This window comes from Medicago truncatula, chromosome 8, assembly GCF_003473485.1.
Source record: "Medicago truncatula cultivar Jemalong A17 chromosome 8, MtrunA17r5.0-ANR, whole genome shotgun sequence".
NCBI classification, from domain to species: domain Eukaryota; kingdom Viridiplantae; phylum Streptophyta; class Magnoliopsida; order Fabales; family Fabaceae; genus Medicago; species Medicago truncatula.
The window spans coordinates 32,568,701-32,830,814 of NC_053049.1; the positions used below are offsets into that span (position 1 = coordinate 32,568,701).

A 262,114-nucleotide genomic window follows, 5' to 3' on the forward strand; every position below is an offset into this window, starting at 1 on the left:
TCCAAAGTAAGTGCTGCAAGTGCTTGAGGTATATCATCAGATCGTGTGGGCTTCTTTGGCACCCACCAACATATCTTTGCTATGTGTCCCACAGCATCACAATATTGACATTTTTCATTTCGATAACGCTCTCGTTCTGCCGGAGTCATACGACGCTCTCCTGGTGGTGCAGGACGGCGCTGCTGCGTGGTCAAAGCGGGGTGATTTTTGTTTTGATTACTAGGTTGTTGAGCATGAAACCCTCGCCCTGTTGATGTGAATGCTTGAGAGTTCCCTCGACCCCGAGAAGAATTTTGACGAGAGCTTTGTTGCTGTCCGTAGAAAGCCATTTGAGGAGCAATTGAGTTTTCCATGTTACTATGACTGGAAAACCAACTACGACGTTGATCAAGGCTTTGGAGCTGTGAGATAAGCTCGGAGTATGATGGCCTTGGAGGTTTTAGCATGGTTGTTGTAAAGGTTTCATAATCAGGGCCAAGACTTGTGAGGAGATAAAATACCTTTTCTTTGTCTGGGACAAGTTTCCCAATTGCAGCAAGGCTGTCACATAGACCTTTGAAAATGCGAATGTGTTCCCCAATAGTTTGGTTTTCTTCCTTGCGGAAATACGTCATTTGTTGACGGAGTGTGAATTCACGCTCTTGTGAATCCTCTGCATAGGCATCTTTGAGTGCAGACCAAACAGCATAAGCAGTATCTATGCCGACAACCAAACCAAGTGCTTCTTCAGAGAGAGTTCCAATTATCCAACCTCGAAGAAGACGATCTGCTTTGCGCCAAGTGACGTATTCGTCAGTTATTTTTGCAGATTGTGTTGAATTAGTGGTGTCTTTTGGATCTGGAGTTGTATATTGAGTGGGGGCTGGATCTTCATTTGTTAGATGACCAACCAAATCTTGACTTTCTGCAAGGGCTAAGGCTTGTTCACGCCATAATGGGTAATTTGTAGGTTTGAGTTTTAGAGTGATAAAATTACAAACATTGAGGGATAGAGAGGTCATGATTGTTTGATGGGTGAGTGTTCACAAATCTCAGGAGGCTCGTGATACCAAGAAGAAAAAATGAGAAAGGAATGGACACTATATTTTATTAGAATTGTGAACACTACTATTATAGGAGTTGGTCATGGGAATTTATATAAAAGCAGTGTGCAACGGTTCTGCACAATCACATATGATAATTCCTAAAACATAGAGAAGTTTCCTTTATTTGTGGAGCTAAACATTCTGGTTAGTTGACTGATGTGAGCTGCAATTACAGCTCTTTAATCCTCCAACGGCTCTCCAAGTATTGTGCCATTAATATGAGATTTCTTTTTGCTACAGTCTTGTGTTTCCTTTTCTGTCCAACATATATCATTATTATTGTCCAAGGACAAATGCATGCTGCTAATAATAACAATTTCAGCAGCAACCGAAAAAGAGAGCTAGTAAACTCCCACAACATCACAGCGGCAACACCTGCTAGCAGTCCTCAAAGTACAACGGATGACTTACTTAATTGTTATAATTAACTACTTCACAACCAAGAAAAATCAAATCAAAAAGAAAAATCAAGTCATAATACCTGACGTGGTTCTGAAAATAACGACAATTCTCACGATATTTAAAATCAAACGAACGATGACGATATTTCTCACAAAAATTGAAAAATGCGGCAGTTTGGAACAACAAAATTGAACAATCGAAATGGGAATAAGAAATTTTATGAATATAAATGATAAACTTAAGGACATTCAGATCAAAGAAATTTGATGTGAAATTTTAATTGTTCTAAGTTAGTCATGTAGTCTAAATTAATTAAGATTGAACACCTAAATATAATCAAGGCAAGATTACATTAGGGGTCCATTATCTTATTTATTTGTAACACTTTGGTCCTTTATCTTTATTTTTCCCCGCTTAGGTCCTTTATCTCTCTTAAAAGCACATGTACATCTTTTTTCTCATTTTTTAGTAGAATTTTTTTTTATTTAAAGAAGATGATGAACATCTTCATCATATTTCTGGATTTTTTTTTTCATTTTTATTAATAAAAATATATTTAAAAAAATAAAATTATGTATTTTTTTAAATAAAAAAATGAGAAAAAGGATGTATATGTGGTTTTATGAGTGATAAAAGACCTGAAAAAAAAAAAAAAAAGATAAAGGACCAAAGTGTTACAAATAAATAAGATAAAGGACCTCTAGTGTAATATTGTCTATAATTAAATAAAATTAAAAGTATTAAAAGTTACCTTTTGATTAAAATTGATTTTTTTTAGAAACAATTGACTCATTTATTGACATTTAATGTTGTCAATGGATATTACATTTTGATTGATTGATATCATGAGAGGGTAAATACTCCCTAAACAAGAGAGGGTCATCTAGAAAAAACCTAAATACATTCACTAATACTCCTTCCGGTCTCATATATAACAAATATATCTTTATAGAATGTTGTGAAATATTAAATACATTCATTAATACTCCTTCCGGTCTCATATATAAGAAAGAAAGAAAATTAGGTTCATTGAATAATTAATGTATTTGGTCTACATTGTTAAATAGATACATTAATTATTCAATGAACTTAACAAAAGAATATTTTCTTACATATGAGATTGGAGGAAGTATTAAAAAGACATACATTAAACGAGGGATAAAAAAATCTTTTAAGCAATAACTACACCTTAAAATTTGTGACATTTTCTTATAAATAGGACCATTTTATTATTTTTTTGTGAAAATTTTCTTATATTAAGGACCGGAGGAAGTAATTAAAACCAACCAACTACCAATCATTATGACGTGATATCTATTAAAATGTCAAATATCAAATGAGGTGTGTTATTTGAACAACCAATTGTCTAGCAACTTTTGAGATAGTCATAAATTTATAAAATAAATAAATAAATAGATATTGATACGGAAACCAAAATAATAGAGAAAAAGGTAAAAATATAACATGAATATGAAAGAGAAAGTTATCACAAAATGATTGTACAAATATAATTTCTCATATGTATTTAATGTAGGGTTAATAAGTCTTTACCCCCCAGAAATGACCTATATTACAGGGGGATAAATACCTATTAACCGTTAATGTATAACCCATAAACATTCACATAAAAACTTCACCTAAGCATTACACGTGTGTTTGATTAGGCGATGATAAAAATTGATTGTTGGCTTGAGACATGGGAGTATGCTTCTCCTCAATGTGTCATGTTCCATTCTCCTTGATTTTAATTTCGGTGGACTAATTTAACTACTTAAAAAAAGTCGTTTGTATCAATTTTAATTTTGATTGAATTGATATTGACTACTTCCATTGAGTAGTCACCTCTCATGATAGTCACTTACTTAGCCAAAAAAAAAAAAAAATCCTCCATTCTCGTTAGTCATACTAAGGTGTACTCACCAACAAAAATGAAAGCAAATCAAATGTTCTATTATACATCATATTTGGATCAAACTGATAAATTTCTAAATATCTATCTCTTTTAATCCCACTCATCTCCGCTGATATACTCTTCTTACTATAACATCTACATGTTTTTTTTCTCTATATGCCCAAACCAATTAAACCTATTTTCTACCATCTTTTCTACTATATGTGTTACCCCGACTCTCTCTCTAATAATGTCATTCATAATCTTATCATATCTATTCTTAACAAACATCTAGCACAACATTCTCATCTCCTCTACGCTTATTTTATTCTCATGTTGGTTCTTAACCGCATAACATTCCATATCATACAACATCGTCAATTTGATAGTTGTTCGATATAATTTTTCTTTCAACTTAATCGGTATTTCTTATCACATAAAACACCTGCGACTCTTCTCCATTTCAACCATTTAGCTTGAATACAATGATTTACATCTGCTTCTTTTTTCTCCGTCATTTTATATTACAGATTCAAGATATTTGAACTATATAATTTGGAGTATGATATGATCTCCAACTTTTACTTTTTTTTATTGAAGTTACAATTCGTATTATATCGAAAGAAGAAAAAAAAAAAAAGTTACATACACTTCATATGTAGGTCTCAAGAGCCACAATAACAACCATTGCTGGTTAAAATCATCGTTTAATGTGAAATGTTAAACGCACAAACGAAGTAGAATGATCGTTAATTTCAATGTAGAATATGATATGACAATTATGAAAAGGGAAATTGACCTTTGCAATTACCTGGATGTGATATGAAGAGCATCATTAATTTTAGCCAGGAAAGATCTTATGTAATGTCACTTTTATCGCATTGTGCCAGAGAATGTAAAAGTGTAACTAGGTCCACAGGGAATGTCAATTCTTTTACCCATAAGTAAAATAATATTATTAGCTACTGGAACATATTAATTTTACCGAAAAAAATTGAGGGTGGAGGTGCTAAATAACAAATTAATCATACAATAAGAATTATCAAGGTATAAAATAAAAAGATTTTGTCTTCATTTGGTATTTACATATCTGCATTCAGATGCTTACAATATAAATGGTGAATTGCAATAAAAAAAACTACAAGAGCTGAAGATGAAATTGCTATTTGCTAGTCCCCACTAGCGATAGTGCCATATCAATTACCATTAATTCATGATGCCTCACCTCAAGAATAATGTTACATCAAACTGACGCCACTACATTACAAGTTTACATAAATATAAAATGCCAACAACCTATAAAACTTGAATCTGATTCAAATAAAACAATCCTTTGATTCCCGACAAAAATCTTTCCACGATTTTTATATGATAAAATGGTATTTTCATGAGCACAAATACCGCATTAATAATCTTTTCGATGTTAAAATAATTTCAATTTATATTGATGATTGGTTATGAGTGGTTTTTAAACCCTCTCTATTGTTTAACAGTATACTTTCCGTTCACATTTGTAAATAAAAAACAATTTCTTAAGTTTATCGAATATCTAATGCATATGATATATATAGACCAAATACATTAGTTATTCAATGAATTTAAAAAATATTTTTTGCTTATAAATATCCGAAAGGAGTAAGGTGCTATTGTTTTATGGTATGTCGAGTACTCATTATACTTTTCTCTGCTTGTTAGGTCAAGTAGTATTTTAACTTCTCTCATTCTATTCAATAAATATTTTGTGGTTAAAAAAACAACCGATGAATGTTTGAAAGAGATGGTGCTATCGTTTTTATTTTTTTTGGTTTCACACATTGAGATAATACTATCAATAGTTGCGAGGTTAAAAATAAAAAATGTTTTAATGACACCAAATTTATCTTACACATGCAACACTTCGTTAGTCACATACAAATTGTGGTTAATTTAGTTAAATATATGATTAATTTATATTATTTTAAAAGTTGTGTAATTGTGGTTAATCATGTAGTTAAGTTAACAGCAATTTTAACTGTAAATTAAATTAGTCATTGATTCAACTGGGTTAATCACATTTTTTAATAAGATCAAACAAGTTGTTGCAAGAGTAGAAAAAATGGGTGCTTTAAAATCAAGGTGGCATTTCACATGGGAAAGGATAAGGTTAATCCTTTCCCACCATGGAAAAGTTGGATTCAATGATTAGATTAAGTGAAGAACATATTCTTAACATGCTCTTTCAACACTAGATTTTTCTTCACACTATCTTCCAACAATTTAAAAATTCCAAAAATTAATTTTCAGAAATTAAAAATTAAAAAAAATTCAGATAATTTTTTTTAAATTCTGTAATTCATTTATTGAATGTTAGAGTTTTTTTTTGAAAAATTGAAGAAAAAATATTCCAAAATTTTATTTCAAAAACCTTATTTTCTTAGAAAAATAAAAAAACTTTAATTTCAAAATATTTTTTTTAGGATTTTTATTTTATTTTTCAGAATATCTTATTTTATTATGAAATTAAAAAATATATTCTTTTTAGAAAAATAAAAACTTATCTTAGTTTCCAAAATTTTATTTTTATTGAAATTATTTTTTTTTCAATTTTTTTTTTCTAACATTCAATAAATGAATTAAAGAATTTAAAAAATAATTATCTGAATTTTTTTATATTTTTTCGATTTTTTTAATTTCTGAAAATTAAATTTTTAAATTGTTGGAAGATAGTGTGAAGAAAAATCTAGTGTTGAGAGAACATGTTAAGAATATATTCTTTACTTAATCTAATCATTGAATCCAACTTTCCCATGGTGGAAAAGGATTAACCTTTCCCATGTGAACACACACCTAAAATCAATACTCATTAAAAATACGGTGATCACATGCTAGTACCTTATGGATTTATAGAATATGGTGATCACATGCTACGAAATAAATGATATTGAGTTTTGTAATTGAAATTGAATACAAGTATCAAGTGAAAGTTGAAACAATAGTATATATGTAACTTGGTTTGAGGGATATGCTTGGATATGGAAGGTAATAAAGGGTATGTATATAGCGATGCAGAGTGTGATTTGTTTGTAGAAAAGTCACTTTCTGCAAAATGGATGAAGATGTCCATGCATTGTCCATTCCATAGTTCCCAAAGCTCGAGAGAGTGTGGCAGTTACTTGTCATTTTCATTAATATGTAGTAGGGTTCTGTATGCTACAGATATCATGTGCCAATTATGTGCCAAAGCTAAAATTCTAAAAAGGGTTCACACACACACACACACTTAATAGAGTCTGTAAATCTCTGATGAGGTGAGGTGAGGTGAGAATAGATAGGCCTAAAAGGGCAACTAGTGGTATGGTGTATTGGTGTGTGTGGTTTTACTTTTGTGTCTTAAATTGTGTCGGTAGTGGTTGGAGACATTCTACTAGAAGGATGGGTTTTTAACAAAATAAAGGTGAAATGAATTAAATTCACTTTGGCTGCATCCTACACATAAAGGTTAATGAATTGAATTCACTTTGGCCCCACCATCCTACCCTTGAAACAAGCTTCATCCATCCCAACAATACAATCATGATTATGGGTTGAGACATTGTCCATCTACATTTTGAGAACAATGCAACTAGATATTCTTACTAGTTAGTATGCTTGTTATTTTTCATTTTATAAGTTTTACTAGTATTTTAGTTAGTTAGTTTTAAGAGTAGTTACTTGCAATGTAAGTAGTCACTTGTCATATGAGTTTGTTAGATGGTACTCCGCCTATTTGTGATATAGAAAGTTCATCACGTATATATACTATTGAGTTCAAGTTCAAGGTATACAACAAATTGTTGCATACACCAAAATTTACACATTCCTTCTCTTTTCACAATTCACTTTTCCTTTCTTTATTCTCTCTACAATCCTAACAACTAGTATGAGCATCCTTTAGTTCCAGTCAATCAAGAATCATTTGCATCCCTCACTTGCTCATTGATTAGAAGATGACAAGTACTATGGATCAACTTGGAAACAGTTTTGGAGGAAAGCTCCCAATTCCTGATAGCAAGAATTGGGATAGATGGCACAAACATATCAATGTCCTCTTTGGCTTTAAAGATGTAGCAGGCATCATAGAATCTGGTGTAGAGCCTCTTGTAGAAAACACAACAGATGTAGAACGCACAGCTCATAAAGAACAGAAGAAGAAAAACTACAAAGAACGATGGGGAAATCTTGCGAAAGGGCCACACATGTGATGAGTGCATCCTCTTTATAAACTCTCATCAAGAGTCTCATCTATCCGATGTGGGACTTGGGTTTTTCCATTCCATACACTTTCGGTTTCAGGGAACTATAACATCAAAAGCAAAATAGATCAAGTTTCACTTTTGAAGATTTTGAGTTAAAACAGTTTGTTTAAAAGAAGGATGAAGCTATATGGTGACAGGTTATCTTACGTTATTTTTAGCATGTTTTTCATTCATTTTCAGTAGGTTTTACCAGCAAAACATAGGAATATTAGAGAAATTGTCTATGATTTCGGGATATTCGTATTGTTTTCTATATTTGAGTATGTAATTCTATTCTTCCTTAAACATAGCAATTTTAGGGTGTTCTTGAGGTAATTCACGAAGAAATCATGCAAATTGGCAAAGCAAGACATCCAAAGATTTACGTGATCCTTGGGAAGATGAAGAATGAAGATTCAAGAGGCCTCAAAAGACTTTGCAAAGGGAGATTCTGTTCTCAAGTTCCAAGACATCTTACATTGAAGCAAACACCTAAAAAGGCAAAGAAAACAGGCATTTTAGCACAGAATACACTCAGAAGCGCCCATGCGCACATAATGGGGAGCCTATGCGTCCAGATTTGTTACACAAGTGCCCAGACATGGAAGGCACATGTGCTCGACGCATGGTTGAGGCGCTAGGTGTAACACCCTACTTCTATTAAAGCAATTAAACATGCGAATAATACATTTATTCAAGAAATAGAGATTACGTCTTATTCAAAATTCAAAAACCGATAGACATGTATATGAACTTCAATAGTCGCAGCGGAATATAAATCAGAGTGATCAAATATATACATGTCATGAGCAAATAAATCATGTCTCAAAGATAAATCTCAAAACCCAAACATACGGGTAGTCATCAACAAATATAATAATCCAAAGGAAACATAACAACCTAATCTAGACCGACACGACAAGCCTAGATCAGAGCCGACACAACATCGATATCGGAGGAAGCTCCCGATATCCCAAGCAAAGACTCACCGAGACTACTCCTGCACAACGTCTACTCACTCATACAGGCAAGTAGGCGGTTAAAACCACTGGGGGTAAGCATTACATTGTCATAATCCAAATAACAGTTATCACGAACATTTCAATTACATCATGCATTTGATCAATAAAAATATTCACATAACAATACTTACATCAGAACCCCAATATCTCACATTAATAATCATCTATCACATGTGTCATAAACAAATATCAATTCACAGTTATTCATACATAATCATCAATTATATACATCATGAACAATCACCAATCATATGTATCAGGAACAAATATCAATTCACAAATATTCATTCACAATCATCAATCTCAAACATCATCAATAATCATTCATCTCAATTCATCACCAATCACATATTTCACATAAGACTCATGTTATGATATGCACTTATTGACACATAAATGCATGTGGTACCAAATCTCAACAAGGTCGTCACCTTTCGATGCCACTTGCACATCGATTGTAAGGGCTCACACCTGCCTTACAATAATCTCGAAGTAAAAGAGTCATCCCTTTTTCAGCAACAACGACTATGATGCATGAACATGTATAAGGACTCGATAATGCGACAACAATTCACAATCTCAACCTCAATATATAGGACAACACCCAATTATATTGATTATCTCCATATCAATGCATTATCAAGAAAACATGCTCATACACAAATAAATCATAGTATTCACCATCATCACATCAACATGATCATCAATAATCCACAATGTTATTCAACATCAACTATCACATATAGTTCACCAATTCGGGCATTCTCATATTCCAAGTAAGAGGGAAAACAACATCTCATGATAAATATTATATTCAACATCATCATACATAAACATGATTATCAATAATCAACAATGTCATTCAACATTATCATTCACACAATTTCACTTAACCATATGAACATTTCACCGTACCAACTTGAAACGAAACAATCATAGACAAGTTAAAACAATTAACCAATCTTAATCGACAATGTATACATGAAATTAAGTCGTCTTCGGATCATCAACATTAAACCAAGCACAACTTAAGTTCATAGAAAAATCCCATTTTCACAACCTTTCACTTCCCACCCGAAATGTCATTTTTACTTTGATTAAGATATTGACCATCCTTGCAAGCATCACCTAAGTCTATATGAGCTGTAGGTTCACTTGCAAGCCTTATTAGATTACAAAATTTGCTTTCGACAAAGTTTGGAATTCTCAAAATTTCACAAGTTAAGACTCATTTAAAAAATTACAAGTATATGCAAGCAATCATTGTTCCAGTAGGTTTTGGAGGATCAACAGTGGTTAAACATGTTTAAGACATCATTTAAGAAAACTCGGATTGGCCCCCAAAGACCCGGAACAAAAGATCAAAGTGGCTGAGACTGGAGCTGTTCGCTTAAGCGACCACCTGGTTCGCTTAAGCGAACAAGTTATAGTAGCAACTCACTTTGTTCGCTTACTTGCTCGCTCACAGTTCGCTTAAGCGAACTGAACCCAGAAAAGACTATGAATGTTCGCTTACCAGGTCGCTTAAGCGAACCTCTAAGCGAACCTTCACAGGTTTGTAGAAAAAGTTATGGGTTTGGAACCCTTTCCACTCAAAATTATATCTCAAACCATCAACACATTCACATTTCCAAATACATAAATGCATACTCAATTATTCACTCTAAGTACTTCATTAAACACAATATCAAGTTTGGAAAAGTTCCACAGCTCAAAGAAAAAGTTATGATAAGTTTTCACAAAAATCCACATGACCCATGTGTAGTAATTTAATCATATCTCAAGTTCTAAAAATCATTTGGACGTCAAACCAAGGCCATTAGAAAGCTAACAAAATTATCTACAACTTTCATGTTTACACCAAAGTCCAATTCAAAACAGAAACGTGTGAAAAAGACACAAGAACGTGAAATCAGAAATGCTGTCAAAAGGCATTTCGCTTAAGCGAACGATTCTTCGCTTAAGCGAACTGCTTACAGTAGCTGTTCGCTTACAGCTCGCTTCCGGTTCGCTTAAGCGAACAGTCATCATTTATGCATAATTTTTCACGGGTTTGAACCATTTTTCACCCCAAAACCCAAATTTTGACCCCTCAATGCCCAAATGTGTTCCCAGAACATGTTTATAGGTCAATATGACTAAAAAGACTTACAAAGACACAATCAAACTTGAAAACACTTGACATTTGAGCTAACTCTTCATTTTCACCAAAACACCAACACAATTCAAATTATCATCATCAATCGATGAATATGCAAACCCAAGCAATTATTCATCAATCATAATATCAAATAACATTCATAACATCAATTGAACATGAATCACATCTCAAATTAACAACAACTTAGGAGAAATTCACCAATTGAGCACAATATTCATAACTTATCATTTTTGCATATATGAACATGTAATTTCACCAACAATCATACAACTAACATAAATTCATGCATACAAACATAACATCACAGCAAGAGCACGAATTTAGCATGAATTGTTCATCAACTCATTTTCATACAACATGAGATTATACAAAAATTACACATGATTATGATAATCACTAACCCCCTTACCTTTGAAGATGATTATCTCTAACCCTTACTTCAATTCAGCTCCTAGGTCACCCACTTGATTCCTAAAGCTTCCCTTCAACCCTCTTGCTCTTCTCTTCACCTCTTCTCTCTACCTCTCCCTCTCTCTATGAAAAATATTTTGTGAAGTGAATAACAATTCTATGACAACCCTAGTGTTATCCCTCTTAATGGGCTCAACTCAAATTCTAATGGGCCTAACCCATTCTAACACAATTCAAAAAGTTTCTATACACTCAACGATAATTACTAACAACGGTAACATCTAGCCAATGGTCACTAACGGTAAAAACTAATTACTACACTAGTAACTTAGTAAAATAAGGGTTCTCACTAATTAATAAAATGATTCTCACCAAAATTACCATTTTACCCTTACCCGCCAAATGACCAAAATACTCTTCTAATACGGTAATCCATTTAATGCACCCGATGACAATAAAATACACACAATAACAATTAATCACACACAATCACATAATAAAAGTAATTAAAATAAAACTAGCTAAAAATCGGGCCGTTACACTAGGTACCCAGTGACTTGCAAAAAAGTCACAAATTTGTGACTTTTTTGCCCTTGAACTACCGAGAGGGAGAGTGTGTTATGTACTCCTAAAATTCATAGATGGGAAAACCTTTAAGAACATTGGTCATCATACCTTTGAAAATTTAGGAACGCCAATTTAAGTCTATGTTTCAACTACCATTGAGAGAGTAAGACCCTACACGTAAGGATCATTGTGTGATCAACATGTGCAACTAAACATTGGAGGGATAAAGATAAATCAATCGAGAGAGTAAGGCCCGACATGTAAAGATCACCGTGCGATCACCAGGTGCAACTTGACAAATCGATTAGGTTAGTTAGATCCCGACAGACTCATCACTTAGATAGTCTACTTAAGATAACTAAACACGACATAAAAGTTATTTAATTCCAACAAATAAATAGGGGGAATTCAAAGAGTTATAACCACTGCTTACTTTTCTGCAACCAAAATAGGTAACTTACTCTGTTACAAACAGATAAAAATTGCAATTTTCTTATCCCTCAACTCTTTATTTATATTTTGTTAAGCCAAATAAGTAATGCGAATTGTTTGGACAAAATGACAATCCATGTGGATATGATACTCTACTTACACTTTATTACTTGGAAAGTGATTTGGTACACTTGCCTAATCCGACTATCATTATAACTTTATAAATCTTAATAAAATAATATCATAACCTCATTATATCTAAACCACAAGAAAGGGTTAGCTCATGATGAGCTTAACCACGAAGATGAAGGTGAAATGCAACATAAATGAAAACATGAAAAACTAATTTGAAATATAAAATAAAGTTAACATAAGATTACAATCCAATAAGGAAGGAGATGAGCTTTGGAGTATCACCCGAATAATCCTAACTCTAAATCCTTAAGAACTAGATCTCATGCTACTTAACCATAGCTGGACTTGGCCGCTTAATTCACAAATGTAAAAGATTGGACCCTTGGTACTAAAATGTGGTTTTCCTTTTATAGTACAAGGCCAACCACTACAAGTTGTACCCTTCGATCATTTTTCTATGAGCTGTCCTTATTTTATCCTACCTACTCCAAGCACATTCCTTTATCCTCGTACCTCCAATCATTGGCATCAACTCATAGAACTTAACCATTAAGCAATGATAGGAGATGATCTTATGTACTCGTACTGATGTACGACCCAACTGGTGATCCATAGCGCTACATATTTCCATATCCCCAACGAAGCATCATCCAGTCCATGATGTAGCTTTCCAGATCTCCAATTCCATTCTTCTCCATGTTCCATCAAACATCCAAAACAAAAATTACTAGTTCAAAATGACCACATAACACTAAAAACTAATTAAAACTATAAAATCCTAAATATGCACTAATTAGATGTTTTAGGCCATACATTTACTTAATTTCTCATTCATTATGGGGATAAGTGCAACGTGATAACCAATTACTTTGCTAGTTATCACCCCTCAATTTTCAAAAGATATAATGGATCCATAATAATATCAATCAAGCTAGTGGTACCCATATATTAAAGAAAAGGCTAAAATATGTTTTTGGTCCATACAAATATAGCGAATTTGGGTTTTTCTCCCTCGTAAAAAAAAAATTGAAATCAATACCAGCAAAAAATTTTGTTTTTTAAAAAGGTCCTTAGGCCCACTCTCTTGCTTATGTGTCTGATTTTCCCATAAGTGTCACTTGCTGATTGTTTAATTGTGCACATGTGGCGGCCACGTGTAACTGATTTCATTTTTATTATTTATAATTAATTTTTAAATAACAAAAATAAAAAATTGAAAAAAAACTGGAAATTAATTTTCGATATAAAAAAGATTGAAAAAATCAAAATTAATAAAAAAAATGCAGTTTATTTTTAAAATAAAAAAATATGGAACTTAATTTTCAAAATTAAAAAGAAAAAATAGAAAATAATTTTCGAAAATTAGAAGGAAAAAAATCAAAGTAAAAAAAAGATTTTTCAGTTTTTTTTTCGAACTTAAAAAGGTTTTTTATTTTTTCCTGGGAATTAATTATTGTAAAAAAAAAAAAGTTAGATAACATTTTTCTAAAATGTTAAAAAAACTAGGAAATTTATCTTTAGATTTTGATTTCAAAATTAAAAAGAATTTATTTATTTCAAAAATCTAAAAATATATTTTCAAAATTAAAAAAATCGAAAAAAAAATAATTTCCGAAAATTAGAAAGACTTGCAAAAAAAAAGACAAAAAGAATTTTTCATTTTTTTTCGAAATAAAAAAATTCTAAAAATAGAAGGAAATTAATTTTCGAAAATCAAAATTAATTTTGTGAAAAAATTTAATTTAATTATTTTAAAATTTTTGGAAAAATTAATTTCCGTATTTTTTAAAATTTATTTTTATTTTTAAATGTTTTGTTTTAATTTCAAAAATATATATATATATTTTTTAAAAAGAGTTTAATAAAGAATTAAACTAAAATAATTACCAGGTGGCTGCCAATTGTGCAAAGTTACACGGTCAGCGGATACCACATGGGCATAAATTTGTCAAATCATCAATAAAGTGGGGCCAATGACTATTTTAAAAAACAAAAAAATTTGCAGGGATGGATTTCAAATTTTTTTTTTTTACCAGGGACCAAAACTCAAACTTGCTTTATTTGCAGGGACCAAAAGCATATTTTAGCCTAAAGAAAAACCATGAAACAAGGTGTTTACATAGTATTCACAAAACACCGACAATATGACCACACACAAAAATGTGTTTGTACTTTTTCACATAAACTGAGTCACTCTTCTTGATTATGCGCTATACTTTTGACATTGGACCCAAATATTAAAAGGAAGCACAAAATGATGTGTTAGCACAATATTCATGTGAGTAACGAAAATTTAGCAAAAAAAAAGTTTCTTTAATCTTTTTCACCTAAAGTGATGACCTCTTTCCATTTTTCTGCCTAATCAAAAGGAAATATGCTTTGTACAAGGTCCATTTATTTCAATCTTTCTTTCCTTCTTATTGCAATTATTTATTGTTATTTCTCTTTAAAACCTTAGTATTCAAACACTACCTTGGATTATGAGTAATACCAGTCAAACTAATGAGGACCACATATTAAAAGAAATGCGAGAAACAAAGTATTTACATAGTTTTCATGCAACTTGGACAATGTCCATGTCTGTTTTTCTATTGTGTTTAATTGAATATCTATTTTATTACACTTAGTTATAAATTTTTGGAATATAACACAAATAATTTTGGCAAATAAGATCAAAATAAACTATTTTTATAGTGCTCGATATTATTTCTATTGCAATGATATTTGACTCATTTTTTTAATTGAATATTTAAATGATATTATAAAATAGATAAAATTAGAAATGCAATAGTTTAAATAAAGTGTAGAGTTAAAAGAAAATGACAAGCACCAATGAACTCTCACATACAACTGCAGAGTCTCATTCGACCCGAGGTGAAGGTGTCAAACTTGGCTATATCAACATTGTCGGTTAAGCTAGATCTTACAGAAAAATTTCATTATAATAATATAATTAATATCAATAAAGTTCGGTCAAAATAAAAATAAAAATTAATAATGTTTAATAAATTTACCTTAGTAGTTTATATGTTTCTTTAACATGTAAGAAAGACCAAATGTGGCTATATAAACAAATTTCGTACAGTCTTATACATCATCATACCTATAACTATAATTCCTAAATATCTTAGAGAGAGAGATAGAGAGAGATTTTTGTTTTCTATCATCAAATTGTTCTCCGCTTTCATATATTTTTTCATTTCATAACCTCACTCCAATGCCACTCTTCCTCTAACCTCCCTCGAAACAAAACAGAAAAAAGTACACAACAACTCTACTTCGCTCAATTCTCATTCAAATTCACCATCATAACTCCAATGCATCCTTTCTCATTAACCCTTGAAACCCCTTCTTCTTCTTCTTCTTCTTCTTCTTCTTCTATTTCTCAACCTTCTTCTCATGTTCCTATTCCTACTATCACCCCCGATCTTAGTATTTCTCATCAAATCCCTAAAATTTCAACCTTAAATCACACCACTCTCACCCCACCCCCAATCACCACCATATCCACCAGAACATCACTTCAAACGTCACTCGTTCCAAACCTGGAACCTTTTAACAATTTCTTCGCATCCCAAGATTCCCAACAACAACCTAATTTCTCTCCTGAATCAGAAACCGATGATCAACTCGACCTATACACCAAATTCTACCACACCTCAAAATTCTACCCTTTTCTCGAAATCGTCGATTCCAACAATGATTTTGTTGTTTCATTGGAGAATACGGTAAATGTTTGTAACCAGAACCTAAATCTCAACCTTAATTTGGGGGTGGATTCGGTAAATGATGGAAATGATCGAGCTATTTTTGTGGTTCCTGAGCAACAAGAGTCGAGTTTGATGGTGGATATGGTTAGGGAGAAGGAGAGCCAGGTGATGGAACTTGTGAGGTTTTTAGATCTAAGTACGAAGGATCAAATGCACTTTCATCATGAGATAAGGAGGAAGCGAATGATTTATGATTCCCTTCGCGTGTTGGTGAGTATTGAGGAGGAGAAGAGAATGAACGAGGAGAAGAAATTGGATGCAGAAGTTGCAGTTGTGGAGGCAGAGATGAGAGTGGGTGAGGAGAATAGGGTGGTGGCTACCAGGGTGGAGGGGGAGACAATTAATGGAATAAGGCGTCGTAGTCGCAACCAAATTCATGGCTATATGACGGCTGCAACATTAATGAAGGAGTGTGGGTTATGGTTGTATCATGATCAAAGGATAGTTGGACCGATACCTGGAATTTATGTTGGTGATGTGTTTATGTTTAGGATGGAATTGTGTGTAACTGGTTTACATATGCATCCTCAAGCTGGTATTGATTATTTATCAAATAGTATCTCTTATAATGGTGAACCAATTGCTACTAGTGTGATTGTTTCAGGTGGTTATGAGGATGACATGGAATTAGATGATGGTGATGTTATAATCTACACTGGCCATGGAGGGCGAGAGAAGAATTCCTCAAGGCAAATTTGTGATCAGAAATTGGAGGGTGGAAACCTTGCATTGGAAAGGAGTATGCATTATGGGATTGAGGTTAGGGTTATTCGTGGGATGAAGTATGAAGGGAGCGCATCTACTTCTGGTAAGGTTTATGTTTATGATGGATTGTATAAGATTGTTAGTTGCCGGTTTGATCTAGGAAAGTCTGGTTTTGGAGTTTATAAGTATAAGTTATTGAGAATTGAGGGGCAAGTGAAGATGGGTAGCACTATTCTCAAAGATGCTAGGGATATTAAGAAAATTGAGTTGGATTTCATGCCTATGAGTTGTCTCTCTATTGATATTTCAAATAATAGGGAAAATGTTCCAATTAGGCTATTTAATGATATAGATGTCAATCAAGAACCTCTTTATTATATGTATCTTCCGAATACTACTTTCCCGTGGTTTGTATTTCATCAGAGTGGGGAAGCTAATGGTTGTGGATGTAAGGAGGCTTGCACTGACGGTTGCTTTTGCGCTATGAAGAATGGAGGAGAGTTTCCCTATAATCTACATGGATTGCTTGTGAAAGGGAAACCTTTGATTTTTGAATGCGGCCCTTTTTGCTCATGTCCTCCTAATTGTCGAAACCGTGTTGCACAAAAGGGGCTCAAATATAGCTTGGAAGTGTTTAGGTCTACACAGACAGGTTGGGGAGTTAGATCCTTGGACCTTATTCAGGCTGGATCATTTATCTGCGAGTATACTGGTGTTGCTATGACTAGTGAACAAGCTCAAACTTTAACAATGAATGAGGACTCGTTGGTATATCCTAGTAGATTTGCAAATAGATGGGTAGAATGGGGTGATTTATCTCAGATATACACTAAATATGTGCGACCATCTTATCCACCAATACCTCCTTTAGATTATTTTCTTGATGTGTCAACAATGAGAAATGTTGCATCCTATATGAGCCATAGTTCGAGTCCAAATATATTCATTCAGTATGTTCTCTATGATCACAACAATTTGTTGTTCCCTCATGTCATGTTATATGCAATGGAGAACATCCCTCCTATGAGAGAACTCTGCATAGATTATGGCATCTCAGACGAGTGGGCGAACAAGATGTCTATATGTATGTAACTAAGCAGTTTTGTAAGGTTGCTAAAGCCGAATCTTGGACATGGATAACTTTGGTGAATGATAATACTATCAATTATATTTCTTCTTTTTTAAGTTGTTATCTTTTAAGTATGCCTTCTTATTTGGTAGCTTGTGTTGCCTTCTTCATAAGTGATTTTGCAGTTTTGTAATGAATTTTAGAAATTATCATGAAAAATCATAAAGACCAACTACAAACTCATGTGTATTGCACAAGCGGATCTGCGTATCATGCATGATGAAAGGCAAAACACTTTACAGCTACTTCCTCATCGCATCATGCATGCAAAGCTTCACATCGCACATGTATGTTCCTCAAGTTAACTAAACGATCTTCTCCTTATTTTCCCATTAGTAACACGTGTGTTTACTCCTGACAAATAAATAAGGATACTCCTATATAAACATTTCCCTCCTTCCTATTCTTTCATCTCAAACTCCTATATGGATTAACACATGTGTTTAATCTTGTTATTGTTAATCTTCGGTGTTTTATTCCTCTAATGGAAAACAACATTGACGATGGCTTCATCAATGGAGGAAATCAACAAGAAAACCCTTTTAACATTTTTGTAGTGACGTTCATTCCATTGGAGGATCTTCCTCCTCTAGAAGTAGAAATCGTTCCCTCTTTATTCCTTCTTTTCGCAATAGAATAAATTCCTAATGAATAAGAAAGGATCCAATCCTAATATTTCTTATTTTTATACTTATGAATGGTGATATTTTGATTCTTTATCTAGTGTAATTTTTATATATTAATAAAATTATTGCTTTATTTTTTCTTTCAATTACTTTATTTTTATTCATGTTTTTTTTTACATCTTTTTAATCATGGTTTGATTCTTTAATTGTTTTTTAATATTAAAATTATAAAATTATATTAGCATTTTATAATGTTTATGCAATGAAACATCCATACACTTCAAGTCTTCAATTTATACAAGTACATTTTAGTATATATATCCAAACATAAAAAACTTATTGTATAAGAGCTTATGATGTAAGCACATTGAGTATAAGAGCTTATGATATAAGCTTTTGTGCTAAAAGCTCTAATTCTATAAGCATTTATGGGAGAGGTTTATCGAAACGGGGACTTGATAATTCAGTATTTGTAGTTTTTTTTATTATTTACGAACAATATTATTATTAATCAATATTGACAATATTTTCATCGTAATTTTCAAGTATTAGTTTTGCAACGAGACAAACCTGTTCATTACCTTCAAAGGGTAGCCACACACCTAGTTTGTTCTCAATTTTTATACCAAAACCGCACCTGTATTTCGTCTTTTCGAAATGAATCATCATCCCCAACAATATAACATTAAGGATTCATTTGAATTGACTTTTTTGAACTTATCTACTAAGCTACACCCTTGTATAGATGTTTGAATATATAAAGTACTCATGGGGGTGTTGGTATAAAATAACGAGTTAGTCCGATTGATTACTCGTATTCTTTTCTGAAAACTCGGTGATAGATTCAATCTGTTGTTTCACCTTTTATGTCACTTCCTCTTTTAACACCTCTGTTTAGTATTTCTTACACTAAAATCACAGGGGCATAAACAATATTGGAACTGAACTTCAAATGTTGCACCAACAACCATAGTTAGGTAGGATAATATAAGAGAAATGATATCTGTACAACCATTATTTGACAACTTTTGAACAACTTTCTCTCGCATACTCACATGAGATTCTTATTCTATCTCTTTCTTTCTCCATTATTTTTGACCAATAAGAAGAGAGAAAAGCAAAGTTGTCACCAAAGTTGTCATCAATTGGATGTACAAATATCACTGCTCATAATATAAAAAAGTGCACTATGAAGGATTCACTTGGATCTTCATCGAGAAATAATATAGCGATGTTTGGTTCCACGTCCCTTAAAATCACAACAGGAAACCATGACAAAGTGGAAGCTACACCTTGTAGCTTGTGGAAATCATGGTGAATAACCGGATTGTGGTGGAAACATTAAACCAAACATACCCTTAATATAAACTAAATGAAATAGATGCAGAACATATAAGCGAGCGAGTTTGCGTGCATAAACTTCATATAATTCGAAACTGCCTTTCCAAAAATGCACAGTTCCAAAATGGCAGATGAGAGAGTAGAGTATCACATTTGTTTGGATCAATTCAAGACTATTTATTAACTACAGCTACTATAGATAAAATGTAAAACATCTTGGCCATCCCTTAACCCATGGCATATTTCTGGGTCCATGACCGAGCAGTGGCCTCATACTTAGTTTTGTCACTCTTGTACATATGAGCAATTTCAGGGACCAGAGGATCATCTGGGTTGGGATCAGTCAACAGAGAACAAATAGACAGTAGCACCTGCAAAATTTTAATATTTCAGTTTCCCTGACAAGAAAATTCAAACAAACCAAAAAACTATTCCATTCACTTAATCACTCGTCCAGTATAATTTGTCATTTTAGATTAACAATTAAACATTAATTACATTTTTCCACTATTAATACACTCTTATTTATTGTATCTCGACACACAAAACAACTCCATTAACTACAATTAATATAGGTACTTTCGTAAATGAAGCTCATTTTACCATAGAAATTAGCACTCTGCATGATTTTCATAGAAATGTATGTAATCTTAAAAGACAAATAATATGAAGTAGATAGAGCATTAAGATCACCTTGGATATTGTGAGGGCAGGGCTCCATTGCTCTTTCAGGATGTCAAGGCAAATGCTACCATTACTGTTGATATTAGGGTGGAAAACCTTTGTGCGGAATGAAACCTGAACATATTGATAATGAATGTCATACAAACACTCACACAAAGCGGAATTATGAAGAGTGCTAATTAAATCTCATATCAAATTCAAAATCTAATCAACAACACATGAAAAACGATTGCAGCATCTCTATAATGAACAACTAGCTACACATAATTAGGGTGGATTGAATCAGATTGGGGATTTCTGTGCACCAATATTACAACCTTGCAGTATCAAGTTGTGATAATGACTCCCAATATTACCAACAAAAGGGGGAGCAAAACAAGACAAAACAAGACAATGTAATATCTGAAGATCAAGATCATGCCTAAGATTGGGAGAGGGATAGCAAAATCCTAACAAGGATCATAAGATCCTACAAACATAACATATGGTGGGTGCACAACATCAAACTAACCGTTGCGCTGCTAGCAAGAGCTGGTATTTATACAAAATTAACAGAGTGTGTGCGTGTGTTTTTTTTGAAGCGAAAGTAATTGGGGAAGCCATGGCTCCCAGTGTATTTAAAGTAAAAATAATTGGGGTTTGGGGAAGCCATGGCTTCCACGTGTCATAAAGAAGATCCGCCACTACCTGTTTAGAATGGTGAAATTGCAAGATTGTGCGATTTAAATTGTGATTTTTACAACGGCGATAATATCACATGTTTGCAACAAATATCAAATCCACTACAATTGATATTTAATTTTAAAAGCTTATGAAATTGCTCATCAAATTCAATACAACATCTGTCCTTGCAAAAATAAATTGGAGTTACTAGAGTCTCTATCGATCACTATATTGATTTCCATTGTTATATGCTGGCTAAAGTGAAATTTATAATACGATAACACAAAAAATATCTGAGCTAACATAAAAGAAGTGAAGAAAGATCTTCTTGCATAAAGAGTGTACTTACTACCTAGACATATAGCTCAACATGTGTCTGTTATACATTTGCATAAAGCAGAATTTGGGTTTACCTTGGGTGGTTTGAAAGGATAATCCGGAGGGAAGTGAATTTGCACAAGAAACACACCTCCCGCAAATGGGCTATCTCCTGGGCCCATGATTGTAGCTTGCCAATGGAACATGTCATCAGCGACAGGGCCTGCATAAAGTTTAAAAACAAAAATTATTATACTGACTGAACAATCGAAGTGTAATTAAGACAAGTATGAATCAAAAGAGAATTATTAAAGAGGTCCTACGATTACCAGCATTGTGTTATTTATTATTTTTAAGCATTAATTAAAAGCAATGGACTGCATAGTTGAATGCATAACACACATATATTTTAGTTTTATCTGATTTACTTCTAGTTCTAGCAGAAGGCACCCAGTTCACTTTATCTTAGTCTTGTAAACTTAAATCATTTCATGTGGGAACTAGAAACAGACAAAATTCCAAAGCAATTAAATAAGTCATTCATGAAAAACTATGAAATCTGACACTACAAACATGTGGAAACTAGAAACAGACAAAATTCCAAAGCATTAAAATAAGTCGACAGGTATGCATGAGATACATCTCGATAGATAAGTATTCAGAAAGTATCAAATTTTAACAACAAAAGATTCAACACAATTTTAAGTGTGTTTCATTATTTCATACATCCCCGCCAAAATAAAATAAAAAATGCATCTCATTTCATAAAATTTGCAAAAACCAAAATGGAGTCCCAGTTCACGAGCCAGGCCTTGTAATCGAGCGTACTGCAGGGCCATTTTCGCTCTTGCTGTGTGTTCTGTGTTGCAAAGCCGCTTTGCTCTAGTCACCACATTTTCCATGCATCTCTTTTAAGTATAGTGCGTTTAAATTAATTTTAAGCGTTATTGTATCATAGTTTTAAAAAAAAAATATGTCATGCATCCCCATACTTCAGTTATGCGTCCTATCATAATTTTGAAAAAATGTTCTGTATCCCTATACCTTAACTTAATCATCCAATGAAAAGAGTACAAATTTGAGCGTAAAAATCATGTTCAAGTAAAAGATACAAATCCTAATCCAGCTTTAAGTTAGAATAAATTTCACAGGCAAAATCAATTCTAATCAAGAACTTCAAACATATCAAAACCATTCATAATCACTTTTGGCTCTCCCAAAAGAGAATCCAAACATTCACTTCAACAAAAAACCTCAAACATTCCAAAATCAATATTAATTTTTCATAGTCAATTTTTTTCTCCCAGAAGTGAATATGCATACAAGACAACACACACATCCATATACATATAGGGGTGCATACAATCGTACATAATAAATATATTAAACTAATCACATAAAACTTTGTTGAAATTTTAATATCAAAAGAAAAAAATTTAAAATAAAATCTAGCATCAGCAATCAAATCATGATTATTTAATTTCATTAAGTGGTATCTATCATTTTTATTGCTTAAATCCTCTACAATCCATGCCCTAACCCTAAAGCACGTGACACATGTCGACATCTCAATAAAAATTACATACTCATTTTAAATCAACCAACGTAAAAAAAAAAAAAAAAAAGATAAATTAAACAGAGGGAATAATAAATCAAGGCTATAGAGCACGAGACAAATGTCGACATCGTAAATAATTTGAGAAAATAACATAATTCAGCATAATTATATATAATTTGAGAAAATAACATAATTGAGGGTAATTATATGTGTATGGCGGACACCAGAACACGCTTAATCTGAAGAATATATTTGTTTGATAGATCAAGGTAAAAGAAAATACCAGCACTACAAGAAGCAGGAGGATCCTTCTGCAAGTCCTTCAATTCCTTATTGATCCGCTTAGAGGCCATCTCGTTGTCGTAAACACTGTTGACATCATTATTATTTCAAAATCATATCATATCATATCGTACATGTGATTAATTAAATATATTGATGGTTATTGAATATTTAGAATAAGAGAAGAGAAATATGAAAGAAAAAAGAGTGATGTGATTCACTGACCTTAGGGTTTGGGGCGATCGGTATATGAAAAGCAGAAGAAGAAGGGTTATGCTATGCGTTTGAGGAGCGTTCAGTATTATATAGTGGCAGCAGTTCCGTGCTTTCGGGCCTTTACTCTTTGCCACGCACTCTGTTACTTGCCACATAATCATACGCTATTTTATTTTCTTTTCAAAATCAAAATTAAATATTAATTAATTAATAAAATATTACTCCCAGATCTCAAGTAATGAGATTGATAGAAAGATAAGCAATGTTCTTAACACTTCTCCAAAATATTATTCAAAATCTTAAAAATTTAAGTATAATTAAACAAATTTAGATTTAGTAGGGACTAAATTGAGTGCATAATTTTTTTTATATGGACTAAAAACACTATTAAAATTAAGTAAGGACTAAACTTAAAAAATCTCAATTTTATAGGGACCAAAAACATATGATGTCATTTACCACATGGCAGTCATGTCACTTGAAATGTCAATGTGGCATGTCTGAGTCGGCATTCCGTTAGCCTAGTCAGCACAGTTTGACAGCAAGGACCAAACTTACAAACGAAAAAAAAAATGTTGGGGATGAAAAATTTAATAAAATTTTAATAGAGATCAATGTTGAAAGCTCGCTTATTTGTAGGAACCTTAAACATAATTAACCCTTTAAATTATTCTATCATTTTATTTATATTATTATTGATAAAAAAAATTATTTAACTCTCATTGAAATAGGAACAATCCACAACAATAAGAGAAACAATATACCACGACAGTAACAATGTTGGACATTATAAAAATAATCTTTTGGGTTAACTTTTTCTCTTTGCAAAATTAACTTCAATTTTCAATACAAATAACACATATAACAAATAGATAGGTGTAACTTCAAATATTAAAATAAAAGTGTGACAAATACGATATGAGTATAGTTGAAAAATCACATATTATCTTTCTTGATGTTATTATGCTCGGACATTATAAAAATAAAAACAAAAAAACAAACACGATATGAATATATATTTCAGTTTTTTCGTCTTTTATTCTTTAAAAAATGTAACAAACTAGATGAATATATTTAGAGCAAATAATCACTTTAGTCCTTAACTCTGCACCTCGCTGTCACAAAGGTCCCCTACTCATGATTAAATACAAAGAAGTGTGTGACTCTGCACTTCTGTTATCACTTTAATATCTAACGTTATATAATTATGTTAGGTGATGATGTGACACATGTTTTACGATGACATGTCATTTGATGTGTCACAGAGACTAAAGTGAAAGTAGAAAATTGTCACTTTGGTCCTTTAACCAAAAATCAATATTCACAAATTGAATTTCAAATCCTTAAATCCTTAAATGTCATCTACACCAACTTACTGTTAGGTCTCTGATTGTGCATACTTACTATCAGTTAGGTCCCTGACAGCAAACATGTACTCTCACTATGGTCCCGGTCCCTGGCAAGTTGGTTTGAAAAGGCACAATTTTATTTTCGCGAAAGAAAAGTAAAAAACCTTTAATAAAAGACACTAAATAAAAATGGATTTGAAAGAAAGAAAGGAACGGGAAATTAACAACTAGAGTACACAACAAACACAACATTCCAACTCTCTTAATGGAAAAATTATGTCCTGAACCATAAGTATTCAAAGAAATTGGTATTTGATAGTAATGGTATATACGTCAATAAACATTCTTACCGCCATTGTGACCAATGAACTTTCACATTTTGGTGAAGCAATCTTCAAGTATTTTAGTTATATGAAAATATTTTGTGGTTACCAACATACATTCTAATGGCTTTTGTTGAGCCTTAATAAGTGGTTGATTACATCCTAATTCAGAAATTAGAGAGGACAACTCTACTCTTTGTACTTTAAATATGTTAGATAGTTGGATAAGAAATATTGTTAATACCTACGTAATGTATAAATATTCTAATCTTTAGGTTAGGCAAATCTATATCTAGGATTTTAATGTAATTGAAATAGTTTTTCAATTTACTTATTTACTGTTATATCAATAGTCTTTCGATGTATCAAAATTTGAAAGTAACTTCTGATTGTGCACTATGGTAATCAAAATAGTCACTGACGTTCAAATGCTATGATAATAATATCATATCTCTATATATTTATTTACCGTCATATCACTTCTTATAAGAAAAAAGTTATTGTGAATAATGGTGAACTATTTGAATGACATGAATTATTTTGACTAACAGATTATACAAATAAACACTATTTTTAAATTTTGATAGATTAAAAAACTATTATTATCGATCGTTTTATGTTCAGAGACAAACATAATTATTTGCCAAAAAAAAAAATGAATACATTTTAGAATGGGCCCATGACTATTTCTTTTCTATTCATAATTCAACCAAGTTAATTTGGTTATCACACGTTATTTATAAGAGGAGTGTTATTTGAACAACCAATTTGGTGACAACTTATTTTGACAACCATATTTTACAAAGAAAGAAGTGGTATTGACACGGAAACCATAGTAATAAAGAGATAAAGTAAAAAGTAATGTGAATATGAGAGAGAAAGTTGTTGCAAAAGTTGTCATTAAATAAATGTTCAAATATCATTTCTCTATTTATAATAGGCTTAAATATGATAATCGTCTCTGTAATTTGATCAAATTATGATTTTCGTCCCTGTAAAAAAAAACTTTGAAATACATCACTGTAAAAAAAAAATTATTTGAAAAAGGTCTCTGGTCCCACTATTCAGCTGATTTGACATGGTTTTGGCCACGTGGTAGTTGCTGATTGTGCAACTTTTGCCACGTGGCGTGCCACATAATATTAAAAAAAAATTAAAATTACTGAAAATTGTTTTTAAAATTAAAAAATAATAAAAGAAATTTAAAAAAATTAAAAAACAATTTAAAGTTTAATTTTCAAATTAAAAAAAATCTATTTTTCGAAAATTTAATTTTCAAATTTTAATAGTTTTTATGTCAAAAAATTATGTTTTCGAAAATTTTAATTTTTAAAGTTTTTTTTTTTGAAATATTTTATGATTTTTTAAATTATAAAAAATAATTTTCAGAATTTTTGTTTATTTTTAACTTTTTTTAATTACGTGGACTGCCACGTGGCAAAAGTTGCACAGTCAGCAACTGTCACATGGTAAATAACATGCCAAGTCAAATATGAAGTGGGGTCATGGACCTTTTTCAAACAATTTTTTTTTTACAGGGATGTATTTCAAAGTTTTTTTTTACAGGGATAAAAATCAAAATTGGTTCAAATTACATGGACGATTATCATATTTAAGCCTTTATAATAGGGGTTTGTCCAACATTGCAAATGTTAAAACAACTAATAGTAGTAACTTTTTCTTGGAAAACAACATTTATATATTCAAAAGTTTTATATTTAATATTAAATGTGCAAGTTCCAATATAAAATTTCTATTTTAAACTTCATTTGCACATGATAGAAAAACTCTTATAATATTATCTTCAACTCTTGTATTTTTTCACCTTATCTCTCTCTACCCCAACTTAGTGTACATTTGATTATGCATTAATATAAATTGATTTTAATCAGCCGATTAAAAGTAACTTCATGTAAATTAATTTATATTTGGTTAGATTAATATACACGTGATTTGATTAATCAGTGAAAGGTGTAAGAGAAACTCAAATTGATGTCGATTAAAAGTGAGTTTATGTAAATTAACTTATATTTGGTTAGATTAATATACAAGTGATTCTAATTAATTAGTAAAAGGTGTAAGAGAAACTTTACTTATTCAACCAAAATACACCCAAAATCAATCATCAATCGTAAATATAAGACCGATCTAATAACACCATTGCAAAGAATATGAAAATGCATATAGCATATAAGATTGTTTGATAGTAATTAAGATAAATTTATTCTTATGTGGGTTCTCAATCAAACACTAATAGATTCTTTCGAATCTAATCCAAGATTATCATTGTCTTGGGAGTCACTCTTACTATTGTCACCAACATTTCCAAAAAGCAGAACAATAATTCCAACAAGTGCAGCAACAAAAGCAGCTCCAAAAGATGTTTTAATTTGCCCAGGAACCACTGAAGCAACTGTGAAACCCAAACACAACCCAGCAGCTCTAATCCAACCATACCAAACACAGAAAACACCTTCTTTCCCATTAGGAGCACATTCCAAAATCAAAACTCTTCCAAATGCATGCAAAAGTCCACTTCCAATGCTTTGAACCCCTCCAAATATCAATATATGACCCAATTTCCAATGACTATTCCAAAAATAGAATCCAAAACCAGAAGATAACATTGATAGAAGAAAACCAATGATTTTCATTTTGGCAGAATTTGCCTTAAGTAATAGCTGCAATGGGTGCAAAAGTGGCAAAGAAACTAAAGGAAAAAGGAAATAAATTAACCAAAAATAAAGCAAGTGTGGTGGCCTAATGCAAAGGTTACCAACTATGAAAAGCACACCACCAATGAAAATACACATTGTGGTAAATGATGAGAGGAAAACCCCAAAAAGTCCTCCAATTGCTTTTGGATGTTTGAGTAGAGAACAAGGGTAAAACATGGATTTGTTAATCAAAGAAACTGAAGAAACAGTTGTTCTGTTAATAGCTGTAACGACATGTAAAACACCAACTAACCAAATTAAGCCACTGAAGATTGAAACAATCCAAAGGGTGAAATAATTACGATCATCAGGTTCTCGAAGCATATGGTAAATGAAAGAAGAGATAATGGCTGAACCTAAACAACCAAAAGAAGTAGCATAAAGAGAGAAGAAACTTGAAACTTTGTTTGTTTTGGATTTGTTGAAGGAAGAAATCATGAGAGCAAGATGGTGAGTGTGAGATGAACTTGCAACTGTGCTAGCTAAGACTATGAAAGCAATGTAGGGAATGAAGATTAAGGTTGTTTTGAAGAATCCTGCTGGAAGACAGAAGAAAACTCCAATGCCTGTGGATGCTGCTGTGATTAGGGTTTGGTATTGGCTGTTAAGGTGGAAAGAGATGAAAGTGAGGATTGGAATGGCTAAGGTTAAACCTGAAGCCCATGCAATTGATGTCCATTCCATTGAAGAGAATTTTGAACCATTCACTGTTATTGTGCGCTTTGTGAGAGTGCTGTACCTGCAATAAAATTAATCCAATGGTTTGCATTCATATTTGTGTTACACTTTGGTATGCATGTTATTAAAGAGTTATATCTAAATATAATAAAAAAGGCACAAACTTTAAAATCACTACTAAAAAAAAGTTAAATTAATCAACAGAAATTAGAGATTTTATTTTTGACGTTTTTAATACTTAGTAATGAAATTAGAGACATATTTTATTTAGTTGTCTCTAATTTTGATCTCAATTCAATTTTGGAGTGTTTGTTACTCGTATGAATAACTTTCCTATGAATATAAGGATGGAAGTTTTAAAAAGATGTTTGGTTAATATTATAATATTCATGGAATCTGTTATACAAGGAAATTATAGATAGTTATATATAAATTCTCATCTTCATGAGAACCTTATTCACACTCTTTTCTTTGCAAATTTTTTTCTATTTCTAAAAACATTTTATACTGATAGGAATATATTTTTTTTTTTGAAGGAATATTCATAGGACATCCTTCCCCTAAGAATCCCTTCCTTTAAAAACCATGTGATTAACACCAAAACAAGATATATAACCGTGCTAAATTTAACATCTAGTGTCAACGAATTTTGACTTTATATGTGTGTATCGGTGGTCTTAAACATGTTTGAAGTGTTAAACTGCTCATGGATCTTGACTCTATGTGTGTGTGTGTGTGTATTAGCAATTTAACACATATCATGTTATTTTTGAATTTGTTTTGAAATGGTTTAGGTCATTATGTGATAAAGACTTTAAATAAAATTAAAAATATCTTTAGAGTGTACATGTTTGGATGAAGCACTTGAGAATGAATTTTAGGTAATTTATGTTTATCAATTGAATTTTTTTCATTTCTAAAGATTTTTGTTTGGATAGAGAATAAAAGAATGTATAGTTAACATTTTTGGACTACTTTTATAAATGTGAAAAAGTCGGTCATATTTAAAATTTGAACAACGGGACCAATATGTATTTTCTGAAAAAAAATTAGGAGTGAATTTGCAATTTTTGAAAATTTATAGAGGTTGATTCAAAATTTTGAAAAATGTGGGAATCACTTGTAAAATTTGAAAAAATTCTAAGAACCAATTTAATATTCACATTGTATAGAGTAAGGAAGCAATTTAAAATTCTTAGATTTTGTATCATTTGAAATTCTTTTTTTGAGAGGATGTCATTTGAAATTCTTAAATTTAACCTAGATATAATACCTCATAAATTTTCTATCTTTTGAAAAATCATCTAAATTAATCATTCAAATAATAAAATTTAAGTAGAAAATTTTAAACACACTACCTCTTAAAACACTCCCTCATCTAAACACACTCACAAACTTTTATAAAATTTGATAATTCTTTATACCAATTTTTTTTCTTTTCTTTTTGATAATTGTTATTACGTCGATTGTGAAACTCAATTTGAAATTAAAAGTCCTCAAAGACATTTTAAATGTTGAATCAAAATTAAGTTTTATGATATTAAATTAAATATTGTTCTCATTTTTGGTACTACCTCCGTCTATAATTATAAGACCCTTTTGAGAATTTTTTTTGTCCCTTTTTATAAGACACATTTGCTATTTCCAACATTAATTATTTCTTCAATTAGCAATAAATAACATGTTGAAAACATAAACCAACCCTCTTTCTTAAAGGATAAAATTGTAAAAACAATAGTAATTACAAACATATTTAATACAAATATCCATTATCTTAATTCCCGTTATTTTTTCAAAAAAACCCTATAATTAGGGACGGAGGTAGTACTAATGACAATTAATAATACATAGTTCGGAGTTCAAACTCCGGACACCACCAATAAAAAACTGAACTTGAACTTACAGATGAATTTCCTTGTCTGAACAGATCATGCCATGGTGACTATTTTGCCAATCTGGAACAGGATCCGTAGGTAGAATCTGTAACTGACTAATAATAAGAGGAAAGAGTACAGGTATAACAACAGTTTGAACAAAGTAAGAGCAAAACTCATACAAATACCATCCCCAAACTTCATATCTTGATGGTTTCTCTCCTATTGATCCTTCAAATTCATTACTATTGTCTCTTGATTTTACCACTTTCTTGGATTTGCTATGTAACACTATTGAAGGTTCAGCTTCAATTGTACTAGCTTGATCCATCTTAATTAGGTGGTTATTTTGTGGAAAGAAAATGAAACAAGAGATTATATATTGAAAGAATGAATGGTATTTACAATGGAAGTGCTGGCCTATGGATAATAAACGTGCAAAAACAGCTGGGTTAACGAAACTTTCAAGGCTGCAAAAACAAACTTAGATTCTTGTTTTGTTTTGGAATATTGGTGTTGCTTTTGTCTTTTGTGTTTTTATTTGTAAAAGAGAATGTGTTTGTTACTACTGAGGCTTTGGAATTTCCATGTCGCCACAGTTTTGACAAAAAAAAAAATTGACAAAAATATAAATGATATTCAAATTGATAAAGTACATTTATACACTACTAATTCGTTGAAAAGGATGAATATACACTTAAACTCAACATAAGAATAAAGTATACAACTCTATAAATATGATTATATTTAAGTGTTCAAAATATTTTGTGTCTTCATATCTATAATGTAGACGACATCAAAGTCATTAATTGAATCTACATTCTATTTAAATTGATCAAACAAATTAAACGTAACAAACACCTTAACAAGACAAGAAAGACAAACAAAGTCTACAAAAACGACAAACAAACAACATCGCACTAAGCCGATGAAATCATGAAAGAAAAACTATATATATATATATATATTTATGTGTGCGCGCGCACACGCACTAGTTACTTATTTAAATAAAAGAGAAAATAATTCAGAGAGGTGATTCATATAAAAAAAAAAAAACTAACCTAAAATCACCTTCTATGGTAGATGAAAGATAAAAAATTAAGGTTGCGAAGAAATTAGGGCTGTAAGTGACAACTCACAGAGAGAATCGGTTTTAACAATTTTATTAGTGATTTGTTTTTTCTTTCTCTTGATACTATAATTTAAACAATGTATGCTAGCTACCTGAAAGGTCAAAAATTGATGTGTATATATGTTGCCGGCGGCAGATTCACTTTGACATTGCCATTGATTCAACCGCTAGCTAAGAGCTCATTGCCATTTGCCACCTTCACTCCACCCTGCTTACCTGGACAAGACTCTTTAACTTCTCATCAGAGTGCAAAGCAATACTCCTGATTCATTGCATCTCTAAAACACCTTTACCAAGCCCACCTTCTTCTAATAGCTCCTTGACTTTCATGTATCATAGCATTTCCAAAATAATCATATGGTGGTGGTGAAACCAACCTTGATCCAATCAGAATTCAACCCCAATGCCCACATTTTTTAAAAATAAATTAATCTTACCAGCTTCTATTTTATTTTATAACATTAGTTCTAACAATAAAGATTTCTTGTTTTTTTAGTAAATTAAGATCTCTAGTTGACACTGCAAGTTCTCCATCAAAAATATAAAAAGAATTGATATATTTATACTAACTATTTTTAAACAACTTTTAGACAATTCTCTTCTTCTTTATTTTAACATTACATAAAATATATGATGAGCATGGGTGCTAGTTCCTCGTGAATTAGAGTTAGAACTACTTTGCTGATGCTTCAAGCTCATCCATTTTCTTGTTGGTTGGAGTGTAATCTATCCATAACTCTTCTTCATATATTAATTTAGTTTTTCATATTTTCATTTATGTATTCTTCCGGCTTCCTTTCTGTGGTTAAGCTCGTCATGTGCTAAACCCCTTCTTATGGTTTAGAACTGATACGGCAATGATATTCTTTGCTTAAGACTTAAAGAATTATATAGCTTCCAGCTTCTATCAAACTAATTGTTCTAACGCCAATATTTGAAAGTAAAATTTGACCACTTTTATTTTTAATGCCAAATTCCTTGAGACTAAAAGGAGTTAGGAATAGACATGTTTGTTTGATATGAGTTATGTCCTTATGTACCAAAAGGAGGCGGAAACAATAATGACTGCTTGAACTTAAATCAGATCTTAGAAATGACTAAAGATGCGCCAAGATCTATTTAGGATTATGTCCATAGGTCAAAACTCAGCCTCTCCCATTACAGAGAGTTACTGATGACCCAACCTAGTAATGTTGCGTGTTAAATATTGTGATTGTACCTCGAAAAGTGTGTTTTCCCATGCTTTACATGATGACTGAGTTAAAAGACTTCAAAGGTCACCAGGTTGCCAGGGATCTATAGAAAGCTATATCTTAATATATTGTAGCAAAACCCTGTCATAATTAATTCATTGTTGAAACCACACTTTTACTGTTAAAATTGCCTTCAATTTGGATTTCTGAAAAGTTCAAAATTTGTGAAGCGTGTCACGATTTCGCAATTTCGTGAGCATGTTTTGCAGGGTGTCCAATCGTGACACGATTTTGGGAAAATGTGACACGATTTTCGGCTTGCTGGACAAGTTTTAAGGATAAGGTTGGTCGTACTTTGGGTCGTACGCACCAACCGTGTCACGATTTGGCAAAACGTGACACGATTTTGACAACTGAAGACTGCTATATAAGTGTTCTTTGTAGATTTTGAAGGAGAGCTTGAAGAGAGAGAAACTTGGGAAATCAAAGGAGGTAACTTTAGGGTTGAGGGTCTTTGATTAGAGTTCTCTTGGGTTGGGAAACATTGTAAACACATTGGGTGAGTGAAAATCATTGTGTCTTGTTCATTGGCCAGATTGGGAAAATGGGTAGAAATTAGGGTTGTTCTTTGTGAGCTTGTTGAAGCTAATTTCTTGTAACCCATTTGTATCTCTTTGTAAGAACTCATTGATAGTGGATTGGAGAGATCAATCTCTCCCCCAGATAAGGTCAAGTTGAACTGAACTGAGTCAACAATCTTTGGTGTGTTTGTTCCTCTCTTCTCTCCCTTTATCTTTTGCTTGTGGTTTTGAGCTTTTCACTTTGATTCCTAGATTAGATCTAGGTGTTGTTATTGTTGATTATTGCTTGTGTTCACTTTGATATTGGTTACTACTTTCCTTTGCTCCACACATCATAGTTTGTATTGGTGTGATTTTGAGTCTGAATTCACAACATTTACCTTTGAGAACTTAAATCTTTTTAACTGCTTTCCTAGATTGCTATTGCTTTAAATCTTTATTTTATTGTTGTGACACCAAATGATTTATTTTGTTTTCTTGCAAACAACTTTACCGCTGAAAAGCTATGGAAAGCTGTAGCTCCCCATTCCCCGTGGATTTGATATGTACACCCCTACTTTGTTATGTGATCCTTTTAAGGATGGTAGGTATGGGGAGTTTGTCTCTTAGATGAGCGTTGTCTCACAAGCATAGGTTAGGCATACATATAAATTGTTGGGATACGAAGTAGCTTGGATCTTTTTGGGACCGTGCATTTGGTCACCCTTTTTGTACATCTTAACTGATTTCATGGTGGGTATTTTTGTGATAATCTAACTTGGTGTAGGAGTTTCTCTTTTATATACTCCAGGTGGTAGGTCTAGACACTCGCGCTGTAAAAAATCGGAGTGTTACAAGAATTATTTTTTACTGTATGAATCAAACCATGATTTGAATCACCCCCTCCATAATCTAAAAATTACAACAGATTTTAAGCACACCTGCTATAAATATAGTTTTTTTTTATTATACCTTTTTGACAAGAAATTTACTTCTTGAAAGAAAAAAAGTGAAATTTGCTTTTGATGAATAAACCAAACATTATTTTTCTTGTAATTTAGTTATCTAAAAAAATATTGATTTTCTGTAATAGATAAAATGAAAACTTAACCTAACACCAACGTTTCCTCCTGAGAACTCATTATAAATGCGTAGTTACTGAAGTTCACTTTTACAATACGAGTTGCGAACACTGCACGTCTCTCCTCTCTCCCTCTCTCTCTCTCTCTCCCTCTCTCCCTCTCCCTCTCTCTCTTGCTCCCCCTTCTCTCTCTCTCTCTCTCTCTCTCTCTCTCTCTCTCTCTCTCTCTCCACTTTGTTTGTCCATGCCATCTTTTATTTGATTTTTCAATATTCAATCCATGACTCGTTCATATATGAGATTCCTTCAAATGGATCTACTTGTATCGTTGAATTGACTATGATATGTAAGGGGAATATATCTTTTTGTGATTTTATTTTAGTCATTGATTGTATCTATGTATTTAATTTAAAGTATTTCATCTTGTTTTGTAATCGATTATATCTTTTTTTTTTGTTGGTATATTTTCTCATGTTTGATCTTGTCTTGTCCTTATCTACCGATCTATAACGAGGAACCAAAATATGATTCATGGAGTAAAACTTCAGAATTGATCGGATGAAAATCATTGATCTGGTATTGTACTACTACATTTCATCTATTATGATTTCCTCTACAATTCATTTTTGTAATGTGCAAAATAAATCCCAAACGACTGCGATTTTTTTGATTAAATATTGGCAAACAATATGTTTTAAAGAAAACATGATTCTTTTTTCTTAAATTTCAATAATTATGAAATTTATACATAATCTCTTTGATCTATCATATTTTGATTTGTATTAATTGATAATTGATTTTATTTTAAGGTGTACTAAGTTAATGATCTATCATATTTTGATTTGTATTAATTGATAATTGATTTTATTTTAAGGTGTACTAAGTTAATGTATAATTTCCTAGATCTATTATAGTTTATTTAGTATTAGTTGATTTTGTCTTCGTTAGTTTAGATAAGTTGGTAGGGACATTGTATAATATATGTAAGATTCGGGGTTCGAACTGGACCACCACCAAAAAAAATATCAGTTGATTTTATTTTGAGGATCACTTTGTTTTGTTTTTGTTTTTTAATTTGGATTAGTTTTAACTATTATTTAATTTGTTTTTGTTTTTATTGAGTGATTGGTAATGTTCTATGTATTTTATCTAGTAAATTAATCTCTAGTTTTTTACGTTATACTTTACATCTAATTTTTAATTATTTAAGAAAGGAACAATTTATTACAAATGGTTCTCTTGACTATGGTACGTACAATAAAGTAAATAAGGATGAGATGGCACAACTACCCCAAGAAACAACATGTGTTATGAGATGAGTGAATATCTTATGTTGAAAAGAACAATGGTGATTGGAGTCAAGAGTATGTAAGAGATGATTTCTCTTACTACAAGATGACACAATCAATCCGAGATATACATCTACTGAAAAACATAGACTCATTATAGAAGGAGGTATTACTAGAGATATTTCCACTATTTTGATTGAAATCTTCTTTTTGTCTCCTTTGCCAAAAAGCATACGAGAGCCCCTTATTTAATATTCAGCCTCATATTTCACAATCTCCCTAATCAATTGTCTTCTCTCTTAATTGATTAATATATAATCCTAATCAATTAATTCATAAATTTGTCATTATAATCATTTTACTTGATCATCTACTCTTTCTAATCCATTATCCTTAAGCCTAGATGATTAGTAGCTCATTCTAATTGTTTACCTATTCAATGTAAGTGACTATTTACTTAAGCTAATCAATTATTACCATTAAGTCATCACAAACTACCACTTAAACCAATTTAAAGTTTTTTCTTGAGCCCTATTTGATTATCCTACAATTTCTAATTGAGAAAGAATCGGATGGCCCTAGCTATTATCATATGAAGGAAACTTGTAACCCTTAAAACGTCTATCAGCCAATTTTGAATAACATAATTATCATATTTTGGTATAAACAATTGCTCGTGAACAATGTCATCCATCATTCCGATGTAAAATCAGAAAATTAGTCGTTATAATTCGTTAAAACCATTGCTATTTGTTATTTTTTATTGAACAAAATCTCAAGATTATTAATTTATTCACACGTGAGGAATTAAAATAAGTTTATGTATTTCTTTTTATCAATTGTAAGAGAGTAAAATAAGATTTTAATTTATTTTATGTTTCTTTTCTTCTTCTAAAGTCATCACAAACTACCACTTAAACCAATCAGTCTCCTTCCTTCTCTCATAACCTCACAACTACCTCTTCCCTCTCCCTCCCACTGTTATACTTCTGTACATTTTTTTCATGTTAATTTTATCATTTTCCCAAATAAAGTGTTGTATGACAAACAACATAACAAATTGAACTTTTTTCCTCAAAATAAAATTAAAAATTGTAGTTGAGAAAAATAAAGAAGTGAACATTTGACGAGGTTTGTAGATAAGTTGCAGTTCATGTTGAATGGATTTTTGTTGTTACATTAATTGTATGTATCACGATTTCTTTGAATTGAGGCAAAAGATGTTATCACTTACAAATTCACAAGGGGAAGAGTGAGAGGTGCGGCGGCGGCAGCACCAGTGTGAGGGAGAGGGAAAGGGAGAGGTAGCTGGGCCTGGGAGATTATGAGAGAAGGAAGGAGAGTGAGTCTTGTAACAGTGAGAGAAGAGCGTGTGCTTTTTTTTTTCTTTAAAGAATTGTTTTTCCTAAACCTTTTAATCTCAGCCATTAATTTCATTTTTTCCACTATGTCACACATTCAAGAAGTGGGCTGGGATAAATTGAGGCTTTGTAAATGGAGCAAAGATAAACTCATATGTTGCATATGACAATGCTAGATGAAACAATGGACAGAATTCGCCCACGAAAAGAAAAATAGATAAAAAATAAAAAAAAGTGACATAAGTTAACAGGGACAACGTGGACAGTTAGCTGCTATGCCAGCATATTATACATATGAAACTCATTTAAGAGATAAGTTGAGAGACATTCGACAATTTCATAGGTCACAAAATTCATTCAAGAGTGTTTAAGGAAAGTTGCAATTTTGAAAGATAATTGACTATTTAGTTGACTTAAAAAGACCAAACCTCGGTCTTCTTTCCTCTTGAGCCTCAACACATTGCACAAAGCACAAAGCACAAAGCAAGAAATCAAACATGTCAAACTCGAAGACACACATTCTGATATTCCCATACCCAGCACAAGGTCACATGCTCCCACTTCTTGACCTAACCCATCAATTAGCCCTTCAAACTACTATTACCACCTTAACCTTCACCATCATCATCACCCCTAAAAATCTCCCTATACTAAACCCTCTCTTATCAACTCACCCAAACACCATCCAAACACTCATTCTCCCTTTCCCTTCACACCCAAAAATACCTCAAGATGCAGAAAATATCCGTCATGTCGGTAACACTGGAAACTATCCTTTCATTAACGCCCTTTCCAATCTCCAAAGTCCAATTATCCACTGGTTTAACACCCACCCTAATCCCCCTGTTGCACTCATCTCTGATTTCTTCCTTGGTTGGACTCACCAACTCGCTACTCGACTCAATATTCCTAGACTCGCTTTTTACTCTATTAGCTCCTTCTTGATATCAGTCATCAACTGCTGTTGGAGTAACAGTAACAGTAGCACACAGCTGTTAAAGAAGAAGAATGATGAGGTTGTTCAGTTCTCCGATATTCCTGGAACACCGGAGTTTAAGTATGAACATCTTCCTAGTTTGATTCTCAGATACAAAGAATCGGATCCTGAGTCTGAGTTTGTAAGGGATAGTTTCATTTCCAATGCTGCAAGCTGGGGATTTATTTTAAACACTTGTAAAGCTTTGGATGGTCCATATTTGGATCACATCCGGGCTGAATTTGGTGGTAACCAAAGGGTTTTTGCTGTTGGCCCGTTGAGTTCTATTCGTGTTGATGCAAATTTGGATGGTGGGTCTGACGTGTTGCGGTGGCTTGATCAGTTGGAGGAAGATGGTTCGGTGTTGTATGTTTGTTTTGGGAGTCAGAAGCTACTTAAAAAGGAACAGATGGAGGCGTTGGCATTCGGGTTGGAGAGGTCTGGGACACCATTTGTTTGGGTGGTCAAAGAGCCTTCCACGGCAGAGCAGTTGGAGGAAGGTTATGGATTGGTGCCGGAGGGGTTTGAGGATTGTGTTTCGGGTAGGGGGATTGTGGTGAGGGGTTGGGCACCACAAATGGCGATATTGGGTCATCGGATTGTTGGCGGGTTCTTGAGTCATTGCGGGTGGAATTCAGTATTGGAAGCGGTGGTGGCGGGGGTTGGGATACTTGGGTGGCCAATGGAGGCTGATCAGTTTGTCAATGCAAGGCTGTTGGTGGAAGATATGGGAGTGGCAGTGAGGGTTTGTGAGGGGGCGGATTCTGTGCCAAATCCAGATGTTCTCGGTCGGGTAGTTTCAGGTGTTATGACTGGGGATAGTCCCCAAAAGAGAAGAGCTAAGTTGATGAGAGAGGAAGTTGTTGGGGCTGTGAGTAAGGGTGGAGTTTCCTCTAAAGAGTTGGATGAACTTATCCAAGTTTTGAAGCAACTTGGTGTTAAAGAAGGATCATAGTGATAGAGCTAATGTATGTATGTGTATGTATGTATGTATGTGCCTAATTACTATATATTTGGTCTTGTGATCAAGTAAGTATTTCTCTGTAGTGATATTAGAGAGACCAATAGTCCCTGTGTGATGGTCATCAAATAAGTGTTTGTATTGTCTTGTAAAGTTTATGATATTAAAAAGATGTTGGTTGGCCCTTATGTTCAATTTTTCATAATCTCTTCTACATATGATGTTTAACGGAACATGGATGTCTTAATTAGAAAATTTGCACGTATGGTTTTGACCCTCCACTGAAATACTAATTTGATTTTTACCTATTTTAATAACCATTATGTTTAAGTAATTATGTGTCTGCAAGTTTAGTTCTTATATTATACTTGTATCACAAAACTGTAAATTGCTTACGCCTTGGTGCAATATCTGTTGTTTTTGCCATCCACTTTCCTTTCTTTCAGGGTCTTGAGATTCACATAGTTCATCGTATAATTCAAGTAAAGCCCAATTAATTGACTGTGTTTGGTAGAACACCCGACATCCATTCACTCCAACAATTGCATTATGGTTGAATGTGTCATTCAGGTAACAGCGAAAACACATTATTCTGGAAGGAGTTATGGCAAGGGAATCAGCCAACAATTTCCAAACCTGTTCTGTTTAGCTTCTGACAAGGAATTCACAGTAGCACAGAAACTGTATGAGACCGATGGTGTGCAGAACTGGAAATGAAGTTGGAGTCGAAATCTGAACCATGAACAAAATCTGCCTGCAGTGCAGCTGTAGGAAGACATGACATATGCATTTAAATAGGAAGATTAACAGTTTCTCAGTTAAATATTGTTATAATCTGCCCGTGGTCTGCATAATTCTGCAGAATACGGCGATGGTATTTATGGTAGCTGTGCATCGCTAGTGGGAAACGTCGGTGCCGTCAAAAATTTGTATGTTTGGATGGAGATTACTTCAAGATAGGCTACCAACCCGGGTAGAATTATGGAGGAGAGGGGTTATTCGCAGCGTGCATCAACAATGTTGTGTGTTTTGCTTTCAAGACATTGAATCTGCAAGTCATCTTTTTGCAAGTTGCAATAAGTCTAAAGAAATTTGGGATTTGATTTTCAATTGGTTGGATTGGAAAGCAGTAGATTGGGGAGCTGAATTAGTTGATAATTTCTTGCTGTTTAATTCAATTTGCAAAGGGGGGAATGGCAAGAAAGTGTCCCACTTAGTTTGGCTAACAAGTAATAACCGTTTGGTGTATTTGGTTGGAATGGAACGACATTCTTTTTAACGTGAAACTTGTCAATGTTTTGGAGCAAGCATTATCCTCATTCTGATAAAGTAGTATGTTTGGTGTATTTGGTTGGAATGGAACGACATTCGCTAAGCTTGCTCAGAGCAAGAACATTGATGATCTCGTTTCGAACTCCGGCGCTGTTGGTGGTGCCGCCATTGCCGCATCTGCACCTGCAGCTGGTGGTGGCGCCGCAGCAGCCGCCGAACCTGCCGCCGTTGAAATGAAGGTATTGTTTTTAAATTCTTTCTTTTATGATTCTGATTTTTGTATGAAATTGTGTAACGATGATTTACTGATTGGTGAAATGAACTAATAGGATTGAAATTAGAAACGGTTTTGATAAATCGTACCTGAAAATAATCTGTAGTGTAGTGTTAAATGAATTCTTCTAGTTCTGAAAAAAAGAAGTTGTATAATAGTTTTGCAATATTCCTTAGTATAAAAACTTAGAATTGATTGACATTGTTTGTTTTGTTGAATTTGCTTTTCTATACTTCTCTTTGTGATATGAGTGCTGTGATCAAGTTGGGGTTATACCTATTTTGTAGAACTTGTATCAGATAAATACTGTCATTTGCTGCAATTACTCTAAAAAATAAGTTGCATGAAAACATTCACTATAAGTTGCAAGAAATCATGTAGTTAATTTGATTTCTGAAGAAATAGTATAAGGTTGTTTTTTGTCATTGGCATTTGAGAATTGGACTATCCTTTTCAAGACAACGCTGAATATAATCATGGTACTCTTTGGATTTGCAGCTTATGTACAGCTTATTGCCCAATCGCCTATCATGATAAGCCCACTTAGGCATAAGCTTACATGTACAGTTTATTGTTCAAGCGCTTATCATGATAAGCCCACTTATTTATAAGCTTGCATAAGCTATTTTCTATAGTATAAGATAAAATAAAGTTAACATGTTCAAGCGCTTATCATGATAAGCTCACTTATTGATAAAATAAATTAAGTTGATTTCATAAGTTCTCCCTAACAGTCTCACAAAACTTATGGAAAGCTTAAATAAGCCAATCATAGCAGGCCCTATATCCACCTTTTTTACTTTTGGGTGATTTTTTCATACTTTTGGTAAATTGAATCAAACGGCTGTGATGGTTTATTAGCAGGAAGGGTAGAAATAAAATTTTTACTTTCAATTGGTGGACTAACCAACTTCCTTGTATGCAATGTATTTGATAAAGACTTTCACTTTTTGTATTGGGTTTGATATATGTCATCGTAGCTACTGGGAGGCATTTCGTGCTGTTTGCATTGTTTACAACGTGGAGAAGTTAATTTGGTGATTTGCTATGCTACTGTTAGCAGTATTTTCAGTGGTGATTTTGCTCTCAATTATGTGGAACTTTGCCATTTAATGATTGTAAGAGTGCCTAATTTTTCTGCTATATTATGCAGGTGTGAAAGAGTTACACAAGTTAATTTGTTAAAATTGCTCTTGGAACAATTGGATAATCAATCAAGGTCGCTGTATTGGAATGCTAAAATAAAATAAAGGAATGTAACATTGTCAAGATATAGCAGGAAAATGCCAATGTGGGTTGCAATACATTGGCATTTCCATGTCAATAGCATTTGAATTAGCTTGTAAGTTGTGTTGGTGTATGAGAACATGGTGGCATTTAGCTTGGACCCATTGAAGTATTGGTCCATGATGGACCAATTTTTTTCAACCTTAGATTAGATCATCATAGCAATTCTTATCGTAGTCCATCCACACCAAATCAAACTCATCAACTTCATCTCTCTGTCATAGCAATCTCTCTCTTTCTGTCTCATTGCAAGCTCTCTCTCTCTCTCAAAGTGGCTGAGCTCATTACAAATGTATAAAAGCGTAATACTAATAATCGAAGAGATTGAAATTATTATGAACCATAAAGAACCTCAACTTACAAACAAACCCAAAGAAACCAAAACCAAATTCATAACATAATTGGCTCGGCTTCCATTGTTTCTTCATGTGTAAAAACCACTACCAAGCAAGCTAAGTATAAGAGTTTGCTATTATTTCATTTTGTTGGTACAATATGAGTTTGTTATTTTTAATATAATTTGATCTAATCTAGTTTATAATTTGATTAATTAATGGAAGACGTAAAAAATTAATGAAGGCATCTGTATGAAAGAAAAAGGCAGAGAAAGAGAGTGTAAAGTGGAGTGATAGAGTTGATGAGTTTGATTTGGTGTTTATGGACCATGGTAAGATTTAGTGGGTTGATATAATCTAAACATTGAAAAGATTGGTCCATCATGGACCAATATCTTGATGGGTTCATTTTATACATACATTATCATTTTGGGAACCTATGCATATCTTATGCTAGTGTGCTATTAATAAAATCTGCTTACAATTTTTTTTTTTTTTTTTATGTTTTATGGATTCAAACTATAAAGATCAAACATAGATCCAAGTGAATATGCATCTAAAGAAAATATGCTGATTCAAGAAAAGGAAAATGTTATAAAATTTTCGAACTTTATAATTTTTGCCAAAAAATGAGATCAAAGGTTGTGAAAGAGAATATTTTAAAAATTCAGATAAACACAATGATTTTATAGGATGCAACCATAACTATCACAAGTAGAATAGGATGGCCCCATGATCCTTCATCTGCATTAATTAGAAGTTTATTCTTCATTTGGTTAGCATTAAAGTTTGTACTTCGACCATTGTAGTTTTACTAATTTCCTTTTTTGTTCATCTTTCAAGGACTTTGAAGGAATCTATATCACGTTTTAGATTTTTTTTCCCTAAAAATTTTCATTCAATTCAATTCTTCAACCATTCATATAGCTAAATGGCTTCAAGCAGTGGAACTTGGTTTCTTTCAGATTGGATTCCATTTAAACTTTTAGTTTTTTCACTGTTTGAGCTATTTTTGGACTTGTGAACTTATGGTTGTTAACTTAGTTCAATGTTGTAATTTAGATGTTATTTTATTTATCTAAGATAATTTTTATGCGTGTGTATGTTATTAGAGATATAGAAGTTTGTTACAAATTAGTTGGCCTATATAAAAGCTAGATTAATCATTTTCAGTTACTTTTCTCATTTTGTAAATTTTCACTTTTGTTGATGTTATGCAATTTCAATCTTTTCTCTCTTCTTCTGGGGATACCGCGTTTCTTAACATGATATGAGAGTCAGGGTCGTTTTAAACACCGAAAAACTTTGTTCTAATCTTTAAAATTGGATCTCTAATGAAAAGAAAGTGTTAAATTGGTATTGACATTTATGAACAAGTAAATGCGTGTCTAGTGACCGACACGTGTCAGTGTCAGACATTAATACATGTGATTACATTTAATTAATTAATTTTTTAAAATCATGATCGTTGTCGATGTGTCAGTGCCTTATGTGTCTTGTCTAGTGTATGTGTCAATGTTTCATAGGTAATGTGAGTGAAATTATAGAGGATTCTCTTATGTCTCTTTCTGGTTTGTGCCATCCATTGATGATGGATATTAAATTTCATTTGAGTTGGATTGACTGATCAAACTTCAAATGCATAAGTTATGATCACATTCAAAATTATTTTACACTTCCACTTCCACAATTATGTCATGGTAAGACAACATGTATGACATGCATGTTTGTAATTAATTTTTCTGCAATTCTTCTATTAGACATTAACATAAGAATTATTCACATTGTTTTAATTCCATTTGCATTTCAATAACTATTTGGTTCCTATCATTAACTCAATCGTATAAGTGTCATGGTGGGCATTTTGAGATTAAATGTCATATCTGATGCTTAAATTTGTGAACTACGCTATTCAATCACTCAAAAGATACATAATTAATGAGGTAAAAGCAAAGGTTATAACTTATAAGGATATGGTTAGCACCAATCTCATCTAATTTGGTATTGTAGCTTGAGAACAAAGAAGGGAGTGATGGAACAAAGTTTTGCACATAAATGGAGGGGAAGAGGGAACACCTAAATGAAATAGTAGCAGCGACTCTCTACATCATAGGAGAATAAGTGTTTATTGTAGCAAAGCACCAATGTTAGGTACTCAAATAACACCGTAACATAGAATGTGTAATTTTCTTTTGTTCAGGAGAAGGGAGACTCTCCAAGACTAAAAGAAGAACAAGAAGTACATAGACTAAAATTCTATTGTGATATTTCTCCCTCCATTCATTAAAGTTCCTTGCCAATTTTAGTATGAATTTATTCCTATATTTTTGAATACTATGCCTAAAAGCTATTTATTTAGAATAAATAATTGTACATCTTAACAAGAGAGGTGTAATTGAATGAAAAATCTAAATGTTTTATTATTTTTTCTAGATGTCTTTCATCCAAGTGACTCATGCCATTACTTGCTGCAGTACATTGGATTGTAACAACTTCTTCTAGCAAAGATAGACTCTTATGATAGAGTTAGAATCCTTTTCATTTAGTATTGTGCAGCGTTTTACATTGGTTGCATTGTGTAGTACTTACAAGCTATTTTACTTGAGATGAAAATGATGAGCTATAAAAGTCAAAAGAAAAAATCATGGGTCCATTTTGAAAATGTCATTTTTGTCCTATTTTTATTATTATTTTATTTTATTGTTTTAGGTGCTCTCTATTTTTTCCTTTTAATTTGTTGATGGGACTAAATTATGAATGTATGGACTTTATGATTTAGTTATTTTAAAAATAAAAAAGTTAAACTTAGCATGTGTTTGTTGAAGCCGTGGAAACCAAAAAAAAACGTACGTTTGTACCGATGCTACATTTTGTAGCTTCTTTATTTTCACGGTAAAATTGTTTAGGGATGCGAGAATCAAGCTTTAAACGCATATCCAAACACTCTATTAATCCAACATTTCTTCACATTCATTTTCCCACACTTTTTTCTCTCAACTCCTCCACTCCCAAACTCAGAAAGTTCATTGGCGTTGTTTTCTTCATCAAAGGGTAAATAAACTTCAAAAGGAAAAGCTTCAACAACTGTTTCTTAAAATGAGCAACCTCAACCGGCTAAACCTAGAATTACGATCAAAATACGACAAATGTCTGAGCAAGAGGATAATCTTACCGTTCTTTGTGAGAAAATAATAGATTTACCAAACCTTGTTAAAAATGGGTATGAGAATGATAGGCAGTAATGTTGTGAAAGAGAATTGTCCAAACTATTGGTAGAAAACCTTAAGGGGGTGTTTGTTTCCTGGTTTAAAAAATTATTCCCAGGAACATGGAGGTTGGAATTATAGATTCCTATGTTTGTTACAAAGTTAAAAAAATAACTCCCGGGAATAAAGAATTCCTAGGAAAAAAATAACTTCCACTTACCCATGATTTTATTCCCAAAGAAAGTGGGCGGGAATAAAAGATTCCCATGTAAATGGTACTAAAATGGAAATAACTACCCATATACCCACTATCACAAACAATTCCCATGAATCTGACAATTATTTACCAAACACCATTTTCTAAAAATACTCAGGAATAAGATGCCCATTATTATTTCCCAGGAAAGGTTAATCCCAGAAATGAAATTTTAAACCGTCAAACAAACGCCCCCTAAACTATTTTTCCATATGCTTAAGGTTAGTGGTTCCTTCATGCGTCCAATACTAATTCTAGTTTTTAGTGTTTGTGGGTCTTGTTAGAGCCTTAGTTTCTAACTTAGAGGCATTCAATTTTTTAATTGATGCTTGGTCACAACCTTCTGAAGGGTAGAAGAGTTGCAAACTTAACTAAAATCGTTGATTTAATATATGTATTTGATATACAAGGCTTAGATGTGATGACTCATGAGTATCGTAAAGGAATAAAGTCAAAGATAAAAGTTTCAATACAAACTTATTTTTTTAAATTTTTTAATATATGCAAATTTGTACATGATAAAAAAAAATCCAAGATAAAAAGGTGAATTACTTAATCGTTTTTTATTTAGAACTTATTTCAGCTGAATGTAATTTAGAAAGTTTAAAATGCTTAAGTTAAGATCTTTTGTCTTGACTCAAAGGTTAAGTTAATGTCTTGAAAAAGGTTTAATTGAAAATGAAATTTAAGATCAAATAATAGATAGTTGTAATAAGTCTTTAAGCACAACGAAGAAGTATATTATTGAATGATCTATTGGTCGATGTTGAGTTATGCGAATAAAACTATGAATATATTTTGTTAAATTCAATTTGCCATTGAAGAGATGTTAAAATAAGTGGTGACTAATACTTTATTATTACTTAAGTGACATGATAGAATGAACAAGGATTTATGTGTTCCTGAGTAATTAAGTTAGTTGCTGGTAAGCATAAAACAATCAATATTATGGATAAATGTTATTGTATGTTTAGTTTACCGTAGTTGATTAGTTATAAGTTTGAAAGAGTAAGACATAGAACCTTTCATCTATAAGGGTATGATTTAAGTTTATGAAAAAGTAACACACTAAAGGCAATGAAAAACAAACTTGTCTTGTAGGTCAGAACCACGTCCAAAATATTGTTCAATGTCGTTTTTTTTGTCGATTCTTGATAAAGTGACTAGAGGCATGAAGTTACACTTTGTTTATTCTTGATATTGTGATATGAAGCACGGAGTGATTAAAACTTTCTGCTTACGGATCTTGTATTGTACAATTAAACAAACAATTAGATAAATTATTCTTTTGTTTTGTTATCAAATTATATTATTGACCCAATTTGATTCTTACACAACTTTTATCAAATAAAATAAACTACAAATTTCACTTAAGTAACTTTTTATTCATGAAATCTCAAGTTTGAGTTATACAAAAATAAAACTATATTTTAATAAAACTAAAATATGAATTTTATAGAAAAGTTACTTTTTTAAAAATTTGAAATTGAGTTTTACTGATTATTGTTTCTAAAAGTTGGTTCTGTAAATTCAACTGAAAGTAACTTTTTGTTATGTGAAGTCGAATTTGCTCATGAGAAATCCTTTTTTACACAAATATCAACACATGCATAGGTATATTTTGCAGTTTCAAGTTTTAAATCATTCTCGCTCGTAAGAATTAATATCAACACCCAATGATATATAATGTTATAAATTGTTGGTCGAAATGTTACAAGTACTTAAAGAACCCTTGTTAATGATTCAATTTTTTATTTTTTTTTGTTAAATTTCATGTGAAAAAGTTGCTTTTTAATCTTTTAAGGGTTTTGTTAACCGATGTCCCTGGAACAATAGTTAACAAACTACTCCCTCCGTTCCAAATGTATGATGTTTTGGGCATTTCAACATATTAAGAAATGTAATTAATATTGTGTGGAAAAAATATATTATGAGTTGTTTTACAAAATTGTCCTTAATAAATAATATGGAAAGATAAATGAAAGAATTGAAAAAATAGATAGTAAAAAATAGTTAAAGTTACAATAGAAAAATTAATATTAATGTTGCATTGATATTGTAAAACGACATATAATTTAAGATAATTTTTTTTCATCCCTAAACCGACATACAAAATTTGGGACGAAAGGAGTATAAGTATAAAAAAAAGTCAAAGGAAAAAAAATCAAATTTTGTATTAAAAATAAAAAAAATTTCAACTTTCAAAAAGTAGAATACACAATTTCCAAGAAAATATTTCCTTTTACGATTCCTTAACAAGTTCAAACACTTGTTTACATTTCCTATATTTCAATAAGTTGAATATACAATTTTCAAGAAAATATTTCCTTTAATAATTCATTAACAAGTGCATGCACTTGTTAACATTTCTTATCTTTTAGTAATAAGTTGAATCCATAATTTTTAAGATGAAATTGCTATTTTAAACTTCTTATCAATTAATGATACTTGTTAGCATTTCCCTTTATGTTTAGGGCAATGTTAACTAGTGCCCCACTAAATTAGTTATAAAGACTTTAAATAGTAGTAATTTTTTATAAAAGTTTATGCAATTTATACATTGGAAATTAAAAACTTTTACATTTTCAAAGAATAATTATTTAATTTAGAATGCTTAAAGAGTTTCATGAAATACTTGTTAACAAGACCTTTATTTTTATAGATTTTTTATTTTTTATACTTTATTTAAATTGAACTTATATCGTTCAATTGTTGTACAAAAAAAGTTCAACTTATAGGGATATTTGTGTCCATAAATAACATCAGTGTCATTATGTGGGCCATCGGTTTTTTGGCGGGAAAATTTGGGTGCAACTTTACTTTACTCACTTTGAATTTTTTTTCTTTTGTTCTACTATATAGTAAAAAATTAATTCAAGAAAAGTCGAAAGAACCCTTAAGTGGTGGTAAAAATGAGTCAGTGATAACCACCACACCCCCATCCCATCCCATCCAATCCAAACTGAAAGTACTTTGTTGTTTTTTGATTCGCAGTGAAACTAAAATCTACCAAACACTTTCTTTGTTTGTTTCCTTTTTCCCCTCATAAAAATTACATTTCCCAACGCAACACATTCATTAATTAACTAAATTCACTTCACACTCTGAAACAGTCAACAAAAAAATAAAAAAGCAAAACCCGCTTCTAACCTCTCCAAGATTTAGATCCCCAAAATTACAGTTTTAAAACTCTCTCTTCGAAAATTATCAGCTTCTCCGCCGCCGTCGCAATGACGGAGGAATCGCCGCCGGAGGTACTTCAGTCAGAGCATGCAGACGACTCCCAGCGATCTCCGGTGGTGAAATCGGCTCCTTTCGATGTAATTGACGGCAATGTGCGTTCTAACGGAAAATCAGGAAGGAAGAAAGGTAGGGTTTCTGAGATGAAATTGTCCGAGGAGAATCGACGAAGGTCGCCGAGATTATCAGGTGAATCTGACGGAAGAGGCTCTTCTTCTTGTTCTGTTAAGGTGTGTTACTCAATTCTATTTCTCTCTCAATTTTTTGTTTGACCAGAATTAACTTCATTCTTTTAATTTTTACAGTTTTATTATTTTCTATAAGTATGATCTCCATTGATTCTTTAGTTTAAGAAACATTTATTATTTTTGGAAATGTTAGTTGGATAATTATATTTTTTTGACCAAAAAATTGATAATCATGTTAAAGTTGGATAATTATATTTTTTTTTTGCCAAAATTTTGATAATCATGTTAAAGTTGGACAATTTATTTTTACAAAAATTAATTTTCGGATTTTATTTGATTTTATTTTTGGTCGAGGAAAAAAAAAACAATTTTTTACTATAAACGTTTTTATATCAGTTTTGTTGCCATTTTTTGCAAAATGTTCTCTCTTTTTTTTTTGTATTTAATTAGGTTAACCGCTTAGATATTTATGGAAATATTTCCAAAGTAAGAAAAATTCTAATTCTGTCAGAAAAAAGAAGGAAAAATGCTAATTAGTAGAACAAGTTAAGGAAACTAATATAGTACTAATATTTTTTGAAACACGTGTATTAACTTTTTAAAGTTTACAAATTGTTAATATTTTTAATATAAAGTTTCTATTTTTTTTGTTTTGGAAACTTGGTATCTGGTCCATAGACCAAATGGTTCCATCTTTCTATAAAATTTCATTACATTACTGCGTAGTTATTAAATATAATCTATTAATGGATATTTATTTGTGAAAAAATTAACTCATACAAAATGGACTTGTAGAGGAAAAAAATAGATCTTTATAAGAAATTGATAATTTAAAGATCTATTTTTCCCTCTACAACTCCATTTTGTGCCAACTCCTCTAAAAAAAAATTAAACTTTAATTTATTAATGGATAATTTATCATCAAATAAAATATAAATATTGTGATCAAATATCAAGCTTATTAAACTCTAATTTTTAGTTAAAAAAACTCTATAATTCATTACAAAAAAAATTTCAAGCTTATTTCTATAAATTAAGTTGCTTCCCCAAGCCATGTACAACTTTATTTTTATTGGTTGGTTCTAAAGAGTCCAGCGGCGAAACTCACTCAAAACTAAGTGTTGTGAAATGGGGACATGCGGATACGAATTTGCGTCCTGACATATCAAATGTCCTTGCAACCTTTTACTAGCTGCGTTGTACTTAAGATACTTTATTATTATTATCATTACTATTATTGCTGCTTTTAAAGTGTATTTGATTCTTATCGTGCTGTTGCTATAGTTCATATGTCCTGACCTAAACTACTTTCGTTTTATTTTTGTCTGTGTATCTTATTTTTTACTAGTATTATTATATGCAATAACACATTGGTACAATGTGCTGCATTGTTGACATACCTTTGATTGTTTTTTTCTTTCTTTTTATATTCCATGATTGTTGACATACAATGTGCTGCATTGTTGACATACCTTTGATTGTTTTTTTCTTTCTTTTTATATTCCATGATAAGAAATTTCTGTCTACTGATTCTTGAATCATGCAGCTGCGAAGAACTCGGTCTTCAAATGGGATTGAAAACACGCAATTAGTTTTTTCTCAAGGAAAAAGAACCCCAAAAGTAGTTCACGAAAAGAACAAAAAAAGAAAAGTGAATTCCATTTCCATTGAATTGTCTAATTCACCGGTGGAACAACATTCTCCTGAAGTTGACGATATAAACTGCTCAGCACTGTCTCTGGACGAAACCACATCCCCAACCTGGTTTGAAAATGGCGGAACAAATTCTGATTATTTTGCCTTAAAAGGAAAGCCACCAAAAAGAAGTTTAAATCATCTGCTTCTTTAACGAAAGGATGTATGTATGGGAGAAACATTCCTTCATTCATTGGTGATCCAATACCTGATGATGAAGCTCGCAAAAAATGGGGATGGCGTTACAAATTGAAGGTTGTTGACCTGATTTTTTTAGTATGCTTTTCATGCCGTTGTATCTAAAATAAGCTTTGCCCAAAAAGAAAATATTAACCATTTCCATTTCCCATAACAAGTTGGCCAATGTTTGAGTTCTTCATTTTAAGAAATGAAAAGATCTGTTAGCTTCTTTGATTTCAGAAACATTGTATTCCGTATTCTTTTTATCTGATTTTTCTGTTGAAACTTGCAGGACAAACAATGTAATGATAAGGTGTTCATAATAAAGTAAGTAGAAACTTATTCATAAATTGAATTGTGGCGATTTCAATGCTCTTTCTTGGCTGATAGATTTTCTAATTTTTTTCACTCTTTTTCTTTTTGACATTGCTGATATGATAGTGAGGATGAAGAAGACGAGACAATTATAAATGTTAAATGCCATTATGCCCAAGCTATCATTGGGAACTGCATTTTCACTGTTGGCGATTGTGCATCTATAAAAGTAAGTGCATAGTTCAGAAAACACTGTTTGTAGCTGTATGGAATACAAAGGATAAAGACATCTTAGCCTTACTTGTAATTCAGTTGATAGGTGTACTCGGTCATTTATTATCCATCCACTGAAAGACCGTGAAATAGTTAGATTTTCTGATTAATATATGAAAAATCTGACAATCTGGATTGCATTTATACTTTTTTTCATGAGATTTTCTTCCCCAAAATGGACTATTTTCTGGAGTTCAAGAAGTATACTGAGGAGTTGACTTCTCTTTTAGCATGCCAATATATCAAAGAGATGCTAACCCAACAGAACAAACTCATAGCCTTGAGTTGGCTTTCTGGTCTTGATTTGAGGCATAAGGTTATTCGGTCTCAGGTTTTGTCATAAATATAAGGGTCATTACGCATTGTAGTCTATCCGATTACAGTCTTCTCATCTCTCTTCCTTTCTTTCCACTCACTCTCTCTTTCTACTAATACTTTCGATATTAACTCAGGAGGAATAGAAAATGGTCATTTTATTGTTATATTCTGCCAAGCTTAATTGGAAAACAGGCCCTTCGGTCAATGATACAAATCATCTGTCATGTGGCTTGCACATATTCACAATACATATTTCACTCTTAGATTTTGGGCTATGCCTAATCCAATCCCGAAAGTTAGCTCAAGAGATTAGGATTGTTAAAGCGGTATTTCGGTCATATCTCTAGTCGATGTGGGATCTGTTCACACTCCACTGCCACAAGTAGACATCTAGAGTATGGACCAATTCGGATGGCCTAATAACAACACCCTTCATGCTTAGAACTAGACATTAGAATGCAGACAACTACGAATATGAGTTTTATGGACCCAGTACAATCTTACCCTTTGTGTTATGATCCCGCGATTTACGATCTTGACCCCCCTTCCTGATTCTATGTAGGATCTCATTTTTAACTTCCTTGCCTACTTGGCAATTTAGCTACTATTCAACTGCTATTTGTGGCTGCTAAATCTGCTAGAGAAAAACACTTCACACCTGCTTCTAGCATTGCACCAGACCCTCATTCCACTATCGCCTGCTGCAGTACTGCTGTTAACAACATAGATCTCCACACTATCATTTGTCCTAGTCACTTTTTCTATAAAAAATACCTTCTCTTTTTTAACTTTTGATAATTATTTTTGAAAATGGTGTGGACTAACTAGAGACTTTCACATCTAGTATTATACTTGTGGAAGTGATTTAACTAGCTGGGAGATGAAAGGGTCTAATACTCTATTTGATTCTTTCCGAAGGTTATGGATTCAAAATTTCATGGCATGATCAGTTCGAGTATTAGACCCTTCCATGGCATGATCTATAATTTTTCTCTCTCATTAAATCCATCAAAGCATACTGCTTTGTGTTCATGTTCATCGACTTTATTACTAAGGGTGTATGCAGTGTCCTTAAAACTTGCTTGTGAGTATGGCTAGTTATATTAACCTTTCTACTGTCCTATGAAGAACTGGCAGAGTAATATATATATGTCAGTGACATCCGTTATCTCAAAATCTCGTGATTCTGTGAACACCATGAGAGATATTTATGCTTATATTCTATGTAATTCTTACAGGGTGAAGGAGAACAAAAACATATTGGCAAGATTGTTGAATTTTTCCTAACAACTGATAGCAAAAAGTATTTCCGAGTCCAATGGTTTTACAGAATTCAAGATACAGTGAGTACCGAGTATATCATGATATTTATTTAGTTATGTTGAAATATATGTCATTGTAATTTATAACTATTACTTCCGATTTATTATCAGGTTGTCCAAGATGAAGGTGATTATCATGACAAGAGGCGTTTATTCTATTCATCAATAATGAATGATAATTTAATAGATTCCATAATAGAGAAAGTCAGTGTTAGATATAGAACACCTAAGGTATGATGGATATCTGTTAAGATGTTCTTTTCCCCCCTCAAACTTTCATCTGATGAGGGAGTGCTGTAGTGTCAATTTTGAGGTTTATATTTCTGTCTTTGTATGTAACAATTGCCAGTTCTTTTTTCTGTGTGTGACTTCTTGCAGGTTGGTCTGAAGTTGGCTTCTAATTTACCATCTGACTTCTATTATGATATGGAATATTGCGTTGATTACTCTACATTCCGTAAAATACCAACAGGTATGTCATGCGGGAGTCCAAGATGCTTTTGGTCTTCTTTTCTATACCAATTTTTTCTAGTTTATTCTATCACTAGATAGGGAAAAGGAATGGGAGGCGGAAGTGCGTTGACACGGAAAAACAAGTGGTTTTGGAAATATGAAACAATTCTGTACACGTGCTTCTTGCAGCTGTTATATGATTGTTTGGAGAACATAAAAATTCATTTTTTTTTTGTAGCGATCACCAGTTTTAGCTAAAAAATCGTCTATTTTCTTGTCATATGATACACTTTTAAATTTCACCATTTCTTAAGTGCTCAATATTATCGTCCTTTAACAAAGTGCAATTTCAGTGATCATTTAAAAAATGCAAGTTGAGATGCTCGGATTTAGTTCATCAATATGTCTTGTTTTGTTCAGACTTATATCTAAAAGATGTCTATATATTTGCTTAGATGATGCTGTTAAGATTAACAAGTTATCACAACCTGCTGTTCTTGAGAGTCACTCACCAGAGGCATCTACTATTACCAAGAGTCTACCTAATCCTGAGTTGCACAGAACAGAACTAGCATTACTAGATCTTTATTCTGGCTGTGGTGGCATGTCAACTGGACTGTGCTTAGGTGCCAAAATATCATCAGTTAATCTTGTCACGGTATTATACATGGGTTCCATAGTTGTACTGAAATTATTCGTATCCACTAATTACATTGAATATCATCTGTGATATACTGATCTTCTATTGTTTGCTTCTTTGCTTAGAGATGGGCCGTTGATAGTAATAGATATGCAAGTAAAAGCTTAAAACTAAACCATCCAGAGACACATGTAAGTGCTGACTATCTTCTACAAGTTTATTAAATTTTAAATTTTCTGATTCCATATAATATTTATCGATTTCTATTGTATAGGTGAGAAATGAATCTGCAGAGGACTTTCTGCAACTATTGAAGGAGTGGGAGAAGCTATGCAAACGGTATAATGTTGGCGACACAAAAAATAAAACTCCATTACGGTCGAGGAATTCAGGAGGAAAGAAGCAAGTGAATTCTAAAGCTGCTGATAGTTCTGATGATGATTTTGAAGTATCTAGGATTGTTGATATATGCTACGGTGATCCCAGTGAAACAGGGAAACATGGTCTATATTTGAAGGTAATAAATCTAATTTCAGTCATCTTTTGGCTATTTTTTTTCCAAATAATTAAAACCTCAATCTTCTTGAAGTAGTATTGCAGATATGGTTGCTTGCATGTTTTTAGATAGGGTGATATTCATGTTTCATTAAGTGATTAGTATTTGTCATTGTTCCAAGTTCAGATATATTCTTTGATTATACAATTATTTAATTAGAGGTTGACAACTGTGGGTTATAAAAAGGCACGCACGTTTGAAAAAGCTTTGTTTCCTGCCTTTATCGGTAAAAGAGAAACAAAAGAAAAATCAAGCGAGATTTAAACGAAGACGGTGTTATAAATTCATTTTAAAGACTAAACAAAATAAGCACGAGAACAATTTTGTCCACATTAAAAAAATGATGCGACTATCCTTGTTTTGTGTAATTAAATGAGAAAATCTGTTTTATGAACTGTTTGGTGGTGAGCACTAGGATTAAAGGCCTTTGCACTATATTAAATCTAAAGCCCAACCCTTTTGAGTATCCAGTCATTGCAATATCTTTTACGTGAATTTATTTATTTTTGTAATATTTTTTTATTAATAAATTGTGTTTTACTTCAATTTTCTTAATTATAAATGAGTGAAAGTTAGCATGCGATTTTTTTTTTAACTTCTGTTTTTTGTTAATAACGGTGATGGAATAAAATGTTTTGGCATCTCTAAAATCAAACATTCTTTTTCCAAACTCAAATCCATTTTGTTTTTATAAATTTTAAGATAACATTCTCATAACAGAAGGGACCGAGCAGATTTTATTAATGTTCATTAAATTTTAATGTTAGTGCTGCAGATTCTTGTACACCAGCCCCACACTTTAATGGCGAATTTTTTTAGTTTACCGTCTAATCTTCTAATCAATATGTTGCTCATTGAATCTCTGATAATGTTCATGCATCTCTTTCGTAGGTACACTGGAAGGGTTACGATGAAAGTGAAGATACATGGGAACCAATTGAAAACTTACGGTATATAGCTTGATTCTTTTCAATGATTGGTAATATTAACTATTTTTTGTGCGTCCATACTTATTTATTTGTACCTGCAGCAATTGTAAGGAAAGCTTGCAGGAGTTTGTGAGAGAGGGCATACAATCAAAACTCTTGCCCCTTCCTGTAAGTAGTAATATTGATAGTGTAAATTTGATAAAATCTCGAGGGTTTTTTGCATTTTAATTAGAATTGTTGCTTAAAATTGTTGCAGGGTGAAGTTGATGTTGTTTGTGGAGGTCCTCCTTGTCAAGGAATTAGTGGCTATAATCGTTATAGAAACATGGAATCACCATTGGACGATGAAAGAAATCATCAGATAGTAGTTTTCATGGACATAGCGACATATTTGAAGCCTAAGTATGTTTTAATGGAGAATGTGGTTGACATATTGAGATTTGACAAGGGTTCACTCGGAAGATATGCTTTAGGTCGTCTGGTACACATGCATTACCAAGCAAGGTTAGGAATTGTTGCAGCTGGGTGTTATGGTCTTCCACAATTTCGATTGCGTGTTTTCATGTGGGGGGCTCATCCTGATGAGGTATTAAGTAAACCTGATGAACATGGAAACAAAAACTAACATATCTCTATCTTTTACTGAAAAATATATTTGAAAGTTTATGCCTATGTTAATTGACCCAACTCTAAGGGAAGACAATATCTCTCTCCATCAATGCATTCAACAGCATCCATTAATGCTTAATACAAAAAAAAAAAAAAAACAGCATCCATTAACTACTGTCATTTCTAACATTCATTATTGTACCTCAAGAATAGTAGCCAAAGTATTTTTCCAGTTGCTGGGGTGAGCTACATGAATCAAATGATGCAATTGTGTTTTATCAATAGATGTTCAATCAGTTTTCGGCATGATTCTACTGTCTCGTCATCAGTAGATGCCACTCTTTTTTTCTTCTTTCTGATTAATACATTATTTCTTGATGTATGGTCCCACTCAACCAAGCCAACATTCTCATAACTTTATCACGAATCTTATGCTCCTTTTAGTGTCTAGTAATCAGTACCATACATCGTTATTGGTCAACCCATACACAGTTTTTTCCTTAATTCAAATCACACCTTTCTATAAATAACACTAGATATTCATCCATTTCATCACCTTGCTTGAATTTAATTTTTTAACTTCTATTTCTTTATCTCTGTCCATGATACCTAAACTATGTGAAATGTTGTATGCTAGGAAGTTGAATTTTCACCTCCAAGAGAATGCTAGTTTGTATCCTGCTAAATTTGGATTTCATATATTTCTTTTTCCTATATTATTCCAAGGTTTACACCCACAACTCTTGTTTACCATTTATTTCCTCTTTAGATACTTTCACTAAAACATATTTGCAAAAAGCATGTATTAAGGGTTTCTTGTTTCCCCACAAATTTTAATGCTGTGATCTTCTCTTCTGACCCTTCTAAGACCCACTACATTATTCTACCAAATTTAATCTACTATTATGCCTACCCAATTCATAGATAGCATATTTTTTACGAACCACTGATTAAAACTAAGGTGTCCTTATCCCTGCCCTTTTCTCCCACCAGCTTGCTTTCATGTATGCACCAATAAATCCTCCTCCCAACCATGTTGTCAACTATTACCATTGATTTCAAGCGTGCAAAATATTCCAAGTTCGAAAGCCAAGTCTTAGGGAAGTAGCTTATTCACCAAATTATTGCCAAAAGTATGGAAACTCTTGCTTGTTTTTCACTAATCCTAGGCATTGTTGCAGCTGATGAAAATGATGATGTATTTGAGATGTGCAACATACTACTTAAGGGTGACAGCCTTGAAATAGTATTAACAAAATCACATCATCTATCTATTTCATAAAGATTTCAGAACGTTTTACATTGGCTATCAACATTATGATACAATTCCTTCTCTTCTGTTTGGGCTTGGAACTAGCTACATAAAATAACAGAGCTCAATATAGGCAGAGTTCTATTATGCATATTACATTATAGTGAGAGAGAAAATAGATCAATCATTTGCTTACTATACATATTTATATAGAAATATTTCGTACGCATAGCTTTCTAATACTACATATGTTTATATAGAAAATAGAAAATCATGAAGATGAACTAGACTATGATTCAACAATCATAAAATTGTTTTCTAGGAAAGTCTTCTACAAGTACACTACTGATCCCGCAAGCTTCAGCCCAAACATAAATTTTGGATGTGTTATTTTCAACTAGAAATTTTTCTTTCATTGAATAGTGTCCAATCATTTTCTACTAAGGGCATCAATTTTACTCATTCATCTAATTCCTTGTACTCATCAGATCAAATTCTTGTATGCAGTAAATATCTTCATTTTGTTATTAAGAAACATATCAATTGTACTTGAACATTGATCTAATCACTTGTATTCAGCACATCAATTTTGTTTATGAAGTAAATTCCTTAAATTTCATGGGTCTAGAAATTGTTTTAATCTTCTACCTTTCTTATTTTCTTATAGGTTCTACCCCAATTTCCATTGCCATCACATGATGTTATTATGAGATACTGGCCTCCACCTGAGTTTGAGGTATTAATCCTTACGCTTTTTTTGAAAATAATTTTCTGGAGTTCTCTCTATTTTTCACCAGCTTTGGCTTTTGTTGGCAGCGCAATACTGTTGCTTATGATGAGGACCAACAACGAGAAGTAGAGGAAGCTCTTGTTATTCAAGATGCCATCTCTGATCTTCCTCCTGTACCGACCTGCTTTTGCTTGAATTTTTATGTTTGGACAAGGCTTCTCTAAATTGTACTACTAAAGTTATATTCTCCCTTCTTTTATTAAAAAAAAATGTTATATTTATTAAATTCTGGGGTGAATACTCTCTTCTTACATTTACACGATATTAGAGAAACCTTTTCCTTTGTTTACTAGTTTTTAACATGATTTTAACATAATTCAATATTGTAGGTCACAAACTTTGAAACTCGGGACGAAATGCCATATCAAAATCCTCCAGAAACAGAATTTCAAAGATATATACGATCAACTAAACATGGTAATAGTGCCTTCCCTTGAGTTGAGTGCATAATTTGTAACTAATCATGAAATTGTATTTATATTTACTTCATAGTATTAATAAATACAGTTCGGTTACCTATGTTGCGACAAGTGGTTGTGTTGTGTCTTCCATCTATCTTTTATATTTGTATATCTAGGGATAAAGAAACCCCCATACCAGCTGGTTTTCTGGCACTTGTGCCAAGGATGTGTCCCATATGCTAGTTAATGGCCAGTTTTCCTTTGTTTTTCATCAATATGCTGTCTACAGTTCTCCTTTTTATTTTTAATGTATTCTGGCAATAAATTATGGATCAAACATTGGCTCATCTTGTTTCCTTGTTATTCATTTTGAGTAGAGGTGACTGGATCCACATTAAATGGAGCAACAAAGAAAACACATATATTATATGATCACAGACCCCTCTTTATGTCTGAAGATGACTACCTACGTGTTTGTCAAATTCCCAAACGGAAGGTTGTATTCTGGATTAAGTTCATGTATTGCATTTGCGCCATTCCTTGAACAATCTTTAATTTTAGTATTACTGCAGGGAGCAAATTTCCGTGATCTTCCTGGAGTTGTTGTAGGAGCTGACAATGTGGTTAGGCCACATCCAACAGAGAATATTCCATTGCTACCATCTGGAAAGCGATTGGTAAATCTTTATATTGCTTTCATTGCATATTAAGACTGAATGAATAAATATTCTTCGAATTTGGACAAGAACTAACTTAACCCCACAAAAGCAACCTATAAGGTAAGGACAACCCCAGCCTTATAAGGACTACTTTGTCCATATCTCTAATCAACATGGGATCTCAACTGGCCTTTATTGTGGTGCTAGATTTTGTGCTAACTGCTGCAGCCAATCTGTGAAGGATGGCAGTGTCATGGCGGTAATTGTTGCTTAAAATAGTGGATTTTTGGTCATCACCCCCCACATCCAAGACTGGACATCCAGACTGTGGACTAATACAGGAATAACAGAGAAACTTGGCACAAAAACATAATGTTGTAACAACAACAATAATAATGATTATATATTGCTAATGAGATAATACAGGAATAACAGAGAACTTGGCACAAAAACATAATGTTGTAACAACAATAATAAAGATTGTATATTACTAATGAGATATTGCCAAGATGATTATATATTCCTATAATTAAGGGATCTTGATTGTAATCTTTTGAATGGGAGGTTATCTATTTAGGTTCATGCTTAGAACGGCACTAAGTTAAGTTATTTACCTACTTTATTTGGTCTCAGGTCCCAGATTACTGCTTCACTTATGAACAGGGGAGGTCCAAGAGGTGGTTTTTTCAGTTCTATAGTCTGTATGGTGATTTTTATTGCTTTACATTCAAATACTTTTGATCTAAATTTGAACATTTATGTAGGCCATTTGGACGATTGTGGTGGGATGAAACGGTTCCTACCGCACTAACCAGCCCAAGTTGTCATAACCAGGTCTTGTCGCAGTCTTCAATTCGTTTACAGTAGTCACATAAAGTTGGTAACTTATAGATTCAAACTCTTGTAGGTAGTAATACATCCAGAGCAGGATCGAATCCTCACCGTACGAGAATTTGCCAGGCTGCAAGGATTTCATGATTATTATAGATTTTGTGGGTCTGTGAAAGAAAGGTATAAAACCTTTATTTAATTAATATAAATAGGTTTAAAAATGTTTTTCTTTCCTACCATCATACCAAATTTTGATTGTAGACCCTCTAAAATTTGGGTTTTGGTTTTTGTCCCTGTTTTGTAAAAGTGATACCTTTTGGTGTCCACCATAGTTACATGACTCTGCATTAAGAATTTGTTTGATACATCAACACCCAATGTAATTATGATAAAGACAGGATCAAAAGTATTTTTTAGATGATGAGTGATATTTGTACAACTAATTTTAGACAATTTTGGTGACAACCATTTTTCTCCTTTTGTGATTGGACAAAAACAATGGAGAGAGAAAGAAGAGAGAGAATAAAAACACATGTGAGTATGAGAGAGATGGTTGTTTCAAAAGTTGTCAAAAAGTGGTTGTACAAATATCATTTCTCTTTTTAGATAGTTAAAAAACATGGGACAGAAACTGAAATTGATTTTAGAGGGACTGTATTCAAAATGCAGTAGACTGTTGTATTCCTTATTTTTTTTTCTTATGATATTATTTGTAGGTACCGTCAAATTGGAAATGCAGTTGCTGTACCTGTTTCACGAGCTTTAGGATATGCCCTAGGAATTGCACATAGAAAGCTTGGCAGTAATGAACATCATATGACCCTCCCACCCAAGTTCTCTCTTTCCAATTATGTTCAATTATCAAGTAATCATGTCGGCGACACCACCTTTTTTGAGTCGAAAGATGTTGTCAGTGCTGATGTTGTTGAGACGAAAGATGTTGGCAACACCACTATTCTTGAGTCGAAAGATGTTGGTGATAGCGCCATTTTTTAGTCGAAAGATGTTTGTGAAACCGCCGTTCTTGAGTCGACAGATGTTGCGAATCTGCCATTTTTTAGTTGAAAAATGTTGGCGACACCGACTAGCAGAACATTCATCCTGTTATTTTCCATTGATTTCATGAAAAGTGGAATTGACATTTGATTTTCTTGCTGAGCAATTTTTTAATCCTGTAGACATGCCTCAGCTACTCTCCATTTAATTTAAATGTATAATCTCATTTATTTGTACAACTCCTGTGCTACTATGTATTATCTCATTTATTTGTACAACTCCTGGACTCCCTCCGATCCTATTTACAAGAGAATTTTGAGTCAACAAAAGTTAATGTACTTGGTCCAAATTCTTAATCAGATACATCGCATTTTGTTGACTTAAATGTTTCTTATAAATGGGACCAGACGGAGTATTTGATTTTCGTTGGAAGTGAAAATTTCCCTGCCTTATTTAATGCGTGTAAACATTCAAAATTTATTATGCTCGTGTATGTAATGTCAATTGTTGTTGAATGATAAATACAGGTTTGTTAAATTAGTATTTCTTTTTTTATCTCTAACTCAAACCATATCCAACTTGTAGTGACTTTATAGATAAAAACTATTTTTATTTTGAAAGGTTGTAGATAAAAACTACCAAATCAGCAGTTGTTTTTATTTTTCTTTTTTGGGGGAACCATATCAACATTTATTATAGTTTCTTCTTTTTAGCATGCATTAATAAAACAAAAATTGTACCAAAAAAAATACAAAAGTTAACTTAATACCTTGTGAACAAACTTTAAAATGTATGAAATTACCGATTGTACCAGTTAAACCTTTTTTGAAGGAATAAACTGGCCAATTTGATGTTTGATTTAATCTCATTTTAACTATAGTCTGGTCGAGCCAAAATGAATAGGGATTGAACTACATTTTCAACCAATTTTATTTATATTATATTTTTTTACTTTCATTAGTTTGAATTAATTGAACCAATGAAATTATGATATTGTTTGTCACATTTTACTTTTTACTTCCGTTTGCTCAAACTTTGTATTTCAATCTCTATATTTTGATTGAACTTGATCACATGTATCCATAAATGAAGATTAAAAATGAGAGATGAAGAATAGGTTTTTGATAAATTTAATATGAACAATGAAAATTTTGTTAATATTTTTAAATTTAAACATACCACACGTTGAACTCATCATCCGAACACATTTATTTATTTATTTGTTTAAAACATAAACCCTCCTTATACGAGGGGTTTAACCATTTCCCTCTTGATTTTCTTCCCTTTTCCATTCCAACGATGAAGAGATACATGACTATAGCAAATTCCGTCAAAACCTTTTTCCGAACTGTTCAATCATCACCCCTTCAACTCCGTTCTATCACCACTCTTCATTCCTTCGTTTCACCTAATAACTTCTTCTATTATGGAAGTTTCAGGTACATTAACTCTGCTCCAACCCACGCCGAAGAAGCTTCTGTTGATAATCGTATTCCAGCTACAATCATTACCGGTTTTCTCGGCTCTGGAAAGGTGCTACTTTATTTTTATTATCAAAATAGCTTATACATAAGCACTTGTATGATAAGTGCTTAATTAAATTTAGTTTATAATCGAGTTTTCTGTACTGCAGACCACTCTTCTGAATCATATTCTCACATCCCAACATGGCAAGCGGATAGCTGTCATTGAAAATGAGGTATCGAGTTTGTTTTGTAGATAAATTGTAAAATGAGGGAAGAATTTGATTGTCTTTATAATACGGATTTACAGTTTTTCATGAAATTATTTTGTTGTGAATAATGCAGTTTGGTGAGGTTGATATTGATGGATCACTGGTTGCTAGCCATTCTTCTGTGAATGGTGAAGACATTATCATGGTCAATAATGGCTGCCTATGCTGCACTGTGCGAGGAGATCTAGTTAAAATGCTGTTGGAGTTGGTTAGGAAGAAAAGAGACAAATTTGATCACATTGTTATTGAAACCACAGGTTTGTATGTTGCTCTCGTTGTTCAAATATTTACTTGCAAGTTGAAACTAACCGACCAAATTGTGAAGTTACTAATATTTTGCTGTGCCACTCTGAAATTCATTTTGTTTGGGATTTCGATAACAGGTCAACAAAACTAAAATAAAAAATTATTCAATGAAAAGGGATTATATAAAATAAAGTTTTTGCGAAACACCTGGTCTTCATTATTGACCTTATCTAATTCTAAATGGTTCAATTTTATTTTTGATCATGTGTTGCTTAAAAATCTTTTTAGGGTGTCCCTTCATGGTTCTGCAACTTTTTTTGGAAGCTTTAGTCTTTCTAATGCAATTTTAAGCGATTGATTGCATGATTGAAATTTATCTGTTCCGATGTTAGGTATTTGAAACAATCGAGTAAAACATTATTTTAAGGTCTAGTCTACATTCTTAACTGTTTTTGCAGGTCTTGCAAAACCAGCCCCTGTTATTGAAACTTTTTTCAGCGATGAACTAGTTTCTGAGTATGTTAAACTGGATGGGGTTGTGACTTTAGTTGACTGCAAGCATGCCATGCAACATTTGAATGAGGTGAAACCAAGATTTGTGGTCAATGAGGCAGTTGAACAAGTTGCATATGCTGACCGAATTATTTTGAACAAGGCAAGCTTCTGGCTTTAAGATTTTGTGATATTTCTGTGTATTTCAACTTTGTTTCTGTTACTTGTGGATTTTGATTATTATTTTCTTTTGATTTTGATTATTATTACTTGCTTTTGCAGATAGATTTGGTTACTGAATCAGAGTTAAACATGTTGACCAAGAAAATAAAGGTGTATTTCAGTTACCTGTGGATATGCAGACATTGTTTTTCTTTATCTAAGTAGGAAGGCAATAAAATTATATGCTGAAAAAAAAAAGATGAAATGTACAAATATCAAACGGGGTTCATGAAATGAACATGTGTGCTCATGAGTTTTGACTTTTGACACAAATTTCATAGAGTTCACCATGACCAAAATAACTCCATGTCAGTTTTTTCCCCTGAGTAGTGTAATTCAGAACATAATTTACCAGACAAGCACAGGTTGCCAAAATTCACCTGCATGGAGCAAGTCATAGATGCCATCTTGACTTGCAAAAGGGAAATTTTACCTCCCGAGTATGCAGCATTGTTTAAATGGCGGAATGGCATGGCCGATTTTTACAACCGCCATAGCCTATTTGTGAAGGGATGCTCGCAATGGCGATGCCATTTGCTGCAATAGAGTGTTTATATGGTGGATTTTTGGTCTTTCATCCATATTCTGTCATCCATGCTATTGACAACATTACGAGTACGATACATTATTATTTTCAAAAACTACCAAGGATGTTGCACATACAATGTACTACTTGTCTTTTTTTTTTTTTTTCTTTTTAAAATAACTAATTTCTATTCAAATTGTATGCTCATGTACAAACTCCCTTGCATGTTAAGAAAAGAGAAAGTTGTAGTTTGTATTTGTGACTTGCTAATTTTTGTAAATAAATAATCTCATGCAATTCATAGATCCAATATACGACTTGCCTTATTTATTTTTTTGAAAAAAATAACAAGTCATACTCTGCTTGTGCGGCTACCTTGGAGTTTTCCGAAATATACAAATAATAATGTACTATGGAGGTCTCATATATCCCTTTTGCAAGTTGCCAATCATATTATCGAATTTCACGCAATTTATGTTCCAAATTTCACTACGAAGGTAAAAATGAAAACCTTCCGTATTCTAAGATTGCCTTTCAATTGGTCAATGGTCAGGGATTAATAGTTTCATGGCTCATATTACATATTCCAAAATTTTGTTTTCATGGTGATTAATATTAGTTCTCTCCTGTAGATTTTCCAATATGAGTATAATAGATAGTTCTGGACTGCATTATAATTCTTGTTTTGGGGCAGAAGGTATTAAACATCTAGGAAATGCTAATCTTTTATCATAGATATAGGCTATATCATATAGCTATTTCATATTTTATTATGAGATGATAACTGTACGTACATGTGTGTATTGGCCATTGGGGAGATGGTGAGATAAATTTGAATTATTTTTTATGAAATGCATTAGATTATTGCCTTTAACTCCTGTGTATATTGTTTATTATATCAACTTCTATAGAGTTGTATATAGTACCTAGCTTCCCTAGAAATCATGCTTATAGATATTTTTTTTTTAATTCATGGAACTGTTGTCAGCACATCAATGGAATGGCACAAATTAAGCAAGCTAAATTTGGATCTGTTGACATAGACTTTGTTCTTGGTGTGGGAGGATATGATATTCAGAGGTAAGAGGTATATTTACTTTTTTAGCATCTATTAAAGTAATATACATACACCTCTTCCTATCGTGCTCTTTTTTTCCTTCTTAAATAATATGGCTATAAGTATTACAAATCATAATGCATAGTTACCTTTCTGTCTGTATTTGCTGCAAATTCATCTTCATTTTAATCAAACTGACTTGATATTGCAGAATTGAAGCTGAGGTAGAAGGAGAATGTCCCTCTACAGCAAGCCATCCAGATGACTGTGGACATGGTACTCCTTTAAAACCTTGCTGTCACTTTCTTAATTACTTATTATTAACCTTTGTTGTTATAGTTGACTGCAGTATGAGGTCAATGATGTTCAAATAGAAATTTGTTGTTAACGGACCATGTGGATTTGATTAAATTTCTTTTATCACGACAAAATAAATTTTGCCATTGCATTATGTTAGATGCTTCTCTTCTTGAAATACTAAATTAGGAACAGTAAAGAATGAACTGGATGTCTTCCATATAGAAATCTAGTCTTGTAAAGCACATTACCATTTAATAATCATAACTACTTGTTGAATTTGTGAGATTTAAGGTAAAAGGAAGAGAGAATAATAAGAGCTCTGAATATTATTGATAATGACTAAATAATAGCGTGATACAAAAGACTCAATATTAATCCCTATTTATAGGGATACACAGACTCAATCCTAATTAAGAACAAATCAAAATAATAATAAGGGAGGATGGTAGCTCACTTGGTTGAGCTACGGGGTTAAAATTTTAGGATTTGAATCCTGGCAAGGGAGAAAATCCAAACATAAAATTAATATACTAACATTTGCCATTAAAAAAAATCAGAATAATAATAAGTAATATAAAATCTGATCCTTACACTCCCCCTCAAGCTGAAGCTTACTAAGCTTTTTTTTTTTGGTGGTGTCCGGGGTTTGAACCCCGGACCTTGCATATATTATGCATGTTGAAATTCGGGGCCTAACTCATCCTTACAAAACCGGCTTGTGAGGTGAAGAGTGCCTCCTCTTTATAAACTCTCATCAAGAGTCTCGTCTATCCGATGTGGGACTTGAGTTTTTCCCAATAATGCACTGTCCTTACCAACTGAGCTAAGCTCACGGGGACGAAGCTCACTAAGCTTTAAGCTTGTTATAAATATACCCTTTAAAAGATAAAATGTTTTTTTATATAAGCCAAGAGATAGGTTAGGCATCAGGGGGAATGTGAAACATCTCAACTAGGTTGGCACCTCTCAGAAACCCCCATTCTCTACCGCCTACTCATAATATATTATTAAAAAAAAGAGAAAATATATATAAGAGGGGGGACATAAACCTAAACTCTCAAAAGAGAGACAAAAAGAATAAAAAAAGAACCTAAGGAAAACGATAATTAGGCAGTCCATTGCGGTCCCAGTAGAAATCCGCATTAAAAAAAATGAGGCATTGTCGCAAACCAGATGTCGTCAGTAATATTATGTGCATGGTTGGCTAACTTACCCGCACAACAATTACCTTCACGGTAAATATGAGAGCAGATTGCCTGAAGACCAAAATGGAAACAATTGAACCATCTATTTCGCAATCTGAAAGGAACAATGTCATGATTCTTAAAAGCTTGAACAGCACTAGTTGAGTCACTCTCCAGCCAAATATGGTGCCAACCCTCAAATGCAGCAAACTCCATGGCAAGCAATAAACCATGTAACTCTGCCTCAAACACCGAAATAGGACTTAAATTACCCGCAAAGCATCCGAGGAAAGCCCCTCTCTGGTCCCTGAAAATGCCACCACAAGAGGCCTGTAATCCCACCACCGATCCATCCGTGTTTGCCTTCACCCACGGGTACGAAGGAGCTTTCCGAATAACAGGCACGATGTTACCAAAGCGTCTAAGGTAGGGGTAAACCGCAAAATTATCCAAAACCAAAGAATCGGCTGCGCATCTAGCACTATAGCCCTTGGAAACGTACAACTGTGACAACGGTCTGAGGTACATGATTAAGATAAATCTTCAATCTTCTTCTAGCATCACCACAACACTCACTCCCAAAGAATCAAGAATGCCAATTTGGGAACAAACAAATGCACAAAAATTTAACCATCAGGTAGAAGCAACTACTCAAAGCTTAATCACTTAACAGAAGCAAACGTTCTCAACAATGAGAAAAACCAAACTGCAATGATATTAGGTCTGTGCTCGCTCCGGAAAATGAGGCCTTAATTGAAAGGTGCACCACATCAAACCAAAAACCAAAATGATATTTGGTCTGAAGCCCATACTTGATGGTGTCACAACTCACAACTTCAAACAAACAGAGAAAAGGTGTTAGGACCGGCACACAAGTTATTGAGCTTGTGACCCGTTCATGCACCATGAGACTAAGGGCCCAAAGATATGGAGGGTTTATACTCGCAGGGGAAAGTCAGCTAAAGGGGAGTGAGAGTGTCACCTGAATTGGCAGCTTCTATAAGGAGGGGATAATCATTTCTGTTAAGTCAGTTGTAATAAAAGGATAGTGAGTCCAGTAATCTGGGTATCTTGGAATATCTCTTAAGTTTGTTAGAATGGAGAGCACACACTCTGTAGGGGCTGAATCCTGTGGCAGTCAGTAGCAATACCATTTTCCTCTGTAAATCCCTTATTTGCCATCAATAATACTGAATCTTCCTCTCAATTTTTCTTCTTTATTTCTCATGATTGTGTTTGGATCTCTGGTTCCTAACAGCTCAATCTTTCGGAATCCAATGTTTTATTTATTTGATTTCTCCGGTTGAAAAGCACATCTGTCTGTGCCTAGAATTTTGAAATAATAACAAACTCCGTGTGACTTGGCTTGATTAATAGTTTAATACACTATGTTTCCAGACTATTTTTTTTTTTTTTTTTTTTATATTTTTTGAGCTTATGCACTACTTCATTGTTCTGAATGTATCTACAGAACACAAAGGGCATCATCATCATGATCACGTGCATGATTCTGCTGTCTCTAGTGTCAGCATTGTTGCGGAGGGAACTCTTGATCGTGATGAGGTAATTGCAAAAATATATATTTTTTAGAGGGATACGTAACTTTTTCCCTTCTGACCATTTGCAAAATATTGTCTTACATCACAAGATTACTTTTCAAGATTTGACACAATGTTTCAACATTCACATCTATGTTTTTTTTGTTGATGGCTTTGTTTGGTTGCTCTTGTTTATCTATCTTTTTTCACCTAATCAAAACCCTATTTTGATTTATTTATTTATTTAGAAACTAATCCTTGGTTCTCAATCAATCATTGATGACCAAGTTAACAGGAATTCCACACTAATATTGGATTTCTAAATGGTTTTGTTAATAGCAATGTGTAGTATAAATTATGGGGGTCTGAATTTGCTTGCGGAATAAAGTTTTTTTAATCGTTCCTATTCTTTTCTGCATCTGATTTTGCATAATCATCCACATAAGTTCCATACAATGCAAATGCGTGTCGTTCTGGTGTCATAGAAACCAAGGCTGGAAGAATGCACAGCTTTTTAGTAGTACAAATTGTTTTCTTAACTTCCAATCCAGTAAAGTCATCTTGTTTGACATAATAACTCGTAAAGTAGTAGTTAAAAGTTTAATGACTGTGCATTGACTGTTCAGGTATTTTAAATAGACATCCATTCTCATTTCTCCATGATGTCACAAATATGTATGTTGTACGACTAGGTGCATGTGTAAAATTTTTAAATCATTATTGCAGGGTATGGTCATTCATTATGTTAATCAATGAATTTTTTTTCTTTCTGGCTAGCGCTAATCATGTTTCTCCCTTACTTTCACATTTAATGGTGGTTAAGGTTGAAGATTGGCTTGAGAGATTGGTTGAAGAAAAGGGAGAGGACCTATACAGAATGAAAGGTGTCTTGGCAGTGGATGGTTCCGAACAACGATATGTATTTCAGGTTCTCTTCTACAACATTGTCATTCTTCCATTCTATTGCCTGTTTGCAATTCCAAACCTTTTGAATTTGACTTTGCTTGCTTTATTACCCTATTTCGGTATTACTACTTTCAGGGGGTGCATTCCATGTTGGATGACAGCCCAGGAAAAACATGGCAACCCAATGAAAAGAGGATAAACAAGCTTGTGTTCATTGGAAGGAATTTGGATGAAACTGCCCTCAGAAAAGGCTTCAAAGGCTGTTTAGTCTAATATTTAAAATGTGGGGAGTTTCTTTTCCCACCCCACAGTCACCGCTGAAGTATACTTCAGAAGAAAACAGATTTTTTGCCCTTTGGACTATACTTCCGGACACCTGTGTTTTTAGAAAACATGAGGGGAAGAAACTCCCTAAAATGTGTATTCTCAAATTTTCAGGTAAGCATACTGTAGCACAATCCGGAAATGTGGTTGTTACTAGATTGAATTGAACTTGAAGGACTCACTTGTTATGTAGTATTAATATTATCATTACATGCTTAGGTCGTGCATAGCAAAAGTAATTTAAATCAGTATACAAGATGTCAGAACTGAATTGTTGTTATAGTGTGTTAAACGTGTATAGTTACCGGTTATTTGATATGTTTGATGGTGTAATAGTAGAAAATAAAAGGGTCATGCTAACTTGTTAAGAAGACAAAAAAGAAAATAAGTAATAAGTTTGATGTAGAAAAAATCAATTTCTAAAATTTCAAGGTGTTGAGTGCACCATTCACATGATAAAATTCCTTTTTTAACCTTTTAACGAATGTCCTAATGAGAAGATAAGTGATATGTTGAATGCACCATTCCCAGGTAAAAAATATATTAACATGGATTGTTGGTGAAATTACCAAAAGCTTGTTTGCTAACACATTAGGAACCTTTTTATCCCATCCAAATGAATTTTGAACATGATAATATGGAAGCTACAAATTGACATGGAAACGTATGTTTACGAGTATTTCAAACATGAAAACAAACACATGCCAAGACAAATCTCGGGTTAGAAAACATTGTAGCGCATATAAGCCTCATTTGTTAGTTAGGGCAGTCATACTTATGTCTATTTGCCATTTCAAGTCATTTCTTTGAAGGTCTTAACCCATCAATCCTCGAGGAAAGGGGGTTTTAGTGTATGCTTGGTATCACAGTAGGTCTGTCAGAATCACAATGATCCACTGTGATTCTAACATATCCATCGTAATTAAGACGTAGGTTTAGTATGATGTTTGGTCAGGAGTTAAGTAAAGTTAGACCATGGATAAAAAACACCACGTAAACTTTGGAATTTTAAATTATATTCCAAATTATAACTGCATGTCTGCAATTTTGAAAAAAATTGAAAAAGAAAAATACATTACATTGACATTTAATATCTGAAATATCCAGTTTATTCCCAATTGAACTAAAAGCACAAAATCTCCTAAAGGTAAGGTAATTTTAGCCAACAAACATGTCTGTGCTTGAACCACAACCTCACGTGGAAGTATTTCATTTTTACACATAAATTTTTAGGTACTCATCCATGCGTGTGTAATTCACTTCAGGGTAAAGCTTGGATGCTTCTTCTCCATCTTCCCCTATTTCAAAGTTTGTCAAACAACCCTCGTAGAAAATATGATAGAAGTGTCCAATTGCTACTTGAAGTTTATATTCCAATCCTGCAAATCAATTTCACATAAACCATAAATCACTTGCACTAACTACTTATAACAATAACGTTACTTTCCTAATACATATAAGGTGCATAACTGTCTATTAGTTTACTGAATGTGTTACCTTTCAATGTTGTAAGGAAGCCCTCAGGAGGAATGTATGTCTTCTCCAGATCCTTTCCAATAAGTTTTTCCCAAATTCCAATAAGCTCTCCTTGGGAGAGAATGTTTTCTTGTGGTCTAAGGTATAATGTTTTGTTTAAGGTTCGAGGATCATCTATTGTCTTGATTGTATATGTTGCAACATCATATTCATCAAGAAAAATAGCTGCAATCAAATATACACGTTCAAGAATATATCATTATTGATATAAAATAAAAATTTATTTACTTAACCAAATTCGAATACGAACATACGAACTTTTTTTTTTTTTTTTGTAAAAGTTTGTTGAACTTATAAAGGTACCTTTATGTTTGCCATCTCCAAAGAGATGAACCTTGTCCCTAGGAGGCACAAAAGAACCCATCTGAGAGAGGCTTCCAGCAAAGTATCCAGCAAAGAGGTTAGCAGAGATGTAAGTGAAAGGAATGTTAGCTTCTTCTATTGCTTTCCTTACAGCCATTTTGTCATCAAATGTTACCCTTCCTGGCTCCAATGCATGTCCCATTCTTGCTGGGTCTAGGCCAAATTCTGAAGGCAAGAAACGCTAGTGTAGAAAAAACAAATGAGTTTTATGATATTATTTTAGTATCCATGTATATAATTCAAATTGGGAAAAGAGGAAGGTAACCAATCATGTAATGGGGTCATTAGATATTATATTTGCAACGGCAATGCACTAGGCTTAAGAGTATTTCGCCATCAGGGATAAGTTACCCGATGCGCGGCAGGTCTCATTGCTAGTACTCTGCAAGATACAACAGTCACTTCTTGCTAGCACTGAGGTCTCGTGAACAACCATTTGGATGCTCAACGAAACTTAATTACTCTCTCCGGTCTTATATATTAGAAAAAGTCAAGTAAATAAAAGTTGATGTATCTGGCCTAATATATACAGATTGTGATCGATTTGGTCCATATGGTTCAAGATCAATTTCGACATTAACAAATTTTACATAGCTACACAACAAACAAAGACAATATATACTATCATATACTTAAGATTAAGAAATTAAGATAGAAAAAGTCCATGAAATTACCTTAATATTACCAGCTTCTTTGATGGCATCAACAAGTTTAAGTTGCAAGCCAATACTATGACTCCTAATATGAACACCAGATATAGCACTGATGACAACATCAACTTTTTTGATAGCATCAACAAGACTCTTATGATCTGAAAAAGATGCCTCAACAATATGAGCACCTTGTTTCTTGAATGATAGAAGTCTTTGAAGCTTCTCAATTTGAAGTCCCAACTCTGGCCTTTGAATCACATAGGTTTCATGTCCTTGTTCTAAACTTGCCTTCACTATTCTTCTTCCTATGTATCCTGTTCCTCCCACTACTAAAACCTTGCTCTTTTCCATTCTCTCTTTTTCTTCTTTGTGCTTCAAATGTTTTGTTTTGGGTCTTTGGATTGGACTGGCCTATTATTTATTTGTGAACTTGATTAGTTGCCACTCTTAATTAGATTAATTAAATAATGTAGTGGTATTAATATTAATAATTACAATGATATAGTATAAGAAAGAAATAAGTTGTTGGTGTGCACGAATAGTAGAGTATTTATTATTAAGATGTTTTTATATGGATTATTATTATTATTTTAATGGGGTGGGGGTAGCTGGGTAGGTGGAGATGTCAAAATGAGTTTGGTCTCGTTAGATTCTACCATAGTTGACTGAGTGAGGTAGCCAATTTTGAACGGAAAAAACAACTAAGCTTTTCTCTGTGTTATATCGGCATAATATAGAAATTAAACTTTTTTTTTGGTCAAACAATTTAAGCAATAGAATGGCACATATAAATTAATCTTTTAATATTAATATAGTTTATACTTAGCTACCACAAGTATGATATATTTATTTAGCTATTAAAATAAGTTTATTTGACATAAATTAGTAAAAACAATAACTTGAAAAGTTTATTGTTTTTTTAATAGATTTATTTCGTTTTATTTTAACACTTTTGATCTCTTTAGCTACAAAATCTTGCAAATAAATTAGTTGTTATGTTAAAAAAGATGAATTTGAACATTTTTTAATAAATAAATACCAAAGACTTCAAATCAGAATTTGAACATTTTCTCGAACTAAAAAAAAAGTCTCCGTCTTATTTTTAGGTCACTTTTTCATGAAATGACATATTCATTTGTGACGTTGTAGCGCTTCTTCGACAAGTTTTGGCTGACAAAATATATTTAGTGTTGCCTAATAAGCATTGCTACGTCATAAATGAACTTGTCACATCGTAATGGTACAACAGTGAGATGCGGGACTAAACTAAAAAAAGAAGTTAAATAAGGCGATTAAAACTTCGTATTTTTAAAAATAGGGGATCAAATAACCCTATTTTAATATATTAATTTTTTTAAGAATTTAATAAATTAATATTAAAAAACATTTTACTTTAATATTTATGTTTGGCCGCTCATAAATATTAATACTAATTTTACCGTTAAAATCAATCAATTATTTTCTTAAGAATTGCACATGATCCAAATTGAGAGAGAGAGTATGATATGATAAGGAAAATGTTAGATAGACATCCTTTATTTACATACACTCTTGTACACCCCATATATTTGGAAGAAAGAAGATGAATGAAAGAGAAAGTGTGCTTATATGAAGTCCATATGATTACGTATCAGATTTTTGTATGAGTGTCCAGGAATGTATTGCCACGTAAGGATGTATATGTATCATTACTCATATGAGAAAGAAGCGGTGATTTATTACTTTATAGTTTATACACATGCATGGATTGCTCTTAAGTCACAACACTTCATGAAAGCACAAACAATTCGTCAATGTCCCAAATAAATTATGTGCCAAAAAATAGAAAATAACTTTATCAATTTGACTTTATCACTTATAGATGTTTACACTATATTTGCTCAATAATGATGAATATAATATTATTTATAATATTCCACTCATAATATGGAAGAGTGAATAATTCATTCTCTTTTTCATGTGTAAATTGAAGTTTCAATTGTACATTGCTATTATATGAAAAAAATTATATTTTAAATTCATTCGATTGATTAATTATAGATCACATACCTTATTTATTGAATGAATCTGAAATAATGATTTTAGTGAACACATACCCAAAAAATTCCAAAATTGTTATGGAAAAGGTACAAACACATTGTCGTGGTGCCATGGCAAGCAAGCACACCAAAAAATTTCTTTGTTTGCATAGCAAAACATATTCCCTATGATGCACGATACTTGTAAAATGGTGAAATATCCATTTCAGACTTTCAGTGGTACATATCCAATATTGGTGTGTGCATGGTACTTCATTATTTCCTTGCAAGTGAAATTTGTATCTTGGTCGTATATTAATATTATAGAATATAATATTATGTTTTGAGTTTCTTTGTTGTCGTAACTAACACAATTTTTGACTTAGAATTTTACTTTGATGTTTTGTTGTAAATGGAATAACTTAGCTCTCATCTTATATTATATATATGTAAATAAACTCACGTTTTTTTGCATTCCCTAAACCAAGGTCCTGGCTCCGCCACTGATTGTGCTCAAAAAGAACAGGAGTGTGGCGACAGCAGTTGATGATGCAGAAAGTTTCGCAGCGACTGGGTGGAGCATCGGCGGTAATGTGCCATTGTGGCAACAAGGATACTATGTGTTCCCTATGGAGCTTTGCTTTAAAAAACAGTGAGATCCACACGGCATATTTTGGACCTTTTGATATACCAGACAGATCAGAAACAAAGAAAGATACCTTGCCTTTCCCGCAATACAGTTTGATAATTTGTTTCCCCGAATGGTTGAGCAGGTTAATTAATTAAAAAGATAGTTTTCTTTCTATTATAGTTTCTTAATCAATACTAATCATGCCATAAGTATCTATATATACTACTATTACAATAAGTTATCTAATCTACATTATTCTTTTCTATTTCTTTAGATACCCTCCATTGCCATTCCAATTATATGGTGCCTGATTGTTCATATCATGTAACTTGAGAAACAAGTCTCAACTTTTTTGCTCATGTAGGTTTTTGCATTCAAAGAAGAGAATGGAAATGTACTTCAGATGAAACTCCTTGATTTTTCTTCTAATTTTCCTTTTTTTTTTGGCTTGTGGTTCTTCCGAATTCTGATGACTGTTTTCCTTTGATTTATCCGATAGTCTGAACACTCATCCTTACAAACTTTGGTACTTTGTTAATTTGTACTAAGAAACTGAATTTTTTCGAATTGATCCTAAAGATCAGTTTTTTTCAAGAAAATTTCTAGTAAACTCCTTATTGGTTACATTCGATCACTTCGATTTTATTAAATTATTATCGATGTCTACTTACGTGGCTGTATCGTTTCTGGTGTGTATATCTGTGCTCTGCAGATATTACAAACTATAGCAAAAAGATGAAATTCCATTTTTTTTCCACAGTAGATATGGAATCAGTATAGAATACATGAGTTGCTTGAATTCTGATTCCAACATGCTATAAGAAAGATGATGAACTTTTATCCAAAAAGTTATTATTCGAAGTTGAAAACAGCCTATGCTTTTAGCTAAAACAGGATTAGTTTGTGGAATTTTTTTAGTTGCTATGATCGCTAAAGAATCACTCAAGAATCCAGTTGATTAAGTTGATTAAGTGTATGCTTGTTTTTGCAGTGGCATGAACGTAGCAGTGCTGCGAGACTGAAGCTTAAATTTCTAGCTTGTAAAATTGTGGTGTGAATAACATTGGCAAACAGAATTTACAAACCGGACACAGAAATAGACAAGTACTAAGTGAACTTGAATTTACAAACCTTGTTTCTTCTAGTCGGATTATGGCATATATGGTCTTCTGTGGTGAGATATGCATCAAGCCCTAAGACATTCCAAGTTCGTGTCTGGAATCCCGTACCAGGATTTCATGGGAGGATCAAGCACTTGGAACTCTATTTTATTTCAATTGGTGTTTTCATTAGTTTGTGCGTTGAACTTTTAATTGGAACACAACTCAAGATTTTTGATGGTGGAATCTTGAATGCTACTTACTTGAATAACTTCGAGCACTCTGGAACGATGCTGTTCTCTTTTATCTTCGGTTTTGTTACCCTGCTATCAGAAAATACAAGGTTAATTATTTACTTGTTTTTGATGTTATATGTTACTGGCCTTTTCTTGTTCTAATGTGAATAATCCAAATGCATATGATTTATTTCCCTCCTCTAATTTGATCTTATTATATTTATTATGTAGATATGTTACCGTGCCAGAAGGTGCTCTATGTTTCATTTTTTCCACAGCATTCAGTACAGAGTATATTTTATTTTACTATCACTCAACAACACACATAGGTCTAGAAGGCTATTATCATATCCTCCTTGGCTTTCTGGTTCGTCTTTGCATTTTATCTACAATTGCCGGAGCACTTCTCCCGACCAGTTTTCCGGTAGATTTATGTAGTAGCATCACCATAACGCTACAAGGAATCTGGTTATATCAGACAGCCTTTGTTCTCTACGGTCCTATGCTACTGGCCGGTTGTACCATGAGGGACAATATTATCACGTGTCATTCGAATGAGAGCGAGATTCATGGCGAATTGCTTGCTAATTTTCAGCTCTTTTTTGCAGTCCTTGTTGTTCTTGTAGGAACTACAGCTTCCTATGGCTTTGCAGCTTCAAGATATGGGAATTTTGAAGAAGTTGCTCCTAATTAAGGGTTTGATTAGATTAAGAATGAATTAGACTTTAATATTATATGTCCAATTTTTTGTGTATGTGTGTGAATATAATGTTGGAGTAAATAAGTGTTGCAGTTGTGTGGTGAAATGGTTTTTAGAAGCCAAATGTAAGGTTGATTTGTAAATTACTAGTAACAAATAACTATGAGTGTGGGTATGTGAAAATGAATATGTATACAATAATCATACAAATAATAAGCTTTGTGAATGTGATGCTATACGCAACTCTCGAAAATTCAAAGATGAAGATTTGGTACTACTCTTTCTTAGTGGCCTAAATGATCATTATGCAGTTGTTAGGTCGCATATTCTTTTAATGGAACCTTTCCCAAACCCCTAACTCGTATCGAGAGTGGTTGGATCGATTATTTCATTAAGATTGTTTCTTCTACACCTATGTTGGTCATCGTCAAACACACTTGTTTTAGTCATTAACACCTACCCTGGTTGGATCAGATGTTGACCTCACATGGTTCGGTATATGTATGAGCGCATGTTGCGATGATTTTCCTTTATCTAATCCATTCACACACATCCAACTTTCTCTGCTTCACCTCTGATGACTTGAAAACATGTGTTTCAGGCCTATGCTGAGTTTCTTGATCATGTGTTATCGGCGGAGGAGCTAAGAGGTTATGTTTTGCGTGAGTGGCATACAACCCCCGTTTATATGAGGTGATATCTGAGGATTTCACACTTGTCAGAAATAATAGGATCGATTAGGTTGAGATTAGCTTCGTAAGAGAAGTATGATTGATAGGAAGAAACGGAAAACCCTTAAAATTCATTATGAATTGTATTGAAAAAAATTACATGAATGAGTACATGATTGGTCCTTTTATAGACCTCAATTTCCTTAACTACATGTAACTAATTATAGTTCTCTGTAACTAATTTTTAACCAACTATAACTAACTCTACTAACATAGTTATCTCAACAACATTTGTACCTACTGCCTACACGTGAAGGAAACCTCATATGAATATTATGTTTGTCAATGTATGTCTTGATGCGTTATATATTTCATGTTTCGCTTGAGCTATATTTGCCTTACATTTTGCTAAATGGGTATAGTACATGTTTTGATATGTGTAGAAGCTGCACTTATGTGTTTTATTGGTTTTGATTATAGAAGCCGAATTAGTATTTTAACAGTTCAGTTTTTATAATCCGTTTACTATGTGTCAAAAAAAAAAAAAATCCGTTTACTATCGGTTTACTATCCGTGTAAATGTTTCACCGTAAGATTTGACCAAATTAATGATTGTCTCAACCACCACGACACAAAAATGGTGGTTAGTGTTGGGTATCATCTAGGTAAATCGAACACGTCGATCTGAGTCATTTGAAAACGACTCAGATCGACGTGTTCGATTTACCTAGATGAAACTTCAAAACAACGACGATATGAGAACCATTTTCTTTATATTTGATCAATATAGTTCGAAGGGACCAATCGAGATAGACTCCACCTTATTGATATATCTTCATGCGGGCAAGTTTGTAGGCCATTATATACATAATTTGTTTGAGTCAAACTGGTGTTTTGTGCCTGCACGAACTAGGCGTCCACCCCTAACTATGAAGTACTTTTTATCTTTTTATATTTTTTTAAGAAGTCAAATTAATCCATCAAAATTAGCAAAGAGGAGAAAAGAACATGAAACATTTTAAGAGGAGCATGCTCTAAGATCTCAAAATAACACCACTCACCAATACAAGTGAATTTTTTTATCTTTATATTTAAAATAAAATAAAATAAAATATTATTTTAGAGTTTTGTCTAATATTTTGCAATGTGTTAGCAGTGAACTTTTCTTTTAAAAGAGGCAATGACATATTATTATTATTTTTTTGAAAGAAGACAATGACATATTTTATTAGATGTGCAATATTTGAACAACTATTCTTTAAATAATTTACAAGACAACAAAATATATAAAGAAGTATACGGATCGATATTTATTAAAAAAAATATAGATACGTATCCATACGAAAAATCAAAATAATAAAGAAATTAAAAACAAAACAAAAATATGATAATTGTTTTAAAAGAAATTCCATTTCTCATTTTTATAATACTCCACTCCTTCTAAACAAATTGTGCGGTAGTTTAAAGTAGCTTTCCCTTTTTGTCATCAACAACACTGAAGCTGTTATGAATTGGTGAATGATTAAGCAGAGCAGATTAATTAATTAGAAAAAAGAGTTGAATTTGAAAGGGTTATCTCTATTCTACTTTCTGCATCCAAATTCAATATCATACAGTAAGTAAAACAAAACCTATATCTAATCTACATTATTTTCTCTCTTTTATGCTTTGTTTCACTATCACAAATTTTATTTGTAATCTTTTGTTAATTTGCTCTAAGAAACTGGATTTGTGTTTGATTAGTTTTCCTGAAAAAGTCAAGGGCTATAAAAGATGCCTCATTGACTCTGATTGATTCGAAGACGTGTCTAGTATCTGACATGTGTCAGATGACATCCGACACTGACGCATGTGATTACTTTAAATCAGTTCTATTTTTTTAGTTTATTACCAATGTCTACTTACATGTCAGTAGTATCATGTCTATATCATTGCTAGATATAAATTATAGCAAAAAGATGAATTCAGTTTTTCTTTCAAAGCAGAAATAGCTGGCAAAGTAGTTCAAAATTTTGATATGGAATCTGTAAAAGCATACATACGTTGTTTGTATGCTGATTCCAATGTGTTATAAGATGATATTGAACTTTCATCCGAAAAGTTGTCACTGAAAGTTTCAAAACTGATTTGCTTTTATTAAAAAAACAGGATTCTTTGGTATGTTTACAAGATGGAAACATTTTAGTTGCTATGATCAGCTGAAGAATCATTCAAGGATCCAGTTGATTAAGTGCATTTTAGTGAGACTGTAGCTTGAGTTTCTACCTTCATAAAACTGCAGTGTAAACGACACGGAGACACAAGATTTACAAGCTGGATGCGGAACCAAACAAGTACTAAGTGAACTTGAATTATTTATTTTGAGAGTGGTAAAAGTAAATCAGAAAAATGGGATCTTTCATAGGTCATATTTTGCCTGGAACCTTATTTCTTCTAGTTGGCGTATGGCATATATGGTGCTCTGTGGTGAGATATGTGTCAAGTCCTAAGACATTCCAAGTTCGAGCTTGGAACCCTGTACCGGGATTTGAAGGAAGGCTCAAGTACTTGGAACTCTATGTTATTTCAATTGGTGCTTTCATTGACTTGTGTGTTGAGCTTTTAGTTGCTACACAACTGAAGTTTTTTGTTGGTGGAGTCTTGAATTCCACTTACTTGAATAACTTTGAGCACTCAGGAATGCTTCTCATGTTTTTGATCTTCGGCGTTGTTTCCCTGCTCTCGGAAAAGACAAGGTTAGGTGTTGTTGTTATGTTCCTGGTCTATAAACACAACCTACTACTAATGTTGTTATTCTACATGTTATTTGGGGAATATAGATGCTATGGAAAATTGTGAAGATGTTAGATAACTATGTATTTATTTCCTGAGTTTATATTTTTTATTGTCTTCAAGGAGATGGTAATGCTTATAAGTGGAGTGTATAAATTCTTGCGTTCAAACAGATATGCGATTTTAAAATACACGCTTAGGTTTTTAATCCAATTCCTTTGTTGTTCACCACTCATGAGGAAAGCCATGCATACTCCATGCACATTAGGGAAATTTTAAGTTCTAAAATGTTTGATACTCCTCATTTTGTTCAATTTCCACATACCAATGCTTTACTAAGTCTTAATTTATTGCTTAGTTTTTTAGTTTCAGTAAACACAAGGTGACATTTTTGTAATTACCAATAAAAAATGGAAAAATATTTCACAAACCAAACAAGCATCGATCCTTTCCTTCTTTTCCATTTTCACTTCCTCAATCATTATCGGAATAACATATTTATTTGTCAGACAATGTTTATGATTATCATTAGTTATGAAACCTAATTTAAACACATACATTATGTAATGGCTAGTAATTCCTGTTAAAATATCTGAGTATGCCATTTTTTGTACTTAAAGTTGGTTATATATTTTCCTTCTCTAAGGGCCTGTTTGCATAAGCTTATTTGAGTTTATCTATTGGCATAAGCACTTGTTAGACTGTTTGGGAGAGCTTATGGAAACAACTTATGACATGTTCAAAACTTGTTTTCAGCTTATTTCCATAAACATTTCAGGATAGCTTATCAAAATAGCTTATAGATTATATGTGAGCAGTTTGACTTTATTTTATCCTTAAGCTATGGTTATTTATTTTCCTCTTCTAATTTGATCTTATTCTGTAGATATATTCCCTTGCCAGAAGGTGCTCTTTGTTTGATTGCTGCCACAGCATTCACTGCAGAGTATCTTCTCTTTAACTTTCACTCAGCAACTCACAAAGGCCTAGAAGGCTATTATCATGTCCTCCTCGCCTTCCTGATTGGTCTTTGTATTTTATCTTCAATTGCCGGAGCCGTTTTACCAACATGTTTCCCAGTCGATTTATCTAAGGGCATTGGCATAACACTGCAAGGAATCTGGTTCTATCAGACAGCTTTTGTTCTCTTTGGCCCCATGCTACCGTCCGGTTGTAGCATGAAGGACAATGTTGTCACATGTCATTCGAAAGAGAGCGAGGTTCGTGGTGAATTGCTTGCTAATGTTCAGCTCTTTTCTGCAGTCCTTGCTGTTCATGTAGGAACTATAGCTTCCTTTGGATTTGCAGCTTCAAGATATGGGAATTTTGAAGAACTTGCTCCCAATTAATAATAAGATGAAGATTGAAGTAGACTGTGATATTATGTTTCCATTAATTTTTTTGTTGGTGAAGTGGTTTTTGGAAGCTGTAGATTATTTATTTATTTGAGAGTATACACTTAGAATGTAAATTTAAATAATATGAGGGAGTATCATGGATTATTACTCTATTTTTGTTTAGATACATAAATATTTTGCCACAGCATCCATCATTTCATATTTGCTAATGTGTATGTATAAAACACCACCATGGCAACCAAAACACCAATTGAGTTTTTTGACAGCCTTTTTGAAATAGTATATGTTAGGAACTTAGTACGGTTTCTCCTGGTTCAACATCAATTAGTTCTTTTGCTATACAAAGGAAAATAGCGGACATTCAGTGTAATATGTCATGCGCTGAAATATATATATATAACTTATGGAACTCGCCTATAGACCTTAGTACATTTGCTATAGAAAGGAAAGATCTTCCTAAAATATATATAACTTATGGATTTTTTTCATTATTTTTTATAATGAAATAGTAAAAAAAAAAAAAAAGTGCAGACCAAAGTGTAAAAAATATATTCTATATATTTTTTTAAGCAAAAAATTATGAAATAAAAAGTTTAAAATTTACTTTGGAGAAATTAAACAAAAGTATTTTTTTCTTATGATTTAGTTATCTGTGAAAGTATTTTTATATTTGCAATAGATAAGTACAACAAAAAAAATTGTCAGAAGATAAGTACAAATCTTAACCTAAACACCAACAACTCCTCCTATAAATTCATCATAAATACATAGTTAGCGAAATTCACTTTCACAATACAAGCGGCGCCTCTTGCACACGTCTCTTCTAGCCTCTCTTTCATTGTTATAATTTATTTGGTTTGTCACGCTGATCTGGTTATATGATATATAAGGGTAATTCGTTGTGATTTAATTTTTCTCAAATCAATATAATACATAAATGTTCAATTGAAGTCGTTCATCTTGTTTTGCCATTGATTGTATCTAATTTTTGTGGTTGGTTTCTTTTCTCCTTATTAATTATGTCTTGTTTCTTCTCTACCAGATCTATTGCGCGATAACAAAACTTAATTCATGGACTATCGTCTCCGGCATGATCGAATGAAAATCATTGATGTTGTCATATACATCTATGTATTATCTATTACGATTTGCTCTATAGTTCATTTTTGCAATGTCCAAAGCAAATCTCTAACGAGTGTGATTTCTCTGATTAAATATTGGAAAACGGTATGTATGAAAGTGAACATAATATTTTGTTTAATTTCATTAATTTTGAACTTAATATATAATATCGTTTCTATGACAAAATTAATATATAATTCCATTAATATTTTTGTAGTGTGTTTTGTATTACTTAATTTTATTACGTATTACTGAGGTGTATGCTGAAATCTTAAGACAATAATATACTAATTTTTTTTCAAGTAAAAGAATAGAGTGCAAAAATAAGTTGATGTGTTATCACAAACATACACTTATCCATACAATTATATTTATTTAAACACAAGAATATTGTACAAAGATGTCATATAATGTATTACAATTTTTTTAATTATATTTACATTTCACCAACACGACAATCATCTATATTCCATAAATTTCTTTTATCAAATTATTATTGGTGTCTACATGTGAGTGTCGTCGGCACTAGTATCCCATGTCTATGTTTATGTTGATATACAGTTGTTGTTATGGCGTGCATGCAGGTAAGAAGCAAAAATGGGTCATCAACACCATTTGGATAGCTGGTAGAATGAAGACAACAGTCTTATTTGTGATGTGAGACCTCTAAGATATATGGTGGTTATTAATTATGCAACTAATTATTCTTATGTTCATGGTTTTAATAATCACAATATTGCAGGACGATCATCAACCACGGATCGATTAGCTCTTGAGCTTGAGTTGAGGAATAATCATCATGGAAACACAAACATGATTGCAACTAGTGGTGGTGATGATCATCATCATTATTATCCACATCCAATGGTACCTTAAAATATAATGATACTAATGCTTCTTCTTCCATTTCCTCTTGTTCTTCTTCTTCTACTTCATCATCTTCTTCTTCATCTTTTTCTTCATTATCATCATCGTCATCATCATCATCATCCTCTTCTATCCACCAAGACTTTTTTGATCGATTCATCCTACTACTCACAATGCTTTGGAGCAAAACAACAACCACAACACTTCTCATTTCATCAATGAAGGCATCATGCTTATCGTTTTTGTGGACATACTTGAGACAACAGTCCCATTCGTGATGAGAGAGCTCTAAGATATATTTTGGTTGTTAACTATGCAGCTAATTCTTCTTCTGCTAGTAGTTTTAATAATCACAAACATTACTCTTACAACCAGCGTAATGCTAGGCTACAAATGTAACAGCTTGTGCAATTTATTTTGTTGGTTTTTGTTTGTAGAATTTGGATGATTTTGTGTTAGTACCATCCTTAATGCCTTGTGATTCTGATGGTGTACGAAAATAAAAATACTTCAGCTATAAATAGGACAAGACTGTCTTTGATTTATCACCACATTTTACCTTAGAACTCTTGTAATCTTGCATTTGTTTTCATTAAAGTTTCTTGTATTGGGATCATGGAAATTAGTCCTTTGACGGACTTTCTAAACTCCCATCTTTTATTTTGTTAAGGGAATTTAAAATCTAATCTTGCCTTAGCAAGTTTTAAAAAAATATTAGGTAACGACCGAAGAACCTAGACGTGAAGATAGTGGCTAGAAATATAAGGTTAGACAAATTGTTTGAAGTATTAAAATAGACAAGGAACTTCAGGGATGAAATGGGTAATTGTACTTAATTGGACGGAGCGACATAGAAAACATAAGAATATGGATGGTTTCCATCCATAACTCATAAAAACTATCATAGTAATAATGCTTAAATAAGTTTGTAAACATAATTCTTCATCATAATGATGTTTCATCCATAATATACGAAAACTGATATATATTATCGTTTCGAAAATTAATACATTAACACACAATTTACCTCATACATTTTCTTGGGATAATTTTCAAGAAGTCTCGAAAACTGTTATTGCCCCTGCATATTTCTTGGGTTAATTTTCTTCTTATCTCGTCTGCGTCTTATTTATCTCACAAGTATTCTACACCTCTTCAAGATTACCACAACTACAAGTATGCTTTAAATTTCAATAAGTCTCTTATAGACCCCAAAAGTGGTTAATGTCACATATTTTAACAAGAGTGATCCTAAATACTACAAACAGGTTTTTTTATTTATATGAATGGCAAGAAAGCAGACATGTCCTATTTTAAATAAGCAAAACATGGTTACTAATGTCTTTGGTGGGAAACCGGTGGTAAAATGAGCCAATCAAATTTATCTGTAACTATCATCATTCACTGTTTCATAAAAATCAACATATTCCTTTTAATAAAAGGATTTTTCACTCAACAACTCATCACTGACAGCATAGCAATTTAGTGAAAAGATAAGGGATGTTTGGAAAATGTGAGCTTGAAAAAAAAAACTATCCTAAATTCACTAATATACTGTTATATCAGTAATATGTTCTCAACAAAAAGAAGAAAACTGACTGATGCTTCAATATCTGACTTGATATTCTTCCATATATTGTTGACTGTCGTTTTAGCTTTTCATGTCATTGATGTGTTCTCTCTATCCTGGAACCAAAGTCTAGGTAAATCTACAGGAGGAAATTTCTCTGTTGCTGGTAAGAGCTACGTCAAGGCAGGGAAAAATGAGAGCAGAGCAATATGGTTTATCATTAACCGTAAAAATAGGACCTCCTGTCAAAAATGAGAAACTAAGAGGTCCGTCAAAAAGTAACCACAAAGCCAATAGTTGTGAGTGGAAGGATCAATCTTTTCCTGCAAAATAAGAGATGCAAATGTCAAGCTACTTTCCTCAACATCAGCAGGTAATGAGATAAATGTAGAGGAAGAATAGTGCAAGTTTCGTCCGGAGAACACTTTCTCTCACTCAAGCTTGATGCTTTCAAGAGACCGTCAATTACATGCATACTCAACAGGAAGAATGCATCATAAAGAAATCAAAACTTTCACTTGGCAGTCCCAAAAGCGTTAATTCAAGTCCAGTGGGATAAAAAAAAATTATTTAAAGGCAGGGAATTCATGGGAACAGAAAGCGGGAAAAAATAAAATACATCAATTGGAACTGAATGCAGGATCAGTTCAAAAAAATTAAACAATCTTCAGCTTTTCAAGTCATAACTCCAGGGATGGAGAACAGATTTCGATCTAACACAGTCGCGTTTTCATGCATTTGTCGCAGTAGAGGATTGCAGGTCATTCAATCAAAATTCGAAGGCTCACATTTTAACTGTGTGATTTGACTTAAAATGCACATTGAAATATGAGGCATCTGGTTTTGATCAGATGACCTACGACTGCAGAAAATGCATGAAAGCATGACCGCAAAGAATTGCAAACCATGGAAAACCTATAGCTATTAGCTACTGTCAATGGAAATCTGTCAACATATATTCTGGCTTAGGTCTAACCATTTACAATCATAGAAAAAGAAAATGTTACTAAGAAAGTCAGGGCATGTTTCTAAATTCTAAATTCTAAGTTTGGTGTTGTTTCTAGCTTGGGTTTTAAGCTCAATAAATAAGAAAGTTATTCGATAAAAGATATTTTGTATAATGACAAAGGTTTTCAGAATTGAGATTTTGCTTCAAATCAAGAGGATAGCAAGATCATGAAACCTAAAACCCTAACCAAAATCGAAGGATTCTACTAAATTAATTTTGTAGAATCAAAAGGGAATAGCAAGATTGCAAAATCGAAAATCGCAACTAAATTCGAAGGAATCTAATCAAATAATATTAAATATATATTACGTGCATAAACTACTCAAGGTTTGAAATCTTAAAACAAACATAAACTACCATGTCTCAAATCTTTAACATAAATGACTCAAAGTCTCAAATCTTAAACATAAACCAACCGTGTAAAAAAACTTAAACATAAACGGCTCAAAGTCTTAAATCTTAAAAGGTCACAACCGGGTCAAATCTTACCCGGACCAAAAAAAAAAACAATTCCAAGGTGAACCAGGTCAAAAATAACCCAAACAAAATGCCCAGAGTCACACAATTTTGCTGCAATTCACGATTTCATGCAATTTCGAAGGGATTTTGCTGCTTTAAGGATTTTACAAACAATTCCAATGTGAACCAGGTCAAAAATAACCCAAACAAAATGCCCAGAGTCACACAATTTTGCTGCAATTTCGAACGGATTTTGCTGCTTTAAGGATTTTACTTGGGATCCAGAACCATAAGGCATCGCAAAATCGTAGGATTTAGAGATTCTGATCGGGATTCTAACAACAATGATAATGACAGTAGTTTCCATACATTGTTATATAAAATAAAATGAAATAGCACCGTGAATTTAAGAGGAATGGGTGAGATTTGACTGTATGAGAGATTCTCGTTGGTAACTGTTAAAATCATTACAGGGTTCTAAGGCCGTGTGATTAGGTCACAGATTCAAGTTGCGGATCAGCCTCTAGCAGAAATGAAAGGTAGGACTGCCTACGACGGATCCACAGTAAGACCAACCATTCCCTAGATCCTATCACAATGGAAACATTATAGCACCAGATTAAACTTTCTAGGCTTAGGAGGAAAAATAGTACATAGAGTGTTGGATAAATCGGTAGAAGAATGAGCTAACAGCTAAAGCAGGGGAAAAAATGTACTATGAAATAAAGATGAACTAAAAGACATAAATGCAACAAGCTCAACAAGAGAGATAAATTGTGAAAAAGGAAAGTGATCAAGCAAACAATTTATACAAGACAAATACTAGGTAATAGAGTAGAGATGAATCTCATATTCTAAAACAAAATCATACCTTTACGAGGGCTGAACAGCTGGCTATGAAATGATTGTATACTTTTACAGGCAGAAGTAGTAACCAAAGGCAAGCTGTTCTTCATGTCAAAGAAATCAGTTACGTTAATTGATAAATACTTTTGCCGAAAACAAGAGAATTTTTCACCAGCTTCTCTTTGAAAGTCAGACACGGAAGGTACGTTTCTAATCCAAACATCCCCTGAGGCTTGGGTACCAGAAAGATGACCACAAGAACGCGCTAACTTCAATGCAGAGCTTTTCGTTGCCAAAAGAGCTGGATTAAAATAAGCCACAAATAATGTGAATAAGTTTCTTAGATTCATACCGCAGGTAATATTTGCATCAATTTGAGCATAGTTATCAGTATCGTACAACATGCGAGTTGTATCCCAATTTGATACTAAATTGAACTCAATCGAAACGAATCTCTAGTGTCTATCTATTTTGAACATAAATCTCATATTGAATTCTTATTCATAATATTGAATCCCGTCTCACAATGATAAATTCTAATTCATTCCAAAGAATCATTACCTAAACTTAGTGTAGTGAGCCATTTTTTTCAGCTATGTATAATCAGTCAATTTTCTTATGACAACAACAACAACCAAGCCTTATCCCACTAAGTGGGGTCGGCAACATAGATCAAACTACACCATAATATTCTATCATAAACCATATTCCGATCCAACTCATTAATCTCAATATCTTTCTTAATAATTTCTCTTATAGTTTTTCTAAGTCTACCTCTGCCTCTAGTGTACTGACTATCCTTCATCTGATCTACTCTCGTTACTACAAAATCAACAGGCTTTCTCTCAAGATGCCCAAACCATCTACAGGGTTTCTCTTATAGTTTTCGTATATTCTTAAATTATTTTCAGGTTCATATTTGATATATCAACTTATAACATAGTTATGTCTCTTATCTTTACCTAAAAATATCATATTTTTACCGGTAATTCATATTAAAATTCGATTCACGATCCAGAAAATAGTTCTTCTGATTCACAATATGAATGATTTCGCGTAACAACCAACAAAAAGAGGTATACCATTATAAGGAGCTGCAAAGATGACATTAGCAGGAAGACCAATTCCAAAACCAACAAGAGTGATACCAACATTGAATCCAACACCGCAACCAGCTCCAACATAACCAACAACTTCAGGACCAAATCCAGGACCCCATCCAACACCACAACCAACGCCGAAACCCATTCCATAAAATGCTCCATAAGTTGGATGAACAGGGTTCCATTTTTTATATCTTCTAAACAATCCTTTTATAATCATTGTTAGAACCTAAAAATATTGCAGTTGTAAGTAATCATTGAAAAAATAATAGCTCAGAACATGTTTGTGGAAATGACAATGATAAAAGTTTTGGTCTAACTACTACTAGACATGTCAATTTTGATTGAAAGCTATGATGCATGGACACGACACTGATACGAACACCGGACACTTTTAAGATAAAGTAATGAAAATAAAATGAAAGAGAATTGTGAAGACTTACTTACGAGGGGAAAGAGAATAAGCGAAAACTGAAATTGAGTTTGGAAGAAGCAGAGAGAGAGAGAGAGAGAGAGGATTGGAGATTTTTGAGCAGAAGTTAAATTCAGTTGATCTATCCATAGCGAAGGCAACGACGAAAAGAAAAGATAAAACCGTAATACCTTTTTTTGACCAAAAAACTGTAATACTTCAATAATAAAAAGTTTAAATACACTTTTGACCCCTATGTTTGCCGTCGTAGCAATTTTAGTCCCCTAATAAAAAAATGCATTTTTCACGCCTTAATTTTGCCATGTTTAGGAAAATATGCTCTTTTAACCCCTTATCTTTACAAAAAAAGTTGTGATTTTGACCCCTTTTTGGGACACGTGGCGGCTTTTCAGCGTAGTTGCAAAAATTAGGGGGTCAAAATTGCATTTTTTTGTTCTGGGGCCAAAATTGCTACGACGGCAAACATAAAGGATCAAAAGTGCATTTAAGCCATAATATAATATAGGGTTAGCCCCGCGAGCATAGTTCAGTTGGTTAGGGCAATGCACTATTATATGCAGGGGTCAGGGTTCGAACTCCAGACCAAAAAAATAAATATAATATAGGTTAATATGGTATTGACACTATAAATATAACAACTTTTCATTTTATTTTCTTTAAAAAATTTATTTGATTTTAATTCTTATAAAATTTTTGATCATCATTTTTTGTCCTTATTTTTAAGTCAATCCATGTATACTATTTGTATTTTTTAAACAAAATTGTGTAGAATATTGTAAAAATCTCTTCAAAAATATTAAAAAAAATTCAAAAAATATGAATTTATAACCGTCAAAAATATAAAAATTCATATGTAATTTACGTTTTGTTAAAAAAATTCTAATTTTTTTAAATATTATTATAATATTATAAACTTTTTTACAAAATTTTATTCAAAAATATGAGTTTCTACTTAACTTTACTCGTCTTCTCATATCACTTTATACTTATACGAAGATTTGATATCTTGTATTCAGGATCTATAAAAGGGTTTTTCTATCACGGGTCTTCTCACAAAATATACTTTATGCGTTATTACTATTTCGCTTTACTATAAAGGTTGACTACGTATACTTTAAGAATAATATCCTTATTTTTAACGAGTCTCACGATTAAATCGCACTTAATATTCATTAATAGACTTAACTATTTTAAAGATTTAATTACTTTAAAACAAACATAATAAAAGACTGTCTTATATGTTTATATATCTACACACACATTAAGGTCGTGATAGAAAAGCAAATCCAATCAATATATAAATTGTCAATTATAACTTACTCTAACAATATGGTCATTCAATACATCTACATCACTCATAACTCACTTTCTACCTGCTTGCATGTTTCCTAACTATGACATCTGAGTGCGTTTTTGGGTTCTGGGTTTAACCCCTCATTTGAGAAGGAGCATTGGGTATTTGTATAAATTTTGTTTCCACTGTAAACGTATAGTTTCTCTTAACTCAAATTTGTATAACTTAAAAATCATAATGTAAGTACAACCTTCATTGCAATTTAAAATCTTAGCCTTAATTAACAACTCTATTATGGGTTTCCTTTTCCTTAAGAATAAGCATGTTCCCTACTTTGGGGTCAACACCCTCCTTATTTTTAAAAGAAATGGAGTTGGTATTTTTTTTTTTTTTAGTTCTCATGTATAGCTTTCCTTTTCCCTAAAAATAAATGTATAGCTTTCTTTAATTTGTGTCCGGATATTCTTTTCTACTTAACAAGTTCCATTTTCTATCATTTATAGGGTGGTAATGGCATGATTTTAAATGTCGATGGTAGTAGCCTTGGCAATCCCGGTATCTTCGTGGGGGTTTGCTTAGGAATGAGAATGGTGCTTGGATTTATGGATTTGTTGGAAATATATGCTTCTATAACATTCTCCATGTGGAGTTATTGGCAGTTTATCATGGGTTACGTATTGCCTGGGAGTTTGGTATTTCATAGTTGTGGTGTTATTCTGACTCAAAAACTGCAATCAAGTTGATATTTGAACTCGTGAATGCTTGGCATCACTACACATCAATTATTTATAATATAAAGGAACTCGTCAATCCAGCGGCCTATTAAGCATATTACTAATATAAATATAGTCTTGCTAACGAATATTTTGAAGATATTTTTTAAACATCTTAAATTAAGTATTTATTTTTGACTATTTTGGATTCTATAATTTGAACAGATCTGAGTTGTGTTCGGATTATAAAATCCGAAATCACATGGGCATTTTGGTAAAGAAAATGGGGCTCACGAGAAGTAGATAGGGTGGAAAAAACAATAATCTAAATTATTCTTTCTTCGAAATCGTGGTTGGGCCAAACATAGCTCCACAAAACCGGCTTGTGAGGTGAAGATTGACCCCACTTATAAACTTATTGCCATGCCATCTCTTATCCGATGTGGGACTCTTTAACACATCCTCTCATGACCATCACTGTTGGGTTTGGTTTGTGGTCATAAACGGTGGGTGACCCGATAGCAGAAATCTGACAGTAGGTGTTACAATGAATCTTAACAGGGTGACCCGTTAGCAGAAACCTTAAAAAATGCTCTTCTCCCATAAAAAAAAAACACTCACTCCCAACTGAAAAGATCATACTACCCCCACGTGAGTTAAGTCATGCTGTGTGAGTTAACTCACGCAGGTTATAAGTCAGCGTGAGTTAACTCACGCTGGTTTTCTTTCTGACTAAAAACACCCAGATTCCACTATCAATCAAATTCAATGTAACCTGCATGAGTTAACTCATGCAGCATGACTTAAGTCACGCAGGTTTAACATATTTGTGACTTAAGTCACGCTGAGGGCATTTTTGGAAGTTTGGTTGGGAGTGAGCAAAACTTTTTCACTTACCGTCCTTAAAGAGTGCATCGAAAATATTACATTTTCAACAAATGTATTATGATAGAAGGTACGGATTGATTTAAAACTAAAGGAAATGCTAACTTATGCCCTTAAGATACGAGTTAATGAATCAAATATGTAAATAGTTTATTAGAATATGTGCATTTCATTTAGGGTGTGTTTGTTTCAATTGATAGAGGGAGGAAAGATTGTGAGTGGAGAGAAAGAAAGTGGAAAGAAGAGGTTTCCATAGTTTGGAATACCATGGAAAGACATAGGAAAGAAGCATCTTTGATGGGGCCTACCACAAAATTGTTTCCGTGCTGGATTGAGCACAAAGTTAAGAAGAAACTCATTTATAAGATGAAAAGACACAAATACCGTTACTTTATTACTTTTATAGTGTTCTTTTTTTTAAAAAAAAAATTTCCAGCGGTTATTTTTTTTGAGTGGCATTCATTTAATAATTTTTTGTTACTATCCCATGTTCTTATTTTTTGCATTTTTTTTTGGTACATGTTTTTGGGTATAATATTAAATATATATTAATATAAGTAAATACATATTGATTTAATTGTTATGTAATTTACTAAATCTAACATTTTTTATTTATTTTTTATTTTTCATCTTTCTTTCCATCATCTTTCTTTTATACCAAACAACTAATAAAATCATCTCTCTTTCTACTCTCATTCCTTCCTTTCACAATCTTTCCTTTTACTTTCTTTCCTTCTATTTTCTTTGATCAACCATACATAGCCTTAGGGTGTGTTTGGTTTAGTGGAAAGATTAGAAGAGGGAAAGAAAGATTGTGGAAAGATCTTCTTTCCATTGTTTGAAAACCCTACAAATAAGTAAGGAAAGAAAATTTTAAATGGGACCCACACAAAAAATCTTTCCTCACTAGATTGAACGGAAATAAGAGTGAGACCATGATTTTGCTTAAAAAGATAAAAATAACCTTATTTAATAATATAATATTAACAATATGTAATGCATGCTATTTTATGAAATAAACAATATATAATGTCCACAAAAAATAATATATAATGTCGTGACAACAATACACATACAAATATTCATCTTTCCCTTCTCTTATTTTTTTTGGGCATGTTTGTATAATATATATTGCTTATATTAATATTTTATTAATATACAAGGGTATTTATGTCAATTAATAAAGATATATCTTTCTTTCCTCTTACTTTCTATTCTACTTTCTCTTTTACCAAACAACCATAACAATCATCTCACTTTCTACTCTCTTTCATTCCTTACACAATCTTTCCTTTCTCTTTCTTTCCTTTAACTTTCATTCACCAACCAAACAAAGCCTTAATCTTTAACTTTTTAATGAGTTGAATGCACAAAATTTTAGAGAATATTTCATTTTTTAGGTTCTTTAACATGTGTCTTAAGAGCATAAGTTAACACTATCATAAAAGTAATGATGAACAGTATTTGCATAAGACAGCCACTTGGACTTGGGTCTCTTTTAACATATAGGTAAGGGCGCAAGGCAAGCTAACGTTTTTATTCAGGAGCAAGAAATCAAAAGAGAAACACATAATAATAACCAAAGTAATCAAACCCCAAACATTGGAAACAGGGAAAAGGAAAGAAAGACTTGGGGATTGAGATTATGGAGATCTACCTTGGGAGAGAGGATTACTAAATAGGGAGCTTTATGATCATCACTTTTGATATTACACTATTATGGAATACTTCTCCCTCTATTTTTAATAGCAGACTAAATGTTTTGTTTATTTATTTCTATTATTGTGATGATTTTGTTTTTTAAAGAACATGCCAACAAGTGCAAAAAAAAAAAAAAATCAAACCAACCTACTTGTAAAAATAATAACAATCCTACTCTACATTTAAAATAATTGTCTAATATACCCTACTTTAAATTTTCTTTCTTCATAGCATTATCTGAGATGGCACCATCATCCTCCAGGATGCTCCCACTCATATGTCATCATCCTAATATTTTTTTTTTCTTTTTCTTACATAGTGGATTAGTAAAGGAAAAAAACATACAAAAAGAAAAGGTTTTGCTAAGAAAAATTACACTCAACTCCCATAAGATATATTGAAATGACACTAAAAGATTCTAGTTTAAAAACTTACACTAACCTCCTTAAGTTTTTATCAAATAAATAAACACCTCTCTTTAGTGTTAAACCCGCTAGTTTTCAGTTTTTTTTTATCAGTTTCATTAACCCACCCTCAATAGAAAGCCACCGCCGCTAGTTTATCATCAAGTTTTCTAGTATCAATTCCCATATCATTGGATTCAACCCTGAACGAAGGAGAAAAACTAATCTAAACACTAATAATGAATTTAAAATTAACGATGTTAACGTTGAAGAGAAATGTGTCAGCGTCATTCAATAGACATTAGGGATGGTGAGGGTAATTTTCCATTTTTTCTAAAAAACTAAGAGCATGTTTGAAACACTTTTCAAAAACTCTTTTTTGGTTTTTAAAAACTTGAAAATTAAAAACTTTTTTGCTAAACAATTTTTTAAAATTACAATTTTGGAAACTGTTTTGAACTTTTTAGTTTTGGAGACTAAAACTAAAACATGTAAAAGGATAACTATTGTGAGAAGATGACTTGTATATTTCAAAAACTGAAAACAAAAACTATTTCAAAGAGGCTCTAACTATTTTTAAATGATGTCATTACCGCCTTATTCTTGTTCACTTGAGAAAACAAAGACAGAACATTCCTAACGTTAAAAGTGGTCTAATCTACGCCATGTTTTCATGTTCTCTTACCTTTTTCTGAAGTTTTTGAATTAGATCGATAAGCTAAACGTATGGATTGCAGTGCTTTTAATCGTAAAAGATTTATCGTAAAAAAACAGAATAAATACTTTAAGGAGTTGGAGAAGCATATGTGCCCACTAGACAAAGGAAATTATTAACTTCTTGTTGTTACAAAATAATGGTTTTTGAAAAAGTTAAAACTAGATTCTAAATCATCCAATAAAGATTTACTACGGAATTAAACAAAAAGAGTGATATGTAAGGCTTAATTCTTTTTTTTAAGAAGTAAGATTTAATTCAACTGGTAAACATCAATATTATTAAGTTAAACTTTTTTGTTTGGAAATTTATATCGAAGTTGTGTTTATAAATTTTAGATGGTGATTGTCATTTTATTATGGATAAAAAGTCGTTTATTGTATAAATAGGTATAGCATTAAACTAAATAGCTTACTAGTATGCATGATGCATCCATTTGATAATTTTTGTACACATTTGATCTAATCATATCGCATCATACTCATACATATAGATTGCTCACTAAAAATAAAAACCAATCATATAAACTTTCGTGTGTATGTATATATATTACTCCCCCCGTTCCTTTATAACTGTCACTTTTACATAATTTTTTTATTTCTAATTAAGTGTCACTTTCAAAGTTCAATGTAACATTAAATGTTGTTTTTCCTATAATGTCTTTAGTAATTTATTGCAGAGAGATATAAAAAATATGATATTAAATAATTAAGGATATTATAGACAAACCATAAATTATTGTATCAAAAGTAGTGAAATACATTTAGTGTCTTGGTTTGTGTAAAAAATCAAAATGTGACAATTAAAAGGAACGGAGGGAGTATAAAATAGTAATATGATGACGCATACTATGTAAATATAATTAGATATTTGTGTAAATAATTCTTTTTAAGGTGTTTGTCGAAAAAACAAAAAAATCTTTTTACGGTGTTATGAAACTCAAATATGATATCCTTATCCTTATTTATTATTTTTTTTAGGTCTGCAACAATTTAACCGTGCATTGCACCAATTTCATTTCTATCCTATTACTTTTTTTTTTTAAGGAAATATTTTCTACACTTATTTTATGATGCACGTTTGTTCTAGAAACCATGAGCATATCAATGATCACGTTTGATGCCTTCTATTTTATATTTTTTTTTTACAATTTTTTGTACACTTTCTTATTTAAGGAAATATTTTGTTCACTTATTTAACACTAAAAAAAATGGATCGCACCAATTTCATCCATATCCTCTTGCCTTTTTTTTTGACTATATTTTATACACAATACTAGAAAAATTAATCGCACTAATTTCATGCTTTTTTTTTACAATATTTTGTACACTTTTTTTAACCAATTTCATGCCTTTATTTCATTCCTATCCCGTTGCTTTTTTTTTTTTTACCATATTTTCTACACTTATTTAATACGTTTACAAACAGAATACCCTAATTTCCATGCAAACTCGGCTACCCTAATTTTCATGTAAACTTGGTTATATATACCAAGCTCTAAACGTTTTTCTCTAAAAAAAAAAAAAACCATAAACCGTGTAAAAATTTCACACACAACACAAAAAACATATATTTTGATATTTAGAGCTTTGCAAATGGAAAGACGTTACCTTACAACTTATTTTTTATTTTTTCACCGTTACCAATTATATATTGCATTTTATTATTTGTATGTCAATCCCTTTACAATAAATTTGAACGGAGCATGGGTCAAAAATCTAATATAGTGTAAAAGTTTTCAAATACGAGATTAATTTTAATACACTTTTTTTTGTAAAAATATTTACTGTTAACTATTCATTGTAATACCCATTATTTTGAAATTATGGTTAACCGAAATATACAATTTTTTCTATTGAGATTGTATATTAATTAAAGCATTTCAATATAATAAAATACATTACCAGACCGAATAAGTTTTTAAGTACAAGATATGTGTAAGAAGACTTAAAAAAAGTTATACAATAAACATTACAAGGATAAAAACTAAAACAAGGAAATAGAAAATAATTTAAGTTACAATAGTCGCTGCCTCCAATAATGATAATCAAAATTGAACGTAATATATCTTGATTTTAACCACCAAAAAAATTGAAGCTTAACTTTTTCACCTAAAAAATGTATAAGTGTTTCTCCTTATGCTAAATGGTGCACTTACTTCTCACTTTCTAGATTACCCATACATCTTATAGTCAAATAATATTAAAGTTAATATAATAATTAAAGGGGTTTGTTAGGATACACCCACTAGTTTTTATTAAGGTGTGTTTTAGTAAATATATAACTAAAAAGTTGTTAAATACACCTTAAGGTGAATGTTGCTAAAACACACCATCTAAAAAATAAGTGGGTGTATGTTAGCAACTCCTATAGGCATTTGCTAGAATACACCCACTTATTTTTTAAAGAGTGTGTTTTAGCAAATTATAATTAAAAAGTAGTTAAATGCACATTAAGGTGTAACTTGCTAAAACACTCCCACATAAAAACTAGTGGATGTGTTCTAGCAAATCCCATGATTAAAATATTATATTGGTTTTTGGACATTAATTCATAGAGTAGATAAGAGGAAACTAAAGAATTTTTGCAACTGCGTTATTATATATAAATAATTATGTTTTACTAAATATAATCATAATGGTAAAAATGATAAATAATAAATTTCACGGTTACTTGGTGTACGATATTATCTATCTATTCTTTCATAATAACATCTGTGTTTTCACCTTTTATACATTGATTGAAGATAAAGATACCAGAAAAAAATTAACAAAGATCAAATTAATGTGTCGGAAATTTTTGAATACTCCTTAAAATTAACATATGAAACAAGAATGAAATGTTGAAAGAAGGGCTTTAGACCTTGACTATGCTTTTCTTACTTAACAAGATCTAGTAAGAACATATCTTTAGCTAAAGCATGCCCCCAAATGCTGACACACGAAATTCTATTTTTTCACATACAAAAAGAAAAGAGCGATCAAGCCACAAAAGATTGTTTTTAGTTTTCATATTGAAAGGAAAAAAAAATGTCAAAAATAATATATATATATATATATATATATTTGATAAAATGAAATATTCTATTGGGAAAAACCCAAATTTCAATTAGTTTTCTAAGAATGAATTGATTAGGAACAAAATAATTACTTAATATGGTAACAAGTTTATCAATCGAGTCGCCCACTATTTATTTTCGCACACCAAGCTTAATAAATAGTATTATCTGCGAAGAGATGTATTAAGAAAACACAAATCCCGTATAAAATAAAGGTAGAACATGAAACAAATTTATAAAGAATATGGAGGTATTCTTCCATGGTCATAAGACCAAATCAATAATGTTTGGACACATATACATAAAAAGATTCTCCTCAAATATTCAATCATCTTTTTTATCAATTTCCTCCTTATTATTAAAAAAACACTTCTTTATGTGTGTGTGACCAAACACTTTTTCTTTGGTCCTGTGACCATATTAGAATTTCTCAAAAATATATCAACTATATGCATAATGTTGTTTATATATTGCATCAATGAGTGTCATATCATTTTCTCGTGGTCGGCCTGTTCAAAAAATTTTCTCATGGTCGGTGTGAGATGAGTTAAAATTCTCGTATTATTTGAAAAAGTAGAGATAGAACATGTTATAAATGAAATGATTCATAAAATGAAGTCTTAAAGTTTTGGGTTAAGATGCGGTGTTTTAACCCACTTATCTTGTGTGGTTCCTATCTCTAATGTGGATGATTTATCGAGCTCTCCTTGTGACCCAATTGTGGTAACAAAGCCAATGGTTCGACAACGTTCAACCGACTCTTTGTGTTAAAATTCTTCATGATAAGGAGATTCCGTTTGAGGGGGAACATAAAGTTTGGAAAAGTGTGAGATGTGCTAGAAGTCTCACATGTTAGGGAAAACGGATGTTGAACATTTTATAAATTAGATAATTAATAAATGCAATGTCTTAATGCTTTTGGTAAGGCCGGTCCAATATGTTTGAAGGCCTAATACAAATTTTTAATGATGCATTTAAGATAAATAAAAAAATCAAATTTGTTGAGTCTAGTTGAGTCTAAGAGTTGAAACAAATGACATGTAAGATATGAGGCATTATTTCTAACGAGAGAAACATTTACAATTAGATTATCATATTACAAATATTTATAACTAAATTAAAAAAAATTAAGATTTTTTTTGTCAAAATTTTGAGGCCTAAACTCTAGTTTAGATTATTTTGTCCTTAGACCAACTATGTTTTTAGTTAAGATATGGTGATCAACCTATTTATATCGTTGGTATTGTTTAAGGGGAATGATAACTAGAACCCCTTATAACCCAACATATTGGATAAAATGAGATGCATAAAACAAACTTACATAGCAACAAAACTAACTTATGCAAATTAGACAAATGCCTTGGCACATATTTAAACCATAATTTTATCACTGTTACTCTATTACAAGCATTCTTTGCTTAAAGAGAGGTTAGTCCTTGGAATAAAGCCAAGAACCTAAAAAAAGGAGTACTGGGTTAAAGTTAAAGCACACAAATGACATATCCATCACTTGGCCACACCAACACCAAAGCACAAAAATTTGCAGCCTATATTCTGACAACCGACAATAGCCAGTAACACACACTCCCTTGCCCAAAAAGGTCCCTCCCATACGAATGTTTAGTCACTGGTCATAGCCGGTAGTCAGTGCTCTACCGTACAAATTACTCAAAACTAAAACACTTGTTGATGAGACTATACTATTTTGTGTGTTGGGTTTTGGTCACACATTCACTGTTTTAGTCAGGGAAAAGAAAACAACATACTACATTATTATTCCATCAAAAATATAAATATAAGAAATATTACATTATTATTACGTTACGTTACGTTACATGCATTCATACATGATGTATCAACTGAGCCAAAGGGACTTTTGCTTCATGTGAGAACCTTTCTATATATATAGTATTTGTTTCTTTTGATAAAATTGAAAGTTATTCCTTTAATTGAAATTTCAATTTCAGTTTTGGTTTGGATTTTTGTGAATCAATACCTTACTTAGTACTACTTCAATTCACTCGTGCAATATGATTGGACCATACATAAGGTACTAAATATAACATACCTAGTTACTTTAATTCTATTTTTTATATTTTAAAATTTGAGCTTTTGTTTTGTTTTAGATTGGAAGTGGAATACGCATGTAAAATTCACTGACTGAAGAAAGCAAAGTTTGGTGAATTGTGGTTCAGCGAATAAGGGCAGGCATATTGGAGCATGTTTTTGATGCAATGTCTTATTTGGGCAGACTTCTTCCAAACAGTGCAGGTACTTTTCTCTATTCGAATATGCCTTTTTTGGATTACATAGGAGGGTCACGTTTGGCTTTGGGAATATTAATTACACTCATATACTTGAGTATTGAGTTGAGGTATATTGTTGGGGTGAAACTCATCACATTGAAAATAGATAAATCATGTAAAAAGTTAATAATAAGATACACAGCCTCTGTTTGGTTTGGCTTTTGCAAAGCCAGAATCAATTCTGGAGCATTTCAAAAGCAATTCTGCAATATTTAACATGTTTGGTTTGGCTTTTCAAAATAGCTTTTATCCTCCAAAAGCAATTCTAGTTGAAGCTACAATTCCTAGCTTCTTACTTTCCTAGAATCAATTCTACACCCTCAATTCTATTAATTCCATCCCTGTCCTCATTAATTTTTCTAACCCTTCTCCAACCGAATTTTTTCTTTCTGCAGTCTTATTAAAATAAATGTTGGTGAAGAGAATGCCTAAGTTTAAATTTGAGACTCAAGTTCAAATAGTTGTCGCAACAATGGCTATACACAACTTTATCCGAAGGAAGGCAGAAAATGATATGGATTTTAATGTTTATGAAGATGAAAGCACAGTCATTCATCATGATGATAGCTCATCTAACTTGGATCAATCACAAGTTTTAAATGTAGTTTCGTCGTCAGAGATGGATCGCGTTTGAAACATAATCCGCAATGAAATTATTGAGCACAGGCAAAATAATTAGTATTGTACTTTAAATTATTATATCAATATTTTAGTACTATAATACACATTATGTTAGTTTTGTAATAATATTTTAATACTCTATTGCACTTTAAATTCTATTATCTATTTGTAATTTTTATTTTCATGATGTTAGTATTGTAATACCTTATATTTTAGGACTATATTGCACTTAATTGTCTTAATTTAGTAATTTCTATTTATTTGTATTTAACTATGTCTATTTTGGTAATTATACATTCAAAAGTAATTTTGATCAAAACTATCCAAACAACAATCATTCTGTTTAATCAATTCTGCATTATTGCATCCAAACATAAATCAATTCTGTCAGAATCAATTCTGTCAAAATCAATTCTTTCAGAATCAATTCTGTCAGAATCAATTCTACACACCTTAGAACCAAACACACACACAACCATATTACTGTATATGTTGTTTTGTAAGGTTGAATTAGATCTGCTTAAAATTTTTAATTTACATCAAACTCTTCCAACATATATTTTTTGAATGTCCAACTATGAATGTCAATTTTGATGAGTTGATTGAGTATTGCAAGTGTTTTGTAGAATGAAGTGGTGGCTCATGCTCATGAGTTTTGTGAGTTGATTTTGGTTGGTAGTTCAAAACGAAAGATGTTTATAAATGTTGATTAAAAAATGTTTCAACCCAATAAATGAATTTGATAGATCAATCTAGAACTAGAGTTTTATCCGGGTTCTTAGTTGATAGGTTTAAAGCACAAACACGTAGTTGTGAATTGAACAAATGTATAGATTTTGAATAATGTACAATGGGGAAAACACCGTAAGGAAAAAACAAAGGCACATGTGTGCAAAAAGGTAAAATATAGTAAGAGTCTTATCTTTTGAGGGTGGATGTGTTTCTATTAGACATAGTTTTATCGAACAAAAATGAACTCATTTGTATGAAGTTTGATCTAACAATATAGAGACAAATAAAAGACAATAACTCACAAGTTGTACCAATTTCATGTGTCTTCTAACTTCCAAGGAACTTCCTCTCCAAGTTTCTTATTTGCATCTGAATATTTGGCGTTGAAGAATCAGTAATTACTTGCCTTAAACGACTTCTTGAACACTCTTTATATGACAGTTTTCAGAAGTAGTATTATTTTGAACTTGTTTCGAGTGATTCTAGTAATTATTCTAAAGGATCTAACTGTATATGATTCAAATTTCAAATATAACAATAATAGTAGTAATAAAAAATCAATTTATATTTAGTTAAGTAAGTCAGCCTTGGTAGGTCTAAAATATCTTTTTTATGGTCTAGTCCAATATTTTAGTTAAATAGACTTCTAAAAAGTTTTGATCTTCTCTATTTAAAAAAAGCTTAGTATAACCTTGATCCGATGTAGTCTATAGACCAATGTCGGTCGATATGGCCTATTATACACCCATATTTATCAATATGTGAAAACAATTTTGTTAATTTTAAAATTATCACGTTTCTTAACTTTTTCTAAACAAAAAAGAATTTGGAGTTAAAGATAAAAGTACTAGGTAGATCCTTCAAAAAAAAAAAAAAAAGTACTAGGTAGAGTCACATAAATCTACATGTGTTTGGAAAGTAATAATGCTATCTCTCTGCGAATATGTGTTTATACTCCTTGTCTGACCTTTTGCAATTCAAATTTAAAACAAGACCAAAGAGAAATGACTCATCATGATCTTGCTCCTCAAACTGCAAGAATTAATCTTTTGGTTGATCATTCCTTTAAAACTTTAAAATTGGAGCCTAATTTTCTCTTTCTGTGAAACAAAGTTAGTCAAGCTAGCAAGTATAGAAAAAGTGAGATGTTTAGCCATATCAACGTTTCGAAGTATGAATTGGAAAAGCACTAAATACTTGTGCACTCAATCGAATAAGCTAGCTTCATGCATGTTGTTTATGGCAAAGAAATTTGTGGCATAGATGAAGACAGTTATAAACTTTTAAGAAAAGGATTGTGAAAAGTACATAACTTAACAAGTTAGAATAATGTGATCATCACAGTAATCACCAAGGCATTGTTTATTTAAAGTAATATATACTAGCTAGATTAGCACGGCTTGCTTGTTGCATATGCAATCCTCTTAAAATTCAAACACAAGATGGCGTCAAAAAAAAAAGATGTAACACAATGTTCTTTTTATGCATATTGGTCTTCTATTAAGCAAAATATATTTTTGGGATTTTCCAAAAAAAAATAAAAAATGGATGAGAAAAAAGCAAAAACACATCAAAGTTAATGCTTTTAAGGGTGAACTAGAATATGTTTTGTACGGGTTGTCTACAACTCTACAATATAATATTGCTTTTTTTGGATTGTGATGGCTAAATTGAAATCGTGTATTGTTAATCTCTTGGAAGAAAAGCATGTTCTTAATATTTTGGTGATACAACTCTTATTGAGAAATTATTTTGATAAATAGTATTTTATTTGAACAATAACTTTTGGACAACTTATGAGATAATTAAAAGATATACATAAAAAATGTATGTATTGATACAAAAATCAAAACAATAAAGAGATAATAAGAATATAATGAAGTGTGAGAAAGATCCGAAAATAGATATAGATAGATCATTTCTCTTATATAAACAATTAAACCAAAGATCTAAAGGTGAGAAAAACACAAGAATGAGGTTGAATTTTGTTGGTTTTTTCAAAAACATTTCTAAGTGTTTATCAAAAACAGTTCTTAGTTTGATCAAAAGCAGAGTTCTTTTCAGAGTCTGAAACAGAGTATGCAGCGAAATTAAGTTAAACACGAAGAGAGAAGGAGAAAGAGACGACACAAGCAAATTATACATGTTCCTCTCACAATTCGAGAGTAGTCCAGTCCCCTTGCACTTCCAAGGGATTTTTCACTATAATCACGCAAGACTACAATTTGCGCAGATTACAATTTGCTCAAACACACGTTAAAAGGCTTCTTTTACTCAAACACACAAGTAAAAGACTTCTACATTCAGAGTTAAACAAATAAATAAGATTGTGTTTACACTTGATATACAATTAGAGGTGTAAGAAAATTAAAGTTCATATGACTTTTGAGTACTTAAGAAATTTTAAGATTGAAAGTTTGTAAGAACTTTGTGCGCTATATAATTCGACAGAGTAAGAGCACTTGTAAAATGATAGAAGTCTTCTTCTTTTTCTTCAACTACTCATGTCCTTATATATGAGAGAATGAGAGAGCCATTGTTGAAGAAGGGTCAGCACATCAAATTAGTCCTTGAGAAGCTTGATCAGAGACGTTAAAATGTTTCCTCAAATGGATAATGTCGTTGAGTAGTCATTCGAAAATCTTTTGTTTTTAATAGAATGATCTGTTACATTCTCTTTATCCTTGAAAGTTTTGGTTGGACCAGGTCTTGTGATTTTTATTCTCTTGTATCGAAAGAAGTTTTTTATGTTGAAAATCGAGGTGATATATATATATATATATATATATATATATAATTTTTCTTCTTTATTGTATTATTTTTATTGATGTTAACTTTGTTTGGTAATTTTTATGAATTTTTCACAAGAAATAAATAATTTAATGTATGTACTATTTGTAGCACACTGATCTCATAAATCGACGTCATAGCTTAGATTTTCTTGTAATAATTACTTTGTGGTGAATGATGGAAGCCAATACAAGTCCTATGATGACCTTGAATCAGATAAAACTCAATACCATGTAGAAAGAAAGTACGGAGGATGTGGTTTATGTCATGAATTTTCACTAACATGTGTTCAATACAAAGGAGTAGAATGATTAGACTATTTATGAGATGGGTGTGGATACATTCTTTAAGTGGAATGATAAGAATGTTTTGAACAACATTAGTAGAAAGAAACATACAAAAATATTGGGATAAACTCAATCAGTTATACACGAAGAAGACTGAAATAAAAGTGTGCATTTGATAAATACGTTGACTTTAAAACTTTAAGAAGGAACAATTTGTTGGTAGCAGTGGCGGTTCTTCCTAGAGGTCCATGGGAGCCATGGTAAAAAAATTTATAGAGAAAATGATCAAAATACCGCAATATTTATAAAGAAAAGGACCAAAATATTTCTAATAGCACCCCCTATATATTCTCTCATCCATCCTTCAAATAGTTTTTGACATTGTATCGACTCTTTGTAATATTTTTATCGTTTTTTTTGTTGCACATTTTGTTATAATTGTCAATAATAATTATTTGCATTAAAAAAATTGGTTGGTATTTTTCACTCCTTTCAATATTTTTGGCAAAATCCGCCACCAATCATATGAATATTTTTCAAAGAGATCACCTATAAAAGTTCTTGTTTTTGGTTTTTTCTTCAAATTAGATGAAAAAAGCAAAGAATTTGAACCTAAAATGTACTCATTTTTATACATATTCCGGATACTTCACTTCTCCACAATTAAATTGTGTGAACTCTAACCATTAGGCTACTTGACAAAAAAAAAAAAAAACATATCCAATTTTGCTATAAATGAACATAGTATTAATTTAATTTCCCTTATTATCATGCTATATTGTTGCGAAAAGTTCTCAATTATGATGATGAATATTTCTCCAATATTTTTCATTCATCAATTAACAAACGACATGCAACCCAACCTTAACCTAGTCATCAATCATCATACAAAAATAATCCGAAATCTCAACCGTGTAATTTCTCCAAACACGTTACAAACAATCAACCCAAACACGTGGGTCCCTTATGTCTTCTACGCACTCGACCATTGTTTCCGCTCACTCGCTGTATGTAATAACAAACAAAATGACAAAACCCAAATTCCTTCAAACATTTTCCGTTTAAATTAACGTTTTCTACTCACGCCGTTAATTCTCCTCTTTCATAGTATAAATACAACAACCTCAAATTTCTCTTTCTCTCTTCTTCTGTGTTGCTCAGAATTTTCGGACTCCACTCTCTCCGTATCCTCGTACTCGAATTTCTCGCCAAAATCTCGTTCAACCGATATTTTCATTTCTCTTTCACCATTCTCACTCACAAGGTTCTTTCCACTTAGCCCAATAATCACGTTCAAGAAGAAGTGATTTGTTTGGCTCTGAATATTGCTTCCATGTTTGGAGATGGAAAAATGAAAAGCTGAAAGAAAAAAAAAAATTTCGAAAATTTATTCATTGAGGTGGTGTTCACATAAGGTAAGTTTTTATTTTTCTAAATTTGTTTTGTGTGTTTTCTTCTTTATTTTGATTTGTTTTTGTTGTTCTAGGAACACTGACATTTTAAATTGAAGATGTGTCTGATAGTCTAACGTGTCAGATAAATGTTGACGTGTTAATTTCATGTTCAGTTTTTTTTTTTTGAGCAAATGTTGAGTGTTTTATAAGTGTAATTTTGTTGATATTATTATTGTTATTGAAATGATGAAACGGTAATGATTTGAAAAGAAAAATGGAGACAAATGAACGTGAGTTAATTGTAATGTAGAAAACGTACTAGTAGAGCTGGATTTGAGTTGTTGAATGAATGAGTTATGAGAGAGACAAAACAGTTGAGGATAGCTTGTTAAGTCGTTTTCGAATAATTAATGACACTAATTTCACTTTTCAGACTACTAATAAAGCTAAATCATTAATTATTATGATTTTTATAATTAATGTTAATCAATGCCACAAATCACTTTTTACCTTCTTCTGATTCTGATTCTATGAGTACTACTGCTGCATTCATTCTCTCTTTCTTTCATTCTTCTTCACCCTCCGACAAACACTGATTCAAAACCAGTATTGTTGTTTTTCTCAAATCCCAAAAATACTCTCTCTCTCTCTCTCTCTCTCTCTCCAGCTCATTGATTTGATTTTGAGTCGCATTTTGCATTGCATTGGGGTTTGTGATTCATGTGTTTTTAATTAAAGTAGATAAAGTGAGAATCAGAGGAATTAGATTAATTTTTCTTTTTCACAAAAAAGAGTTTAGTGTTTTTTTAATGAAGTTTTGTTTTTTTTTTCTTTTCGGAAGTTTTGTTTTGTTTTGTCTTTTTTTATTTTTAAGATCTTAATGCAATGTTCATTATGTTTTGAGTGAATATTCAATCAGGTCGTTCATAATTTTCTCGCGTTTAAATTTGTTCTCAACGAAAAATAAACTCAAATTAATCTCATACATTTTCATTTTGAGAATAAATTAGTTTCTTTCTATTCATCAAACGAATTTATGTTCACAGCAAAAATGTCAAACACTAAATTATGTTCTTTTTTTTTTTTTTGGGTTCTGCCAGAAAATTATGAGATTAAATTAGGTTTATATTCATATTTTTTATTTTTTTTCATTTGGACACGCTTTGGTTCTTTTAAATTTTTGTTCTTTTTTGATTTTATTCGAATTTGTGTGTGTGATAAAGCAAAGCATATAGTAGTACTTTGGTCATTCATTCATTCCTTGCCCCTCCCATATTGTTTGTGTTCTTTTCTTTCACTGCTTTTAATTAAGTATATAGGCCCATTGTTTCCTTCTTTTGAGATTTTTGAGATCACTTTTGATCTTGCTCTAATCCCGAGCTAGCTTCCCTTCATTTTTGCTTTTTCATCTTTCTCTTTTGCCCCATATTTTTTATTCATCCATAGGACCATTTTGTTTCCTCTTTTTGTATTATGCTTATTTTGCATTTTAACTCTTGTTAGTACATTTTGTTGTTACACTAGTTGGATCCTAACTAACTATTGTTATGTGTGCTGGTATGTTTATTTAGATGACACAAACTAGCATTTCTAGAACTGTGTCACTGTTTCATTCATTCAATGCAATAAGTGATTGCTTTTACCTACCCATTACCAATTTTGCTCTTTATTGTATTTTGGTACTCTACTACTCACAATGCACATGTGATTATTTATTGTTCCAATTTTAATATAGTAGTGTATAGATGGTTGATTTGTTGTGTTGTTTTGGTTGTGTTATTTGTAGGAAGGAAGTAATTAATTAAAAGGAGGGGTGAAGAAAAGAAAAGAAAAGAAAGATGTTTACATGCATAGCTTGTACGAAAACAGATGAGAGGGATGAAGATGGGCGTGAGAGTGGCACGCCTAGTACTAAAGAAGCCGTCAAAAGCCTCACCACTCAGGTCCCAAATCTCTCTCTCTCTCTCTCTCCACATTTTTGCATATTGGTGAAAACATACAAATCTTAACCCTATTTGGCTACCAAATGATGGGACCATTTTGCAATTTTATAGTTATTTTTGTTTTTCCTATAAGTTGGTAGCTTCATGGACATTGGTATACAGGGTGGCCGAGTCCTTCTGAGTTTAATTCAGTTGATATGAACAATGCATAATATATGCAATGTCCGGAGTTTAAACCCCGACAACCACCAAAAAAAATACAGGGTCGCCGAATTCATCACTTCTTCATGTGTATAGTTATTTTATTGTATATGCTTATTCATTTATTGCATAATATTTATTCTAATGATATAGTTTAAAAGAAATGCATTATAGTTTAAACCAATTTTACACATAATTCCAATAATAATCCATCCTTTTCAGATGTCAACCAACTTCTTTTTGTTTTTTTTTTTGTGTGTGGGTATTGGCATGTTTGTCTAACACATGCTCAATCAAACATCCAGAGATGGAGAATATGGCGACTTGAGTTCGAACTTGACGTATTTGACTTGATTTTAAACAAATAAAATGAAGTGACAAGATCAAAGATTGTCATTAGATGTCAGTGTAAAACTATAAATCTTTTACAACATTTTTATTTTATTTTATTATTAATCTTGTTAAAATATATTTTTTTTGTAAAAATTTTTTAGAATTTTTATTTGATTAATAATAAGAAGAAACATTTAAAAAAAACAAACCAAGTACTTGTGGGGTCCCTTATGCTGTTGGGTGATTGTGATATGTTTATGGAAAGCATGCGGTATTGCCATTTTGCTGACCTTAGGTGACATCCCTGGTCGTTGTTACCAACCAATCAGTCCTTTTCTAATCCCTTATTTTTTGTACTTTTGAGTTACTACAAATAATCATCAATTAGGCAAATCCTTTAGCCACTTTAAAATATTCAAATATAAACAAACATTATTATACTATAGACCATATATACGATTCCACTCATGTTTTTTGGTTACTTTACTTTTTAGTATCTTGTCATATTTTACTAATTAAAAGCATAATAGTACAAGCTAAAAGCTATCATGAAAACATATTACGTCCAATAATCTTGATTAATTATTCACTAATTACACAATATCTTGATTTGGTTTCCCATGTTTTTTGTTTAAATTGAAAAGAAAAAGCAAAATGTCTTAGTCAAATATTCTAACGAGTTCCATATTCAGCAGTAGTAGTGGGAACATATTGTTCAATATTCGTAAATTGAGTTGATGTTAAGAAAAGATTCCTAACACACAGAAGGGTCTGCCATATTCTCATCCTTAGTGTGGCCCATCCTTGAATTTTTGTCTATACAATGTTTTTCTAAAGTTTTCTATTATTACCAATGTTAAAATAAAGCCAAAAATTTAAACAAGTTTTGACCAATCTTCTGTTGTTTTAACAGCAGTAAAGTATATAGACATTGCTTAATGTTTTTTGCTTTTAAACAACTTAACTTAATTCTGTCTTATTAACTGTTTATGTGTATAAACCTTTATTTTCATGACCTTCATTCTTCCTTGTAAGCCAATGTACATGCACTTTTAAGCTAGAAAGTGAAAACTCAGTTCTTAAAGCACATTAGCGATAAGTTTGGCGAAATTTTGATAAAAGCTACAATTCAAAACTTCAACAAAATTACAGTATAACTATTATTTTGTTAAAACTCAATGTAATTTCAAACATGTACTAGGAATATAAGAATCTTAAATTAACTGGTTAGAAATCAATGAAATTTCTTCAATCTGGAAATACTTGCCACTAAGGGTAACATAGTTGATTGTAACATATATGTAAGTTTATTTTATATATTGGCCTTCCACATTCATGATTATGTTTTATGTAATCATCCACTTGTATACTCAATTCATAAACATTCTTCTCCTGTCCAGTCCAGCTGTAAAGGCATTTCTTTGAAAATGACCTATGCCTGAAACCTTCGAATTCATTGAGAGTCTTCCAAATTTACTTTAAATTATAGTTCAGAACTTTCAGACATGGTTTCCCCTTCTCTTCTCCTAGTGCTCCATATTTCAGAAACATAGTACTTCTGCTGTTATAGTGCCTCAATATGTGTGACAAATGCTACCAACATTATTTACTAACTTTCTACTATTTTCCAAATAGAATCGACATGATTTAGTGGAATCCATGTGAATATTAGAGAAATTATTGAAAAGAGAGTCTTAGCTTGTGTTCGTTATTACTTTCGTAATGTTCGTCCAGCCTATCAACTTCTACAATTTCTTGCTTCGCAGAGTCGCCGAATATTTCCCTAGGGATGCAAGAATGGTCACTCTATCGTGTTACCAAACATAGGCTTAAAAATGTGTTAGTGTTTACTTAATCATGAATTATTGTATTTAGAGTGTATCTCTAAATTATATAAAATAGTTTAGTCAAGAAGAGTTTTTTAAAGCAAAAAGTGTTTTGTTGGTTAAGTTCCAATAAACAAAAACATGTTTTCTTAATCGTGAAGAATTTAAATAGATTATTTTGTATTTGTTTCTTCTAGAAAGTGTAGACACATGGGTCTCTATCTACCCTTTTTTAATCATCTAATCTAATAAATCATTGTCTTAGGCTACATATTAAAGATAAAGTATGCACAGGTGGATCTACATCGTTAGAAGAAAAGGAAGATGTCACTCTAGTATTTTTATTTTTGAAACCTTTGTCACATTTTTAAGATATAGAAACATTATTTTAACTTGTCCCCACTCCCCACTTTATAGTTATGCTAATAATAGGTGCTAGTGCTCATCCACTTGGACACATTATAGACTGCTAACTATGTCTCAATCCTAATTTTATGCTATTTAATTTGTTCTCAGAAGAAGGCTTAATTCTGATTAATTTATTTCATTCTTTAAACAAATTTTCAAAACTTCTAAATTATGAGTCGCAAACACTCTTGGAATTAGGCATATGTGTTAGACACGCGTCTGTGTTCTACATTTTTCATATTAACAATGTCGATGTGTCAGTGTTTCATAGCTTCTAATGTATTGATGTTATTAAATTTTTTATATGCAGATAAAGGACATGGCACTGAAGTTTTCAGGTGCTTACAAGCAATGCAAACCTTGCACAGGAGGATCAAGTAGCTACAACAAGAAAGGACATAGACCATATCCAGACTTTGACACAATCTCAGAAGGGGTACCATACCCTTATATTGGAGGTGCAAGCTCAAGTTCAACCCCTGCATGGGACTTCACTAGCTCTAACTACCCTGGTCCAAGATATGCCGGAGACCGCACCCCTAGAGGACGCGACTCTGCATCAGTATGTGATGTTGTGTTAGAGGATGATGATGAACCAAAGGAATGGATGGCACAGGTTGAACCGGGGGTTCATATTACCTTTGTGTCTCTTCCTAATGGTGGAAATGATCTCAAGAGAATTCGCTTCAGGTATCGTTAATTAACAACCGATAATTTTAATTTTCTAATCATTCGAATCTAATGTCCCTTCCCCCAAACCAGTTAACAACAGATAATTGACTTTGGTTTCAATTACAAGTTTATGTTAACTACAAAAAAATATTGATGGTACATTTTTATGGTCACCACTAATTAGTTTAGTGCATATGTTTAAACTACTATTTTAATCAAAGGAAAAATGTGCTTAAACTATTCCGATACTAGTTGTAGCTTGTTTTTATAAGTATTTAGGGAGCTTAGTTACCAATACTAAAAAGGGTTAATAGTGCTTTACTCCCCTGTAATATAGGACATTTCCGCTTTCCCCCCTGTAAAATTTCCTTTTTGGATTCCGTCCTTATAATTTGAAGTTTTTTGGTTTTGAACCTTCATGAATTTTGACCGTACAAAATCGATAATATGGCAGAGGGTAAATCGAAATTTTCTCAAATTAACAGGGGGTAAACCAAAATTTGCTCAAATTGCAATGGGGTAAAACCGAAATTTCCTCAAATTATAGGGGACAAAATTTTTCATGAAGGCCTAAAACCAAAAAATCTTCAAATTACAAGGACGGAATCCAAAAAAAATATTTTACAGGGGGAAAACCGAAAATGACCTATATTACAGGGGGTAAAGCACTATTAACCCTACTAAAAATGAGATATGGACACATACTATAAGCTATTTTCATAAGTTCTCAAAAATAGCCACATAAATACACATGCCGTAGGATAAAAATATATGGGATTTTTTAGTAGTTGAAAATGTAATAATTATCATGTAGGAGCAAAGACTGACTATACTTAGCATTTGAATTTGAAGCCGTGAGATGTTCAATAAATGGCAAGCTCAAAAATGGTGGGGCGAGAATTATGACAGAATCATGGAACTTTACAATGTCCAAAGATTCAATCGACAAGCTCTCAACACTCCTTCAAGGTCTGAAGCCGATGAGGTAATAGTCTTATGTTTTCTCAATCTCGCCAACATTATGTTTTCCGAATCTTAAATACATTGTAAATCATGTTTTATTTTCTTTTAAGGTATTATGATCAAAGACATTTTGTTATAATGCAACAAGTTATGATTGGTCGACCATGCAAATTTTTGTTACATTGACGATGTATACATACTAAATCCTATTTATTTATATAAAACACTAAGATTACGGCCTTAATTTTTTTTGCCACAACAATGTTGAATTCTAGATTCATGTGTATACTTTATTTTTGTTTGAACAGCAAAGAGATTCTACTTACTCAAGATTGACATCAGCAATGGAAAGTCCTATGGCATCAGTTAAGGATTGGACACCAAGGAGTCACTACAAACCCTCTGGAGCGTTTGATCAAGGCGGTGGCAACCACTTTCAAGGAGGTTCATCTATGGAACCATCAAGGGCAACCACCTCATCTAGGGATGAACCTTCAATTAGCAATGCAAGTGAAATGGAGTCAGAATGGGTAGAACAAGATGAGCCTGGAGTTTACATTACAATCAGACAGTTAGCTGACGGTACTAGGGAGCTTAGACGTGTCAGATTCAGGTACTATAATGCATCCTCCAAAAACAAGTTCCTAACTGATTTTAGTCCTGTTTGGATAAGCAGGTTAATTAAGCACTTATAAGTTATTTCTTTAACAAGATAAAATAAAGTACAGTTTTCATCGCAATCAGTGGATAAGTTCAAGTAAATCATTCCAAACATGCCCTTAAAATGATCCTAATTCCTAGGAATGTATTTTTGTATAGGCTGCATATTTTTCGCATGATATCAAATTTATCAAAAGAATATCATAATTATCTATTAGAGTTATCTATATGAGTGAGATAAAAAATCTCCAATATTTGAACTTTAGATAATGTTTGGATTGATGAACTCTTTCTCAATTCATGTCTGCAGCCGGGAAAGATTTGGAGAGGTAAATGCGAAAACATGGTGGGAAGATAACAGAGAAAGAATTCAAGCTCAATACCTTTGAAGTCTATTATCCTAACAAAAAGTGGATGTCCTAAACTTGTGGAATCCAAAATTTTGTTTCTAAAAGATTGTCGGTATGACTCCGTATTATGAAGCAATTTAGATCGCTTATAGCCAACATTGTCCCTCAGACAAAATCTCAGTTGTTGGATTAATCTAACTGCCAGAGCAGCCGAATTATAGAGCGGAGTACTATAGAGAAAAGTTGGAGACTTTACACCATCTGGTGTTAAATTAACAGTCACATGATAGTACAAATCAGGGATTTAGTTGTGGTGACCCATTTTTGTCAAGGATCAGTTACCATTGGATTGAGAAGTCTAATCTTTTATTACATATCCATTTTTTTTATTCTCATTTTCTTGCTTACCTTGTATAAGGGATGTTTTCTGCTGTTACATTAATTTATTACTAATTTGTTTATTTTTTTCTCCTAGTGGAACTTTGTTTTAAACATATGTTTGCCTTCTTTAGATTAACTTGGTTTTGTCCTATATTAACGTGAGACATTTATCCACCCTTGATTCTAGGCTCCCTAAGGAGCAGCATTTTGAAAAGTGATAACCCCAAGAATGATTGTTTAGTGTTTACATTTATATAGCAAAAAAGGGCAATGTTAGTACATTACACTCAATCCTAAGTTTTTGAAAAGCACATGTAATATATATCTAACTATAACTATATCTGATATTTACTGTTAAGATAGTTGGAAGTTATGTGGAGTTAGTTAAGGTAGTTAGACTAGAGTTAGTAATCAACTATAGTTAGTTGATAAGTAAACTAGAGTTAGTAGCTTGGTTAGAAGTTAGTTAGAGGTAGTTACTCAAACTAATCTCTATATATAGGAACACTATTGTACTCATTCATTATCTTTTATCAATCTATTCATTTCTACAATGAGTTACTTTGAGTATCTCCCTCATGAGTACTCTTATGCTTGCTATCTTGCTTACATCTATGACTTTTCTCCCTATGATTCCATGATTCTTAACATTTACTAACATCTGCATAGCAAAATATACCTGGAACAGCCATCAAATATTGTTTATTGACTTGCATAATGTAGCTCTGTTATGCACATTTGATTAAATAATTTAAGTTTCATTAGTTTATTATCTTTACTTGTACAAATATCGTTTACTTGTAAAGCATGGTTGGGGGAAAAATAACATGGTTGGAAGAAAAAAAAAACACATTAAACCCTCTTCAAAGATCATGGCCCGACAAGAAGCACTACATAAATCATTACAATAGGTAGGATGATTTATAGCACGGAAAATTCTTAGTGGAAGAAAAATGAATGAATTGCAATATACGACATGCATGCATGAATTGCAATATACAAAACTTTCATCCATAACAATTTTATCTCTAATTTTAGCTGCTCTCTCTGCTAGTGCTGCAAGCTTGCATCCTTTAACATAAGGAGTTATTCTGAATTTCATTCCCCGTGTTGTTTATTGAATGGTTTATTCTAACTAATTTTCATAATTTGCTGAATTAAATTGATTTCAAAGTTTGATGAATTAAATTGATACGACAGACGTATTATATATGACAACCAATTATATTAATTTGGATTAGTTCGATAATTGGTTTACTTCACTACAACTAAAACAATCAATGCGCTAAAACTTGTACTAGTCATTAATTTTGCCAGCAAATTTTGGCCACACTTGATCAAATCAGCGAGCTACTTGAAAAAATAATCAGAAGTTATATACTTGAATAATTTGAAATTCATCGCGGCATAAGCTCTGAAGTGTGGTGAAGATGATGCGGGTTGAATACTCCTACCAGTTACCCCATTAACTGTTATACCACCCTTTACAATAGTGCATAGACATTGTGTTATAACAAATTGTTGAATATTCTATAATATTGAAATGCATTGAAGATTAAAAAGCCACTGCATAACTGTGTAACAGGATTTGGTGTACCATGTCATACTACACAAAGATAAAACATCATTGAAGATTAAAAAGCAACATCATAACTGCCTAACAGGATTTGGTGTATCATGTCACAGACATACTATACCAAGATATATGATAAAACATTTAACGGTAACAAAAGCAGGAATAGTATGTTAGATTTCACCAAAGCCATCGGGACAGGTGCAAACAGACATATTCTTGAAATATTTGTACTCTACATTCAAAATGTTGACCATCAAAGAATTTCCGAAGCAAGCAAATACTTGTCATCTCATCCAGCAACTTTTTTTGTGAAAGTTCTTCCAGTTGGAATCGGGTGGGAGGACCTGAGCAGAATGTTTCCAGATTCAGAAGTCCAGTTAACTCCGGCCTTCATTGGAGGTGGACGGGTTTGACCCAATGACTGTCTTCGAGTAGCAATTGACATGTTGGCCAACTTGTTGGCTGTTTCTGAAACACCACGAGCAGTTCTGCCCTTGTTTATAGAAGCTGCAATAAAAAAAAACTTAAACATTGAGCTTATTTTCAAAGCATAGAAGCAACTATCTAACACGCCTTTGGCAGTGAGAAGTTGCATAGCTGCTTCATGAACTTTTGTTCAAAATATTTATCTTGAACGAAAAACAACCACTTGAAATGATTATGCATGACAATTGGCTTAAATTGACTGAATGACTACTAGGATCATTATAAGCATTCATGTATTTTTATTGCATACCCCCACAAATACATTTAGATTCCTTTATTAATTTAATTCACCCACATTTTTCAGTAACGGCAATAAAAGTAAATATACAATAATAATTAACCATCAACATAAGTGCTTACTCGGACTGTCTTTTCCTGGCGGTCGATATTTTGATGGTTGAGTAGTCTTCACTGTTTTCTTATTTTTAGTTCCATCCTTCAGAAGAATCAGAAAAACAATATTAGCATGATCGAATTTAAGAAAACCAGTTTATAGAGAACAAAGATCTTGAGTTGTGTTTAAATGTCATGTGCCAAATAGGTAACTAATTCAAAAGCAGGATGAGATGAGTACAGGAGTAGAGAAAACAGAGAACAAATCATCACCTCGTTTGCCATATCCAGTTTCCTTTGCACACCTGTAATAGAAATGAATGAGAACCATGTTCTACACAGTCAACAAGAGAAACAAAGCATGACTCAAACAAAAAGGACTATTTTTTGTATTTATAGTCAAAACAGGAGAAACCTCAGCTTTATTCATTGTTTCCATCAGTTATAAATAAGCGATTTAAATAATGCATTGATATGCACATTTTCCAGCTTAAACAACAACAAATGACTCCAAACTACAAATGCCAGAGTAAAAAAAAAAACATTCATGCATTTAACCTATAAATGGTTGAAACAGATAAGATCACCTGGAGCTAAAGCAGGATGTAATTTGTTGGAAGAAAAATTAGTGGTCAATTTCGAATTGAGCAATCCACCAGAATATCTCTTGACCCCTTGCCGATCTACCGATCCCCTTATTCCTGCTGCAAAAATAGTATTACCAATTTACTGTTAGTATCCCCTCCCTCTAATTGAACCATAGCATGTCCGTAGCTAGCATGCAATATATATGAAATTACATACCAGATGGAGGAGTTCTTGTTACTCCTTTGGTGCGAAGCGATGGAGGAATGTAAAAGCAACTCTACAAATTATTTTAAATAAAAACAGTCAGAACCCAGCTTACCGAGAGCAAGATATAGTCTTGCATAGAAAAAATATAAATAATTTTTAAAAAAATGAATTGAAAGTATGAATTAGTTCAAAGAAAACCTTGAAGAAAGGATGTTGAAGGGCCTCTGCTGCAGAAGGTCTCTTGCAGGGATCCCATGAACAAAGTGACTACAGTTATAGAAAGGAAAGAACATTAGACAAAACACGGCACTCTATTAGTTGAGAAATGGAGGTCATGACTGAACTACTATCCAATGAATCATTACTACTTACTTTGATAAGGTTGATTGCATCATCGCTTCTGGATGGTATAAGTACAGAGAGATCTGCAGTAGCTACCTGTAGAAATAAATACATGGCATACAATAATTAGCTGAAGACAATACCGATCCTGGTATTATTTATTTATCACATTAAGGCCCATCTTAATATACATTTAGAAATATTATTTATGCATAGCACATTAATAATATTAAAATGTGCTAGTTGATAAATAATATTACAGCACCCATCTTTACGCTATTTATTCATACCAATACCAAGGTATTTAGGTAGTTCATAAATAAATAAATGATGTGTAAAATGTGCTAGTTGATAAATAATAATACAGTATACCCCTTTACACTATTTATTCATACCAATACCAAGGCATTTAGGTAGTTCATAAATAAATAAATGACATGTGTGACGTGTGGTACAAGTAATTTATCTATTAAGTTTAATAACAGTAGATTAGTAGAATCTTATATTACCACACATGTGACATGCCACAGAAAAGAGGTCAATGAGCGGCTACTTAATGAAAAGAGGTCAATGAGCGGCTACTTAATTGAAAGAGATCCCCCCCAATATAGCGAAAAAGAAGCTTCCGATTCTCTATTTAACGATACGTTCAAATTAAGAGAACTAACCTGTGGAAACTGATAGTTGATATCCCTAGAAAGTTTGAGTCCATCAGCCCAAGATTCAGCAGTTGGACTACCTATCACACCGCAAATTTTGTAGATCTCATCTGCTTCACTGCATGTACAGCCATAATGGAAGAGGTTTATTTCCAACCCAGTTATTACACAATATGGTTTAGATTCTGCTTGTAAAGATACTGTGCGGTATACTAATTACAGATGTCAACCAAATATTTGTGAAACTTGCGGTCAAATGTGCGAACATTAGTAACATTTTTAAGAGTAGAATGAGGTGCCATAAATTTGTGAATTCCCTAATAAATATTTATTTCCTTTATCCAATTAAAAAATACCATTGTCTGGGAAGCTGTCGAAGTAGAGAGAGAGAGAGAGAGAGAGAGAGAGAGAGAGAGAGAGAGAGAGAGAGAGAGAGAGAGAGAGAGAGACCGTCATACCTGGTACCCGGAAATAGAGGACGGAGAGTGAACAATTCAGCCATAATAGCACCCATAGCCCACATGTCTAGAAGATAAAAACAAATAAATTGTTAGTATGGTACTCATCATCATTACTATAAGTAATGCCACAGTAAAGATCATGATTTTTTATGTGCAATTATTCATTATCAGACACTTACCAACTTTGGAACTATAAAGGGAAGACTGAAGCAGGACTTCAGGAGCACGATACCTGACCATAGACCATTATACATGTCATTAATATACATCACACAGCGCATTATACATCTATAATATAATGATGAATTCAAGTTAAAGACACATACCACCGTGTTGAGACATACTCAGTATAGGGTGGTTGTGAGCTGATCTCTCGCACTAGGCCGAAATCAGAAACTTTAATAATATCCTTGGTGACTAACAAGTTTTCTGCAAAAGAGTACCATACCTTGAATCAAACAGAAAAATTTGCAGCAGAGTAACATAGATTACAACACACCAAACACCTAGTCTATATTTTTCTCATGATATGCAAATTCAATTAATCAGCAAGCCAAAACTACATTAAAAAAACAAAATTGAAAATATGACGAGTTAATGATAGAACAAACTGCTAATAATATACCCCTTACGTGTTATATAAAGTATAATTATAAATACAATTATGTTACCATTCTATCATACAAACTTTACCAAGACTACAAAAAGTCATGAAACAGTACCAGGCTTTAGATCACGATGGAAGTATCCACGCTGGTGCATGTATGCAAGACCTTGGAAAACTTGAAAGCACAAATTTCTAACTTCATCATCAGAAAACAGCTTTTCCCTTTTTTTCATAAGTTGGTAGAGGTTGCATTCCTGCAACATCCAAAATTGACCTGAAACAGTTAGTATTAGACTTGAAAACAGCCACCAGTATGCCATAAAATCCAGTCACTCACCATGTACTCAAAAACAAGGTACAGAATGTCACTTTCTCGAATAACTTCCTTCAGCTTCACGACATTCGAGTGATTCATTTTTCGTAATGACTGCCATAAGGGAAATTAAAGAATAAATACATGCAGAAGCATGAACGTATATAAAATAGGGCTTAGAAAAGAATAGTGAGTTGTGACACCTTGACTTCTCTCAGGTTTACACACTCCTCCCAAGAGTAATATTTCTTTTTCATTTTCTTGATAGCAACCTGTAATTTTATGACAAATTAGAATTAAACACACGATCCAACTTCACAAAGAATGACAATATTCTTCCAATTAAAGAATACTTACAACTTCGCCGCTTTGCTTATTAATGGCTCTCCAGACAATCCCAAATGTTCCATCACCAATTTCCTTAATTAATTTGTACCTTTGTTTGCGAAAGAAAGAACCATTAAATAAGGATATTCGACAATAAAATTTTAAAGAAATATCAATTTCTGTAAAAGATAATCACCTTTCCATTGTTCCAACTGAACCCAAAGCAGCTCTTTATTCAAAAGATAGGTGATATTTAACTCTAGTAGACAATGCTGAGAAAGGAGTATAAAGTGTTAAAGATATCTGCTGGTCCAGCAAATTGCCAAACTCCACAGTCAATTCTTTGTTTGGCAAAAAGCAGAAACTTTCTGATGGAAGGGCTGCAAAGCCTTATTGATCAATACTTTAATAGACCTGTGGCTTTGTAATGGTAGAAGGTCGTAGGAGGTAGAAATGAATAATTACTGGAGATCATAATTGCAATTCCTAGGTCTAACCGAAATGATTGACCAAAGCTACAAGATAAACTCTAGCCAAAATCACCGTAACCCAACACTTCAGAACTTCAATAATAGCCACTTCATCTAGTCTACGTAGGCGTTATTAAAGAAATTTCAGGTAAAAGATGTTTTCTCATCAGCAAAACCCAACAGGATAACGAGACAATTATTTAAAACTATAATCTGCACTGTTTCAATGCAATTGCTTATCCAACATTAAAGATGCAGGCAGTATCAGACACCAGTTTATCTACTTCATTCCTGTAGAAGAAAGAAAAGGTTGAGTTATCTTTTAGTAAACAAAAGCAGATGAAGGTGATATAGAAGTGCCACATGATAGATCTCTTACCCCAGAAGTGGATTGTTCAGATGTTTCAACTGGATGTTGGGTCAGCAATGCACTGTCAGAGGAACACTTGTCAAGAAACAAATCTTTTTAAAGGTTTCTTTCAAAGAAGAAGAATAGATTCTTACTTGTACACTTTCCCTAAAGATGCAGCACTTCTCTCAGAAAAAACAAGCATCACACACACTGTGCTGACCATTAAAGGAGAACACACAACTAAGTGGAATTAACAAAGGAAACCGGAATAAATTCTCCAAGGATGAGGAATCGCCAGTTGAGCATTTTTTGTAATGAAAACAAGCAATACTTGTGGCAGCTGGACCAGAAAAGAACTCCATCCATGTTTCATAAAATAAATCAGGAACCTTAAGATTCAAATGCAGATCGACCTGCAATAAGATAACACAAGCAAACCTTAGATTAGATTATTAATTCTATGCCGTAAATACACATAGTCAACCTAAATAGAAACCTAAACAAAAAATTGGAAAGACAACGAATCAAATAGATTCCAATGCTATAAGATCATCAAAATTAATACAGCATGAAGCATCAACACCCAACTAAAATTCATTCAATCAACAGTTAATAATGGTGGCTTTAGGGTGAAGGTTCAATTATGCCCCTCAACGATGAACCATACAAAATATACTGTTGGATTTAGTCAATGTCTCGGCATTATTGAGAGAAGAAAATGAGAGCATCTACACATGTTTACACACAATACTGCTCCTATCTCTTCAAATTTAATGGTCAAATTTCACAAGTTCCAGATTTTTCACTGAGGTTCAATGAAAATTTAATGCCCAATGCACTAAAGCTCCCACGTATGGAGGGTTCGGGTAAGGGTCCCACCATTTTGGTATATTGTACGCAGCCTTATCCTGATTTTTCTAGTAATACCGGCTGGTCTCTATCATAATGCCGTGCCAAGAAACGGAAACACAAGCGAGAAACAGAGTCATGCATATTCAACCAATACCCAAAAATTAATTCAAAAGAAAGCATAAAATTCTAAAAATTGTCTATCCAACAAAAGATCAGAAAAGCCCAAAATCATTTAAATAGTCATATGTTCCTAAATTGATTTTCTTTTATCTTTTGAAATCATACTGCTAAATTCCTACTCATCAACAGAGTTTTCTGCCATAATCCCCCATTTCCATTCATTTTTCATTTCTTAAAATTACATTAAGAAATTATAATCATTTTGCAGCTTACCCTTTAAGCTACCCTTATAATTCATTTTAGATTCCACCGGTGAGGGACTTAACCTTATTCTAAAAGCTACCATGGTCGTAATTTAATTTGGTTTTCCAAAATCGATATTAACAAGAGAGACTTAAAAACCAGCTAGAGACTTTGCAATGATAAATCCAGAAACTATAATGAATAAAAAGTGTGGCGTGGAACCTAAACTGGACCTACCAATTCATAAATCACAAAACGATAACCGTTCCTCGATCCAAAAAACAAAAACTGAATTGCATTGTAGTGTAGTGTTTAAATTCCAAAATTTGAAGGATCTGAGGGTGAATTGAATGGAAAGAGAATGGATCAAGAGAGAGAGAGAGAGTACCTGAGGATTAAGGGGAAGGAAGATGGATGAAGACCGTCTCGAAGGACGGGAAGAAGGAAGGAAGGAAGATTTGTTGTTCTGTCTCTCTCTCTCTCTCTCCTTTTACCACCAATCACCAACCTCTTTTCTTCCCTTTTTCTCTTCTCTTTTATTTTCCCCTTTATACCCTCGCCCCCATTTGTGGTCACATGTTAATGTTAATTCAAGAGTTAATAACACACGCATAGGAGAGCTGTCAAATTTGGGCCGGGTCGGGCCTAAAAATCAGCCCAAAACATACTTGGGCTTTTTTGCCCATACAAAAACGGGTCGGGTCGGTCCATCATTACTATTTGATTTGATTTTCTGAAAAAAATTATCAACTATTTTAAAATTTAAATGAATGAATTTTGCTTAAAGTTTTAAACAATTTACAGTTTATAAACTATTAATTTGATTTAATTGAATGAATAATATAGAGTTTCATCAATATTCAATGTTAATGTTAAAATTACTTACACTTTTATGTTCATCCAATCATATTTTAGGAAAAATTTATGGTGAATGACTAATATATAAAAATTATATAAAAAAACGTGAATAAATTTTAAAAGTAAAAAATAAACGGACCGGGCCGGGCTGGTATGGCCCACATGGGCCGAGCCAGACTGACCCATTTATGTAGTTGGGCCTCTCGAGCCGGGCCAGCCCATTTGACACCTCTACATAGGAGTACTCAAGTCAAGATTATGTTTCAAAATAACATTATTCATAGGGGTATACATAGGTTGGGTCAACCCGAAAAACCTGGTCAAACTCACCCATTAAAAGTTGGTTGGATTGGGTAATTGGTGAGTATGGATTTAAAAATTGAAAACTCATAAAAAATCACGGTTTCAGGTAAAGTCACACCCAAACCCAATTAACCCATTTATCAAACAATGCCAACATTTTTATTTTTATATTCATTAGAAAGAAGGAGGATACAAAATATTTTGGTCATTTTGTCAACAAAAAAAATTGGTTATAAATCAAGTCTAATTTCTCATATTGACACAATCATTTTATATTGAAAATAAAAAATATGCTAGAGTTACAAATTTGAATGTTGTACTTTTAGGTTATTTTGATGGTAATGCAACTTTAGATTATTTCAAGTATTTTATGATGAAATTTATTACTTGATATTATCATTTATTATTTTTATACATTAAAATATACAGTGAAAATAAGTTACACAATATTTTTTTAGAAAATAAAAAAGTTGGGTATTTTTTATGAAAAAAAATATGCATTTAATATTAACAAAAAATAAATAAAACAATACTCTGGGTAACCCACTACCCAAACCGAAAATTAGTGGGTTTACCCAAACCGGTCCAATAGTATAACGGATGATTATTTTACCTCACCTTAACCGGAGTACCCTCTATGGTTCGGGTCTTGGGTTTGGTCAAACCCAACCCAAACCGACCCACGTACACCCCTAATTATTCATTATGAACTTCATTAACCAAAATAGATATGTAACTTGTTTATCAAAATAATCTTTGAGAAATTTTTAGCTAAACTCTTACCCAACACATCTTTCTTACACCTAACCAATTAAAATCTGACACCCCATTAAATAATAAAAAAAATTAATATGAGAATTTTTTCTCATTATTTTTAATATTTCTCTCTCTTTTTTCCACTTTCCTTAATCGACAAGACCCACCCACCACCATTTATGTTTTCATTTCATTAATTAAAATCACACTTTTTTTAAAGTTAATAACATGTGTCATTTTTTATTGGTTGGGTGTAAGAATGATGTGTTAGGTGAGAGTTCATGCAAGAATATCTCATAATCTTTTGCGTTAAAATAATATTTTAAATCTGACATTAACTCTTTTTTTCATAGGAATTGATATGAAAGTAAGTAAATGCTCTCTTCGGTCATTTTTATAAAAGATAAATAAGTCAATTAAAGTTGATTGTTCAAAATGTAGGTCAAATATATTAAATATATTAAGCAACTAACAAAACATTTTGGCGTCAATGACTAAATTAATTAACAAAACACAATATTATGGACCACTTTAGAATTTCAAACATTAAAAGACTATTGTGCTTTCTTAATACACATTTAAAGACAAAAATAATTATTTGTCCATAGTTTTACATTATCAACCAACTAGAAAAAATATTTCCAACTATGGTTTCTAATATGTCATGTCATATAATTAACTACAAAATATTTTTATGATTTAATAGAATACAAGATGTTCGTCCTATGTAAGTCATTTGCTACTTTTCAATTTATTTATTTTTTTGGTTGAATAAGATGGAATATTAAATCTCTTTTTCATCTTGGATAAGACTAACGTCCTCACAATTTGAACATGAATTAATTTAATTGCAATAAAAAAATTGTTCCATGTTGTAACAACATGGTGTTGTAATCAATAATCATAATTGAACAATTAGATTGTTCTAACTAAAAACACACCGTTTTCAATCTCAATTGTTTGATGTGAGATGAACAATTCAGATTGAAAACTGCGTGATAATTTTACAGCAACAAAACTTGGTCCTAAAAAATTAAAGTTTTGTGTAAGAAAAATGGTTTTGCATCATACACACAAGTGTTTTTTCATCATTAGATGAAGAAAAAGTCACGTCATATTTATTTAATTCTTTGGTGAGATTTATTGATGTAATGGTAGAAACTAGCGCGTACATGATGTAAAACTTGTCTCATTTGTATACTATGGAATTAATCTAAAATTTAATACAAATTATTCTAAAAAAATGTGAAGTTTTTTAAAACATAAAACTCGGTATCAACTTAATGATCCTTACACCAATTTGATGGTTTAAATGAATTCCACTTAATACTTTATATTATTTTACATTTCCCAAATATTTAAACAACTCAACTGTATTTTTTAAATATTTATACAACCCATCAAAAACTCTAAAATAGGTCCCACTGGACCCACAATATACCCCCTACTTATATTTTACATTAATATATAACACCTTTTAAGATCAAATTTTAATTTTATATTAACTTTAAAATCCGACAAAGCACAAAAGCATCGTTGTTTTGTAGGGGAACGATTTCTATCGCAGGACATTGACAAAATTTGAAATGTCGTGCATATTCTAACACATGTTGTCTTTGCCTTAGTGAAGACACGGTAGAAATCTATCGATGTGCACGCTCTTAGAGCATAAATATGTATCTTTTTGCACGGTAGTTTCACAATAACCAATGCCACCATGTGATGGTTGGATTAGGCAAGTGTACAAAATCGTTTACCAAGTAATAAAGTGATAAGTAAATGATTTATTTCTAACATTGCAGTCTCTTTGATCAGATTTGACAGCTTGTTAGGAATTGGCTTTGTATTTACTCAGCGGATCTGTCTAATATTTTGGATCATTTTTATCAGTTTGGTACCTCTTCAGGTTATGCTAAATTAATGTGTTCTTTCATGCATATGAATTGGTTCTTGGGTTATTTGAAAGGAAAGAAAATGATAGACTATTTAATGGTAAATAAAAGTCTCATCTTTAGCTTATGGAGAATATTAAACTTCTTTCTTTCTGGTGGATTAAAGTTCAATTTGGTTTTTATAATTTGTGTCAATTTTTTTTTTTTGAACCAGCAAAGTTTTATTAAAAACCAAGTCTCTGCGCAAGACAAACAAAGACCGGTGTTACAGAAGGTACAAACTAAAGGCTCCGTATATAGGCGGAACATCCGAAAACAAACACCAACAAAGACACCCTTGCGATCAACACCCAAAAGGACAACACCCACCAAAATAAACATCACCCCCTAAAACTGACTCCTATATTAACCGACCATTAAATAAACGACATCCATAACACTCATCGCCACTACTCACCACAAACGAACACCCTAGCAAGAGAGAAACCAGTCCTCAATACCAACACCGAGTCACATCCAAAGAACTTCTTTTCTAAAGATCAATCAGCTTCCACCACTGCGCAATCTCTGGTCCACCGATACAACACCAAAAAAAGCCCAAAACCAAACTTGAACCAAAGAACTGACTCCCGATCTCGAATCAAAAGCGATCGTCCCACCAGACTTCAAAACCAAATCAGAAGGGCACCCCTTACCCCCGGTCCACCAGAGAAACACCGTAGCCAACCAAACCATAATGCCACTAGACTCCAACTCAAAATCCAACACACAATAAGTAAGACGGGCGACATGATTGGCGGTGGAGCAAACATCAATCAAAAAGGAAAAAACACTCAGCTCGAAGGACACACACCCTCAAAATACCCTAAACACCTTGACAACCCACAACTCAAATAAGAGCTAGCGACAACGAGTATGAACCCGAAAAACAGAGGCGGCCTCCAATAGAAATCACCCACGACAACCACCCTCATTTGTTTGTTTGGGTATTAGCTAATTAGTGCTTCAAACTGTTGAACTTATGTTGTATTTTTGACTAACTTCTCTGACACATCTTATGTTAGGATGACATGTTGTTGGTAGTAATATATTTCATTTTGATCTTTTAAAAAATATATAAAAAATGATATAGCTATCCATACATAAGTATTAAATTAAGTAATTGTAACAAAAGTTAATCTTTTTGAGAGGAACAAAAGTTAATCTAATTATATAAAAGCACACAAACGAAGATAAAATAAAACAAGAGTAAAAATATGGCAACCGATCCTATTCATTAATTAATTACTTAATAACAAATGCCACCATAGTTTAGTGCAAATTAAGCCAAGCTTATGAGAGATGAAGTTTGAACAAAAGATAAATATATAAGTTTTTGGTTGATGATTATTATGGTAATTCATTCTAAAAATAAGATGAGTTTGTTTCATGATTGAAACAAAACTCTACCATTTCCAATATTCATTTGAGTGAGATGGATTTCTTGAGGGAGAAGATGGTACTTGATACCATGAATCTCAAACATCTTTTTCAACTCCAAGAGAAGTTCTGATATCCTAGTGCTTCTTTCACCATAGTTCTGATGGTTAATGGTGTGTGTTACACATAAACACAGCTTTAACTTGTCCACTTGATCTATTTGTTTTGCCATCACACTATGCTTTGGATTCCAATACTTTGGTTTACTCTCAATGTACCTAAATTCACAATTAATTAATAACCGTCAAAATAGCAACAAAAAAATTAAAATTGATTGTGTTACTTAGGTATAATTTCAAGTTTAAATTAATTAACTTTCTCTATCACACACACCGTAAACTCTAAACTCGATGATAAATAGAAAAACAATACACTGTGAGCTTCGGTCCTCTTTGTAATAAAAAAAAAAAACAAAAAAGATAATGCATTCGGAGAGGTAAATTCAACTAACTAAAAAATGTTTTGTTTACTTTTTTTGCATCTCTTAATTTTGAATCGGATTGTTTCTAAAAAGTTCACTCATAAGAAGAACAATAAATAAAGAAAACTTACATTTGTATTGATTTCTTGAGTGCAATGATAGTCTCTATAGGAGTTGTAACATCAATGGTGAAATCAATTGCATCACTCATTTCTGGACTCCTATAAAAATTGCTTATTGGCCTAGTGAGCAAGACTGCATTAGGGTAATATATTTTCTCATTGTCATATCGAAGAAACACTGTTGTCAAGATATTCATTTCTTCCACAATCATCTGTAAATAATTAGAGTACATGTGATGTGAGTAGATATAAACAAATGTGGATATATATAAACGAATATAATATAAATATCTTGGAACTTGTCTAATCAACGTTTTAAAAGTGTAAAAATTGATGTTATCAATATAAATGTTTTTTTTTGTTTTTTGTTTTCTTGCAACACTAGTTAGCATGACTCTTTATACAAAATCAAAATACGGACGATCTGATTTTTATCCAGCGACTAAGAAATGTTAACTACACTCACCAAGAATTTGGACTACATCGAAATCCAAATCCTTGAGCACAAATTAGAGGTTGTGAAATTACATACCTGGACACCATCAATGACACAACGGTCTCCAATGTCAAAAGGGTGCATGATGAAGACAAAGATGATAGCTTCCAAGACAGTTTTGCAAGTGCCTTGGAATGCAACTCCTATTAAAACAGTTTGTGTGATACAGAACAATATTATCTTCATTGTAGCAACTTCCATCACCAAAAGGGTCACAATTATTATTATCACACACACAACACAACTTGCTAATTTGTGAAGTTGTTGCACTGCTGTTTTGGTATCATTCAGTGATTGTGCTAGTGCTTTTCTTTCATAATAAGCTCGAATCTGATTACAAATTCAATGACCATTAATTAATTTGATAAATAACTATTGTAATAAAAAAAGTGACACAAATTGATATTCACAAGTGATAAATTTTCAAGCAAGACTTACCACCCAATTTCTAAAGGAAGATCTGCTAATCTTCCCAGTTTCAAGGGCACCTTCAAAGAGTGGAAATATGGTGTGTATCTCAACCCTCTTCAAAAATCTCATGAGATCGACTTCTTCAATATACCTTCAATACATTAGAAAATACTATTTATGAAAACATAAGGTGGAAATTACTGTGTTACATAGTAGTATAGTACTCCTTCATCTTTGATCTTTTAAATTATTATTTTTTCTTCCAAAAACATCGATATTGTTTTACGAAACCAAGACACAACTAATCATGTTTTTTCCTTTGCGCCCTTACAAAAAAAAAAACATGCATATGTAGAAATTAATTTGTTTTTTTTACAAATTATTTATCTGTTGTATTTTTGGGGTCGACATACACTCGTGTGGTTTTAGTAGTTAGGTTTATATGGCCCCCAATTTTTATGTAATTTTTCTCTTTTTTAATAATATTTACGAGCATTCGACAAAAGATTAGAGTATAGGGTACCAACTTAGTTCAAAGCCACTCTTTTTTATGTTATTTTGCTCTTGCCTTATAAAAAAAAATTATATGTTGTATTTTGTACACTCACTTTTGGCATCTATACATGCACACCTTGTGTGTATAGTTACACTCTTACAATTTCATTATAAAAAAAAAATAGTTCAATGCACCAAAAATCTTCAACTTATTTCTTAAATTTTAAAAAAAAAAAACTGATGTTCGATCCAAGAACCGATTAATATCAGAGACCAATCACACTCTCCACTAACGGGGGGACCATTCAAAGACAGCAAAATTCTCATAATTGTTGACCTAAAATTGTGCCAATTAGTGGGCTTGAACCCACGACTAATATATAGCTATATTTGGAGTCGTTACCTGATCTAATATTAGTTGTAGGATACGAATGAGAAACAAAACAGATCATAGGAGTGATGGATGGTGCTTGGAGTTGGGACCATAGACAAAAATGGTCTTTCCTACTTTAGTGCTAATTGTTAATGACAAAGGAATTGGACACTGACATAGCACTATATACTATATTATATATCATGCGGTGAGTTTGGTCATAGGTGGTATAAAAACTCAACCCAAGTAATTGGATGGTAGGGTTGGATTGATTCAGTCGGTGTCATGAAAAGATAAAAAAATAATCTGACCGATGAAAATGTTTCATTTTGTTTGGACTTGGTTAAAAAAATGGTCAGAATCAGAGCACTTCCATGAGCACTAAAAATCCCACAATATGGACCATTTGAGCAGAATATTAAATGCAATGTAGAAATAAATGGAGCCTGTGAAGAGAATGAACCAGAAGAGTAGTTATTATTCAAATATTGGAGCCAATAGGTATGAGTTTGTGACATTTTGGTTTTGGTGTGGATGGAACCTTGTGGTCCAAACCCCATTCACCCAATTCGCAGTGGATTACAGGTAGGGTGGTGATCATAACCCCTATGAGTGTTTTCTACTATGATATAGAAGGGGACATTATTGATGAATATAATAATATCACATTCTTCAATCCACTGGCAATGGCGATGGATATAGTAAGTTATACTAGAACTTTATCTTCCACTTTAATCATTCAGTGGTAGTGAATGGAAAAATAAAAATGAAACACGTTTTTGCATCCATTTGTCACATTGCATATTTCTTTGCAAAAATAGTAGTTAAAAGTCTCTAGGTAGTAATAAAGTAGTATAATGTACATTTTTCACATGATATGCTTATCTATACCTATCTACATCTTGGGTTATCAAACTCAAGATTTTACTTAAAAAATCGTAAAATCGCAATCAAAATTGATGGATTCTACCAAAACAAAAATAATACTAAATATATATCATAAATGACTCAAAGTTTCAAGTCCACAAATTACTTAAAGTTAACGAAAGCTTGATGAAGCTGATTAAAGACAAAATTGAAACAAAAGGTGATGATTGAAGACGGAATGGAAGGAAACGATGTGGCCAAGTTTGGTCCATTTTGAATGGAAGGAAACAAGCGCAGGTGGTGAAAGGGTGGAAAAAAAAAAAACATTGGTTTGAATTAATTTAAAGAACCATGTCAATTTACAAACCGGGTCAAAATTGACCCATATAAAAAATATCAAAATCCTTGAAAAATCTGCAATCTTGCAAGGATTTACGATTTTGTGCAATTTTAATAGGATTTTGCTTGTATTTGAATTTGCAATGGATTTAGATCGACGAAGGTGAATAAAGTCGAAAAATCCTATATTTTAGAATTTAAATCGCGATTTTGATAACAATGCCTACACCAATATATCAAGATGATATATAATTTTGGTGTAATGCTTTTTCTTTCCATTATGTACTTTATTTAAATAATTTTGTTTGCCATTTTATCCTCATCTATAATATTGTTTAAATTTTAATAGAAAAATTAGTTAAATTTCATTAAAATAGAAACATTGTCTTATTAAAAAAATAACTATATGCACTATAAAGGGGTTTATTTTGATCTTAATAACCATTTTTCATTTGTAGATTAAGGTATGTTTTGATAGAGGTCTTTAGAGAGGATGTGAGAACTTACTTTTCATTTTAAAAAAAGGTTACTATAAAAAAAATTAAAAATGAATTAAGTATGATTAAAATATTATATGATATTCTCTAAAGTTTTAGGTTCGATTATCTTTAGTGTCAATTTTGATAGACTAATTTGGTTTGAAAAAGAATAACATTATCATTTATCATTTTCTTTCAATAGTTATTAAGTTTCGTTATTTCAACTTTTTTTAAATATCAAATGTATATGAAAATGAAAATATAAAGTTAGCCTTCCAAATTAGTCTTTCCTCCAAAACCTTCCAAAATTCATTTCTCAAACACACACCGAGTTTTTTTTTGTTTTTTTAAGTCTAACTACCTCACTATTGGTTACTACATATTTCAAGTCTATTTTATTTTTTTGGTAGATAGACGAAATGAAAAATAAACATTAAAACTCACATACAAGTGGATGATCGGAGTTTGAACCTCACTAAGAATGTCTCACCTAACAATTTTAGCGCTTTTATCGGTTGTAGACTACATATTTCGAGTCTAACTAGTTTAGATACAGTACTTTATTAAAATTTCAATTTCATAAAGACCAAAAATGAATTTTAACAGCCATTCGAAAGAAGAAGAAGAAACAAAAAAACTCCAATTTTAACATCTCCAACACTTGAGAAAACAATTAGAAACCAAATTCATATTTTTGTCACATTTTATAGCAACTTAGAAGTAAAATATACTTACTTGGCACCAGGTTTGGCAACATTGTTGAAAATCTTCTGAGCACAAGTTCTAGCTTCCCATTCACTACTAATCTCACTTTCACTGTTACCAAAATCATCAATAGTCCTAGAAATAGTTGACAAACCAGAAGACCTAACATAATTAACAAGCCTTTTAACACTCCAAACAGAACCACTACTCTCCATACTAAGTTTCTTCAACTTCTCCATATCAATCCTCCTTGAACCAAATCTCTTCATCTTCTTCCACCTCCCCACACCCGGCGGCATCGTCTTTGAACCCTTCAAAGGATGCTCTTTCGATACTTCCTCGCCATTTTCGACCGGTGGACCCGACAATGCATCCAACACATAATGATGAAAAACACTTTCTTTCATTCTATCAAAATATGTTGTCACATGAAATGATGAAGCTAACATTTTTACCAAAACAATTTTGACTAACCAAATGGTTGCACCAATTAAAACAGCAACAAGTGCTTGAAACACTTTGTTGAGGAATTTATGGTTTTTCTTTTGGACATCATCGAAAACGACACTCCAATATGAGAGTAAAACAAGACCTAACCATAAACAATTACGAATGCTGTTCCTTAAACCATAGATGAAATATAAAACTTTTTCTCTTAGCATGAAGTTTCTTTCGATAAAGAAAACGGTGAAACTAACTAACCAACTTGAAAACAAACGGCCACTAAATGTTACCATTGCCATTAAACACCATCTCCAAACCTCTAACCCTAATAAATGCATGTTTGTTATTCCTCTTATTGTGACAGAACAAACCAAACATGTTAATATGTTTAGAAATAATATCCATTCAAAAACAAGTCTCCACTTTACTTTAAATTTTTTCTTTTTGTTGTGTGACTTCGAATCACGCAAAACCTCTTCGTCCTCATCCTCTGATTCTTCTTCCTGGTATTCATAGTCGCTGTCATCTTCGACATCGGAAGAGATCTTGTATATAGGTAATTGAGTGTCTTCTTCTTCAGAGGTAGGTAGTTTGTTGCGAGGTGGATGGTTGTATTCAAGGATTCGAGATTTGGGTTTGGAAAAGCTTAGACGGGTAAGGGTTTTTGCTCTTGAGGGATGTTTAGGCTTCTCTTGATGAGGTTCAGTGTAGTGGTGAGTTTCAGTGTCCATAGTAGAAGGTTTAGGGTTGGGTTGTTGGTCAAGGAAGAGAACAACTTGAGGTTCGGATTCAGCAGTGTCCATTTTAGTTGTATAATACTACCGGGATGTAAGATATATATACAAGAGTGGAGATATATATATATATATAGACGTATAGTAGTACATATTAATATACTCATATCTTTTGGTGACACCAAATAAATGTTATCCCCTAAAAAAAAAATGTTATGGAAGGAAACTTTTAATATGTATCCGAAGCAACAGTGGACCTAATAATTTTTAGTAAATTTTAATAAAGTATTAGATAAATTTATTCTTTATTTTTTTATTGATATAAAATTTATTTATTTATTTACTAAAAATGATAAGATATATATTTAAATAATTTTTTAGTTATTCATGCAAGTATAAACTTTTTGTTTCAAAAAATGTAAATATAAACTTTTATGAAAAAGTCACTCTCAAAGGTGTCAATCCTCAAAAACATATTGTGGTTTCCAACGCATGCATTACAAACAATTTTATAAGTATGTGCAGAAGATCAAGAACGATCAATATGAATCTTGAGATATCTTTAAAATGTGATTTGATCTAAAGATCGTAATTCGTTGACTACAACGACTATATGGTGCTCTTATCAAATTTCATTGATTACTACTATACAAATCATTCAAAGGTCCAACCACATATGTAAGTCATGAGCAGGACAAATGAATCACCATATCGAACTAAGAGCAACTACTCAAACCTCTTTAGTTATCCTATACCATTATTGATTTCTCTTTATATATATATATATAGAGAGAGAGAGAGAGAGAGAGAGAGAGAGAGAGAGAGAGAGTTTGAAGGAAGAGTGAGAGAGAGAGAGAGAGATACATGCTAGCAAGATTTTTTTTCCTAATACTCATTTTCTTGTTGGATGAAATTCATGTGGATTTCACCACTTTATATATGACCCACTTTTAAAGTTTGAGACCCACAATAATTTCATCTAATAAGAAAGTGAGTGTTAGAAAGAGTATTTGAAATGAGAAATAATATTTGTACAACCAATTTTAAACAACTTTTGTAACAATCTTTTCTCTCTCTTTTGATTGGATAAAAACATAATGAAAATAAGAAAGAGAGTTGTCTCAAAAACGGTAAAAAAGTAGTTGTTAAGATATCATTTCTCATTTGAAATAGAGTATTTTTTAACTCTCCTCACACTCACACTCACACACATGCATATGTATAAAGTTAAGGCACTTATAATAAAAGGAGAATTTATTTATATTGAAGAGAACAACTTTTAGATCTTTAGAAACAATGAATGTACAAATCGCAAAACATAATTTCTATATATGATTCTTTAACAATATTGTTAAGGGCACCAACATTTTCCTATTTTTTTTCAATGTGTTACACATATCAATTTTTTTTAAGAATCATACTAGCAAATATCTTAAAACACTCGTTGAGAAAACAAGTTTTACATAAAAACAACAACATTTGACTTTTAAAAATTGAGAAAAAACCACGTTTTACATTAAAAAACAACATTTGACTTCAAAAAAAAATTGAATGCATCCTTTTTCAATACAAAATTTTGATATTTATTTCATATTTAAACAATATCATCAGAGCACTCTTTAGCATTTTTTTTAATTCAATTAAACATCATTTCTTTTGTGAAGACGTAAAAATTACGTCGGTACAACAATAACAAAGAATATGTGTTATAATTATTTGTGACGATTGATGATGATGACCATTTACTATTTGATTGATGCGTTATAATTTCATCGTACAAATTGAGTGGTTGACTTAATGCATTGCATGATATTGATAGGTTCAGCTTGTGCGCATTCCATCCAGCACTACTTTTTTCCTCAACTTATAAACATAGTATCCCGTTGATTTTGCGCATGTTGTTTCCATTTTGGTGTTGGTTGGAACTTGGTACCGTGCATGCATAGGGATATGAATAAATTCGATACATATAAAGTTCATCATTAAAAATATTTATTTATCTGTGCTTAGGACCAATCAAAAGATAAGGATCACCAAAGTGAATACGGAAGAGTGGAAGAATGTGGAGGACAACGGTACATAACAGTGATAAAGATTAAGGACCCCCAAGATATTGGACTTTCATATAATGGAGCCATAGATCAATTTGATAAAGATGTACTTAAAAATCACTCCAAATATCAATAGTGGCTGTCCTTTAGGAGTAGAAGTTTTAACTCAACATCATCATTGTTCTCATGGATGAGAGGGTGATGTAATTGGTGCTGATTTTTTTTTTTTCCACTTAAAAACAACACAACACGCCTCTATTATTTTCTTAAAAATTATGGCCCTCTGGACTTGTCAATATCGAGTGTTCTTGGATGAGTGAATTCTGTAGTGGATTTTAAGAACTATAGAGGTGGGAAAAGAAGCTTTAGATTTTTCACATTTAAGGCTCAATTGATGTTTTAAAATCCAACAACCCAATCAACATTTAGGATCAGATAAAGCATTAAAATTGCTCTTTAGGCATCAATAATTTGCTCTTAAGACACTCTAAACTGACAAAAATATCATTAACGACGTTCAACTGTTATGGTATATGACTATGATGATAGTGACAAAAATATGAAACCACGTTCAACTTACTCTTTGAAGGACGTGCGAGAAGAGTAAGTTGGAAAAATAAATATTATGAACTACATACATCATTAAATAAATGAACCTAAAAAGTGAATTTTACTTATATTTTAAAACGGAGGGAGTAGATTTCATATTTTTATTTTTAGTGAGTGTGGACTACGATGACAAAGGAGTAGGGATGTTAGTAATCTTCTGGTCATCATTCCCTCCACCTAAAATTCTCCCCACCACAACTCTCTGCCTTGGAGAGTATTCTCCCTTAGCATAATATTTTTTTTTTTTCAATTAAATGAGCAAATAAATAAAATTTTCACCTTCATCAATAAATAATAAAAGTTCTATTAGAGAATAAGATGATAGAAGTTGTAAAATTTTATCTGATTATTCAAAAAATTAAGTTATTTTACTGGGAAGGAAAAAAATTGTAAAATAGTTTATATAAAGAGTAAAACTTGAAGAATAAAAAAGTCACACCAAAAATTTATATTCAGTTTACATACCAAATTTTTATTTTTTTTACCAAAAAAAAAATATAGGTGTAATTTTTATTTTTTTGTGTCAAAAAAAAAAGATAAATAAAGAAAGAATGCAAAAACGCTAGCAAATGAAATTTAAGAATTAAATATCTATTTGTCCCTACAAATATACCATATTTTTATTTTCGATCCAAAAAAATATTTGTTTAGTCTTGCAAATATATCATTTTTTTTATTGTTTTCTTTGAGCCCCTGAAATATTTGTTTACATAGGTATTAACCTCAGTAATACATAGTCATTTTTTTTTCTTTCAAATTGTCTAATATCTAAAAATACACATTTTTAAGGTACATGATGACTAAAATAAATATTGCATACACATACGGTGACAAATTTTACATAGACTATAATTAAAACAACAATGACAATTGTACCAAAAAAAGAACAATGACACAAAGCAAAAGTAAATTTCAAGGACTCAAAATAAATAAATGAAATAAATTTTGTTTATAAGGACTAAACAAAGAGTTTAGTAAATTTATAGGACCAAAAGTATATTTAGCTTATAAATTTTGCTCTTGAAGACATGTGTATACATCATACCAAGTCTCTCTATTAGCAAAAGAAACAAGCTAGACTGGTTTTGCACGTGATTTACAAAACCATCACTTGTTTGTGCACGTAGAAGGTTGAAAATGAGAAATTGAACATAGAAGGTTGAAATTCTGGGTGAAAAATAAAAGAAATAAATAAACGCATGGTTAACTTCAATGTTGTTCATTGTATCCTAGAAAAATATAAATTGAAGTTGAGATGATTTAGGACTAAGCATCCCCCTTTTCATTCCTTACACTAACTATCAAGTTTTCTTTTGCACTTAACATGCTTTGTTTTTCCCAAGTGTACATGTTGAACGATAGAGAAGAAATAAGAGAGTTTATTTTCCCAACCTTCTCACGTGATTCAGATTATGAAATCCATAATGTTGTAGGGTGTTGGAAGACATTTTTAACGTGTTTTTACAGGGTTCACATTATATGATATGAAATGTTGTAGGGTGCGCGGGAAGACTGTAGTGTCTAAGCATCGGCGGCAAGGCCAGAGAGCCCAATGAAAGAGGTTATCGTGAATCCTTAGGAAATTGACGAGGACGCGATAGAGATGGGACAGAGTGCTTGGAAGCTCTGAGTGGTGTGCTATGAAAAGATCATATGTGCTTATGGGGAAAGAGATAGCAGGTAAATTAAGGGGAGAAAGCATGGAGAGAAGATGAAAAAATAAAATAATTACTCACGAATTACTTACCAATATTTCCTGGGTTGCAAACTTGGATTTCTTTTTCTTATTTCTTATGTTTCACACGGTTAAAAAACCTCTAACCAACAAACCGAGGCCATCTTTTTTGACGTGACTAGATTAAGACACTTCTACAATAAATTGAACCATTGCATAACAAAGTATTATTTGGATGTTTAACAGAGTATAACTTGGTTTTGAACGAGTTCTGTTAAACATCCGTCAAGCTTAGAAGCATAGCATGAACTCAATTTATTGAACCATTACAATAAATAGAAACTGGATTGATAAATTTCAAAATGTAAGGATAAAATAAGAGTATTTTATAGCTACTAAACACATAGTTATGTAGTTGATATCATCAAAAAATTGTGTGATACATTTTTGACAAACTTGTATGGTACATTACAAGTTTAACAAAATATAAATCAAGGAAATATAAGAGATATTAGCCGAGTTTCTTTCCTTATATTGATTGATTGAACAAAATATAAATCAATCCAAGTACTCAATTTTCTACTTCAACCATTTGCTTCATGGATGAAAAATACATAAAAAATGAAAGAAAGACACAATAAGCATGCATCCTCGTCTTTTTATCAGAAAATAATAACTGCCAATCTGCTATAGATTGTGGCACGTAACATTTACAACTTGATGAGTGAGCTCTGAGAAAACTACTCATGGAGCTTGGTATCGTAACTTGCCTGGGAACACTCATCAAAGCATTCTGAGTAATCCTTTCACCATGTGATTTTACAATAGAGTTGGAGCATATGGATGACACCCATGATTCTGACCATCAGTTGGTAGCAGTCTATGAAGCAAATTAGCAATGCTTTTATCACTTTCGGATCTTCACAATGAACCCAGGGATTATCAACTTTTGTATACTTACGCAGGCTTTTCAAGAATGTTCAAAATGAAGTACAAAATTTTCCACATCAACAATAGCCACAGGCAGATTCAAGAGCCACACCGCACTTTATACATGTAAATTCAGTTCTTCACAATGAACCCAAGCCACCCAAGGTTTATCAACTTGTGTACTTGAGCAGGCTTTTCAAGAATGTCCAAAATGAAGTACAAATTTTTCCACATCAACAATAGCCACAGGCCGATTCAAGAGCGCCACATCACACTTTATACATGTAAATTGAGTGGAAAACACCGAACCAAGGGGTGATTGATTTCGCCGTCCAACAGCTTGGAAATGATGATATCATAACATATTTTTGGTGGACACAGTCACACTGTGGTGAACTAGACCTCCGATCCGAACTCATTTTTCAAAAAGCCAAATCATCCACCTGGACAAGCACAGTCTATGAAGGTGCTCAGGTAAGTCCGCCTAGAAAAAGAAGTAGTTGTAAAATCAGTATTGATAGAAGAATTTCAGTTTATTCAACGTGAGAAATGCTAGGGTCACATCCACTAATACATCCGTTTAACACGCCGAATAATAGTTAGCCATGTCATCTAGTTTTTAATTCATTTTGCCTATTAACCTGTTTCACCAGTTGCCATTTCTTTTATTTTATTATTATTAAATTAAATTTTAACTTTTCATCTTCTTATGTGTTCAACCTCTCCCAACATCTTTTTTTCCTTTGGATACAAACATGCTGATAGCAAAAACTGAAATGAGAACATTATAGAAAAGGGGAACCAAACTAGAAAGTTTTGCAACAAAAACAAAACCAAACTAAAAAAACAATAGAGATTAGATGGATATGATCGACAAAAAAGACGGAATCAGAAGGAGCCATGGACAAATAGGAAGGAAATACAGACGAGATGGCTAACAGAAGAAAATGGAGTCGAGATTGGAAGTAAATGAATACAAGATGAGTCAGATCCAATGAGAAAGACAATAGAGCTTGTGTGTTACAAATGGGAAGGGGGGCATGGACAGGTTTGAAGGAAAGGAATTGTGGATAAATAGGAAAGAGAAGGAGCCATGGAGAGATGAGATGGAGAAGGAGCCATGGAGTTTTTTTTAACTCAGTCATAGAGTTTGTGGAGAAGAGTTGCAGTTTAATTAAAAAAATTAAAATTAAAATGGTTTTTAGCAATTGGTACTAAGTAAAGGGATTTGAATAAGGGGATGATGTGTCTAATTATTATTGGAGTGTGTTAAAAGAAAGTGTTAAAATGTGTGATCCTAGCATTTCTCATTCAACATTCACCAAGAACTGTTAATTTTAATAAAGCAAATCATCTACAAGGTGTGCGTCCAAGTGGAAAATTGAAATATTCAAAAACTGGAACTCAAAACTATACAAGTGACCACAAATTGACTGAAGTTCAAAATATAAATATTTAAGCATTGTTAACAAAAAGATATGTACAATCATCGAATAAAAAGTCAATTACAAATAATAATCAGGTAGCTTATCTATAACATTTCCCTAATCATATTCGGAGTTCATCATATTAAAAAAAAAAAAAAAGAATTAATTGATCTATACAAATGACTAAAAGTCAGCGAAGAAATTCTACTTATTTAACAATCAAAATACACATCCCACAGAAACATTTTAATTACAGAGCAATCATGCAGATGTGCATACACATTACAGGGTCAGTCAAGATGACCAGATGAAGAAACAGATCTATCTTATATGTTATTATCTACAGTGACATTTTATAGACTTAACTGCTTCAAATTAAATTCTAAGTTGAATCTCTTTTTTCAGGTCGGTGGTAATGTAAATGTGATTTTGTCAGAACAGGAAAATTCAATAAATGCAAAATATCTCATCCACAGGCATAATTTTTATGTTCTAAGTTTAAGATTCCTGATCCTAACTGTAAATGCTACAAATAAAATATAGTTTTACTAAAGTTTTATTTGCTTAATAGTTTATTCCAAGATAAAGAACTTACACTATTCCATGCAGAAGAGTACTGATCAGTTGAAAGAAACCAACTTTTAGCATTTGGCAGATAATCCAACTTCTGGCTAGCAAAATCAAAATCTAGCAGCTCATCGTCATTACAACCATCGTAATCATATGCCCTCCTCCTCTTCTTTCTAGCTTTATGTTTATTCTTTTTCTTGACTCTAACAGAAAGACCACAATCAAAACCAGAACAATCTTCTTCTGACAACACTCCATCCTCATCTGTCAATGCATGTTTATCAGAGTTGCGGAAACCAATCTGATTATGCAAAAAGACGGACTCCCAGGACTCAGGAGTCTTGCACTCTTGTGACAACCTATAAAACATAACCCAAGACTGAAGTCCAAGACACTTCACCACTTCCAGAATTTCCATTTTAAACCTATTATTGAAAAATGGGGTCAAGCTATTACCATCATTTGGGATTGCAGATATCTTCGACACAATTTCATTGACTTTCGCCAGCGACTCCTTGGCCTCTTCGTCACGCAAAAGCCTTAGAAGCTGCCTCCCCTGAGCTATGACGGCATTCAACATCAGAATCCAGTCAATAGATCCAGAAACCCCACACTTCAAAAGAACAACCACAAACAACCGAGACAAATCATCCAAACCTTGCAATTCAATTCTCGGGTCAAGACATTTACAAAGTAATTCCACAAAGTAACACAAATCCTGCTCTTCAAAACTAATAAGAAGATGCTCACACAAACAAGAAAAAGGCTGCTCTTCTAAGAAATCTTCTATAACATCCCATACATCACTTGAATCCTCTCTATACATCAAATCCTTAAAATAACGAACGAAAAACACTCTGTCAATAAGAAAAATATCCCCGTCTTTCACAGACTCAGAAACCTCAACAGATGACCAAAATTCAGGCACATTGTCTAGAAAATTCTCGACAGTTCGCTGAATATCCAAATCGAGAAAGTAATGAGGCTTTGTAGCAACCATTGCAGGTGATTGTCCATGTTTTCCTTTCCACTCCAACTCTTCCCAACAAATATCCCTATTTTTAAATGCAAACTGAGATAAAGCTCTTAACCCTTTTCCCTGTTCCAATCCAGAAAATGAAAACCACTGCAACATACGCTTAGGGTCACCTGCACATAATTACCAATTTACCATAAACAATCAACATTCACAAACAAAACAATAAGGGCCTGTTTGGATTGGCTTATTTGAGCTTATCTACTGACATAAGTTTCGTGAGACTGTTTGGGAGAACTTACGAAAACAGCTTATTGCATTTTTCATAAGCTTTTTACAGCTTATTTTCATAAGTGGTCCAAGATAGCTTATGAAAACAGCTTATAACATATACAATAACAACTTTATTTTAACTTTTGCTATCGAAATAGCTTGTGTAACCTTATACATAAGTGCTTGTGCTATAAGTTGTTTATCTAAACAGGGTCTAAGTGTATGTTTGGTTCCACATTTGGAGGAGCCAAAATTGATTTTAGATGTGTAAAATTTATTTTGATATGTTTGATTCCTGTAGAGTAGGACTAATTTTACCTCCAGAATTAATTCTAATTGTAGCTTCTGATTCTAGAATACCAAACATAAATCACTTTTTTTTACCTTCAATTCAATTTTAACCGGAACCAATTAACTTAAAAATCAGTTTTTTCCACGGCAGAACCAAACATACACTAAAACAACGCAAAGAATCGAGAAATAAAAACACTCACCAGCGAAAAAATTGTCAAGCACGCGAGTTTTTCGTGCTAAAACTGAACCAAGCTTTTGCGGCGAGTTATCAAACATCAAATTCAAAAGCTGAGAAGTGAGATCGTGCTTCTTCTTTGGAATTCTCATAAAATTGATGAAAATTTCACGCTGATCGCGAGGTTTGACGCAGTTGATTCCCGCGATGGTTTTGCGTAGCCACATTCGAGCTTCTGCGCGACCTGAAGAGATTATAGCGGACCAGAGAACGGTTTCCAATTCCTTCAATAGGTTGATTCGAAGTTTGGTTGAATCTTCTTCTGCGTTTGCGTCGTTGTTTCGAGTGGGTTCTGATATGAATAGGTTGATCATTTTTCGACGGTGGAGTTTCAGTGAATGGAGGGTTTTGAGTTTGGGAATTTTGAAAGAAATGAAGGGAAGTTCGATGGGGGCGAAAACCCTAATGCGGTGGAGGAAGAAGACGATAGGCACGGCGTCGTTTTGGTTTTTCGACTATTTGCGTGTGATTTGAAGAAGCAGCGCTTTTGATAAATTTGAATAGCGGCCTCATAAATAAAAAATGTGATATAAAAAATTAGTGAAGACCTCCCTAAAAAAAATTAGTGTAGGCTATATGGACTAGGGTCGATATAGGGTGTTCAAAACCGAATAAATCTAAAAGAAAAATAGTAAATCAAATAAATTCAAATTAAAACTACAAAAAAATTGTATTTAGTTCGAATGTATTTGAATATTTTTTTTATTCATCTGCATGGTTTTGTTTGGTTTACGGTTTTTATTTTACCAACCGAACCAAACCAAATTAAATCGCAATATAGAGCGATACTCATATAATTTCAATGAAAACTTTAATAAAATGACATTTTTTTTTTCTCTTGTTTAGTTTCTTCTTTGCTTTTTCTATCAAAAATGTATTTATATGCTAGTCAGGGGCGGAGCCAGGTAAAAAAAAATTTGGATGGCCGCTATCAAATAAACTAAAATATATAAGTGATTATTTTTTTGAAACGGTGAATTTATTTATTTATTTTTTTTTTTTTAAAAAAAAAAAAAAGCAAAGAAGATTTTATTACTCAGTCTCACCACAAAGCATAAGGCATACTTTGAGTGAGACAAAAAGATACAAATAATGATAGGCAGAACAACATCCCTCTAACCAAAAAATATACAAACTCAAGAGACTCCTAAAGATATGTACAAAATGAAGGAACAAGCCAACAAGCTCCTGCTAAAGATCAATATGCCCACCTATGCCAATTATGGTTGAGATTGATTCTGTCAGCAAGAAACTCCAAAGTTTTAAAAAAGATCGAGACTAAAAAAGGTATAATCAAAGATCAAGAGTCTCCAAAACATGAGATCCTCCTTCAACAAAATGAGCAATACGTCCATAGTCAAAAGAAATTATGTACTATATAAGAACCTACACAAATAATCAAATTAGAAGAGAAGTTCCTCCACACACAGCAAAGCCCGCAACAATACTAAGAATGGCATGTTTGTAATTTTCAAATAACATAGAGGGTATAATAGTAATTTCCCAAAAATAATGGATAGGCCATTGCCATCCCCAAATCCCATGTGGCTCCGCCTTTAGTGCTAATTGAATTCTTAGAGAATAATTAAAACTTTAGTCTTTGAATTTCTAACAAAATAGGATTACTTTTTGTCCACATTTTAATTTGAGTAGCTGGGAACATTGTTGGATGGAAAAAAATAAAAACAAAATTACACTTTTAGTCCCTTAACTTAATTTCAGGTAACAGTTTGGTCATTTATCTTTTTTTCATTTCAATTTGGTCCTTTTTGTCCATTTTCATATACATTTTCAAGCTTCAAATTAAATATTCTTATGCAAACATAGACAAGGATCATAGATTTGAAGACTGAAAGACCATAAGAAAATAAAATCATGACTTTTAAGCTTAAAAATTCATATGTAAATGGATCAAAAGGACAAAATTGAAATGAAAAAAAGATAAAGGACTAAACTGTTACCTAAAATAAAGTTAAGGGACTAAAAGTGTAATTTTGCCAAAAAAAAATTAATTTGATCTACGTAGCTGGGAACATTGTTGGATGGAAAAAAATTTGTAAAGTTGGATGAAATTTAAAACATTGTTGAAAATAGGTTGTGTTTTAACCTTTTAATTTGATTTTAACGTTGAAAACAAAAAAAAAAATTATTGTCTAAAAAACCGCATCAACCGATCCAATTCAAACCGCATTAGTTTTGTTTGGTTTGGTTCAAAATATTTTTTTAAAGTCAACCGAACCAAACCGAACCAAACCACATGCTTATTTATCTTGCGGTTTTGATAATTTTTAGCCTCAAAATCAAACCAAACCGCACCACGATCACCCCTATTATGGACACCTTGTTTAGATAACCCAACGTTAGATGAAAGAGTCGATGTTAAATGACATATATAAATGTTTTAAATTATGGATGAAGATGTGTTATTATTCTCAATTGTGTAGTTCCTCTTTTGGTAAAATGTTGATTCACACTAGTGTTGGCTTCCCTATAAGGCCTAACTGTGGTATCATATTTCAACGTTGTGGGTGGGCGAGAGCGGTTCTTGGAGGTGAATCACGGACACGGAGAGTCTCATACTTAACGGAAAGATGTTAATGTGTCAAATGTGAGTTAAAATTCGACAATAGATGCAAACGTATATGTTGAACAACATATAAAGTGAGACACGACTCATATACCTAATGTCAAAAGACTTTGGGTGAAGATGTGATGTCCATCTTCACGGAATTGGATCCCACGTTGTAATTGTGTTAACGTACTAATGGTTATGGGTCGTCCGATCAAAAATTAATAGCCAAGATTGTATTTCTATGGCCAAGATTGTGTACTGCATGAAAGTGTGTGAGCAGTTAGATCAGGAAATTCGGGTCCCATCTTCACTTGTGTGATTGTTCTTAATCTAATGCGATATATACAACTCATGGTAAGTTCTCAGAAAAGTCTCAACATTATAATGATTTATTTTGTTAGTTTTTTATGTGTCATTTGTTTAATTTTTTATCTTAGATTCCAATTTTTGAATGTTATTCGCTTTCAAGCAAATTTTTTATTCAACCTCTTATTTCAAATTCCTTCACTTTTGGTATTTGGTGGGGCCCAACAATGAAAAAATGTAGATGTGATACTTTTTTAATGAGTCTATTATTTTGATAGCATAATTACCCGGTAATTTCAAACTCAAAAAATGGAACCTCTTCATGGATTATGAGTATAAAAACAGAACAAAGATGCGTATAATATACAAAAAATGAAACCTCTTCATAGATCGTGCGTATGCGAGAATTTTAATGCATTTTGTGCAGTTACTTAATAATGTTTGTGTTCATTTGGATAATTTTCTTGCGTATTAGACTATAATCACAACCATCATGATAAGATGTGCTTAAACTGAAATATGAATCATCATGGTCATCTGCTCAATTATACAAAAACTAACTTAAATGTCATCTTAACCAATTTTTCAATAATATGTCGAATTACAAGTCTCAAAGCTCAAGTCAAAAACTATTTTTCCTTCCTAGGACATTCCACCTTTGGAGAAAGTGAAGTAAATGTGTGTTCGGCATCAAAGGGAGATGAATTATATGATATTGTAACTAAGAATAGATTACTAGTATATTCTCCAATGTCTTCAGAGTGAGGATTTTCATTTTTATCTCTTAAGAGACAACGTTTCCTTCTTTTGGCCATTTTTCTCATTCCTTATCTCTTAAGAGTGAGGATTTTCATTTTTATCTCTTACACGGTGTAAGTTACATATTGATTTTTCTATAAACACTCATTTTTTCATTTATGTTTTTTATAGGACTCGGTCAACAAAATTCACTTAAGTACTATAAGTAATTGATGTATCTTGTCTAGAATATATATCAAATACATCATTTAAAAAAATCAAATGTTTCTTATAAATAGGAACGGATGGAGTATTTTGATAGTATGTCTCTTACATGTTGAACCCCTATAAAAACTAAAAACATGCATTAATTTCATCAACTAGGATAAATATAGTGAAGTCTGTGTTGAGTCATTTGTCATTGCCTAATTTTCATTGGGAAAATGCATTGAAGACTATTGTGTACATTCTTAACCATTGATTTCATCCACTAGGATATGACAATATTTACCAATTTACTATAAAACAATCTTTAACACAATACTGAGCAAAACTGATAAGCAGGTTACTTATCAATATCATGATCAACATTAATTAATACAAGTGATTACTCAGTAAAACAGTTTCTAAATATCACTTCTCTTGAAATGGCAGCAATCAAAAGGGAAATCACACTTTCTCTAGGATTGAAGACTTTCATTCCTTCACCTGCATTCATCTGATATTGAACCATTTCTTTTGTTCCAAGGAATCAATGCAGCCACGTTCATGACATAAAAAATCTCTCTTTAACTCTCCATCTCTCTCTCTATATATATATGTAAAAACTCTAAACTAATAAATCAGATTATTGGGTATATTACATAATATATGAATACCACTGCTTAGGTCCCAGAGTTTGTCATCTTGAATCTTTATTTGATGAATACCATAGCTTTTTCTTGCATATTAGTATCTTCTCCATGTCACCTCCTTGCTCGGTATCTTCTGTATGACATTCCCATCGCATACCCTTGGCAATAGTTGTAATGGCATCCAAAAAGTAACTAGACTCGCGGATGAGAGCATAGCCACCAGGTCGTAAAATTCGGTCCATTTCCAGCAACACATACTTCAATTCACATCTGCCAAGTAACAATCATTGTCAGAATGAAGCAGCCGCAAATACCAGTAACTATGAAACAAGTATCATCACTTATCAAATTAGCCTTGTAATCATTTTAGTCTTTACTTTGAGGGGACTAAAATCAAATATTTTACATGTTACAAACACCAATTTCAATATCAACAAATTTTGCAGGGACTAATACAAAACAACAAGGACCAAAAGCAAAAAGTGCAATATTTGCAAAGACCAAAAATATATTTAAACCAAATATTAATGTGTACAAATACCAACAAACAGCTCATTCTAATTTCACCTGTGGCTTTCCGCAGTGAAGAGTCCTGCAAGATGAAGGAGGTCATATGTCCGAGGATATGTCGAAAAAGCTTCACACCTATCATAACAAAAATCAAATCAATAGTAGATCATTTATAAGACAAAATTATATACAGAAATGAAACCATTTGTTTTAATAATAATATTTCATAATTACCAGTCGTGGAACGTTCCAATGAGGCCTCGATCATAAACCAAAGGGAGTGTATTCACAGCATAAGATGAGACCACATTCATAACCCATACAGGATCATCAATCAAGGCCGCAGCAAAACCTCCATATTCCGTATTCATATCCATCACATTTCTTATCTTATCAGTCCCAAGCTCAGGGATCAACTTCTTGTAGTGTGCGACATGCTTCTTCCACTTACTGCCGTCACGTTTGAAAGTACTATCACTCCCACGATAAACCATTGAGATTCGTTCTGGTGTAACATGCAACCGCTCGGGCCACTTAGAAATTGATGCAAGGCCTATTTTCTTAAACTTTGGATCCGGAACGACAAAACAAGTGCGAATTGGAGTATACCATGCTGAATCTGGTCTGAGGCTGTCATCACATTTAGGTGGATAGGTATCTCTAGTCAGCTTATTGTAGCAATCATTATCAGGAGACTTCTGCCATACGGCAATGTCGCCTTTTTTATTATATAATTTAAAGCACAATGAAGTCAGTAAGTTCTGCAATTTCTCGTATGTTGATCTTTGCTCTTTGATAGTTGTGTTCCATCCACGCGATCTGCGCTCGTAGTTGATTGGTGGACCAGACAAGACCCAAAATCCACCAGGACGAAGAATCCGGTGTATTTCAAGAATATTAACTCCGCCTGGTAAAAGATTGCAGTGTGAATTTCAAAGTTTAAGAAGCTACAAGACTTGTAAAGTTCATGATCACTGGTAAATGTTGCATAAAAAGGATTTATTCAGTTTGATTAAGAACAAAATTCATTCATAGAAGTAGTACCAAATTCTGTCCATGGAATAAGGCATCTGGAGCAATGAGCCATATCGAAGGAATTTGATGGGAATGGAAGCCTGTGTGTAGCAAGGACACCAAGAATTGCAGGGATACCACGCTCCAAAGCGAATTGAACCTGAGCTTGGTGGTTATCTCTAGGAGCAAGAGAAACCGTAAGAATTCCACGATCCAGCAAATCACCACCCCAGCTAGCAACCTAAAATGAGCAAGAGTTTTGTGGATTAATTGATGCCATTCTTGTCTATCGCGCGATCGAAAATTGCAACTGATATTAATTGATTTTTTAGGTACAAATAACAAAATTAGTTGGTTTTAAAATATATTTACAATGCAGTTAGAAAAGCACAACTGCAAGACGAAGCACATATGATTGTTAAGGAAAGAGAATTGTAATTTGCAAGGCTATTCCCTACATAAAAACCAGTGTTGTAGAACAGTAGTTAGAGCGATGCTATAGCGCTGTAGACTGTATTAGTGTAGCAGAATTTGAGCATACCGCTATTTTCCGCGCTCCTTGATAGAAAACACCGATAAAAACACAAAAGAAAGCAAGACTCACCCCACAACCAGTATCAATGGCCGTTCGAATAGTTCCATCTTTCATTTCTGGGATCAGATCTTCCATTAAATCAACATATTTACCGACACCGTTCGGGAACATAGTACCTCCACCAGGAAAGAGGAATTTCTCTCCTTCCTTTTTCAACCAATGTTGATTGGACTTCTGTTTGTTAATCCAGTCATACGGAACATTCCTGAAATTAGATATAACAGCAAACGTGACGGAGTAAGTTGCAGGAAACTTAAAATTATGCCAGTCTTGTATTATTATTCGTCGTCAGACATATATAATTACCTGTACCAACATTCATCTCTGCTCTTTGGCCATCTAATTGGAAGCTGGTACCCATCCGGAGGAGGAACTAAGCATTCTTTTCTCTCGAAAATTGGAGGGCAATGGCGTTCCAACATTATGAACCGATAGGATCCATACTTCTTCCATCTCTGTAAAATAACTATACTTAAACCCTGATTTGATAAACAACTTATAGCATAAGAGCTTATTATAAGTGATTGTGGATAAGCTATTTCTATAATAACATAAAATAAAGACAAATTGTTTCTATACAAGATATAGCATGTTTTTATAAATTATCTTGGAGAACTTATGGAAATAAACTGAAAACAACTTATAGACATATCATAAGCTGTTTCCATAAGCTCTCTCAAATAGTTTTACAATCCAAACAGACACATAATCATTAAGAAAACTCTCTTCTACAAATCCCATAACATATTAAAATGTAACACTACACTAATATTACCCTTGGATCAGTGCATGGAGTGTAATCTTGATAGTCAACACTGCATTCAGGAAAACTGATGGATTTAATTTGCAAAGAACTTATTGATGATGATTTCTTGGGGGAATCAAGGGATCTCTGGCTGATAATTGATACAATTCTATCGTTCTCGGAACCAAAGATTACACCCATATAGAAAGAAAGTCCACATAGCACCACAAATATGATTGCAACAGGGACAATCCTACTCTTGTCTACCACTTTTCCTTCATTATTCTTCATCGTCCGTGAAACAATCAACTATCTGGAGAATCGCAATATAATCAACGTGAGTACAATAGAACCGTACATACACCTACATTTTTTTTAATAAAATGATAAACTTAACAATTATATTTGAAAGCTTCGTATCTGATTCAATATTTTGAGCTATCATTATTTACCATTCATGGATAAAATGACACAAGTAAACTAACTCACAAGTTTCAAGAGCCATCTTAACTCTAACCAGACAACAACAACAATAATTAGCTAGAATACACCAGAAACATTGAAAGATGTAAAGAAAGTATTTGTTCGCTATTTATTGCAGAAACAAATAGATAAACACTAGTGACATAAGCACTTAAGGGAGCTTATTTTATTTGGCCTTATCTAGTGACATAATCACTTGTGTAATTATTTGAGTGAGCTTGTCAAAATAGTGTACGACACACATAACCTATTTTCAGCTTATTACAATAAATAAACTTGGCAGCTTAAGAAAACAGCTTAGAACTTATCAGAAAAAACTTATCCACATTCCCTCTTTTTTTTTTTTAATGACAAAATATTAGTCTAACAACTTTGATTTTAAAAAATAGCTTGAAAATAATGGCTTATATAATAGTACACGCTTAATTAAACTGTTTACCTAAACACACTGTTTATCTGTGTTGCCAAACCAGCTACTAAGCCAAAAAAGGACAAGGCAAACCAATTAAGGAAGAACAAAAAATGTGAAAACTAAGAAAAAAATGATCGTAATTGAATTGTAGGCCACATGAAAGGAAAAACATATACGTAACAATAATACAAGAATAATTTAATTTCTATGATATTTTGAAAAAGGAAAAAATAATTAGATGATATATGGAGTCAGATCTATAACAGAAAAGAAAAGAAAAGAATCGAATGAAGGCACATAACATAACTTAGTGACAAAGACTTACCCTTTATAGTTAGTTTTGTTTGTTTGTTGTCTCTGAAAAAGTGGTAAACTAAACAAAACAAAACAAAATGGTGAGAAAGAAGAAGAAGTTGATTTAATAATGGCGTACGATAATAGGGCAAATATGGTGTGAAGGGTTTAACTAGTTAGCTGAACTAAACTAAACTATAGTACTCTGTGTGTGTACTACTACTATCTAACCAAGTGTGTGTATCTTAGTAGCTGTCCGTCCCCTGTTTTCGCCGTATTTCATTCACTGCCTTCAACTTTCTACATTTCCTCTTTTATATTTTTATAATTAGACTTCTAAACATTTTCTTTTAGAAAAACAATCATTCTATATTATATTTTTATTTTCTCTTTCTCTCTATTGCTTTGCATTTTGTGTTAAAATCTACATTTCTTTATATATTTTAGTTGTCTCACAAGTTGTCATGTAAAATAGTTGTTTAAATAACATTCCTCTTTCTTTTTATCTATTTTTTATTCACAATATACCATTTTTTTTTTAGGAAATACTATAACCAATGAAGTAAAATAAGATAAAATATCAATATTGAATAAAATAACAAATATTAAAGAAATTATTAAAATTCATAAAATAAACTAATTAAAATTAAATTTTATATTATAAAATTATAAAGTTTTTTTTTAATATTAAATGAAATTATATAACCACACCAAAGAGCAGTTCCCAAGCATAAGGTGTGCCTAAGAGACCACTATAAAAGTACAAAGAGAGTCAGTGACGAAATGGTAGAAAGCAACATAAGTTAACCAATACCCAAACAAACAGCTAAAGGGCTTGACCACCACTACTGAGTACCAAAAACAAATATGACATTTTTAGCTTTCAGTTACCCTTGAGATAACAATTTAACCTTATCTAAAAGTTGAGGTACAATGGTTATAAAATCATAAGGTTGATAGTATAGTATTTAAAGTTTATTATTATTGACATTTAAAGTTATAAAATTTGAAAATTGATTTCTTAAACGTTGCTTAAAAAAAATTTGCTCAAAATAGTGACTGAAATTTAATTGTTATTTTAAAAATATTTATTTATGTTAAATCATATTAAAGTGTAATACAAATTTAATTCTCAAGGGAGCAGAGAGTAATTTAAATATCTCATAGAGGAGAGGAATATAGCTTTTAAATGAGTAAAGTGTATAATTTACCATAAGATTGGAGTGCAATTCAAGCTTATTTCAATGAAGAAAATGTAATCTTGATCTATCAAATAGGGGTGATTTAGGGTCAATATTGACCCGAAATCATCCTCTACATCGTTTTTCTTTCTCTTAGTTAAATAAGTGATTTTCACTTTTTTTTTGTTTTCTTTCGTTTGTTTATGTGATTTTATAGTAAAGCACGACTTTATTCATTTTGAGTTTCCATTTTTGTGCGGTGTTTATTTGATTCAAATTGAAAGATTAGTTTTGGTCACTACATAATCAATCAATGACTTTTGCGTCGTTAATGTTGTCAATATAAAAAAATATAAGTATCTTGATAGCTTAAACATAGTCATATTTATTTTATCATCTTATGCTATTAAGGTGAAGACATTTATACAAAATGCTAGTATTTCCTCTAAAAAGTATGTACAGATTATTGTTTTGAACTCCTTTTTTTTTAGGAACTCATTTGTTTCTTATGCATACTACTTTTTTTTCCTGCTTTTTTATATTTTATTTCATAAGAAGGAAGGATGTCGGCCTATTATACTTTTTGAATCATTTCACGCTTTTCCGTGACATTTTTTTGACTAAACGTTTTTCCTTGACATTAGTGTATTGGGATCTGGGAACAAGAGCAATCTTACACATACTTTTTTGGATCACATTATCAATTTTTATTTTTTTAAATTTATTAAATAATTGATGTATTTGGACTATATTATACTCCTCCGTCTCTATATCTAAGCACTTATTTGATTTTAATTTTGTCCATAAATATAAATCCTTATTCAAATTACTAGATGCATTATTATTTTTTTCTAAACATGCCCCTAATTAATACTACTAACTTGTCTTGAAATTTGAAAAGTTAGATTTAAGACACATACAAACAAATGACAATTTGGTAATATTAACATACAAAATAGACACATTAATTGCACTAACAACTTTTTTTAACAACTTTTTTTAAGAAATGTGAAAAATACAAAAAGGGCTTAAATGTAGGGATGGAGGGAGTAGTATTTAAGATACATTAATTATTTAATAAATTTAAAAAGGTAAAATTTGTTTATAATTGGAAGGAGTATTCTTCAACACATTCTTTTTTATTGGTTAAAATTTATATGAGTCCCACCAAATTTATATGGTACTCAAATGATGTGGTGGAATCTATGTGAATTTTGATCAATAAAAAAACTTGTTAGAAAATATGCGTTGTTAGTCTTAATCTTTAGAACAATTAAGAATGAAAATAAGGTAGGTCGAGTTTTGCAAAGTCTAACTTTTGTTTTGAGAGAAACAAAGTTTAATTTAATTTGTTTGAAAATTTAAGGTTTGGATCTAACTTGTAATCGGTCATATGATTTGAGTTTGGTTTTTTAAAAGTTTGATATGATACGTTAGTTCGTTAAAAAGCTTATTTAATATGAAAATACTTTTTTAAATAATAATATGAAAGTACTTAAATAAATAATTTGATATATATTTAAATAAATTAATGAACAAATAGATAAACGAGAGTAAACTCTCTTTTGATATTTAACATGATATGTAAGAATATTTAACAATTCTTTCCGTCCTAATTTATAAGGAAAAAAAAAAAACAAACAAAATCATTAAGAAAGTGTTTTGGTTTTTGATTGATTGAGCGGTGGACTTTTAGACGATGAAGGTCCATAATTGTGGTTTGCTATTTAATGTTGAAGAACTAGAGGGTGTGGACAAACATGATTCTTCTCGTACTAATTCTCAAGTTTGTACTGGGGTTGTTGATTTTTTACGGTCATGTTGCATTGATTGGTCATGTATACCACCCAGGCTATCGAGAGAAATGAGTTTGATAAGTTGTAACTATTGAAGTATGGCGCCGGTTACCGTCCGCAACATTGGGAGGTCTCGTATGGTACGAGACATGTTGTAACCTTTTCTTTTTTTTGACATTGCTATTATAACTTGCAAATGTAAGTTAATGTACTATGAATTACCTACTCTAGTGGGTAATAATTATAACAATTATTATTATTCACGTAAAATTGCAATAATTATATAAAAAATAATTATATTGTTAATATTTGTTGAATGTTTAAAGTTATTAAATGAAAATTATGAGTATTAATGTAATGTTTCTATTTAATATTTTTCTCTTATATGTACAAAAACCTATTAAGTGGTTGAATCACGTCAATTGTGTATTTTATTTGTTTATATATGCGAAAAATTATTATGTAGTGTTTATATTAAATAAATTTTTATTTTATATGCATAACACCGTTCAATATTTGCGCCATTCTAGTTGTAAATTTTTAATGTTTATATCTGCATAAACAATTTTTATATACACTAACAAAAAGATGGTCACTCACGTACACGTCTTTTAGATCTTTTTATTGCACCAACGTTTGAAAATTATGAACGACGTTTTTTTATGAAATTTTGATTTTGATTAAAACTAAAAATATAAATGTTTGTTACTTTCAAGTTATAACAAATCAAACTAACCATGATTATTTATTTCAATGACACCAACAACAATATAACAAAATAATAATCTAAATTCATTTTTTTAATGACACCGACAACAATCTTTTTTATATAAAAAGTTGTTTAAGAGTATAATCGAAATAATGAAAAAGTCAGTATAAATATACTCATCTAATTTGTTGCACTTTTAAAATAATAAAGAAAAAAAAAATCACACATATACACAATATGTGCATTTTCTCTCACACCATTTCAAATAGGGTAGAAAAATATTTTTCATCATAATTAAGGGCAGATTTTGTTCTTTTTTTCTTATTATGGGTTTATCTTTTTTTTTTGACAAATTATGGGTTTATCTTTTTTAAGAAAATAAACACCCCACGCATATTCTTTATATATCATATTTTATTTAATCCTAAAATATTGCTTCGTTAACTGGCATTTTTTTACGCATAAAAACAATTCTTTGTCCAACAAGGTTAATCTTTCTCTACTCATTAAATAAATAATGTTTTTCATATTAAATAGCCTTTTTTGAAATTAATATATATTTATAAAATACAATTCAATCGGGTCACATAACATGTAAATCTTAATCATTTAAAAGTTTTTAAGTAGATCCAATGGTGGATATTCAATTTATAAACAAAAAAAAAATAAAAAAAAAATCAAGCCTCCTACGGTAGGAGACCCATAAAGGTTGCCTACCGTAGCCTTTGCCATTGAAGTATAGGTAGTTTGTAACATTCTGTTTTTTAGTTTATTATTATTTTTCTTGTTTAGAATTTATTTGTTTATTTGATAGGGATTGAATTGATGGGTCAGATGGAGCATACATAACAAGTCGTCTAGTATTTTAGTATCATTTGTCATCTCTTCAATCAGAAGTGGAAAGTTGGATGTTCCCTCATGCCACCTCTAACAAAGGCTGACAACATATAATCCATTATGTATCCGACTTTTTTAACTTTGAGAATTTCTTGGCGTTGTTAATACATTTTAATATTAGACGGAAGCGTAAAAAACACATCAACAAAAAAAAAATCATTTAAAATAAATAATAAAACATATTTGAAAAAAATTATGTCTAATGGTACTCAGAATTTTTTTTGAGGGATAATGGTACTCATAATTAAAAGGGACGCGCTTGTGCATAATGGTATAAGCAATTTATTGGTTTTTAAATATTGTATAAAAAAATTATGTCTAATAGTACACATAATTATAAGGAATGAGTTTGTCCGAAATGGTTGGCATAAGCAATTTATTGGTTTTAGAATATATACATTTTTTTTATTGGTTTTGGAATATTGTATATGGTAGAATTGAAATATTTATCAAAAAAATAAAATTGAAGTGACTTACTACTTTAACGGTGTGTTTGTTACGCGAGAAATTGGGACGAGAGAGAAAGCAACGAGAGAGAATGCAAAGAAAGTGGTAACTGTTCACGTTTGGCATGTCAAAGAAGTATTGAAGAGAGAATAAATATTACTGGATCCCACATGTTCTTTTTCTTCTCTCCAAAGTAGCGAAGAAAGTGGAGAGAGGACCCTTTAACTTTGGTTTTTCCAATATTGTCCTTCTGCTTGTGTAGTTTTTGTTTCCAGACTTTAGCATCACGTACCCACCACGTGATTAAGATATAAATTTCAATAACTAAATCAATAGTTAACTAAATTATTTAAAATAGTTATAATTCAAATATGGCCTACAAATAAATAAAAGTTAAGTCAAAAGATTTCATATTAAAATTAAAATAGCTAATAAAAATTTATTTTGAAGGATTTTTTTTAAATCAAGGTTATTTTTGTACATTTATTAACGATCAATACTTCTCTCTTCTTTATTTCTCTTCTCTTTCTCTTATACCAAACACTACATCAAATTTATTCTATTTCTCACCTTTTTCTCTCTTCTCATACTCTCTCTTACATATTTCTCTCTTCACAACTTCTCTTCTTAACCAAACAAACCATAAGGAGAATTTTGTTATACAGAACATGGATTAAATATAATATGAAAGCAAATTTAGCATCAACTCCATTGTCGTCCAGCGGTTAGGATATCTGGCTTTCACCCAGGAGACCCGGGTTCGATTCCCGGCAATGGAACATTTTTTGTTTTATATAATCATTTTCGTGAATATATGCTAAAATGCATAAAATTGAATATTTATATTAAATTTTTAAGGAGAAAAAGATGCTTTAGACACAGTTTAAGTTGAAGAATGTTCTTTTATTGATTATATTTTTTTACTAAAAAATTAATGTTATTAATTATATTTTGATGTAGTCCTTTGAGGACCTCTATTAAGTACTTGTCCTCTTAAAAAAAAATTACTTGTCATATTGCACATTGTTGATACCTTTTGTTTTGAATTCTAGAAATACTCTTGTATAATGATGAATTTGTGTCGACATTATGTACTCTCACATTTGTTATTTAACAATGTATGCATGTCAAGTTAATTTCTGGATGTATAACTTAAGGTGGTATAAAATTGTTATTAAGAAAATATGGATGACTATAATGATTATCTATTTACAAAAATGCTTTAGGGCTGCCAACTTCATCATTCTTAACTATTATTTCTCTGCAAAAAATCAAAACCAGTTGCTGCTTGTAACTGATTCAAGCTTTCATGCTCTTACATTGTTTCACGAGATCGGTATAATATGATTGGTCGCGCACAACCTCAACAACCTACACTTCGAAAAAGAAACTCAATACATCAGCCTTTTTCTCTTGAAGAACCTAGCCACAGCTGCATGATAGTGTAGCCTCAGGTGGATTCAATTGCTATCATAAATTATCAGGAAATTTCTTTATAAGCAATCTTGTGATTGGATCTTGAAGTGTACTACCTCCATTTTGTTGACCGCAACTTCCAAAAGCAAAACTGTATTCTGGACAAGAGAAACAGAACATGAGATACATAGGAAGATGAAGTCAGAGCATATCCCATAGTTAATTTTAAGGAACCAACTTTGGTCTCTACATTAATTAAACTACTTCAACAAAATCTATGCAACCTACTTTGCCATCTCAGGTTCCTCTAATGGGTAGGAAAAAAACGTGTTCATTCTCCAATGATACCCTCTTAGATACCCTCATTTGAGATGCTCTCGGAAATTGTTCTTTGATTGGGGAAAACGAAACAGTATATCTGTAAATTACGAGTATCACAACTTGCTTGGTGTTTTTTTTTTTTTAGAGAGAAACTTGTTTGGGGTTGTTGATAGGTAGTCTAATGGCACTGATTGATCCATATAGACAACATCTTATAGAAACATGAATAAACAGAATATACAACAACAGAGAAAAGTGCACTAAAGGCATTGTTTAAGGAACCCATAATAAGAAATTGTCCCGAAAATGCAAGTCAAACACATGGAAAGGGGGAAAAATGTCCATTTCAAGTCTAATAGTACACACGCAAACCACCGCCAGCATAAAATTCACGAATAATTCGGGTTCTACCTTTTGCAGAAACAAGAGGAACTTATCTCAATGCAACACTAGAGGAGATTAACAATGAAAATATTAAGATGTGCTCATTGAAGACAGTATGCATAACAATATTTGGAATGTTAACTTTACTACCAAATCCAACATAACACCTTTCATATTATTGTATCATTATTCATCACTGACACCTCAAATTTACTATTCTTGCATATAAGTATTTTTTTCACGATCCCCTTGATTTATTATTCAATGGCTTTCAACATCTTTCGATCAATATTTGTTACTTAAAAGATAACATGAAAAGTCACAAATTTATTTAATCTTTATTATAAAAAAAAAAATAAGTTACCTAAAGTAATTGCTTAAAACTGTCTCAGTAACACCTCTGGGGTCATTTTGATAACTGGGGCTAAAACTTACTCAAAAGTCAAAACTGCTGAAATTTTTTCAAATAAAACTTCAATATACAGAAAAGTGGGCAATTGTTTGACAGGAAAAATATCAAAAGGAACTGTTGACAACATGCAGTCCATGAAGGAAATATGCAAAGAATCACATATTCATATTTAATAGTCTGTACATAACTGCAAACAAAATTTCTATCCTCAAGACCTCACTTCTTCATACATAAAAACTGTAAAATGTGTGCTTACAGAAACAATAAACTGATGACATTAACTAAGCCCTTGAATCAGTTTGAAAGAGGGACCTCAACCTCAAATAAAAAAAAATATCTTTAATTTAAAACTCAACTATACTCCTTATGTTCCTTTTTATGTGCCATAATTTTTTTTAGAAATTGTGTTCTTATTATTAATCATTTTCAAAGTTTAAACTAGTATTAACTACTAATTTGTCAAAGTTGTCCCTACCTAGTTATTGCGAAGATAAATAGGCGGAATGAGATAATAAATAGTTAGCGGTATTATAGAAAAAAGACAAATAATTCCACCAAAAGTAACAAAATTTATTAGTTTTATTGGTATGTGTAAATAGCCTTAAAAAGATGACTAAAAATGAATGAAGTAGTGATGATTAGAAACTACAAAGGCTTGAACTATTTTAACTAGTTAAGTTCATACCTCATACCTCAAAGAAAGAAGCAACTACTCTAGTGTCATGCCCATCTAAATATGCTCATCACTCCTTGAGTCAAAACCAATTACATTACTTAATTTCCATTAAATTGAGTTGCATGACCAACTTCTGAGTAGAAATCAGATTCCCCAGGAAAACTATACGTTTTTAAAGCTTCAAAGCTGAAAATTATAATTCTTTTTGATTGCCCCCACCCCAACGGCGCTGTCTAGCCCTCCTCTTCCTCCCGTCTTTTTTCTCCTTCACCTTTTCTTTCAAATCCCTCTCTCCTCTCCGTTTATACATCTTGAAAGTGATATTTCTATCAGCAGCCATTTTCCTTACCTTGTCCGTGATTTCTACTGCAAATTCTCTGTTGTATAATTTCTTCAGACCACGCATAAGCTTTGCAAAAGTATCTGGCTGTGGCATTAAATCGTTGTCCATCATGTCTATGCAAAACGAACAAGCCTCCTTCACATGTCCTTTTGAAAACAATGCATGAATCCAGATTGTCCATGCACCCACATTCATCTCACAACCTTTAGAACTCGTGATACAACTCCAAGTATCTTTAGCCATTTCAAGTTTCTCAGCTCTTAAAAGAGAATTCATCAATTCCTTTAAAGTACCGTATTGAGGAGCAGCAAAAAGCCCTCTCCCAACCATTTCTTTGAAAAACTCGCAAGCTTCAACTAGACACTCCTGCTCAAGAAACCCATTAATCATGATGACAAAGGTGTCGATACCTGGATTGAGCCCACTCGCTTCCATTTCATTCCAAAGCCGAACCCCTTGCTTGACCTCTCCCAACTTGCAAGCCAACCTAATGACAATATTATAGATGTTAAGATCCGGAACACAACCAATCTTCTGCATCTCATTCACAAGTTCCATACACTCCTCCAATTCTTCCTTCTTTTCATGAGCCACCATGATATGCATATAAGTAAGCTGATTTGGGGAATGTCCTTCCTGTTTCATCTGATCCAAAAGCTCATAACCCCTTTTGATTTTCCCCCACTTACAAAACCCACTTATCAATGTAGTATACGTTATAACATCCATCTGACAACCACTCCTCTGCATCTCAACAAACATCCGCATTGCCTCTTCCAACTTTTCATGCTTACACAATGATTGAATCAAAACAGTATACGACGCTGCATTCGGTTCACACCCCTTCCTTCTCATCTCTTTCAAAAGATCATAAGCATCCCCCATTTTCCCAGCTTGAGCATACCCACCAAGCAAATTATTGAAAACCACAATATCCGGCTCAATCCCCGCATCCTTCATTTGAACCAACACATGTTTTGCCTCCACAAGTTTCCCTTCCTTACACCAACCATACAACAACGACGTAAAATGCTTAACTGTCGGTGTAAACTTATACCTCATATCCTCAAAAAGCGACGCTGCTTCCTTAACACTACCATTCTTACACAAAGCATCCAAAAGACACCCAAAAACGTATTCATCAACCTCACAACCATACTTAGGCATTTCATCTAAAACCTCAATAGCTTTACTAACCATCCTAGCTGAAGCAAATCTCCTCATCAAAATAACAAAAACTTGTGGCGAAATCAACTCCGAATTTTCCACTCTCATTTCATCAATTAACCCCCAAACAGCACCAAATTGTCTCATTTTACTCAAAACCTTAATCATAGCCTTATAAACTTCTTGACTATGCCTATAACTAGTTTGCTTAGAAGCCCAAGAAAAAAACCTGTAAGCTAAATTTCCGGCATCGCCACAACGATTCAAAACACGTTCTGTTAAACCAGATCTAACAACAACACCAGATTCTTTTAAAGCAAGTTCCAATTTTGGAACCCTAGAATGGTATTTTCTTAAAATTCTATATATTTTTTCTACATCTGAAGCAAATTCATCGTTGTTTTGATCGTTGAAATGGATTGTGTTAGATCGAAGGTGAATGAGGCCAAATTGGTCATTTTGGGATTTTGAGGGTTTTGTAGGGTTTGGTGGTGGTGATGAGTGTGAAGAGGTTGTGGTGAAGAACATGCGGGGTAATGTAGTAATTTCGTGTCTAATTTGAAGTGATTTTCTTAATGGGAGGTTGAAAATGCGGTGTTTGTGGAAGAAAAGTGAGAATCTCTGCATGTTAGGAAGTTGTTGTGAGAAGAAGATTGAAGAACGAAGGATTAAAATGAGTCATTCATCGTGTTCCTACAAACTTCTTAACAATTGCTGCATCATCACTGATCTCCCTACATCATAAGAAAGACAACAAATCAACAATTTTTCCATATTATAGAAGATGCAAACTTATTTAACTTAGGCATACAACTTTATATCTCTTTAACTTTATATCTCTTTAAACAGTTGATTAGTTGATTAGGTGCAGAAAGCAAGTTTGATACCCATACAAAGCTTAAAAAATACTTTACTATTTTGACATCAGCATTTAGACCATTTAAGTTCTGATTAATGTATTTTTACACTATTCATATGCTGCAAAGGCAATACTAAAAAATCTGAACGAGGCACGGACACTCCTCGAGTTAGGCACGTGTCCGACACCGACACTTGTAATTACACTGCATTATGACACGACACTGGCACTTGTAATTACACTGCATTATGTGATTTTTTCAAATGATTAGCTGTGTCGGCGTGTCAGTGTCCGGTGTCTGTGCTTCATAAATGGGGGATTCCAGGACTCACTTTGTACCATCTCAGGAGCTATTTATAGGTATTTCCCATTTTGAAATTAATTTTTGATTACACATTTTGAAATTATTTTATAATAAATTAACCAAAAAATTATTTCAGTTTTTTCTGGCCAATAGCTAGCATTTACAAATGATAAAAAATAGTATGATTCCTATCTAAATTTCAATTTATCAATAAGGATTTGTTAACTAATTTGGAACATGATTTCATCAGGTGCAGTAACATTTATAATTTCTAAACACTAAACACAGTATTTTCAAATAAGTTTGTTACAAATTGAAGAAGAAATTTGAGATAAATCTGACCTTGAACAGAGAAATTGAGTTTACGACTGTGGTGGCTTTGTGTTTTATGGTTGATGGAGAGGGAGAGAATCGCAGCGTTACAAAGAGAGAGTGAGGGAGTACGAGACCGCGGCGGTGGATTGAGGGAGAGAGGCAGAGAGAATCAAATACACAGTGAGATAGAGTAAGTAAGGAAAGACAAACTTGTTATTCTTTTTTTTTTTTTTTTTTTTTTTTTTTTACCATGTAAACAAGATGGCATTTAAGGTGGGTGAGAGAAAGAGTTTCCCAACAAGAGAAAGTTTTTTCTGACCATAAACGCCACTATGGGAAAGTTATTTCCCTCACCCATCCTAAATGTCACCTGTAAGCAAAGGTCAATTCAATGTATTTCTTTGCCGGTACCGTTTAATTTGGGAAAGCAAACTTTTTCCCTACCATAGGAAAGTTAATTTTTAACCATTAGATTAAATAGGGTACACAATTTTATTATGATCTCTCAACATCAAATTTTTTCCACATCATCTTCCACCACCACCCTTCTCCCCTACCTTTGTGTCTTTTTTACAAACAAACATAGATTGAAATTGAAATTAAAATTAAAATAAAATTTGAAACCAAAGTTAATAATCTACTAAAAATACCAATATATTTAAAAAAAAATAAAATCAAACAAAAGTACATTTGCTTGTTTATCATTACAAAATCCGCATAATCAAAAAATTATAGAAATAATAAATGAATTAATCCTAAGTAATTTCTTATTTGTACAACAATAGTGGAAGAGTAACTAAGCTATTTCAATTGCAATGTTCTTCAAACAAGGGTTGAGCAAGATAATGTAGAAGGATCATACAAAGCAAGAAGAAGATACTTCCTTCCATTATCACCATGAGCATTGAAACTAGCACCAGTAATAGAATCAACAAGCAAATCACCAGCATAACCAGGGTAAGCACCTTTACCATAAACACTAGGACAAGTTGAAGCAGCTTCGAGAGGTGCTTTAGAAGGACCTTAAAAATATCCATTTCCAAAATGGTTTGTTGCAGTTCCAACTAAAGGAGAGATCTAGGTGTTAAACATGGTGGTGGTGGTGGTTATGATGGTCTTGTACGGAGAGAAAGGGGAGAGGAGGAGGTAGAGAGAAAGTGAGAAATGGTTGATGATTTTGTGTTTGAAGAGAGAGGGAGAAAAATCTAGTATTGAGGGAGTATGATAAAAGTGTATTCTTCATTGAATCTAATGGTTAAAACTTACTTTCCCATGATGGGAAAAAAGTTTGCTTTCCCAAATTAAACGGCACCTTCTTGGCCATATAATAAGAGGTCAAAAGGGTGTACCAAGTTTAAGTGTCAGTTTGGTTCAACGGATGAGAGAGGAGGGAAGAGAATTTAATGAGGGGAGGGGGGATGGAAGGAGAGAGGAGAGAGGAGAGGAGATATTTTGATTAAAAAATGCGTTTGGTTCACAAGGGAGGGGAGAGATTTCAAAATTAATTTACTATTTTATCTTTAAACTTAATTAAATATACGAAAATGTTTGCTTTTACGATTTCATAGACCGACGAAACAATAACGATGTAATCAATAACAACATGATATATTTTGTCTTCTGTTGAACCTAAAAATCAACTCTTGGTGAAATTTTGATCCTCAAAGTATTATAATTGTTCAACTTTAGTTCTTAAGTTATACTGCACGACCAGTTTCTTGAGAAGTCAATTGGTTGCAATATATTCACTCTTCAACCTTGTGATTCTTCTTCAAGACTAGGCACCGGATGGAGTTATAATTGCATATTCCTCTTCTTACAATAATCAAGTCTCGTTGGTGTTGCACTTATTCGGGCAACCAACCAAAATTGTAACAAGATGAATATATATATTTTTTTAGGGAAATATCTTATAGCTTTTCATTATTAATCATTGTCAAAATGTAAAGAGTTATATCATTGAAAACATGGGGACCAGTTAAGAGTAAGGCTTCTCTAGCAAGAGTATGAGCGACTTCATTCGCTTGTCTCCGACTAAACTCCACCTTAGTGTTTTTGAAATAACCATTACGACATCTTTTACATTCATCCAATATTGCTCCAAAATTGGTCCAAACTCGGAAACATCATTGCTGCCCTTATTAAAGTAATCTACAACTTTCTTTCTTTGCATCCATCTCAAAATCTACATTTAAAAATTGTAGTTCATGCACCCAATGAATTGCATGGAGCAGTCCCAACGCTTCCCCAATCTCCGGTGTACATATGGGATTAGTCCACAACATCTTTGCCTTTTAAAATTTCCAGCAGCATCCCGTTTGCATAGCTCAACACCAACACGGTTTAAAGCTTCCGAAAACGCCCCATCTATATTACATTTTAACCTCCCTTGCTGCGGTTTTGCCCACTTAACTTGTGATGGCATCAAACTTTGCTTCGGTTCTGCCATGTTTCCAGCTGCATCAGAATACAATTTTCTGATATTTGCTTCTCTCCAGTCATGTAACAGCTGCCTTGCTCGAACTGTAATGGCCTGGCACATCTCTGAAATGTTCTGCCAAACTCTTAGATTCTGACTCTTCCATAACCACCGTAAATTCATAGCAAACTATTCGGCTTTCTCCTTTGTTAACTCTTGTAATAGCACAGAAGTGATTTCAGCTGCTGTGTTGTTGCTAAGCATCACCGAATTCACTCTGTCTACTATAGAGCAATTCAACCAAACATTTCTCGCTTTCGGACAATCAAATAACACACGAGTCGCATCCTCGTAACTCTCCTCACACATAGCACACGTAGAAGGGCAATTCACCCCCTTGTCCAACAGCCTTGCACGCGTCGGCAAACATCCGCGACAAGACAAATTCGCCATAACAAATTTTTCACTTTCGGAGGGACCTTCAATCTCCAAATACTAGCCCAATTACCAGGGCGATGTGAAAATGAATTATCCGCAATGACTGCCATACACAGCCGATACACACTTCTAACAGAATAACGACCATTTTTCTCTAATTTCCAAATTAACAGCCACTTGACTAATCAGAGGAGTTTTAAGAATATCGTGGGCCACAACATTATCAAAATAATACGAAATCAATTGGTGGTTCCAACTATTGTTCTCATGGTCAATAAGAGAATGAATTCTTGACTGTTGTATAACAAGATGAATATGTAGAATGTAATTGACTTAGTTGAAAGGAATAAATACGAAACACAACATTAGAGTTTTCCATTTTTTGATACTAATGTTTCAATCTCTTCCAGAAGGTGTTCTTTTTCATCAGTCAAATCCTCATTTTGCTTATGAAGGTCCTCTATCTGCTTTGTTTGTTCAGAATCTTTCCTGTTCATGAAGGATAAATTAAGCTTTAACGATCGAACTTCCTTCTCAAGGTCTTCACATCGCTTCAAGACAGCTTGCATATCAGGGGGAATGGATGGTATCAAATTCCTTTCCTTTGCCTCTGCCATTCTGCATCACAATAAAGTTGTACAAATATTAGGCTTTAAATTTTCATTAGCAGAGATGAGTATAATTTTTCTATTATTATTATTACATACTTTCGTGCTCGCTCCACCCTACGTCTTTTTGTGGCATTCTCCTTGTCCTCTGCATAATTAATTCACTGGTTAGTGATGGAATGGAATTAGAAGAATCAAAGTTCTTTTATATGTTATAAAGAACACTAACAGTTAGTTACTCTTGCTACCTGAAATACCTGACGTTACAGATGCATATCTTTCTAGACTTCTCTTCTGCATAATTTAAACAAAAATTATAAAATATTGTACATAGCCAAAATATCTTGTTTAGAGAAACTAGTTAAATATATATTTAAGATTATTTTATACCTCTCTATCATCTTTTAGATTATCAATTTTTTGTTCTCTGAAACCTGTAGTTCCACAAAAACAAAATTATCGTCTCATAATAGCAAATGTAAATTGTTATAAAACCAAATCAAATCATATTATACCTCTGACTCTATTTTCCAAACTTGCACTTCCTCCAACTTTATTCCATGAGCTTTCACAAAGAGTTTGGCTTGATATGCATGGACCGTCGCATCCATCGAAACCAGTAGAGACTAATGTTGCAGCAATAGAAGATTCACTTGGAGAAGCTGAGCTCAAATATATTGGATTTGTTTGATTTGCTAAACCATCCAAGTCAATTAGGTTTATGGATGCTTCAAGTGTTTGCATGACTTCATGATCCTTAACTTGAATAGTAGAGGATCCTTCGACATATATTGGATTTTGATGGTTCCAATTTTCATTCCCTTCATCAAAGCTAGTTTGGAGGAAATAATCTTCTTGAGGATTGAAAAGTTCATTTGAGTTATCTTCCACGCCTTGTTTCGCTATTTGGCTGGTAAGTCGCTTATGTTCTAATGTATCTTTCAGCATATTTACATACGAAGAGATTTTATCTGTGTTATCATTCAATTGATGTGTATTGAACGTTGACGAAGACGAATTCGATGGAGATGTGAATGCACCCTTTTGATTAAGGTGGTTAAAACCATTTAAATTTGAAACTTCTTGTTGAGTGTTATTGCCATTCTGAGTAGCCAACATGTGAACGGATTCTATTCCTTGTGCTACTTGAGCATTGTGCATCTGACAATACCTTTGCCTGCAAATAAAGAGTACCAAATAAGTTGTTGAATATTTCTTTTGAATAGTTTTTAACTTTTAACTTACAAGTAAAGCAAATAAATAAGAGATTAATTTTGATGCATCGTCAGTGTAAAACATTTTATACTCTACCAATCACAAACCATCCTTTATATCCCTTTTAAGGCATATATGATTGAAATCAAATGTTTTAAATGATCCAACAATTGTGATTGATTGACAGTGTAATGAATTGGTATATACCTCAATTCAGAAGATCGACTTCTTGTCATTCGTTGATCGCTTAGAAACCAAGCCTGCATTAATAACGAAATCAAATCAACATGGAAGTCTTGTTGAACCAATGCTTCAGATTCAGCAAAGAGTTTGATGTAAGCAAACCTTGGCAAGAAACAAGTTACTAGATTGTTGAACTTCATCAACAGGTTCTCTGGAAAAAATTGACAATAAACCAAATTATAAGCATTGAACTAGTTATTAGTTATAAGTGAAATCACAACAAAGATATGGCATAGCAGGTTCTGTGAACCCTACTACAATTACCCTAAAGGAAATTGATTGAAATCAGTTGAATAATCATTCGCCTTAGGATCGTCTTGCATAATTCTTCCCTCGGATATTACAGACATATTTTGCATATTGGACAAATTAGATAGTTCATATGACATTCTGCAGTTCAACAAAATCAAAAGAAATAGATTAATGGACACTATATGAAGTATTTCTAAAATAAGTTAATGAAATCACTATAAAATATAAATAACAGTTAAGTGATAGATACTAAATTTTACAGGTAAAGAATTTATCCACTCTTGAACCAATTATCCATCTAGAACCATTGCATGGTAAAGGATCAATTAGCATATGCATTTGCAAGACTATTTAGGAAAACTTCTGAAAAATAGCTTAGGACATGGCCATAAGTTGTTTTCAGCTTATTTCCATAAACTCTCTAGGATAGCTTATGAAAACAGCTTATATAAAACAATTTGACTTCATTTTATTTTTCACTTATTTGATAAGCACTTATGTTATAAAAACTTAATTAATTCAAATAGATTATGTTTCATTAACATACTCACCTCTGTGATAGTTTACTATGAAGCCCTTTGCTTGATGAATTGTATCCCTGAAACCAAATCAAGCAAATTCTTTTAGAAATTTCACAAGAAACTATATGCTAAACAAACTATTATCATAAAAATTTAAGCTTTGATTTCATACTTGACACAAAAGCATAATCCAATATTCATGTTACAACAAAGGGACTTGCCTCTTCATTTGTTAACCACTTTTTGAAGAGTTCCTCACTGTCTGTTCTAAAACTTTGAGAAACAGCCTTGAAACTCGGCATGTCCATGGTCGGTATTGGTACTCCAATAGGGTTATCCATCAATGTTTTCAAGAAAAGTTCCTCACTTGAATTCTTGTATAAGCTATAAAACCCTCTCCCTTCCATCTCAATCTATGTAACCTTTTCCCTCCTCAACTCAAAAGGTAGACAATAGTTCTAAGTCGCAGTTGTGGCCGCGGTTACAGTTATGCTGCAAACATCGACATTGCAGTCAAATACAGCGGAAAGACCTCTAAAACCTTTGAATTACGTCTGGAATTGCAGTTACGGACCACAATTTAGAATCATAGAAGCTGGTTGACACTGTTGAGTCAATTTTAGCACAAATTTTTAGCTACCATAGTACACTTCTAAGTTCTAAACTTCTGAGGACAAATGAATGAACAACCATTTATGTTAATATATGGCTTTATATTATGTCACATGATATATAATAGTATAAAATGAACTCTATATATTCGCAACGATTCACACACGTGACCTCATGTAAATTCTGCCGGAATTACAATTTCAATTATTAGCTATGATTACTTTGTCAAAGGGAAGAGGTCAAGACAAAAGTCTAGAAGTCAATATAGAAAGAGAGAATTAGACCCTAACAAATAAAACTGTACACAGTAGTGTTCTAAATTGTGGTCTGCAACCGCATTTGCAATAGGTTTTTTTTGTTGAATGACAAATGTTATTAGTTAACTGTTATATTAATATTTACTTAATTCATGTTTCCGGAATATCAAGTTTGTAACAAACTGCAACCACTATCAAAATTGCAGTTTAGAGTCATGACATGGACATGTACAATTTGTAATTCCTTTCTCGGTATGGAGTGATAAGTTAAATGTTTGTCTATATGTTAAATCACATAGTCTTACCCCGTATGAAAAGAAAAGTGTTATTTGAGCATAAAAAATGTGAGAATTCCATGAGCAACCGTATAAAAATACACTTGACACGATTGTTGATGTGACGGAAAGAGGAAGAGAAATCAATAAAAAAAACATACAATCGTATGACAACCTTATTTTTATAAGGTGTCCGACAACTTTTGAGTTGTCCAAATAACTTTTATCTAATGAAAAATGTATTGAAATAAGGCTTAAGCTTGTGGTGAAAATAATAAGATAAAGTCAACTAGTTATTTATGCCACAAGACAACAGTTATGTTAGTTTTCCAGTTCAACTTTTAAATTCAATAAGGAAACATATAGTATGGCATATATTATCAATCATGCAGGCGAAGTTCCAGCAAAATCATTATCAGTTTGACTTTTACTATATTTTTTATTTTGAGGGGATGACTTTTACTATATACTATATATCAACATTAATTAATTAAAACTATATTGGTTTAAATATTTAATTCAAACCCTGAAATGGCATAATTCAAGGGAATATTACGATCTTTCACTTCAAAATACAAACTTATATATACACTTTTAGGAGATGGTGACTAATGATATAAATTATTTCAAGTAATGACTAATCAAAATATTGGCTTGTTGGTTAGTGGACAGCATTTTATGTTTGTTTGGGATCAAAGAATCAGTGTTTCTCAACGTTTTATGCTTCATTAGATTCAACCCTTTATGCTTTTCTTTCACCTGTTTGCCAGTTATTAAACGTTATTAGGACATCACAATGAAGTTTTTCATTTTGATTGCTTAAGTGATTCTAGTGGCCAAGAGAGACGACGTGTTCATTAAGGATCACATAATCTCATAATACGATCTCCGATTGCTTTATTTTATCCACAAATTATTCATAAATTTAAGAGGGAATTTTACTGAATGTTCATTTTGTAAATGGCAGAAAATGTGTTCCGTAATTTATTTTTATTGACAAATCATGTCACTCATTTCAATTTGTGAATAATATGATTCTATTTTTTGGAAAAAATAATATAATTGTTAGAATAAAACTATGCATCTAAAAAATATAAAATTTAATTAGTGATTAGACTTAAGTAATAAGCTTCATCTAACCATCAGGCCACTTGATACAGAAAATATTTTTCAATAGGGTACTTGAATATATTTAAAAGTAAATTACACTCTCCTCTTTAAAGAAATGTTTAAATTACACTATATACTCTCATCTTTTATGTAAAAATATACACTCTTCTCCCCTCTTATGCAAAACATACTAAAAAAAATTACACTTTTCTCCCTTAAAAAAGCTTGAATTACATTATTTTCCTCTCTTATGTTAACATCTACACTTCCTATTGGGATGATGTGCAAAGGTTGAGTTTTTGAAAACCATTATTAAATAGTATCAAGAATTAGAAAAGCAGAAACTTATCTTTAGGTAGTTGTCTAGTTCTTCTAAAATTTTCATGTAATCTCGTCATGTCTATTTTCTTTCTTTCTTCACAAGACTCCCACTTATATCATTTCTTGCAAGTGGGTCATTCAAAATCGGCTAATCACTTATTTTTGAATTGTAATTTCTTCAACAATATTTGGTGGCATGTTCGACATTCAATTGGTTTCTCTTCGGTTGATCCTTCAAGTATTTTAGATCATTTTATGTAGTTTGGATTTTTAATGCATGTTATTTGGTTTTCACGTGTTTAGTTAATTTGAAAAGAGATGAATAATAGAATGAATATTTAGGCTAAAGGAAGTCTCTATTCATCATCTTTTAGATAAAGTCATGTTGTTTTTCTATTGATGGTTGAAGGCAAAATATGTTAATTTAATCTTCGGTAACTATTTTCGGTGGCTTAGCCATTTTCCTTGTTTAGACATTCCTCTTGTCTCTTTTGAACTCAGTTGTTCTCTTTAGTCCATCTTATGCTATAAGGAACACTTTTTAATGTTAATATAATCTATTTCGGCTTGTTCAAAACAAAAATAAAATCTACACTTCCATTTAAATAGTAATGAAAATTTTACATTGAAGGGTGCAAATCCATTTTATTATTATCAAATTCGAACATATTTTCTATATTTTTTATTCAAAATAACATTAGCATATAATTTTATACCATATTATAAAATTGGAAACATTACAAAATAAAATTAATTTTTAAAACATTACTAAAACCACTAAAACATGAATATTTAAAAATTTATTTTATATTTTCAATCATTAAGTTCCTTAAGAAAATGATTAAGTTAATTATAAAAGAAATAATTAAATTTGGTTATCATCGACATTGAAATTAAAAAGAAATGAGTTTTTTTCTTGGTGGATCAAAATTTATGGATATCATAAAAAAATATACATTTTAAAATGGATTAAAGTGAAATACATAAATTATTTTTAAGGGAGTAGTTTTTTTTGTTGTAATACAAATATCTTTTAGGGGAAATGAGTATAATTTATTTTAAGATTTTTACTTTTAAGAGATGATAGTGTCTATTATAAAATAATAGGGGAAGAAAGCATAACTCAAATTTAATCAAGAGACGAATAGTAGGGAAGAAATATAAAATTTTAATTGAATATATTGACTAATAAAGAAAAATTAAAATTTTAATAAGGTTTCCCTCGCATTTTAGATGTCTTACTTTTAATCTAAGGAAGAAATATAGTTGATTTGGAATGTATTAACCTTGATACGTTAGACATATGCAATAATTATACAAAGCTCTTACATTCGAATATTATTTTTAAGTTAGATTATGAATATATAATATAATCCAACACAAAAATAATAACATTAGATGACTTTTTAAAAATTATCAAACATTAGACACACAAGCCAAACCTAACTCATGTATTTAAAATATGATTTCAAATTACATGCCAAAATGAATGGATGAAAGGAGAGTGCATAATTTTTTTTAATGGTGGTTGAAGTTTGAACCCAAACCTTACATACTAACTGAGCTAAGCTCACAAGGACTCGGTCCATATATTTGATAATATGTTAACGTCTCTTACCAAAATAAAATTGAAATACATATTTTTTTTGTGTTGATTAAAATCTGTTTGATAACTAACTAGACTTACTAATTCACAATATAAGGAAAGATTGATAGACGAAGCAAAAATGTAAGATGGAATTAGTAGACAAACAGCATTAATAGGCCGTTAATCTGTGGATCCATCACAGCAGTTGTCTGGCTGCTTGCTGATTTAACAGCTCTTAATCTATGCACTTTGGTTCAAGATCGTTCTATATTATAAGAGAGATCTACGATATACAAAATGCATATTCAGAAATTTAAATAAAAGAATCAATTTATGGTTCTACATCGCTTTTGATGAATTGATTAACTAATTTAGTGAAATTTCTACCAATTCATCAAATACTTCAAAGAAAAACGAAAAAAAAAAATGAAAATGAAGGACGATAAACAAAAAGTTTATGCTTAGGATAACTGTGCAAAGAGATAGGAATGAAGAAAACGTTACAGCTGCTGCTGCTGCAAAGCAATGCAGGGTTTGAGATGTGATTGTAGAGATTTGAGATTATATATAGAGAGTGTGACCATAAACCCTAGTTATTATTGGGCCTCTCCTCAAATATTTGTTTGGTTTTCCATATGTACTCTTTTGGGTTGATTTGTTTTACACACCCCCCACTTCATTCTCTTACCCCAGGTTTTATCAAAATCTCTATTTACCTTTGCTTATTATTTTATTTCTTCATATTTTTACTCCTCATCCACACTTTTTCAATTATTTGGATTCATCACTACCGATTTTCAGAACAAAATATATGTATATTTTTTAGTTTTTATTTAATAAAATAAAAAATTACTTTACGAATAACTCATTTTTTTCCCTTCAACTATTGTGGAAAACTCAGAAATGAGAATGAAAAATAAGTCAATAAAAATAAAAATGCCCTTTCACGTCTTGACAAGTATATTGGTAGTCAATACAGTCTCTCTTCCCTGTTTTCTTACCAAGTATGGCTTCAATTTTTTCATCATCTATGTCTGGAGTACCTAACTGCTCCAAACATAGATGCTAAGAATGATGTTGCAATAGGATGAGGATAGAGCTTGAGTTAGACACATGAAACATATTGTTTTGTAATCTGTGTTTCCCACACTATCCAGCACCTTAAAAGGACTAAAAACTTGGGCAGAAGCTTTTGAAATACTTGGTTACAAAGGGAAAACTTAAAATAGGACTAGCTTCAAAAAACAAACAGTCATCAATGGAAATGAAAAATTCTCACTCATGTTGTGACGTACAATTTTTCGCCCAAATTAGTTGAAACTGAAGCATTTTGATGGAAACCTCCCTAACTGAGACTCCACTGTTTCATAAGTGGACTCCCCCGGAAAGTAGTGGAGGTGTATAGGAGGAGGTCGGCTATAAACCACGTATGAGCCTGAAGCAAGGTACGATGATCCTCCAAGCCTACACCTATTTGGGTGTTCATTAGCTAAAATCGAGGTTGAACTCATCGTGTCTATCGTTTCCCTAACTCAGTCAAAGAGAGTTACGAGCAGTTAGTAATGGTGAAGAATTCGACCTACTACTAATGCCAATTGTAGCAAAAAAAATTGTTAGAGAAGCTTCGGCAACAACCTAGATCACCCCAGAAGTATCAATGAATGAATGACTGATACTTGGTGAAGGTGAAGCTTGAGATAGAATGAGATGGAAGAGAAAAGAGAGTAATTGATGAGAAAATTCTGATAAGCATTTCATTTAGCCACTAGGCTGTAACAGAAAGGATTCTACTGCCACTAAATTGAAATCAGCAAATTAAGGAAAGTACAATAAATCATTGAAGGTATTGAAATGACTGAAGTATACTGTGATAGTATTAGTATATTCAAACTGTCACAAAATCTAGGTAAAATAAAAAGACGAAAAATGAATCTTTACAGTTTACTCTATTCAAAATGATAAGTATCATACATTTACAAGGCTGAGAAGAAACTGAACCACATCAAAAAAAAAAAAAAAAAACAAATGAAGTTCTTTACAATTCATTCACCCTACCAGCTGAATAAGACAAACCTCTTTCTCATCTTCTTATTGCCTAATTAATAATTTCAAATCAATTTGTTTCCTTAGTGTCTAGTTTCGAATACCAAGAATTTAAAATGTAAAAACAAATGGCGACATTTTCAAAACTAATAGAAACTAGTATACTTAGTGCATGTTTGAAATCACATTGAGTTTCATGAAATCATAATGACACCGTCGACATCAAAGTGTTTACACTGTGTGATTTTGCTAAACTGACCGTCAATTCAAACATGCACTAAATGTGACTTAGAGTTAAGTATTTAGGATGAATCCATTCAAAGCATACAACTAAAACTTTCAATGGGATCAGATTCTTCAAGCATTGAAGCTGCCTGGAAGCAATCAGCAGCATCACCCATTCGACCATCTTCCTTGTGAGTTAATCCGAGATGATACCAAGCATTGCGATTAGTTGGTTCTATTCTAAGTGCATCGGAAAGTAAACTCCTAGAAACAGGTGATGCTTTTGAACCACTTTTCAGCATCAAAGAACCCATCAAGATCTTGCTTGGAACATGGTTTGGTTCAACTAGGATAGCATTGATAGCAGCTGCAAGACCTTTACCGCTTTGTCCACAACCTTCAAACACAATACCTGCCACAATCATATTGGTATTGGTAAATATATAAAGTTTACAATGGAATGAATCCATCGTTTTCAAATCTAGATTCAAATCGTGAATTAGAGACCTATTTTTCGAATCTTGAATCAAATCTCGTCATAAATCGTAATATACATTACCAATAAAAAAAATGCCATTTTTAAGTAAAAACAAGTGACATAACAAATTTACAAATTGATATATCATATATGAACATCAAAATAATGCAAGAATCAAGTCATATATCAAATGACAAAATAAAAGTGGTTGTTTATAAAAAGGTGACAAGAAAAAGTGGTTGACTACACTAAGTTTAGATAATGATTCATTACAATGAATCATGATTCATCATAATGACCCAGGATTCAAGATGGATTCATGTCCAAAATAGATACACGCCAGAAATTAGTATGGATTAGGTTCAGTTTTGTATCGAATCGAGAGGCGACTCACATGCATCGTAAGATACTAATAACCCTGGCTAAATACCTTAAACTTCTTACACCATGCAATTAAATAGTATTTAGTTTGATGAGTACTAGCATGACACTCTCTAATGATCTCTTTCCATCACAGTCTCTTATGTTAGTTGAAATTCATATGAATCCCACCATTTTGAGAATAGGTCCCACTAAATTATGAGTCTCATATGCAAGTTTGGTGGAAAAAGTTTGAGAATGTGTTATTAGTATTTACTCCATAGAATTGTCCTACGTCACCTGTGATATCTCAATTTAATAAAACATGTGGGAAAATATAAGTTGAACATGCTAAAGTATAAGAATTTAAAGAGCATAAAGGTTTTGTTCTTGCCTTCAGTTTGCATTGTTGCTGCCGAGTATTCCTTCAACTCTCTAGCCTTTTGCAAACAGATTTCAGCATCCTTCCAATGTGAAAGGCTTGCATATAAATTTGCTAGACCATGCCAAACATCAAACTCATTTATTTGATCCTCCTCGTCCTATAAGGCGTTAATAATAGTAAGATTAGATTTGGAACAAATACAAACAATGGCAAAGAAGCAAACTGTTGTGGTCTACCATTCTCACATCAAAGTTACGTGTCTTGCTGCTGCTGCTACTATTATTGTGACTGTTATTATAATTGTTTGAAGTATTTGGTAAATGTTTTATTATTATTATTATTAAATATAAAACATAAGAATTGCAGAAAGAAGAGAAGATGGGAGAATCTTACCTGTGAACTAAGTCTTTGAGTGCCAACAGATTTCTTCTGGGCTTGAACTAGTGCAAGAAGGTACCGGTAAATCTCAATAGCATCCATTGGTCTTAATTCAGCGATCTTCAGCTTGGCTTTTATCCTGAACAAAGGCCCCTGCTCCCATTTCGAGGTCTCATCTATAGCCGCATCAGTTACCACTTCGGCCTCTGTAAATCTTTTCTGTGCAGACAAAACCAGAGAAAGCAATCTCCATCCTTTCAATTTAGAGCCACCAGTTTTGTCGAAGAACTGCTTGGCATAACGTAAAGCAACCGCCAAATTTCGGTGCTCGGCATATTGAATAGCCAGTTCAAAAATTAGATCAAAATTGTTTTGCTCTAATCTAACTGCCTCCTCCAATGATTGCAAAGCTTTTGACTGAAGCATGGACCTCTCGAAATCGGAGGAAGCAACCTTAGCTTGCTTTCCAAGACAGAGTCCGAGCATCCGAAGACCAACACCTTCCAAATGCTCGTTTAAGCCCTGAGCTTTATCGATTGCCCTCTGAGCATATCCTGCACCCTCAGCAGCAAGATGAGGATCCTCACTGCAAATCCTCGCAGCCAATAATAATGCTAGCAAGTCATCTGGTCGTTCATGTTTGTGCAAAGACTTCCGTAGCAGATTCAAAGCACTTTTATTTTGTCCAGCTCCACTAAGACATAGAGCTAAAGAATTCCAACGGTCAATACGATGATATACACCAGGAAGCATCTCTTCAAATTGCTTCGCCAAAATAGAAGTTTCGCCACATGCTGAGAGTGCAAAAGTTAGGTGTTCCATAACTGAAGGATCGTATTTTATTTTACCTAGGCTAAACTTCCTCAAAACAATCATAAGAAGAAGAATTGCCTCTTCGAGATTATTCTTAGGTACATAAGACCCCTCAATCTGAACGGAAAAACTTCGCGGACTCGCCTCCACACCACTGTAAAGCAAAAATACGGCGAATGCTTTCTGAATTCTCGCACAGCAATCATTATCAAGATTCCATTGACTTAGAAGAGCGTTCCTATAAGCGGTTATTGCCTCATCGTAGCAACCAGCCTGTTTCCAAAGCTCGGGAAGGAGCTCTACTGCACAGCTTACTATCTCCTGCAATCTACTGTCAACTTGAGTATCAGATATACCCTGAGAAAATACCTTCTCAACAGCATCAAGAACTTGCTTGCATTCATTGGCAGCTTCTGCAAATACATGAATAATCATTTCAGTGTTGATTTGATTCGAAGATAAGGTAATGCAGGGAAACAGATTCTCTGCTGTAACTGCGTCGGGCAATCACGGATCTCAACAGTCCGAATCAATGGTCAAGGTTGTTTAAAACTAATTTACTGATTGTGTAATCTGACCCGTCCAATCTGACATCAATGGCCAAGACTCATTACTGCGTGGTATTTCTACTGCCAGAAATTCGGATTCGTATTATAGATGCATTCATGTAGGTATACAGGAAATCAATTTCCATTCCAAAAAATTAGAAAAGGTTAACTACTAGTTAATAATTCAATACCATCAAATTTCCCCAGTTTTTGTAGAGACTTGGCTTTTAGGTAGATGGCTTCAAGCACCATACTAGCAGCATGCTGAGTTACTGAAGAAGGTGATTCGGCACGAGAGGGACCTTTTTTGACGGGTGGCTTTTCCAAAAAAGAAGGTTGCAGTCGCTGTATAGCTGCTTTAAGATCAATCCCATCAAATACACGAAGAGCACCTTCCACATTACCTCTTTGATACTCTAATTTTCCGAGTAGAGCTTGTGCTTCCTGTAAAGGTTTAAAAGTGACCATTAATATTAACTTAACATATGATCGATTTATTACAAAAATGGTTCTTCAATTTACTTGCCAATTCTGTTTTAATTAATTTTTTCCATTTTCACTTCAAATAATATTAAATTATTTCACATGAATTTTGAAATTGTGAAAAGAAAATACATTTTGCTATGTAGCATGAAGAGAAATTAGAAAAATGGAAACATATGAAGGTTACAAACCTCAGAAGTAAGAGACAAGCCATCACGTAATGCAGTTTCAGCATCTTGAATATTTCCTTGATCGAGCTTAGCCTCAACCTCCGCGGTATCCATGGAGGTCCCATTTGCACAAAACTCTCTTCCACTCGATGACTCCATCATTCAATATTCATTCATTCATCTGCATTTTGATGGATCCAATCATCCAAACCATGCCATTTCAGATCTTTATTTTATTTATGTTTCTTCCTATTTGTTAGATAAAAACTGATGAAAAAGACATTACCTTATGCATGCCTCGGCTCGAGGAATACAATGTGGGCGCAGAAGAGCGACGTTGGTGGTTTGATTTTGTTGTCTTCTTCGGTAGAATTTTTTGTTTCAATATAACGTTTGGCCTTTTGTTTTGTTTTGAAAATGAAAACGCAATGACAGAAGAATGTGGGATGGGGATTGAGGACAAGACGAGAGGTGGTATGGTCCAGCTAAGCTTGTCAGGTCAACCGCTGCTTTATACTTTAAAAATAAGCATGTTTCATCGATTATTATAAACAAATATTCATTTTTTAAATTCATTCAATAATTTTTTTAATAAATAATTAATATATATAGTTCCTTAAAGAAAAAATTTATATATATATATATATAATTATAATATAGACTAGATATATTAGTTAGGTATGGACATCATCTAAGAGGTGATAGACCAAACATTTAAGGAGAGAGAAAGATAATTTAAAGTACGAAAAATTTGTTAAATAATTTTACGTATTTGTGTCTAAATTGATGTCACAAAAAATTTCCTTTAATTATATAGCCTCCGGTAAGCAATAATGAGAGAGAAATAAAAGAATATGCATCGATTACACATTGGTCACATGGCGGGGTTACCGCGATTTACTCATTCTTTTTTTAAGGTGATATGGCATGCTTGTGTTTGGATCGTTTGGAAGGAAAGAAACAACAGGATCTTCAAAGACAAAACAAAAGACTAGGAAAAACTCTTTGACAATGTAATATTTGTGTCATTTTCTTCGTTAAAGGCTAATAGGCTAACTTCAGCTTTCAGTTATAATGACGGGTGGCGGCACCCTTTAATTTGTATGGGTGTTATGGAGTAATGCTCATTTTCTTTCTTTTCATGTGTGCATTGCTTGCAAACAGACAACTGGACTTTGTATTCTTTTGAGGAGCAATTCTCTTTGCACGTCTTGTGCGAGATGAATTGCTCTTGGTGTTAATAGTATTTCATTTTGGCTTCTTCAAAATAAAAACAAAAAATATGTGGTTGGTGGCTTGTAGGAGGAGGAATAATGTGATTTTGAGTATATAGATTAATGATAAGAGAGTTTAGGAAGTGGAAGGGGTAAGGGAGAAATCTTCGACCATTTCAAAAATCACTTTAAATTCAAAAGTATGAGTATGTCGTCCGAAGAAAAAATGACCTTTCTAAGCATTGACGATAATAATGCAGCTAATTTAATTGTATCTTTTTTATTAACTAAAGTAAAAAAGGTGGCGTGGGTTTGTGAAAGTTGCAAGAGCCATGAACTAGATGAGGTTAAGTTTGGGTTCCTTTAAATAATTTTGGGAAGATCGGTTTGTATTTTATGGAATTTTTAATGAATTCCTTTCATGTCCAATGACCCTATTGAAAGGGTGATTCAATATGTTGAACCATTGGAGGGAGAGTGTTGAAGATGATGTGGAGGAAAGAGGTGATGAATGCCTTCAACATGTTGAACCTGCAAACCGACGGACAAATGAAGAGTTTTCGTTGGCAGAAACAAGCGCGTGCGTCACACGCGCCGGCAGTGGCAAGTGGAGCGGCTGGAACATGAGAGAGAAGATGCTGAAAGGATAAGTGGGTGAAACTTGCCAGTTCCTTATTGGCTGTCTTTTTTTATCTCATCTTAATTTTTAAACTCAATTATTTCATTGAAAAATATTTTATTTTTACCAAAATTCATGATTTTTTTTGTCTATAAATAGTGACTTGGTTCATTTGATTTGGACACAGAAAAAACCAAGTTTTTCACTATCTTAATATTATTTGTGTGTTACGTGCTTAGTTTGTTGTATTGCATTTTAAGTTAAGAAAATAAAAATAAATTTTTTAAATAAATTTTGTTTTTACAAAAACAAAAAAATAAATTGTTAAGTGTTTTTTATTTTAATTTATTTATAATCAATAATTGTAATTTTATGTAATTATAAAAACAAAAATATAAAATTAAATAAGAATAAGAAATAAAAGATGGTGGGGTAGAGTGTTGAATGAAAAACAATTGGAGAGGGTAAAAGTTGAATGTGTATTGAATAAGAGAGAGAAAATGATGTAGAGTGTTGAGAATTGAAAAAAAGTGGATATTGAATGGTGTTGAAAGAAAAAAAAACATTGGAGGTGGTCTAATGAGAAACTTGTGTGAGGACTACTGTACATTCATTCCAAGAATGACAGTCTTCATTTATTATTGGATTTTAGACTCATACTCCCTCCGTCCCTAAATAAATGACCTAGTTGACTCTGACATACATACCAATGCATATGTTTTATCTTTGATATCTTCAATTCTCTACTAAAAAAAATTATAAAAATTTAATATTTTAAAAATACTGATCGAGACGAATCCAACAACATCTTACATGATATTATTTATCTTTGTGAATTAGTAGAAAAGTATGGTCAAAGTATATCAAGTCAATAATGCATATTGTCAACTAGGTCATTTATTAAGGGACGGAGGGAGTACCTTGTTAAAAAGTTTTGACCACCAAATTAAAACTTATAACAGGCAACGTCATGTCTAAGCCGCAGTCTGCATTTATTAAATGGTAGACAATCCTAGATGAAATTTCGATTTCTAATGAGGTGGTTAATGAAATGAACGAAAAGAATAAGGATGTGATTACGTCCAAAGTGGATTTTGAAAAAACATATATATGTCTTGGTGGAGTGGGTTTACCTTGAATCAGTTATTTCAAGAATGAACTTTTCGGCTGTATGGAGGAGTTAGACCTCATAATGCCTTAGCTCAACAACAAATTTAGTGTAGGTCAATAAAAGCCCCACAAATGAATTTCATATGGAGTGAGATCTTAGTCAAATAAAGGCCCTTGCAAAGGCAACAACATATAAATATGGAAGTCCTTCATATTTAATCCCATTATGTGGGCGTATCAAAGACTTAGCCTCTACGATATTGTACGTCGGTGGTGTACAAAAGGGCATTCATGCCTGGGCTTTTGTGCAACAAATCCTCGAGGAAGCTAGTGGTGCCTTCTAGTGCCGAAGGAATGGGAGGAAGGTGGAGTGTGCGTCACACAATATAATTTGTGCTTCTGTATATTTTATTTTTGATATATTTGGCACCAAACTATGAACGTATTTTGTAGCTATAACTTCACGTGTTATGATTTGACAATTTCCGTTATAAATTTTATAGTTTATCTCACTTTACCTCAATGTATCTAATATTAATCACTTTAAATCCAACTCATTTTTATCATAATCAATTTTATCATTTCGCCAAAAAACAATTCCTCTTATCGTACAACCAAATATACCCTGACCCCCATTTGAAACCCCCTTTTTCTTTTTCATTAGACCTTAGTTAGTTGTTAAGTTCTTCTTTCGGCGTTGCGCTGCGAAGGAGAACGAAAAACCCTCAACCTCAGATACTCTCATTTTCCTTTCTCCCATAAATCAATTCTATTCTATCACTTCAATCGCGATAGTAATATTCAAGAAATAATATGCCTTTGTTTGATAGTAATGTTCCTGTTGAAATGTGTCTCAAAATTGATGTTGAAGTCTGGAAAAATCGTCGCACGTTTGCAGGAGGAACGTGGCACGATGCAGGAGGAACGCGACACGATCCAGGAGAAACATGACACGATGCAGACGGATAAGGTAAAGTATTGTACTATCACCTGCTCCATCGTGGCACAATGGGCTCGAAACAAGGCATGATGTTGCGTATTCCTGAACACTATTTAAGGTTTCATTCTTCATTTTTTAGTAGAGCTTCAAGAAAGAGAAACTAGGAAAATCAAAGGAGGTAACTTTAGGGTTGATGGTCTTTGATTAGGGTTCTCTTGAGGGGTTTTTTTGGGTTGGGAAACATTTGTAAACACCTTGGGTGATTGAAAATCATTGAGTGTCTTGTTCATTGGTGAGATTGAGAAAATGGGTAGAAATTAGGTTTTGTTCTTTGTGAGCTTGTTGAAGCTAATTTCTTGTAACTCATTTGTATCACTTTGTAAGAATTCTTTGATAGTGGATTGGAGAGATCAATCTCTCCCTCCAGATTATGCCAAGTTGGACCGAACTGAATCAACAATCTTTGGTGTGTTTGTTTCTCTTCTCTCTTTATCTTTTGCTTGTGGTTTTGAACTTTCCACTTTGATTACTAGATTAGATTTAGATGTTATCAAGTATTGATTTTATTTATTGTCTTGATAGACCTGAATGTTTGAGAGATAACATTAACAAAGAGGGAGGGAGTCACCTACTACATTTTATCTTTCTAGCTTTTTTCCATGAGAGAGCACAATCCCATCTTTCATAAATTGATTGATCATCCATCACTTTGTGTTGATGGCAAGTTATTGTGCATGACATTTAGATGGAAATTTTACCCTATACCCCTACATCCATACCTTCACCCCTACAAATTACCAAAAATTTCAATATTATCCCTTTTATTATTTAAGTTTTTACATTTATTTTTCACCATCACTTTTAATATATGAATTCACCCCTACATGGCTACAAATCCATGTTTGTATTTTCAAGAAAAGAAAACACAATTCAATAATTTTATTAGTGATTCTTCATGCCGTCGAACCCATCGTTAAATCCCTAATGCAATTGAATTGATTTTATGCATAATTGAATTGATTTAAGGAACACAAAATAATATACTTCAGTAAACCTCCTGCCTTCTGTAATAGTATACTTGTACTCCCTAATACAAGCAAATCTTAATCTTAGTGAGTATTAAATTGATTCCAAACAATTCAAACACCTCCGTAATAATTGTATTTGCGTTTTCTGAAACCAAAATTCGGAAAACATGGTATTTGTGTTTTCTGGAAACTTCATCTCAAATTCGAAACAAATCTTCATGAATATAGATCAAAACGCAAAGAAAAAATTGAACAAGATCTCAATGAGAATACTTGCTATTGTGAAAAGCTGATGATTTTGGACAGGAAGACGTTGATGCTTTCAAACAGGAAGACGAGGGGGTGAACATGACGGGGAAGACATTTCAGAAAAATGGTGTTAAAAGAAGGGTAAAATAGACAATTCAAATACAATGTATGGGTGAGAGTATAAATGTAAGGGTATAGGGTATAATTTCCCATTTAGATTTATTGAAAAATTATAATCTTAGATCTGCCTTCATCTAAGTTTATACAATTGATGTAGAAGGCCCAAACAATATTTTAGCATATGTAGCATCAATACAGACACCAAACATGACACTAACACCTTAACATTGGTAATAATTTACGAAAATACAAGTGACTTAATGTAACTAACTGCAAGCATCAATGTCATGTTGGTGTTTGTAGTGTCGGTGTTATAAAGATTTTAGCATGTGATTTCAAAAGAATTGTGAGGACTTTTTATTTGTTTCATTATCCTTAATCTACGAAAGTAGGAAACTATAAAGTTCAAGATTTTTTATGTACCAATTTCTTTTGCAGGCTGGCGATTCTAGTCCCGAGGAACGTGCAAATGCCACACAAGTTCAGGGTACATACTTGCCCATTGTGAGGGAGAAGCCATCTGTCGAACTTGTTAAGGTTACCGATGAAATGAAGGCATTCAAAGCTTACTATAAGCTTCGTCTTGAATGCCAGATTAAAGAGAGCCGCTGAAGCAGAAAAGGAAGACAAAAAATAGTGACCTTAGAAGTTTCTTTTTAATCCTAATTTTGTTGTTTTGCAATACATTTTTGTTTGAGATCTTAACCCTATATTTATATTGAGCATGTTTAGTAACATCTTGAGAATTATTTAGTGAAGTCTACTGGTTGAATTAACATACTGTTTTTTTGGATTATTTCGTTATTTATGTTGCCATGCTTTCCACACATTCAACTTGCTCTTTTGTTACCCACATCACGTTCGTTCATGTACGATGATTGATTTCTCTTTTTATATAAACTTTGTCTCTGATTTCTCTTTTTATTTAGTGAAGTCTCTTTTTAATGTAGTTTTAGCCAAAAAAATAATTTAAAAAAATCTTAATAAAAAGACATGGGTCATGATAATCAGTGTTTGGGACACTTGTTAGCATTTTTTTATAAAATATTAGAAAATACTCGTGATAAATTGAAAAGAATTTTATAACTTAGATTAAAATAATTTCTATAAATCTCAACCATTAAGTTGGGGGTTACAAAATTAATGATGAAATTATATTGTTAAGTTATAATCTAGATTTGCAATATAAGGGTGTTAAGATGAATAAGTGATGTCTTTGATTCGAACTTTGAATCATGAATATATAAGGCAATATTTCTATAACTAGGATAAACTCACAAGGACGAAAAACATTTTAAGCATTTATTATAAAAGATTGACAATTTTTTTTACATATTTCATATCAATTCAATTCATTAAAGTATCTTATTAATTTGAAATTATTTCACACACAGTTTTTTCTTTTCCATATCTTCCTTTGATCGGAGATAAATTTATTCGAGACGTGTCAAACACTAAAATGTAGGTACTTCTTCTAATCAATATTTGAATCTTAATACACTTTATGGGAGACTAACCTCTTTCGGTAAATCTGATTTCCGTCGGAAATTAGTTGTGTTCCCAAGTTAGGAAAAACTTCTGAAAAAACATTAGGAGAAGTACTAAATTTGATTAGGAAAAACCTTCTTGAATCAGCATTTGTACTAAATTAGGAAAAAGTTAGGAAAACCTTCTGATCACTAATACCCTGTGATTCAAATATTTGAATCAGCATTCTCTTAAATTTGATTAGGAAAATTTAAACTATACCATTCGATACATCAACATATAATTTTAAAATTTGTAAATTATAGCATTTCTTTTTAAATTTTCTTTCAAAACAAGTATTTCTTTTTAAATTTATTCCTTAATCAGCATTCTCTTTTTTTTTTTTGTTGATTTCCCCAATTAAGAAAATTAGCTTAATATCCATTATCTTTTTTTTGACAGTATAATAACCATTTTCTCATTAGCGCTAATTTAAGAATCAATTCACAGAAAGTTTTCATTAAAAATTACTATAACAATTATTTAATCTATTAATGTTTCAAAAAAAATTATTTAATCTATTAATAAATTTCAAAAACAGTAGTTTCCAATAGAGATATTTTATTTTGACGGTAGGTTAGTGAGGTTACTGCTCTGCAACCACGTTTTCATTTTTTTTTTTTTATAACTAATTGATAGTGCATAAAGAGAAACAAATTGAAATCTAGTTACAATCACGTAAGTATCATGTAACATTTAATATTACTGTTGAATTCACATGTCACCACCTCTTATGAAAAGCAGTTGTATTTTAGGAGACGTTATTAGACATTCAATATGAGTGTCTGAGTCTATTGCAATTGTTAACTTCATAACTCTGTTTGCTAGCTAGATCTAATCATACACAATTCTTAATTTTTTTTTAAAATATGAACAAAGTTCACAATTGTGATGAAAGAAAGGTTGGAAGGAACACAAATGCTTTTATAATATAATTTTATATTGGCTAAAACAATCATTGATCAGACTTTACTTATTTAACGGTCCAAATCTAGATTACCAAAGTTTCCTTTCTCTTTGAAAATTAGAAAGTTACAAAAATAATAATTGATTGTCTACTACAATTTACATTTTAGGATCGGACCACGTGTAACCCATTTTGCAACTCGTCGTGGGTGACAACTATTTGCACCATATTTACGCCATAATCAACATTCCCCTCGGTGGACCTAACCTCCGGTAAACAGTGGGGAACCACCGGGGAGGGCGTGGCATCAGCACGGCAAACAGGACAATTGAGATGTGAAAGGAGCCACATATCAATGCATGGTACATGGAAAGAGTGCATGCAAGAAGGCATAGCCCTCAACTCCTCACCTTCCTCAAAGTCTCCTAAGCACACAGCACAAGTCACACAATCATCATCATCATTATCATCATTCCTTTTCTTCTCATACTTGTAGGATGGAATCTGATGTGACACCAAACTTCCTTCTTCCGTGCTCAGCGTTTGTGTTGCTGGTTGCTCATGCTGCCGCGCTTGTTCGGATGCGTGTTTGCAGCAAATGAATATGAGATGGTATATTGTAACCACAAAGCTAGCTGAACCCATGGCAATTAGTATCACACCAAATTTGGTATCGAACAAAGGTTGATAATCAGCATCATCAGCCATAAACTGTGTGTGAGAGAGAAATGTGACAATGATTTTGTATTGATAGAAGAAATTAGTAAAACATAAAGATGACACAGCCGGCCAAAGCAATAAGATCGTTCATATCAATCATTCTCTTCACACTTATATCGTGACGGTGAAAGCTATAAGATAGATATATTTTTATTTTGCCAATAGCTAGTATAAGATATGGATAAAGAATACATTCTCAGATCACTGTTTTAAGCAACAAAAAAAAAAAAAAACTATTGTTTAGAATTATGGAGTAACCGATGTATTGGTCTATATTATATCAATCACTAAATGATTCTAAAAAATAGTTTGTTGCATATAATAGTATGTAACTAGTGACAAAAATAATAATTCCTTATCACCTAATTTTTCACAGATAACTATATTATATTATAAAAATGTATGCTTATGTTTCTTATTTCAAACTAGTAAAATAATAACTGTGATAAAGATTCTAACAAAAAATTAAAGAACATAGGTAGAATACATAGATTTCCTCATATGGATGTCAATTTGCATCCATAAACGAGGATGCTAGTGAGTTATTGTCTCATTTGCGGCCCCATAGATGAAGAATTTTTCCCGCGGAAACATGGTGGGAGAAACTAGAAAGTCTCTCCCATGATAGTTTGGGGACAGGAACAAGGATTTCACACATGCATAAATTTCTTTTTTATGTTTATGTTTATTGTTGTCACAAGACTCACAATAATGGCTTAATATTTTGTTTGTTTTATGGTTAAATTTAATACTTTTTTAATCCTTATTTGTTAAAAATAATAGAAACTTGATTATTCTTTTTATGTTTGATGGAGTGCCTGCAGGGACTGTGAGGATCTGCAAGGACATATACAACGGAACAAAACTTCCCGAGGCGAGAAATGGGAACAAGGGCAAGGTCAAAGATGGTATTCAAAAGCCATGTTGATTGGCAAAAAGAATCACTCCCTTTACACAGCTTTAAGAACTTGTCTAATATTTGCTTCATGTTGATTTGTACAAACAATAAATCCCTTAGAGGAGACATGAATACATGAAAAACAAATTATTTCACCTACTAATACATAAATCACATTTTCGGATGAATTTTGCAGAACATTCTGAAGGTTCAACAATATATGGAAGGCAGAATCAGCAGCTAACTCGTACAGCTCCAGCGTTAATGACTTATTGTTGCCTTTCACTACCCAATAATCTTGAAATTCTACCTCCACAAATGTTAAAACATCAGTCAACCTTTGAAGTTTCTGGTCATTCAAATCGTAAAATCACAGATCCTTTGTATGTATTCGACAGCCCAATAGCTCATTACTCAAGTCAGTTTTGAATTAGACCTCCCAGAATATGTAACCAATGATGAGATATACTGACGCATTTTGTGTATCAATCCATTGCCAGGTTCCTGGATTGAGGCAAGCAACCAGTGGTAATCGGATACTGCGGAATTAGATAATGGCTCTAGAAATTCACACCTTTCTAAAATGTCAGGTGGTGGTGCTCCATCAATGAGATTGGTGACTAGCCTTGGCCTACCCTTAGTTAACTCCAAGGCCACATTGGTGGAATGACCTTGAAGAAGAGGGGGAGAGGCACCTGGGATCACCTCCTGCTTGAAGGGCAGTGCTCTTGCAGATTGCAGACAAAATTCTATCCACTGATGGATTAATGGAGATGGTCCCCTGACGCGCCCACCAATCCGACTCGTTTGAATCTTTGAGGCAGCAGGAATTGCCTAGAAAAAACAAAACAAAAAAAGCAAAAAAAAGGTTGAAAAAGGTCAATGTCTAGTGTCTAAGATGAGAAGAATTCATGTCCATTATCAATAAATATGTATATATCTGAATCCATTTGAGTAGATTATCAACAATTTCCTGTTACGGGGGTGGCTTTATATTATATCATTCCACATATAATCCCTCCAAATCATTAAGCAAAGAAATAACAAATCCTCAGAAACAAGACAGCAATGAGAGGCATACCCAAAGATCAGCCCATAAACTTGCTCCAGACTTTGGAACAATAACTGCAACATTAGACATCCGTTTAGCAACAGGAATAATATCACTACTCCATCCAACAGCTACCCACACATCTCCAACTCCAAAAGCCTTTAGATAGTTTTCACTATCAAAGAGTCGAACCTAGAAATACATAAAAGTAGTAGCTTAATATTTATTTAAAATTTGGAAAAATAGGATCGAAAATTATCTTTTCTGTCAACTAAACTTTTATGCCTTTGCTCTATTCCAATCAAAGCAACATCAAAAGTTGAGAGATCATCCAGTAACAGTACCTGTTTTGCAAGCAATGCTAAATTATGTTTAACAGCATCTCTCCCTCCATTAACTTCCAAATTGATGTCATTTGCATTATAGGAAGCCCCCATATACTTTAAGACTGCACCAACAACTTCTCTAGGAGAGTCCACCATGGAAATCCTCCCTGCAAGATCAGGCCGCCAAAGATCTGCCCAGTCCTGCCATTCCAGTGTAAATAATCTAATCTAAATATCTGATATATGCTTCGCCGGAGTTTTACAAGGTCTAATAGAAAACAGCATACCTCTATTGGAGCCAACTTATGCTTTTGAAAACTATTTGTCTTGTATGCTATTACCATGCATCCCCATCGATATGGGGCAGCCCATATATCACCTTCAGGATCCACTTCTCCCTCACAGTTCCTGCGTAGATATACCTGGAACCTTGTCAGGGAATGTAATATTATACTATCAACAACAGACATTTCCAAGGGACAATAACTAACCAATGGATATGTTATAATTAATCTTGGTCATGCGCAACATGAACCAATGAGATACATACACCAGATTCTCACGGTGATGTTCTGTTATCATTTTCAGCAGTAAAATCCATTTATTTTGCTAACATATATTATTAATTTATTTATTTTTTGCTATTGGCTTAGTGACCAGCACATACACAGATATACGGGAAGGTGGGAGGGGGTGACACGGGTTCGAACCCATACTCATGCCCCAGTAGTGCTAACCACTACTTTACAACATGAGGGTCAAAACATACTAGTGATTCAGTAAAACTATGCTTTTGTAAAAAGAAGCACGTATAGTGATGTCACTTTACCATGTAAGCGAGATATCATTATGAATAACACTCACTTTAAATTGTCACACATACAAAATTACAATATCTAACATGGCTTGGCACACAAGCGCTCAGATAACTATGATGTCTGTGTTTGTACCTATTTGTTTTTCGTAAAAAATAAATAAAAAAATAAAAATAAAAATCATACACATAATCATGAGAGAAGATGCACCAAAATTGAGCTGAACAAAGTGCACAAAAGAAATGGTTTTCATCGTAAAAGAAGACTATCATGAGACACAATTTCTAAGGAGAAGAAATATAAAACAAAAATATAATGTTACCTTCCATTTCTCAGCTAAGTTTTTAAACCATTCTTGACCTTCTACATCTTTTATTGGCTCAATTATAGCCTTTTCAACGGCAAATTTGAGCCACGAGTCACCAATACCGACAATATCAGCTGCCAAAGCAGTTGTTGGGACATGATCACCTTTGGTAAAGGGAATGGATAGATCAGAGAAGATACTCTCAAGAGTTGCATAATACTTCACCTTAAATTTCATTCTATTCCCTTGAGAATTTATGAAGTCCTACAATTGAATAAAATTTGACATGAAAAACTGAAATAATTTAATGGAAATCTATTATCAACTATAAGTTACTTTAAATGACATGACAGAATGAGAGGAACTTCCAGTATGAGCAGAAAACAGAACAACTGCTCCCAAAAAACTAGTGAGAGACAGCACAAATTGCAATCGACGATAATTTTTTTTAAAAGATCACACAAAACAAGTTAAGCAATGTGTGTCACAGACCTTGATCCATGAAGGAGGAATAGAGCCACGCAAAGCAACAACTTTCAAAGGAACTGTCAATGCATATGTTTTAGACTTCCAAGCATTAAAAGATGCTTCTAATTCCTTATCTACATCTATATTTTCATTGGCATCATGTTTCCTTGCATCATTATCATCTGCAATCATAAATAAAATATAAAACCACAAATCACAATTTGGTGATTCCTGTGACCACACACACCATTTTATGACAGCAGCAAATCCTGCTCGACTTTCATTACCAGATAACTAAACTGGTAATATTAATAATCAAAACCATTAAAAATGAACACTAATTTCAAAAAGCATTGACTATAGGAAACACTGACTCGTACATGAACACCAACACGGCATCGACAAGTAAACAAACACTGGTATTAATATAAAAATGTATGTGATTAAATGTAACACATGTGTCAGACATTGGCACATGTCAAACATTGACACACCTTTAATACAAAGTTTCCGTGCAACATACTATAAAATAAAGAACATAGTTAACAAATGTGAAGAACGTGGTAGGAAAGAAAAAAGAGCCACTGTCCCAGACTCCCAGTGAGCTTAGCTCAGTTGGAAGAGACGATGCATAATATATGCAGGGGCCGGGGTTCGAACCCCGGAAACCCTACTTCTCCATATTTAAAATGTGTGAGCTCCAAACACTGGGTTACTTGACAAAAAAAAAAAAAAATCTATTATGGTCCCTCACAATTTGCTTGCAGCCTGGCATTTTAATACAGGCTCAAATTAGTCCCTCAGTTGTAATGAGTACTAATTGGGGTATTCATTTTTTTCGTGGTACTAAATTGGACCCCGAACAAGGATCAAATAGGGTCTTAATTCAAAGATATTTGAAAGAGAACATAACATCTAAAACTTGGACATAGTCATATGCTAAATTTTCATTTCTTCTGCATATTTCCCTCTGGTAAAAAGTATCAATAGCATATAATCTCAAAAGAAGTTACAGAATCATCTAATAAAACCTTGAATAGTTTGTTCCTGCTGAACCACGTTGGTTAGAGGAGGCAAAGAAGCGGAACAAGCCCGAATGCCACAGCATAGAAACAGCGCGATGGAGACGGTGACGCGGACAAGAGCACGGGGCAATTTGAGTGAAGTCGTTTCTGAAGGTTCCCGGCGGGAGGCGGAGACCGGTGACGCCGGCGAACGGTGTGTTGGATTCCGGTGATTGGAGAATTGTAATTGAGATTTGAGAGGTGTGGTGGGGATTAGAAAATTGTAGACATTAGAGTTAGGGTTTCGAATTGAGAAGAGATAAGGGTAACGTGGTGAAGGTAGAGAGAGAGTGTAATGTGTTTGCAGCAACACAGCCATAGTTGCAGCATCAAGTACAAGCACGCTATGTCTTTACTACTGGAGTATTGCTGTTCCCACATGTTGTTTGCTGTGCCACACGAGTAAAATACCAAAATACCCTTCGGCAGTACAGCAGGTTCTGCATAATTCTAAGTATTTCCAAGCCATTTTTTCGGCCAGTTTTTACCTGTAATTAAACCAGAGCATTTCCAAAGGTAATATAATTCATATGTATGATTGAAACTCGGACATAATGAAGATAAATACAATATCTTTTACAATTGTTCATAATTAAATTAAACCGACATTTGGTTAAAATTAAACAGACGTTTGAAATTCATCAAAACATTACAAAGTGTCCATAATTAAACTACTCATTACACATCATTAAATTAAATCCCTACTTACATTCAATGCAATTACATATGGAACGAACATACATATATAATATATTGTCTTCCACCATATTCCGAAACATAAATCCGACGTCGCCGTCGTCGCGAATAAGCAAAGGCATATAGCTTGCCGTTTTCCATGCGTATTCATCTCTATCTTCTCCTAGGTCTATGCATGGCATTTGACCAAACAAGTGACGTGTATATTGATTTTCACCAAGATGCTCAAAATAAGTGTTAAGTTGTGCTTTCAAATTGTCAAGAGAGTCCGTCGGCGTTATCGTAAACTTAACCGTCTTTTTAAACGCGGAGTACCTAACCCGCCCTTCAATTTGTGCAACCTCAGACATGTCTCACTTGAAAATTTTTGTAACAAAAGAATCATATATTAGAACAAAATTAAATGGAATGTAATAACGAATAAATGAAATGCGGAAAACATTAAAAAACTATAAATTAGTATTGCATTATTTTCTCCACATAAAAATCATATTATCATATATATATATATATATATATATATATATATATATATATCAATATAAATTACATAATGTTAGTTATATATTGGCCACCAAAAAATTGGCGTTACAATTTCGACCCAAAAAAATACATCGGTGTAATTTCTACAAAAAAAAAAGAACTAACACCGACAAAAAAATCACTCATTAAAGACCAAGTGATTGGAGAAGATCAAGTGACATAGAATCTTCCTCATCTTCCGCAATAACTTCAAATTGTTGCTTTGGTTTTTCGGGAGTGTCCAACAAAATAGGCGCCGCTTTGTTTGACTCCTTTTGTGGTTTGCACGGTTTGTTTCCACTTTCAATAGCCATGAGGTTTCGGAACAAGTCATGTCGATCCAAATACTCATCTTCCCAAGTCACCGCATCTTCTTTCTTGTGATTGTGCCACTCCGTAGATGATGGAGGTAGTGGACAACCATTCTTCAAGGAAATAAGCACAAAATGATTTGGAATTGCCCCAAGGCACAAGATGGGAGTTTTTTGATTACCCGGCGGTGGTGGCCCTCTTAGTGGGAAAAACGATTCTGATTTTCCAACTTCAAGATTTGTCAACACAACCACACACATTTTGTAATAATTAGCAACAATGTGTCCCATGTCCGGAAATGTCAACCACTTATCAACAAGATGTGCACAAGTTTTTGTATTTGCGGGAGGATGTAATCCGTTTAAAATGTAGTTATAACGATCCTCACCCGCAAATACTTCAACATAATCATCTCTATGATCCATCAACTCTTGGATAAGATGTGTACTGATCATGAGATGATTTTTTTCGGTCAAGCCCATGAACTCCGCTATAGGCCGGAATCCGCAATGTCCATCGCCGATAACATCCACCACTTTTTCAATAAATGGAAGCATGAAGCGTGGCATATAATCAATAGGACGCATAACCGGGATAGCTTTAGGCTTTGGATACCGAGTAGGTGGTGGAAGTGGGGAAAGTGATGTTTTACCAAGACGAGCACCTTTTTTCCTTTTATATGATGATGTAGTTGGTGATGGTGACGGTTGGCTATCCGGATTTTGGGAATCAACAACCTCCCAAGAAGAAGGGATCCGACTAGTCGATGTAATTTTTCCTTTAGACCTTGCAATGTCGACTTTTTTCTTTGCTCCCTTGGTTGGTACTTTTCGTGGTGGTGGAGACATCAAGGTGGTTTCAGGAAATGCCAATTGCCGCAAACCCTCTTTGACCTCAAGCTTCATTTGGAAAGGGAGTTTCTTTAGACGCTCTACAATAGCCTTCAACTCAACCTCGACACAAAAAGCATCTTCATTACTTTGTTCACCCATAGATAACCGAAGCCAATGGTGGTATATCTCATCCAATAAAATTGGCTTCTCTTGAAGGAGTTTTGTAGCAATTTCACATGCACATGGTAGTCCATAAGATGTCCTTTGAACACAACCACAAATGTCATTGTCCATGCACAATGTTTCCCTACAACGTTTTTCTTCCAAAGCAATGTTGTCCAAAGCATTTATAGACACATGACCACCTAACCCCGAGTACAAAGTGACATATTTGAATCTATGTTCCAACACGCAAACATTTTGACCAAAGGATGTTTGTATAGCGGTCAACTGGAGCAACAACATGTGATGTATTTTCTCCCAACAAGTACCCAAATCACCCACACTATTGTCCAAGTATTTCTTCAACAAAGCATGGGCCGATTCGACCCTGTTTTTGGTCCTGCAACCAAGATGCAACACATGGTCTGTCCATGCCCTCACAATTTTGTCCTTCACTTCATCCAAGGTGGTCATGGCATAATCTACAAAAATTGGGAAATCACTACATGAATCTTTGAACTCCACTAATACATTTGCATATAATTGTTGATTGGGAGATTCAACCATAACTTTCCATGCGTTCATTATCTTCTTCACCACATCCCGATTGCTCACCTCTTTCCCATCCTTTTTAAAGCCCAAAGGATATTTACAATCCAAGACACACCTTTGTTTAACATTAGCTTGCACATGAAAATAACAATTCAATGCATAACTTTCCGGAAAAACATGTGCAACCGCTTTCATCAAAGACATATCCCTATCGGTAACAATCACCTTAGGCATATTCATCTTTGACGAAAGAAGTTTACGCAACATTGTTAAAACCCAAACAAAGTTTTCTTCTTTCTCATGTGTCATAAATCCAAACCCAACCGAATATGTCAAATCGGTTGAAGTCACCCCAACTACCTCAAACATTGGCATCCTATACATGTTGGTCTTGTACGTGGAGTCCATAACCAAAACCGTTGGAAAATTGTTAAACAATTTAATGGATGTTGGATGAGCCCAAAAAATATCTTCAATAGTATTACTTTCAAGTTGTGTTCTTGAGTAATAAGTATAGTTGTGCTCCTCCAACTTCGAGATTAGAAATTGCAACGGCTTCTTGTCACCCCTATTTGCCTTCCATATTTGTTGACGTTCATTGTACACTTGCTTCACATTTGTCATGCAATGTGGTCTATGGTTCTTCAAGTGTATCAAAATATTTCTTGGAAGCATCTTGCTCTTGGTCAAGTCACGTACGATCTTCTTGTCGTCCTCCTTTAATCTACCGGCAAGAATGTGTCCTTCTAAAGCCGGCTCCATGGGATGGTTGTGAACTCCATTAAGAATGTTCAATCCCCATTCCTTTGTTTGCTTACTTTGATATCCACTAATCATGAATAAGCAACCGCATTTTCTTGAGCCCGTGTTCGCATGCTTCGGTTTTTTTTTCGGAACTATGTGACTTCCACTCCTTTCACACACTAGCCGGAACATTGGATTGATCAAGCTTGATCTTTGTGTGACAATGGTAAATCCCGCCTTATTTTCTTGTCGGCGCACCCACTCAAGCAATTCATCTCTATTTTTCGACTTAACGTCGTCTGAAAAAAACTTAGCCGTGTCGACCTCGTGGGGTTGAAGTGGGAGTACACCGGAGCCGCCAACATACTTTGAAGCTTCAACATGGACGGAAGCTTCATCTATGTTTGTTTTCGCTTCAAAATTAGGCGGTTTGACATCTCCGGAATTTTCGACAAAATTTTCTTTTGTCTCTCCCGGAACATCTTTCGCATTCTTTACCATTACTATAATTAAACAACACATAAATATGAATTAACAACTAAGTAATGCATAAACATCAATGCCATAATGAATCAAAACAAAAAAAACAAAAAAAAAACAAAAGAAAAAAATTTTTGAAAATTTGGCAGTGGCTGCCATTTTTTCGTGGTGAAAATTTTCACCAAGAGTTCCTCGGTACCTAGCTACCGAGGATTCCCATGACAGGGTTCTACGTAACTGACGTAGATACCCCTAAAACACCCAAAAAATGACTCAAATAAAACGCACAATACCTGTTTTTTTACGTCAATAGTGTGTTGATACCTCCTATGCTTGATGCTTGAATGATTTTGGATCAAAAATTGATTATAGAAAAAATGGATTTTGGGATTGAAATGAGGTTGGAAATGAAGGTGATGAAAAATAGTGTGTAGGGGGAGCAGGTAGTTGTTTCATCAGATGAAACATTTTCCTCGGTAGTTAACTGCCGCCGGTTTCCTAAAAACCTCGGCAGTTAACTGCCGAGAGGGTATTTGCGTAAATTACTGGTGTGGCACAGCCATACTATATGTGGGAACAGCAAAACTTTTACTACTGTGGTATCCTCACTTCATCTTTTCTCGCGGTAACAACAATTACAACTTTTTTTAGTCAAAGAGGTATGATGTGGTGGTGCCGTTTAAGGTACAAGACGTGAATAGGTCTCTACTGTAGGAAACTATATAAAAGACTGTTTTTTTTTTTTTTTTTTTTTTTCTAAAATAATTTGTGTTTGGAGGGAGGTGGTTGTACACTGTAAGTTGTTGGAGGTAAATTTTATTTAAATTAGTATAGTGACCTGTGCCAGCACAGGAAATAATTTTTTTTTTTTATCAAATGTATAGATTTTAAATTCGATATGAAAAAAATATCATCTTAATTTTGTATATATTTTGAAATATCTAAACATTGCATATAACGATAAAAATATTTGGATTTTATACTTGTACTAATTTTTTTTTTTTGACGGATTGTACTAATTATTTGTAGTATAAGATGCACTCATTGTTAAACTTAGCATATGTAATTTTCTTGCAAAAATACGCTGACGTACTGTGTAATAATATTTGTTGACAAAATGTATTTTATTAATCATAAAAACTAAAAAAATATGTATTTTTTTTTATATAATAGTCATTGTCACATGCATACACGTAGTCGGTAAATGCAAACGTTTAATTTTATACGGGTGTGTATAAATATAGTTTGGGCTACAGAAACGCCGATTGTTATTTGTTTTTAATTTTTACAAAACAAATGGTCTAATGTAAATATTGTATTTTAGGGTATCAACGATGTAAAAAAAAAAAAGAAAAAGGTTTCACGGATTGTTAAACATGAAAAGTGCATGAATTAATAGTCAATGACAGGAGGATCTTCTTATATAGAAATTGCATGTCTATAATGACCAGTACGCCTTACAAAGAAATTAAAAATAAAATGACTTCCAAACAATAGGCAACTTTAGTTTTATAAATTATAGCAACAACAATTCTAAAACATAACCAATGATCATACTTTTTGAAAAACTTCACGATACACAACATTTGTGGTCTCCTTACAAACATTATTATCTTCATCCAGAATGAGCAGCTTCAGACCTTTTCTTGAAGTTACTCGAGAGACAGCGACATAAAGTTGTCCATGCGTGAACATAGGCTTAGGAAGATAAACCCCCACTCGAGATAAAGATTGACCCTGGCTTTTATTTATTGTCATTGCAAAACAAAGTGTCAATGGAAATTGCCTGCGCCTGAATTTGAAGGGTAGTCCTGGATCACTCAGAATAAGATTCATCCTGGGAATGAATACCCTAGTACCTGCCCTTTTTCCTGTAATTACGGTAGCAGCTATCGTGCTCTTCCCTAGATGTGTAACTGTTAGCCTAGTACCATTACACAGTCCATTGGCCTGATCGATGTTTCTCATCAGCATAACTGGACATCCCACCTTTAGTTTCAACTTGTGATTTGGAATTGCAGAGCTCTTAATACCATTAAGAAATTCTGGTGTGAACCACTCGCTTTGGACATCAGAATTTTCACCCGATCTAAAAATAGAATCGGAGCTTAAATACTCTTTCTCTTCACCTGGAATCAGCGACATCATAAATTCGTTAACATGCTCAACTGAATCAAGCGTTGGTGCGAGTATTCCCCTTTCTTGGAAAAATAGTTGGTCACCAAGGTTATCGTTCAGATCGGGATACACAAAGTCTATAAGTGACATCAACGGATTTGTTGTGTCCGATATCAGCAAATCTTCAGGAATTTCTACATTCATTTCACCATTGTCACCCGAAGCATCGTTGTCGTCTCCAATTGAGAGTATCTACTTGCAAAAATTAGCAATTTCTTCCCACTCTGCAGGTACCGAAGATGCACCCAATCTCATATTAACAGTAAGCCTCAACACATTACAATAAGCCCATATCTTTGACGAATTGTGTAACGCCTACTTTCGTTTAATTATTTATTTAATCGAGTCTAGGCAATTATATTATATTTTTATAATATATGTGTGAGTTTTGTTGAATTAAGATGATTTAAGTTGATTTGGATGATTTGATGTGTTTTGATGATTTGATAAGATTATGAGACTTATTTTATTGTTAAATAAAATAAGATTTGATAAGAAAATAAAAATATTTAGTTGAGGGCTGTTTTGAGATTTTAGAGATTTTTGGGGGAGAAAGTGAGATAAGATAAGATATTAGGAAGAGGTATAAAAGAGATAGACCTAGTTTTAGAAAAGTTAGTACGTGCGACTGTTTTTGGAGAAAAAGGGAGAAAAGGCCAAGAGCAAGAGAGACCAAGAGAGGGCTGCGATTTCTTCAATACAAGGTAAGTGTGAGACTAATAATTCAGTAATGTTAATTGTTATAATTCTGATGATTAATTGACAAAGTTAGGATTGATTTAGAAAAGTTTTGAAATTAGGTCAAATCCCTAAAATTGATGATCAAACGGTAAAAGTTGTTTAGATTGATGTAAAAAGCGTCCTATAACCTAGAATATGTTTAGGATGAATTCTGGAATTGAAATTAGGCTTAGAGCCGAGAGATTGGATGATTTTAGGTGAAAAATGCACTACTGCCCGTAGCGACATTCATCGCTCGCCTCCCGAGCAATGATCCTCGCCACGGCGAGTGATGAACTTCATCGCTCGCCACGCGAGCCAAAGTCCCTCGCCTCGCGAGTTACTTGTTGTAGCTCGCCACAGCGAGCAACCTTACTCGCCATAGCGAGCTTGACCAGAGAGCAAGTTGTTTTCTGAGTTTTTGACATTTGAGTTGAACCTTAGATGCTTTTGAGTACCTTTAGGTGCCTACTATTGATTAGAGAATGATTAAGAACGAGATTGAACCTGGAACAACCTTAGTTGGAATTCTGGCTTGTACTCGCCATGGCGAGCTAATGCTCTCGCCTCGCGAGCACTTCCAGAACTGAGTGCTTTTGAGGATTGTGAGACCTGAGTTGTTTGGAATGGTTAGGAAAGGAACTTTAGGTGCTAATGAGACCTATTAAAGATATTGACTGAGAACTCTGAAGCTTTTAAGAATTGTTAAGTGATTATGAAGTGAATTATGGATTGATTGTATTACTTGAATTATTGTTGAATGATCAAGAAATTGTTGTGAATGATTTGTTATTAAATCTGATGGGATTTGATTATGTTGCAATTGTTATTAAACTAATTTGCATGAGTATGAATAAGTTGATGATGAACTCCAAATTATTGGATGTATAAGTGATAAGCTGATTAAGGTGATTTGTTGATAGAGTCCATGCATTAGCATTCATTGAGCTTTGTCCTCACCATGATAGGAGCTTTGTCCTCCACACGTTTAGGAGCTTTGTCCTCCGCACGATTAAAGTATATTAATACTTATGATGACGATTGGTACCACATGCATATAAGTGTCTAAGTTGCATTGTCGCATTGTCGAGTTTTAAAGATGTTTATGTCATTGATGATGATTGAAGTTGTGATTAAGTGATAATTGTTATCAAAGATGCAATGTTGTTAAAGATTGATTATGATGTTAATTATGATTTCGAATTATATTGATTAATATTCTTGTGTTATGAAATCTCACCCCTTCTGCTTGAAAATGTTGCTCTTCGTATGAGTAACTTGCAGGTGATCGTGCTTAAGTGTGCAGTTTGCTGTCGTGAGTGGCCTTGCCTCACTGAGTCGTCTAAGTCGCTCTGATACGTAACGGGATGGGGTTTTGAATATGCATGCTTCATTCTATTACGTGAAACATTTATGTTATTTTGATAATGTTGATTAACTTTTGAAATACTTTGATGGGGCCTACGTGCCAAAACGTTTTATGGAGTATGAAATAATTTCCGCTGCAATGTTTAAGTTATATGGTTAAATTGTTATTTAACTGATTTGGATTATCTTAAATGTGATATCTCGTTTGTTTATGTTGTTTACTCTGATAAATGTTTAAGAAATTTTCATATTGGGAAAACGGCGTGTTACAATTGGTATCAGAGCAGGTCGGTCCGTCCGGTCAATTAGAAGAGTTTTGTCGAGTCTTAGTAATATTGTATTACTATCTTATGTTGTTGTTGTTGCTGCTATTGTTGTAGAATATCAGAAATGGCTGGAAGGAACGATGCTGCGTTAGCTGCTGCTCTACAAGTTGTTGCCCAAGCTGTGGGACAACAACCTAACGCGAATGCTGGTGTGAATGCTGAGACCAGGATGTTGGAGACCTTCATGAGAAATCATCCTCCAACTTTCAAAGGAAGATATGACCCCGATGGAGCCCAGACGTGGCTAAAAGAGATTGAGAGGATTTTTCGTGTGATGCAGTGCACCGAGGTCCAAAAAGTACGATTTGGTACTCATCAGCTAGCTGAGGAAGCTGATGATTGGTGGGTTAGTCTGCTACCTAACCTTGAACAAGATGGAGCTGTTGTAACTTGGGCTGTGTTCAGGAGAGAGTTCCTGAGAAGATACTTTCCGGAAGATGTTCGCGGGAAGAAGGAGATTGAGTTCCTTGAGCTGAAACAAGGGAACATGTATGTGACAGATTATGCTGCCAATTTCGTGGAGTCGGCAAAGTTCTATCCACACTATGCTGCTGAGACTGCTGAGTTCTCGAAATGCATCAAGTTCGAGAATGGTTTGAGGCCCGACATCAAGAGGGCGATCAGATACCAACAACTCCGAGTTTTCCCTGATTTAGTGAATAGTTGCAGAATCTACGAGGAGGATACTAAGGCTCATTACAAGGTTGTGAATGAGCGGAAGACCAAGGGTCAGCAGAGTCGCCCTAAACCTTATAGTGCCCCTGCTGATAAGGGCAAACAGAGAATGGTCGATGATAGGCGGCCAAAGAAGAAGGATGCTCCTGCGGATATTGTTTGTTTCAACTGTGGCGAGAAAGGCCACAAGAGTAATGTTTGTCCTGAAGAGATCAAGAAATGTGTCTGGTGTGGCAAGAAGGGTCATATTGTAGCTGATTGCAAGCGAAATGATATTGTGTGCTTCAATTGCAACGAAGAGGGTCATATTGGTTCCCAATGTAAGCAGCCGAAGAAGGCGCCTACTACGGGTCGAGTTTTTGCTCTAGCTGGTACTCAGACAGAGAATGAGGATCGTTTGATCAGAGGTACTTGCTATATTAATAATACTCCTTTAGTTGCTATTATTGATACTGGTGCTACACATTGCTTTATTGCTTTCGATTGTGTTTCTGCTTTGGGTCTTGATTTGTCTGATATGAATGGAGAGATGGTTGTCGAGACTCCAGCTAAGGGTTCGGTGACTACTTCTCTCGTATGTTTGCGATGTCCTTTGTCTATGTTTGGTCGTGATTTTGAAATGGATTTAGTTTGTCTACCTTTGAGCGGTATGGATGTGATTCTGGGTATGAATTGGTTAGAGTACAACCATGTTCATATCAATTGTTTTAGCAAGTCAGTGTATTTCTCTTCCGCTGAAGAGGAAAGTGGTGCAGAGTTCTTATCTACTAAGCAGCTGAAGCAAATGGAACGCGATGGTATTTTGATGTTTTCGTTGATGGCTTCATTATCTATTGAGAATCAAGCAGTGATTGATAAGCTACAAGTGGTATGCGACTTTCCCGAAGTTTTTCCAGATGAAATTCCTGATGTGCCTCCAGAGAGGGAAGTTGAGTTTTCTATTGATCTTGTTCCTGGAACGAAGCCGGTGTCGATGGCACCTTATCGTATGTCTGCTTCCGAGTTAGCTGAGTTGAAGAAACAGTTAGAAGATTTGCTTGAGAAGAAATTTGTTAGACCAAGTGTTTCACCTTGGGGAGCGCCAGTTTTGCTAGTAAAGAAGAAAGATGATAGCATGAGATTGTGTATTGACTATCGTCAGTTGAACAAGGTAACTATCAAGAATAGGTATCCACTTCCGATAATTGATGATTTGATGGATCAGTTAGTGGGTGCAAAAGTTTTCAGCAAGATTGATTTGAGATCAGGGTATCACCAGATTAAAGTGAAAGATGAAGATATGCAGAAGACAGCTTTCAGAACGCGTTATGGTCACTATGAATATAAAGTTATGCCTTTCGGTGTGACCAATGCACCTGGAGTGTTTATGGAGTATATGAATCGCATCTTCCATGCATTTTTGGATCGGTTCGTTGTTGTGTTTATTGACGATATTTTAATTTACTCCAAGACTGAAGAAGAACATGCTGAGCATCTGAAGATTGTCTTGCAAGTGTTGAAAGAGAAGAAACTTTATGCTAAATTGTCTAAGTGTGAATTCTGGTTGAAAGAAGTAAGTTTTCTTGGCCATGTTATTTCTGGTGATGGTATTGCAGTGGATCCGTCTAAAGTTGAAGCGGTGTCGCAATGGGAGACTCCTAAGTCAGTTACAGAGATTAGAAGTTTCTTGGGTTTAGCTGGTTACTACAGAAGGTTTATTGAAGGATTTTCCAAGTTAGCACTTCCGCTAACACAGTTGACTTGTAAAGGTAAAACTTTTGTGTGGGATGTTCATTGTGAGAACAGTTTCAGTGAATTGAAGAAGCGTTTAACGACTGCTCCAGTTTTGATTTTGCCGAAGTCCAATGAGCTTTTTGTGGTGTATTGTGATGCGTCCAAGATGGGTTTAGGCGGTGTGCTTATGCAAGATGGTAAAGTGGTAGCTTATGCTTCAAGACAGTTGAGAATTCATGAGGAGAATTACCCGACGCATGATTTAGAGTTGGCGGCTGTGGTCTTTGTATTGAAGATATGGAGACATTACTTGTATGGTTCGAGGTTTGAGGTGTTTAGCGATCACAAGAGCTTGAATTATTTGTTCGATCAGAAGGAATTGAATATGAGGCAGCGTAGATGGCTAGAGTTGCTGAAAGATTATGACTTTGGTTTGAATTATCATCCAGGTAAAGCTAATGTTGTTGCAGATGCTTTGAGTAGGAAGACATTGCATATGTCCGCTTTGATGGTTAGAGAGTTCGAGTTACTTGAACAGTTCAGAGATTTGAGTTTAGTTTGTGAATGGTCACCTCAGAAAGTGAAACTGGGAATGCTGAAGATTAATAGTGAATTTCTGAAGAGTATTAAAGAGGCACATAAAGTTGATGTCAAGTTTGTAGATTTGTTAGTTGCTAGTAATCAGACTGAAGACGGTGACTTTAAAGTCGACGATCACGGTGTGTTGAGATTCCGAGGTCGGATTTGCATTCCTGACGATGCAGAGATGAAGAAAATGATTCTTGAAGAGAGTCATAGAAGTAGCTTGAGTATTCATCCGGGAGCTACGAAGATGTATCACGATTTAAAGAAGATTTTCTGGTGGTCTGGTTTGAAAAGAGATGTGGCACAGTTTGTCTATTCCTGTTTAGTTTGTCAGAAGTCGAAGATTGAGCATCAGAAACCTGCTGGTATGATGGTATCTTTAGATGTGTCAGAATGGAAATGGGATAGTATATCCATGGATTTTGTGACGAGTTTGCCGAATACTCCTAGAGGGAACGACGCAATTTGGGTAATCGTTGATAGATTGACGAAGTCGGCTCATTTTCTACCGATTAATATTAGTTTTCCTGTTGCCCAGTTGGTGGAGATTTATATCAAGGAGATTGTGAGGTTACATGGTGTTCCTTCGAGCATTGTATCAGATAGAGATCCAAGATTTACTTCTAGATTTTGGAAAAGTTTGCAAGAGGCTTTGGGTTCGAAGTTGAGATTGAGTTCGGCTTATCATCCGCAAACAGATGGTCAGTTGGAGAGGACAATTCAGTCGCTAGAGGATTAGTTGAGAGTTTGTGTTCTTGAGCAAGGAGGAACTTGGGATAGTCATCTTCCGTTGATCGAGTTCACATACAATAATAGTTATCATTCTAGTATTGGAACGGCACCTTTTGAGGCTTTGTATGGTCGGAGATGCAGAACTCCATTGTGGTGGTTTGAGTCAGGTGAAAGAGTGGTCTTAGGGCTCGAGATTGTTCAGCAGACTACTGAGAAAGTTAAGATGATTCAAGAGAAAATGAAAGTGTCGCAGAGTCGACAAAAGAGTTATCATGATAAGCGCAGGAAAGATCTTGAGTTTCAGGAAGGAGACCACGTGTTTTTGAGAGTCACTCCTGTGACTGGTGTTGGACGTGCTTTGAAGTCAAAGAAGTTGACTCCGAGATTTATTGGTCCGTATCAGATATCGGAAAGAGTTGGAACGGTGGCGTATCGAGTGGGATTACCACCGCATCTTTCAAATTTGCACGATGTTTTCCATGTGTCGCAACTTCGGAAGTATGTTCCGGATCCATCTCATGTGATCCAAAGTGATGATGTGCAAGTCAGAGACAACCTTACGGTAGAGACTTTACCGGTGAGGATTGATGATCGTAAAGTGAAGACGTTGAGAGGCAAGGAAATACCCCTTGTTAGAGTCGTTTGGGCTGGAGCGACTGGTGAAAGCTTGACGTGAGAGCTTGAGAGTAAGATGTTGGAGTCTTATCCAGAGTTGTTTGCTTAAGGTAAATTTTCGAGGACGAAAATCTTTTAAGTGGGGGAGAGTTGTAACGCCCACTTTCTTTTAATTATTTATTTAATCGAGTCTAGGCAATTATATTATATTTTTATAATATATGTGTGAGTTTTGTTGAATTAAGATGATTTAAGTTGATTTGGATGATTTTGTTGGAACAAAATGTGTTTCACAATTAACCTTAATAAGTTTTGATGATAACAAGGTATTAAAAATTGTCAATTGGTTATTGCTAATAATTGTTCAAGTGTACAGGACCAAAGGCTAGTCAAGTTATTTCAATAGGTCTTGGAAGAACAATGGAAAGAAAAAGAAATTCTAAGCATCTGAAGAAAACTGCGTCTGAAGCTGAAGTGCTTCTGAAGCTGAAGTGCATCTGAAGTGATGACGTCAACAGAAGCAGAAGGTAATCAGAAGCAAGGTTTTCATCAGAAGCGAAATCATCACCAGAAGCTACATTTAATCCATATATTCAAACTGAAGATTCAAAGTAGTTGTTTCTCATTTCAACCTTATCTAAGAAGAACGAAGAATTGAAAGGGAGGTACCAACGGTCATTTGGATAGCGCTTAGCATTTGTCCTTCGTTAACAGAGTTGACAAAGTACAAGTGTACAACCACTACCTCCACTACTCTGTTTTGTCCTCGCTACAAGACAAGACAACAGCTATGCCTGCAGAATTTGTGCCTTCAAGATGGGAATGAATTTGAAGCTAATTCTTCAAAGGACTACACCCAAATCAGGCAAAGGATTACTGGTGAATGATCAAAGGATTTCAAACGACTCTTTAGACGTGCTAATTATCTCAACGTCTCTTTCACGCCTCTATATAAAGGAGTGAAGACTTGAAGATTGTAGATAGAGATACACAAGTTAAAAAGCGCCAAAACTCTGTCAATTTGATTCTACAAAGCACACTGAATTTCTGCACTGATTTGATACATCTTAGAAATTCATAAGTCTAGAGTCTTTATTGTATTGTATTGTGAACACCACTGATTGTATATCAAGTGTTCAAGTCAAACTTAATTCATTGTATTTTTGTTTGATCAGAAGTCTCTTGCCTGCGTGCTTGAGCATTAGAAGACTCTTGCTTAGTGCTTGAGCATCGGAAGACTCTTGCGTGTGTGCTTGAGCATCTTTGAGAAGTCTCATACTTAGAGAGTATTGAGCATTTGTAATCTTTGTGATTATAGTGAAATCTCCTTGGAAGTGCAAGGGGGACTGGAGTACTTCCGATTTGTGGAAGGAACCAGGATAATTGCTTGTGTCTTGCTTTTCTTTTCTCTGCTTTGATCTTTTCCGCTGCATATCTGATTCTGATCATTTCATCAGAAGCATTCACAAACTGCTTCTAAAGTTTTATCAGAAGAAGTATTTTTTAGAGAGAAAAAGAAAACACAATTCAACCCCCCCTTCTTGTGTTTTTCACACCTTCAATTGGTATCAGAGCTTGCTCTGTTATCATAAGCACTTAACCGTGTGACAGTTCAAGATCCAAAAGAAAAACATGTCTGGAGGAGAGGAATCAGTTACTACAAAATACACAAGTGTCAAGCATGACTATGATACTGCTGACAAGAAAACAGACTCTGGAAAAGCTCCAAAGTTTAATGGAGATTCAGAAGAGTTTTCATGGTGGAAAACAAATATGTACAGCTTTATCATGGGATTGGATGAAAAGCTATGGGACATACTGGAAGATGGAGTTGATGATCTGGATTTAGATGAAGAAGGAGCTGCTATAGACAGAAGAATACATACTCCTGCTCAGAAGAAGCTTTATAAGAAACACCACAAGATAAGAGGAATCATTGTGGCTTCTATACCTCGCACCGAATACATGAAGATGAGTGACAAATCTACTGCGAAGGCTATGTTTGCTTCACTATGTGCCAACTTTGAAGGCAGCAAGAAGGTGAAAGAGGCTAAAGCTTGGATGCTAGTTCATCAGTATGAACTTTTCAGAATGAAGGATGATGAGAGTATAGAAGAAATGTACTCAAGATTTCAAACTTTAGTTTCTGGATTGCAAATACTGAAGAAAAGCTATGTTGCTTCTGATCATGTTAGTAAGATTTTGAGAAGCTTGCCTTCAAGATGGAGACCCAAAGTAACTGCTATTGAGGAAGCTAAGGATCTAAATACTTTAAGTGTTGAAGATCTTGTTAGCTCACTCAAAGTGCATGAAATGAGTTTAAATGTGCATGAAACCTCTAAGAAGAGTAAATCCATTGCTTTACCATCTAAAGGAAAGACTTCAAAATCTTCCAAAGCCTACAAAGCCAGTGAATCTGAAGAAGAATCACCTGATGGAGATTCTGATGAAGATCAATCTGTAAAGATGGCTATGTTGTCCAACAAGCTTGAGTATCTGGCAAGGAAGCAGAAGAAATTTTTGAGCAAGAGAGGTAGCTACAAGAACTCCAAGAAAGAAGATCAGAAGGGATGCTTCAATTGTAAGAAGCCTGGTCATTTCATTGCTGATTGCCCTGATCTTCAGAAGGAGAAGTATAAAGGCAAATCCAAGAAATCAAGCTTCAGCTCCAGTAAATTCAGAAAGCAAATCAAAAAGAGCTTGATGGCGACCTGGGAAGATTTGGATAGTGAATCTGGTTCTGATAAAGAAGAAGCAGATGATGATGCTAAGGCAGCCATGGGGTTAGTGGCAACAGTATCATCAGAAGCAGTATCAGAAGCTGAATCAGATTCAGAAGATGAAAATGAGGTATATTCCAAAATTCCTAGACAAGAACTTGTTGATTCTCTAAAAGAACTTTTATCACTGTTTGAACACAGAACCAATGAGTTGACAGATTTAAAAGAAAAATATGTTGATTTGATGAAACAACAAAAGACAACTCTATTGGAACTGAAAGCTTCTGAAGAAGAACTCAAAGGGTTTAACCTCATATCAACAACATATGAAGATAGACTCAAGATTCTTTGTCAGAAGCTACAAGAAAAATGTGATAAAGGTTCAGGCAATAAACATGAGATTGCCTTGGATGATTTTATTATGGCTGGAATAGACAGAAGCAAAGTTGCTTCTATGATCTACAGCACATACAAGAACAATGGCAATGGGATTGGATATTCTGATGAGAAATCCAAAGAATACAGTCTCAAGAGCTACTGTGATTGTATCAAGGATGGATTGAAATCCACCTTTGTGCCTGAAGGTACAGATGCTGTAACTGCTGTTCAGTCAGAACCTGAAGCTTCTGGTTCGAAGGCTAAGATCACATCAAAGCCAGAAAAACTCAAGTCTAAGGTTATGACAAAATCTGATCCTAAGACTCAAAAGATTAAAATTCTGAAAAGATCAGAACCTGTTCCTCAGAATCTGATTAAACCAGAATCTAAAATCCCAAAGCCAAAGGATCAGAAGAACAAAGCAGCTACTGCTTCTGAGAAAACAATACCCAAAGGTGTTAAACATAAAGTATTGAATGATCAGAAGCTATCCAGCACTCACCTCAAGGTACAAGGGAGGAAAAGTAAAACCTCCAGAACTAACCCAAAAGGACCCATGAAGATATGGGTACCTAAATCTGAATTGGTTAAAACTGCAAGTGTGCCTAAGGGCAAAAGAGAAACAAAGGTCATGGTACCTAGACAGCGGATGTTCAAGGCACATGACTGGAGAGAAAGCTTTGTTCCTTACCCTCACCATGAAAGATGGAGGAGAAGTGAAGTTTGGTGGCAACCAAACTGGAAAAATCATTGGTACAGGTACTATTGGTAATTCCTCCATTTCAATTAATAATGTGTGGCTAGTAGATGGTCTGAAGCATAACTTATTGAGCATTAGTCAATTTTGTGACAATGGGTATGATGTAATGTTCAGTAAGACCAACTGCACACTAGTCAACAAGGATGACAAATCCATTACATTCAAGGGAAAGAGAGTTGAGAAAAGTGGGTATGGCATAGAAGGTAGTTTGCCTTCTGTCATTGAATGATAAAAAGTGGGTATGGCATAGAAGATTGGGACATGCTAATTGGAGATTAATTTCTAAAATTAGCAAGTTACAACTTGTCAAAGGATTGCCTAACATTGATTATCATTCAGATGCACTTTGTGGTGCATGTCAGAAAGGGAAAATTGTGAAAAGTTCTTTCAAATCCAAAGACATTGTATCAACCTCAAGACCCTTAGAATTACTCCATATTGATCTTTTTGGACCAGTTAACACTGCATCATTATATGGAAGTAAATATGGATTAGTCATTGTTGATGATTACAGCAAATGGACTTGGGTAAAATTCATTAAAAGTAAAGACTATGCATGTGAAGTGTTTAGCAGCTTCTGCACTCAAATACAATCTGAAAAAGAATTGAAAATTTTGAAAGTCAGAAGTGATCATGGTGGTGAATTTGAAAATGAGCCATTTGAATCTTTTTGTGAAAAACATGGGATTCTCCATGAATTTTCTTCTCCTAGAACTCCACAACAAAATAGGGTTGTAGAGAGAAAGAACAGAACCTTACAAGAAATGGCCAGAACCATGATCCATGAAAACAATTTAGCTAAACATTTCTGGGCAGAAGCAGTTAATACTTCATGTTATATTCAAAATAGGATCTATATCAGACCTATGTTGGAGAAAACTGCATATGAACTCTTTAAAGGAAGAAGACCCAATATCTCTTACTTTCATCAGTTTGGATGTACTTGTTACATTCTAAACACTAAAGACCATCTGAAGAAATTTGATGCCAAGGCTCAAAGAGGAATCTTTTTAGGTTACTCTGAAAGGTCAAAGGCGTACAGAGTGTATAATTCAGAAACACATTGTGTTGAAGAATCTATGCATGTTAAATTTGATGATAGAGAGCCTGGAAGTAAAACCCCAGAGCAAAGTGAAAGTAATGCAGGTACAACTGATTCTGAAGATGCATCAGAATCTGATCAACCTTCTGATTCTGAAAAGCATTCAGAAGCAGAATCTAGTCCAGAAGCTGAAACTACTCCAGAAGCTGAGTCTATTTCAGAAGCAGAACCTAGTCCAGTAATACAGAATGAAAATGCTTCTGAGGATATTCAAGATAACACTCAGCAGGTTATTCAACCTAAATTTAAGCACAAATCCTCACATCCTGAGGAGCTAATCATTGGAAGCAAAGATAGTCCTAGAAGAACAAGATCTCATTTCAGACAAGAAGAATCTTTGATAGGTTTGCTTTCAATAATTGAGCCTAAAACTGTTGAAGAAGCTCTCTCAGATGATGGATGGATATCAGCTATGCAAGAAGAGCTAAATCAGTTTCAGAGAAATGATGTGTGGGATCTGGTACCCAGACCTTATCAGAAGAACATTATTGGAACAAAATGGGTATTCAGAAACAAGCTGAATGAGCAAGGAGAGATAACCAGAAACAAAGCCAGACTTGTTGCTCAAGGTTACAGTCAACAAGAAGGCATTGATTACACTGAAACATTTGCTCCAGTTGCAAGATTGGAAGCAATCAGGTTACTTCTATCCTATGCAATTAATCATGGCATAATATTATATTAAATGGATGTCAAAAGTGATTTTCTTAATGGTGTCATTGAAGAAGAAGTGTATGTTAAACAACCTCCTGGGTTTGAGGATCTTAAGCATCCTGACCATGTTTATAAACTTAAGAAATCACTATATGGCTTGAAACAAGCTCCCAGAGCTTGGTATGATAGACTTAGTAATTTCTTAATTAAAAATGATTTTGAAAGAGGACAAGTTGACACTACACTCTTCAGAAGGACTCTTAAGAAAGACATTTTGATTGTGCAAATATATGTTGATGATATAATATTTGGTTCTACTAATGCATCTCTTTGCAAAGAATTTTCTAAGCTAATGCATGATGAATTTGAAATGAGCATGATGGGAGAATTGAAATTCTTTCTTGGAATTCAAATCAATCAAAGAAAAGAAGGAGTATATGTTCATCAAACAAAATATACAAAGGAGCTTCTGAAGAAGTTCAAGCTAGAAGATTGTAAAGTGATGAACACTCCAATGCATCCAACCTGCACCTTAAGCAAAGAAGATACTGGAACAATAGTAGACCAGAAGCTATACATAGGTATGATTGGTTCTCTGTTATACCTCACTGCATCTAGACCTGATATTTTATTCAGTGTATGCTTGTGTGCAAGATTTCAATCAGATCCTCGAGAATCTCATTTAACTGCAGTTAAGAGAATCTTCAGGTATCTGAAAGGAACAACTAATCTTGGACTCCTGTATAGGAAATCTCTAGATTATAAGTTGGTTGGATTCTGTGATGCTGATTATGCTGGTGATAGGATTGAAAGAAAATCAACCAGTGGAAATTGTCAATTCCTGGGAGAGAATCTGATATCTTGGGCAAGTAAAAGACAAGCAACTATTGTTATGTCTACAGCAGAAGCAGAATACATTTCAGCTGCAAGTTGTTGCACACAACTACTTTGGATGAAACATCAGTTGGAAGATTATCATATTAATGCTAAAAGTATTCCCATCTTTTGTGATAATACTGCTGCTATTTGTTTGTCTAAGAATCCAATTCTACATTCTAGAGCCAAGCATATTGAGATCAAACACCATTTTATCAGAGACTATGTTCAAAAAGGAATTTTTAGATATACAATTCATTGATACTGAACATCAATGGGCTGATATATTTACAAAACCTTTATCTGTTGAAAGATTTATTTTATTAAGAAAAATTTGAACATGCACTTTGTGTCTGATTGAAAATTTGCTTGCCTCTGAATAAGAAGTTTGGTTCTGAAGTCCATTCATAAGCATTTAGTCCATCAGAAGCTCTTAACTGAGGTTCTGAGGAAAATGTGCTTCTGAAGATGACGTCGGCACTAAAACTTCATAAGCGGTATTCTTTGCTTCTGAATGGCTGGCTAGTGGGAACGTTGGCAGTTACTTTTTGTAACAGCTGTCCCATTACCCAAAGGTTAGTTTTCTGAAAAGTTTCTGACGTGGTCTATTTGTATTGGAGTATAACAAAAAGGGCAATGATGTTTTATTTGCTTTTAAACGTACTAACACACGCCCCCAATTTGTCATTAATGCTATGTTTGTTTGTCTCTTTTGAATTGCAAACGTTTTGATAAATACACTTAAGCAAAAACACACACTACTCACTTCACAACTCACACTCTCATTTCATTTCAAACCTTCGCTGCTAAGAATCTTCAAAAACCCTAGAACCCTCTTCAATCTTCAATCAATCAAATGGCATCTTCAAGTTCTGCACCTGGTTCATCATCTAACATGCAACAAGAAGAGGCTCCTGCCTACGTGATTAAGGGAAGAACCATGTCCTTGGAGGAATGGGATTTAAAGATTCAATCAGAGAATCCAGTAGATTTTGCTTCTTTGGCCGCTCATAACTGCGATATTGGAAGTTTCTATGAAGCGCAAGGCTTGGGAAGCTACTTCAACTTTCTGAACGGACCAACCTATCAAACTTTGATACGTCATTTCTGGGTTAGAGCCAGTATCTTTGATAGAGATACTGCTAAGATGGAAGAAGATGAAAAAGTTCTTCTCTATCCAGAACTCAAGGGTAAATCAAGACAAGAAATGGGCTTGGAACCATTCACTAAAACCCAGATACGTTCAAGCATCATGGGGATTCATGTATGGATCAATGAGGATGTGATTGCTTTCGTCCTCAGAAGACCAGCAGAAGGAGATTATAAGGCTGGAATCACTAAACCCAAAGACAGCCCCTGGAATGATATTGTGAACAAAACACTCTACAACAAGGTCAAGGACTTTGCCTATGCTGATATGAATGCCAAGACCAAGGTGATGCTGAAAATTCAGAATGACAACCTACTACCAAAAGGTGGTGGTAGTGATCAACCTTCTCTGGAACACAAAATCCTTTTACACTTTTTCTTAACTGGTGTAAAGGCTAATGTGCCCAGATACATCTTCAGGCATATGGTATAACAGCTCAGAGAGAGCCAGCTGAAGAATAGGTGTTGGGTACCCTATGGAAGGCTACTCTCTGAGATTCTTCATCAAGGAGGAATCATCAAGATGTTGAAGGAGGCAAACTTCTTCACAAATGAACAGTTGGGAACTGTTACAGGAAAAATTATCAATGGAGAAACTTTGAGGTCCATGCATCTGGTTGATGTAAAAGACCTTAAGAAGCTACCCATAGATATGAAGGCATCTGATGCCAAATCAGCTTTGATTCCCAACTTTCCCCCCATCTGTAAGCAAGATCCTCTGGACGTTCAGATGAACTTTATCAGAGATCACTTTGAAAGGACAAGAGAAAAGATTAGTCTGAAAGATGTTCCTGGACAAATGTTTGGAGGTGTCCTTCCTGCTGCCAAGAGCAGAAAATCAAAAAGCAAACCTCTTACTAAGGAAGAGTACTTGGAAGAAGAAGAAGCGAAAAGGAAACCTTCCAAGAGGACAAGAAAAGAGACAAATGTTGAGGTTGCAGCACCAAAGCCAAAGAAATCCAAAGCTAGTGCTTCTGCTTCTGAACAAGCTGTTGCTTCTGAACAAGCTCCTGCTTCTGAAGAAGATGTTCAGAAACAGAATGTCAAGAAATCTGATGCTAGGGAAGCTGCTCTTCAAACCATCAGAAACAAGAGAGCAAGAGATCTGAAAGCTGCTGAAGGTAGCACAGAAGATCAAGCTGAACAGCCAGAAGAATAGCCAAGTGCTAAACAGGCCAAGAAAAAGCCTAGTGTTATGCCAATGTTTGTTCCTACAGCAGAACAATTGCTATATGCTAGAAACTATACTAGAACTGGGATGGCTAAGATGAAGGAGTTGAGACAGCAGAGGAAAAAAGAGGAACAACTCAAGGCTGCAGGGTATAAGCTAGCTCCTGAGAAGGCTGCTGAGTTTGCTGCGTTGGCTGCTGAGGTTGAAAAGGAAACTGTTCAGGAGGGAGTGAAACTGCTATCTCAAGCTTTGAAAGACAAGCAGGCTTCAGAAGCTACTTCTTCAGAACCAGCTTCTAAAGCTTCAGAAGCAGCTCATCCAGAAGCTCACTCTTCAGGTACTTCACTAAAAAACTGACATCAATACTCAGATTCCTGACCTTCCTTCTTCACCCTCATCATCATCCACTGAATCAGATGACCAACCACTTAGTCAACACATTAGAAATCTACTAAATCGCAAACCAACCAAACTAACAACATATGGAACAATTGATTATGAGCAGACACAAATTGAATTCTCTAAACAGAGGATAAAAATCTGTGAAAAATTCAATTTGCCTCCAGATCACTTTTTCCAACCTCAAATTCCAGAAGCTGTTAGTATACAATTTCCATAAACCAACCCACAAAATAACCAATCTCCACAAAAAGCCTCTGAAAAAGCAACTACTTCAGAAACCCCCCAACACCAAGAATCTTCAACCCTTCACAACTTAGAAAAGCATTTAGGTGGTGAAATGCAACCTACACCTACAAAGGCCTCTAAGACAGCCCCTGAAAAGACTGTTTTGGAAAACCAACAAACTGAAACCCAAACAGAAACTCAAACCATTCCTGAGCAAACTGTTCCTGAACAAGTTGCTTCTGACCAAGAACAAACTGTTCCTGAACCAACTGTTCCTGAACAGGTTGTTTCTAACCTAGACCAAACTAACACAGAACATCCACAAACTAACACAGAACAACAACAACAACCAGAACCACCAATAATTGACCTAACCTCTTCTGACCATCAAACAGCCTCAAATAAACCTTCTACATCTCAAACACCAATCCCAGACACCATCCTAGAATCTGAGTATATAGATGAACAGCTTATCAGGCTTAGTGATGAGATTCAGACACTGATTCTTCTCAGAACAGTTCCTGTACCTCCCATTCACTATCAAGATCAATGGATGGATCTGAAGAAAGATTTTACTGAGCTGTTGGATCAACTGAGCATGAAATGTGTCTCATCTCACTCTGCAATGCTGAAGAAAATGTTGGATGATATGCATGAAGCAGCTAGAGTGAAAGAGCTTGATTATGTGCCTCTGTTAGCCAACTCTCCTTTTTATCCAGAAGATGATTACACTTCAAGGGCTGATAGAATTCAAGCTGGGCTGAAAAGAAGAGTGAGAGCACAGACTGAACAACTTCAGAAGAAGGATGAGCAGATTAAATATCTTTTGGAACAGATGTCTAAGCTAGCCAAACCTTAGTTGCACACATATGTTGCTTGTTTAGATTTTTTTGTTCTATGTATGATCATTGCTTTGACTTTGTATTTTGACTTGCTTATCAATATATTTTATCATTGCTTCTGAATCATGCTATTTATAAGTTTTTGCTCTAATAATAGTTGTTGTATCTTATGTTGTTTGCTCTGATACACTGTATTTTAAGGTTTTTCCTTTTGATACTTTGAAACTCTTTCTTTTGTTTTTACTTACTTTTTGTTGATGACAAAAGGGGGAGTAGATGTATAGTATTTTAAGGCTCTGAGCCCCTGTATAATAACTTGATTAAGTTATTTTTTTATGAACTTTGCTCAGAACCACTTCTAAACCTTTTAATACTTCTGATATTTTATGAGTATTTTTTTTACTGAAATTTAATTAATAAGAATAGAACTCAGGGGGAGCTTACAAACCTCACCTTAAAGATCTATTGGACTCAGGGGGAGCTTACAAACCTCTATCCCAGAAGTCAACTTATTAATTAGATTAACAACAATTGAACATTTTAAATACTATTGTTTGTCATCATCAAAACGGGGGAGATTGTTGGAACAAAATGTGTTTCACAATTAACCTTAATAAGTTTTGATGATAACAAGGTATTAAAAATTGTCAATTGGTTATTGCTAATAATTGTTCAAGTGTACAGGACCAAAGGCTAGTCAAGTTATTTCAATAGGTCTTGGAAGAACAATGGAAAGAAAAAGAAATTCTAAGCATCTGAAGAAAACTGCGTCTGAAGCTGAAGTGCATCTGAAGTGATGACGTCATCAGAAGCAGAAGGTAATCAGAAGCAAGGTTTTCATCAGAAGCGAAATCATCACCAGAAGCTACATTTAATCCATATATTCAAACTGAAGATCCAAAGTAGCTGTTTCTCATTTCAACGGTCATTTGGATAGCGCTTAGCATTTGTCCTTCGTTAACAGAGTTGACAAAGTACAAGTGTACAACCACTACCTCCACTACTCTGTTTTGTCCTCGCTACAAGACAAGACAACAGCTATGCCTGCAGAATTTGTGCCTTCAAGATGGGAATGAATTTGAAGCTAATTCTTCAAAGGACTACACCCAAATCAGGCAAAGGATTACTGGTGAATGATCAAAGGATTTCAAACGACTCTTTAGACGTGCTAATTATCTCAACGTCTCTTTCACGCCTCTATATAAAATAGTGAAGACTTGAAGATTGTAGATAGAGATACACAAGTTAAAAAGCACCAAAACTCTGTCAATTTGATTCTACAAAGCACACTGAATTTCTGCACTGATTTGATACATCTTAGAAATTCAAAAGTCGAGTCTTTATTGTATTGTATTGTGAACACCACTGATTGTATATCAAGTGTTCAAGTCAAACTTAATTCATTGTATTTTTGTTTGATCAGAAGTATCTTGCCTGCGTGCTTGAGCATTAGAAGACTCTTGCTTAGTGCTTGAGCATTGGAAGACTCTTGCGTGTGTGCTTGAGCATCTTTGAGAAGTCTCATACTTAGAGAGTATTGAGCATTTGTAATCTTTGTGATTATAGTGAAATCTCCTTGGAAGTGCAAGGGGGACTGGAGTACTTCCGATTTGTGGAAGGAACCAGGATAACTGCTTGTGTCTTGCTTTTCTTTTCTCTGCTTTGATCTTTTCCGCTGCATATCTGATTCTGATCATTTCATCAGAAGCATTCACAAACTGCTTCTGAAGTTTTATCAGAAGAAGTATTTTTTAGAGAGAAAAAGAAAACACAATTCAACCCCCCCCCCCCCCCCCCTTCTTGTGTTTTTCACACCTTCAGATTTGATGTGTTTTGATGATTTGATAAGATTATGAGACTTATTTTATTGTTAAATAAAATAAGATTTGATAAGAAAATAAAAATATTTAGTTGAGGGCTGTTTTGAGATTTTAGAGATTTTTGGGGGAGAAAGTGAGATAAGATAAGATATTAGGAAGAGGTATAAAAGAGATAGACCTAGTTTTAGAAAAGTTAGTACGTGCGACTGTTTTTGGAGAAAAGGGGAGAAAAAGCCAAGAGCAAGAGAGACCAAGAGAGGGCTGCGATTTCTTCAATACAAGGTAAGGGTGAGACTAATAATTCAGTAATGTTAATTGTTATAATTCTGATGATTAATTGACAAAGTTAGGATTGATTTAGAAAAAATTTGAAATTAGGTCAAATCCCTAAAATTGATGATCAAACGGTAAAAGTTGTTTAGATTGATGTAAAAAGCGTCCTATAACCTAGAATATGTTTAGGATGAATTCTGGAATTGAAATTAGGCTTAGAGCCGAGAGATTGGATGATTTTAGGTGAAAAATGCACTACTGCCCGTAGCGACATTCATCGCTCGCCTCCCGAGCAATGATCCTCGCCACGGCGAGTGATGAACTTCATCGCTCGCCACGCGAGCCAAAGTCCCTCGCCGCGCGAGTTACTTGTTGTAGCTCGCCACAGCGAGCAACCTTACTCGCCATAGCGAGCTTGACCAGAGATCAAGTTGTTTTCTGAGTTTTTGATTTTTGAGTTGAACCTTAGATGCTTTTGAGTACCTTTAGGTGCCTACTATTGATTAGAGAATGATTTAGAACGAGATTGAACCTGGAACAACCTTAGTTGGAATTCTGGCTTGTACTCGCCATGGCGAGCTAATGCTCTCGCCTCGCGAGCACTTCCAGAACTGAGTGCTTTTGAGGATTGTGAGACCTGAGTTGTTTGGAATGGTTAGGAAAGGAACTTTAGGTGCTAATGAGACCTATTAAAGATATTGACTGAGAACTCTGAAGCTTTTAAGAATTGTTAAGTGATTATGAAGTGAATTATGGATTGATTGTATTTACTTGAATTATTGTTGAATGATCAAGAAATTGTTGTGAATGATTTGTTATTAAATCTGATGTGATTTGATTATGCTGCAATTGTTATTAAACTAATTTGCATGAGTATGAATAAGTTGATGATGAACTCCAAATTATTGGATGTATAAGTGATAAGCTGATTAAGGTGATTTGTTGATAGAGTTCATGCATTAGCATTCATTGAGCTTTGTCCTTACCATGATAGGAGCTTTGTCCTCCACACGTTTAGGAGCTTTGTCCTCCGCACGATTAAAGTATATTAATACTTATGATGACGATTGGTACCACATGCATATAAGTGTCTAAGTTGCATTGTCGCATTGTCGAGTTTTAAAGATGTTTATGTCATTGATGATGATTGAAGTTGTGATTAAGTGATAATTGTTATCAAAGATGCAATGTTGTTAAAGATTGATTATGATGTTAATTATGATTTCGAATTATATTGATTAATATTCTTGTGTTATGAAATCTCACCCCTTCTGCTTGAAAATGTTGCTCTTCGTATGAGTAACTTGCAGGTGATCGTGCTTAAGTGTGCAGTTTGCTGTCGTGAGTGGCCTTGCCTCACTGAGTCGTCTAGGTCGCTCTGATACGTAACGGGATGGGGTTTTGAATATGCATGCTTCATTCTATTACGTGAAACATTTATGTTATTTTGATAATGTTGATTAACTTTTGAAATACTTTGATGGGGCCTACGTGCCAAAACGTTTTATGGAGTATGAAATAATTTCCGCTGCAATGTTTAAGTTATATGGTTAAATTGTTATTTAACTGATTTGGTTTATTTTAAATGTGATATCCCATTTGTTTATGTTGTTTACTCTGATAAATGTTTAAGAAATTTTCATATTGGGAAAACGGGGTGTTACAAATTGACCGAGGCATCAACAATATCCGGCCTCGTTCCTCCTCGGACAATAGGCAATATCTGCCTAAAATCACAACCTAAAACTACTGTCATTCCACCAAAAGGTTTAAGTGCGTTTAGGGGATCATTCTTGGACATGATATCACGCAATGATCGGTCAACTGCCTCAAAACACCATCGGTGCATCATTGGAGCCTCATCCCAAATTATCAACTTTGCAGCATGCACCAGGTCTGCCCTAGGACTATCATTTTCCATCGTAAGCGATGACGCCTCATTAATCTCAATAGGGACTATCGGCGTGGAGTGCGCGGTTCTTCCACCTGGTAATAGAAGAGCCGCTATACCGTTAGATGCAGCATTCAATACAATTAACCCCTTCGATCTAACAGCAGCCGACAATCTTTTCCATATAAAGGTTTTTCCAGTACCACCGTAACCATATAAGAAAAAGAAACCACTGTCGTCAGAACCAACAGACTCCATAATCTTGTCATGCACACATCTTTGTTCATCAGTAACATATCAGCGTGTGTCTTTTCCAGTTCAACTTTGTTGTAATTTAGCTCATCAATGATAAGCTTGTTTGTGAAAGTTAGCATGTCTGCCGCGTTTGGCCTGGGCATAGATTTGAAGTCAGTAAGCGACGTCCGTTTTCCTGAAGCAGCATTTCAATTTCAATCAAACACATGTTCTTCAAGTCATCGCCACCGTTACGCATATCTACATATTAAATGTAAAGTCACGAAATTAATATGAACACCTAAAGAAAAACGATAGTAAGAGAATATATGCAATGCAACAGAAAAAAATGATATTAAAATCACGACTCAATTCTTAATCGAAAAAGCTTCTTTCAGCTTAACTCAAACTAAAAAAATAAGCTTATTTGTAAAGGACTTCCCAAGCCATTATTTATTTAAAGTGAAAATAAATAGATATAGGAACTGCTACAAAATGATGTCATGAATGCTCACTAATCTAGATAACGTGAAAAAGTAATCAATTAAAAAACAGAAACTGTGAACAAATTAATCAAGATATACATAGTGGAAAGCTATATATGACAGTTTTGTGGCGTTGACAGTAGATAAATATATTTATTTAATAGTGTATAATCAAATTAATAGTGTATTTGTTTATTTATTTTTGAAAGAATATTGTATTTGTTTATTATCACTACTTAAATAGATAAATATATTTATTGAGATAGGCATACAATACTTTGAACAGGACTATGTTAACCAATTTTCTAAAATGTGCCATTTTAGACAGAGAAAAAAAATGCAAAAATTAGATCGTAAACAAAACAAAAAATGGTGCATAGATTTCGTAATAAGTACAATAAACATTACCGAGAAGATTCAGACGCTTCCTACGTTCAAATAAGATATCATCGGACAGTAACTGCCATGCCGCATCCCATTCTATATCAGGGCTCGTCATTGTCCTAGTGGTTAAGAGATGCACAAACAACCAACGCAATTGATGGCCCGAACCTAACTCGCCATTTTCCGTGATATCATCTATAAACTCTCTATCGTCATCAAGTAATCCTAAAGTATAGCGTGCTTCCTGGAACGTGTCATAGGTATGTCCATTAATCATTTTTATGCAGCTATATCTCATGCAACCCTTCTTAACGGTCAATAGTATCCTCATGTAGTACAACTCCCATATACAGGCGGCGTGTAATGAAGCCTTCCAATTTGATATCCTAGTTTACGTGGCTGCCATTGTTTGTCCTTCTTCTCATAAGTAAATCTTGTTGGAAATTCAGCATACGTTAGATCGCGACCGCCTACATACTGACGATTTGCTTCAAACCACGCGAGAAACATGGTCTATGCTTCCTTGTTATACATCACCACGTCCTCGATGTCATGATCACCATCATATAGTACTGATAGTTCATTATGCAAGTGAAACGTTAGTTTGAGAACATGAGGCCATTTATGGTGTATATCAAAAGCAAATATTCTCCAAACAGACTTGCAAGGTGAAACATAACGACAATCGTAATACTGCTTTATTTCATCAACCGGCTTGGACTTATCACGATTGTCACCGTCAACAGACAACTGCATCAATGCCTTATCAGGGAATTTGTTCACGTATTTGAAAAGGTACTTGATGGAGTTGGATTTGTTACAACATTCCACATTTACATGACCTCCGTATCTAATGAAAATATGTGGATTGTATGGGACGACATAGCGATTATCCAATAGGACCCTCTGCTTGTCAACATGTATCCCAAAATCGCGACGTTTGTACCTCGGATAACCCTCGTCAATCTTTGTAGTTCCTTTATAATCCTTCGGATAATATTTCGTACATCTGCCCCTGTCCATGCAAGGCGAGTAGGGACGGGCACCACCACATGGCACGTGGCATGCCACATAATTAATTTTTGTTTTTTCTTTTCAAAATTCTAAAAATTCATTTTTTAAATTGAAAAATCAGAAAATAAATATAAAAAATTAAAAAAACGGAAAAAAAAAACTGAAAATTAAAATTTTTCGATTTTTAATTAATTTTTTTCTTCAAAATTCTGAAAATTCATTTTTTTTTAAATTAAAAAAATCAGAAAATTGAATTTTCGATTTTTAATAATTAATTTTTTTTCAAAATTCATTTTTTAAAAATTTAAAAAAACTGAAAATTAAATTTTCGAAAATTCATTTTTTTTAATTCTGAAAATTAAATTATATTTTTAAAAGTTATAAATTTTTATATTATATAATTTTCAATTTTATTTTTCTTAAATTTATTTCTAAATTTTAAAAACACTAATTTCCAATTTTTTTCTTCATATTTCAAAAAAAAAATGGAATTTTTTTATGATTTTTAAATTTATTTTCAAATTTTAAAAAAAAATATAATAGTGACGTGGGCTGCCACATCAGGGCCACGTGGCAAAAGTCGCACAGTCAGCAACTGCCACGTGGCCAAAGCCATCCCATGTCAGCAAAAAAGTGGGGCCAGGGACCTTTTTAAAACAATTTTTTTTTTACAGGGATGTTTTTAATTTTTTTTTATAAGGACGAAAATCAAAACGCGTCCAAATTACTGGGACGGATTGCATATTTAAGCCTAAAATACTACTAATATTACAGTTTATACCTGCATCAACTTTGCCAAACATTCTTCTTTCTTAAAATCATCCATCAATTTATCCAACTTCATTTTGTACACTCGACAAACAATATCAGGTCTATTAGATGCCTTTAAGTTTTGTTCTTTAAGAAAATCTTGAATTTCTCGCCAGCATTATCTCTCGTCCAACATTAGACGCATCAGTTTCACCCATATTCGTTGCCTCGTGCAAACCATTCAGAATGCCGCACCTTATGGTCTTTTGATTTTTTTCTAATGTACCTCAACCGTTGTGATTTAATCATAGTATAGCAATCAACAGATCTCCTCGAGTTAACAACATTGTCATAATCAACGACCCTGTCTTGCATTCTATATGCAATCTATTCGCGTATGATGCAATCCATTTCCGCATGTCTTAAGTGTTTTCAATGAAGATGTTGGGTTTCTCTAACCCAAATATGATGATCCAACAAATTGTAGACTCCATCAGAACTCCAAACGTTATGATGAAATATTTTGTTATTTTTAGGTGTTATTTTCTTACTTTTTTATATTAAATATAAAAAAAAATATTTAAATTTTTTGTATTATTTTAAATTCCTTCACTTTTGATCTTTGGTGAAAACTAATCATAGAAAAACATGAATGTGTTATGCTCAGTTGACAAAATGCATGTCTATTAAACTTTTTTATGATTGATGATTTAGGAGAATATTTTGATACGTGATAAGTGATTCATATATGTATGAAGAAAAAAAAGCACAAACTTTGGTCTGCAATAGATGAAATATGTGAGAATGCAAATAAAGGAACTAATAGTTAAGGTTTCAAATTAGAAAGGCAAGAAAGTTTGCATCCTTATTTATTTTTCAATACATGTTGACATATGTATATCTCTATATTGAAATAATTTGATTGTCATGGTTTTTGCTATAAATACAATAATGGATGGTTAATTGGTAATATAATTTCTATTAAAAATATTATACTGTAAAATTTATATTTATGGGTTAATGTAGTGATTGAGGGTAGATTTGAATTTTAAGTCAAGACAAATTTTAGATTCGTATAAAAACTGAGACCCAATTAGTTGCTAAGAAAAAAAAACCTCTAAGTTCAAAAAAATTAATTTGAAAATTTAATCTCTATCTCAATGTCCTCTTTTTTACTTATTATTTTTAATGAAGTAATTATACATTTTTTATTATTATCAAGACATAATTGTATCTTTAATTATTGTGAATGATCAAAGTTTGGTTGTAGAATCCATTAACAACACTAAGGCGAGCTAAGGGAAAACGGAAAACTTGCTTTATATTCTCAAATGATTTAAAGAATTCTGTGAGTTTCTTCTTTAAGATAGCTCTGATTGGAGCATTTCAAAGTTTCAACAAATCATTTATAATTAAGACAATTAAAGTATGTGTTTAATTTTTGAAAGAACAAAATAGAATTTTTTTTTATGCTTATTTAAAGGTTATTTAAAGGTACTTAATTACTAACAATTTTTTATATCGAATTCACGGGGAAGTCACGATCCTTTACTATAAGCATACCCAAGTCTTTGGAATCAAATGTCGTGAAACAAAGAAAAAAATAGATAGCCTATTTAGAACGTTTGTACCAAATTAATTTCATTCAAAATATTACAACGTTTATTTCAAATAGAGTAGTGCTAAATGGTGCGAAGATTTTTTTCGCACATAGTACACGAATAAGTAGCTTAACGTGCAAACTCATTATTTAAGGTTAAATTTCATTAAAAAAAATGGTCAAAATATAATATTTCTATTATGGAATTGGTAGTAAGGACTCATTTTTTGATAACCTTTGGATGGCTGCTAGACTGCCACCACTTGTAGCCTTTCTGCAATCTGTTTGTTTTGTTTTCAATCAGTGGAAGGGCAAAATTTGCATATTGAATGGTGAGCGGTGGTAACAATATGGCACCCACGGCTTATTTCAAGGATTAGTTTTGTCATTTTGGCTCAAATAATGAATGAGAAAGAAAGATATCGGACGGTCCTTAATGCTACACATCATTCGCATGGATTGTGCGACACTTATCTTCGCACACTTAAGTATTATCCTTTCAAATATTACAATGTGATCACTTATTTAAAAAATTTGTATCAAATTAATTACATCCAAAATATTGTTGATCCTTAGAGATATTTGTCTTAATTAAAAAATAATAATGTCTAGAATTTTCATGATTTATAAACATGAAAATATAAACTCCTTAATTATTTGGTCAAAGGTTTATTTCATGGCATTCTTAATTTTTTCTCGAAAAAGAGTTTTATCTACTCTTTTGTGAAAATGACTAAAAACATATATATATATATATATATATAGTGTAGGTGTTGTGATGGATAAATTAAATGTTAATCAAGATTATTACTTCCCTCAACAACAAAAAAATATTGCTATTGATTACCGTCCAATAAACAACTGGTCATAGCTTTCTTTGTCAACTACATAATGAAATTTTTTTTTTTTAAAGAAATTATTGAAATAAAATCATAACAAATTATAAACGAATATACAATTTACTGAAGAAAATAGGACATGAGATTGTTGGTGAAACTTGGGTGTTGGCATTTGATAGTGTGTGTTCATGATGTTTATTTTTGATTTCGACTAAACTGACTTTAAATATGCAGAAAATGATAAACTCCATTATGAACTAATAGTAAAAAGCATTAAAATGATAAGTAATTTATTAACTAATTTCATCAATATAATACTCCTTTGTTTCATTTTTCAGTTCGATTACATATAAATCATACCAAAAAACTACACAATCCTTCTTTGTATAAGAGACATAAAAGAGTGACTCATCATAGTAAAAAATTTATCTAGATTCTTTTCTAAGAACGACTAATTTCTTTGGAATCTCAAAGTTTGTCATAATGTCATCTTTTTTTCCCCTAGGCCCTCGTGTGAAGAATATGTTGTCTTGAACTCAACCATCATATAATCGGTTTCATCTATAAAATAATATCTCCATATTCTTATTTTTTGTGCTTGTTCGTGATTTCTTGATTCAATACCCTGTATGCATAGGAACCACAAAAGTAAAAAAAAAAAAAAAAAAAAAAACTATAGCATTCATTTATAAACCATTCATAAATTTAAATAGAATAATAACGAAAACAAAAAAGCATAACAATGTCATAAAAGCATAAGGAAGAATAAAATAAGTCACATGAAAAAAATAAAGGAGAGATGAATAATTTTTTTATAGGAGAGACGAAGAAACTACTTTTTATGTGAACATTTGATTCGTCAAAATCGCAGCATGAAGGAAATATTACTCTTGGAACATTGATATCAACGAAAAAAAATATGAAGAAAAAAGAATAAAAAAACTAAACAATCTTTGTCTGAACATTTGATTCATCAAAGTCACAACATAAAGGAAATATAAATCTTGGAGCATTGATATCAAAGTTAAAAAAGAAGAAGAAGAACAAAGAATAAAAAACGGGGGATAAAAGTTGTGAATTGCGATGTGAAATTATGTCAATCCATATTTCTAATTTATAGACTTGTTTCACACCGTAATTTGGTATAATAACCATTATTTTTTTAACATTCCTAAAAAACAATTGTTCTATGCAGGGTATTCATTTACAAAATTATTTGGTCATGAATCAATTTTAATGTCCATAAATTGTTTTAATAGCCATTAAAAGCGTATCATAAAAAAGTCTCCTATTCTAAGTTTTTTTTTTTAGGAAATCTCCTATGCTAAGTTAGAGGTGATTTTGACATATATATGTAACATAATCATTTAAAATAGAGTCATTTTTTTTCTTATGATTATGTGTTTTTTTATTATTATAATATATGTAATGATCCAAGCATAAACAATTAAAATTTTGGCCAGTGATAATAGTGAATATTTTCTCACTAAATATTTTATTAAAAAAAATAATTTTTATTAATAGTTTATTTTTATTATTGTTTTCAGATTATAGTGATATTTAAGTTTGACCCAATTTTTTAATAATATTACAACATATGAACTTCTTTATTTTTTTAACGAAAATACAACATATGCTATTTTTTAAGAACGAAAATACAAAATACAATGAAGTGTATCATTTGATTTTGTTACTTTTAATTTCAAACACAAAATAATTTGGATATAAATAGATTCGTGTGTATATGTGTGTGAAAAGAAAAAATTCAATTAAAATAATTGTTAAGATATATTATATATTTAATATTCCATGAATAGCAACACATCAAATTAGAATAATTTTATAAAACTCAAATACAAATAAAATTAATAGCATTAAATGTCAAATTCATGAAAATGCTTGGTTTACTTCATAGTGCCACATGTCATGAGCAAGCTTGACAGATTTATAATGCCTTAGCATTATTTGGTGTTTTTTTTTTTAATAAACACTATTATGTGTTATTATTAATAAAAAACAAATTTGAATAATTCAATCAATTGTTTTATTTTAATCTTTGAATTCAAATATTTTAATTCAAACTATCTTTTTTGAAAGAATTTTAATTTAAACTATTTGATTATTAAAAAAAAATTATTTGATTCAAATTTGTACTTTTTGAATTCGAAATGTCTGATTTCTAATATAAATTCAAGTATAGAATTTGATATTGTAAACGAAAATAAAAAGTAAGAAATGTCTAACATTATTTGATGTTTTTTTTTTTTTTGAATAAACACTATTATGCGTTATTATTAATAAAAAAAACAAATTTGAATTATTCAATCAATTGTTTTATTTTAATCTATGAATTCAAATATTTTAATTCAAACTATCTTTTTTGGAATAATTTTAATTTAAACTATTTGATTATTAAAAAAAAAATTATTTGATTCAAATTTGTACTTTTTGAATTCGAAATGTTTGATTTCTAATATAAATTCAAGTGATAGAATTTGATATTGTAGAATTTCCTTTTATACATGAACATTAAATACAAATATGTGAGGATGATTGTGGTGAGAGCATTTTGTGAGGATCAATATGGTGAGAGCATTTGTAAAAAAGAAAGGGACATGTGGCAACACCAAAACAATAGTAATTCATTTCCATAAAAGTCTATGAAATGGGTCCTAAATTTATATTATATAGAATATAGATATAGATTATTCATTTAAGTGCAGGGCAATCTTGGAATATCCTCTTAAATAAAAAAATTATTTTCTCACCAGATCTGTAATGATTACAACATCGTTGCTATTCAACGTCATTAATATAATGACTTCATTTTTTTCTTTAGAGAAATATAACGACTTCATATAATGAGGAAGTTGAAAATATATTCACGTTTTTACTATAGATTGAATATTATGAATTTTTTTTTTTAAAAGTAATTGAATATTATTAATCGAATGGTCAATAGACAACAAGAGTTAAATAAGTTTTTAGTCTCGATAAATATATTGAATATTGTTTTTAGATCTAAAAAAAAATTACATGTTTTAGTCCCTTTAATGATAAAAACTAAACCGCCATAAATGAGAATCCTGCATTTTTCAATAATAATTTGGTTCAATGATTAAATCACCCTTTGTAAATGATACCATCAATTCTATAATATTTTTCAACAATATTAATTTAATCAGGTCACCACAGCTGTAAATCACTATCATCCAATTAAATAAACTACATCCTAAGGTCCATATCCATTTTGAAAAGGAAAAAAAAAAAAAAAGAACAAGCTCTCTCACGGTAAGAGACCTATACAGGTCTCCTACCATAGCCTAAGCCATGATGTGGTACGTTAACTCAATGTGCAGACGACCATTTGTGTGTGTGCAGACGATTTAAGTATTGTCGATTGATCCCACAAATCAACATGAGTCTTTTTAACGTGTTTTGTTTTCACTCACGTTTTATGGGAAACTTCTCATAATGTCACCTATCCAAATAATATTTCAAGTCAAACACATTTAACTATGAAGTTATTATGAATTGAGCTATCGAAAAGAAGATGTATCTTGTTGGTATAGGTAGTATCAAACAATTTTTATAAGTCTTCTTTCAACCTTGCAGTCGCATACCTGCACAGTCTCAGGATCCATCTAATTCCGATGTGATTCGATTCGTGTAGAAATTGTCGCTCATTTGTCATGCCTTATGCACCGGCGAACACTCCATGCCCTCGTTAAACTCAAGCGTTACACAAACATAATGTTGTATTGAGTCATAATTGTAAACAACTTGTGATGTATCGAGATGTTCTTTTATGTAAGTTCGTTTAGAGGTCTCTTCCTGAATTGATGAAATATATACTCGGATAATCACATTAGATTGCAACACACATGGTAAGAAATATAAGATTGGAGTCAACGGTGAAAGATAGAATATCTCTCACACCTAACTTAGATCATCAATTGCCTCAAATGAATTCGTCGATCATTCGATCATACAAAGTACACAATTTATTGTATTATAATAATATTATGTCATATGATTATATTTGTGATTTTGGTTTATTGTTTAAATTTCCAACAAATAGTCGCTAATTTTGGGCTAAATGGCCCATATGATGTGCCACGTATGTGTCATACACATGGAGTGTCACATATGCAGTTAATGTCTCATGTCATACATAAAAACAATTGTAATTAGATCTTCAAACTCTTTTAAAATGTTTAAATAGATCTTCAAACATAAAAACAAGGCTAAAGTGCATTTTTCCACCCTTAACTTTTAAAAACTTGCAATTTTGGCTCGCTAAGTACAAAAATTACAATTTTAACCCCCTAAGATTTAGCCCCTTTGCATCTTTGGTCCTTTTGTTCAATTTTGACCAAGTCAACGCATGTGTGGCATGCCACATGTGTAAATAATGAATTAAAAAAATAAAAAATGCTTCATAATCATTTTATAAATTTAATAAATTAAAAAAGATATTAAAAATTAAAAAAAATCAGAAAAAAATATTAATTTTTAATTTTAGGCAAGTTTTCCGTTTTCTTCGTAAACTATTTTCTGCCTTAATCAAAATTGTGTACATTTCAGAAAACTTTTATTTATTTTGCACGGTATAATTGTACAGCCTTTAAAAACCTGACTTATATGAAAAGGTTTAACAATTACTGCTTACGTGTTTTTTTCTAGTACATAATCAAAATTGTGTACATTTCAGCCAATTTTTAAATTTTCTAGTATTAATTTTACAGAATTTAAAAACTTGACTTATATGAAAAGGTTGAATAATTACTGCTTTTAAAAACTTACTGAATAAGTATCCCATATATCACACGTGTTTTTTATAATATACCAATAAAAAGATATTAAATCAGAAATTATAAAAGATATTAAAAATCAGAAAAATCCCACATATTGTTTTGGGATTTATTTTTTATTTTTTCTGAATTTTTTAATTTTTAATATATTTTCTGTTTTTTAATTTTTAATATCTTTTTTAATTTATAAAATGATTATGAGATATTTTTTATTTTTTAAATTCATTATTTACATACGTGGCATGCCACACATGCATTGACTTGGTCAAAATTGACCAAAAGGACCAAAGATGCAAAATGGCTAAATCTTAGAGGGTTAAAATTGTAGTTTTTGTACTTAGGAGGCTAAAATTATAAGTTTTTGAAAGTTAGGGGGGAAGAAGTGCACTTTAGCCGAAAAACAATTGTAATTAGATTTCTAAATTAATAATATATTGTTTGTAATTAGGTCATTCCATTACATTGTTCTTAGACATGACATGAGAGTAGCCCCCTTTCTATCAATTATGGGAACAGTTTAGGTTGTGAAATATGTTGTTATTCATGGTACATTCAAATCATTGACAGTTGAATTCTAACATTTAATTGATTGGAAGATACTTATACTAAAAAGGTGGTAAACAGTTACTTGGCAAGCTTTGCTCCCATGTGGCAGTGGTTTAGGGTTAAGATATGTTAGAGGAATCAGTGAAACGACCATCCTCAAATTAGTTTGGATCAATTGGGTTAAATTTGGGCTTAAAAATTGGCTAAAATATGGTTTTAGTTCCTGTAAAAAAAAATTGTTTTTGGTCCTTGCAAAATTTTTTGTTTTTGAAAATAGTCCCTGACCCCATTTTTGTGATGATTTGCATACGTGGTATATGATGACTGAACCCATTTTGTAGTTTTTGGTCCCTGCAAAATATTTTGTTTTTTAAAAAGGTCCCTGCAAAATTTTTTGTTTTTGAAAATAGTCCCTGGAAACCAAAACGAGACATATTTGCAGGGACTAAAACTATATTTTAGCCTTAAAAATTTCATTTGATATAGATTTCTTAACACATTTCCTCTATCACGTCCAAGGCATGATATTGGGAGAGTGATGTGATTGCTCAAATATTAGGAGACTTGATGGAGAAATATGATTTAGTGGATTTTATATAAACTTTACTACCATCTTAAAATTTTAAATTGAGTCTAATTCAACTCTTATAAAACCGATTTATAAAATAGGATCTCTTCTACTCATAACCTCATTTTAAGCATAGAAATCAAATGTGAATGTGAAGTCGTATGTTGTATGCAAATCAAGTGATATTGCATTTCCATGTGAAGTATTTTTTTTATTCTTCATTTTGAAGTATTTCCATGTGATTTATAAATCAAGTGATGTTGCATTAGCATGTAGCTATTGTTTACTCAAAGTTGTAAGCAAAATTCGAGACTGAAAGCGTGACAAATTTTCAGCTGTATTATTAAGCAAACGTTGCGTCACGTGGGTGCGTTAATTTCAATATTAGAAGAAAAATGTGGGGAATAGACCAAATTTTAAAGCTTTCAAATCATGCATGCATAGTGTAAATCAACCAAACAAGCCTAAAAGAAATCCACAAATATTTTGTGGCTAAAACGGATTGGATACATATGAATCTTCAAGCCACAAAATGTGAGAGTTGGATCTACTACAATCTCTATATTGGACAATAGCTTTTGGACTTGCAGATGTTATTTTTGAATTAAATTGTAAACAAGTTGTGAATGATGTGTTCAATGTCAAATTCAATAGAAGAGAATACGATAAGTGGCTATATGGAGCTATACATACTAGATAAACACTTAAATGATAATAAATATAAGATAAAATTTTAGTGAATAAAATTTAATTTAATTTATAATACATAGGATATATTAAATTAATAAATTTAAAGTATTTTTTTAAAGAAAAATTAGTTTACAAAATTATAAATACTTAAATTAATGATATAATTTTTATTATGAATTAAGAATACCATTTATGTCATTTTACATTTATCAGCTAGTTGAACCGCTATTTTTACCAAACACTTTAGTTAGCTTATCAGCTAAAAGCTATCAGCTAGCTTATCAGCTAAAAGCTATCAGCTAACTTATCAGCTATCCGTTATTTTTACCAAACAGAGTCATAGTCTAAATTTCTTTGATGATAATATGAGTTGACTAAAAAATTATAGTATCCGAACATCTACTAAACTATATAGGACAATCCATGTCCATTTTTTTTTACTTTTTTGCCCTTATAGGGGTATTTTCGTCAATTGGTAATTGGAAGTCTTTCCCTTATATATATGGAGAAGATAGAAAAGGGAACACAGAGCATGTGGGTTGTTTGTTTATGTTCTTCTTCTTCTCTGATTGCTATCAATTACCCCAGCTGATCAATTGCTATCAATTATTATCCTCAGGTAATTTTTCTTCTGAAAACAAACAACTGATCAATTGAGTTTGTCTCTGTTTCTTTGTTTTCTTCTCCTATTGGGTTGTTGTATTGAATTTTAGAGGGTTGAATTTTCTTGATTTCATTTTTGATCAACTGAGGTTGCATGTTTTCAGGAAGTTTTTCTTATTATTTGAAGGTTTTGATTTTGGTGTTTTGGTTTGTGTTTGGTTGATTCTGGTTGGAGATTTTTAGGTTTAGTTGTTGTTGGATGTTTTTGTTTTGGGCTGTTGTTTTGTCTTTGTTGTTTGAGGTTATGAGATGTTTATTGTTTTGTTTTGTTGTTTGCATGTTTTATGTCTGTTTTTGAGTTTTTGTTTGATACCTTTTTTCATGCATGCATGTGGATTGTGGGAAGTTGGTGTGTTGCTATATTTTTTTGTCTGTTTGATTTTACCTGGTCTTTGTGTCTCTGAATAATTTCTGCACATGCTACAAAAAGTTCTTTGATTATGGAATGGTTATGATACAAAAAATTCTCCCAATGATACACAAAATTTGGTTGCTTTCTCATTTGATGTCTCAACAATTGATGATGTAGATGGGTGCTATTTCATGACAGGAACCACAACTCCAAAAGTTATTAATGTAAGAGAAATTAAGCAATTGTTGTAAGAGAAATTATCAACTTTGTTGGGTGCTATTCAACTTTTGATGATTAATGTTAGAGAAATTATCATTGAATATTCAATTGTTTATCTTTATCCATGGGCACTCTGATTTTGTTGTTAATGTAATTGAAGCCTTGTAAGAGACATCACAATCATCATTACAGAAAACTCTCACAATTGAATATTTTCAGCCTTTTGATTGCAATCACTTGGTTATATATAACTTGGCTGAGAGTAATTTCTCTCAAGCAATTCAAATCATTTCATTCAACAATTATGAAAAGTGATTAATTTGATGACATTTATGAGGTGATAGATGAATCAGAAAACATGCTATGGGAGAATATTTTGCTGATGGTCATACAATTTCATCCACTAAGAAAGCATTTTTCATTTGATTTTGTTCTTTTTCCATTGAAGGATCAAGTTTTTTCACTATAATGGGTCATTGTACTTCAAGCAGATGTTTGACAAGTTATAACAGGTCAGTAGTATCTCAAACTCTTGCTGATTATTGTTTTTGTATATCATTTTCTATGAAGCTTTTGAAATTTTAATTAAAGAAACATTTGACAAATTGGGACAGCTAGGTGCATATGTTTACAAATATGCCACCTAGAGATCATGAATGTATAGTAATAGTATATAGATTGTAGCATCTATACTGTATTGAGATAGTATGAGTTGGGGTGAACATGGTTATATGTTAAACAGAATGCTAATTTTCCTTTAGAATGAGTCTATGATAGTGAAAGGTTAGTACTAATACTATGTCTAAAATTGTCATTTCAAAATTATTAAGAATGGATTGTTGTTTATGCTTGATTGCTCCTTTTGTTCCTTATAGATCACAATTGTATTAGTTTGGTCTCTAAATTCTAATTGTGAGAGTTGAGTCCCTGTTTTGATCTCCTGGTAGTGTTATTTTTTCGAATCGGTTGAAATGCGCTTCCAAATTCCTCTTTGATTCATGATTCTAATCAAAATTGTGATACTTTAATTTTCATGCTCCCTCTAATTGTTCCTTCAAAAAAAAAAAAATGCTCCCTCTAATTGTGAATGCGTGTATGGACTTTTTAGACCAAGTAAGCAAGCACCATAGACCTATGTTTATAAACTCATTCATGTTGTCTAAGTGATCAGATATGATTTGAATATATATATATATATATATATATATATATATGTTAATATTATATTTATATTTATATAATGATAGTGAAAAACTTTTTATGCTGCTTGGTGCAGGCTAGAGAAGTTCTAACAGAGGTGCATTTCCTTCCCTTTAATCCAGTGGACAAGCGTAGCTCCTTAACATACATAGACACTGACGGTAATTGGCACCGAGTAAGCAAGGGAGCACCGGAGGAGGTAAACAAATAGACCTTTCACCAGTCATATTTGGCATCTATTGTTTCACATGACAATAATTTTTTGAATTTCCTTTTAGATTATTGAATTGTGCAGCATTAGAGAAGATGTGAGAAGGAGAGCTATTTCCATTATTGACAAATTTGCTGAACGCAGTCTCTCTTCCCTTGCTGTTGGTAAACAAGTAAGCTTTTCTTACTTCTTATTAATGATGACTTATGATTGAATGAATCAAAATAAATTTTTATGAGGAATTATGCATATTTTTTTGGTATAAGTGATATAAAATAGTGATCTAAATATCTTCTTAGTTTCCCTCTAGAATTTGCTGGTATAAGTTAGAGAGCAGATTTTTGAGTTGTGACCATCATGTTCATTTACGAATCATATTTTTATCCAATAATTAGGAAAGGATAATTTATTTTATAATAAATAACTATCTATCTTATTCAATGGTTTATGCATTCAAAAAATTTATTAACGATTAAAACAAAATATATTTATAGGACCATCTCATGGCTCAGGATTGACTTGGCATATGAGAATTAAGATTTCTCTTGACACAACAAGGTGAACTTCCTTAAGAGAATCTCTCTTCAACATCTCAAACCTCTCTCCCACTTTTGTGCTTTCATGCAATGTAGTTAAGGCTATTTCAATTACAACTTTAACCAAGTTTACAAAGTTCAAAATTACATGTGACATACCAAAAACTATGTTCCTGTTGTTTGTTGCCATGCTTTAAAATTGTTTATTTTTTTTATTGCGGACAATGGTTTTTTTGGGATGTATGCTATTGTGATTTCACTCTTGATTTCAAAGATAAGAAGTGAACTTGATTTCATTCAAATGTTAAATTGTTGTAACAGTTTCTTTTGACAGATTGGTGTGTCTTTTTTATTAATGCTTCATTAGCTATCACTTGTGACAGATTTGTAACTTTTGCTTGCTCTCTTTGCAACTTGCTTTACAATATAGTGTGGATAGCACTTATAGTCTTCATCTGAGTTACCAATATCCAAAGATATTTTTACTTGCTATGTGTATTGCAAGTTCTGATATGAGGCTATTGAATTAATGGTAAAGCAACGTGATAGTTTGTTTTGGTTCCTATGGATTATTACTAAATTTCTTCTAATTGTAGCATAAATAATGCAAATTACTTTGTTTTTTCTTGCAGTCTCGGACTGTTGTGGCAGAGAATTTACCTGACGATCATTCCCATCAAAATCTTCAGAAAATATTTGCCATAGTCGAGAGGTGGATTTACTCTCTACACCTTCTGTTTAATTATCTGAATTTCACATTCTTGCAGTTTCTTACATTTTGAAAATGTTTTATGTATTGATGGATGATCTTTGAACAGCGTCAAAACAATCAGAATATGCCATCCCCAAGAACCAAATTCTTCTCGGCCGAAAGGTGATTTCCTCATCAGTAACAAGGTACAAAAAATATGGCATATACCATATTACTATGTTGTCTTGGCAGTCAAGGGTGATGCATCTCTTGAGTGATAAATGACAGCACCCGTAGCACCTAGAGAATGTGTCCTGGTAGGTTTGCATAAAGACCTTGAACCCTGATATCTTCTCACTCCAACTTGCAATGAATAATTCCATTACCATTCGTATTAATTCATTTTTCTTTTTATTTTGTGAATTGGATCCATGTCTTCTAATCTTTGTTCTCTCCAATGGAAAACAAACTATAGGAATGTGTGGATGCAGCAGATGGAAAACCAACAGATGAAAATGTGGATTTTACCTGTCTATTGAAAATGCTGATGCTGATCTTAGAACTTTGCCTTTCAGCAATCTGAAACAAATTTCAGGAACAAAGAGTAGAAATCAAAATATAGGTAAAATATTCATGGATGTATGCAATCTGTACAGTGTGCTTCTAACTAATTTGTGCTTCTAACTAATTGGTTGGAATTTCATATTGATTTTTAGAGATGCTGTGCATAAAATGCGTAAGGTCCGGGGTTCAAACCTGGCCACCACCAAAATCAAGATCTTGAATTCATGCATCATGAAAGAAAACTAAATAATATGGGTTTAGATCCGGTCCAAGGACACTGGCACTAGAGCAAGGGCTTTAGGCACCCCAAAATTTGTAGGCCTCTGAATATTTTTCGTTTTAAATATATTTTCATAAGTCGAATTTTTTAAACATTTTTGCGTCGAACTCAATTAGTAGTTAAATGGAGAGATAGACTCTCACAAACTGATGAATCAATATTTTTTTAATGATGATGAATGAATATTTGATTACTAAATATGGGCAATGAATATTTCCTTAAATAAAGTTACACATTTACTGTTCTTAATTTTTATATTTCTTTGTCAACAGACTTAAAAGGCTCGAATTTCAAATTCGCTTTAAGCCATCAAATTTCCCTTCATTTACACGAGATTCATAGAGAGTTAGACGATGAGATTTCGCAATTTTTTACTTGCAAAATTGCACTGAGTTGGGGAAAAGTGCATTTTTCAGGTTATTGATCAGTTGGCTGCTCAATCCTAGATATTATCAGGCAAATCCTCCAAGAAGGTGAGTTGCAGCAATCTCTAAACCTTTTCTAAATTGACTAATGACGCAAAGTCACCTAAGAGATTAGGTGTGTCTCCGTGTCCAACACTTCACACGCGTTGGTGTTCGACACCAACACTACACCGACACCGACACATATATTTGTTAGCATTATCAACAACTCCTCTAACTTTTCTTATGTCAATGCTATATTCTGAACTAATAGACATCATTTGCTTATCAGTCAAATTGGCCACAATTTCTGCATCAAATTCTGAAAATGCATCTCTGCACATAAATTTAAAGTTAGTTACTTCCCTAGAGCAAAAAAAATAATTTATGTGCATATGCAATTAGGTATATGAATGAATTTTCTCATAATCAAACCTGAAATCTAGGTGTTACTTTCTTAGTAGTGTTATCAAATATCAGCCGCAACGACACTATGGCGGGTTGTGGTGGCAGATTTTAAATTTTCTGTTATGGTAAATGGCGGCCGATATCCTGCCATTTCCGCTATAATTATGTCATACAGAACTGTAATTGCGCCATATAATGAGGTATGAATTAAAGTCTTTATGCTTGAAAAATATTGGTTATTGCATATTTGACATGAGTGCTATTCGGAAATAACTTTCCAACAAACATAAAAAAATGAAAACTTAAGCAACTTGGTTTTATGTTTCTTTTGAAACCGTTTTGTGATTTGTGATATTTCAGCACTAAAGACCCTTTCTCATTAGTAGCAATGTTGGGCATATTGAGTTCTTGATCTTGGATAAATAGGTAATTACTCAAGCCTTAAATGATTCTGATTAGTCGATGTTCAATTTTAGTCTTCATACTTAATCTAATATGCAAAGACGTATGAATAGGGAGATGAGATACAAGTGTCCATGAACTGGCATTTGCAAGACCGGCTGGTTGGTTCCAATTTGTTAGGGACAATCACCTACAAGAGGGCGACAAGCTGTTATTCGATTTAGGTGTTACTCCTACAGTGTTGTTTGTGGAGTTGGTCCTTAGAAATGATCTTGCTTGAAGAAAAGTTCTAAACTTTTGGAAATTGTACGCTGGCATGTATATTTTGTATAATATTTCGATGACAATGTTTTGAATGTGGTTTGGATTTAGTAATCCAACCCTTTTTTGGTAACCAACCTTAAATTGGTTGTACACTACATGACAACATCTATATTTCTGTTGTAGTACATTATGTACGCAATGACAATAATTGTTATGCTATCTTTTATGCCATGTCTTAGACCATGCATCACAAATATTCGGATTATGTGACCTTCATTCACAAATATCTGTAATTTGAACATCTCTCCTTTAGAGCTAATTTTTTTGAAAAATACGTAATTCAACTCGTGCGAAGCACATGTTTGTAACTAGTTTTGGTCTGAAAAAGAATTTATTCACTATTATTCGTGTTATTATAAAACTTTTATTATTCATTGACTCAATGCAACAAGTAATTTTTTTTTCCTTTTAAGAATACTGTTATATCTCTTCTTAAAAAAGAACACTTTTATTATTAAAAGATCTTATTTAAAATATAATTTTGAAGTCTTAAAATATGTTCAGCCGGCACCACTAGTCTTGTGTGTGTATACATAGATAAAAGTTAATATTAGGTAATATGCACCATTTGTTTTAAATGAAATAAAAAACTGCAGACGTGCTAGTTTGGACCAATACAGTAATACATACATAATTAGGTAGGAATAAACTAATTGAGGTGGGTCATTTATAATATGCAAATTGATTTGCAATGTTATTCAAGCATATAAACTGAGGAGGGTCAATGCATAATAATTAGAACAAACACAATTTCCTTGACTCAAGCACGAGTTGTTTGCATCAAATGCATATGAAAGGTCCAAAATAATTAAAATGAATGTCAACGGTAAATAACAACCTTGCTAGGACAGGTTGAAGTATTAAATTTCGAAAGGTACAAAATGCTGTAATTGTCAAGTTTTATTTTCTAACAAAAGCTGAAGAAAACTTAACCAGCAATTCAGGATTTTAAATAAACTATTCTGATTACAAGTCTACATGCAGGCATAGGGAAACACCTAAAACAGTTGTGTGCATGTTAAATAAGTCTCAAAGCATATAAAGTCCACTTTTGCTCAAAAACAGGCGTTAAAAATGCACTTTCATAAGAGATTCCAACCCAAACGCACTTTGCTTCAGTGTTTGTGTACCTACCTCTCCAAAACTTCACATAGTCTTCACCATTTCCCCTTAACATTCAATTTCAACTTCAACACACAACTCAAATCACAAGAAAAATCAAAACAAGAAACCTCTATATGCACACATCTTTAGAACACCAAGAAGAAATGGCCTTAAACAATAAATCCAAGAAACCAAACTCCCCTTCAAATTTTTATTTCTTCACAACCCTTTTATTCATTGTTCTCTTCACAATACCAGCTCTTTTTCTTCTCCACACCCCCACCACATCTTCTATTTGCACCACCTTTACATCTCACCAATCCAAAACTTGGTCAGGTGATCTTACTTTAGCTGAATTTGCATGGAACAAGCTCTCATTTTTTCAACAAAAAAAACCACTTTCACCACTCAAAATTGCTGTTTTCTCTAGAAAATGGCCTATTGGTACCACCCCAGGTGGCATGGAACGCCATGCTTACACCCTTCACACTGCTTTAGCTCAAAGAGGCCATAAAGTTCATATTTTTACATCACCCCAAGACGAAAAAACTTCGATCAAAACTCAACAAGGTTACCCTTTTATCCATTTTCATGAAGGTGAATCTGACAAGTGGAGATACAATAAAGCATTGGAACAATATCAGGAAGAGAACAAGAAAGAACCATTTGATGTTATTCATTCAGAAAGTGTTGCACTTCCTCATTATGTAGCTAGGAATCTTTCAAATCTTGTAGTGTCTTGGCATGGAATAGCACTTGAGAGTTTGCAATCAAGTATTTTTCAGGATTTAGCTAGAAGACCTGATGAACCTATTTCACCTCTTTTCAACAATAGCTTGCAGGGAATTGTTCCTAAGGTTCTGAATGAGATAAGATTCTTTAAGAGTTATGCTCATCATGTTGCTATTAGTGATAGCTGTGGTGAGATGCTAAGAGATTTCTATCAAATTCCTACAAGAAGAGTGCATGTGATTGTTAATGGGGTTGATGAGGATGAGTTTGGAGAAGATGCTGAATTGGGAAGGAAATTTAGAACCAAAATTGGGATTCCAAGCAATGCAAGTTTAGTACTTGGTGTAGCAGGGAGATTAGTTAAAGACAAAGGTCATCCTTTGCTTCATGAAGCGTATTCAAAGCTAATAACAAAACACCCTAATGTTTATTTGATTATTGCTGGTTCTGGACCATGGGGGAACAGGTACAAGGATTTAGGAAACCAAGTTCTTGTTCTAGGATCAATGAGTCCTTCCATGTTGAAAGCATTTTATAATGCTATTGACATTTTCGTCAATCCAACACTTAGGCCACAAGGGCTTGATCTTACTTTGATGGAGGCTATGATGAGTGGGAAGCCTCTTTTGGCATCAAGGTTTCCAAGCATTAAAGGTACTCTTTTGGTTGATGATGAGTATGGTTACATGTTCTCTCCTAATGTAGAGTCCCTATTGGAGGCACTTCAAGCAGTGGTAAAAGATGGACCACAGAGGCTAGCAAGGAGAGGAAAAGCTTGCCGCGAGTATGCTGCCTCAATGTTCACAGCAAAAAAGATGGCATTAGCATATGAGAGGTTATTTCTATGTATAAAAGATTCTACATTTTGTATCTACCCTTGAGGCTTAGACTAGAAATACACTTTTATTTCTTTCATTATTTTCATTTTTTTCAGTACATAATAAAGATGATGAAATCTGAAGGCCATTTTAGTGGTTCATCTCTGTAAGGATTCTAAGAATGCCATTATGAATCTATATATGCCTCAACCTTTGCAAGTGATAAGTAAAAAGAATAAATAAATTATCTCAACAGAACATGGAACACATGAGCAAAAAAAGAAGTAAAAATAGCATCTTTCAAATTCATAAAGTCAAATGAAACTTGTATGCTCTGTTTTCACCATTTTTTGGGGGTAGGGGGAAGGTTCCTAAATTACAGAATTGAGCTAATGAAGTTTGATTTTTCTTTTGCAATTCGTGGGAATCCTAGTACCTCATGAATAACCAAAATCAATTGAAGTGAAATCTTTTGGATAAATCAATTCAATATATAATCAACAATTAATTTTAAATGTAATCAACAATTAATTTTTAATATTTTAATATAGGAGTCTTACTTAATATGAAGGAACATCTGTTCAAATTTTGGATTTTAGAATTGAGAGAGATATTTAGAGAGAGCAAGAATTCTCCCTATTTCTTAGATTTGTGGACTGAATTCAATTCAGCGGTATCTTTTATTCACATTTTTTTTCACCAAGAGAGTTTGATAAAACTCTTAGACTTCCGAATTTGGAGTATCGTACTTTCACGCAAAGGCAATCGATATTTCATGATCAAGAATGTAGTATTTTTTGTAGTAGGGATCCTTATCTATCGTATTAACAACCGAAAGATGATCGAAAGAAAAAATGTCTATTTGACAGGGCTAGATAACAGAAGAAAAAGAAAATATAAGGTAAATGGGTAATTGTTCCCCATATTCTTTGGAGATCTTTAAAATTTCATGTTTAGCCTTGTTGAAAAATATCTTTCTGAAATATACACAAAATCATAAGATGGCAGCATCATTGGATCCAGCATGCCTCAAACAAGGCTAAAGCATAAAACTCTGTTCCAAGCACAGAAGTAATTTGCTTAATCGAACCAAATCATGGCTGCAAAACTTCCGGAAGGACCACGCGTCATTCTGTATTATTGCTGCATATTTTCTCAACGTCTAAAACTACTTTTCTTTATCTTCTTTTTTTCATTTATTTTGTGCACTGTAAAAAAGTAATGCAAAATCCTTATCCTCGTCGCCTCTCGATATCTAACTCTTCCTATATACGATATAACACTACAATACATGCATTCTTTAAAAATCACTCTAGCTTTTTACTCTGCCTCTCGACGCCTGTACAGGTGATCATCATGTCTCATCAACAACAAAAGTTAAGGCACAATAACTTGCGTTGAAATACGGTGGTTCTCAAAATGTTCATACGCATATTTGGTTCTTAGGAATAACAGCGTACTAGAACCTAGTCCCACGACAGATGTGCATCCCCACCAGATAAATGTCCAGAAGTAGCATTGCCTTCCCATGCAAACTACTGAGTCCGACGTTGTCAAGTTTCCCGGTGTTGAGTGTGCATGGGCATCATACACTAGTGCAGCAAGAAAACCATAGAGAAGTGAACCAATTGGGATATTTGTTATGAGAATGTTGTGATTGACACCTACACTATTGGGTCCAAACAGTTCAGATGTAACTGAAACAGCAGCAGCAAATATGAAACCAGAACTCAACCCAATTAGTGCAGTTCCAGTATGCAGTGCCAGAGAACTGTCTGATGCGGCAAGCAAGAAGAACGCAATTGGTGTTGGTATAAGTGCAATGGAGAGCCAACCAGTTCTTGCAAAGTAGAACTTACTGCAATGCCAAAGATAGTTTAATCATAAGTGCTACAATTTTAATTACATAAATCATTTCTAATTCAAGACAAAGGCAAGAGGAAATAAAATGTACGTCTCTTTAAGTCGTTTAATTATACTGTTATCCTTTAAGTCTCATTACGTACACCGTTATCCTTTTTCACACATTCTGTCACAAAAATACTTATGTTAATGTTATGTTACTGGCATGACATGTACAAGTTTGGCCACTTATCCTACGTGCACCCCTCTGTTATCTCCTGTGTGTTACTCTTGCCCATTTTAGAATTACGTTGAACTATTTGGGGTAAATATTGCTCAAGAGAGAAGAAGGGAAGAAGTGCTTGTATTACTCTTCCCATGGGATTTTTACCCGTGGGGCAATGAATACCTCTTAGGCTATGCAATCTATTCCTCTTCTCTCTCGCACAATATTTGCCTCAAACCATTTAATATAGTTCTAAAATGGACAAGAGATACTTGAACCAGATGGGAGAGAGGTGCACGTAGGATAAGTGGCCAACTCTGTTCCTGTTTGTCACGTCAGTAACATACCAAACGCGTGTGTTTTTATAACAGAATGTATGAAAAAGGATAGTGGTGCATATGGAATGGAACTTAAAGGACCTATGTGGGACAAAAAACTCAAACGACTCATCTAGTACAAAGAAACAATTTAAAGGACTTCAGGATACTTACCTACGAACATAATCTGGTCCAGCTGAAAGCAAGCGGCCGAAAAACGAAAAGGATGCATAGAGAGTAACAAGGGAAGAAGTACTTGATTTCAGACCGAGAGATTGAGCAATCTGTCCCAGATTATTGCTATAGACAAGACCAATCGTACCTCCACAGAAGTATGTGATGTAGTATAGCCAAAAGTCTAATCTGCGGACAATCACCGCAGCCGAGTGCTCTTCTCCTAGCATTGTCAAGTGATCCTGGCCAATCATCCTATCACAACACACATCACTATCACTTTCCTTCTGACTTGAAAACATGGATCCGTTGTCACTTAGCAGGCTGTAACCATCTCCATTGCCAACAATACTACTATTGTGGCGGCTAAGTAGTTCTTTATGCAGCTCAAGATCATCATCATGAATAAGAATAATGCTGGATCCTTCTACCTGGAAGCTGGAATGGATGGTACGCTGAGCCCAAGCCCGAGCATATACGATGCCAGGAATAAACAATGGGAGGATGAGGAGAAGAACAGTTCCACCAAAGTGGAGCCGGGCTGAAGCCATGGAGGAAGCAGATGAGCCAAACAAAAGGAGATAAAGGCCAGTGAAGATGGCTAAGAAGTTCAAGATTAGAAATACTAGCGAGTCCCGGTTAACTGCATCAGGAGGGAGAGGGTCTAAAGGTGGTTGGCGAAGAATTGGAATGGTCGCTGCAATGCAAACAAAAAGAGGAACAAGAGCATTCAAAAGAAGATACAACGAGTCAGGTGATGGATCTATTGAATTTGCAGCAAGGGTGTAAAGGGCCGCACTGACACCATTGAAACTCACAGTGAGCGACAATGCAAGTGTTCGGTTAACTGGAAAATTCCTAATGCAGAGAATAAAACATACTGTGTTGAACCAGCATATGCTGCAGCCACTTAAAAGACTCAGAAGGAACACCTGCCAATAAGAATTCATAGCAAGTAAATCAGTCTTGGTTTGATAATTATCAGCATATTACAATTCATGGATATCTAAAAGTTAACCAGTCTTGGCTTAGCTACCGGTTAGCGGTTACCACTGACCAGATATAATTACAAAATCACTGAATATCTCATTGTTTTAATGTATTCCTCTCAGCTAAAGAACTTTTATCGAATATATACAGCATATATTTTCAGGGAAATCAACAAAGTGTCTATTGTGAATCAAATCTAGTACATTGCATGTCCAGTTCTTTATAGTTTGTAGGTAAAGACTATATGAGATAACTTTCTATATGTGTATGTTTGGTTCAGCGGTTGTGAAATTTTGGTGACACAGTGCAACAATCCAAAAGCGCTGAATTGTAGCTTCACAGATTATGCGGCAAAAAGCGCATTGAAACGCGAGAAATTGAAGGCAAACATATGCCATGTAAAAGCTTCTAGCTTATATAAGATAAATAATAATAGTAAATATTTTATTTTCAAAGAAAAACCAAGTAAAATTCAACACATTGATCTGAAAGCTACAGTTGAGCTTATTAGTTTTCCACTTTTGCAACACATTGATCTGATCTCAAAGGTCTGCAATGAAAATGACAGGATCCACTTTTCAAAATGGGTAGGGTTCAGTATTTTTCAATATCTACAAAATCAGCGGAAAATACACTTAGGAGACACGTAATCACCATTCCATATATTATAATAAAAAGGAAATATATTTAATTTACCACTAATGATTAATTAAGGAATATAGATCCAAGAATAAATAACCAGTATACACTTAGGTTGATAAGTTGATTACTATTATAAAAAGGGAAATGTCAGCACTATGAGTGTCACGAGCACTGATTAAAGAATTATAAAAATAAATATTAGATTGAAAATATTAAATATAATAACTTTATGATTTTTTAAGAGTTAAGCTAACAAGTGCTTTTAGGATCCACCGGCATATGCAGCAAAAATAGCATGTTTGTATTTGATTCAAAAATATTTTCTCAGGTACCGGTTAAGGAAATAAGGAATTATAAAAGAAAATGTTATATTGAAAATATTCCCTTATAAAAATAGCAATGATTTATACTTTTTTTAAAGGTTATGTTAACAAGTGCTCTTAGGATTCACCAACATATGCAATAAAAGTAATATGTTTGCATTGGATTCAACAATATTTTAACTTTTAAAAAGTTAAACTCGTCACTTTTTTACCATTTTTCAATGCAATATTTTTATATTAATCTTTTATACTCTTTAACATTTTTCTTTTTTTAATGGTAGTATTTTTTTAAAGGTAAATGTTAAGTATGTTAATTTTTTTGAATAAATGTTAAGTATGTTAATTGTTATGTTAATATTTTCTCTTTTATAACTCCTTTAATCTTCTAGCTCAACCAAATGAGTTGTTCATTTGATAGTATTTTTGATTATGTTAATATTTTCTCTTTTATAACTCCTTTAATCTTCTAGCTCAATCAAATGAGTTGTTCATCTGAATAGTATTTTATAACTCCTTTAATCTTCTAGCTCAACCAAATGAGTTGTTCATCTGAATAGTATTTTTGACAAGCATCATTATAAGATCTCGGATTCGAATCCAGGTAAAATTGTCAACCATCAAGTATAATAATATCGACATTGTAAATTGAGTTAGATTTTATTGTTAAAATATGGCTGCTTTTTTAAATAAGTAAAGAAAAGAAAACCGCCATTTTGGAACTTGACCACAAGAATATAGTACAAGGAATAAGTGAAAGCCATCAAAACCAAACAACAAACACAACCGCCAAAATATTACGAGAGGTTAGGTAATCCTTAAAAACAATGTAAACTTGACGCCAGCAAGTCCATTTCATTTTCCAAAAAAAATCAGTTTTTATTTTTTCTAAACTTTGCGTATATTTTAAATTGCCAACAGTTTTTTAATCAACCTCTTAAAAAGAAAAAACAATTATTTAATAAATATTTGTGATAGAGAGAAAGGGAAAGCAGACTAGGAAAAATGTATTTTCTACTTTCTAGTAATAGTAATTTTGTTTTTATGGTACATAGTAATTTATTTATGAGAAAATTACCCCTCCCTCCATCGAGAGATGGTGATATTACACTCCCCATTCCTCATAGTTTCAAACACACGCTCCCCTCCTTCGATATTTACAAAATGTTACATTTTCATCATTTTTTAACTTTTTCCGTTAAGTCTTAAACAGTTTCCGTCACTTACCTAAGAATATTATACTCTCTCACGTGCTGTGCCTCAAATTTATCTGACGTGAAGGGATAAATGGCAGATTGGAACCCTAAATTATACAGGTCTATTTGCTTGAATTTCTATTACTAATTTCCATCTTCATCAATAATATTTGAATTGATCTCTTGAGTACACCAACTACCAAACCTTAAATTCTTCACTAAAAGGTATAAAGCCAACCATAACTTACCGTCTACCTAATTCTTTCTTACCCTTCTCCATACTTCTTCAAGCATACGAGAGTGTCGGTGATGTTCTGTTACCGGTTCTGTCATGTTTCCTATCGACAAAATTAGGAAGAAATTAGGCAGCGGTGTTTCTTTTTTCAAGTGTAATTGCATATTTGCAGTCAATCCATGTTCCAAGCAGCAGCAGCAACAGAAGGAAAAGGATCGAAAAGAAATAAAAAAAACATGGTTTGACAATTGTTTTAACGGAAGTTAAGAAAAGTTAACAGAAAGTCTAAAATTGGATCAAATTTTATTACCTTTTATTTAGCAAGGGAGGGGTGTGTGCATTTTCAAACAAGAGGGGAGGGGAGTGTAATATTAGTATTTTTTGAGGAGGGGAGTGTATTTTACTCTTTATTTATTTGTGCACCATTTGTATTAAACTTTTGAATTATTTTCAAATTCCAAGATTAAACACTTCTCCACCGATCACTCTTGCCAAAATTCTTTTTTTAGAGCCAAAACTTTTGTTCTATATTAAAAATAACACTATTTTTCAGAGAAAAAATAAACTTCTTCAAAGTTTTTTTTTTGTGGTGTTCGGGATTCGAATCACAATCTTACATATATTACGAATTAACATTGTCAACTGAGCTAAATTCACGGAACAACTTCACCACCTTCTTTTCGAAAGGAAAAATATTCTTCACCTAAAATCCACTTTAATTCAAACTAATTTTTTGGTAGATCAACACACCCAACAAAAAAAACTACATGGAAAGTGGCCGGTTTTTCATGAAACAAACTCCTCATATAACTAGACCTCATGTAACCATACATGCTAGATGTTTTGAGTTTAAATCTGAGTTTATTTGGACAAATAGTTTGAACCCGAGTTAAATTATTCAACTAACAATTTTGAAATTGTCAGTTGAACTAGATTTTATGAACACGTCATATCTTTTCTATTTAAAATTAGAATAAATTATACTTTCCTCCTTTTAAAGATGCTTGAATTACACTTCCTTCTCCTCTTATGTTAAAATATACACTTCCCTCCCCTCTTATTTAAAACATTTTAAAAAATATTTCACTCCCCTCCCTTGAGAGAAGCTTGAATTACATTCCTCTCCCCTCTTATATTAAAATCTACACTTTACTCCCTCAATAACTTTTTTTTTACTTCTAATAATCTAGCAAAAATAAAAATAGTCTAACACACTTTGAAAAAAATAGTATTAGAGATTCTTTTTTTTTTTGAGAGAAGTATTAGAGGTTCATTTAAATATAATCAAAATTTGAATACCTATTTTTCGCTATTTTTTATTCACAATTTCATTAACTTGTAGTTTTAAACCCTATTATAAAATATAAAACAACCTAAAATAAAATTAAAATATGTGAAAAATAACTAAAGTCAATTAAGTAATGCTTATTTAAATGTGAATTTTATACTCCAAATTATAAATTTAATTATAATTGACATTTAAATTATAAAAAAACGAATTTATGTTTTTAAATCGTGATTCAAAATTAGTATATATTATAAAAATATTTATTTATGTTAAAATAGATTAAAGTGTAGTGTATATTTAATTATTAAGGGAGGGGGTTGAAATTCAAGCATCTCACAAGAGAGATGAGTATCAAATTTACTTTTCAAGGGAGAGGAGTGTATATTTTAACATAAAAGAGGAGAGGAGAGGAGTGTAATTCAAGTATCTTTGAGGGGAGGGAAATGTAATTTACTCTTAAAATTATAGTAAAATAATAATTTGAAAATGTAGTAATCCAGGTTGTTGATGATGATCATCACTAATAATGATTCTAATCCATAATTAAGAGTTAATAAAGCTAAGTATATTGAATAATAATAATTAAGAAAAATTAATCAATAATGCAAAAAAGGAAAGAAAAGAAATTACCAGAAAATAAGGCAAAGAAATGAAATGATTAATGAGAAGCCATTGAACACCATAACCAAGAAACCCCATAAACGCAGCAATGAACATAACAACCGAAACAGGAAGATGCATAAGCGCTAAACCAGAAGACCAACCAAAAATCTTCCCCATATCATTCGCAGTAGCCAAATAATTCAGCTGAACCTGCGAGATTTCAAGAGCAGATTTCAACGACGACGAATATTGCGAAAAATCGAAATTCGTCCCTGTAAATGCTTGAATCCATATTGTAACGACAAGGATCATCCATTTCCGTGATTGTCCCGCCATTAAAAGTGAAACGCGATTATTTAGAAAAGTGATTCTTCGACGTGATTTTGGTGATTCTTCGAGATTGTTGGAATTTAGGTTGAAATTGAATCTGTTATTGTTGTTGTTGTTTCTTGGCCTCATTTCTATGAGTTGTTTCTGTTGTGTATTTATATATATTTTTTGTTAGTGAATATCATTTTTTTTTTTGTTTTATTCAAAAAATTGTTGAAGTGTGATGTGTTTATGTCGTTTCGCTTTTTTCCATCAATTGTGTCATCATGCCTCTGTCATCTTCTTATGAGGCTAAATTACGGACAGGAAACATCGTGGCGTCGTTTTAGAGTTTGTTTTTTTTTTACAAATAAAATATTAAATGAAATTGTCACAAAAAAAATTAAATTTTTTTTTTAAAGAATAAATGAATTACAAAGATCAATTTTCAAGCTAATAACATATTTTCTCTTATCATGTCCATACATTGTAACTCGAAAAGTAAAAATATCGAAATTGTTAAGTCGAACATTATGAACAGAGTTCAAACTTCAGTATCTCCATTTTTTTTTTCTTTGTTGAGGGAATTCAGTATCTACACTTGTGTGTCAGAGTTTATAATGATATTGTTATTCCATTTATTTTTTTTAAAAAAAAAAAAAAATACTTTCTTTTATCCCTATTATAAAAACAAATCATATATCTAATACATCAATAATTCAATAAATTTAAAAAATAATTTTTTTAACAAACAAAAATGAAATATATTAACACCAAAAAGGATAACCAACTTGCACAAGGTGTGCTAGAGGAAAGCACCCAGGTTTACAACAAAAACAAACCGAGTTCGAAAATAAATAAAAAAGCATAATCACTCAATGCTCAAACAAACAAAAGGGGAAAACCACCAACTATAGTAACCTAAAGAAAAATTAACATATTTTGCCTTCGAAGAAGTCTCCACACAAATATAAACACCTTCAAGGAAACATCTTTGTGTCAAATTAAGTCTGAAATTGTAGTAAAGCTGCGAGGCTAATGGCTCGTGAGCATCTAAAACACATCACGTACTATGTATCCCCCACCGAAATCAAAGTTGTAAATGCAACTGGTCTGGAATATGAACTTGCATAGTAATATCATGAAGTAACATCATACACTCCTCTAACATCTCCTCCTCCCAAACCTCACCCTCTTCATCCCAACCTAAAGAGAACATTTCAGCCACCGTACTCAAACTATTAACAGACAGATCAAAAAGTCTCATAAAATGCACACACACAGAGTCGATCTAACCACAGATTCGTCCCATTACCAACTATTTTTCTTATATTCTCAACGAACCAACTACCTCCGGCAACCCCTACACCATCCCGAATTCGCACCACTTCCCTCCACCAAGTGGATCCATACTGACCCCCCTCTTTCAACCAACCATCTTCCTCTCCATAACTGGCTGACGACACACTAAACCACATACCCTTTCTATCCACCAACATCCTCCGACACCATTTACCTAAAAGAGCAATGTCAAACTCCCTCATCCGTAGCACCCCCAAAATCCATGCTCCTTTCACATACAAATAAACTCCCAATCAACCCAAGTAATTTTCATGTGATCCTCACTCTCAACCCCAAAAATTATTCAAAAGAGATTAAATAGAGGGGATAATATTTGATGGAGCTTTGAAGAAGCAAAGAACATAGACATGAAGAGAAGATAGGGCAAACTTAAGGAGAACCAAGCAACCACCAAAAGATAAATTTGTACTTTTCCAGCTTGATAGTCTAGTCTTAGTACGGGACAACACCAACTCCCAAAACACCAACCGCCTCACATCACCACCAATAGATAGGCTCAGGTACATAAAAGGCACCCTCCCCATTTTACAACTCAATATTGATGCCGCCTCATTCAACCAGGACTCATTAATATTAATACCAACCAACATACTTTTATAAAAAAAAATATAATATGGACCAGAGAGAGTATGTATATGGCTTATAAATTCATGTAACCAAAACAAATTTGTTTGATAATATTTTTCTCCCAAGTTTGTAAAAAATAAAATAAAATCATTTGCTTACCGTGTTTTTGATAAGCTGCATCAAATAAAGTTTCGCGTTTATAGCTTACCATTTTTTCTATCAATTTTACATTTATTATGTTAATTGAAAGAAAAAAATATTAATTAAAAATATTATTATGTCATTTATATTTAGGAACTAGTTTTATCAAACAACTTCAAGTTCAATCTTATAATTTATTTGCTACCAACTTATTTATCAGAGTTCAACCGTTATAAGTTAGCTTATCAACTATCTAATATATTTTACCAAACACACTCTAAAGCATTTTTAGAATTTCATTGAGCTTAAAATTTTATATTTCATGCCACCGAAATTTTATATTATTCATACTTAATTAAGTAGACCGATCTAATAAAAAAATAGTGATTTTATTTATTTATTTCTATAATATATTATTTGAAAATTAATGAAAAATGTGGATCCAATGATATAAAAAATTTAAATATAAAATAATAAGTTGTCCCAAAAAAGCTAAATATGACACAAAAAATTAAGATAAAAAGACCTCTAGTTATTTTTATTTTAAAAATATATAGTAACTGAAAACTCATGTTATCTTAGGCCTATATATTGTGAAAACGACGAGTAATTACCTGCTTAAGCATCCTTAAAAAAAAAAACAAAAAACTGCTTAAGCAAGCTAGGTACAGCAACATGTATTAATTGATTCGAAATCGTAGTCATCTTTAAATATAATATATGTTAATTATGAGTTTAAGCATGTTCGTTATGCGTCTTGTCTTGTGTTTTTTTGGCAGTGGTGGATCCAAAAGATTGTGGGTACAGCCTGCAGCACAGGAGCTTGATGAAATTTCCTTTGCATGTTCTCATTCAATTATTTATATGCATTAGTACGATGTACAAAATGCAGCGCAACTACATAGGTTGACACAAAATCAAACGTTCCTACGTACGTTAGTGTTTTATTTTATTTGTAAATGCCAAAGCAAATTTCATTACGCACAGTAGGAGAACTCTGGTAAAAGATGTAACAAAAGTCTTGTGCAACTTTGCATCTACTCCCCCTACACATTCAACCCAATAACCTATATTAGTGTTTAATGATTCAACTTTTGGGAGACACAGCCATGTGTGGGTGGTTGCGATAAGGTGGAGGATATTGATCATTTTTTTTATCTTATGATTTTTTTGGGAGAATTTAGAATTGAATTTTTAGTTGGTTTGGTTTTACTATGGTGCATTGTGCTCACGTGTCATATCATTTAATTCAATTTGGAGTTTTCGAAAGATTCCTAAAAAGTATTCGCTTAGTACTTCATCTCAGTTGATTATCTTCTGAGTTATTTTGCGAGAAAAAAATGATTGTGTTTTCCAACAAACGAAGGAAACATTACAACAACTTGACAACGTTAAACTTCAATCATATCGGTGGCTGAAAGCGAATCACATCAATTTCGCTATTAGTTACTCCCTCTGTAAAAAACAATTTTTTACATACATTGAATAATTAATGTATCTAATTAATCTATAAATGTGACCGGATACATTATTTATTCAATATACCTAAAAAGTTGTTTTTTCTTATAAATGTGACTGAAGATAGTATCATTTATGGTGGCTAAATCCCCCAGCTTGTTTGGGAATCACATTCTAATGGGGATTGTATTTTGTCCGCTTTTCAATTTCTTGCTTATTTCAAACTTTTGATGTAATTTGATATTTGGCTTAATTGCACTTTTGGACCTCGATCTTTTCAAAAGTTGCGGTTATGGACCCATAACTAATTTAAATACAAAACAGCCCCCTATGTTTTGATTCTTTGGCAGTTTTGGACCCCTAGTCCATTGTTGATTCGGTCAACGCTGACGTGGCACCCTAAATGAGGTGCCACGTGTCATTTTTTATTTTTTTTTTGCCTTGGGGATCCAAAACTGACAAAGAATCAAAACATAGGGAGCTGTTTTGTATTTAAATTAGTTAGGGGTCCATAACCGCAACTTTTGGAAAGATAGGGGTCCAAAAGTGCAATTAAGCCTTGATATTTTGTTTCCCTAGGTTCTTTTGGCACGTCTTATACTAGAAAAATCAGACGTTTTTTATTATATATTTCATTTAACCTTCTTAAAAAAAAAGTTGTCTTTGTTGTTGTGTACAAGTGTGAGTTATATGTCTCACATCGGATAAAAGAGTAAATGTTGAACACCTTATAAGCAAGAGGACCCATAAACCCATAGCCTTAAGGTTTTGGGTAAGAGTGTGGTGTCTCTCTTTCTTGTGATGTTGTTTTAGCCTCAATGTGGATGGTTCCCTCGAGCTCCCCTCAATGACCCAACAGTGGTATCAGAGCCTGTTCGACGAAGGGACGACCGAGGCAGCCGGTCCGTTTGCACAGACACCAGCAACGACGATAAAACCAATTAAGAGCTTCCGCTTGAAGGGGGAGCATGATAAATTGATGGACTCACACTTGAGGGGGAATGTTGTTGTGTACAAGTGTGAGTTATATGTCTCACATCAGATAAAAGAGTAAAAGTTGAACACCTTATAAGTAAGAGGACTCATAAACCCATAACCTTAAGATTTTGGGTAAGAGTGTGGTGTCTCTCTTACTTATGCGGTTGTTCTAACTTCGATGTGGACGGTTGACGCTCCCCTCATGACCTAAGAGTCTTTGATAATAATAAGGGACAAAGATATAAAAAAAATATTGACATTGATTTCGATTAGAAGTAAAAGTAAATAGTTTTACGCTAGTTAAAAAATTTAGTTGAACAAATATAATTATTCTTTTTTATCTTAGAAAAAGAAAAATAAGTGGATTCTAACTTAAAGCCACTCTTCGTGAAAATTTGTTACATGAGAACAAAAGCTTCATTGCAAAATTGAACTTATATTAATCAAAGGATATTTTATGAATAACTTAATTAAATAGAATAAAATGCTTAACTTTATCCATGTTAAAACCATCAATATATTAAGATTCTTCAATTTCCGTTTGAAACAATTTTTGATCGGATCTTATTAACCTCTCGACTAAACTTTAGATTAGTAAGGCAACCAACACAAAAGCAAACGGCAAACTAAACCATGTGCCTTAAGATGATCAGCCAAAACTTTAGAACCACGATATAAAAGAATTAAAGAGGGAAATATTTTATTTTAGATGCATGACAGATCAAATCATTGAGCTTAAATACTGAACACTGCACACAGAATATGCTAATGGACTGCAAAACAGCATAAAATCGCAGCTTATGTCGGTATTTATCAAGATTTGTGCATGATTAATTCCGGTGCCCACATTGGTACATGTGAAGTCTGGTTGGATTATGCACATAGTTTTAAAACTCGGCTCGGTCATCGATTCGGCGGAGGTACTGGGTCAATGGGTCAATGGTCGAACCACTGAGTCATTGTTCGAACCGCATGACTGAATCGGAACCACTCGGATGACTTGGTTAGATAACTCGGTCCTTAGATTAAATTTATATAGTTATTTAACCGGATTAACTCGGATTGAATCGGTGACTTGATCACTTTAGAAACTAAAATAATCTAAGAGACGCGCGTTCAACACTTATTATATGATCAAACACAAATTAATTCTTATATATATATATATATATGTTATGAAACATTTACTTATACAATAATATATTATGAAGATAAAATTAAAAATAAAAAGAGAATACATGTTTCTATTTTTTTTTTATAAGAAAGACAAAATATAAGTTATGCAAAAAAAATTGACAAAATTCAAATTATGCAAAAAAAATTATAAAATACAAGTTAAAATGTGAATTGAAATGAAGTAGTTTTAGTGTAACGAAAAAAAAAAAAAAGGTGTACTTTTAGTTTATATTTTGAAATAATATGCAATCAAAATGAATCAACAATTCATCACAACAAACAGCAGTGGTGCAGTGGATTATTAGTGCCTTCGAGAAGTTTGTGACTGTTTGGTCGCCTGTTCGATCCACAGTAAGGCCAGTTTTCAATTTTTTGGTAAATAGTATAATTATTCATTAAAAAACAAATTTGTAACCCGGTTGGCTCATTAAACCGCCGGTTCACCGATTTTAACCGAGTTTGTCCGGTTCATGCCGGTTCGCACCGGTTTGATTGCATGACCGATCCAACATGCCAACCGAACCGGTTACTCCTCCGATTCACGGTCGGACCGGTTCGACCGACCGATCCGGTTTTCAAAACTATGATTATGCATATAAGCAATAACAATTTCATATATTTTTTTATATCAATCACTTTATATGTTTTTTTAGACACATTAACGAGAGTGTAGTGTGTGGAAATTAATTAAGATTCTTTTCTTGAAGTAAATAAATAAATTAAGATACTATTGTAATCCAAGTTTGAACAATAATATTAGATTAGATATGTAATGCATTTGCCTTAGATGGTTCGTGTATTTTACAACTTAATAGATGGAGGTTTTGCGTTGAAATTCAATTTTAAAAATGCAGCAACGTTTTTCTTTTTGATAAAAAAAAAAATGCAGCAACGTTAAATCTATTGAAAGAGAATTTTATCATTAAGTGATGTTCAAGTAAATTCATGTGTTACGGGTAACATGTGCTATGAGTTCTTTTATAAAAGGATTTTAAGTAGGGTCACATTTAGTTCTGGTACCCTTATAAAGAGTTGTATTACATTTAGTTATGACATCAGCGATAGTTCTATTGTGCTAATTATTTTGCGTTGAACAATGGTAGTCAAGACAACTCTTGTGGTGAGCTTGAAATGGTAAAATCATGCCCTTTAAAAAAGTAATTGTCGTCAAATGCAGAGGTCTAACAACTCTTTCGGGAGAAATTCTAATATGGTCATAATTCCAAAGAAAAAGTGTATGGTCATACACATAAAAAAATATTTTTTTAATAATAAGGACGAAATTGATAAAAAATAATAATTGAATATTTTGAGGAGAATTTTTTTATGTGTATGACCAAACACATTTTTTTTAGTCTTGTGGCCATGGAAGAATACCTCACTCTTTGTGGCCTGGTTACTTTGAATGTTGACATCAGTGTGTTCACAAACTTGTGTATGGCAGGTTTGAATTGTATTATTAAAGACCACAACATGAATTTCCTTCATTATTTTTAGGGTTGTGCTAGTATTCTTTTGTAAGGATTCTTGTTGGTCTTTCTTTGTGTTTTAGAATATTATTCGTTTCTCAGCCCCTCTTCCTGGAGTTCAACTTGTCAAAGAGCCTTTGAATATGCATTGTCACATTAAAAACTTGATTTGTATCACACTCTTTTTGAATAATGAAATCTTTCATCTTTTTTTGCAACCAAAGAAAGATATTCACTATTGAATTGTCACACATTATTTTCGGCGATGTCAAATAAGGGTGACATTTGCAAGACATTGTCCTCTCTTATATGGTTTTTTTTTTTTTTTTTAAATCTCTATTTATCCCCAGTTTTCTTCTTCATTTTTGTAACCAACTAAAATAGTTTCACCTTTTCATGTTTGTAATCAACTACTTTAAAAAAAATGTTTGTAATCAACTAAAATAGCTTCACATTTTAAGCCTAAAAATGTTTGTTATACTACTTATAACATATTCTTAACTAACATCGTCTCAGGGCACGGTTTAACATTTCCTTTATCTAAAATCCTAACATTTTTTATTTATTTATGGAAAATGTTAACCGGTGCCCCCGGGGCGGGGCATTGGTTAGAAAAAGAAATATTTTTTTGAAAATTGTGTATTTTATTTTTAAAAAGTTGAAATATTGCTCTTTTCAATATAAATCACGTCTTTTATTTCTACTTTTAGCTTTTTAACCAGTGCCCCGGGGCACCGGTTAACAAGCCCCTTTATTTATTTATTTATTATTTTAAATCTTATTTTGAAGCTATATAGACTAAACGAGGAGTGTATTAGCAAAACAAGGGATCCCGAACCCAAACTCAAGAGAGAAAAGTCTCTCGCAGTCCCAACATTAGGTCCAATAAAAGTGGTTCAAATCCGTACTCAGCCCACATTTGAATTTCCACTCACCCCTACGGTGTTGCCTAGTTCATTCTCTCCCACCGCATCAACGTAACTAGATCAATTAATTATCTTGGACCATATTAGTATATTTTAACAAGCGAAATGCTTAATAGCACGACATAAACTGTCGTGTGAACCGCACGACCATTGTATTCCGCCAGGCACTAATTATACTTATTTTATTTATTTAAATTAAAATTTAATTTAGGAAAAGGAAGTGAAGTCACTTGTATTGTCGTGCGTTCGTGTGTGCTAATTGTCGTGCATTGTAGCACCGCTCTTTAACTAAACATATGAGTTAAGATAAAAAAAAAATATTGTATAGTTATTAAACTTTGAACTTAACTTCATTTGAACGGAACATAAACACCTCTAATTTAGAAAAAGAGACACATCAATAGATTTTTTTGTTAATAAAGGACACAACAATTGATTTGAATTTCTATTTTTAGTTTTTCTTTCTGGTCATTTTATTTGCTTAGAATTAACATTTTGATAATAATTTAAGGGTGTTAACTGTTTTTTTATTACTTTTCAGAGTATGGAATGGGTTCTATGTTGTCAATTGAAGGAGACATGTATAGCTTTGGAATTCTAGTTTTAGAAATGTTAACCGGAAGAAGACCTACAGATAAAATGTTTGAAGATAGTCACAGTCTCCGCAATTTTGTTAAAATTTCAATTTCAAATGACCTTTTGCAGATTGTGGACCCAATCATTGTCCACAATGAATTGGAAGTGGCTACTGATGACAGTGTTAACCTTCGTGCTATGCATTCTAATGTCGAGAAATGTCTACTTTCACTTTTCTGTATTGCACTTGCATGTTCAACGGAATCACCGAAAGAAAGAATGAGTATGGTTGAAGTCATAAGAGAGCTTAATATAATCAAAAGTTTCTTTCCTACTGTGGGGTCAAGCTGAATTACAACCACAAAAGTATGATGAAAATCTACCAATTAAAAAATATGCAACTTATGCCTTGATCATACATGTATAAATTCAGAACACCAATTAGATAAGTTGCATACATCTCAAAGAAATTTGTATTTAAAACACTTGTATTAGTATACAACAGATGTTCATTTCTTTCTCTGTATTTTCACTTTGATGGAGCAATAACATAACAATGGTCAACCAAAATCATCCATATTATCGCATGAAATGACATATTTGTAGGAGAGGTGAGAAAACTTGCCTAAAATTTGTCTTATTTCAACCTTATGGACCCTATGCAGCAAGGCTTCACACATTTTCAAGCATATTACTTCAGTCTTTTGTTCCTACTAGATGATTTGTCGGCGATAGTTTAGCTCATCATCTTTTTATCGAATGCAGAACATAGAAGCCTGAGAGTTCCATCCCTTGCACCTACAAATACAAACTCTTACTTGAGGAATTTGAGATTAGTGTAAACTAAAAGAGTCATGCTAATAAGTGTTTACTTGATTTTTTTCGTTGATGTAACTACCTGCAATAACTAGATCATCAGCATAAAATAAAATGGAAGTGAAACCTATTAGACTAGAGTATTCTTTGTAAATAAGGAATGATTAGAATTGATTAACCTTGCAATCAACTAACAAAAGAATTATATAAATTCTTGTACTTTATGAGTTGCTTTAATATGTACAATTTAAGTAAAAATATTGTGGGTTGTATAAATGTGATGTGGCACAATGAAGCACAATAAATGTGAGAGATAAGTTTTACTGAGTGAATTAGTTAGATTATGTACAATTGAAGATGCCCTAAATAGAACAATTATCATTTACTTTGAGTTTTAAAAATCATTTGCTTGTCATATCTTTCTTGTTTGGTGGTAATTTAACGAGTTCATAGTATTTTTTTTCTTCTCATATATTCATCCAATTTTGACCTCTCAACTTTTAAAGATCTGACTGATTTTAACTTGGCAATACTCAATAAACAAGGATGGAAAGTTGAGACAAATCCTAATTCCTTGATCTCGCATATTTTTAGGGTGTGTTTGGATTGAGGGTTTAGGAGGAGAAAGGAGGGGAGAGTTCACTTTTAATTTTTAAATTACGAACAACATAAAATATTTTTTTAGAATAAATTAAGTGTTTTTGAAGTGTTATATAATCATTTATCATGTTGTTAATTCAATTTTCTAAAAATCATTTCATAATGTCTGTAATTTAAAAAAGAAAAGGAAGCCCTCCCCTCCCTTACCCTTCTAAATCCTCCATCCAAACACACCCTTAAGGCTCGGTATTTTCCTTCTCAAAGTTATATGACTGATAATTTGGTGTTCAACAAATGTTTTTCGTCCTACAATTGGTTGTAGAAACATCCGAACAAATATGGATCATAATACTCCAACAACTCCAGCATCGTCAATCAGACAAATTCATCCAGTTTCGATTCAAAACACTTCTAATTCGTCAACGTTAGGTATGACATTAGTTAGATGGCAGAGGCCACAACATGGTCACGGCATGGCGAGATTGCTACTATTATTCCTCGAAAACTTTAGTTCTTTATAAATAAACGTGCCTTTTGATATCATTAAGTACACTTGTCTTTGGCATATGTTTATATTTTGATCGGTCTTGTCCAAGGTGCTTTCAGATCTTTTAACTTCTTGCATAATACATGGGTTAAGAGGTTTGTCATATTTTAACACCCTCTTTTTATTTTTTTTATTTTTTAATGTTGATAATATCGTGTTCACAAACTTTAGTATGACTTGTTTAAGTGGTATTATTCGAGATCATAACATTGATTTACTTCGTTGATTTTATGGTTGTGTTGGCATTTCTTACATCACTCTTGTGGAGATTTTTGTTCTTTTATAGTGTTTGGTCAACTTTACATTTGTGTTTCACAAGAGTGTTATTCGTTTCTTGCCTTTCTTCATTTGTTCAATTTGTCAAGAAGTTTTTTAATATAAAAAATTAAATTATGAGTTTGATTTGTGCTATTAAAAGATTGTTGCTCATGGTTGGGATGTTGATTTGTATCATACTTTTGAGAAAGGAAAGTCTTGGGTTGATATTTTTAGTCAAGATAGGATCTAGACATGGTAAATATCTTAATTCTCTGTCCTCGTTAGCTTAATTCAGTTGATCAAGACAATATATGATATGTGCAAAGTTCGGGGTTTAACCTCTAATCACCACAAAAAAAATCTTCATTCTCTGCAAAAAGACTCCCCCTTAAAATTGCATATATTATTTTAAGTGATGCCATACGAGTAACACCGTATAAAATTATCAACATCTATATTATTTTTCTCTCCTTTGTTCTAACCCCACAAACATCTTAATTATATTTTATACGGTGTCAAATACAATGTCCGACTTTTATATGTCTAAATAACACATACTCATAGTCTAAACTAGGAGTGTATGAAAATTGTTCTTCTCCCTTTTAAAATTGATCGTTCCCTTAACCTAGCTGTTATCGCGATTTTCGGGTGTCAAGTCATTAATTAGACTTGAACCTTTCAATCTTTGATATTCTCTATTTTTTCTTGGGAAGGGCAAAATTGAGAAAAAACCCTTAGAGTCTAAGTTCGGGGGTCGTTTTCGCTACGGGAAGGTGTTAGGCACCCGGAACGATTATGGTATTCCATAAGAACCGTTCTCCTAAGTTTCTTTCTACGCTTTATTTTTATTGCCTATTCATTAAAAAAGAAGTTTTATTTGAGTGAAGAATGGGAGAGAAGATGATTGAGATTTTATTTTACTTGGCTTGGAGGAGTTTTAACTCATTGCCTACGTACCCTTTTAAGGGATCAAAACCAAACGTAGTTCATTCTCGAAAATTGTTTTTGTTTTTGTTGGTTGATTTTAAGTTTGAAAAAGGAATTTTGAAGAATGGAGATGAGAGGCCTCAAGGGCATGAGATTTGGAAAATGTGAGGTGGAAGTAGTTATTTTGCAAAATAAAGTCTAAGTATGATTAAAATTCATTAAGATTTTTTTTTACTTAAGAAAACAAAAGGAAAATGAGGAGTTTTGACTCCTATTTTAGAAAAAAGGTTTTCAAGTGAGGTTATTCACATTTTTTTTGGGAAAATGATTTTTGTCTAAGCGTTGTAAAACCTAAGCATACATCTAAACATACATTCCCTAATCATGCATCTAGAATATCCATGTGGGGTGTGTGCATGTGTCGGTGCTTGTGTCGGTGTACATCACTTATAGTGTCCATAGTCCTTTACATCGAGTCCTAAATACATGCTATGGTCTTGTAAGGATTTAAAAGATGAATTTAAACTAGCCTAAAATATTACATAACCATTGGAAATACAAAAAAAAGAAAAATTGCAAGAAATAAAACCTAATCTAATAGGAATGAGAATGACGTGGTAAGATGCTATGAGATGAGTGAAACATGAGTCAACAATGTTAGCAAAAACAAGATGAAAAATATAACATGAGTGATAGGAAAAAACAATCAATTGAATATGGAATGAAATGGTAAAGAAATGATGAGAATAGCCAAGACATAATGAGAAGAAAAGTTGCTTGAAATGCAAGAAACACACAAATCATACCAAAACAGTAGCACAATCATAAAATCAACATCAAACTTAACATAAAATTGCATACTAATTGTTCATAACATGTGCCAAAATTTATGAAGAAAAATATGGCAAGGAATTCACAAAATTAGGTCAAAAGGAACAAATTAATCAAGAAAATAACACTTATATTTTTATCACTTTTTTAACATGTGAAAAGCATCACAAAAAATACCAAAAATGAATTAAAAACAATAGGAATTTTTCTAGAATTTTCAAGAGAAAAATTGAGCAAGCAGGGGTTCAATCAGCAAGAAAACAGGGTGCGAACAGCACAAAAATGCAAGAAACGTACAGGAACCCTAGGCCCAAACCCAAAGCCCAACACCGGATCACAGGAAAGCACAGGGATCGTTGGATTGATCCAGGAGATGGAAACCTAGATCCAACGGTCTAGATTGAGGGGAAACGAACCAGAATTGGACCAGTCCGGTTCAGTTGGTTATAAAAAGGTTTGGGGACCGGTTCAATTCATTCTTCCTTCTCCTCTCTCTCTCTAACCTAAACCTAGTGAGAGAAGCTCTCGTCTCTCTCCTCTCTTCCTCGCCGGATTCCTGGAAATGAAGATGATCTTCATCTTCTCCGGGGAGCCTTGTTCCTCCGGCGTGGTGGCCGGCCGCCCCAAGGGTGGCGGCGTCGCCGCCGGAAGTTGAACAACCTTCTCCGTTTTCAAATTTTTTTTTACACTTTTGGGAATCCTTTTTCGTTCTAAACACGAATCCGGCACTGATTTTTTCGTACAAGGCTTAAATCTTTGTAGATCTACACTTTTATTCACAGTTTTGAAAAAGATTTTTCTTGATTCTATTTTAGTTTTTTTTTGTTGAATGAAAGCTTTGGAACTTTACAGATCTACATTTGATTCGTGTTTGTTGATATTTTCAAGCAAGAAAGGTTCGGTTTTAGTGTTACCTGAGATTTTGCTTGGAGATTTTGTTGAATTTCTTCGGAAACACTTGATTCTTCGTTTTCTGTGTTGTTGATTTGGTTGCTGGACCGGAAATAAACCGGTGATTTCACCGGTTCTGCTTCTTCATCTTCTTCGCCGGTTTAAACCTTGCTTCTTTTCCTCTTCTTCTTCCTCTTCGACACCTCTGTGATCGGTGCTTGAATCTGCCTTCAACAATGGCGGATTCGCATCTTGAATTGCAGAGATTGAGGTTCGATGATGATGATTCCGTGTGAATCTCTGAGAACAACAATGGATTTTATTGCATTTGGCTTTGATTTTGATTCTGGAAAAAATTAGGGTTTATGAATGTTCTTCATGTTCTTGGTGAATTTTTCTGTTTTGATCTGTAACTGACAAGAGAGAGAAAGTGTTCTCTGTTTGTTGAGGTGGTGTGTGATTAATGGAACCCTCTGTAAATTCTGACACTGTGTTGTATTTATAGCTGACATGTGTACTTGAGACCCAATGGGGTGATGACACCTGGACTTGCACTGTATTTGATTCAAGGACCTTCCTGCAAAATATAAAACTTGGGGACTGGACTGCAATAAAAAAAAGGACCTAAATGCAATTTTAAAAGGTTTGGACTAAAATACTAATTAAAATAAAATTGGATTAGAATTGGTAATTTGAAAAAACGTAAAGTGAAAAAAAAGAAAAATCAAAAAAAGGACTAAAATGAACCAGTTACTGACATGAGGTATTTTAAAATACCTCCCTGTCGAAGTTTTGATAGGAAAAGACCAAAATGCCCCTAGGGACTAAACTGACTCAAATGCAATTTTTGAAATGATTTTAAACAGAGATTCAACAATGATTTGTACAGACAGGTTTAAAAGACCCAGAGATAAACACAAGGACTAAAATGGGTTCCAATGCAGGAAATGATCAAAATACCCTTTTGTATGGTTTTTTGAAATAGAACGCAAGAAAAGTAATGCGATGTTTCTAAGAGTTTTTAAATGACTTGTAATGCAAGAAAAGACAGACAAAGACAGTAAAATACGCTTGAAAAGAGAGTAAAGGTTCAGAGTAAA

The 262,114-nt window shown here is 32.9% G+C and overlaps 23 protein-coding genes, 2 long non-coding RNA genes and 2 other non-coding genes across 66 annotated transcripts; 12 read left to right on the forward strand and 15 right to left on the reverse strand.

Moving 5' to 3' along the window:
- Positions 1-15,676: 15,676 nt before the first annotated feature.
- LOC25501548 (histone-lysine N-methyltransferase family member SUVH9) lies at positions 15,677-17,995 on the forward strand. Its single transcript, XM_039829136.1, has one exon. It carries the CDS (start codon positions 15,677-15,679, stop codon positions 17,924-17,926), a length of 2,250 nt encoding a protein of 749 aa, XP_039685070.1. The 3' UTR covers positions 17,927-17,995.
- A 1,952-nt stretch (positions 17,996-19,947) lies between these two features.
- LOC25501549 (ubiquitin-conjugating enzyme E2 10) lies at positions 19,948-23,789 on the reverse strand. The gene is made up of 5 exons (XM_013590818.3): positions 23,661-23,789; positions 23,437-23,522; positions 21,691-21,818; positions 20,624-20,728; positions 19,948-20,301 (listed from the first exon to the last, which is right to left on the reverse strand). The coding sequence occupies exons 2-5, from the start codon at positions 23,504-23,506 to the stop codon at positions 20,158-20,160; spliced, it is 447 nt and encodes a 148-aa protein (XP_013446272.1). The 5' UTR covers positions 23,507-23,522; positions 23,661-23,789; the 3' UTR covers positions 19,948-20,157.
- Positions 23,790-27,441: 3,652 nt separating this feature from the next.
- LOC25501550 (uncharacterized) lies at positions 27,442-31,015 on the reverse strand. Its single transcript, XM_013590819.3, has 2 exons — positions 30,622-31,015; positions 27,442-28,779 (listed from the first exon to the last, which is right to left on the reverse strand). The coding sequence occupies exons 1-2, from the start codon at positions 30,921-30,923 to the stop codon at positions 27,567-27,569; spliced, it is 1,515 nt and encodes a 504-aa protein (XP_013446273.1). The 5' UTR covers positions 30,924-31,015; the 3' UTR covers positions 27,442-27,566.
- Positions 31,016-37,561: 6,546 nt separating this feature from the next.
- LOC25501552 (UDP-glycosyltransferase 89A2) lies at positions 37,562-39,340 on the forward strand. Its single transcript, XM_013590821.3, has one exon. It carries the CDS (start codon positions 37,706-37,708, stop codon positions 39,137-39,139), a length of 1,434 nt encoding a protein of 477 aa, XP_013446275.1. The 5' UTR covers positions 37,562-37,705; the 3' UTR covers positions 39,140-39,340.
- Positions 39,341-48,848: 9,508 nt separating this feature from the next.
- On the forward strand, positions 48,849-61,661 carry LOC25501554 (DNA (cytosine-5)-methyltransferase CMT2). The gene is made up of 22 exons (XM_013590823.3): positions 48,849-49,245; positions 50,750-51,153; positions 51,371-51,405; positions 51,520-51,622; positions 53,223-53,327; positions 53,418-53,537; positions 53,685-53,778; positions 54,215-54,417; positions 54,525-54,590; positions 54,674-54,916; positions 55,847-55,905; positions 55,986-56,052; positions 56,141-56,470; positions 58,413-58,481; positions 58,562-58,648; positions 58,865-58,952; positions 59,314-59,432; positions 59,509-59,613; positions 60,229-60,272; positions 60,360-60,429; positions 60,503-60,606; positions 61,143-61,661. Exons 2-22 carry the CDS (start codon positions 51,064-51,066, stop codon positions 61,420-61,422), a joined length of 2,481 nt encoding a protein of 826 aa, XP_013446277.2. The 5' UTR covers positions 48,849-49,245; positions 50,750-51,063; the 3' UTR covers positions 61,423-61,661.
- A 973-nt stretch (positions 61,662-62,634) lies between these two features.
- On the forward strand, positions 62,635-70,270 carry LOC25501555 (P-loop guanosine triphosphatase YjiA). The gene is made up of 10 exons (XM_013590824.3): positions 62,635-62,955; positions 63,056-63,121; positions 63,231-63,414; positions 63,862-64,058; positions 64,178-64,228; positions 65,632-65,723; positions 65,912-65,976; positions 68,656-68,747; positions 69,546-69,650; positions 69,764-70,270. Exons 1-10 carry the CDS (start codon positions 62,722-62,724, stop codon positions 69,899-69,901), a joined length of 1,224 nt encoding a protein of 407 aa, XP_013446278.1. The 5' UTR covers positions 62,635-62,721; the 3' UTR covers positions 69,902-70,270.
- Positions 70,271-70,951: 681 nt separating this feature from the next.
- LOC25501556 (isoflavone reductase homolog) lies at positions 70,952-72,986 on the reverse strand. Its single transcript, XM_013590825.3, has 4 exons — positions 72,526-72,986; positions 71,792-72,032; positions 71,450-71,653; positions 70,952-71,331 (listed from the first exon to the last, which is right to left on the reverse strand). Exons 1-4 carry the CDS (start codon positions 72,853-72,855, stop codon positions 71,168-71,170), a joined length of 939 nt encoding a protein of 312 aa, XP_013446279.1. The 5' UTR covers positions 72,856-72,986; the 3' UTR covers positions 70,952-71,167.
- A 2,826-nt stretch (positions 72,987-75,812) lies between these two features.
- LOC25501557 (transmembrane protein 45B) lies at positions 75,813-77,218 on the forward strand. Its single transcript, XM_024773058.2, has 4 exons — positions 75,813-75,842; positions 76,145-76,193; positions 76,266-76,596; positions 76,721-77,218. The coding sequence occupies exons 1-4, from the start codon at positions 75,813-75,815 to the stop codon at positions 77,181-77,183; spliced, it is 873 nt and encodes a 290-aa protein (XP_024628826.1). The 3' UTR covers positions 77,184-77,218.
- Positions 77,219-79,288: 2,070 nt separating this feature from the next.
- Positions 79,289-82,174, forward strand: LOC25501558 (transmembrane protein 45B). Of its 2 annotated transcripts, none has more exons than XM_013590827.3 (3): positions 79,289-79,475; positions 80,009-80,595; positions 81,519-82,174. In XM_013590827.3, exons 2-3 carry the CDS (start codon positions 80,249-80,251, stop codon positions 81,979-81,981), a joined length of 810 nt encoding a protein of 269 aa, XP_013446281.1. In that variant the 5' UTR covers positions 79,289-79,475; positions 80,009-80,248; the 3' UTR covers positions 81,982-82,174. The 2 variants fall into 2 exon arrangements, with proteins under 2 accessions (XP_013446281.1, XP_024628308.1); XM_024772540.2 differs by having other exon boundaries at positions 80,142-80,595.
- Positions 82,175-82,723: 549 nt separating this feature from the next.
- On the forward strand, positions 82,724-84,542 carry LOC112417234 (uncharacterized). Its single transcript, XR_003007798.2, has 4 exons — positions 82,724-82,881; positions 83,033-83,217; positions 83,697-83,769; positions 83,855-84,542. It is a non-coding gene; the product is annotated as an uncharacterized lncRNA (long non-coding RNA).
- A 780-nt stretch (positions 84,543-85,322) lies between these two features.
- LOC25501561 (cadmium-induced protein AS8) lies at positions 85,323-89,554 on the reverse strand. 3 transcript variants are annotated; one of them, XM_013590830.3, is made up of 4 exons: positions 89,410-89,549; positions 88,946-89,195; positions 87,889-88,164; positions 85,323-85,872 (listed from the first exon to the last, which is right to left on the reverse strand). In XM_013590830.3, the coding sequence occupies exons 2-4, from the start codon at positions 89,184-89,186 to the stop codon at positions 85,862-85,864; spliced, it is 528 nt and encodes a 175-aa protein (XP_013446284.1). In that variant the 5' UTR covers positions 89,187-89,195; positions 89,410-89,549; the 3' UTR covers positions 85,323-85,861. The 3 variants fall into 3 exon arrangements, with proteins under 3 accessions (XP_013446284.1, XP_024628310.1, XP_024628309.1); XM_024772542.2 differs by lacking the exon at positions 85,323-85,872 and adding an exon at positions 87,055-87,606 and having other exon boundaries at positions 89,414-89,554; XM_024772541.2 differs by lacking the exon at positions 85,323-85,872 and adding an exon at positions 87,055-87,606.
- A 16,486-nt stretch (positions 89,555-106,040) lies between these two features.
- Positions 106,041-114,135, forward strand: LOC25501565 (protein BREVIS RADIX). Of its 2 annotated transcripts, none has more exons than XM_013590834.3 (6): positions 106,041-106,320; positions 108,086-108,242; positions 111,321-111,700; positions 112,535-112,667; positions 112,954-113,258; positions 113,616-114,135. In XM_013590834.3, the coding sequence occupies exons 2-6, from the start codon at positions 108,138-108,140 to the stop codon at positions 113,692-113,694; spliced, it is 1,002 nt and encodes a 333-aa protein (XP_013446288.1). In that variant the 5' UTR covers positions 106,041-106,320; positions 108,086-108,137; the 3' UTR covers positions 113,695-114,135. The 2 variants fall into 2 exon arrangements, with proteins under 2 accessions (XP_013446288.1, XP_039684339.1); XM_039828405.1 differs by lacking the exon at positions 106,041-106,320 and adding an exon at positions 107,440-107,978.
- A 1,422-nt stretch (positions 114,136-115,557) lies between these two features.
- On the reverse strand, positions 115,558-122,517 carry LOC25501566 (cyclin-dependent kinase F-4). 3 transcript variants are annotated; one of them, XM_024772663.2, is made up of 19 exons: positions 122,361-122,517; positions 120,910-121,170; positions 120,785-120,836; positions 120,132-120,696; positions 119,966-120,044; positions 119,812-119,880; positions 119,633-119,722; positions 119,411-119,549; positions 119,015-119,117; positions 118,868-118,920; positions 118,686-118,752; positions 118,237-118,345; positions 117,599-117,664; positions 117,425-117,493; positions 117,236-117,296; positions 117,019-117,135; positions 116,705-116,736; positions 116,459-116,534; positions 115,558-116,119 (listed from the first exon to the last, which is right to left on the reverse strand). In XM_024772663.2, exons 4-19 carry the CDS (start codon positions 120,137-120,139, stop codon positions 115,902-115,904), a joined length of 1,356 nt encoding a protein of 451 aa, XP_024628431.1. In that variant the 5' UTR covers positions 120,140-120,696; positions 120,785-120,836; positions 120,910-121,170; positions 122,361-122,517; the 3' UTR covers positions 115,558-115,901. The 3 variants fall into 3 exon arrangements, with proteins under 3 accessions (XP_024628431.1, XP_013446289.1, XP_039684714.1); XM_013590835.3 differs by having other exon boundaries at positions 122,210-122,489; XM_039828780.1 differs by having other exon boundaries at positions 120,785-121,170.
- A 4,513-nt stretch (positions 122,518-127,030) lies between these two features.
- On the reverse strand, positions 127,031-133,257 carry LOC25501567 (mechanosensitive ion channel protein 10). Its single transcript, XM_013590836.3, has 5 exons — positions 131,999-133,257; positions 128,738-128,861; positions 128,336-128,629; positions 127,813-128,015; positions 127,031-127,478 (listed from the first exon to the last, which is right to left on the reverse strand). The coding sequence occupies exons 1-5, from the start codon at positions 133,213-133,215 to the stop codon at positions 127,208-127,210; spliced, it is 2,109 nt and encodes a 702-aa protein (XP_013446290.1). The 5' UTR covers positions 133,216-133,257; the 3' UTR covers positions 127,031-127,207.
- A 4,645-nt stretch (positions 133,258-137,902) lies between these two features.
- On the reverse strand, positions 137,903-142,718 carry LOC25501569 (uncharacterized). Its single transcript, XM_013590839.3, has 3 exons — positions 142,152-142,718; positions 140,434-141,557; positions 137,903-138,895 (listed from the first exon to the last, which is right to left on the reverse strand). Exons 1-3 carry the CDS (start codon positions 142,498-142,500, stop codon positions 138,827-138,829), a joined length of 1,542 nt encoding a protein of 513 aa, XP_013446293.2. The 5' UTR covers positions 142,501-142,718; the 3' UTR covers positions 137,903-138,826.
- A 3,532-nt stretch (positions 142,719-146,250) lies between these two features.
- On the reverse strand, positions 146,251-150,960 carry LOC25501570 (probable methyltransferase PMT21). Of its 5 annotated transcripts, none has more exons than XM_013590840.3 (8): positions 150,741-150,960; positions 149,551-149,833; positions 149,082-149,230; positions 148,785-148,980; positions 148,211-148,421; positions 147,401-148,073; positions 147,224-147,301; positions 146,704-146,926 (listed from the first exon to the last, which is right to left on the reverse strand). In XM_013590840.3, the coding sequence occupies exons 2-8, from the start codon at positions 149,809-149,811 to the stop codon at positions 146,704-146,706; spliced, it is 1,791 nt and encodes a 596-aa protein (XP_013446294.1). In that variant the 5' UTR covers positions 149,812-149,833; positions 150,741-150,960. The 5 variants fall into 5 exon arrangements, with proteins under 5 accessions (XP_024628959.1, XP_013446294.1, XP_024628958.1 ...); XM_024773190.2 differs by lacking the exon at positions 150,741-150,960 and adding an exon at positions 150,443-150,554; XM_024773188.2 differs by lacking the exon at positions 150,741-150,960 and adding an exon at positions 150,010-150,160.
- A 5,486-nt stretch (positions 150,961-156,446) lies between these two features.
- TRNAE-UUC (transfer RNA glutamic acid (anticodon UUC)) lies at positions 156,447-156,518 on the forward strand. The gene has a single exon. It is a non-coding gene; the product is annotated as a tRNA-Glu (tRNA).
- Positions 156,519-156,871: 353 nt separating this feature from the next.
- LOC25501572 (pentatricopeptide repeat-containing protein At3g49730) lies at positions 156,872-162,158 on the reverse strand. 4 transcript variants are annotated; one of them, XM_024773534.2, is made up of 4 exons: positions 161,964-162,158; positions 158,965-161,192; positions 158,225-158,311; positions 156,872-157,313 (listed from the first exon to the last, which is right to left on the reverse strand). In XM_024773534.2, the coding sequence occupies exon 2, from the start codon at positions 161,083-161,085 to the stop codon at positions 159,142-159,144; it is 1,944 nt and encodes a 647-aa protein (XP_024629302.1). In that variant the 5' UTR covers positions 161,086-161,192; positions 161,964-162,158; the 3' UTR covers positions 156,872-157,313; positions 158,225-158,311; positions 158,965-159,141. The 4 variants fall into 4 exon arrangements, with proteins under 4 accessions (XP_024629302.1, XP_013446295.1, XP_024629300.1 ...); XM_013590841.3 differs by lacking the exon at positions 158,225-158,311 and having other exon boundaries at positions 158,958-161,183; XM_024773532.2 differs by lacking the exon at positions 158,225-158,311.
- Positions 162,159-165,016: 2,858 nt separating this feature from the next.
- LOC112417153 (protein CYCLOPS) lies at positions 165,017-168,414 on the reverse strand. 2 transcript variants are annotated; one of them, XM_024772252.2, is made up of 10 exons: positions 167,854-168,414; positions 167,663-167,709; positions 167,124-167,249; positions 166,962-167,010; positions 166,824-166,876; positions 165,917-166,578; positions 165,792-165,835; positions 165,659-165,695; positions 165,501-165,549; positions 165,017-165,411 (listed from the first exon to the last, which is right to left on the reverse strand). In XM_024772252.2, the coding sequence occupies exons 1-10, from the start codon at positions 168,037-168,039 to the stop codon at positions 165,159-165,161; spliced, it is 1,506 nt and encodes a 501-aa protein (XP_024628020.1). In that variant the 5' UTR covers positions 168,040-168,414; the 3' UTR covers positions 165,017-165,158. The 2 variants fall into 2 exon arrangements, with proteins under 2 accessions (XP_024628020.1, XP_024628019.1); XM_024772251.2 differs by having other exon boundaries at positions 165,650-165,695; positions 167,854-168,039.
- Positions 168,415-171,932: 3,518 nt separating this feature from the next.
- Positions 171,933-172,098, reverse strand: LOC112417628 (small nucleolar RNA snoR143). The gene has a single exon (XR_003008228.1). It is a non-coding gene; the product is annotated as a small nucleolar RNA snoR143 (small nucleolar RNA).
- A 1,624-nt stretch (positions 172,099-173,722) lies between these two features.
- Positions 173,723-178,282, reverse strand: LOC25501574 (protein NPG1). Its single transcript, XM_013590843.3, has 6 exons — positions 177,965-178,282; positions 177,700-177,859; positions 177,217-177,469; positions 175,680-176,890; positions 175,296-175,443; positions 173,723-174,475 (listed from the first exon to the last, which is right to left on the reverse strand). The coding sequence occupies exons 2-6, from the start codon at positions 177,838-177,840 to the stop codon at positions 174,156-174,158; spliced, it is 2,073 nt and encodes a 690-aa protein (XP_013446297.2). The 5' UTR covers positions 177,841-177,859; positions 177,965-178,282; the 3' UTR covers positions 173,723-174,155.
- A 3,171-nt stretch (positions 178,283-181,453) lies between these two features.
- On the forward strand, positions 181,454-183,570 carry LOC11440512 (uncharacterized). The gene is made up of 3 exons (XM_024773059.1): positions 181,454-181,591; positions 182,896-182,979; positions 183,397-183,570. The coding sequence occupies exons 1-3, from the start codon at positions 181,454-181,456 to the stop codon at positions 183,568-183,570; spliced, it is 396 nt and encodes a 131-aa protein (XP_024628827.1).
- A 1,987-nt stretch (positions 183,571-185,557) lies between these two features.
- Positions 185,558-186,100, reverse strand: LOC25501575 (RING-H2 finger protein ATL52). Its single transcript, XM_013590844.1, has one exon. It carries the CDS (start codon positions 186,098-186,100, stop codon positions 185,558-185,560), a length of 543 nt encoding a protein of 180 aa, XP_013446298.1.
- A 918-nt stretch (positions 186,101-187,018) lies between these two features.
- LOC11418546 (uncharacterized) lies at positions 187,019-191,407 on the reverse strand. The gene is made up of 7 exons (XM_003628935.4): positions 191,009-191,407; positions 190,002-190,159; positions 189,525-189,773; positions 188,675-188,809; positions 188,406-188,588; positions 188,092-188,253; positions 187,019-187,844 (listed from the first exon to the last, which is right to left on the reverse strand). The coding sequence occupies exons 1-7, from the start codon at positions 191,358-191,360 to the stop codon at positions 187,425-187,427; spliced, it is 1,659 nt and encodes a 552-aa protein (XP_003628983.2). The 5' UTR covers positions 191,361-191,407; the 3' UTR covers positions 187,019-187,424.
- A 39,536-nt stretch (positions 191,408-230,943) lies between these two features.
- LOC11444819 (uncharacterized) lies at positions 230,944-236,900 on the forward strand. Of its 26 annotated transcripts, XR_005643581.1 has the most exons (14): positions 230,944-231,060; positions 231,634-231,680; positions 232,124-232,187; positions 232,952-233,074; positions 233,154-233,258; positions 233,581-233,644; positions 234,255-234,334; positions 234,441-234,630; positions 234,789-234,935; positions 235,430-235,630; positions 235,854-235,914; positions 236,023-236,169; positions 236,330-236,395; positions 236,485-236,900. It is a non-coding gene; the product is annotated as an uncharacterized lncRNA (long non-coding RNA). The 26 variants fall into 26 exon arrangements; XR_005643572.1 differs by adding an exon at positions 234,006-234,154 and having other exon boundaries at positions 235,430-236,169; XR_005643573.1 differs by adding an exon at positions 234,053-234,154 and having other exon boundaries at positions 235,430-236,169.
- An 836-nt stretch (positions 236,901-237,736) lies between these two features.
- LOC11444289 (uncharacterized) lies at positions 237,737-239,549 on the forward strand. The gene has a single exon (XM_003628938.3). It carries the CDS (start codon positions 237,934-237,936, stop codon positions 239,410-239,412), a length of 1,479 nt encoding a protein of 492 aa, XP_003628986.2. The 5' UTR covers positions 237,737-237,933; the 3' UTR covers positions 239,413-239,549.
- A 697-nt stretch (positions 239,550-240,246) lies between these two features.
- On the reverse strand, positions 240,247-247,749 carry LOC11437992 (protein NUCLEAR FUSION DEFECTIVE 4). The gene is made up of 3 exons (XM_003628940.4): positions 247,210-247,749; positions 241,909-242,840; positions 240,247-241,207 (listed from the first exon to the last, which is right to left on the reverse strand). The coding sequence occupies exons 1-3, from the start codon at positions 247,639-247,641 to the stop codon at positions 240,727-240,729; spliced, it is 1,845 nt and encodes a 614-aa protein (XP_003628988.1). The 5' UTR covers positions 247,642-247,749; the 3' UTR covers positions 240,247-240,726.
- Positions 247,750-262,114: the final 14,365 nt, after the last annotated feature.

Excerpts from the sequence above, each read along its gene's own strand:
- LOC25501548 (XM_039829136.1), top strand. The coding sequence starts at position 15,677 with ATGCATCCTTTCTCATTAACCCTTGAAACCCCTTCTTCTTCTTCTTCT.
- LOC25501549 (XM_013590818.3), bottom strand. The coding sequence starts at position 23,506 with ATGGCCTCTAAGCGGATCAATAAGGAATTGAAGGACTTGCAGAAGGAT. Across the intron at positions 21,819-23,436 it reads TCCTGCTTCTTGTAGTGCTG|GCCCTGTCGCTGATGACATG; the intron begins GTATTTTCTTTT and ends AACTTTATGCAG. Across the intron at positions 20,729-21,690 it reads ATCCTTTCAAACCACCCAAG|GTTTCATTCCGCACAAAGGT; the intron begins GTAAACCCAAAT and ends CAATATGTTCAG.
- LOC25501550 (XM_013590819.3), bottom strand. The coding sequence starts at position 30,923 with ATGGATCAAGCTAGTACAATTGAAGCTGAACCTTCAATAGTGTTACAT. Across the intron at positions 28,780-30,621 it reads TCAGACAAGGAAATTCATCT|GTACAGCACTCTCACAAAGC; the intron begins GTAAGTTCAAGT and ends ATTTTATTGCAG.
- LOC25501552 (XM_013590821.3), top strand. The coding sequence starts at position 37,706 with ATGTCAAACTCGAAGACACACATTCTGATATTCCCATACCCAGCACAA.
- LOC25501554 (XM_013590823.3), top strand. The coding sequence starts at position 51,064 with ATGTATGGGAGAAACATTCCTTCATTCATTGGTGATCCAATACCTGAT. Across the intron at positions 58,482-58,561 it reads GGCCTCCACCTGAGTTTGAG|CGCAATACTGTTGCTTATGA; the intron begins GTATTAATCCTT and ends TTTTGTTGGCAG. Across the intron at positions 59,433-59,508 it reads GTCAAATTCCCAAACGGAAG|GGAGCAAATTTCCGTGATCT; the intron begins GTTGTATTCTGG and ends GTATTACTGCAG.
- LOC25501555 (XM_013590824.3), top strand. The coding sequence starts at position 62,722 with ATGAAGAGATACATGACTATAGCAAATTCCGTCAAAACCTTTTTCCGA. Across the intron at positions 65,724-65,911 it reads GGAGGATATGATATTCAGAG|AATTGAAGCTGAGGTAGAAG; the intron begins GTAAGAGGTATA and ends TTGATATTGCAG. Across the intron at positions 65,977-68,655 it reads TCCAGATGACTGTGGACATG|AACACAAAGGGCATCATCAT; the intron begins GTACTCCTTTAA and ends ATGTATCTACAG.
- LOC25501556 (XM_013590825.3), bottom strand. The coding sequence starts at position 72,855 with ATGGAAAAGAGCAAGGTTTTAGTAGTGGGAGGAACAGGATACATAGGA. Across the intron at positions 71,654-71,791 it reads TGGAGATGGCAAACATAAAG|CTATTTTTCTTGATGAATAT; the intron begins GTACCTTTATAA and ends ATTTGATTGCAG. Across the intron at positions 71,332-71,449 it reads CTTCCTTACAACATTGAAAG|GATTGGAATATAAACTTCAA; the intron begins GTAACACATTCA and ends ATTGATTTGCAG.
- LOC25501557 (XM_024773058.2), top strand. The coding sequence starts at position 75,813 with ATGTCTACTTACGTGGCTGTATCGTTTCTG. Across the intron at positions 76,194-76,265 it reads GAAGCTTAAATTTCTAGCTT|TGAACTTGAATTTACAAACC; the intron begins GTAAAATTGTGG and ends ACAAGTACTAAG. Across the intron at positions 76,597-76,720 it reads CTGCTATCAGAAAATACAAG|ATATGTTACCGTGCCAGAAG; the intron begins GTTAATTATTTA and ends TTTATTATGTAG.
- LOC25501558 (XM_013590827.3), top strand. The coding sequence starts at position 80,249 with ATGGGATCTTTCATAGGTCATATTTTGCCTGGAACCTTATTTCTTCTA. Across the intron at positions 80,596-81,518 it reads CTGCTCTCGGAAAAGACAAG|ATATATTCCCTTGCCAGAAG; the intron begins GTTAGGTGTTGT and ends CTTATTCTGTAG.
- LOC25501561 (XM_024772542.2), bottom strand. The coding sequence starts at position 89,186 with ATGATTATAAAAGGATTGTTTAGAAGATATAAAAAATGGAACCCTGTT. Across the intron at positions 88,165-88,945 it reads CTTTGCAGCTCCTTATAATG|CTCTTTTGGCAACGAAAAGC; the intron begins GTATACCTCTTT and ends ATTTTAATCCAG. Across the intron at positions 87,607-87,888 it reads GCTGTTCAGCCCTCGTAAAG|GATCTAGGGAATGGTTGGTC; the intron begins GTATGATTTTGT and ends CCATTGTGATAG.
- LOC25501565 (XM_013590834.3), top strand. The coding sequence starts at position 108,138 with ATGTTTACATGCATAGCTTGTACGAAAACAGATGAGAGGGATGAAGAT. Across the intron at positions 111,701-112,534 it reads CTCAAGAGAATTCGCTTCAG|CCGTGAGATGTTCAATAAAT; the intron begins GTATCGTTAATT and ends TTGAATTTGAAG. Across the intron at positions 112,668-112,953 it reads CAAGGTCTGAAGCCGATGAG|CAAAGAGATTCTACTTACTC; the intron begins GTAATAGTCTTA and ends TTGTTTGAACAG.
- LOC25501566 (XM_024772663.2), bottom strand. Across the intron at positions 117,494-117,598 it reads ATGCAATCAACCTTATCAAA|TCACTTTGTTCATGGGATCC; the intron begins GTAAGTAGTAAT and ends CTATAACTGTAG. Across the intron at positions 117,297-117,424 it reads TTCAACATCCTTTCTTCAAG|AGTTGCTTTTACATTCCTCC; the intron begins GTTTTCTTTGAA and ends AATAATTTGTAG.
- LOC25501567 (XM_013590836.3), bottom strand. The coding sequence starts at position 133,215 with ATGGACACTGCTGAATCCGAACCTCAAGTTGTTCTCTTCCTTGACCAA. Across the intron at positions 128,630-128,737 it reads CTTCCTTTAGAAATTGGGTG|ATTCGAGCTTATTATGAAAG; the intron begins GTAAGTCTTGCT and ends ATTTGTAATCAG. Across the intron at positions 127,479-127,812 it reads CTCAAGAAATCAATACAAAT|GTACATTGAGAGTAAACCAA; the intron begins GTAAGTTTTCTT and ends TTGTGAATTTAG.
- LOC25501569 (XM_013590839.3), bottom strand. The coding sequence starts at position 142,500 with ATGATCAACCTATTCATATCAGAACCCACTCGAAACAACGACGCAAAC. Across the intron at positions 141,558-142,151 it reads GCTTGACAATTTTTTCGCTG|GTGACCCTAAGCGTATGTTG; the intron begins GTGAGTGTTTTT and ends AATTATGTGCAG. Across the intron at positions 138,896-140,433 it reads ACTCTTCTGCATGGAATAGT|GCGGACTTACCTGAGCACCT; the intron begins GTAAGTTCTTTA and ends TTCTTTTTCTAG.
- LOC25501570 (XM_024773191.2), bottom strand. The coding sequence starts at position 149,811 with ATGAAGAATAATGAAGGAAAAGTGGTAGACAAGAGTAGGATTGTCCCT. Across the intron at positions 149,231-149,550 it reads CTCCATGCACTGATCCAAGG|AGATGGAAGAAGTATGGATC; the intron begins GTAATATTAGTG and ends GTTATTTTACAG. Across the intron at positions 147,302-147,400 it reads ATTGGAACGTTCCACGACTG|GTGTGAAGCTTTTTCGACAT; the intron begins GTAATTATGAAA and ends TTGTTATGATAG.
- LOC25501572 (XM_013590841.3), bottom strand. The coding sequence starts at position 161,085 with ATGCAGAGATTCTCACTTTTCTTCCACAAACACCGCATTTTCAACCTC.
- LOC112417153 (XM_024772251.2), bottom strand. The coding sequence starts at position 168,039 with ATGGAAGGGAGAGGGTTTTATAGCTTATACAAGAATTCAAGTGAGGAA. Across the intron at positions 167,710-167,853 it reads AGTGGTTAACAAATGAAGAG|GGATACAATTCATCAAGCAA; the intron begins GCAAGTCCCTTT and ends ATTTGGTTTCAG. Across the intron at positions 165,836-165,916 it reads TTTGGAAAATAGAGTCAGAG|GTTTCAGAGAACAAAAAATT; the intron begins GTATAATATGAT and ends GTGGAACTACAG.
- LOC25501574 (XM_013590843.3), bottom strand. The coding sequence starts at position 177,840 with ATGATGGAGTCATCGAGTGGAAGAGAGTTTTGTGCAAATGGGACCTCC. Across the intron at positions 176,891-177,216 it reads AAAACTGGGGAAATTTGATG|AAGCTGCCAATGAATGCAAG; the intron begins GTATTGAATTAT and ends ATGTATTTGCAG. Across the intron at positions 174,476-175,295 it reads AGCAACAATGCAAACTGAAG|GTATTGTGTTTGAAGGTTGT; the intron begins GCAAGAACAAAA and ends TGATTGTGGCAG.
- LOC11440512 (XM_024773059.1), top strand. The coding sequence starts at position 181,454 with ATGTTCCTGTTGAAATGTGTCTCAAAATTGATGTTGAAGTCTGGAAAA. Across the intron at positions 181,592-182,895 it reads ACACGATGCAGACGGATAAG|GAAGACGTTGATGCTTTCAA; the intron begins GTAAAGTATTGT and ends GATTTTGGACAG. Across the intron at positions 182,980-183,396 it reads AAAATGGTGTTAAAAGAAGG|GCTGGCGATTCTAGTCCCGA; the intron begins GTAAAATAGACA and ends TTTCTTTTGCAG.
- LOC25501575 (XM_013590844.1), bottom strand. The coding sequence starts at position 186,100 with ATGGCTGATGATGCTGATTATCAACCTTTGTTCGATACCAAATTTGGT.
- LOC11418546 (XM_003628935.4), bottom strand. The coding sequence starts at position 191,360 with ATGGCTGTGTTGCTGCAAACACATTACACTCTCTCTCTACCTTCACCA. Across the intron at positions 190,160-191,008 it reads GCAGGAACAAACTATTCAAG|ATGATAATGATGCAAGGAAA; the intron begins GTTTTATTAGAT and ends TTATGATTGCAG. Across the intron at positions 188,254-188,405 it reads TAGCATTGCTTGCAAAACAG|GTTCGACTCTTTGATAGTGA; the intron begins GTACTGTTACTG and ends ATGTATTTCTAG.
- LOC11444289 (XM_003628938.3), top strand. The coding sequence starts at position 237,934 with ATGCACACATCTTTAGAACACCAAGAAGAAATGGCCTTAAACAATAAA.
- LOC11437992 (XM_003628940.4), bottom strand. The coding sequence starts at position 247,641 with ATGAGGCCAAGAAACAACAACAACAATAACAGATTCAATTTCAACCTA. Across the intron at positions 242,841-247,209 it reads TTTCTTTGCCTTATTTTCTG|GTGTTCCTTCTGAGTCTTTT; the intron begins GTAATTTCTTTT and ends TCTTATTGGCAG. Across the intron at positions 241,208-241,908 it reads GGACCAGATTATGTTCGTAG|TAAGTTCTACTTTGCAAGAA; the intron begins GTAAGTATCCTG and ends TTGGCATTGCAG.